This window comes from Giraffa tippelskirchi, chromosome X (genome assembly GCF_054371585.1).
Source record: "Giraffa tippelskirchi isolate mGirTip1 chromosome X, T2T-mGirTip1v1.2.pri, whole genome shotgun sequence".
Taxonomy (NCBI): Eukaryota; Metazoa; Chordata; class Mammalia; order Artiodactyla; family Giraffidae; genus Giraffa; species Giraffa tippelskirchi.
The window spans coordinates 2,403,778-2,621,322 of NC_137289.1; the positions used below are offsets into that span (position 1 = coordinate 2,403,778).

General features: G+C 51.5%; 11 protein-coding genes and 16 long non-coding RNA genes across 45 annotated transcripts; all 27 read right to left on the reverse strand.

The window, feature by feature from the left end:
* Positions 1 to 6,197: 6,197 nt before the first annotated feature.
* On the reverse strand, positions 6,198 to 7,466 carry LOC145536560 (uncharacterized). Its single transcript, XR_014075893.1, has 3 exons — positions 7,177 to 7,466; positions 6,719 to 6,847; positions 6,198 to 6,535 (listed from the first exon to the last, which is right to left on the reverse strand). It is a non-coding gene; the product is annotated as an uncharacterized LOC145536560 (long non-coding RNA).
* Positions 7,467 to 11,839: 4,373 nt separating this feature from the next.
* Positions 11,840 to 15,280, reverse strand: LOC145536561 (uncharacterized). The gene is made up of 2 exons (XR_014075895.1): positions 15,082 to 15,280; positions 11,840 to 14,836 (listed from the first exon to the last, which is right to left on the reverse strand). It is a non-coding gene; the product is annotated as an uncharacterized LOC145536561 (long non-coding RNA).
* Positions 15,281 to 20,777: 5,497 nt separating this feature from the next.
* Positions 20,778 to 22,576, reverse strand: LOC145536562 (uncharacterized). 2 transcript variants are annotated; one of them, XR_014075896.1, is made up of 3 exons: positions 22,412 to 22,482; positions 21,512 to 21,603; positions 20,778 to 21,309 (listed from the first exon to the last, which is right to left on the reverse strand). XR_014075896.1 is itself a non-coding variant. In XM_081566063.1 (3 exons), the coding sequence occupies exons 1-3, from the start codon at positions 22,302 to 22,304 to the stop codon at positions 21,171 to 21,173; spliced, it is 606 nt and encodes a 201-aa protein (XP_081422189.1). In that variant the 5' UTR covers positions 22,305 to 22,576; the 3' UTR covers positions 20,778 to 21,170. The 2 variants fall into 2 exon arrangements, 1 of the variants encoding a protein (XP_081422189.1); XM_081566063.1 differs by having other exon boundaries at positions 21,512 to 21,637; positions 21,964 to 22,576.
* Positions 22,577 to 30,877: 8,301 nt separating this feature from the next.
* On the reverse strand, positions 30,878 to 32,146 carry LOC145536563 (uncharacterized). 2 transcript variants are annotated; one of them, XR_014075898.1, is made up of 3 exons: positions 31,857 to 32,146; positions 31,420 to 31,527; positions 30,878 to 31,215 (listed from the first exon to the last, which is right to left on the reverse strand). It is a non-coding gene; the product is annotated as an uncharacterized LOC145536563 (long non-coding RNA). The 2 variants fall into 2 exon arrangements; XR_014075897.1 differs by having other exon boundaries at positions 31,399 to 31,527.
* Positions 32,147 to 45,462: 13,316 nt separating this feature from the next.
* LOC145536564 (uncharacterized) lies at positions 45,463 to 47,234 on the reverse strand. The gene is made up of 3 exons (XM_081566064.1): positions 46,641 to 47,234; positions 46,189 to 46,314; positions 45,463 to 45,986 (listed from the first exon to the last, which is right to left on the reverse strand). Exons 1-3 carry the CDS (start codon positions 46,979 to 46,981, stop codon positions 45,848 to 45,850), a joined length of 606 nt encoding a protein of 201 aa, XP_081422190.1. The 5' UTR covers positions 46,982 to 47,234; the 3' UTR covers positions 45,463 to 45,847.
* Positions 47,235 to 55,555: 8,321 nt separating this feature from the next.
* Positions 55,556 to 56,824, reverse strand: LOC145535850 (uncharacterized). 2 transcript variants are annotated; one of them, XR_014075515.1, is made up of 3 exons: positions 56,535 to 56,824; positions 56,098 to 56,205; positions 55,556 to 55,893 (listed from the first exon to the last, which is right to left on the reverse strand). It is a non-coding gene; the product is annotated as an uncharacterized LOC145535850 (long non-coding RNA). The 2 variants fall into 2 exon arrangements; XR_014075514.1 differs by having other exon boundaries at positions 56,077 to 56,205.
* Positions 56,825 to 70,129: 13,305 nt separating this feature from the next.
* LOC145536566 (uncharacterized) lies at positions 70,130 to 71,835 on the reverse strand. Its single transcript, XR_014075899.1, has 3 exons — positions 71,755 to 71,835; positions 70,855 to 70,946; positions 70,130 to 70,652 (listed from the first exon to the last, which is right to left on the reverse strand). It is a non-coding gene; the product is annotated as an uncharacterized LOC145536566 (long non-coding RNA).
* A 2,390-nt stretch (positions 71,836 to 74,225) lies between these two features.
* LOC145536567 (uncharacterized) lies at positions 74,226 to 76,395 on the reverse strand. The gene is made up of 3 exons (XR_014075900.1): positions 75,196 to 76,395; positions 74,737 to 74,865; positions 74,226 to 74,557 (listed from the first exon to the last, which is right to left on the reverse strand). It is a non-coding gene; the product is annotated as an uncharacterized LOC145536567 (long non-coding RNA).
* Positions 76,396 to 83,589: 7,194 nt separating this feature from the next.
* Positions 83,590 to 85,296, reverse strand: LOC145536568 (uncharacterized). 2 transcript variants are annotated; one of them, XM_081566066.1, is made up of 3 exons: positions 84,768 to 85,296; positions 84,316 to 84,407; positions 83,590 to 84,113 (listed from the first exon to the last, which is right to left on the reverse strand). In XM_081566066.1, exons 1-2 carry the CDS (start codon positions 85,063 to 85,065, stop codon positions 84,334 to 84,336), a joined length of 372 nt encoding a protein of 123 aa, XP_081422192.1. In that variant the 5' UTR covers positions 85,066 to 85,296; the 3' UTR covers positions 83,590 to 84,113; positions 84,316 to 84,333. The 2 variants fall into 2 exon arrangements, with proteins under 2 accessions (XP_081422192.1, XP_081422191.1); XM_081566065.1 differs by having other exon boundaries at positions 84,316 to 84,441.
* A 2,380-nt stretch (positions 85,297 to 87,676) lies between these two features.
* Positions 87,677 to 88,949, reverse strand: LOC145536569 (uncharacterized). Its single transcript, XR_014075901.1, has 3 exons — positions 88,657 to 88,949; positions 88,198 to 88,326; positions 87,677 to 88,018 (listed from the first exon to the last, which is right to left on the reverse strand). It is a non-coding gene; the product is annotated as an uncharacterized LOC145536569 (long non-coding RNA).
* An 8,101-nt stretch (positions 88,950 to 97,050) lies between these two features.
* Positions 97,051 to 98,757, reverse strand: LOC145536570 (uncharacterized). Of its 2 annotated transcripts, none has more exons than XM_081566069.1 (3): positions 98,229 to 98,757; positions 97,777 to 97,868; positions 97,051 to 97,574 (listed from the first exon to the last, which is right to left on the reverse strand). In XM_081566069.1, exons 1-2 carry the CDS (start codon positions 98,524 to 98,526, stop codon positions 97,795 to 97,797), a joined length of 372 nt encoding a protein of 123 aa, XP_081422195.1. In that variant the 5' UTR covers positions 98,527 to 98,757; the 3' UTR covers positions 97,051 to 97,574; positions 97,777 to 97,794. The 2 variants fall into 2 exon arrangements, with proteins under 2 accessions (XP_081422195.1, XP_081422194.1); XM_081566068.1 differs by having other exon boundaries at positions 97,777 to 97,902.
* A 2,380-nt stretch (positions 98,758 to 101,137) lies between these two features.
* Positions 101,138 to 102,410, reverse strand: LOC145536571 (uncharacterized). The gene is made up of 3 exons (XR_014075902.1): positions 102,118 to 102,410; positions 101,659 to 101,787; positions 101,138 to 101,479 (listed from the first exon to the last, which is right to left on the reverse strand). It is a non-coding gene; the product is annotated as an uncharacterized LOC145536571 (long non-coding RNA).
* An 8,101-nt stretch (positions 102,411 to 110,511) lies between these two features.
* LOC145536572 (uncharacterized) lies at positions 110,512 to 112,218 on the reverse strand. 2 transcript variants are annotated; one of them, XM_081566071.1, is made up of 3 exons: positions 111,690 to 112,218; positions 111,238 to 111,329; positions 110,512 to 111,035 (listed from the first exon to the last, which is right to left on the reverse strand). In XM_081566071.1, exons 1-2 carry the CDS (start codon positions 111,985 to 111,987, stop codon positions 111,256 to 111,258), a joined length of 372 nt encoding a protein of 123 aa, XP_081422197.1. In that variant the 5' UTR covers positions 111,988 to 112,218; the 3' UTR covers positions 110,512 to 111,035; positions 111,238 to 111,255. The 2 variants fall into 2 exon arrangements, with proteins under 2 accessions (XP_081422197.1, XP_081422196.1); XM_081566070.1 differs by having other exon boundaries at positions 111,238 to 111,363.
* Positions 112,219 to 114,598: 2,380 nt separating this feature from the next.
* Positions 114,599 to 118,474, reverse strand: LOC145536573 (uncharacterized). Its single transcript, XR_014075903.1, has 5 exons — positions 118,222 to 118,474; positions 117,766 to 117,942; positions 115,579 to 117,438; positions 115,120 to 115,248; positions 114,599 to 114,940 (listed from the first exon to the last, which is right to left on the reverse strand). It is a non-coding gene; the product is annotated as an uncharacterized LOC145536573 (long non-coding RNA).
* A 5,501-nt stretch (positions 118,475 to 123,975) lies between these two features.
* On the reverse strand, positions 123,976 to 125,672 carry LOC145536574 (uncharacterized). 2 transcript variants are annotated; one of them, XM_081566072.1, is made up of 3 exons: positions 125,154 to 125,672; positions 124,702 to 124,827; positions 123,976 to 124,463 (listed from the first exon to the last, which is right to left on the reverse strand). In XM_081566072.1, the coding sequence occupies exons 1-3, from the start codon at positions 125,492 to 125,494 to the stop codon at positions 124,361 to 124,363; spliced, it is 570 nt and encodes a 189-aa protein (XP_081422198.1). In that variant the 5' UTR covers positions 125,495 to 125,672; the 3' UTR covers positions 123,976 to 124,360. The 2 variants fall into 2 exon arrangements, with proteins under 2 accessions (XP_081422198.1, XP_081422199.1); XM_081566073.1 differs by having other exon boundaries at positions 123,976 to 124,499.
* A 2,390-nt stretch (positions 125,673 to 128,062) lies between these two features.
* Positions 128,063 to 131,891, reverse strand: LOC145536576 (uncharacterized). Its single transcript, XR_014075905.1, has 4 exons — positions 131,230 to 131,891; positions 129,043 to 130,902; positions 128,584 to 128,712; positions 128,063 to 128,404 (listed from the first exon to the last, which is right to left on the reverse strand). It is a non-coding gene; the product is annotated as an uncharacterized LOC145536576 (long non-coding RNA).
* Positions 131,892 to 137,437: 5,546 nt separating this feature from the next.
* On the reverse strand, positions 137,438 to 139,144 carry LOC145536577 (uncharacterized). Of its 2 annotated transcripts, none has more exons than XM_081566076.1 (3): positions 138,616 to 139,144; positions 138,164 to 138,255; positions 137,438 to 137,961 (listed from the first exon to the last, which is right to left on the reverse strand). In XM_081566076.1, the coding sequence occupies exons 1-2, from the start codon at positions 138,911 to 138,913 to the stop codon at positions 138,182 to 138,184; spliced, it is 372 nt and encodes a 123-aa protein (XP_081422202.1). In that variant the 5' UTR covers positions 138,914 to 139,144; the 3' UTR covers positions 137,438 to 137,961; positions 138,164 to 138,181. The 2 variants fall into 2 exon arrangements, with proteins under 2 accessions (XP_081422202.1, XP_081422201.1); XM_081566075.1 differs by having other exon boundaries at positions 138,164 to 138,289.
* A 2,379-nt stretch (positions 139,145 to 141,523) lies between these two features.
* Positions 141,524 to 145,399, reverse strand: LOC145536578 (uncharacterized). Its single transcript, XR_014075906.1, has 5 exons — positions 145,147 to 145,399; positions 144,691 to 144,867; positions 142,504 to 144,363; positions 142,045 to 142,173; positions 141,524 to 141,865 (listed from the first exon to the last, which is right to left on the reverse strand). It is a non-coding gene; the product is annotated as an uncharacterized LOC145536578 (long non-coding RNA).
* A 5,501-nt stretch (positions 145,400 to 150,900) lies between these two features.
* LOC145536579 (uncharacterized) lies at positions 150,901 to 152,597 on the reverse strand. 2 transcript variants are annotated; one of them, XM_081566077.1, is made up of 3 exons: positions 152,079 to 152,597; positions 151,627 to 151,752; positions 150,901 to 151,388 (listed from the first exon to the last, which is right to left on the reverse strand). In XM_081566077.1, exons 1-3 carry the CDS (start codon positions 152,417 to 152,419, stop codon positions 151,286 to 151,288), a joined length of 570 nt encoding a protein of 189 aa, XP_081422203.1. In that variant the 5' UTR covers positions 152,420 to 152,597; the 3' UTR covers positions 150,901 to 151,285. The 2 variants fall into 2 exon arrangements, with proteins under 2 accessions (XP_081422203.1, XP_081422204.1); XM_081566078.1 differs by having other exon boundaries at positions 150,901 to 151,424.
* Positions 152,598 to 154,987: 2,390 nt separating this feature from the next.
* On the reverse strand, positions 154,988 to 158,854 carry LOC145536580 (uncharacterized). The gene is made up of 5 exons (XR_014075907.1): positions 158,612 to 158,854; positions 158,156 to 158,332; positions 155,968 to 157,828; positions 155,509 to 155,637; positions 154,988 to 155,329 (listed from the first exon to the last, which is right to left on the reverse strand). It is a non-coding gene; the product is annotated as an uncharacterized LOC145536580 (long non-coding RNA).
* A 5,509-nt stretch (positions 158,855 to 164,363) lies between these two features.
* Positions 164,364 to 166,070, reverse strand: LOC145536581 (uncharacterized). Of its 2 annotated transcripts, none has more exons than XM_081566081.1 (3): positions 165,542 to 166,070; positions 165,090 to 165,181; positions 164,364 to 164,887 (listed from the first exon to the last, which is right to left on the reverse strand). In XM_081566081.1, the coding sequence occupies exons 1-2, from the start codon at positions 165,837 to 165,839 to the stop codon at positions 165,108 to 165,110; spliced, it is 372 nt and encodes a 123-aa protein (XP_081422207.1). In that variant the 5' UTR covers positions 165,840 to 166,070; the 3' UTR covers positions 164,364 to 164,887; positions 165,090 to 165,107. The 2 variants fall into 2 exon arrangements, with proteins under 2 accessions (XP_081422207.1, XP_081422205.1); XM_081566079.1 differs by having other exon boundaries at positions 165,090 to 165,215.
* A 2,378-nt stretch (positions 166,071 to 168,448) lies between these two features.
* Positions 168,449 to 172,324, reverse strand: LOC145536582 (uncharacterized). Its single transcript, XR_014075908.1, has 5 exons — positions 172,072 to 172,324; positions 171,616 to 171,792; positions 169,429 to 171,288; positions 168,970 to 169,098; positions 168,449 to 168,790 (listed from the first exon to the last, which is right to left on the reverse strand). It is a non-coding gene; the product is annotated as an uncharacterized LOC145536582 (long non-coding RNA).
* Positions 172,325 to 177,824: 5,500 nt separating this feature from the next.
* On the reverse strand, positions 177,825 to 193,041 carry LOC145536583 (uncharacterized). Of its 8 annotated transcripts, none has more exons than XR_014075909.1 (3): positions 179,452 to 179,532; positions 178,552 to 178,643; positions 177,825 to 178,349 (listed from the first exon to the last, which is right to left on the reverse strand). XR_014075909.1 is itself a non-coding variant. In XM_081566086.1 (3 exons), the coding sequence occupies exons 1-3, from the start codon at positions 192,759 to 192,761 to the stop codon at positions 178,342 to 178,344; spliced, it is 432 nt and encodes a 143-aa protein (XP_081422212.1). In that variant the 5' UTR covers positions 192,762 to 192,995; the 3' UTR covers positions 177,825 to 178,341. The 8 variants fall into 8 exon arrangements, 6 of the variants coding, with proteins under 6 accessions (XP_081422212.1, XP_081422210.1, XP_081422211.1 ...); XM_081566086.1 differs by lacking the exon at positions 179,452 to 179,532 and adding an exon at positions 192,464 to 192,995 and having other exon boundaries at positions 178,552 to 178,677; XM_081566084.1 differs by having other exon boundaries at positions 177,825 to 178,313; positions 178,552 to 178,677; positions 179,004 to 179,532.
* Positions 181,911 to 185,786, reverse strand: LOC145536584 (uncharacterized). The gene is made up of 5 exons (XR_014075911.1): positions 185,534 to 185,786; positions 185,078 to 185,254; positions 182,891 to 184,750; positions 182,432 to 182,560; positions 181,911 to 182,252 (listed from the first exon to the last, which is right to left on the reverse strand). It is a non-coding gene; the product is annotated as an uncharacterized LOC145536584 (long non-coding RNA).
* A 2,331-nt stretch (positions 193,042 to 195,372) lies between the features above and the next one.
* On the reverse strand, positions 195,373 to 196,645 carry LOC145536585 (uncharacterized). The gene is made up of 3 exons (XR_014075912.1): positions 196,353 to 196,645; positions 195,894 to 196,022; positions 195,373 to 195,714 (listed from the first exon to the last, which is right to left on the reverse strand). It is a non-coding gene; the product is annotated as an uncharacterized LOC145536585 (long non-coding RNA).
* Positions 196,646 to 204,740: 8,095 nt separating this feature from the next.
* On the reverse strand, positions 204,741 to 206,572 carry LOC145536586 (uncharacterized). 2 transcript variants are annotated; one of them, XM_081566090.1, is made up of 3 exons: positions 205,919 to 206,572; positions 205,467 to 205,592; positions 204,741 to 205,264 (listed from the first exon to the last, which is right to left on the reverse strand). In XM_081566090.1, exons 1-3 carry the CDS (start codon positions 206,214 to 206,216, stop codon positions 205,257 to 205,259), a joined length of 432 nt encoding a protein of 143 aa, XP_081422216.1. In that variant the 5' UTR covers positions 206,217 to 206,572; the 3' UTR covers positions 204,741 to 205,256. The 2 variants fall into 2 exon arrangements, with proteins under 2 accessions (XP_081422216.1, XP_081422215.1); XM_081566089.1 differs by having other exon boundaries at positions 204,741 to 205,228; positions 205,919 to 206,481.
* Positions 206,573 to 208,838: 2,266 nt separating this feature from the next.
* Positions 208,839 to 211,336, reverse strand: LOC145536587 (uncharacterized). The gene is made up of 3 exons (XR_014075913.1): positions 209,819 to 211,336; positions 209,360 to 209,488; positions 208,839 to 209,180 (listed from the first exon to the last, which is right to left on the reverse strand). It is a non-coding gene; the product is annotated as an uncharacterized LOC145536587 (long non-coding RNA).
* Positions 211,337 to 217,545: the final 6,209 nt, after the last annotated feature.

Here is a 217,545-nt window from a genome sequence, read left to right on the forward strand (position 1 = left end):
CAACATGAGAGACACAACAGACACAGGTTCGATGCCTGGGTGAGGGAGAGTCCCTGGAGAAGGAAATGGGAAACCACTCCAGTATTCTTGCCTGGAAAATTCCGTGGAGAGAAGAGCCTTGTGGGCTACAGTCCATGGGTCGCAAAGAGTCAGACACGATTCTCCCCCCCACACACATACACATGTAATTTTAATCCAGGAGAAAGCAGAGGTTAGAGAAGTGGTTACAGTTCAGGATGGAGCAAGATAAAACATGAGGAGGACTTCCCTGGGGGTTCAGTGGATGGGGATCCACCTGCCAATGCAAGGAACACTGCTTCAATGCCCGGTCCTGGAAGATCCAACATGCCACAGAGCAACTGAGTCTGTGCTCTAGAGCCCATGTTCTGCAATAAGAAAAGTGACGGCGACGAGAAGCCTGTGCTCAGCAACTAGAGTGTAGACACCACTCGCCACAACTAGAGAAAGCCCGTGTTCATCAATGAAGACAAGCACCGGCAAAAGTATACGAATAAAGTCAACATGATGAGAGCACAGCCCCCACTCCCTACAACTGGAGAAAGCCTGTTTGCAGCAAGGAAGGCCCAGCATAGGCAAAAATAAATAAATAAAATCAACAGGAGGAGAGGGGAGCAGGCCAGCTTCTCCAAGTAAAGGGCAGTGCGGTGCTGGACTAGGGATCCTGTATGAAAGCCAAGTGGGAAGTAAAGCATTGCAGTTACTTACAGATGACTAAATGAGCTCTCTGTCCAAGCTCCCTGTGGGTGCTAAAAAGGGGGAGCCCTGAGCAGACGTTGTTATAGTTTTAGTTGTAGGTTTAGCAGATATTAATAGGTTTTCACCATCATCCCTGGAGAAAAACTGTGTCAGGCCAGTTTGCATGAAAGTAAACCGGATTCTCATGGATATGTAGAGAGTAGGTGTGGACACTCTGGTCAGACATGTGGGAGGAAAGCCCAAAGATCGTACAGAGCAAGGGTCTAGCGTGTTGACTTCTGTCATCCATACACAAGTGGAAATTCATGAATTAAGCAGACCCACCTGAGGGTCTGCCATTAGAGCAGAAGGACAGTCGGTGGGACATCTAGGTGGCTCTGACTCCCGCCTCCACAGGCGACACCAAGAGGACACCCTCATACACCCCCACTGAGGGGACTGGTCACAGTTTCCCAGGAGCAGAAATGCTGGAGTTCAGGGACGTGCAGGCTTCACTGGATTCAGTCATGCCAGACTGCTCCCTGCTATGGCTGCCCCCATCTCCACTCCTACCGTATCCTGCGACCTTTGGGGGTTTCCTCCGCTGTAACTAGCCTATTTGTATCCTTTCCCCATTTCCACAAATCGGAATTGCAGTTATCTTCTTGATTATCAGCAGAATATTTAAAATATCGGTGTATTCTTGATATTAATCTGTTATGGGCTTAAAACAATATTTAGGAAGTAGTTCCCCATTCCTGGCTCAGAAGACTATTTTATTACATTTTCTACAGTAGCTTTATTTATTCGGTAACTCAAGGAACATTTTTTGCGGGACACTGTTCCAGGCCTCCATGGAGGTTCCAGTCTAGCCGGGACAGACTGTCAAGAAATGAAATAAAAACTACACTAGGTAGCCTTTGGGAATGTGGTGAGATCTCTGGCTGGAGTGGTTTTCCATTTTCAACCGGGCGGTCAGGGTCGGCTTTGTTGTGAAGCAGAGACGGAGTGAAGACTTGAGAGAGGTTTGGGAGCGTGGGGAGACCTGTGTGGCTGGAGCAGAGTGGGCGAAGAGGAGAGCAGCAGGACAGGGGGCCGAGAGCTGACGGGGACTGGATGTGGAGGCCTCAGGGCACATGCTGAGGGCTTGTGCTCCGAGTGAAGTGGGAGGAGGTGGAGGGTGGCTGTGGGTTGGATTGCGTCCCCCGGAAAAAGATGTTGAAGTCCCAACCCCTGGAGCCTGTGGATGTGACAAAATCATGCCATTTTGAAAAATTCACTGTTTTTACTATTTCATTTCTGGGATTATTAAAGGTGATAAAGAAGAATCATGACCTAAGTGTCCTCTTATTTGTTTTAAGTAATGACCTCTGATAAAATCTCGGAACACGTTTTGAAGGCTGAGTGAGGAAAAGAGACTTCCCTGCTGTTTTCAAGTACAACGGGCCTAACCTGACTCACAAGGAATGCCCCACATCCATGTTACTTCGCTGCAAGCCGTTCAGCAGGTGGCCGTAACAAGCACTGCTTCTGGTCAGCCGAACCACGTCTTTTTTCTGGGTCAGAAACTAGCCTCAGTAGTTGACAGTAAAATCAACGGCCCTGCCAGATACCACAGATAAGGTGACCTTCAGTACTGACATGAAAAGGCAGCAGCACCCAGCCTGCCTCCCACAGCAGGGGCCTCTTGTGCCCTCACCTCTCTTCTCCCCACGGCTGATGCTCCCAGCTGCCCTGGGTGCCGGGTCAGCAGCGTCTCTAGGCCATGATGGAAGGCAGAGACAACCGGAGTAGCTGGGGCTCGGGTTTGGGGGAACCAGGCCAAAGACACAGATCCTACAGCCAAGGGGAATCCTGGTGCTGAGACAAAGGAGGAGAAGCCACGAGAACTTCCTCACCATGGTCAAGGACCAGGCCGATTACCACGAACGGTTTTTCCTGACACTCCAGACCAAGTCCCCGATCCAAAGAAGGGTATGTTGGCCCACAAGGCTAACCTGAGAAGCAAGGGCCAGGAAACCTAACCTGAGCCCCAGGCCCTTTGAGCTCCGGCTCCTTTACTCCACCAGGCACCTCCCCAAGTTTCCCGCTTTCTACCTTATTTTCTTTGATCTTAAATTGCATTTATTATAATTTCTTTATTTTAACTGTGCCGTTTCTTTTTATAAATTTAGTTTTTATTTTCTGAGACAGAGTGCACACGGGCACCACACTGACGGCAGATGGGGCCCTGGAGAGCCTAAGGGACAGGGTGGCCTTTCCAATCAAGGCTGCTGGTTACTGGAACTCCACGAGGCTGATCGTGAACCTGACCCCACTCTGGCACCACACACGGACATCGCTTCCTGGGAGACCTCCATGGGGAAGGCAGGGCAATCCATGGGATGTGTCCCTTCTGTCTGATCAAAGCCGTTTGGCTTCTGTCCAACACTGTGTTCTCATGGTCTTTGTGTCATGGTCAAAACCTCTTATTTGAATGAGTTTTAGCCTCTGTTTACTTTTATGCAAAAGAACACAACCTAATTGTTTTATATCTGTCTCGAAATTTTAAATATTTCCATTTCTTTGGTCTTCAATAGGCCTTTTAATTCATTTTCATACTCTATGGTGATAGAAGTCAGAATAGTGATTATCTCTATTGGGAAGAAGCAGGAAGTAAAACAAATTTGTAAATTATACTGTATTATAGAGGGGGATGAGTGGTGTGGGAAAGAACAGCATGAAGAGGATTGACTGCCCACCAGGCTGTGGGGAGGGTGGCCACAGGAGGAAGTTGGGTGAGAATAGGAGACTTGGGTAGACTTGGAGATGATGGAGGTGGCCAGGAGATATATTTGAGAGCATAGTCAAGGCAGGGAGAACAGACTATGGAAAAGCACTAATTCCATAATGCTGTTCTATTTATCTGTGTCTCTTTTGATGTCTCACATACAGGGTTATGTCAGTGTACGGCAAAACAAATACAATATTGTAAAGTTAAAAAATAGATAAATAAACTAATTTAAAATTAAAAAAAAGAAACACTCACAAATATGCCAAGAGCCGTGTATTAAGATGTTTCCTGTGCTATTCCTTGCAATAGTGAAAAAAGGAGACATAATTTATAGCGAAATGGTATATATATTAAAAAAAAAGCACTAATTCCTCAGAAAACCTGGAATGTTGAGGGTGCAGCCAAGAGGCCAGTGTGGTCAGCATGGAGTGAGCAAGAGTGAGCACAGCAGAGGAGGTGCAGAGGCAATGGGGGTTCGCAGATGAGAATGTGGGGCCTTTCTGGGCATGATAAGGACGTCTGGCTTATATTCCGAGTAAGAGTAAAGCCAGTGAAGGGAACTGAACCGGGGAGACATATCTGGCTTACATTTTGAAAGGAAGGATCACTGTAACCACTAGAGCTGCTGGGTGCTGGTGGGTGAGATACTCCATCACCATCACTCCCAGGACCATGGCCACCATCCCCGGCAGCAGCAGCTGCCTCCCTCCACCACACGGGGGCAGAGCTCTCCGGGTTCTGTCACAGCAGACTCTGTTCACGCATATAGAGGAACAGGACTGGATCCGCCCTGCCACTGGCTTCAAAGATCCCCTTAAAACAGGCCAAAATATATGAAGCTCAGGCTGTGAAAAACCTGGGCATCAGGCCAAGGAGGATCAGCAGTGATCTCTGTGAGGTGAGACATGGAAGAGACGAGCTGTGCAGCTGCCCCAGCTTGCTGTCTACACAGACTGCCCGGGCCATTTCCAGCCGGCCTCTTGGGTGTCGTGGGGGGATTGCAGAGCTGAGGCTATTGGAGCTGGCAGGCGGCAGACCAGACAGGAGAGGGCGGCAGAGGGAGGAGAGAACCCTGCACGTGGGCAGAGAGTCTGCTGGAGCCATAGCAGAAACTCTTCATTCAGGTGACATCATATAGAGTACTCAGAGGGATCTTGTCTCAGACTCCCACTGATCAATCCACAAGGCAAGACACAACAGGATCAAAGTGTTTCTAAGTAAGTAAACATTACACTTTGAAAAGTTGTGGAATATACCTAGGGAAAAATATACCTAGCACCCAAGGAAAAGAGTATGCCAAGAATGAGAAATATCCAAACCATTATGAGGAGAGAAATCAATTGATAAAAGGCATCTCGATTGGAAAGGAAAAATTAAAACTATCTGCAGACATGATGGTCTATGCAGAAAATCAAATGGAATCCACAAAATAGTGACAAGAACTAATCAGTGAATTTAGCAAGTTTGCAGAATAAAAGATGTATTAGGAGACTGCTAACTCCCCATGCCCAATCACTCAACTAACTGTCCCAGCACTTTTCTTCACTGACTTAAGTACAGTCAGCCACAAAATTCTTATTTTAGTGTGCCTAGGTGTTTTCTCTCTTTATGCAAACTAAGTTTTGTGGGTTTTTTTGTTTTATTTTTAGTAGGAAACCAAGCCAATTGTGACAAGGATGTTGGGAAAAAAAGAAATCTGGTAGCAGGTATATTTTCTGAATAGAAATTGTGATCAAGAATCTTTTTTTTTTTATTTAAAGAGAGTCTGTTTCTCTCTGTCTTTTGTTCTGTTTTGCTGCATCTCGTGGCTTGTGGGATCTTAGTTCCCTGCCATGCCTCCTGGAGTGGAAGCCTGGAGTCCTGACCACTGGACCGCCAGGGAATTCCCTATGATCAAGAGTCTTAAAAAAGAAATAAACATTTAAGTCAATATTTCTAACTGCTAGACTATATTAATACTTTAAGGAAAGAACCATTAATGAAAAGAATTATATACATGAATTCCACTGAATCATTAACCACAGTAATGAAAAAATTGTAAACGTAAATGTTCAATAATTACATTATTATTGCTGTTTTTATGTTTATTTAAAGACCCAATTTTAATTTTTTCGCCATGCCACATGGCATGTGGGATCTTAGTTCCACTACCAGGAATTAAACCTACAGCCCTTGCACTGGAAGTGCAAAGTCTTAACCACTGGACTGCTTTTGGAAGTCCCCAACAATTAATTATGATGCGTCTTACATCGATTCAATAACACATTTTTGAAGATCTTTTAGAAAGTGGAAAAGCTAGTACATTAAATGAAAAAAATTCAGGAAAATCTTTAATGCTAAACTTGATAGACGATAAGAAGGGACGACAGAGGATCAAATGGTTGGATGGCATCACCAACTCAATGGACATGAGTTTGAGCAGGCTCAGGGAGGTCGTGATAGACAGGGAGGCCTAGTGTGCTGCAGTCCATTGGGTTCCAAAGAGTCGGACATGACTGAGTGACTGAACTGAACGTTACATGCTGTTATAAATTTACTGTGCAAGTACAACTAGAAAATATTCTTAATGTTGACAGTATTTAATGCTGAACATAGGGCTCGATTTTTATTTTCCGAAATTGTTTTCAATGACCCCTACTGGAATATCTGAATTTCAGAACATTCCCTCTAACATGAGAATAAAGATAAAGTTTTTTCAAATCCAGAAGCACATTAGCTAAAAAGAAACTGAGGCACAAAAAGTGACTTAGTTTTATTTTCTGCTGTAATAAACACTGAAGTATCCCACTCCTCAAGCAGCACAGAATCAAAACAAGTGAACCAAGAGAGACCAAAGACCAGGACAGGCAAAAACTTAGACTCAAATAACAGAGTGGCGATTACTCTTAGTTTGAATTCCCTATGCCTTGCCGGGTAGGGGACACAAGGTTGGGCCTCAGCCCCTTTCCTCAGCCTAGGAAAGGTGGGATCCCAAGGCTCCGAATGTTCTGAATCACCAGGGAAAGCTCATGGAGGAACGAGTTGATGGCAATTTGGATGGAAGCAAGGTCTTCAGCAATCCATCTACTAAAAGCAGGGGAAAAGGAAAATCAGCTTTAAGGGGAGTTCACTCCTGTAGGTCCAGGGTACCAACCCCCCTCTTTACACCAAGCCCCTCAGTTTTTCTCCATCATAACACTCTTAAGAGGGAGCTCAGACCACAGCAACCGCTGCTTCCCCACCCCCAAGGGAAACTCTTCTAGAACTGACACAATCAGGTCACTGCCATACACTGCAAAGTCCTTCCGAATGATTCCTTGGAGGCGTTGGGCATCTGGGACCATACCCCTGAGAGACAAGGATGCTTCCAGCGGTGATTCAAAAGGCACTCTGAGTGTGCTGGGAGAGACACAGTTAAGGCACCATCCATTACTGAATTTTCTGCTATCTCGGGCTTCCTCGCACCTCAGAGGCCTGTTTTTACCCCAGGATGCCCATCCTCCGGACCACAACCTGAGACCACCCTGAGCTGCCTCCCTAACCCTTCTGTCCATCTTCCCCACCCTCCAGGCTCCTCAGGCCTTGACAACCTCCTTTCCTGCCAGGCTGCCCAGTCCTGCTGCCCCGGATCGCCCCCGTACTCCCTTCTATCCCTTCCTCAGGCTGCCGGCATGTTTCCCTCCACCACACCACTGACCCCGCCCAGAAAGGCTCCCTGAAAAGGATACAGCACCACCTCTCTATGTGTAGGCCTTATAGCCACGGGTGCTACATCTCCACCAGGTCCTGGGGCGCGTGGTGCCCATTCACCCCCGGGATGAGCTCTAGCAGCTTCTATCATCACTCTTCTCCTGCCAGGCCCACTCCGGAATTCTGAGGCTCGGTGACCATCCTCACCGTCAGCGCTGCCTGAACTTCTGTGGAAAGGACGCGTTCTGGAGCTGTGCTGGTCATCTCGGCCCTCTATACCCCTGGCGCCAAAACCTGAGGTTCGCATGGCTGCCGCACGTCTCCCTCTGACGTCAACACGAAGGGCGGAAAGACTGAGCCCCTCAGGAAGTCCCTCCTCTTCTGCGCAAGGACGCCAAAATTGCCTCTGCGCAGACAGGCCTCAGGGCGCTCCTCGCATCGGATTGGTTACTGCCTGGCCTGCCCGGCCACCCATGGGCCGCTATGGAGACCCCGTGGGGCTGGAAGGATTCGGCTACTTCACAAAGCCGCACTCCTTTCAGGTGCCCCCGATGAGCCTGTGCACACGGGCCCCTCGAGTGCTGGCCCAGACCATGTGGAATGGACCCCGCCAAGTGTCCGCAGATACGCTGCTAAGCTGCTAAGTCGCTTCAGTCGTGTCCGACTCTGTGCGACCCCACAGACGGCAGCCCACCAGGCTCCCCCGTCCCTGGGATTCTCCAGGCAAGAACACTGGAGTGGGTTGCCATTTCCTTCTCCAATGCATGAAAGGGAAAAGTGAAAGTGAAGTCGCTCAGTCCTGTCCGACCCTTAGCGAACCCATGGACTGCAGCCTACCAGGCTCCTCTGTCCATAGGATTTTCCAGGCAAGAGTACTGGAGTGGGTTGCCATTTCCTTCTCCGCACAGATAGGCTACCAAGATACAAATAACAGCTTTCCGTCTCAAGGCCTAAAGCTAGTTCCACAATGCAACTTTGATTTCTCCAACGTATGCCGCAGAAGGGTCTTCCTAGACTAAGGTGGGAGTCGAGGGCAAGGGGCCAAGCCACACGACTCACCAGCGTCCCCTCTCTGCCCACTCCACATCTATACCTGTGCTCTTTGACCATAGTGATGGCGAGCACTTTCTATGGTCCATTTGCTGGTTCAACTGCTTTCCATGTGTTCATCCATCATGTCAGTTTTCAGACAGTCTAGCCATGTCGGTATCCTGTCTCCCATGAGGCAGGTCTCCTCCAAACAAATCACACACACCCACTCATTCACCAACACCAGCGGCTCAAAGTCTTGTGCATTTTGGTTTCTGCATTTCTCAAAACTATGATGACCGCAGTGCTCCATAAGGCACTGGACTTAAGCTGGGTCTGAATGGTGAGATCTGCAAAGGATAATGATAATGACAATGATGAATAATGTGTGTGACACAGACAGTGACAGAACTATGAAGGGAAGAGAGTGTATGATAGAATGAGTTTCACAGAGAGTTTACCACTGTGACAGGTGAATGCTTTTGAGTGAGTGTGACAGGGCGAATGTGTGATTGGGACAGGAATTTAAAAGGACAGCGTGTGATGGGAAGAGACTTGGATGAAGAAACAATGGCAGAGGGAGTGTGTGGCAGAGTGTCGGTGATACATTCTAAGAGACAGAAGGTGTGAGAGAGAATATGTGTGATGGAAAAAGCATTATAGAGTGACGCAGGATTTTATAGAAAGAGTGCATGTGACAGATAACCCGACTCAGTATGAGAAAGTAAACGTGAGAGACTGTGTGAAAGAAAATGAGTCTGTCACACATATCAGAGTGTGACAGGGAACGAACCTGACAGTGGGAGGCAGCAGCCTGGGCAAGTGGGTCAGTCCTCAGAGCCCATATTTTCCCCAGGGCAGCCATGCACAGGTCTCCATCTCGAGGAAGTCAGCAAATTTGACTTTTCTCTGCTGCCCGAGAAGCACTGCTGTTAAAAAAGCTAGTGGACATGATGAAATTCCAGCAGAACTTTGCAAATCCCTAAAGGAGGATGCCATCAAGGATTTGCATTCATTATGTCAGCAAATCTGGAAGACCACAGGACTGGAAAAGGTCAGTCCTCATCCCAATTGCAAAGAAGGGTAGTACCAAAGAATGTGCTAACCATCAGACAATTGCACTCATCTCCTATGCTAGTAAGGTCATGCTTAAAATCTTGCATGCTAGGCTTCAGCATTGTGCAAACCAAGAACTTCCAGATGTCCAAGCTGGGTTTAGAAAAGGAAGAGGAACTAGACCTCAAATTGCCAACCAACATTCACTGTGTTTTATAGAAATCAAGAGAGTTTCAGAAAATCATTTCACACTGTTTCTTCGACTAGGCTAAAGCCTTTGACTGTGTGGATCATGACAAACTGTGGAAAGCTCTTAGAGAGATGGGAATAGCAGACCATCCTACCTATCTCCTGAGAATCCTGTGTGTGGGTCAAAAAGAGAACCCTGTATGGAAAAACTGATTGGTCAAGATCAAGAAAGGAGTATGACAGGGCTGTCTCCTGTCACCCTATTTGTTTAATCTATATGCTGAGCACATCATGAGAAATGCCAGGCTGAATGAGTTACAAGCCAGGATCAAGATAGGTGGCTCACCATAACTAGAATAACCTGACGTGTGCAGCAGCAAAGACCCAGCCTAGCCAAAATTACGTAAACAAGCAAACAAATGAATCTTTTAAAAAAGAACCTGCCTCACAATGCAGGGGACATCGCTTCAATCTCTGGTCAGGGAACTAAGATCCTATATGCAGTGGAGCAACTACTGAGCCTGGGCATCGTGACTGGAGTGTCGGTGCACTGCAACAAAAGAGCCTGCGTGACACAATGAAGTTTCCACATTCCCCAAATGGAGCAAAAGAAAGAAAGAAAGGATTTGTTTAAGAAATCAGCTCATCAATTTCTGCAAAAATCTTTGCTGGCATTTTGAAGGACTCTATCGAGGAGTTTGGGTGAAATTGATCCTTGAACAGTATCAATTCTTCTCATCAGACATGATTGAAGAACATGCATGTGATACATCTCTGCATTTTTAGGACTTCTTCAATTTCTCCCATGGTGGTGTGTGATAAATTTTCTTAAATGTTCCCTAATGTTTCATAAAGGGCAAGGAGCCCTGTGTGTCTGGATCTAACTAGGCAAAGGTGAAGGAAAGTTGCATGGCTCAAGGTAGCCTGGAGTTAAAACTCCCCTCCAGGTCCTCCTCACCATTCTAGGCAAAACAAAGAACTCTCTCACTCGAAGAAAAAATAGACATTAGGTTGATTACGCCCAGCTCCAAGGTGGCCCAGCCTCTGGCCGATCTCCAGAACTCCTTGCCCCAGCCATTTAAGAGATAACTACTCCCAGCAAGCTTGGAGAAGAACAGGCCCCCTTAAGACAGTAGCTTTCTACATACATGCCTATATATACTTACTCTTTTCTTCGATAAGTGCAGCAGCTCGCTAATCTCACTGCTGCCCCTTCTCACCTCATTGAAGGTGATCTGTTCCTGTAGAGTGCCAGTCTCATTCTTTTTCTGAACCTCGCCTACTCGAACTCCGTACCTTACAAAAGGGGTACTGGAAAGGGAAGTTACGAAGCCAGAGAAGGTGCAGGCTGGACCATGTAGGACTTTTCAGGCCACTGGAAGGCTGAGGCTTCAACTCTGACTGAGAGGGAGCCCGTTGGAGGGTTTGGAACTGAGTAATTACAGGACCTGACAGGTTTTAAAGCAACCCAGCAGCTTCAGCAGTCCATGTATGGGGTCAAAGCAGCTGAATGACTCCCAAGTTTGCTGGCTGAGGAAGGGAGAATCAGACGAGAGTCCCATCCCCCGGGTGGACTGACTTCACCGTTCTGGGCCAGTTTGGGGAGCACTGTCTAGAAAGGGCTGTCCACAGTGCCCCTTCTCCAGCTTTTGCCCTTTCCTCCAGCTGCCCGTTGTAAACACTCCCCTCCCTCTTTGGCGATTTGCCCACAAAAACTCTGATTGGTCTCCTTTTCTACCATATGGCTTGGCAGTTTCTTACCTAAGAGCCAATCCCTTAGCAAGAAAATTAAGTAATAAAACTGTGGTACCTCAATTCAATAATAGTGAAGACTTTGCTATTGCAAGTGAAGAAAGGAACAAATCAATACAAAATAACCGCCTTGGTTTAAGCCAAAGGGAGAACTTCTGGGTCTGTGTAACTACAAGGTACAGAGGTAGTTTCTGTCTTCAGGCAAGGCTGGATCCAGCATTTGGTTCCCTGAGATCTGCCTTCTCGCTCCAGCTCCCCCTCTGTCCCTTGCCAGCCTGCCTCCCCTACAGCTCCCAAAGTGTCACTGGTTGGATGATATCACCACGGCCGGAGGAAAGCAGTGCTCTGATTGGCCAGGTTGAGCCACATGCCCACTCCTGGAATCGGAGGTGAAGTCAACTCTATCATAATCGTAATGGGTGAGAGAAAAGGAAAGGGGCGATTTCCCAGGGCGACAGGAGGATACCAGAACCAAGAGAAGGAAATGGACACCAGGTGACAAAACTCATAGACGTCCTCGATGCTGGTATAGCCTTTTCCTCAAATTCAAAGTCAATTTCTATTTTTTTTTTTTTTAAAGCAAGCTAGGAAAGATTCTTCATTAATGTGAGCATCGGCCCTGCTACTGACCGTCCCATTAGCTTCCGTCCCCTGACGCTGGGGGTCCACATCCACTTCATGGGGGTGTCCTCTTCCCAACGCTCCCTCACAGACCTTTGCTGAATTAAAATTTCTAAGTAAGTGCTTTTTTCCAATGGGGAAATGGAACAGACCTTTATGTTCCAAAGCAACATCATTTCAAAAGTCATGATTCTTTATGAAGACAGTTAAACAACGTGGGAAATCTAAATACTGAAATGATTTTCCCTAGTGTCCAGTGATAACACTGACAGTTGAGGGGGTGGCGCTTATTCTGCGTGGTTATACTCGGCACTGCCCTGCATGTTCATAGGGTCAGAAAGTCCTGAAAGACAGGGATATGCCAGACCCAGAATTCTGCAATTTGCTTTGATCTCTTTCCATATTAGTTCCCAGCTATCTGGTTTGCTCTCTGATTGCCATATGTTATTCTAGCAGGATGGAATTACCATGATTTACTCAATGTTTCCCCCTGGATTTACATTCTACTAGTTTTTCACAATGAGAAACAATGCAGTAATTAATACTGTGGCCAATTCTGCCTTGCTCACATATACAAGAATTCTTCTATGATAGATTCCCAAAACTGGGTCAAAGGATATGAACATCTTAAAATGTATTAAAAAGTGCCAATCAAATGTCCAGATATTCATGTTAATGTATGGCAAAACCAATACAATATTGTAAAGTAAAAAAAAAAAAAAAGAAAGAAATTTTACTATCACTCTGATACTGTATAGGACTCCTTGTTTTGGCTTTCTGGTGGTCCAGTGGTTAAGAATCTGCCTGCACATGGGTTCGATCCCTGGGCCAGGAAGATCCCACATGGCCGGTGCACCTAAGCCCGTGTGCCACATCTACTGAGCTCACTCCAATCTAGAGTCTATGCTCCTCGACAAGCGAAGCCTCTGCAATGAGAAGCCTGAGCACAGCAATTTGAGGGTAGCCCCCGCTGGCTGCAAGCACAGACAACCTGCACACAGTTAACAAGAGGTGGCACAGGCAAAAATAAACAAATAAAGTTCATGAATAAAATTTTTAAAAAGAGTCCTTGTTTCCAGCTATAGCCTTCTCGGACACTGACGATTTCAGTTAATTAAATTCATCCTACGCTAAGATCTGCTCTGGTCCTACAGAGCCAATCTTAAAAAGTAAGACCCAAAAGGATCAAACTGTGTCCAAGCATCTTAACAAGATTTCAGAATAAAGCTCAAGAATAAGGTTAGGAATAGAAAAAAGTCAAGCATGCAAGGGACATTTGATAATGCTTGGCATCCAATCTAAAATTACCAGGAGGCAAAGAAGCAGGAAACTCCAATCCATTGTAGCAGAAATCAGTGTGTTGTTGTTCAGCCGCTCAGTTGAGTCTAATTTTTTGCGACCCCACGGACTGCTTCTCGCTAGGCTTCCCTGTCTTTCACCATCTCCCAGAACTTGCTCAAACTCATGTCCGTGGAGTCGTGATGCCATGCAACCACCTCGTCTTCTGTCATTCCCTTCTCCCCCTGCCTTCAATCTCTCCCAGCATCAGGGTTTTTGGCAATGAGTCGGCTCTTCGCATCAGGTGGCCAAAGTGTTGGAGATTTCATTTTAACAGAAATCAGTTAAAACGCATCAATGGGAAAGGAAAGAGATAAATGTGTATTTATTTACAGACAAAATGATGGTCTATTTAGGAAGGTCAATGGGATCTACAAAAGAGCTATTACAATTAATTAGTGAGTTTAGCGTGGTTTCAGGATACAAGGATACTCTTGAGAATGCCTTGGACTGCAAGATCAAACCAGTCAAACCTAAAGGAAATCAGTCCTGAATTTTCATTGGAAGGACTGATGCTGAAGCTGAAGCTCCAGCACTTTGGCGAGCAGATGCGAAAAGCTGACTCACTGGAAGAGACCCTGATGTTGGGAGAGACTGAAGGCCAAAGGAGAATGGGAGGAGAGAGGAATACATGGTTTGACAGCATTACCCCCTCAATGGACATGAACTTGAGCAAACTCCAGGAGACAGTGGGGACACAGAGCCTGGTTTGCTACAGTCCATGCGGTTGCAAAGAGTTGGACACTAGTTAGAGACTGAACAACAACAACAATGTTCTGGTATTATATCTTAATATATAAATGTTAACTATAAAACTGAGAAAATATTCCAAAATCAATACCGAATGGCAGTACACAACTTTCTTATTCTTCCACTTCTTACATCGTCTTCTCTTATGTTGTACTCCTTGAATATCTGGATGTCAGAACCTCCCCTTCAACCGGAGGATGATCCCAGTATTAGGAAGTGAACAAGCTAAAATTAACGTCAGACACAGCACAGTGTCTGACGTTTATTTTAGCATGATGCTTTTGAACTGTGGTGTTGCAGAAGACTCTTGAGAGTCCCTTGGACTGCAGGAAGATCCAACCAGTCCATGCTAAAGCGGATCGGTCCTGGGTGTGCATTGGAAGGACTGATGTTGAAGCTGAAACTCCAATACTTTGGCCACCTCATGCGAAGAGTTGACTCATTGGAAAAGACTCTAATGCTGAGAAGGATTGGGGGCAGGAGGAGAAGGGGACGACAGAGGATGAGATGGTTGGATGGCATCACCGACTCGGTGGACATGGGTTTGGGTAAACTCCCGGAGTTGGTGATGGACAGGGAGGCCTGGCGTGCTGCGATTCGTGGGGTTGCAAAGAGTCGGACACGACTGAGTGACTGAACTGAACTGAACTGAACAGCACAGTAGCTCAGTTTTACTTTCTGCAGTTAACAATCACCAAACAAACAATGTGGACCCTGAGCCCCCAGAGAGCACCACAGGCACAAGATGAAGCCCCATCAAACTACTGCAGAAAGCAATGCCCTTGGGAAGGACACTTGAGGCTAGGGCACATAGGCTAGGTTTAAGGCCCTCTTCTGTGCTGAGACTGAGCAAAAAGAGAGGGGGGCACAATGTTCTGCAAGGTCCACATCAGCAGGGAAAGCTGCTCCAGACAGAAGTCGAAGGCCAACTGGAGCAGGTCATGGTTTTCAGCAGTCGATCGGCTAAAAGGGAGGGAAAATGAAATTCAAGTTCCCGCCGAGAAGGAGGAGAGGAGCATGTCCTCCCTCTGTCCCCGCACACCGACAGAGCCCAGAGCACCACACTTCTCCTCTAGGCTTAACCCTCCATTATGGCTCCTCCTGGGCCGAGACTGGCCACCACCCACCACCCCTCCACCACCCCGGGCCCCTTTAGAACTGACAGAACCAACATGCGCCCATTAACGTAGAGCGCCCTCCGAACCAACCATCGTAATTGAGTACGTCGAGTCAGGAGGTGGCGGGCGTTGTCCACCTGTGCGTGCGATGAGAAAGGCACGCAGACCCATACCCACGAGGTCTGGGCTCTCTTAAGTCAGCCCTGCCTCAGGCCTGGAAACCTGGTAAACGGCTGAGCCAGGAAGCCGCTGGGTAGCACTCCACCCTTTATTGTGTCGGCAGCTCCTCAGTGCGCATGCTCAAACAGACCCCACCCCACTCCTCAGGGCACGTGCCTGTTTCCCGTCCAAGCCTGCAAACCCCAGTGAGTCCTGGTCCCTGTGCACCTCCAAGACTGCAGTGCTACCAACCTGGCCACGCTCACAGGTGACCATCCTGCTGAGCGCAGGTCCTTGTTATTGACTTCCGGAAGGGAGTCGGGCACCCCTGGGTCAGGGCCGGTCTATCCCTCTGGTGTCCCACACGTAGGTCACGTCAGTGCAAATGTATCTGTGTGCGTGAGTGCGTGGGCAGGTGCATGCCCATGGGCGTGTGCATGGGTGTGTTTCTGAGAGAGAGCACGTGCACAGGTTCACACGCATAGGCGTGTGCGTGTGTCTGTTTTTGCAGGTGTCTGCACGTGGGCATGTATGTGGGCAGGAGAGCATGTGGTCAGGTGCATGCACGCGGGCGTGTGAGTGTGCATGTGTGTGTGAAAGAGCACGGGTCAGATTAATGCACATGGGTGTCTCCGTGTGTGTGTGCTTGCACAGGTGCCTTCACATGGGAGTGGGGCGACCCGGCTCTGGAGTCCTGAGACTAGGGGTGTAGAGGGGGCTGTGCCTGCCCGCCTGGGGAGGGAAGCGGGGACTTCTGTGGGACTCACTGGGGACGGCGTGGGGCTGGGCCGCCTGGGGGTCCGGGCACACAGACTGCAGGGACTCCAGGCTGGGGACTTACACCTGGCATCCCAGAAGCACCGGTGGTACTGGCTGGATTAAAGGGCTGCAGGAAGGGCAGTGTTCCCCAAGACACCCCCAGTCTCTTGGCCCTCTGCTGACACAACTCTCATGGGCTTTCCCTCCCCAGGAACCAAGTCTTGGGGCTCGAGGTGCCAGGGGCCCTCAACCGGGAGGTGACCCTGTGTCTGCTGACCTTCTGGGCGCTGGTCTACTTCTGTGTCTGGGAGGGGGTATAGTCAACAAGCAAGGTACAGCCGGGGGTGATGGCAGGGCTGGGGCAGCACTGCCTGGGCGTGGGGTGCATATGCCAGGGAACCGCTGGTGCCACAGGAGGTGACTGGATCCGGGCCACTGCCCGAGGAGGAGGCAGATACTTCAATCCGGGCCCCTTGATCTCCACCCCCTGGCCGGATAGGCCTCTGGGCAGCCCGCCAAATCCCAGGCCAGCAGCCTTCCCCCACCCCCAGTGGAAGGATTCGATTTTCCTGCATTATCATGTTAGCTGTAGGAGTTTTGTAGATGACCTTGATCGGATTAAGAAAGTCTGTTTGTAGTCCTAGTTTTCCGACAGTTTTTATCATAGCGGTGGTTGAACGCTGTCAAATGCTTTTTCGGCATCTTGAGAAATGATCGTATGGCTTTTCTCCTGTTTTGTACTTAATATGATGGATAACACTGGTTGATGGGTTTTTTAATGCATAACCAATCTTTCATTCTTGGGATAGATCTCGTTTGGTCATAAGGCTGTATATGTCGCCGGATTAAATTTGATAACATTTCATATTTTGTGCTTAGCTTAATGAAGGATATTAGCCTGCGGTTCTCTTTTCTTGCAATATCATCATATGGCTTTGGTGTTCTGTTAAGACTGGCCTCGGAAAATGATTTGAGAAGTGTTTCCCCTCCTCTGCTTTCTGAAAGAATTTGTATAGGATTGGTGATATTTCTCCTTTAAATATTTCATAGCGTTCCCTAGTTAAGTCACGTGGGCCTGGAGTTTTCTGTTCCGTATCTTTGATCGATTTAGGGATATTTAGGTTTCCCACTTCCTTCTTGAGTTAGTTTTGGGAATTTGTGTCATTCAAGGAATTTGTTATTTTCATCTACATTGGCAAACGTATTCGCAGACATTGTTCCTAATGTGCTGTGGTTGCTTGCACAATCCTGTCCGTCGCTGCGCGACCCCGTGGACCGTGGCCTGCCGGGTTCCTCTGTCCACAGGTATTGTCCAGGCCAGAATACTGGAGGGGGGTTCCCATGCCCTCCTTCAGGGGATCTCTCCAACCCAGGGATCGAACCCCGGTCTCCTGCATTGCAGGCGGATTCTTGACCTTCTGAGCCACTAGGGAAGCCCAAGAATACTGGAGTGGCTAGCCTATCCCTTCTCCAGGGGATCTTCCCAACCCAGGAGTGTAACTGGGGTCTCCTGCATTGCCAGTGGATTCTTTGCCAGCTGAGCTACCAGGGAAGCCCTTAAACCACCTGGTCTGTGGTATTTTATTATTATTCTGTTATGCCATGCTACGCGGACAAATGGGCTTCCAAGGTGGCTCAGTGGTAAAATAATCTGCCTGCCAAGCAGTAGATGTGAGTTCAGTCCTTGGTTCGGGAAGATCCCCTGAAGAAGGAAATGGCAACCCACTCCATTATGCTTGCCTGGAAAACCCCACGGACACAGACAGAGGAGCCTGGTGGGCTACAGTTCATTGGGTTGCAAAAGAGTTGGGCACAGTTTAGCGACTAAACAACAAGCTGACAAATTCAGGGTAGGCAGGACAAAAGTGGACACTTTCATACCCAACTGGTTCGAGTCAAATCGATGCAACCGTTTTGGAGGGCATGGGGATATGTATAAAACATATTTGGGAATATGTGTAAAACATTTCAAAAAGAGATTACTTTTTCACCCAACAACCTTCCGTTTTAGCTCAGAATTATTGTACATAGTGAGCTGGTGGTAGTGGTCTGGTCACTCAGTCATGTCCGACTCTTGCAACTCCACAGACCGTAGCCCAGCAGGCTCCTCTGCCCATGGGATTTCTCAGGCAAGAATACTGGCGTGGTTTGCCATTTCCTTGTCCACATAATATGTTACACAAAAGCAAATGTACCAGGATGTCCATTTCAGCATTGTTTGTAATACTGAAAAACTGCAAACAGCCTAAAGGCCTAGTTACAAGAGACTGGTGAAAATAACTATGGACTACACATTCTGAGGGATATTAGACAGCTCTTACAAGTACTGCGGATGGCACAGGCTTTGCTGTATCCACCATATGGCCCACTTCTGGGTCAATTCTGGGTGCCCTGTCTGGAAAGGGATGGTCCTTCTCCTTATGCCCTTCCACCAGCTGCCCCTTGCAGTGTCCCTCTCCTCCTTTGACTTGTCTCTTTTTCAACCATGATATGAGTTGATGAGCAAGCAGCTAATCGCTTAACAAGAAAAGAGGCCTGTTTCTACCTTGAAGTAATAAATAAGGGCCAAGTCTTCAGACCGCATTAGTTACGTAAGAAAGAAAAGTATGATCCTTCAATTCACGAAGGGTCCAGCCTTGCTATTGCAAGTGAAAAATGAGTGGAACGAAAACGACCAAAATTGCCACTTTAGTTTTTAAGCCAAAGGGAGAGCTTCTGGGTCTGGGTAACTACCAGATACAGAGGTAGTTTCTGTCTTCAGGCATGGCTGGGCCCAGCATTTTGTCCCGGAGATTTGCCTTCTTGCTCCAACTTCCCCTCTGTCCTTTGCCAGCCTGCCTCCCCTAGAGAATCAAAGTGTCACTGGTTGGATGATATCACCACAGCAGGAGGAATGTGGTCCTCCAATGGCCAGGCCTGAGCCACATGCCCACCCGTGGAATCAAATGTGAAGTCAGCTCTATCACAGTCACAATGGCCTAGAGAAAAGGAAAGGGGCAGTTTTCCAGAGTGACAGCGTACCGGTGCCAAGAGAAGGAAAAGGGACACTGAATTACAAAACCCATCCATGTCCTCGACAGCGGTATAGACTTTGCATCAAATTCATAATCAATTTCCAGTGTTTAAAGGAACGAGACTGGGAACGAATATTTCTTAATCTAACAGTGTGTCCACGCTCAGTCACTCAGTCGTGTCCGACTCTTTGCGACCCCATGGACTGTAGCCCAGCAGGCTCCTCTGTCCATGGGATTTTCCAGGCACGAAGACTGGAGTGGGTTGCCGTTTTCTTCTCCAATTTTATACAGCTCTTAAATATACAATAATATACAATTATAACATACAATATTATACAGCTCTTAAAAAGTACTGCGGATGGCACAGGCTTTGCTGTATCCACCATATGGCCCACTTCTGGGTCAATTCTGGGTGCCCTGTCTGGAAAGGGATGGTCCTTCTCCTTGTAATATAAAGTGCCAATCAACTGTCCAGGTGGATTTTACTACCACTTAAGGGTTCTTGTTTGGCTTCCCAGGTGGTCCAGTGGTCAAGATTCTGCCTGCCAATCCAGGGCACATGAGTTCAGTCCCTGGGCCAGGAATAGCCCACATGCCTGGGGCAGCTAAGCTCGTGTGCCGCAACAACTGAGCGCACCACTGTCTAAAGTCTGTGCTCCTCGACAAGGGAAACCTCTGCAATGAGAAGCCTGAGCACAGCAGTTAGAGAGTAGCCTCTGCTGGCTGCAAGTACAGAAAACCTACACACAGTTAACAAGACGCAGCACAGCCAAAAAAAAAAAGAAAAAAAAATTCATAAATAAAATTTTTAAAAAGAGTCCCTGTTTCCAGCTATAGCCTTCTCGGCCATTGAAGATTTCAGTTAATTAAGTTCCTCCTACACCGAGATCTGCTCTGGTCCTACAGAGTCAATCTTAATAAGTAAGATCCAAAAAGGATCAAACTGTTTCCAAGCAACTTAACAGGATTCCAGAATACAGCTCAAGAAAAGTTTAGGCATAGAAAAATATTAAGCATGCAAGGGAAATTTGATACTGCTTGGCATCCAATCTAAAATTACCAGGAGGCAAAGAAGCAGGAAAATCAAATCCGTTATAACAGAGATCAGCGTGGTGGTGTTCAGTTGCTCAGTCGTGTCTATTTTCAACTCCATGAACTGCGGCAGGCCAGGCTTCCCTGTCCTTCACCATCTCCCAGAACTTGCTCAAACTCACGTCTGGTGTCGTGATGCCATCCAACCATCTCATCTTCTGTCATTCCCTTCTCCTCCTGCCTTCAATATTTCCCAGCATCAGAGTCTTTGCCAGTGAGTTGGATCTTCATATCAGGTGGCCAAAGTGATGAGAGATCTCATTTTAACAGAAATCAGTTAAAATCCATTAATTGGAAAGGAAGAAATAAATGTGCATGTATGTGCCTACAAAACGCTTGTCTAAGAGGGAGTTCCATGGGATCTACAAAAGAGCTATTACAAGTAATCCGTGACTTTAGCAAGGTTTCACGATACAAGGTTACTCTTGAGAGTGCCTTGAACTGCAAGGAGATCAAACTAATCAATCCTAAAGGAAATCAGTCCTGAATATTCATTGGAAGGACGGGTGCTGAAGCCGGAGTGACAACACTTCGGTCAGCAGAAGCCAAAAGCTGACTCACTGGAAAAGACTGTGATGCTGGGAAAGATTTAAGGCAAAAAGAGAAGGGGAGCACAGAAGGTGAGATGGTTAGATAGCACCACCGACTCAAAGGACATGAATTTGAGCCAATTCCAGGAGACAGCGGGGACACAGAGCCTGGTGTGCTACAGTCCATGGGATCGCAAAGACTCACCTGGACACAAAAGACTCAACAACAACAACAACAACAACATTCTGGTGTTTTATATATAAATGCAACTGTAAAACTGACAAAATATTCCAAAATCAATACCGAATGGCAGTACACAACTTTCTTATTCTCCCACTTCTTACATTGTCTTCTATTATGTTGTACTCCTTGAATACCTGGATCTCAGAACCTCTCCTCCAACTAAAAGACAAATGCAGTATTAGGAAGCGAACCCTCTAAAAATAAAGTCAGAGGCAGCACAGTAGCTCAGTTTTACTTTCTGCAGTTAACAATCACCAAACAAACGATGTGGACCCTGAGCCCCCAAGCAGCAGCACAGGCACAAGATGAAGCCCCATCAAAGTAATTCAGAAAGCAATGCCCTGGGGAAGGACACTTGAGGCTAGGGCACATAGGCTAGGTTTAAGCCCCTCTTCTCTGCTGAGGCTTAGCAGGAGGACGGGGCACAAAGCGCTGCAAGGACTGCATCACCATGGAAAGCTGCCCCACACAGAAGTCGATGGACCTGCGGAGCAGGCCAGGGTCTTCAGCAGTCAATCGGCTAAAAGGGAGGGAAAATGAAATTCAAGCTCCTGCCAAGGAGGAGGAAGAGAAGGATGTCCTCCCTCTGTCCCCGCACACCGACAGAGCCCGGAGCACCACACTTCTCCTCTAGGCTTAACCCTCCATTATGGCTCCTCCTGGGCCGAGACTGGCCACCGTCCTCCACTCCCTCCCCAGCCCCGGCCCCCTTTAGAACTTACAGAACCAACATGCAGCCGTTAACATCGAGCTCCCTCCGAATCGGCCCCGGCAGTTGAGTACGTGGAGTCAGGAGGTGGCGGGCGATGTCCGCCTGTGCGTGCGATGCGAAAAGCACATTGAGGCTGCTGGTGGAGATATGGTTAAGGCACCATCCACATGACTCACGTGGCTTGCACGTCAGGCTCCCTGCTCGTGGAGACTCGCCTTCTCCCACAAGGCCGCCGCCAGATACCCTGGCTATCACTGCCCGACCCTCTGGATCCCTTCAGGTTTCTTTCCGTCACCACCATCCCCTGGCAGCCAGACCACCCCTGACCCATACCCTCCAGCCCCGCAGAGTACCCTCCTCCCACGCTTTAGGCCCCACCACCTGCAACCCCCCAAACTACCCCTAGCGCACACCCCGACCCCTGCGGCCGCCCAGCCCACCGGGGCTCCCAGCATAGGATACCACTGGAGGGCTCGGTTAATCGGAACTCTGGCTCCGGGTGCAGCGTCTCCACCCGGCCCTGGCGCCTGCGGTGCCCCCGGGATCTGTGGCATGGCACCGGCTGCACCACCCGACTCTCCTGCAGCGCTGGGGCCTCTGGGATTAGCCTGGTCACCAGAGCCGCCAGGGACTCCTCGACTGACGGCGTCACCAGGGACAGCTGGGTCGCCAGGGCAATCGTGGCCACCAGCACCACCCTGCACGCCTTGGCCACCACCTGCCGTGCCCGCTGCAGAGGCCACGGCGACTGCGTCTTCATCGGCTGCCCTTGTGGCTCCTCCACCGTGTGCCTCGGACTCCATCTTGAACCCTCTCCCCCACCTCCGCGGCGGGAAAGACTGAACAGTCCCTACAAATACCAGTCCCGGAGTGAGACCTGCAACTCAGCAGAGCGCCCGCGCAAACCCACCCTGGTCCTGCCTCACGATTGGTTCCCACCGACAACGGGTGCCCTGCTGAAGCTTCGCGCATTCACGCACCACGTAGCCCCAACGCGCATGCGCAGAGCCATACCCACGAGGTCTGGGCTCTCTTAAGTCAGCCCTGCCTTCGGCCGGGAAACCTGGTAAACGGTTCAGCCGTGAGGCCTCTAGGCGGCGCTCCACCCTTCGGTGTGGGGGCAGCGCCTCAGTGCACGATGCTCAAACAGACGCTGCCGCCCTCCTCAAGGCGCGTGACTGTTTTCTGGCCCAAGCCCGCAAACTGCGCGCGAGCGCCGGTCCCTGTGCATCTCCCAAGTCTTCGCTGTTGCCGGCCTGGCCACGTTCACAGGTGACCATCCTGCTGAGCGCAGGTCCTTGTTATTGACTTCCGGAAGGGAGTCGGGCACCCCTGGGTCAGGGCCGGTCTATCCCTCTGGTGTCCCACACGTAGGTCACGTCAGTGCAAATGTATCTGTGTGCATGAGTGCATGGGCAGGTGCATGCCCATGGGCGTGTGCATGGGTGTGTTTCTGAGAGAGAGCACGTGCACAGGTTCACACGCATAGGCGTGTGCGTGTGTCTGTTTTTGCAGGTGTCTGCACGTGGGCATGTATGTGGGCAGGAGAGCATGTGGTCAGGTGCATGCACATGGGCATCTGATGTGCATGTCTGTGTATGTGTGCCCAAGAGAGAGAGAGAGCGCTTGTGCTCAGGTGCTAGCCCATGTGTGTGTATGTGTATGTGAAAGAGTGCGTGTGCAGGGGTGCATGCACATAGGCGTGTGCATGTGTGTTTGTGGAGGTGCTTGCAAATTGGCGTTCGCAAATGCGTGTGTGTGAGAGAGCATGTGGTCAGGTGTATGCACATGGGCATGTGTGTGTGTGTGAAAGAGAGCACGGGTCAGAGGCATGCACATTGGCATCTGTGTGTGCTTGTGTTCATGTGCAGGTGCCTTTGTGTGGCAGTGCATGGGACCCAATCCTGGAGTCCTGAGACTAGGAATGCAGAGCGGGCTGTGCCTGCCCGCCTGGGGACAGAAGTGGGGACTGCTGTTGAATTCACTGGGGATGGCATGGGGCAGGGCCACCTAGGCTCCAGGCATACAGACTGCAGGGACTCCAGGCTGGGAACTTAGACTCCCCCAGAAGCACCAGTTGGACCAGCTGCACTCAAGGGCTGCCAGAAGGGCAAAGCCCCCCAGGACACCCCCAGTCTCTTGGCCTCTGCTGGCACAAAAGTCATGGGCTTTCCCTCTACAGGAACAAAGTCTTGCGGCTCTCTGGAGGGCTGGAGGTGCCAGGGGCCCTCAACTGGGAGGTGACCCTGTGTCTGCTGGCCTGCTGGGTGCTGGTCTACTTCTGGTCTGGAAATGGGTCAAATCAACCCACACAGTACAGCCAGGGTTGATGATGGGGCTGGGGCACTACTGCCTGGGAAGTGGAACCGCTGGTGCCACGGGAGGTGACTGGATCAGGGCCACTGCCCGAGGAGGGGGCAGATACTTCGATCAGGCCCCGTGATCCCCACCCCCTGGCTGGATAGGCCTCTCCGAGGCCCTCCAAATCCAAGGCCAGGAGCCTTCCCCCACCCCCAGTGGAGGGATTATATTTTCCTCCATTATCATGTTAGCTGTGGGAGTTTTGTAGTTTACCTTGATCAGAATAAGAAAGTCTGTTTGTAGTCCTAGTTTTCTGACAGTTTTTATCATAGTGGTTGTTGAATATTGTCAAATGCTTTCATGGCATCTATTGAACTGATCATGTGGTTTTTCTCCTGTGTTTTCTTAATATGATGAACAACACTGGTTGATGATTTTTTAATGCGTAACCAATCTTTCATTCGTGGGGTAGGTCTCATTTGGTCATAATGCTTTATATATTGCTGGATTAAATTTGCTAACATTTCATTTTTTGTGCTTAACTTAATGAAGAATATTGGTCTATGGTTTTCTTTTCTTGCAATGTCTTCACCTGGGTTTGGTATTTTGTAAGGCTGGCCTCATAAAATGATTTGAGAAGTGTTTCCCGTCCTCTACTTTCTGAAAGAATTTGTATGGGATTGGTGATATTTCTCCTTTAAGTATTTCATAGCATTCACTAGTTAAGTCACATGGGCCTGGAGTTTTCTGTTCTGTATCTTTGATAGATTTGGGGAATTTAGGGTTTTCACTTTCTTCTTGAGTTAGTTTTGGGAATTTGTGTCATTCTAGGAATCTCTTAATTTCATCTAAATTGGCACATTAAAGACTCTGCCTGCCAACATGAGAGACACAACAGACACAGGTTCGATGCCTGGGTGAGGGAGAGTCCCTGGAGAAGGAAATGGGAAACCACTCCAGTATTCTTGCCTGGAAAATTCCGTGGAGAGAAGAGCCTTGTGGGCTACAGTCCATGGGTCGCAAAGAGTCAGACACGATTCTCCCCCCCACACACATACACATGTAATTTTAATCCAGGAGAAAGCAGAGGTTAGAGAAGTGGTTACAGTTCAGGATGGAGCAAGATAAAACATGAGGAGGACTTCCCTGGGGGTTCAGTGGATGGGGATCCACCTGCCAATGCAAGGAACACTGCTTCAATGCCCGGTCCTGGAAGATCCAACATGCCACAGAGCAACTGAGTCTGTGCTCTAGAGCCCATGTTCTGCAATAAGAAAAGTGACGGCGACGAGAAGCCTGTGCTCAGCAACTAGAGTGTAGACACCGCTCGCCACAACTAGAGAAAGCCCGTGTTCATCAATGAAGACAAGCACCGGCAAAAGTATACGAATAAAGTCAACATGATGAGAGCACAGCCCCCACTCCCTACAACTGGAGAAAGCCTGTTTGCAGCAAGGAAGGCCCAGCATAGGCAAAAATAAATAAATAAAATCAACAGGAGGAGAGGGGAGCAGGCCAGCTTCTCCAAGTAAAGGGCAGTGCGGTGCTGGACTAGGGATCCTGTATGAAAGCCAAGTGGGAAGTAAAGCATTGCAGTTACTTACAGATGACTAAATGAGCTCTCTGTCCAAGCTCCCTGTGGGTGCTAAAAAGGGGGAGCCCTGAGCAGACGTTGTTATAGTTTTAGTTGTAGGTTTAGCAGATATTAATAGGTTTTCACCATCATCCCTGGAGAAAAACTGTGTCAGGCCAGTTTGCATGAAAGTAAACCGGATTCTCATGGATATGTAGAGAGTAGGTGTGGACACTCTGGTCAGACATGTGGGAGGAAAGCCCAAAGATCGTACAGAGCAAGGGTCTAGCGTGTTGACTTCTGTCATCCATACACAAGTGGAAATTCATGAATTAAGCAGACCCACCTGAGGGTCTGCCATTAGAGCAGAAGGACAGTCGGTGGGACATCTAGGTGGCTCTGACTCCCGCCTCCACAGGCGACACCAAGAGGACACCCTCATACACCCCCACTGAGGGGACTGGTCACAGTTTCCCAGGAGCAGAAATGCTGGAGTTCAGGGACGTGCAGGCTTCACTGGATTCAGTCATGCCAGACTGCTCCCTGCTATGGCTGCCCCCATCTCCACTCCTACCGTATCCTGCGACCTTTGGGGGTTTCCTCCGCTGTAACTAGCCTATTTGTATCCTTTCCCCATTTCCACAAATCGGAATTGCAGTTATCTTCTTGATTATCAGCAGAATATTTAAAATATCGGTGTATTCTTGATATTAATCTGTTATGGGCTTAAAACAATATTTAGGAAGTAGTTCCCCATTCCTGGCTCAGAAGACTATTTTATTACATTTTCTACAGTAGCTTTATTTATTCGGTAACTCAAGGAACATTTTTTGCGGGACACTGTTCCAGGCCTCCATGGAGGTTCCAGTCTAGCCGGGACAGACTGTCAAGAAATGAAATAAAAACTACACTAGGTAGCCTTTGGGAATGTGGTGAGATCTCTGGCTGGAGTGGTTTTCCATTTTCAACCGGGCGGTCAGGGTCGGCTTTGTTGTGAAGCAGAGACGGAGTGAAGACTTGAGAGAGGTTTGGGAGCGTGGGGAGACCTGTGTGGCTGGAGCAGAGTGGGCGAAGAGGAGAGCAGCAGGACAGGGGGCCGAGAGCTGACGGGGACTGGATGTGGAGGCCTCAGGGCACATGCTGAGGGCTTGTGCTCCGAGTGAAGTGGGAGGAGGTGGAGGGTGGCTGTGGGTTGGATTGCGTCCCCCGGAAAAAGATGTTGAAGTCCCAACCCCTGGAGCCTGTGGATGTGACAAAATCATGCCATTTTGAAAAATTCACTGTTTTTACTATTTCATTTCTGGGATTATTAAAGGTGATAAAGAAGAATCATGACCTAAGTGTCCTCTTATTTGTTTTAAGTAATGACCTCTGATAAAATCTCGGAACACGTTTTGAAGGCTGAGTGAGGAAAAGAGACTTCCCTGCTGTTTTCAAGTACAACGGGCCTAACCTGACTCACAAGGAATGCCCCACATCCATGTTACTTCGCTGCAAGCCGCTCAGCAGGTGGCCGTAACAAGCACTGCTTCTGGTCAGCCGAACCACGTCTTTTTTCTGGGTCAGAAACTAGCCTCAGTAGTTGACAGTAAAATCAACGGCCCTGCCAGATACCACAGATAAGGTGACCTTCAGTACTGACATGAAAAGGCAGCAGCACCCAGCCTGCCTCCCACAGCAGGGGCCTCTTGTGCCCTCACCTCTCTTCTCCCCACGGCTGATGCTCCCAGCTGCCCTGGGTGCCGGGTCAGCAGCGTCTCTAGGCCATGATGGAAGGCAGAGACAACCGGAGTAGCTGGGGCTCGGGTTTGGGGGAACCAGGCCAAAGACACAGATCCTACAGCCAAGGGGAATCCTGGTGCTGAGACAAAGGAGGAGAAGCCACGAGAACTTCCTCACCATGGTCAAGGACCAGGCCGATTACCACGAACGGTTTTTCCTGACACTCCAGACCAAGTCCCCGATCCAAAGAAGGGTATGTTGGCCCACAAGGCTAACCTGAGAAGCAAGGGCCAGGAAACCTAACCTGAGCCCCAGGCCCTTTGAGCTCCGGCTCCTTTACTCCACCAGGCACCTCCCCAAGTTTCCCGCTTTCTACCTTATTTTCTTTGATCTTAAATTGCATTTATTATAATTTCTTTATTTTAACTGTGCCGTTTCTTTTTATAAATTTAGTTTTTATTTTCTGAGACAGAGTGCACACGGGCACCACACTGACGGCAGATGGGGCCCTGGAGAGCCTAAGGGACAGGGTGGCCTTTCCAATCAAGGCTGCTGGTTACTGGAACTCCACGAGGCTGATCGTGAACCTGACCCCACTCTGGCACCACACACGGACATCGCTTCCTGGGAGACCTCCATGGGGAAGGCAGGGCAATCCATGGGATGTGTCCCTTCTGTCTGATCAAAGCCGTTTGGCTTCTGTCCAACACTGTGTTCTCATGGTCTTTGTGTCATGGTCAAAACCTCTTATTTGAATGAGTTTTAGCCTCTGTTTACTTTTATGCAAAAGAACACAACCTAATTGTTTTATATCTGTCTCGAAATTTTAAATATTTCCATTTCTTTGGTCTTCAATAGGCCTTTTAATTCATTTTCATACTCTATGGTGATAGAAGTCAGAATAGTGATTATCTCTATTGGGAAGAAGCAGGAAGTAAAACAAATTTGTAAATTATACTGTATTATAGAGGGGGATGAGTGGTGTGGGAAAGAACAGCATGAAGAGGATTGACTGCCCACCAGGCTGTGGGGAGGGTGGCCACAGGAGGAAGTTGGGTGAGAATAGGAGACTTGGGTAGACTTGGAGATGATGGAGGTGGCCAGGAGATATATTTGAGAGCATAGTCAAGGCAGGGAGAACAGACTATGGAAAAGCACTAATTCCATAATGCTGTTCTATTTATCTGTGTCTCTTTTGATGTCTCACATACAGGGTTATGTCAGTGTACGGCAAAACAAATACAATATTGTAAAGTTAAAAAATAGATAAATAAACTAATTTAAAATTAAAAAAAAGAAACACTCACAAATATGCCAAGAGCCGTGTATTAAGATGTTTCCTGTGCTATTCCTTGCAATAGTGAAAAAAGGAGACATAATTTATAGCGAAATGGTATATATATTAAAAAAAAAGCACTAATTCCTCAGAAAACCTGGAATGTTGAGGGTGCAGCCAAGAGGCCAGTGTGGTCAGCATGGAGTGAGCAAGAGTGAGCACAGCAGAGGAGGTGCAGAGGCAATGGGGGTTCGCAGATGAGAATGTGGGGCCTTTCTGGGCATGATAAGGACGTCTGGCTTATATTCCGAGTAAGAGTAAAGCCAGTGAAGGGAACTGAACCGGGGAGACATATCTGGCTTACATTTTGAAAGGAAGGATCACTGTAACCACTAGAGCTGCTGGGTGCTGGTGGGTGAGATACTCCATCACCATCACTCCCAGGACCATGGCCACCATCCCCGGCAGCAGCAGCTGCCTCCCTCCACCACACGGGGGCAGAGCTCTCCGGGTTCTGTCACAGCAGACTCTGTTCACGCATATAGAGGAACAGGACTGGATCCGCCCTGCCACTGGCTTCAAAGATCCCCTTAAAACAGGCCAAAATATATGAAGCTCAGGCTGTGAAAAACCTGGGCATCAGGCCAAGGAGGATCAGCAGTGATCTCTGTGAGGTGAGACATGGAAGAGACGAGCTGTGCAGCTGCCCCAGCTTGCTGTCTACACAGACTGCCCGGGCCATTTCCAGCCGGCCTCTTGGGTGTCGTGGGGGGATTGCAGAGCTGAGGCTATTGGAGCTGGCAGGCGGCAGACCAGACAGGAGAGGGCGGCAGAGGGAGGAGAGAACCCTGCACGTGGGCAGAGAGTCTGCTGGAGCCATAGCAGAAACTCTTCATTCAGGTGACATCATATAGAGTACTCAGAGGGATCTTGTCTCAGACTCCCACTGATCAATCCACAAGGCAAGACACAACAGGATCAAAGTGTTTCTAAGTAAGTAAACATTACACTTTGAAAAGTTGTGGAATATACCTAGGGAAAAATATACCTAGCACCCAAGGAAAAGAGTATGCCAAGAATGAGAAATATCCAAACCATTATGAGGAGAGAAATCAATTGATAAAAGGCATCTCGATTGGAAAGGAAAAATTAAAACTATCTGCAGACATGATGGTCTATGCAGAAAATCAAATGGAATCCACAAAATAGTGACAAGAACTAATCAGTGAATTTAGCAAGTTTGCAGAATAAAAGATGTATTAGGAGACTGCTAACTCCCCATGCCCAATCACTCAACTAACTGTCCCAGCACTTTTCTTCACTGACTTAAGTACAGTCAGCCACAAAATTCTTATTTTAGTGTGCCTAGGTGTTTTCTCTCTTTATGCAAACTAAGTTTTGTGGGTTTTTTTGTTTTATTTTTAGTAGGAAACCAAGCCAATTGTGACAAGGATGTTGGGAAAAAAAGAAATCTGGTAGCAGGTATATTTTCTGAATAGAAATTGTGATCAAGAATCTTTTTTTTTTTATTTAAAGAGAGTCTGTTTCTCTCTGTCTTTTGTTCTGTTTTGCTGCATCTCGTGGCTTGTGGGATCTTAGTTCCCTGCCATGCCTCCTGGAGTGGAAGCCTGGAGTCCTGACCACTGGACCGCCAGGGAATTCCCTATGATCAAGAGTCTTAAAAAAGAAATAAACATTTAAGTCAATATTTCTAACTGCTAGACTATATTAATACTTTAAGGAAAGAACCATTAATGAAAAGAATTATATACATGAATTCCACTGAATCATTAACCACAGTAATGAAAAAATTGTAAACGTAAATGTTCAATAATTACATTATTATTGCTGTTTTTATGTTTATTTAAAGACCCAATTTTAATTTTTTCGCCATGCCACATGGCATGTGGGATCTTAGTTCCACTACCAGGAATTAAACCTACAGCCCTTGCACTGGAAGTGCAAAGTCTTAACCACTGGACTGCTTTTGGAAGTCCCCAACAATTAATTATGATGCGTCTTACATCGATTCAATAACACATTTTTGAAGATCTTTTAGAAAGTGGAAAAGCTAGTACATTAAATGAAAAAAATTCAGGAAAATCTTTAATGCTAAACTTGATAGACGATAAGAAGGGACGACAGAGGATCAAATGGTTGGATGGCATCACCAACTCAATGGACATGAGTTTGAGCAGGCTCAGGGAGGTCGTGATAGACAGGGAGGCCTAGTGTGCTGCAGTCCATTGGGTTCCAAAGAGTCGGACATGACTGAGTGACTGAACTGAACGTTACATGCTGTTATAAATTTACTGTGCAAGTACAACTAGAAAATATTCTTAATGTTGACAGTATTTAATGCTGAACATAGGCCTCGATTTTTATTTTCCGAAATTGTTTTCAATGACCCCTACTGGAATATCTGAATTTCAGAACATTCCCTCTAACATGAGAATAAAGATAAAGTTTTTTCAAATCCAGAAGCACATTAGCTAAAAAGAAACTGAGGCACAAAAAGTGACTTAGTTTTATTTTCTGCTGTAATAAACACTGAAGTATCCCACTCCTCAAGCAGCACAGAATCAAAACAAGTGAACCAAGAGAGACCAAAGACCAGGACAGGCAAAAACTTAGACTCAAATAACAGAGTGGCGATTACTCTTAGTTTGAATTCCCTATGCCTTGCCGGGTAGGGGACACAAGGTTGGGCCTCAGCCCCTTTCCTCAGCCTAGGAAAGGTGGGATCCCAAGGCTCCGAATGTTCTGAATCACCAGGGAAAGCTCATGGAGGAACGAGTTGATGGCAATTTGGATGGAAGCAAGGTCTTCAGCAATCCATCTACTAAAAGCAGGGGAAAAGGAAAATCAGCTTTAAGGGGAGTTCACTCCTGTAGGTCCAGGGTACCAACCCCCCTCTTTACACCAAGCCCCTCAGTTTTTCTCCATCATAACACTCTTAAGAGGGAGCTCAGACCACAGCAACCGCTGCTTCCCCACCCCCAAGGGAAACTCTTCTAGAACTGACACAATCAGGTCACTGCCATACACTGCAAAGTCCTTCCGAATGATTCCTTGGAGGCGTTGGGCATCTGGGACCATACCCCTGAGAGACAAGGATGCTTCCAGCGGTGATTCAAAAGGCACTCTGAGTGTGCTGGGAGAGACACAGTTAAGGCACCATCCATTACTGAATTTTCTGCTATCTCGGGCTTCCTCGCACCTCAGAGGCCTGTTTTTACCCCAGGATGCCCATCCTCCGGACCACAACCTGAGACCACCCTGAGCTGCCTCCCTAACCCTTCTGTCCATCTTCCCCACCCTCCAGGCTCCTCAGGCCTTGACAACCTCCTTTCCTGCCAGGCTGCCCAGTCCTGCTGCCCCGGATCGCCCCCGTACTCCCTTCTATCCCTTCCTCAGGCTGCCGGCATGTTTCCCTCCACCACACCACTGACCCCGCCCAGAAAGGCTCCCTGAAAAGGATACAGCACCACCTCTCTATGTGTAGGCCTTATAGCCACGGGTGCTACATCTCCACCAGGTCCTGGGGCGCGTGGTGCCCATTCACCCCCGGGATGAGCTCTAGCAGCTTCTATCATCACTCTTCTCCTGCCAGGCCCACTCCGGAATTCTGAGGCTCGGTGACCATCCTCACCGTCAGCGCTGCCTGAACTTCTGTGGAAAGGACGCGTTCTGGAGCTGTGCTGGTCATCTCGGCCCTCTATACCCCTGGCGCCAAAACCTGAGGTTCGCATGGCTGCCGCACGTCTCCCTCTGACGTCAACACGAAGGGCGGAAAGACTGAGCCCCTCAGGAAGTCCCTCCTCTTCTGCGCAAGGACGCCAAAATTGCCTCTGCGCAGACAGGCCTCAGGGCGCTCCTCGCATCGGATTGGTTACTGCCTGGCCTGCCCGGCCACCCATGGGCCGCTATGGAGACCCCGTGGGGCTGGAAGGATTCGGCTACTTCACAAAGCCGCACTCCTTTCAGGTGCCCCCGATGAGCCTGTGCACACGGGCCCCTCGAGTGCTGGCCCAGACCATGTGGAATGGACCCCGCCAAGTGTCCGCAGATACGCTGCTAAGCTGCTAAGTCGCTTCAGTCGTGTCCGACTCTGTGCGACCCCACAGACGGCAGCCCACCAGGCTCCCCCGTCCCTGGGATTCTCCAGGCAAGAACACTGGAGTGGGTTGCCATTTCCTTCTCCAATGCATGAAAGGGAAAAGTGAAAGTGAAGTCGCTCAGTCCTGTCCGACCCTTAGCGAACCCATGGACTGCAGCCTACCAGGCTCCTCTGTCCATAGGATTTTCCAGGCAAGAGTACTGGAGTGGGTTGCCATTTCCTTCTCCGCACAGATAGGCTACCAAGATACAAATAACAGCTTTCCGTCTCAAGGCCTAAAGCTAGTTCCACAATGCAACTTTGATTTCTCCAACGTATGCCGCAGAAGGGTCTTCCTAGACTAAGGTGGGAGTCGAGGGCAAGGGGCCAAGCCACACGACTCACCAGCGTCCCCTCTCTGCCCACTCCACATCTATACCTGTGCTCTTTGACCATAGTGATGGCGAGCACTTTCTATGGTCCATTTGCTGGTTCAACTGCTTTCCATGTGTTCATCCATCATGTCAGTTTTCAGACAGTCTAGCCATGTCGGTATCCTGTCTCCCATGAGGCAGGTCTCCTCCAAACAAATCACACACACCCACTCATTCACCAACACCAGCGGCTCAAAGTCTTGTGCATTTTGGTTTCTGCATTTCTCAAAACTATGATGACCGCAGTGCTCCATAAGGCACTGGACTTAAGCTGGGTCTGAATGGTGAGATCTGCAAAGGATAATGATAATGACAATGATGAATAATGTGTGTGACACAGACAGTGACAGAACTATGAAGGGAAGAGAGTGTATGATAGAATGAGTTTCACAGAGAGTTTACCACTGTGACAGGTGAATGCTTTTGAGTGAGTGTGACAGGGCGAATGTGTGATTGGGACAGGAATTTAAAAGGACAGCGTGTGATGGGAAGAGACTTGGATGAAGAAACAATGGCAGAGGGAGTGTGTGGCAGAGTGTCGGTGATACATTCTAAGAGACAGAAGGTGTGAGAGAGAATATGTGTGATGGAAAAAGCATTATAGAGTGACGCAGGATTTTATAGAAAGAGTGCATGTGACAGATAACCCGACTCAGTATGAGAAAGTAAACGTGAGAGACTGTGTGAAAGAAAATGAGTCTGTCACACATATCAGAGTGTGACAGGGAACGAACCTGACAGTGGGAGGCAGCAGCCTGGGCAAGTGGGTCAGTCCTCAGAGCCCATATTTTCCCCAGGGCAGCCATGCACAGGTCTCCATCTCGAGGAAGTCAGCAAATTTGACTTTTCTCTGCTGCCCGAGAAGCACTGCTGTTAAAAAAGCTAGTGGACATGATGAAATTCCAGCAGAACTTTGCAAATCCCTAAAGGAGGATGCCATCAAGGATTTGCATTCATTATGTCAGCAAATCTGGAAGACCACAGGACTGGAAAAGGTCAGTCCTCATCCCAATTGCAAAGAAGGGTAGTACCAAAGAATGTGCTAACCATCAGACAATTGCACTCATCTCCTATGCTAGTAAGGTCATGCTTAAAATCTTGCATGCTAGGCTTCAGCATTGTGCAAACCAAGAACTTCCAGATGTCCAAGCTGGGTTTAGAAAAGGAAGAGGAACTAGACCTCAAATTGCCAACCAACATTCACTGTGTTTTATAGAAATCAAGAGAGTTTCAGAAAATCATTTCACACTGTTTCTTCGACTAGGCTAAAGCCTTTGACTGTGTGGATCATGACAAACTGTGGAAAGCTCTTAGAGAGATGGGAATAGCAGACCATCCTACCTATCTCCTGAGAATCCTGTGTGTGGGTCAAAAAGAGAACCCTGTATGGAAAAACTGATTGGTCAAGATCAAGAAAGGAGTATGACAGGGCTGTCTCCTGTCACCCTATTTGTTTAATCTATATGCTGAGCACATCATGAGAAATGCCAGGCTGAATGAGTTACAAGCCAGGATCAAGATAGGTGGCTCACCATAACTAGAATAACCTGACGTGTGCAGCAGCAAAGACCCAGCCTAGCCAAAATTACGTAAACAAGCAAACAAATGAATCTTTTAAAAAAGAACCTGCCTCACAATGCAGGGGACATCGCTTCAATCTCTGGTCAGGGAACTAAGATCCTATATGCAGTGGAGCAACTACTGAGCCTGGGCATCGTGACTGGAGTGTCGGTGCACTGCAACAAAAGAGCCTGCGTGACACAATGAAGTTTCCACATTCCCCAAATGGAGCAAAAGAAAGAAAGAAAGGATTTGTTTAAGAAATCAGCTCATCAATTTCTGCAAAAATCTTTGCTGGCATTTTGAAGGACTCTATCGAGGAGTTTGGGTGAAATTGATCCTTGAACAGTATCAATTCTTCTCATCAGACATGATTGAAGAACATGCATGTGATACATCTCTGCATTTTTAGGACTTCTTCAATTTCTCCCATGGTGGTGTGTGATAAATTTTCTTAAATGTTCCCTAATGTTTCATAAAGGGCAAGGAGCCCTGTGTGTCTGGATCTAACTAGGCAAAGGTGAAGGAAAGTTGCATGGCTCAAGGTAGCCTGGAGTTAAAACTCCCCTCCAGGTCCTCCTCACCATTCTAGGCAAAACAAAGAACTCTCTCACTCGAAGAAAAAATAGACATTAGGTTGATTACGCCCAGCTCCAAGGTGGCCCAGCCTCTGGCCGATCTCCAGAACTCCTTGCCCCAGCCATTTAAGAGATAACTACTCCCAGCAAGCTTGGAGAAGAACAGGCCCCCTTAAGACAGTAGCTTTCTACATACATGCCTATATATACTTACTCTTTTCTTCGATAAGTGCAGCAGCTCGCTAATCTCACTGCTGCCCCTTCTCACCTCATTGAAGGTGATCTGTTCCTGTAGAGTGCCAGTCTCATTCTTTTTCTGAACCTCGCCTACTCGAACTCCGTACCTTACAAAAGGGGTACTGGAAAGGGAAGTTACGAAGCCAGAGAAGATGCAGGCTGGACCATGTAGGACTTTTCAGGCCACTGGAAGGCTGAGGCTTCAACTCTGACTGAGAGGGAGCCCGTTGGAGGGTTTGGAACTGAGTAATTACAGGACCTGACAGGTTTTAAAGCAACCCAGCAGCTTCAGCAGTCCATGTATGGGGTCAAAGCAGCTGAATGACTCCCAAGTTTGCTGGCTGAGGAAGGGAGAATCAGACGAGAGTCCCATCCCCCGGGTGGACTGACTTCACCGTTCTGGGCCAGTTTGGGGAGCACTGTCTAGAAAGGGCTGTCCACAGTGCCCCTTCTCCAGCTTTTGCCCTTTCCTCCAGCTGCCCGTTGTAAACACTCCCCTCCCTCTTTGGCGATTTGCCCACAAAAACTCTGATTGGTCTCCTTTTCTACCATATGGCTTGGCAGTTTCTTACCTAAGAGCCAATCCCTTAGCAAGAAAATTAAGTAATAAAACTGTGGTACCTCAATTCAATAATAGTGAAGACTTTGCTATTGCAAGTGAAGAAAGGAACAAATCAATACAAAATAACCGCCTTGGTTTAAGCCAAAGGGAGAACTTCTGGGTCTGTGTAACTACAAGGTACAGAGGTAGTTTCTGTCTTCAGGCAAGGCTGGATCCAGCATTTGGTTCCCTGAGATCTGCCTTCTCGCTCCAGCTCCCCCTCTGTCCCTTGCCAGCCTGCCTCCCCTACAGCTCCCAAAGTGTCACTGGTTGGATGATATCACCACGGCCGGAGGAAAGCAGTGCTCTGATTGGCCAGGTTGAGCCACATGCCCACTCCTGGAATCGGAGGTGAAGTCAACTCTATCATAATCGTAATGGGTGAGAGAAAAGGAAAGGGGCGATTTCCCAGGGCGACAGGAGGATACCAGAACCAAGAGAAGGAAATGGACACCAGGTGACAAAACTCATAGACGTCCTCGATGCTGGTATAGCCTTTTCCTCAAATTCAAAGTCAATTTCTATTTTTTTTTTTTTTAAAGCAAGCTAGGAAAGATTCTTCATTAATGTGAGCATCGGCCCTGCTACTGACCGTCCCATTAGCTCCCGTCCCCTGACGCTGGGGGTCCACATCCACTTCATGGGGGTGTCCTCTTCCCAACGCTCCCTCACAGACCTTTGCTGAATTAAAATTTCTAAGTAAGTGCTTTTTTCCAATGGGGAAATGGAACAGACCTTTATGTTCCAAAGCAACATCATTTCAAAAGTCATGATTCTTTATGAAGACAGTTAAACAACGTGGGAAATCTAAATACTGAAATGATTTTCCCTAGTGTCCAGTGATAACACTGACAGTTGAGGGGGTGGCGCTTATTCTGCGTGGTTATACTCGGCACTGCCCTGCATGTTCATAGGGTCAGAAAGTCCTGAAAGACAGGGATATGCCAGACCCAGAATTCTGCAATTTGCTTTGATCTCTTTCCATATTAGTTCCCAGCTATCTGGTTTGCTCTCTGATTGCCATATGTTATTCTAGCAGGATGGAATTACCATGATTTACTCAATGTTTCCCCCTGGATTTACATTCTACTAGTTTTTCACAATGAGAAACAATGCAGTAATTAATACTGTGGCCAATTCTGCCTTGCTCACATATACAAGAATTCTTCTATGATAGATTCCCAAAACTGGGTCAAAGGATATGAACATCTTAAAATGTATTAAAAAGTGCCAATCAAATGTCCAGATATTCATGTTAATGTATGGCAAAACCAATACAATATTGTAAAGTAAAAAAAAAAAAAAAGAAAGAAATTTTACTATCACTCTGATACTGTATAGGACTCCTTGTTTTGGCTTTCTGGTGGTCCAGTGGTTAAGAATCTGCCTGCACATGGGTTCGATCCCTGGGCCAGGAAGATCCCACATGGCCGGTGCACCTAAGCCCGTGTGCCACATCTACTGAGCTCACTCCAATCTAGAGTCTATGCTCCTCGACAAGCGAAGCCTCTGCAATGAGAAGCCTGAGCACAGCAATTTGAGGGTAGCCCCCGCTGGCTGCAAGCACAGACAACCTGCACACAGTTAACAAGAGGTGGCACAGGCAAAAATAAACAAATAAAGTTCATGAATAAAATTTTTAAAAAGAGTCCTTGTTTCCAGCTATAGCCTTCTCGGACACTGACGATTTCAGTTAATTAAATTCATCCTACGCTAAGATCTGCTCTGGTCCTACAGAGCCAATCTTAAAAAGTAAGACCCAAAAGGATCAAACTGTGTCCAAGCATCTTAACAAGATTTCAGAATAAAGCTCAAGAATAAGGTTAGGAATAGAAAAAAGTCAAGCATGCAAGGGACATTTGATAATGCTTGGCATCCAATCTAAAATTACCAGGAGGCAAAGAAGCAGGAAACTCCAATCCATTGTAGCAGAAATCAGTGTGTTGTTGTTCAGCCGCTCAGTTGAGTCTAATTTTTTGCGACCCCACGGACTGCTTCTCGCTAGGCTTCCCTGTCTTTCACCATCTCCCAGAACTTGCTCAAACTCATGTCCGTGGAGTCGTGATGCCATGCAACCACCTCGTCTTCTGTCATTCCCTTCTCCCCCTGCCTTCAATCTCTCCCAGCATCAGGGTTTTTGGCAATGAGTCGGCTCTTCGCATCAGGTGGCCAAAGTGTTGGAGATTTCATTTTAACAGAAATCAGTTAAAACGCATCAATGGGAAAGGAAAGAGATAAATGTGTATTTATTTACAGACAAAATGATGGTCTATTTAGGAAGGTCAATGGGATCTACAAAAGAGCTATTACAATTAATTAGTGAGTTTAGCGTGGTTTCAGGATACAAGGATACTCTTGAGAATGCCTTGGACTGCAAGATCAAACCAGTCAAACCTAAAGGAAATCAGTCCTGAATTTTCATTGGAAGGACTGATGCTGAAGCTGAAGCTCCAGCACTTTGGCGAGCAGATGCGAAAAGCTGACTCACTGGAAGAGACCCTGATGTTGGGAGAGACTGAAGGCCAAAGGAGAATGGGAGGAGAGAGGAATACATGGTTTGACAGCATTACCCCCTCAATGGACATGAACTTGAGCAAACTCCAGGAGACAGTGGGGACACAGAGCCTGGTTTGCTACAGTCCATGCGGTTGCAAAGAGTTGGACACTAGTTAGAGACTGAACAACAACAACAATGTTCTGGTATTATATCTTAATATATAAATGTTAACTATAAAACTGAGAAAATATTCCAAAATCAATACCGAATGGCAGTACACAACTTTCTTATTCTTCCACTTCTTACATCGTCTTCTCTTATGTTGTACTCCTTGAATATCTGGATGTCAGAACCTCCCCTTCAACCGGAGGATGATCCCAGTATTAGGAAGTGAACAAGCTAAAATTAACGTCAGACACAGCACAGTGTCTGACGTTTATTTTAGCATGATGCTTTTGAACTGTGGTGTTGCAGAAGACTCTTGAGAGTCCCTTGGACTGCAGGAAGATCCAACCAGTCCATGCTAAAGCGGATCGGTCCTGGGTGTGCATTGGAAGGACTGATGTTGAAGCTGAAACTCCAATACTTTGGCCACCTCATGCGAAGAGTTGACTCATTGGAAAAGACTCTAATGCTGAGAAGGATTGGGGGCAGGAGGAGAAGGGGACGACAGAGGATGAGATGGTTGGATGGCATCACCAACTCGGTGGACATGGGTTTGGGTAAACTCCCGGAGTTGGTGATGGACAGGGAGGCCTGGCGTGCTGCGATTCGTGGGGTTGCAAAGAGTCGGACACGACTGAGTGACTGAACTGAACTGAACTGAACAGCACAGTAGCTCAGTTTTACTTTCTGCAGTTAACAATCACCAAACAAACAATGTGGACCCTGAGCCCCCAGAGAGCATCACAGGCACAAGATGAAGCCCCATCAAACTACTGCAGAAAGCAATGCCCTTGGGAAGGACACTTGAGGCTAGGGCACATAGGCTAGGTTTAAGGCCCTCTTCTGTGCTGAGACTGAGCAAAAAGAGAGGGGGGCACAATGTTCTGCAAGGTCCACATCAGCAGGGAAAGCTGCTCCAGACAGAAGTCGAAGGCCAACTGGAGCAGGTCATGGTTTTCAGCAGTTGATCGGCTAAAAGGGAGGGAAAATGAAATTCAAGTTCCCGCCGAGAAGGAGGAGAGGAGCATGTCCTCCCTCTGTCCCCGCACACCGACAGAGCCCAGAGCACCACACTTCTCCTCTAGGCTTAACCCTCCATTATGGCTCCTCCTGGGCCGAGACTGGCCACCACCCACCACCCCTCCACCACCCCGGGCCCCTTTAGAACTGACAGAACCAACATGCGCCCATTAACGTAGAGCGCCCTCCGAACCAACCATCGTAATTGAGTACGTCGAGTCAGGAGGTGGCGGGCGTTGTCCACCTGTGCGTGCGATGAGAAAGGCACGCAGACCCATACCCACGAGGTCTGGGCTCTCTTAAGTCAGCCCTGCCTCAGGCCTGGAAACCTGGTAAACGGCTGAGCCAGGAAGCCGCTGGGTAGCACTCCACCCTTTATTGTGTCGGCAGCTCCTCAGTGCGCATGCTCAAACAGACCCCACCCCACTCCTCAGGGCACGTGCCTGTTTCCCGTCCAAGCCTGCAAACCCCAGTGAGTCCTGGTCCCTGTGCACCTCCAAGACTGCAGTGCTACCAACCTGGCCACGCTCACAGGTGACCATCCTGCTGAGCGCAGGTCCTTGTTATTGACTTCCGGAAGGGAGTCGGGCACCCCTGGGTCAGGGCCGGTCTATCCCTCTGGTGTCCCACACGTAGGTCACGTCAGTGCAAATGTATCTGTGTGCGTGAGTGCGTGGGCAGGTGCATGCCCATGGGCGTGTGCATGGGTGTGTTTCTGAGAGAGAGCACGTGCACAGGTTCACACGCATAGGCGTGTGCGTGTGTCTGTTTTTGCAGGTGTCTGCACGTGGGCATGTATGTGGGCAGGAGAGCATGTGGTCAGGTGCATGCACGCGGGCGTGTGAGTGTGCATGTGTGTGTGAAAGAGCACGGGTCAGATTAATGCACATGGGTGTCTCCGTGTGTGTGTGCTTGCACAGGTGCCTTCACATGGGAGTGGGGCGACCCGGCTCTGGAGTCCTGAGACTAGGGGTGTAGAGGGGGCTGTGCCTGCCCGCCTGGGGAGGGAAGCGGGGACTTCTGTGGGACTCACTGGGGACGGCGTGGGGCTGGGCCGCCTGGGGGTCCGGGCACACAGACTGCAGGGACTCCAGGCTGGGGACTTACACCTGGCATCCCAGAAGCACCGGTGGTACTGGCTGGATTAAAGGGCTGCAGGAAGGGCAGTGTTCCCCAAGACACCCCCAGTCTCTTGGCCCTCTGCTGACACAACTCTCATGGGCTTTCCCTCCCCAGGAACCAAGTCTTGGGGCTCGAGGTGCCAGGGGCCCTCAACCGGGAGGTGACCCTGTGTCTGCTGACCTTCTGGGCGCTGGTCTACTTCTGTGTCTGGGAGGGGGTATAGTCAACAAGCAAGGTACAGCCGGGGGTGATGGCAGGGCTGGGGCAGCACTGCCTGGGCGTGGGGTGCATATGCCAGGGAACCGCTGGTGCCACAGGAGGTGACTGGATCCGGGCCACTGCCCGAGGAGGAGGCAGATACTTCAATCCGGGCCCCTTGATCTCCACCCCCTGGCCGGATAGGCCTCTGGGCAGCCCGCCAAATCCCAGGCCAGCAGCCTTCCCCCACCCCCAGTGGAAGGATTCGATTTTCCTGCATTATCATGTTAGCTGTAGGAGTTTTGTAGATGACCTTGATCGGATTAAGAAAGTCTGTTTGTAGTCCTAGTTTTCCGACAGTTTTTATCATAGCGGTGGTTGAATGCTGTCAAATGCTTTTTCGGCATCTTGAGAAATGATCGTATGGCTTTTCTCCTGTTTTGTACTTAATATGATGGATAACACTGGTTGATGGGTTTTTTAATGCATAACCAATCTTTCATTCTTGGGATAGATCTCGTTTGGTCATAAGGCTGTATATGTTGCCGGATTAAATTTGATAACATTTCATATTTTGTGCTTAACTTAATGAAGGATATTAGCCTGCGGTTCTCTTTTCTTGCAATATCATCATATGGCTTTGGTGTTCTGTTAAGACTGGCCTCGGAAAATGATTTGAGAAGTGTTTCCCCTCCTCTGCTTTCTGAAAGAATTTGTATAGGATTGGTGATATTTCTCCTTTAAATATTTCATAGCGTTCCCTAGTTAAGTCACGTGGGCCTGGAGTTTTCTGTTCCGTATCTTTGATCGATTTAGGGATATTTAGGTTTCCCACTTCCTTCTTGAGTTAGTTTTGGGAATTTGTGTCATTCAAGGAATTTGTTATTTTCATCTACATTGGCAAACGTATTCGCAGACATTGTTCCTAATGTGCTGTGGTTGCTTGCACAATCCTGTCCGTCGCTGCGCGACCCCGTGGACCGTGGCCTGCCGGGTTCCTCTGTCCACAGGTATTGTCCAGGCCAGAATACTGGAGGGGGGTTCCCATGCCCTCCTTCAGGGGATCTCTCCAACCCAGGGATCGAACCCAGGTCTCCTGCATTGCAGGCGGATTCTTGACCTTCTGAGCCACTAGGGAAGCCCAAGAATACTGGAGTGGCTAGCCTATCCCTTCTCCAGGGGATCTTCCCAACCCAGGAGTGTAACTGGGGTCTCCTGCATTGCCAGTGGATTCTTTGCCAGCTGAGCTACCAGGGAAGCCCTTAAACCACCTGGTCTGTGGTATTTTATTATTATTCTGTTATGCCATGCTACGCGGACAAATGGGCTTCCAAGGTGGCTCAGTGGTAAAATAATCTGCCTGCCAAGCAGTAGATGTGAGTTCAGTCCTTGGTTCGGGAAGATCCCCTGAAGAAGGAAATGGCAACCCACTCCAGTATGCTTGCCTGGAAAACCCCACGGACACAGACAGAGGAGCCTGGTGGGCTACAGTTCATTGGGTTGCAAAAGAGTTGGGCACAGTTTAGCGACTAAACAACAAGCTGACAAATTCAGGGTAGGCAGGACAAAAGTGGACACTTTCATACCCAACTGGTTCGAGTCAAATCGATGCAACCGTTTTGGAGGGCATGGGGATATGTATAAAACATATTTGGGAATATGTGTAAAACATTTCAAAAAGAGATTACTTTTTCACCCAACAACCTTCCGTTTTAGCTCAGAATTATTGTACATAGTGAGCTGGTGGTAGTGGTCTGGTCACTCAGTCATGTCCGACTCTTGCAACTCCACAGACCGTAGCCCAGCAGGCTCCTCTGCCCATGGGATTTCTCAGGCAAGAATACTGGCGTGGTTTGCCATTTCCTTGTCCACATAATATGTTACACAAAAGCAAATGTACCAGGATGTCCATTTCAGCATTGTTTGTAATACTGAAAAACTGCAAACAGCCTAAAGGCCTAGTTACAAGAGACTGGTGAAAATAACTATGGACTACACATTCTGAGGGATATTAGACAGCTCTTACAAGTACTGCGGATGGCACAGGCTTTGCTGTATCCACCATATGGCCCACTTCTGGGTCAATTCTGGGTGCCCTGTCTGGAAAGGGATGGTCCTTCTCCTTATGCCCTTCCACCAGCTGCCCCTTGCAGTGTCCCTCTCCTCCTTTGACTTGTCTCTTTTTCAACCATGATATGAGTTGATGAGCAAGCAGCTAATCGCTTAACAAGAAAAGAGGCCTGTTTCTACCTTGAAGTAATAAATAAGGGCCAAGTCTTCAGACCGCATTAGTTACGTAAGAAAGAAAAGTATGATCCTTCAATTCACGAAGGGTCCAGCCTTGCTATTGCAAGTGAAAAATGAGTGGAACGAAAACGACCAAAATTGCCACTTTAGTTTTTAAGCCAAAGGGAGAGCTTCTGGGTCTGGGTAACTACCAGATACAGAGGTAGTTTCTGTCTTCAGGCATGGCTGGGCCCAGCATTTTGTCCCGGAGATTTGCCTTCTTGCTCCAACTCCCCCTCTGTCCTTTGCCAGCCTGCCTCCCCTAGAGAATCAAAGTGTCACTGGTTGGATGATATCACCACAGCAGGAGGAATGTGGTCCTCCAATGGCCAGGCCTGAGCCACATGCCCACCCGTGGAATCAAATGTGAAGTCAGCTCTATCACAGTCACAATGGCCTAGAGAAAAGGAAAGGGGCAGTTTTCCAGAGTGACAGCGTACCGGTGCCAAGAGAAGGAAAAGGGACACTGAATTACAAAACCCATCCATGTCCTCGACAGCGGTATAGACTTTGCATCAAATTCATAATCAATTTCCAGTGTTTAAAGGAACGAGACTGGGAACGAATATTTCTTAATCTAACAGTGTGTCCACGCTCAGTCACTCAGTCGTGTCCGACTCTTTGCGACCCCATGGACTGTAGCCCAGCAGGCTCCTCTGTCCATGGGATTTTCCAGGCACGAAGACTGGAGTGGGTTGCCGTTTTCTTCTCCAATTTTATACAGCTCTTAAATATACAATAATATACAATTATAACATACAATATTATACAGCTCTTAAAAAGTACTGCGGATGGCACAGGCTTTGCTGTATCCACCATATGGCCCACTTCTGGGTCAATTCTGGGTGCCCTGTCTGGAAAGGGATGGTCCTTCTCCTTGTAATATAAAGTGCCAATCAACTGTCCAGGTGGATTTTACTACCACTTAAGGGTTCTTGTTTGGCTTCCCAGGTGGTCCAGTGGTCAAGATTCTGCCTGCCAATCCAGGGCACATGGGTTCAGTCCCTGGGCCAGGAATAGCCCACATGCCTGGGGCAGCTAAGCTCGTGTGCCGCAACAACTGAGCGCACCACTGTCTAAAGTCTGTGCTCCTCGACAAGGGAAACCTCTGCAATGAGAAGCCTGAGCACAGCAGTTAGAGAGTAGCCTCTGCTGGCTGCAAGTACAGAAAACCTACACACAGTTAACAAGACGCAGCACAGCCAAAAAAAAAAAGAAAAAAAAATTCATAAATAAAATTTTTAAAAAGAGTCCCTGTTTCCAGCTATAGCCTTCTCGGCCATTGAAGATTTCAGTTAATTAAGTTCCTCCTACACCGAGATCCGCTCTGGTCCTACAGAGTCAATCTTAATAAGTAAGATCCAAAAAGGATCAAACTGTTTCCAAGCAACTTAACAGGATTCCAGAATACAGCTCAAGAAAAGTTTAGGCATAGAAAAATATTAAGCATGCAAGGGAAATTTGATACTGCTTGGCATCCAATCTAAAATTACCAGGAGGCAAAGAAGCAGGAAAATCAAATCCGTTATAACAGAGATCAGCGTGGTGGTGTTCAGTTGCTCAGTCGTGTCTATTTTCAACTCCATGAACTGCGGCAGGCCAGGCTTCCCTGTCCTTCACCATCTCCCAGAACTTGCTCAAACTCACGTCTGGTGTCGTGATGCCATCCAACCATCTCATCTTCTGTCATTCCCTTCTCCTCCTGCCTTCAATATTTCCCAGCATCAGAGTCTTTGCCAGTGAGTTGGCTCTTCATATCAGGTGGCCAAAGTGATGGGAGATCTCATTTTAACAGAAATCAGTTAAAATCCATTAATTGGAAAGGAAGAAATAAATGTGCATGTATGTGCCTACAAAACGCTTGTCTAAGAGGGAGTTCCATGGGATCTACAAAAGAGCTATTACAAGTAATCCGTGACTTTAGCAAGGTTTCACGATACAAGGTTACTCTTGAGAGTGCCTTGAACTGCAAGGAGATCAAACTAATCAATCCTAAAGGAAATCAGTCCCGAATATTCATTGGAAGGACGGGTGCTGAAGCCGGAGCGACAACACTTCGGTCAGCAGAAGCCAAAAGCTGACTCACTGGAAAAGACTGTGATGCTGGGAAAGATTTAAGGCAAAAAGAGAAGGGGAGCACAGAAGGTGAGATGGTTAGATAGCACCACCGACTCAAAGGACATGAATTTGAGCCAATTCCAGGAGACAGCGGGGACACAGAGCCTGGTGTGCTACAGTCCATGGGATCGCAAAGACTCACCTGGACACAAAAGACTCAACAACAACAACAACAACATTCTGGTGTTTTATATATAAATGTAACTGTAAAACTGACAAAATATTCCAAAATCAATACCGAATGGCAGTACACAACTTTCTTATTCTCCCACTTCTTACATTGGCTTCCATTATGTTGTACTCCTTGAATACCTGGATCTCAGAACCTCTCCTCCAACTAAAAGACAAATGCAGTATTAGGAAGCGAACCCTCTAAAAATAAAGTCAGAGGCAGCACAGTAGCTCAGTTTTACTTTCTGCAGTTAACAATCACCAAACAAACGATGTGGACCCTGAGCCCCCAAGCAGCAGCACAGGCACAAGATGAAGCCCCATCAAAGTAATTCAGAAAGCAATGCCCTGGGGAAGGACACTTGAGGCTAGGGCACATAGGCTAGGTTTAAGCCCCTCTTCTCTGCTGAGGCTTAGCAGGAGGACGGGGCACAAAGCGCTGCAAGGACTGCATCACCATGGAAAGCTGCCCCACACAGAAGTCGATGGACCTGCGGAGCAGGCCAGGGTCTTCAGCAGTCAATCGGCTAAAAGGGAGGGAAAATGAAATTCAAGCTCCTGCCAAGGAGGAGGAAGAGAAGGATGTCCTCCCTCTGTCCCCGCACACCGACAGAGCCCGGAGCACCACACTTCTCCTCTAGGCTTAACCCTCCATTATGGCTCCTCCTGGGCCGAGACTGGCCACCGTCCTCCACTCCCTCCCCAGCCCCGGCCCCCTTTAGAACTTACAGAACCAACATGCAGCCGTTAACATTGAGCTCCCTCCGAATCGGCCCCGGCAGTTGAGTACGTGGAGTCAGGAGGTGGCGGGCGATGTCCGCCTGTGCGTGCGATGCGAAAAGCACATTGAGGCTGCTGGTGGAGATATGGTTAAGGCACCATCCACATGACTCACGTGGCTTGCACGTCAGGCTCCCTGCTCGTGGAGACTCGCCTTCTCCCACAAGGCCGCCGCCAGATACCCTGGCTATCACTGCCCGACCCTCTGGATCCCTTCAGGTTTCTTTCCGTCACCACCATCCCCTGGCAGCCAGACCACCCCTGACCCATACCCTCCAGCCCCGCAGAGTACCCTCCTCCCACGCTTTAGGCCCCACCACCTGCAACCCCCCAAACTACCCCTAGCGCACACCCCGACCCCTGCGGCCGCCCAGCCCACCGGGGCTCCCAGCATAGGATACCACTGGAGGGCTCGGTTAATCGGAACTCTGGCTCCGGGTGCAGCGTCTCCACCCGGCCCTGGCGCCTGCGGTGCCCCCGGGATCTGTGGCATGGCACCGGCTGCACCACCCGACTCTCCTGCAGCGCTGGGGCCTCTGGGATTAGCCTGGTCACCAGAGCCGCCAGGGACTCCTCGACTGACGGCGTCACCAGGGACAGCTGGGTCGCCAGGGCAATCGTGGCCACCAGCACCACCCTGCACGCCTTGGCCACCACCTGCCGTGCCCGCTGCAGAGGCCACGGCGACTGCGTCTTCATCGGCTGCCCTTGTGGCTCCTCCACCGTGTGCCTCGGACTCCATCTTGAACCCTCTCCCCCACCTCCGCGGCGGGAAAGACTGAACAGTCCCTACAAATACCAGTCCCGGAGTGAGACCTGCAACTCAGCAGAGCGCCCGCGCAAACCCACCCTGGTCCTGCCTCACGATTGGTTCCCACCGACAACGGGTGCCCTGCTGAAGCTTCGCGCATTCACGCACCACGTAGCCCCAACGCGCATGCGCAGAGCCATACCCACGAGGTCTGGGCTCTCTTAAGTCAGCCCTGCCTTCGGCCGGGAAACCTGGTAAACGGTTCAGCCGTGAGGCCTCTAGGCGGCGCTCCACCCTTCGGTGTGGGGGCAGCGCCTCAGTGCACGATGCTCAAACAGACGCTGCCGCCCTCCTCAAGGCGCGTGACTGTTTTCTGGCCCAAGCCCGCAAACTGCGCGCGAGCGCCGGTCCCTGTGCATCTCCCAAGTCTTCGCTGTTGCCGGCCTGGCCACGTTCACAGGTGACCATCCTGCTGAGCGCAGGTCCTTGTTATTGACTTCCGGAAGGGAGTCGGGCACCCCTGGGTCAGGGCCGGTCTATCCCTCTGGTGTCCCACACGTAGGTCACGTCAGTGCAAATGTATCTGTGTGCATGAGTGCATGGGCAGGTGCATGCCCATGGGCGTGTGCATGGGTGTGTTTCTGAGAGAGAGCACGTGCACAGGTTCACACGCATAGGCGTGTGCGTGTGTCTGTTTTTGCAGGTGTCTGCACGTGGGCATGTATGTGGGCAGGAGAGCATGTGGTCAGGTGCATGCACATGGGCATCTGATGTGCATGTCTGTGTATGTGTGCCCAAGAGAGAGAGAGAGCGCTTGTGCTCAGGTGCTAGCCCATGTGTGTGTATGTGTATGTGAAAGAGTGCGTGTGCAGGGGTGCATGCACATAGGCGTGTGCATGTGTGTTTGTGGAGGTGCTTGCAAATTGGCGTTCGCAAATGCGTGTGTGTGAGAGAGCATGTGGTCAGGTGTATGCACATGGGCATGTGTGTGTGTGTGAAAGAGAGCACGGGTCAGAGGCATGCACATTGGCATCTGTGTGTGCTTGTGTTCATGTGCAGGTGCCTTTGTGTGGCAGTGCATGGGACCCAATCCTGGAGTCCTGAGACTAGGAATGCAGAGCGGGCTGTGCCTGCCCGCCTGGGGACAGAAGTGGGGACTGCTGTTGAATTCACTGGGGATGGCATGGGGCAGGGCCACCTAGGCTCCAGGCATACAGACTGCAGGGACTCCAGGCTGGGAACTTAGACTCCCCCAGAAGCACCAGTTGGACCAGCTGCACTCAAGGGCTGCCAGAAGGGCAAAGCCCCCCAGGACACCCCCAGTCTCTTGGCCTCTGCTGGCACAAAAGTCATGGGCTTTCCCTCTACAGGAACAAAGTCTTGCGGCTCTCTGGAGGGCTGGAGGTGCCAGGGGCCCTCAACTGGGAGGTGACCCTGTGTCTGCTGGCCTGCTGGGTGCTGGTCTACTTCTGGTCTGGAAATGGGTCAAATCAACCCACACAGTACAGCCAGGGTTGATGATGGGGCTGGGGCACTACTGCCTGGGAAGTGGAACCGCTGGTGCCACGGGAGGTGACTGGATCAGGGCCACTGCCCGAGGAGGGGGCAGATACTTCGATCAGGCCCCGTGATCCCCACCCCCTGGCTGGATAGGCCTCTCCGAGGCCCTCCAAATCCAAGGCCAGGAGCCTTCCCCCACCCCCAGTGGAGGGATTATATTTTCCTCCATTATCATGTTAGCTGTGGGAGTTTTGTAGTTTACCTTGATCAGAATAAGAAAGTCTGTTTGTAGTCCTAGTTTTCTGACAGTTTTTATCATAGTGGTTGTTGAATATTGTCAAATGCTTTCATGGCATCTATTGAACTGATCATGTGGTTTTTCTCCTGTGTTTTCTTAATATGATGAACAACACTGGTTGATGATTTTTTAATGCGTAACCAATCTTTCATTCGTGGGGTAGGTCTCATTTGGTCATAATGCTTTATATATTGCTGGATTAAATTTGCTAACATTTCATTTTTTGTGCTTAACTTAATGAAGAATATTGGTCTATGGTTTTCTTTTCTTGCAATGTCTTCACCTGGGTTTGGTATTTTGTAAGGCTGGCCTCATAAAATGATTTGAGAAGTGTTTCCCGTCCTCTACTTTCTGAAAGAATTTGTATGGGATTGGTGATATTTCTCCTTTAAGTATTTCATAGCATTCACTAGTTAAGTCACATGGGCCTGGAGTTTTCTGTTCTGTATCTTTGATAGATTTGGGGAATTTAGGGTTTTCACTTTCTTCTTGAGTTAGTTTTGGGAATTTGTGTCATTCTAGGAATCTCTTAATTTCATCTAAATTGGCACATTAAAGACTCTGCCTGCCAACATGAGAGACACAACAGACACAGGTTCGATGCCTGGGTGAGGGAGAGTCCCTGGAGAAGGAAATGGGAAACCACTCCAGTATTCTTGCCTGGAAAATTCCGTGGAGAGAAGAGCCTTGTGGGCTACAGTCCATGGGTCGCAAAGAGTCAGACACGATTCTCCCCCCCACACACATACACATGTAATTTTAATCCAGGAGAAAGCAGAGGTTAGAGAAGTGGTTACAGTTCAGGATGGAGCAAGATAAAACATGAGGAGGACTTCCCTGGGGGTTCAGTGGATGGGGATCCACCTGCCAATGCAAGGAACACTGCTTCAATGCCCGGTCCTGGAAGATCCAACATGCCACAGAGCAACTGAGTCTGTGCTCTAGAGCCCATGTTCTGCAATAAGAAAAGTGACGGCGACGAGAAGCCTGTGCTCAGCAACTAGAGTGTAGACACCACTCGCCACAACTAGAGAAAGCCCGTGTTCATCAATGAAGACAAGCACCGGCAAAAGTATACGAATAAAGTCAACATGATGAGAGCACAGCCCCCACTCCCTACAACTGGAGAAAGCCTGTTTGCAGCAAGGAAGGCCCAGCATAGGCAAAAATAAATAAATAAAATCAACAGGAGGAGAGGGGAGCAGGCCAGCTTCTCCAAGTAAAGGGCAGTGCGGTGCTGGACTAGGGATCCTGTATGAAAGCCAAGTGGGAAGTAAAGCATTGCAGTTACTTACAGATGACTAAATGAGCTCTCTGTCCAAGCTCCCTGTGGGTGCTAAAAAGGGGGAGCCCTGAGCAGACGTTGTTATAGTTTTAGTTGTAGGTTTAGCAGATATTAATAGGTTTTCACCATCATCCCTGGAGAAAAACTGTGTCAGGCCAGTTTGCATGAAAGTAAACCGGATTCTCATGGATATGTAGAGAGTAGGTGTGGACACTCTGGTCAGACATGTGGGAGGAAAGCCCAAAGATCGTACAGAGCAAGGGTCTAGCGTGTTGACTTCTGTCATCCATACACAAGTGGAAATTCATGAATTAAGCAGACCCACCTGAGGGTCTGCCATTAGAGCAGAAGGACAGTCGGTGGGACATCTAGGTGGCTCTGACTCCCGCCTCCACAGGCGACACCAAGAGGACACCCTCATACACCCCCACTGAGGGGACTGGTCACAGTTTCCCAGGAGCAGAAATGCTGGAGTTCAGGGACGTGCAGGCTTCACTGGATTCAGTCATGCCAGACTGCTCCCTGCTATGGCTGCCCCCATCTCCACTCCTACCGTATCCTGCGACCTTTGGGGGTTTCCTCCGCTGTAACTAGCCTATTTGTATCCTTTCCCCATTTCCACAAATCGGAATTGCAGTTATCTTCTTGATTATCAGCAGAATATTTAAAATATCGGTGTATTCTTGATATTAATCTGTTATGGGCTTAAAACAATATTTAGGAAGTAGTTCCCCATTCCTGGCTCAGAAGACTATTTTATTACATTTTCTACAGTAGCTTTATTTATTCGGTAACTCAAGGAACATTTTTTGCGGGACACTGTTCCAGGCCTCCATGGAGGTTCCAGTCTAGCCGGGACAGACTGTCAAGAAATGAAATAAAAACTACACTAGGTAGCCTTTGGGAATGTGGTGAGATCTCTGGCTGGAGTGGTTTTCCATTTTCAACCGGGCGGTCAGGGTCGGCTTTGTTGTGAAGCAGAGACGGAGTGAAGACTTGAGAGAGGTTTGGGAGCGTGGGGAGACCTGTGTGGCTGGAGCAGAGTGGGCGAAGAGGAGAGCAGCAGGACAGGGGGCCGAGAGCTGACGGGGACTGGATGTGGAGGCCTCAGGGCACATGCTGAGGGCTTGTGCTCCGAGTGAAGTGGGAGGAGGTGGAGGGTGGCTGTGGGTTGGATTGCGTCCCCCGGAAAAAGATGTTGAAGTCCCAACCCCTGGAGCCTGTGGATGTGACAAAATCATGCCATTTTGAAAAATTCACTGTTTTTACTATTTCATTTCTGGGATTATTAAAGGTGATAAAGAAGAATCATGACCTAAGTGTCCTCTTATTTGTTTTAAGTAATGACCTCTGATAAAATCTCGGAACACGTTTTGAAGGCTGAGTGAGGAAAAGAGACTTCCCTGCTGTTTTCAAGTACAACGGGCCTAACCTGACTCACAAGGAATGCCCCACATCCATGTTACTTCGCTGCAAGCCGCTCAGCAGGTGGCCGTAACAAGCACTGCTTCTGGTCAGCCGAACCACGTCTTTTTTCTGGGTCAGAAACTAGCCTCAGTAGTTGACAGTAAAATCAACGGCCCTGCCAGATACCACAGATAAGGTGACCTTCAGTACTGACATGAAAAGGCAGCAGCACCCAGCCTGCCTCCCACAGCAGGGGCCTCTTGTGCCCTCACCTCTCTTCTCCCCACGGCTGATGCTCCCAGCTGCCCTGGGTGCCGGGTCAGCAGCGTCTCTAGGCCATGATGGAAGGCAGAGACAACCGGAGTAGCTGGGGCTCGGGTTTGGGGGAACCAGGCCAAAGACACAGATCCTACAGCCAAGGGGAATCCTGGTGCTGAGACAAAGGAGGAGAAGCCACGAGAACTTCCTCACCATGGTCAAGGACCAGGCCGATTACCACGAACGGTTTTTCCTGACACTCCAGACCAAGTCCCCGATCCAAAGAAGGGTATGTTGGCCCACAAGGCTAACCTGAGAAGCAAGGGCCAGGAAACCTAACCTGAGCCCCAGGCCCTTTGAGCTCCGGCTCCTTTACTCCACCAGGCACCTCCCCAAGTTTCCCGCTTTCTACCTTATTTTCTTTGATCTTAAATTGCATTTATTATAATTTCTTTATTTTAACTGTGCCGTTTCTTTTTATAAATTTAGTTTTTATTTTCTGAGACAGAGTGCACACGGGCACCACACTGACGGCAGATGGGGCCCTGGAGAGCCTAAGGGACAGGGTGGCCTTTCCAATCAAGGCTGCTGGTTACTGGAACTCCACGAGGCTGATCGTGAACCTGACCCCACTCTGGCACCACACACGGACATCGCTTCCTGGGAGACCTCCATGGGGAAGGCAGGGCAATCCATGGGATGTGTCCCTTCTGTCTGATCAAAGCCGTTTGGCTTCTGTCCAACACTGTGTTCTCATGGTCTTTGTGTCATGGTCAAAACCTCTTATTTGAATGAGTTTTAGCCTCTGTTTACTTTTATGCAAAAGAACACAACCTAATTGTTTTATATCTGTCTCGAAATTTTAAATATTTCCATTTCTTTGGTCTTCAATAGGCCTTTTAATTCATTTTCATACTCTATGGTGATAGAAGTCAGAATAGTGATTATCTCTATTGGGAAGAAGCAGGAAGTAAAACAAATTTGTAAATTATACTGTATTATAGAGGGGGATGAGTGGTGTGGGAAAGAACAGCATGAAGAGGATTGACTGCCCACCAGGCTGTGGGGAGGGTGGCCACAGGAGGAAGTTGGGTGAGAATAGGAGACTTGGGTAGACTTGGAGATGATGGAGGTGGCCAGGAGATATATTTGAGAGCATAGTCAAGGCAGGGAGAACAGACTATGGAAAAGCACTAATTCCATAATGCTGTTCTATTTATCTGTGTCTCTTTTGATGTCTCACATACAGGGTTATGTCAGTGTACGGCAAAACAAATACAATATTGTAAAGTTAAAAAATAGATAAATAAACTAATTTAAAATTAAAAAAAAGAAACACTCACAAATATGCCAAGAGCCGTGTATTAAGATGTTTCCTGTGCTATTCCTTGCAATAGTGAAAAAAGGAGACATAATTTATAGCGAAATGGTATATATATTAAAAAAAAAGCACTAATTCCTCAGAAAACCTGGAATGTTGAGGGTGCAGCCAAGAGGCCAGTGTGGTCAGCATGGAGTGAGCAAGAGTGAGCACAGCAGAGGAGGTGCAGAGGCAATGGGGGTTCGCAGATGAGAATGTGGGGCCTTTCTGGGCATGATAAGGACGTCTGGCTTATATTCCGAGTAAGAGTAAAGCCAGTGAAGGGAACTGAACCGGGGAGACATATCTGGCTTACATTTTGAAAGGAAGGATCACTGTAACCACTAGAGCTGCTGGGTGCTGGTGGGTGAGATACTCCATCACCATCACTCCCAGGACCATGGCCACCATCCCCGGCAGCAGCAGCTGCCTCCCTCCACCACACGGGGGCAGAGCTCTCCGGGTTCTGTCACAGCAGACTCTGTTCACGCATATAGAGGAACAGGACTGGATCCGCCCTGCCACTGGCTTCAAAGATCCCCTTAAAACAGGCCAAAATATATGAAGCTCAGGCTGTGAAAAACCTGGGCATCAGGCCAAGGAGGATCAGCAGTGATCTCTGTGAGGTGAGACATGGAAGAGACGAGCTGTGCAGCTGCCCCAGCTTGCTGTCTACACAGACTGCCCGGGCCATTTCCAGCCGGCCTCTTGGGTGTCGTGGGGGGATTGCAGAGCTGAGGCTATTGGAGCTGGCAGGCGGCAGACCAGACAGGAGAGGGCGGCAGAGGGAGGAGAGAACCCTGCACGTGGGCAGAGAGTCTGCTGGAGCCATAGCAGAAACTCTTCATTCAGGTGACATCATATAGAGTACTCAGAGGGATCTTGTCTCAGACTCCCACTGATCAATCCACAAGGCAAGACACAACAGGATCAAAGTGTTTCTAAGTAAGTAAACATTACACTTTGAAAAGTTGTGGAATATACCTAGGGAAAAATATACCTAGCACCCAAGGAAAAGAGTATGCCAAGAATGAGAAATATCCAAACCATTATGAGGAGAGAAATCAATTGATAAAAGGCATCTCGATTGGAAAGGAAAAATTAAAACTATCTGCAGACATGATGGTCTATGCAGAAAATCAAATGGAATCCACAAAATAGTGACAAGAACTAATCAGTGAATTTAGCAAGTTTGCAGAATAAAAGATGTATTAGGAGACTGCTAACTCCCCATGCCCAATCACTCAACTAACTGTCCCAGCACTTTTCTTCACTGACTTAAGTACAGTCAGCCACAAAATTCTTATTTTAGTGTGCCTAGGTGTTTTCTCTCTTTATGCAAACTAAGTTTTGTGGGTTTTTTTGTTTTATTTTTAGTAGGAAACCAAGCCAATTGTGACAAGGATGTTGGGAAAAAAAGAAATCTGGTAGCAGGTATATTTTCTGAATAGAAATTGTGATCAAGAATCTTTTTTTTTTTTATTTAAAGAGAGTCTGTTTCTCTCTGTCTTTTGTTCTGTTTTGCTGCATCTCGTGGCTTGTGGGATCTTAGTTCCCTGCCATGCCTCCTGGAGTGGAAGCCTGGAGTCCTGACCACTGGACCGCCAGGGAATTCCCTATGATCAAGAGTCTTAAAAAAGAAATAAACATTTAAGTCAATATTTCTAACTGCTAGACTATATTAATACTTTAAGGAAAGAACCATTAATGAAAAGAATTATATACATGAATTCCACTGAATCATTAACCACAGTAATGAAAAAATTGTAAACGTAAATGTTCAATAATTACATTATTATTGCTGTTTTTATGTTTATTTAAAGACCCAATTTTAATTTTTTCGCCATGCCACATGGCATGTGGGATCTTAGTTCCACTACCAGGAATTAAACCTACAGCCCTTGCACTGGAAGTGCAAAGTCTTAACCACTGGACTGCTTTTGGAAGTCCCCAACAATTAATTATGATGCGTCTTACATCGATTCAATAACACATTTTTGAAGATCTTTTAGAAAGTGGAAAAGCTAGTACATTAAATGAAAAAAATTCAGGAAAATCTTTAATGCTAAACTTGATAGACGATAAGAAGGGACGACAGAGGATCAAATGGTTGGATGGCATCACCAACTCAATGGACATGAGTTTGAGCAGGCTCAGGGAGGTCGTGATAGACAGGGAGGCCTAGTGTGCTGCAGTCCATTGGGTTCCAAAGAGTCGGACATGACTGAGTGACTGAACTGAACGTTACATGCTGTTATAAATTTACTGTGCAAGTACAACTAGAAAATATTCTTAATGTTGACAGTATTTAATGCTGAACATAGGCCTCGATTTTTATTTTCCGAAATTGTTTTCAATGACCCCTACTGGAATATCTGAATTTCAGAACATTCCCTCTAACATGAGAATAAAGATAAAGTTTTTTCAAATCCAGAAGCACATTAGCTAAAAAGAAACTGAGGCACAAAAAGTGACTTAGTTTTATTTTCTGCTGTAATAAACACTGAAGTATCCCACTCCTCAAGCAGCACAGAATCAAAACAAGTGAACCAAGAGAGACCAAAGACCAGGACAGGCAAAAACTTAGACTCAAATAACAGAGTGGCGATTACTCTTAGTTTGAATTCCCTATGCCTTGCCGGGTAGGGGACACAAGGTTGGGCCTCAGCCCCTTTCCTCAGCCTAGGAAAGGTGGGATCCCAAGGCTCCGAATGTTCTGAATCACCAGGGAAAGCTCATGGAGGAACGAGTTGATGGCAATTTGGATGGAAGCAAGGTCTTCAGCAATCCATCTACTAAAAGCAGGGGAAAAGGAAAATCAGCTTTAAGGGGAGTTCACTCCTGTAGGTCCAGGGTACCAACCCCCCTCTTTACACCAAGCCCCTCAGTTTTTCTCCATCATAACACTCTTAAGAGGGAGCTCAGACCACAGCAACCGCTGCTTCCCCACCCCCAAGGGAAACTCTTCTAGAACTGACACAATCAGGTCACTGCCATACACTGCAAAGTCCTTCCGAATGATTCCTTGGAGGCGTTGGGCATCTGGGACCATACCCCTGAGAGACAAGGATGCTTCCAGCGGTGATTCAAAAGGCACTCTGAGTGTGCTGGGAGAGACACAGTTAAGGCACCATCCATTACTGAATTTTCTGCTATCTCGGGCTTCCTCGCACCTCAGAGGCCTGTTTTTACCCCAGGATGCCCATCCTCCGGACCACAACCTGAGACCACCCTGAGCTGCCTCCCTAACCCTTCTGTCCATCTTCCCCACCCTCCAGGCTCCTCAGGCCTTGACAACCTCCTTTCCTGCCAGGCTGCCCAGTCCTGCTGCCCCGGATCGCCCCCGTACTCCCTTCTATCCCTTCCTCAGGCTGCCGGCATGTTTCCCTCCACCACACCACTGACCCCGCCCAGAAAGGCTCCCTGAAAAGGATACAGCACCACCTCTCTATGTGTAGGCCTTATAGCCACGGGTGCTACATCTCCACCAGGTCCTGGGGCGCGTGGTGCCCATTCACCCCCGGGATGAGCTCTAGCAGCTTCTATCATCACTCTTCTCCTGCCAGGCCCACTCCGGAATTCTGAGGCTCGGTGACCATCCTCACCGTCAGCGCTGCCTGAACTTCTGTGGAAAGGACGCGTTCTGGAGCTGTGCTGGTCATCTCGGCCCTCTATACCCCTGGCGCCAAAACCTGAGGTTCGCATGGCTGCCGCACGTCTCCCTCTGACGTCAACACGAAGGGCGGAAAGACTGAGCCCCTCAGGAAGTCCCTCCTCTTCTGCGCAAGGACGCCAAAATTGCCTCTGCGCAGACAGGCCTCAGGGCGCTCCTCGCATCGGATTGGTTACTGCCTGGCCTGCCCGGCCACCCATGGGCCGCTATGGAGACCCCGTGGGGCTGGAAGGATTCGGCTACTTCACAAAGCCGCACTCCTTTCAGGTGCCCCCGATGAGCCTGTGCACACGGGCCCCTCGAGTGCTGGCCCAGACCATGTGGAATGGACCCCGCCAAGTGTCCGCAGATACGCTGCTAAGCTGCTAAGTCGCTTCAGTCGTGTCCGACTCTGTGCGACCCCACAGACGGCAGCCCACCAGGCTCCCCCGTCCCTGGGATTCTCCAGGCAAGAACACTGGAGTGGGTTGCCATTTCCTTCTCCAATGCATGAAAGGGAAAAGTGAAAGTGAAGTCGCTCAGTCCTGTCCGACCCTTAGCGAACCCATGGACTGCAGCCTACCAGGCTCCTCTGTCCATAGGATTTTCCAGGCAAGAGTACTGGAGTGGGTTGCCATTTCCTTCTCCGCACAGATAGGCTACCAAGATACAAATAACAGCTTTCCGTCTCAAGGCCTAAAGCTAGTTCCACAATGCAACTTTGATTTCTCCAACGTATGCCGCAGAAGGGTCTTCCTAGACTAAGGTGGGAGTCGAGGGCAAGGGGCCAAGCCACACGACTCACCAGCGTCCCCTCTCTGCCCACTCCACATCTATACCTGTGCTCTTTGACCATAGTGATGGCGAGCACTTTCTATGGTCCATTTGCTGGTTCAACTGCTTTCCATGTGTTCATCCATCATGTCAGTTTTCAGACAGTCTAGCCATGTCGGTATCCTGTCTCCCATGAGGCAGGTCTCCTCCAAACAAATCACACACACCCACTCATTCACCAACACCAGCGGCTCAAAGTCTTGTGCATTTTGGTTTCTGCATTTCTCAAAACTATGATGACCGCAGTGCTCCATAAGGCACTGGACTTAAGCTGGGTCTGAATGGTGAGATCTGCAAAGGATAATGATAATGACAATGATGAATAATGTGTGTGACACAGACAGTGACAGAACTATGAAGGGAAGAGAGTGTATGATAGAATGAGTTTCACAGAGAGTTTACCACTGTGACAGGTGAATGCTTTTGAGTGAGTGTGACAGGGCGAATGTGTGATTGGGACAGGAATTTAAAAGGACAGCGTGTGATGGGAAGAGACTTGGATGAAGAAACAATGGCAGAGGGAGTGTGTGGCAGAGTGTCGGTGATACATTCTAAGAGACAGAAGGTGTGAGAGAGAATATGTGTGATGGAAAAAGCATTATAGAGTGACGCAGGATTTTATAGAAAGAGTGCATGTGACAGATAACCCGACTCAGTATGAGAAAGTAAACGTGAGAGACTGTGTGAAAGAAAATGAGTCTGTCACACATATCAGAGTGTGACAGGGAACGAACCTGACAGTGGGAGGCAGCAGCCTGGGCAAGTGGGTCAGTCCTCAGAGCCCATATTTTCCCCAGGGCAGCCATGCACAGGTCTCCATCTCGAGGAAGTCAGCAAATTTGACTTTTCTCTGCTGCCCGAGAAGCACTGCTGTTAAAAAAGCTAGTGGACATGATGAAATTCCAGCAGAACTTTGCAAATCCCTAAAGGAGGATGCCATCAAGGATTTGCATTCATTATGTCAGCAAATCTGGAAGACCACAGGACTGGAAAAGGTCAGTCCTCATCCCAATTGCAAAGAAGGGTAGTACCAAAGAATGTGCTAACCATCAGACAATTGCACTCATCTCCTATGCTAGTAAGGTCATGCTTAAAATCTTGCATGCTAGGCTTCAGCATTGTGCAAACCAAGAACTTCCAGATGTCCAAGCTGGGTTTAGAAAAGGAAGAGGAACTAGACCTCAAATTGCCAACCAACATTCACTGTGTTTTATAGAAATCAAGGGAGTTTCAGAAAATCATTTCACACTGTTTCTTCGACTAGGCTAAAGCCTTTGACTGTGTGGATCATGACAAACTGTGGAAAGCTCTTAGAGAGATGGGAATAGCAGACCATCCTACCTATCTCCTGAGAATCCTGTGTGTGGGTCAAAAAGAGAACCCTGTATGGAAAAACTGATTGGTCAAGATCAAGAAAGGAGTATGACAGGGCTGTCTCCTGTCACCCTATTTGTTTAATCTATATGCTGAGCACATCATGAGAAATGCCAGGCTGAATGAGTTACAAGCCAGGATCAAGATAGGTGGCTCACCATAACTAGAATAACCTGACGTGTGCAGCAGCAAAGACCCAGCCTAGCCAAAATTACGTAAACAAGCAAACAAATGAATCTTTTAAAAAAGAACCTGCCTCACAATGCAGGGGACATCGCTTCAATCTCTGGTCAGGGAACTAAGATCCTATATGCAGTGGAGCAACTACTGAGCCTGGGCATCGTGACTGGAGTGTCGGTGCACTGCAACAAAAGAGCCTGCGTGACACAATGAAGTTTCCACATTCCCCAAATGGAGCAAAAGAAAGAAAGAAAGGATTTGTTTAAGAAATCAGCTCATCAATTTCTGCAAAAATCTTTGCTGGCATTTTGAAGGACTCTATCGAGGAGTTTGGGTGAAATTGATCCTTGAACAGTATCAATTCTTCTCATCAGACATGATTGAAGAACATGCATGTGATACATCTCTGCATTTTTAGGACTTCTTCAATTTCTCCCATGGTGGTGTGTGATAAATTTTCTTAAATGTTCCCTAATGTTTCATAAAGGGCAAGGAGCCCTGTGTGTCTGGATCTAACTAGGCAAAGGTGAAGGAAAGTTGCATGGCTCAAGGTAGCCTGGAGTTAAAACTCCCCTCCAGGTCCTCCTCACCATTCTAGGCAAAACAAAGAACTCTCTCACTCGAAGAAAAAATAGACATTAGGTTGATTACGCCCAGCTCCAAGGTGGCCCAGCCTCTGGCCGATCTCCAGAACTCCTTGCCCCAGCCATTTAAGAGATAACTACTCCCAGCAAGCTTGGAGAAGAACAGGCCCCCTTAAGACAGTAGCTTTCTACATACATGCCTATATATACTTACTCTTTTCTTCGATAAGTGCAGCAGCTCGCTAATCTCACTGCTGCCCCTTCTCACCTCATTGAAGGTGATCTGTTCCTGTAGAGTGCCAGTCTCATTCTTTTTCTGAACCTCGCCTACTCGAACTCCGTACCTTACAAAAGGGGTACTGGAAAGGGAAGTTACGAAGCCAGAGAAGGTGCAGGCTGGACCATGTAGGACTTTTCAGGCCACTGGAAGGCTGAGGCTTCAACTCTGACTGAGAGGGAGCCCGTTGGAGGGTTTGGAACTGAGTAATTACAGGACCTGACAGGTTTTAAAGCAACCCAGCAGCTTCAGCAGTCCATGTATGGGGTCAAAGCAGCTGAATGACTCCCAAGTTTGCTGGCTGAGGAAGGGAGAATCAGACGAGAGTCCCATCCCCCGGGTGGACTGACTTCACCGTTCTGGGCCAGTTTGGGGAGCACTGTCTAGAAAGGGCTGTCCACAGTGCCCCTTCTCCAGCTTTTGCCCTTTCCTCCAGCTGCCCGTTGTAAACACTCCCCTCCCTCTTTGGCGATTTGCCCACAAAAACTCTGATTGGTCTCCTTTTCTACCATATGGCTTGGCAGTTTCTTACCTAAGAGCCAATCCCTTAGCAAGAAAATTAAGTAATAAAACTGTGGTACCTCAATTCAATAATAGTGAAGACTTTGCTATTGCAAGTGAAGAAAGGAACAAATCAATACAAAATAACCGCCTTGGTTTAAGCCAAAGGGAGAACTTCTGGGTCTGTGTAACTACAAGGTACAGAGGTAGTTTCTGTCTTCAGGCAAGGCTGGATCCAGCATTTGGTTCCCTGAGATCTGCCTTCTCGCTCCAGCTCCCCCTCTGTCCCTTGCCAGCCTGCCTCCCCTACAGCTCCCAAAGTGTCACTGGTTGGATGATATCACCACGGCCGGAGGAAAGCAGTGCTCTGATTGGCCAGGTTGAGCCACATGCCCACTCCTGGAATCGGAGGTGAAGTCAACTCTATCATAATCGTAATGGGTGAGAGAAAAGGAAAGGGGCGATTTCCCAGGGCGACAGGAGGATACCAGAACCAAGAGAAGGAAATGGACACCAGGTGACAAAACTCATAGACGTCCTCGATGCTGGTATAGCCTTTTCCTCAAATTCAAAGTCAATTTCTATTTTTTTTTTTTTTAAAGCAAGCTAGGAAAGATTCTTCATTAATGTGAGCATCGGCCCTGCTACTGACCGTCCCATTAGCTCCCGTCCCCTGACGCTGGGGGTCCACATCCACTTCATGGGGGTGTCCTCTTCCCAACGCTCCCTCACAGACCTTTGCTGAATTAAAATTTCTAAGTAAGTGCTTTTTTCCAATGGGGAAATGGAACAGACCTTTATGTTCCAAAGCAACATCATTTCAAAAGTCATGATTCTTTATGAAGACAGTTAAACAACGTGGGAAATCTAAATACTGAAATGATTTTCCCTAGTGTCCAGTGATAACACTGACAGTTGAGGGGGTGGCGCTTATTCTGCGTGGTTATACTCGGCACTGCCCTGCATGTTCATAGGGTCAGAAAGTCCTGAAAGACAGGGATATGCCAGACCCAGAATTCTGCAATTTGCTTTGATCTCTTTCCATATTAGTTCCCAGCTATCTGGTTTGCTCTCTGATTGCCATATGTTATTCTAGCAGGATGGAATTACCATGATTTACTCAATGTTTCCCCCTGGATTTACATTCTACTAGTTTTTCACAATGAGAAACAATGCAGTAATTAATACTGTGGCCAATTCTGCCTTGCTCACATATACAAGAATTCTTCTATGATAGATTCCCAAAACTGGGTCAAAGGATATGAACATCTTAAAATGTATTAAAAAGTGCCAATCAAATGTCCAGATATTCATGTTAATGTATGGCAAAACCAATACAATATTGTAAAGTAAAAAAAAAAAAAAAGAAAGAAATTTTACTATCACTCTGATACTGTATAGGACTCCTTGTTTTGGCTTTCTGGTGGTCCAGTGGTTAAGAATCTGCCTGCACATGGGTTCGATCCCTGGGCCAGGAAGATCCCACATGGCCGGTGCACCTAAGCCCGTGTGCCACATCTACTGAGCTCACTCCAATCTAGAGTCTATGCTCCTCGACAAGCGAAGCCTCTGCAATGAGAAGCCTGAGCACAGCAATTTGAGGGTAGCCCCCGCTGGCTGCAAGCACAGACAACCTGCACACAGTTAACAAGAGGTGGCACAGGCAAAAATAAACAAATAAAGTTCATGAATAAAATTTTTAAAAAGAGTCCTTGTTTCCAGCTATAGCCTTCTCGGACACTGACGATTTCAGTTAATTAAATTCATCCTACGCTAAGATCTGCTCTGGTCCTACAGAGCCAATCTTAAAAAGTAAGACCCAAAAGGATCAAACTGTGTCCAAGCATCTTAACAAGATTTCAGAATAAAGCTCAAGAATAAGGTTAGGAATAGAAAAAAGTCAAGCATGCAAGGGACATTTGATAATGCTTGGCATCCAATCTAAAATTACCAGGAGGCAAAGAAGCAGGAAACTCCAATCCATTGTAGCAGAAATCAGTGTGTTGTTGTTCAGCCGCTCAGTTGAGTCTAATTTTTTGCGACCCCACGGACTGCTTCTCGCTAGGCTTCCCTGTCTTTCACCATCTCCCAGAACTTGCTCAAACTCATGTCCGTGGAGTCGTGATGCCATGCAACCACCTCGTCTTCTGTCATTCCCTTCTCCCCCTGCCTTCAATCTCTCCCAGCATCAGGGTTTTTGGCAATGAGTCGGCTCTTCGCATCAGGTGGCCAAAGTGTTGGAGATTTCATTTTAACAGAAATCAGTTAAAACGCATCAATGGGAAAGGAAAGAGATAAATGTGTATTTATTTACAGACAAAATGATGGTCTATTTAGGAAGGTCAATGGGATCTACAAAAGAGCTATTACAATTAATTAGTGAGTTTAGCGTGGTTTCAGGATACAAGGATACTCTTGAGAATGCCTTGGACTGCAAGATCAAACCAGTCAAACCTAAAGGAAATCAGTCCTGAATTTTCATTGGAAGGACTGATGCTGAAGCTGAAGCTCCAGCACTTTGGCCAGCAGATGCGAAAAGCTGACTCACTGGAAGAGACCCTGATGTTGGGAGAGACTGAAGGCCAAAGGAGAATGGGAGGAGAGAGGAATACATGGTTTGACAGCATTACCCCCTCAATGGACATGAACTTGAGCAAACTCCAGGAGACAGTGGGGACACAGAGCCTGGTTTGCTACAGTCCATGCGGTTGCAAAGAGTTGGACACTAGTTAGAGACTGAACAACAACAACAATGTTCTGGTATTATATCTTAATATATAAATGTTAACTATAAAACTGAGAAAATATTCCAAAATCAATACCGAATGGCAGTACACAACTTTCTTATTCTTCCACTTCTTACATCGTCTTCTCTTATGTTGTACTCCTTGAATATCTGGATGTCAGAACCTCCCCTTCAACCGGAGGATGATCCCAGTATTAGGAAGTGAACAAGCTAAAATTAACGTCAGACACAGCACAGTGTCTGACGTTTATTTTAGCATGATGCTTTTGAACTGTGGTGTTGCAGAAGACTCTTGAGAGTCCCTTGGACTGCAGGAAGATCCAACCAGTCCATGCTAAAGCGGATCGGTCCTGGGTGTGCATTGGAAGGACTGATGTTGAAGCTGAAACTCCAATACTTTGGCCACCTCATGCGAAGAGTTGACTCATTGGAAAAGACTCTAATGCTGAGAAGGATTGGGGGCAGGAGGAGAAGGGGACGACAGAGGATGAGATGGTTGGATGGCATCACCGACTCGGTGGACATGGGTTTGGGTAAACTCCCGGAGTTGGTGATGGACAGGGAGGCCTGGCGTGCTGCGATTCGTGGGGTTGCAAAGAGTCGGACACGACTGAGTGACTGAACTGAACTGAACTGAACAGCACAGTAGCTCAGTTTTACTTTCTGCAGTTAACAATCACCAAACAAACAATGTGGACCCTGAGCCCCCAGAGAGCATCACAGGCACAAGATGAAGCCCCATCAAACTACTGCAGAAAGCAATGCCCTTGGGAAGGACACTTGAGGCTAGGGCACATAGGCTAGGTTTAAGGCCCTCTTCTGTGCTGAGACTGAGCAAAAAGAGAGGGGGGCACAATGTTCTGCAAGGTCCACATCAGCAGGGAAAGCTGCTCCAGACAGAAGTCGAAGGCCAACTGGAGCAGGTCATGGTTTTCAGCAGTTGATCGGCTAAAAGGGAGGGAAAATGAAATTCAAGTTCCCGCCGAGAAGGAGGAGAGGAGCATGTCCTCCCTCTGTCCCCGCACACCGACAGAGCCCAGAGCACCACACTTCTCCTCTAGGCTTAACCCTCCATTATGGCTCCTCCTGGGCCGAGACTGGCCACCACCCACCACCCCTCCACCACCCCGGGCCCCTTTAGAACTGACAGAACCAACATGCGCCCATTAACGTAGAGCGCCCTCCGAACCAACCATCGTAATTGAGTACGTCGAGTCAGGAGGTGGCGGGCGTTGTCCACCTGTGCGTGCGATGAGAAAGGCACGCAGACCCATACCCACGAGGTCTGGGCTCTCTTAAGTCAGCCCTGCCTCAGGCCTGGAAACCTGGTAAACGGCTGAGCCAGGAAGCCGCTGGGTAGCACTCCACCCTTTATTGTGTCGGCAGCTCCTCAGTGCGCATGCTCAAACAGACCCCACCCCACTCCTCAGGGCACGTGCCTGTTTCCCGTCCAAGCCTGCAAACCCCAGTGAGTCCTGGTCCCTGTGCACCTCCAAGACTGCAGTGCTACCAACCTGGCCACGCTCACAGGTGACCATCCTGCTGAGCGCAGGTCCTTGTTATTGACTTCCGGAAGGGAGTCGGGCACCCCTGGGTCAGGGCCGGTCTATCCCTCTGGTGTCCCACACGTAGGTCACGTCAGTGCAAATGTATCTGTGTGCGTGAGTGCGTGGGCAGGTGCATGCCCATGGGCGTGTGCATGGGTGTGTTTCTGAGAGAGAGCACGTGCACAGGTTCACACGCATAGGCGTGTGCGTGTGTCTGTTTTTGCAGGTGTCTGCACGTGGGCATGTATGTGGGCAGGAGAGCATGTGGTCAGGTGCATGCACGCGGGCGTGTGAGTGTGCATGTGTGTGTGAAAGAGCACGGGTCAGATTAATGCACATGGGTGTCTCCGTGTGTGTGTGCTTGCACAGGTGCCTTCACATGGGAGTGGGGCGACCCGGCTCTGGAGTCCTGAGACTAGGGGTGTAGAGGGGGCTGTGCCTGCCCGCCTGGGGAGGGAAGCGGGGACTTCTGTGGGACTCACTGGGGACGGCGTGGGGCTGGGCCGCCTGGGGGTCCGGGCACACAGACTGCAGGGACTCCAGGCTGGGGACTTACACCTGGCATCCCAGAAGCACCGGTGGTACTGGCTGGATTAAAGGGCTGCAGGAAGGGCAGTGTTCCCCAAGACACCCCCAGTCTCTTGGCCCTCTGCTGACACAACTCTCATGGGCTTTCCCTCCCCAGGAACCAAGTCTTGGGGCTCGAGGTGCCAGGGGCCCTCAACCGGGAGGTGACCCTGTGTCTGCTGACCTTCTGGGCGCTGGTCTACTTCTGTGTCTGGGAGGGGGTATAGTCAACAAGCAAGGTACAGCCGGGGGTGATGGCAGGGCTGGGGCAGCACTGCCTGGGCGTGGGGTGCATATGCCAGGGAACCGCTGGTGCCACAGGAGGTGACTGGATCCGGGCCACTGCCCGAGGAGGAGGCAGATACTTCAATCCGGGCCCCTTGATCTCCACCCCCTGGCCGGATAGGCCTCTGGGCAGCCCGCCAAATCCCAGGCCAGCAGCCTTCCCCCACCCCCAGTGGAAGGATTCGATTTTCCTGCATTATCATGTTAGCTGTAGGAGTTTTGTAGATGACCTTGATCGGATTAAGAAAGTCTGTTTGTAGTCCTAGTTTTCCGACAGTTTTTATCATAGCGGTGGTTGAATGCTGTCAAATGCTTTTTCGGCATCTTGAGAAATGATCGTATGGCTTTTCTCCTGTTTTGTACTTAATATGATGGATAACACTGGTTGATGGGTTTTTTAATGCATAACCAATCTTTCATTCTTGGGATAGATCTCGTTTGGTCATAAGGCTGTATATGTTGCCGGATTAAATTTGATAACATTTCATATTTTGTGCTTAACTTAATGAAGGATATTAGCCTGCGGTTCTCTTTTCTTGCAATATCATCATATGGCTTTGGTGTTCTGTTAAGACTGGCCTCGGAAAATGATTTGAGAAGTGTTTCCCCTCCTCTGCTTTCTGAAAGAATTTGTATAGGATTGGTGATATTTCTCCTTTAAATATTTCATAGCGTTCCCTAGTTAAGTCACGTGGGCCTGGAGTTTTCTGTTCCGTATCTTTGATCGATTTAGGGATATTTAGGTTTCCCACTTCCTTCTTGAGTTAGTTTTGGGAATTTGTGTCATTCAAGGAATTTGTTATTTTCATCTACATTGGCAAACGTATTCGCAGACATTGTTCCTAATGTGCTGTGGTTGCTTGCACAATCCTGTCCGTCGCTGCGCGACCCCGTGGACCGTGGCCTGCCGGGTTCCTCTGTCCACAGGTATTGTCCAGGCCAGAATACTGGAGGGGGGTTCCCATGCCCTCCTTCAGGGGATCTCTCCAACCCAGGGATCGAACCCAGGTCTCCTGCATTGCAGGCGGATTCTTGACCTTCTGAGCCACTAGGGAAGCCCAAGAATACTGGAGTGGCTAGCCTATCCCTTCTCCAGGGGATCTTCCCAACCCAGGAGTGTAACTGGGGTCTCCTGCATTGCCAGTGGATTCTTTGCCAGCTGAGCTACCAGGGAAGCCCTTAAACCACCTGGTCTGTGGTATTTTATTATTATTCTGTTATGCCATGCTACGCGGACAAATGGGCTTCCAAGGTGGCTCAGTGGTAAAATAATCTGCCTGCCAAGCAGTAGATGTGAGTTCAGTCCTTGGTTCGGGAAGATCCCCTGAAGAAGGAAATGGCAACCCACTCCATTATGCTTGCCTGGAAAACCCCACGGACACAGACAGAGGAGCCTGGTGGGCTACAGTTCATTGGGTTGCAAAAGAGTTGGGCACAGTTTAGCGACTAAACAACAAGCTGACAAATTCAGGGTAGGCAGGACAAAAGTGGACACTTTCATACCCACCTGGTTCGAGTCAAATCGATGCAACCGTTTTGGAGGGCATGGGGATATGTATAAAACATATTTGGGAATATGTGTAAAACATTTCAAAAAGAGATTACTTTTTCACCCAACAACCTTCCGTTTTAGCTCAGAATTATTGTACATAGTGTGCTGGTGGTAGTGGTCTGGTCACTCAGTCATGTCCGACTCTTGCAACTCCACAGACCGTAGCCCAGCAGGCTCCTCTGCCCATGGGATTTCTCAGGCAAGAATACTGGCGTGGTTTGCCATTTCCTTGTCCACATAATATGTTACACAAAAGCAAATGTACCAGGATGTCCTTTTCAGCATTGTTTGTAATACTGAAAAACTGCAAACAGCCTAAAGGCCTAGTTACAAGAGACTGGTGAAAATAACTATGGATTACACATTCTGAGGGATATTAGACAGCTCTTACAAGTACTGCGGATGGCACAGGCTTTGCTGTATCCACCATATGGCCCACTTCTGGGTCAATTCTGGGTGCCCTGTCTGGAAAGGGATGGTCCTTCTCCTTATGCCCTTCCACCAGCTGCCCCTTGCAGTGTCCCTCTCCTCCTTTGACTTGTCTCTTTTTCAACCATGATATGAGTTGATGAGCAAGCAGCTAATCGCTTAACAAGAAAAGAGGCCTGTTTCTACCTTGAAGTAATAAATAAGGGCCAAGTCTTCAGACCGCATTAGTTACGTAAGAAAGAAAAGTATGATCCTTCAATTCACGAAGGGTCCAGCCTTGCTATTGCAAGTGAAAAATGAGTGGAACGAAAACGACCAAAATTGCCACTTTAGTTTTTAAGCCAAAGGGAGAGCTTCTGGGTCTGGGTAACTACCAGATACAGAGGTAGTTTCTGTCTTCAGGCATGGCTGGGCCCAGCATTTTGTCCCGGAGATTTGCCTTCTTGCTCCAACTCCCCCTCTGTCCTTTGCCAGCCTGCCTCCCCTAGAGAATCAAAGTGTCACTGGTTGGATGATATCACCACAGCAGGAGGAATGTGGTCCTCCAATGGCCAGGCCTGAGCCACATGCCCACCCGTGGAATCAAATGTGAAGTCAGCTCTATCACAGTCACAATGGCCTAGAGAAAAGGAAAGGGGCAGTTTTCCAGAGTGACAGCGTACCGGTGCCAAGAGAAGGAAAAGGGACACTGAATTACAAAACCCATCCATGTCCTCGACAGCGGTATAGACTTTGCATCAAATTCATAATCAATTTCCAGTGTTTAAAGGAACGAGACTGGGAACGAATATTTCTTAATCTAACAGTGTGTCCACGCTCAGTCACTCAGTCGTGTCCGACTCTTTGCGACCCCATGGACTGTAGCCCAGCAGGCTCCTCTGTCCATGGGATTTTCCAGGCACGAAGACTGGAGTGGGTTGCCGTTTTCTTCTCCAATTTTATACAGCTCTTAAATATACAATAATATACAATTATAACATACAATATTATACAGCTCTTAAAAAGTACTGCGGATGGCACAGGCTTTGCTGTATCCACCATATGGGCCACTTCTGGGTCAATTCTGGGTGCCCTGTCTGGAAAGGGATGGTCCTTCTCCTTGTAATATAAAGTGCCAATCAACTGTCCAGGTGGATTTTACTACCACTTAAGGGTTCTTGTTTGGCTTCCCAGGTGGTCCAGTGGTCAAGATTCTGCCTGCCAATCCAGGGCACATGAGTTCAGTCCCTGGGCCAGGAATAGCCCACATGCCTGGGGCAGCTAAGCTCGTGTGCCGCAACAACTGAGCGCACCACTGTCTAAAGTCTGTGCTCCTCGACAAGGGAAACCTCTGCAATGAGAAGCCTGAGCACAGCAGTTAGAGAGTAGCCTCTGCTGGCTGCAAGTACAGAAAACCTACACACAGTTAACAAGACGCAGCACAGCCAAAAAAAAAAAACTCATAAATAAAATTTTTCAAAAGAGTCCCTGTTTCCAGCTATAGCCTTCTCGGCCATTGAAGATTTCAGTTAATTAAGTTCCTCCTACACCGAGATCTGCTCTGGTCCTACAGAGTCAATCTTAATAAGTAAGATCCAAAAAGGATCAAACTGTTTCCAAGCAACTTAACAGGATTCCAGAATACAGCTCAAGAAAAGTTTAGGCATAGAAAAATATTAAGCATGCAAGGGAAATTTGATATTGCTTGGCATCCAATCTAAAATTACCAGGAGGCAAAGAAGCAGGAAAATCAAATCCATTATAACAGAGATCAGCGTGGTGGTGTTCAGTTGCTCAGTCGTGTCTATTTTCAACTCCATGAACTGCGGCAGGCCAGGCTTCCCTGTCCTTCACCATCTCCCAGAACTTGCTCAAACTCACGTCTGGTGTCGTGATGCCATCCAACCATCTCATCTTCTGTCATTCCCTTCTCCTCCTGCCTTCAATATTTCCCAGCATCAGAGTCTTTGCCAGTGAGTTGGCTCTTCATATCAGGTGGCCAAAGTGATGGGAGATCTCATTTTAACAGAAATCAGTTAAAATCCATTAATTGGAAAGGAAGAAATAAATGTGCATGTATGTGCCTACAAAACGCTTGTCTAAGAGGGAGTTCCATGGGATCTACAAAAGAGCTATTACAAGTAATCCGTGACTTTAGCAAGGTTTCACGATACAAGGTTACTCTTGAGAGTGCCTTGAACTGCAAGGAGATCAAACTAATCAATCCTAAAGGAAATCAGTCCCGAATATTCATTGGAAGGACGGGTGCTGAAGCCGGAGCGACAACACTTCGGTCAGCAGAAGCCAAAAGCTGACTCACTGGAAAAGACTGTGATGCTGGGAAAGATTTAAGGCAAAAAGAGAAGGGGAGCACAGAAGGTGAGATGGTTAGATAGCACCACCGACTCAAAGGACATGAATTTGAGCCAATTCCAGGAGACAGCGGGGACACAGAGCCTGGTGTGCTACAGTCCATGGGATCGCAAAGACTCACCTGGACACAAAAGACTCAACAACAACAACAACATTCTGGTGTTTTATATATAAATGTAACTGTAAAACTGACAAAATATTCCAAAATCAATACCGAATGGCAGTACACAACTTTCTTATTCTCCCACTTCTTACATTGTCTTCCATTATGTTGTACTCCTTGAATACCTGGATCTCAGAACCTCTCCTCCAACTAAAAGACAAATGCAGTATTAGGAAGCGAACCCTCTAAAAATAAAGTCAGAGGCAGCACAGTAGCTCAGTTTTACTTTCTGCAGTTAACAATCACCAAACAAACGATGTGGACCCTGAGCCCCCAAGCAGCAGCACAGGCACAAGATGAAGCCCCATCAAAGTAATTCAGAAAGCAATGCCCTGGGGAAGGACACTTGAGGCTAGGGCACATAGGCTAGGTTTAAGCCCCTCTTCTCTGCTGAGGCTTAGCAGGAGGAGGGGGCACAAAGTGCTGCAAGGACTGCATCACCACGGAAAGCTGCCCCACACAGAAGTCGATGGACCTGCGGAGCAGGCCAGGGTCTTCAGCAGTCAATCGGCTAAAAGGGAGGGAAAATGAAATTCAAGCTCCTGCCAAGGAGGAGGAAGAGAAGCATGTCCTCCCTCTGTCCCCGCACACCGACAGAGCCCGGAGCACCACACTTCTCCTCTAGGCTTAACCCTCCATTATGGCTCCTCCTGGGCCGAGACTGGCCACCGTCCTCCACTCCCTCCCCAGCCCCGGCCCCCTTTAGAACTTACAGAACCAACATGCAGCCGTTAACATTGAGCTCCCTCCGAATCGGCCCTGGCAGTTGAGTACGTGGAGTCAGGAGGTGGCGGGCGATGTCCGCCTGTGCGTGCGATGCGAAAAGCACATTGAGGCTGCTGGTGGAGATATGGTTAAGGCACCATCCACATGACTCACGTGGCTTGCACGTCAGGCTCCCTGCTCGTGGAGACTCGCCTTCTCCCACAAGGCCGCCGCCAGATACCCTGGCTATCACTGCCCGACCCTCTGGATCCCTTCAGGTTTCTTTCCGTCACCACCATCCCCTGGCAGCCAGACCACCCCTGACCCATACCCTCCAGCCCCGCAGAGTACCCTCCTCCCACGCTTTAGGCCCCGCCACCTGCAACCCCCCAAACTACCCCTAGCGCACACCCCGACCCCTGCGGCCGCCCAGCCCACCGGGGCTCCCAGCATAGGATACCACTGGAGGGCTCAGTTAATCGGAACTCTGGCTCCGGGTGCAGCGTCTCCACCCGGCCCTGGCGCCTGCGGTGCCCCCGCGATCTGTGGCATGGCACCGGCTGCACCACCCGACTCTCCTGCAGCGCTGGGGCCTCTGGGATTAGCCTGGTCACCAGAGCCGCCAGGGACTCCTCGACTGACGGCGTCACCAGGGACAGCTGGGTCGCCAGGGCAATCGTGGCCACCAGCACCACCCTGCACGCCTTGGCCACCACCTGCCGTGCCCGCTGCAGAGGCCACGGCGACTGCGTCTTCATCGGCTGCCCTTGTGGCTCCTCCACCGTGTGCCTCGGACTCCATCTTGAACCCTCTCCCCCACCTCCGCGGCGGGAAAGACTGAACAGTCCCTACAAATACCAGTCCCGGAGTGAGACCTGCAACTCAGCAGAGCGCCCGCGCAAACCCACCCTGGTCCTGCCTCACGATTGGTTCCCACCGACAACGGGTGCCCTGCTGAAGCTTCGCGCATTCACGCACCACGTAGCCCCAACGCGCATGCGCAGACCCATACCCACGAGGTCTGGGCTCTCTTAAGTCAGCCCTGCCTCCGGCCGGGAAACCTGGTAAACGGTTCAGCCGTGAGGCCTCTAGGCGGCGCTCCACCCTTCGGTGTGGGGGCAGCGCCTCAGTGCGCGATGCTCAAACAGACGCTGCCGCCCTCCTCAAGGCGCGTGACTGTTTCCACGCCAAGCCTGCAAACCCCAAGTGAGCCCTGGTCCCTGTGCACCTTCAAGTCTGTGCTGCTGACAGCTTGGCGTCGCTCACAGGTGACCATCCTGCTGAGCGCAGGTCCTTTTCCTTGACTCCCAGAAGGGAGTTGGGCACCCCTGGGTCAGCGCTCGTCTGTCTCTCTGGTGTCTCGCACATAGCTCACATGTCTGTATGTGTGTCTGTGTGCATGATCGCATGAGCGGGTGCATGCCCATGGGCGTGTGTATGGGTGTGCTTGTAAGAGAGAGCGTGTGCACAGATTTATGCACATAGGCATGTGAATGTGCTTATCTGTGTGTGTGCCCGAGAGAGTGCCCTTACACAGGTGCGTGCCCATCAGGTGTGTGCGTGGGTGTGTTTCAGAGAGAGAGCATATGCACAGATTCATGACATAAGCATGTGAGTGTGTCTGTGTGTGGAGGTGCTTGTGCGTGGGCATGTATGTGTGGTCACGAGAGAGCGTGTGGTCAGGGGCGTGCACATGGGTGTGTGTGTGTGTGTGTGTGTGCTTCAAAGAGGCCACGGTTGGGATGCATTCACGTGGGCATATGTCTCTGTGTGCATGCTTTCAAGGTGCCTTCACATGGGAGTGGGGTGACCCGGCCCTGGAGGCATGATACGAGGGATGCGGAGCATACTGTGCCCGCCCACCTGGGGAGGGAAGCGGGGTGGGGGGGGGACTGCTGTCAGACTCACTGGGGATGGCGTGGGGCTGGGCCGCCTGGGGCTCCAGGCACACAGACTGCAGGGACTCCAGGCTGGGGACTTACATCAGGACCCCCAGAAGCACCGGTGGGACCGGCTGGACTCAAGGGCCGAGGGAAGGGCAATACCCCCTAGGACACCCCCAGTCTCTTGCCCTCTCCTGCTGGCACAACTCTCATGGCTTTCCCTTCCCCAAGAACAATGTCTTGAGGCTATCCAGAGGGCCGGAGGTACCGGGGGACCTCAACTGGAATGTGACCCTGTGTCTACTGGCCTGCTGGTCCACTTCTGTGTCTAGAAGGGGGTCAAGTCAACAGGCAAGGTACAGCCGGGGGAGACCACGGGGCTGGGGCAGCACTGCCTGGGCGTGGGGTTCATCTGCCAGGGACCACTGGTGCCACGGGAGGTGACTGCATCAGGGGTTGTACTTCAATCCGGTCCCTGAGCCCCACCCCCTGGCCGGAGAGTCCTCGGCCCCCCCAGCAGACTTCCCTCACCCCCACTGGAAGGGAAGAGCCACCAGCAGTGGCTGACCCTTTCCTGTGTGGGGGGCATCCCTGTCCCACCTTTCCACCCTCCCAGTTTCTGTTGATTCTGGCTCCCAGTCAGTTTTAGGGTGTGCAAAGACCTGGTCTACTGCCTATGTCTGTCCCCTGCTCTGTGGCCAAGAGGACACCAGCGGGGAGCCTGGACATGTCAATGTATGGCAGTAACCGCTGTAATATTGTAAAGTAATTAGCCTCCAATTAAAAAGATAAATTAATTTTTTAAAAAAGCAAGAGAGAAGTAAACAGTTAGGTCAGCATTTCTAATTGTTGGAATATAGTAATACTTTAAGGAAATAACCGTTAATGGAAAGATTTATAAATTCCACTAATTCATTAACCATAGTAATGAAAAACGTGGAAACAACTTACATGTTCCATAATGAGATTATTATTGTTGCTGTTGTTTTTATTTAAAGACCCAATTTTACTTTTTTGGCCACGCCACACGACATGTGGGATCGTAGTTCTGCTGCCAGGGACTGAACCTGCAGCCCTTACACTGGAAGTGCATAGTCTTATCCACCGGACTGCCTGGGAAGTCCCAATAATTACATTATCATGCATCTTATATCTATTCAATAACACATTTCTGAAGAGATTTTAGAAAGTGGAAAAGCTAGTATACTAAATGAAAAAAAATTCAGGAAAAAAATTAAAGCTAAACTTGATAACTTCTACATCACATGCTGTTATGTATTTAATGTGCAAGTACACCTAGAAAATATTCTTAAACGTTGACAGTATTTAGTGCTGAACATAGGGCTCGATTTTCATTTTCTGAAATTGTTTTCAATTCCCTTGTAATTGGAATTCAAACATCTGAATTTCAGTACCTTCCCTCTAACACGAGAACAAAGATAAAAAATGTTTTTAAAATCCAGAAGCGCATTAGCTGAAAAGAAACTGGGGCACAAAAAGTGACTCAGCTTTATTTTCTGCTGTAACAAACACTGAAGCACCCCACTCCTCAAGCAGCAGGGCAACAAAGCAAGTGAACCAACAGAGACCAAAGGCCAGTAAAGGCAAAAACTTAGACTCAAATAACAAAGTGGCGATGCCTCTTAGTTTGAATTCCCTATGCCCCGCCGAGCAGGGGACACAAGGTTAGGCCTCAGCCCCTTTCCTCAGCGAGGTGGGAGCCCAAGGCTCCGAATGTTCCGAATCACCAGGGAAAGCTGATCGAGGAATGGGTTCATGGAAAGTCGGATGAAAGCCAGGTCATCACAGGTCTTCAGCAGTCCATGTACTAAAAGCAGGGAAAAGAAAATCAGGTTAAAGGGAAGATTGCTCCTGTAGGTCCAGGGTACCAACCCCCCTGCTTATACCAAGCCCCTCAGTGTCTCCATCATAGCACGCTTAAGAGGGAGCTCAGACCACAGCACCTGCCACCCCCCACTTCCCAAGGCAAACTCGTCTGGAACTGACACAAGCAGGTCACTGCCATTCACTGCAAATTCCCTCAGAACCAATCCTTGGTGGCGCTGGGCATCTGGGAGCAGAGATCTGCGAGCCATGTCTGCCTCCAGGGGTGACTGGAAAGGCACTCTGAGTGTGCTGGGAGAGACACGGTTAAGGCACCACCCATTACAGAATTTGCTGATTATCTCGGGCTTCCTCGCACCTCAGAGGCCTGCTTTTACCCCAGGATGCCCATCCTCCTGACCACAACCTGAGACCACCCTGAGCTGCCTCCCTAACCCTTCTGTCCATCTTCCCCACCCTCCAGGCTCCTCAGGCCTTGACAACCTCCTTTGCTGCCAGGCTGCCCAGTCCTGCTGCCCCAGATCGCCCCCGTACTCCCTTCTATCCCTTCCTCAGGCTGCCGGCATGTTTCCCTCCACCACACCACTGACCCCGCCCAGAAAGGCTCCCTGAAAAGGATACAGCACCGCCTCTCCACGTCTAGGCCTTACAGCCAAGGGTGCTACATCTCCAGCGGGTCCTAGGCCACCTGGTGCCCGCTCACCCCGGGGACGAGCTCCAGCGTCTTCCATCACCGCTCTTCCTCTGCCAGGCCCACCCCCGCCTTCTGGGGCCCGGGGACGATCCTCACCTTCAGCGCTGCCTGAACCACTCTGGCAAGGAGGTGCTCTGGAGCTATGCTGGTCATCTCGGCCCTCTGCGCCACCGGCACCACCACCCGACGCCTGCATGGCTGCTGTGCGTCTCCCTCAGACGCCAAATAAGGGGCGGAGAGACTGGGCCGCTCACGAAGTCCCTCCCCTTCTGCGCAAGGACGCCAAAAGTGCGCCTGCGCACACAGCCCAGCCACCCACGGGCTGCTATGGAGACCCTGTGAGGCTGGAGGGACTCGGCTCTGTCACAACGCCACGCTCCTTTCAGGTGCCCCCGATGCGCCTGCGCACACGGGCCCCTCCAGTGCCGGCTCAGATGGCGTGGAATGGAGCCCGCCAAGTGTCCACAGAGACGCCACTGAGACACAAATGCCGACTTTCCCGTCTCATGGCCTAAAGCTAGTTCCACAATGCGACTTTCGTTTCTCCAACGTATGCCACAGAAGGGTCTCACTGGACTAAGGTGGGAGTCGAGGGCAAGGGGCCAAGCCACACCACCCACCCTGGTCCCCTTTTTGCCCAGTCCACATCATAGCTGTGTTCTTTGACCGTAGTGATAGCTAGCACTTCCTATGGTCCAAGCGTTTTTTCAAGTGCTTTCATGTGTTCGTCCATCACGTCCGTTTTCAGACAGTATTGCCATGGCACAGGCCTCCCTTGTGGTTCAGCTGCTAAAGAATCTGCCTGCAGTGTGGGAGACCTGGGTTTGATCTCTGGGTTGGGAAGATCCCCTGGAGAAGGGAAAGGCTACCCACTCCAGTATTCAGGCCTGGAAAATTCCGTGGACTGTATAGTCCATGGGGTCGCAAAGAGTCAGACATGACTGAGCGACTTTCACTTCACTTCACTTCATAAAATGAGAAAATACTCCAAAATTAATACTGAATGGCAGTAAACTACTGTCTTATTCTCCGGCTTCTTACATTGTCTTCACTTATGTTGTACTCCTTGAATATCTGCATCTCAGAACTTCCCCTCCAACCAGAAGACAAATAGAGTATTAAGAAGTGCAGAAGCTAAAACTAGTCAGAGAGGGCACAGTAGCTCAGTTTCATTTTCTGCAGTTAACAATCACCAAACAAAGTATGGTGGACCCCGAACCCCCCAGCAGCAGCACAGGCACAAGATGAAGCAGAAATCAATGCCCTCGGGAAGGACACTTGAGGCTAGGGCACATGCGCTAGATTTAACCCTGACTTTCGTGCAGAGGCTTAGTAGAAAGGGCGGGGGGGGGCGCATAGTGCCGCATGGTCCGCATCACCAGGGAAATCTGCAGACAGAGGGTGATGGACGTCTGGAGCAGGGCATGGTCTTCAGCACTCAATTGGCTAAAATAAGGAGGGAAGATGAAATTCAAGCTCCCGACAAGAAGGAGGAAGTGGAGCATGTCCTTCCTCTGTCCCCGCACACTGACAAGCCCAGAGCACCACATTTCTCCTTTAGGCTTAACCCTCCATTATGGCTCCTCCCGGGCCAAGACGGGCCCTGGCCACTGCCCACCACCCCCTCCCCAGCCTGGGCCCCTGCCCCCTTTAGAACTGACAGAACCAACAAGCAGCCATTAACATTGAGCTCCTTCTGAACTGGCGCTCACAGCGGAGTACTTTGAGACAGGAAGTTGCGGGCGATTTTTGCCTGAGCGAGCGATGCAAAAGGTACGGTGAGAATGCTGGTGGAGATGTGGTTAAGGCACCATCCACATTTCTCATTTTGCCTGTACGTCAAGCTCCCTGCTCACGGAGACCCGCCTTCTCCCACAAGGTCGCCGCTGGACACTTTGGATATCACTGCCCCGACCCTCTGGATCCCTTCAGGTTGCTTTTCCTCACCACCGTGCCCTGGCAGCCAGACCACCCCTGACCCATACCCTTCAGCCCCCCAGAGTATCCTCCTCCTACACTTTAGGCCCCGCCGCCTGCAACCACCCAAACCACCCCTAGCCCACACCCGGAACCCCATGGCCGCCCGGCCCACTGGGGCTCCTGGAATAGGATACAACTGAACTGGTCAGTTACTCAGAACTCTGGCTCTGGGTGCAGTGTCTCTTCCCAACTGTGGTGTCTGAGGTAACCCCAGGATCTGCAGAATGTCACCAACTGCACCACCTGACTCTCCTGCAGCGCTGGGGCCTCTGGGATCACTCAGGTCGCCGGGGTCGCCAGGGACTGTAGGACTGACAGCGTCACCAGGGCCAGCTGGGTCACCAGGGCCATCGCGGCCACCAGCATCACCCAGCACACCTCGGCTGACACGTGCCGTGCCCGCTACAAAGGCCATGGCACCTGCATCTTCATCGGCTGCCCTCGTGGCTCCTCCACCATGTGCCTCGGACTCCATCTTGAACCCCTCTCCCCCTCACTCCGCGTTGGGAAAGACTGAACCCTCCCTATAGAACTGATCCCCGTAGTGCGACATGCAACTCAGCATCGGCAGAGCGCCTGCACAAACACACCCTGGTCCTGCCTCCCGATAGGTTCCCACCAACAGTTGGCTCCCACAGTGGCTGCAGGCTCTCCGGCAATAGGCGCTCCCTGCAGAAGCTTCAAGCGTTCACCCGATGTGTCACCCCAATGAGCCTGCACAGACACACCCACGTGGTCTGGGCCGTCTAAGTCAGCCCTGCCTCAGGCCTGGAAACCTGGTAAACGGCTTAGCCAGGAAGCCGCTGGGTAGCACTCCACCCTTTATTGTGTCCGCAGCTCCTCAGTGCGCATGCTCAAACAGACCCCACCCCACTCCTCAGGGCACGTGCCTGTTTCCCGTCCAAGCCTGCAAACCCCAGTGAGTCCTGGTCCCTGTGCACCTCCAAGACTGCAGTGCTACCAACCTGGCCACGCTCACAGGTGACCATCCTGCTGAGCGCAGGTCCTTGTTATTGACTTCCGGAAGGGAGTCGGGCACCCCTGGGTCAGGGCCGGTCTATCCCTCTGGTGTCCCACACGTAGGTCACGTCAGTGCAAATGTATCTGTGTGCGTGAGTGCGTGGGCAGGTGCATGCCCATGGGCGTGTGCATGGGTGTGTTTCTGAGAGAGAGCACGTGCACAGGTTCACACGCATAGGCGTGTGCGTGTGTCTGTTTTTGCAGGTGTCTGCACGTGGGCATGTATGTGGGCAGGAGAGCATGTGGTCAGGTGCATGCACGCGGGCGTGTGAGTGTGCATGTGTGTGTGAAAGAGCACGGGTCAGATTAATGCACATGGGTGTCTCCGTGTGTGTGTGCTTGCACAGGTGCCTTCACATGGGAGTGGGGCGACCCGGCTCTGGAGTCCTGAGACTAGGGGTGTAGAGGGGGCTGTGCCTGCCCGCCTGGGGAGGGAAGCGGGGACTTCTGTGGGACTCACTGGGGACGGCGTGGGGCTGGGCCGCCTGGGGGTCCGGGCACACAGACTGCAGGGACTCCAGGCTGGGGACTTACACCTGGCATCCCAGAAGCACCGGTGGTACTGGCTGGATTAAAGGGCTGCAGGAAGGGCAGTGTTCCCCAAGACACCCCCAGTCTCTTGGCCCTCTGCTGACACAACTCTCATGGGCTTTCCCTCCCCAGGAACCAAGTCTTGGGGCTCGAGGTGCCAGGGGCCCTCAACCGGGAGGTGACCCTGTGTCTGCTGACCTTCTGGGCGCTGGTCTACTTCTGTGTCTGGGAGGGGGTATAGTCAACAAGCAAGGTACAGCCGGGGGTGATGGCGGGGCTGGGGCAGCACTGCCTGGGCGTGGGGTGCATATGCCAGGGAACCGCTGGTGCCACAGGAGGTGACTGGATCCGGGCCACTGCCCGAGGAGGAGGCAGATACTTCAATCCGGGCCCCTTGATCTCCACCCCCTGGCCGGATAGGCCTCTGGGCAGCCCGCCAAATCCCAGGCCAGCAGCCTTCCCCCACCCCCAGTGGAAGGATTCGATTTTCCTGCATTATCATGTTAGCTGTAGGAGTTTTGTAGATGACCTTGATCGGATTAAGAAAGTCTGTTTGTAGTCCTAGTTTTCCGACAGTTTTTATCATAGCGGTGGTTGAACGCTGTCAAATGCTTTTTCGGCATCTTGAGAAATGATCGTATGGCTTTTCTCCTGTTTTGTACTTAATATGATGGATAACACTGGTTGATGGGTTTTTTAATGCATAACCAATCTTTCATTCTTGGGATAGATCTCGTTTGGTCATAAGGCTGTATATGTCGCCGGATTAAATTTGATAACATTTCATATTTTGTGCTTAGCTTAATGAAGGATATTAGCCTGCGGTTCTCTTTTCTTGCAATATCATCATATGGCTTTGGTGTTTTGTAAGACTGGCCTCGGAAAATGATTTGAGAAGTGTTTCCCCTCCTCTGCTTTCTGAAAGAATTTGTATAGGATTGGTGATATTTCTCCTTTAAATATTTCATAGCGTTCCCTAGTTAAGTCACGTGGGCCTGGAGTTTTCTGTTCCGTATCTTTGATCGATTTAGGGATATTTAGGTTTCCCACTTCCTTCTTGAGTTAGTTTTGGGAATTTGTGTCATTCAAGGAATTTGTTATTTTCATCTACATTGGCAAACGTATTCGCAGACATTGTTCCTAATGTGCTGTGGTTGCTTGCACAATCCTGTCCGTCGCTGCGCGACCCCGTGGACCGTGGCCTGCCGGGTTCCTCTGTCCACAGGTATTGTCCAGGCCAGAATACTGGAGGGGGGTTCCCATGCCCTCCTTCAGGGGATCTCTCCAACCCAGGGATGGAACCCCGGTCTCCTGCATTGCAGGCGGATTCTTGACCTTCTGAGCCACTAGGGAAGCCCAAGAATACTGGAGTGGCTAGCCTATCCCTTCTCCAGGGGATCTTCCCAACCCAGGAGTGTAACTGGGGTCTCCTGCATTGCCAGTGGATTCTTTGCCAGCTGAGCTACCAGGGAAGCCCTTAAACCACCTGGTCTGTGGTATTTTATTATTATTCTGTTATGCCATGCTACGCGGACAAATGGGCTTCCAAGGTGGCTCGGTGGTAAAATAATCTGCCTGCCAAGCAGTAGATGTGAGTTCAGTCCTTGGTTCGGGAAGATCCCCTGAAGAAGGAAATGGCAACCCACTCCAGTATGCTTGCCTGGAAAACCCCACGGACACAGACAGAGGAGCCTGGTGGGCTACAGTTCATTGGGTTGCAAAAGAGTTGGGCACAGTTTAGCGACTAAACAACAAGCTGACAAATTCAGGGTAGGCAGGACAAAAGTGGACACTTTCATACCCAACTGGTTCGAGTCAAATCGATGCAACCGTTTTGGAGGGCATGGGGATATGTATAAAACATATTTGGGAATATGTGTAAAACATTTCAAAAAGAGATTACTTTTTCACCCAACAACCCTCCGTTTTAGCTCAGAATTATTGTACATAGTGTGCTGGTGGTAGTGGTCTGGTCACTCAGTCATGTCCGACTCTTGCAACTCCACAGACCGTAGCCCAGCAGGCTCCTCTGCCCATGGGATTTCTCAGGCAAGAATACTGGCGTGGTTTGCCATTTCCTTGTCCACATAATATGTTACACAAAAGCAAATGTACCAGGATGTCCATTTCAGCATTGTTTGTAATACTGAAAAACTGCAAACAGCCTAAAGGCCTAGTTACAAGAGACTGGTGAAAATAACTATGGATTACACATTCTGAGGGATATTAGACAGCTCTTGCAAGTACTGCGGATGGCCCAGGCTTTGCTGTATCCACCATATGGCCCACTTCTGGGTCAATTCTGGGTGCCCTGTCTGGAAAGGGATGGTCCTTCTCCTTATGCCCTTCCACCAGCTGCCCCTTGCAGTGTCCCTCTCCTCCTTTGACTTGTCTCTTTTTCAACCATGATATGAGTTGATGAGCAAGCAGCTAATCGCTTAACAAGAAAAGAGGCCTGTTTCTACCTTGAAGTAATAAATAAGGGCCAAGTCTTCAGACCGCATTAGTTACGTAAGAAAGAAAAGTATGATCCTTCAATTCACGAAGGGTCCAGCCTTGCTATTGCAAGTGAAAAATGAGTGGAACGAAAACGACCAAAATTGCCACTTTAGTTTTTAAGCCAAAGGGAGAGCTTCTGGGTCTGGGTAACTACCAGATACAGAGGTAGTTTCTGTCTTCAGGCATGGCTGGGCCCAGCATTTTGTCCCGGAGATTTGCCTTCTTGCTCCAACTCCCCCTCTGTCCTTTGCCAGCCTGCCTCCCCTAGAGAATCAAAGTGTCACTGGTTGGATGATATCACCACAGCAGGAGGAATGTGGTCCTCCAATGGCCAGGCCTGAGCCACATGCCCACCCGTGGAATCAAATGTGAAGTCAGCTCTATCACAGTCACAATGGCCTAGAGAAAAGGAAAGGGGCAGTTTTCCAGAGTGACAGCGTACCGGTGCCAAGAGAAGGAAAAGGGACACTGAATTACAAAACCCATCCATGTCCTCGACAGCGGTATAGACTTTGCATCAAATTCATAATCAATTTCCAGTGTTTAAAGGAACGAGACTGGGAACGAATATTTCTTAATCTAACAGTGTGTCCACGCTCAGTCACTCAGTCGTGTCCGACTCTTTGCGACCCCATGGACTGTAGCCCAGCAGGCTCCTCTGTCCATGGGATTTTCCAGGCACGAAGACTGGAGTGGGTTGCCGTTTTCTTCTCCAATTTTATACAGCTCTTAAATATACAATAATATACAATTATAACATACAATATTATACAGCTCTTAAAAAGTACTGCGGATGGCACAGGCTTTGCTGTATCCACCATATGGGCCACTTCTGGGTCAATTCTGGGTGCCCTGTCTGGAAAGGGATGGTCCTTCTCCTTGTAATATAAAGTGCCAATCAACTGTCCAGGTGGATTTTACTACCACTTAAGGGTTCTTGTTTGGCTTCCCAGGTGGTCCAGTGGTCAAGATTCTGCCTGCCAATCCAGGGCACATGGGTTCAGTCCCTGGGCCAGGAATAGCCCACATGCCTGGGGCAGCTAAGCTCGTGTGCCGCAACAACTGAGCGCACCACTGTCTAAAGTCTGTGCTCCTCGACAAGGGAAACCTCTGCAATGAGAAGCCTGAGCACAGCAGTTAGAGAGTAGCCTCTGCTGGCTGCAAGTACAGAAAACCTACACACAGTTAACAAGACGCAGCACAGCCAAAAAAAAAAAGAAAAAAAAATTCATAAATAAAATTTTTAAAAAGAGTCCCTGTTTCCAGCTATAGCCTTCTCGGCCATTGAAGATTTCAGTTAATTAAGTTCCTCCTACACCGAGATCCGCTCTGGTCCTACAGAGTCAATCTTAATAAGTAAGATCCAAAAAGGATCAAACTGTTTCCAAGCAACTTAACAGGATTCCAGAATACAGCTCAAGAAAAGTTTAGGCATAGAAAAATATTAAGCATGCAAGGGAAATTTGATACTGCTTGGCATCCAATCTAAAATTACCAGGAGGCAAAGAAGCAGGAAAATCAAATCCGTTATAACAGAGATCAGCGTGGTGGTGTTCAGTTGCTCAGTCGTGTCTATTTTCAACTCCATGAACTGCGGCAGGCCAGGCTTCCCTGTCCTTCACCATCTCCCAGAACTTGCTCAAACTCACGTCTGGTGTCGTGATGCCATCCAACCATCTCATCTTCTGTCATTCCCTTCTCCTCCTGCCTTCAATATTTCCCAGCATCAGAGTCTTTGCCAGTGAGTTGGATCTTCATATCAGGTGGCCAAAGTGATGGCAGATCTCATTTTAACAGAAATCAGTTAAAATCCATTAATTGGAAAGGAAGAAATAAATGTGCATGTATGTGCCTACAAAACGCTTGTCTAAGAGGGAGTTCCATGGGATCTACAAAAGAGCTATTACAAGTAATCCGTGACTTTAGCAAGGTTTCACGATACAAGGTTACTCTTGAGAGTGCCTTGAACTGCAAGGAGATCAAACTAATCAATCCTAAAGGAAATCAGTCCCGAATATTCATTGGAAGGACGGGTGCTGAAGCCGGAGCGACAACACTTCGGTCAGCAGAAGCCAAAAGCTGACTCACTGGAAAAGACTGTGATGCTGGGAAAGATTTAAGGCAAAAAGAGAAGGGGAGCACAGAAGGTGAGATGGTTAGATAGCACCACCGACTCAAAGGACATGAATTTGAGCCAATTCCAGGAGACAGCGGGGACACAGAGCCTGGTGTGCTACAGTCCATGGGATCGCAAAGACTCACCTGGACACAAAAGACTCAACAACAACAACAACATTCTGGTGTTTTATATATAAATGTAACTGTAAAACTGACAAAATATTCCAAAATCAATACCGAATGGCAGTACACAACTTTCTTATTCTCCCACTTCTTACATTGTCTTCCATTATGTTGTACTCCTTGAATACCTGGATCTCAGAACCTCTCCTCCAACTAAAAGACAAATGCAGTATTAGGAAGCGAACCCTCTAAAAATAAAGTCAGAGGCAGCACAGTAGCTCAGTTTTACTTTCTGCAGTTAACAATCACCAAACAAACGATGTGGACCCTGAGCCCCCAAGCAGCAGCACAGGCACAAGATGAAGCCCCATCAAAGTAATTCAGAAAGCAATGCCCTGGGGAAGGACACTTGAGGCTAGGGCACATAGGCTAGGTTTAAGCCCCTCTTCTCTGCTGAGGCTTAGCAGGAGGAGGGGGCACAAAGTGCTGCAAGGACTGCATCACCACGGAAAGCTGCCCCACACAGAAGTCGATGGACCTGCGGAGCAGGCCAGGGTCTTCAGCAGTCAATCGGCTAAAAGGGAGGGAAAATGAAATTCAAGCTCCTGCCAAGGAGGAGGAAGAGAAGCATGTCCTCCCTCTGTCCCCGCACACCGACAGAGCCCGGAGCACCACACTTCTCCTCTAGGCTTAACCCTCCATTATGGCTCCTCCTGGGCCGAGACTGGCCACCGTCCTCCACTCCCTCCCCAGCCCCGGCCCCCTTTAGAACTTACAGAACCAACATGCAGCCGTTAACATTGAGCTCCCTCCGAATCGGCCCTGGCAGTTGAGTACGTGGAGTCAGGAGGTGGCGGGCGATGTCCGCCTGTGCGTGCGATGCGAAAAGCACATTGAGGCTGCTGGTGGAGATATGGTTAAGGCACCATCCACATGACTCACGTGGCTTGCACGTCAGGCTCCCTGCTCGTGGAGACTCGCCTTCTCCCACAAGGCCGCCGCCAGATACCCTGGCTATCACTGCCCGACCCTCTGGATCCCTTCAGGTTTCTTTCCGTCACCACCATCCCCTGGCAGCCAGACCACCCCTGACCCATACCCTCCAGCCCCGCAGAGTACCCTCCTCCCACGCTTTAGGCCCCGCCACCTGCAACCCCCCAAACTACCCCTAGCGCACACCCCGACCCCTGCGGCCGCCCAGCCCACCGGGGCTCCCAGCATAGGATACCACTGGAGGGCTCGGTTAATCGGAACTCTGGCTCCGGGTGCAGCGTCTCCACCCGGCCCTGGCGCCTGCGGTGCCCCCGCGATCTGTGGCATGGCACCGGCTGCACCACCCGACTCTCCTGCAGCGCTGGGGCCTCTGGGATTAGCCTGGTCACCAGAGCCGCCAGGGACTCCTCGACTGACGGCGTCACCAGGGACAGCTGGGTCGCCAGGGCAATCGTGGCCACCAGCACCACCCTGCACGCCTTGGCCACCACCTGCCGTGCCCGCTGCAGAGGCCACGGCGACTGCGTCTTCATCGGCTGCCCTTGTGGCTCCTCCACCGTGTGCCTCGGACTCCATCTTGAACCCTCTCCCCCACCTCCGCGGCGGGAAAGACTGAACAGTCCCTACAAATACCAGTCCCGGAGTGAGACCTGCAACTCAGCAGAGCGCCCGCGCAAACCCACCCTGGTCCTGCCTCACGATTGGTTCCCACCGACAACGGGTGCCCTGCTGAAGCTTCGCGCATTCACGCACCACGTAGCCCCAACGCGCATGCGCAGACCCATACCCACGAGGTCTGGGCTCTCTTAAGTCAGCCCTGCCTCCGGCCGGGAAACCTGGTAAACGGTTCAGCCGTGAGGCCTCTAGGCGGCGCTCCACCCTTCGGTGTGGGGGCAGCGCCTCAGTGCGCGATGCTCAAACAGACGCTGCCGCCCTCCTCAAGGCGCGTGACTGTTTCCACGCCAAGCCTGCAAACCCCAAGTGAGCCCTGGTCCCTGTGCACCTTCAAGTCTGTGCTGCTGACAGCTTGGCGTCGCTCACAGGTGACCATCCTGCTGAGCGCAGGTCCTTTTCCTTGACTCCCAGAAGGGAGTTGGGCACCCCTGGGTCAGCGCTCGTCTGTCTCTCTGGTGTCTCGCACATAGCTCACATGTCTGTATGTGTGTCTGTGTGCATGATCGCATGAGCGGGTGCATGCCCATGGGCGTGTGTATGGGTGTGCTTGTAAGAGAGAGCGTGTGCACAGATTTATGCACATAGGCGTGTGAATGTGCTTATCTGTGTGTGTGCCCGAGAGAGTGCCCTTACACAGGTGCGTGCCCATCAGGTGTGTGCGTGGGTGTGTTTCAGAGAGAGAGCATATGCACAGATTCATGACATAAGCATGTGAGTGTGTCTGTGTGTGGAGGTGCTTGTGCGTGGGCATGTATGTGTGGTCACGAGAGAGCGTGTGGTCAGGGGCGTGCACATGGGTGTGTGTGTGTGTGTGTGTGTGCTTCAAAGAGGCCACGGTTGGGATGCATTCACGTGGGCATATGTCTCTGTGTGCGTGCTTTCAAGGTGCCTTCACATGGGAGTGGGGTGACCCGGCCCTGGAGGCATGATACGAGGGATGCGGAGCATACTGTGCCCGCCCACCTGGGGAGGGAAGCGGGGTGGGGGGGGGACTGCTGTCAGACTCACTGGGGATGGCGTGGGGCTGGGCCGCCTGGGGCTCCAGGCACACAGACTGCAGGGACTCCAGGCTGGGGACTTACATCAGGACCCCCAGAAGCACCGGTGGGACCGGCTGGACTCAAGGGCCGAGGGAAGGGCAATACCCCCTAGGACACCCCCAGTCTCTTGCCCTCTCCTGCTGGCACAACTCTCATGGCTTTCCCTTCCCCAAGAACAATGTCTTGAGGCTATCCAGAGGGCCGGAGGTACCGGGGGACCTCAACTGGAATGTGACCCTGTGTCTACTGGCCTGCTGGTCCACTTCTGTGTCTAGAAGGGGGTCAAGTCAACAGGCAAGGTACAGCCGGGGGAGACCACGGGGCTGGGGCAGCACTGCCTGGGCGTGGGGTTCATCTGCCAGGGACCACTGGTGCCACGGGAGGTGACTGCATCAGGGGTTGTACTTCAATCCGGTCCCTGAGCCCCACCCCCTGGCCGGAGAGTCCTCGGCCCCCCCAGCAGACTTCCCTCACCCCCACTGGAAGGGAAGAGCCACCAGCAGTGGCTGACCCTTTCCTGTGTGGGGGGCATCCCTGTCCCACCTTTCCACCCTCCCAGTTTCTGTTGATTCTGGCTCCCAGTCAGTTTTAGGGTGTGCAAAGACCTGGTCTACTGCCTATGTCTGTCCCCTGCTCTGTGGCCAAGAGGACACCAGCGGGGAGCCTGGACATGTCAATGTATGGCAGTAACCGCTGTAATATTGTAAAGTAATTAGCCTCCAATTAAAAAGATAAATTAATTTTTTAAAAAAGCAAGAGAGAAGTAAACAGTTAGGTCAGCATTTCTAATTGTTGGAATATAGTAATACTTTAAGGAAATAACCGTTAATGGAAAGATTTATAAATTCCACTAATTCATTAACCATAGTAATGAAAAACGTGGAAACAACTTACATGTTCCATAATGAGATTATTATTGTTGCTGTTGTTTTTATTTAAAGACCCAATTTTACTTTTTTGGCCACGCCACACGACATGTGGGATCGTAGTTCTGCTGCCAGGGACTGAACCTGCAGCCCTTACACTGGAAGTGCATAGTCTTATCCACCGGACTGCCTGGGAAGTCCCAATAATTACATTATCATGCATCTTATATCTATTCAATAACACATTTCTGAAGAGATTTTAGAAAGTGGAAAAGCTAGTATACTAAATGAAAAAAAATTCAGGAAAAAAATTAAAGCTAAACTTGATAACTTCTACATCACATGCTGTTATGTATTTAATGTGCAAGTACACCTAGAAAATATTCTTAAACGTTGACAGTATTTAGTGCTGAACATAGGGCTCGATTTTCATTTTCTGAAATTGTTTTCAATTCCCTTGTAATTGGAATTCAAACATCTGAATTTCAGTACCTTCCCTCTAACACGAGAACAAAGATAAAAAATGTTTTTAAAATCCAGAAGCGCATTAGCTGAAAAGAAACTGGGGCACAAAAAGTGACTCAGCTTTATTTTCTGCTGTAACAAACACTGAAGCACCCCACTCCTCAAGCAGCAGGGCAACAAAGCAAGTGAACCAACAGAGACCAAAGGCCAGTAAAGGCAAAAACTTAGACTCAAATAACAAAGTGGCGATGCCTCTTAGTTTGAATTCCCTATGCCCCGCCGAGCAGGGGACACAAGGTTAGGCCTCAGCCCCTTTCCTCAGCGAGGTGGGAGCCCAAGGCTCCGAATGTTCCGAATCACCAGGGAAAGCTGATCGAGGAATGGGTTCATGGAAAGTCGGATGAAAGCCAGGTCTTCACAGGTCTTCAGCAGTCCATGTACTAAAAGCAGGGAAAAGAAAATCAGGTTAAAGGGAAGATTGCTCCTGTAGGTCCAGGGTACCAACCCCCCTGCTTATACCAAGCCCCTCAGTGTCTCCATCATAGCACGCTTAAGAGGGAGCTCAGACCACAGCACCTGCCACCCCCCACTTCCCAAGGCAAACTCGTCTGGAACTGACACAAGCAGGTCACTGCCATTCACTGCAAATTCCCTCAGAACCAATCCTTGGTGGCGCTGGGCATCTGGGAGCAGAGATCTGCGAGCCATGTCTGCCTCCAGGGGTGACTGGAAAGGCACTCTGAGTGTGCTGGGAGAGACACGGTTAAGGCACCACCCATTACAGAATTTGCTGATTATCTCGGGCTTCCTCGCACCTCAGAGGCCTGCTTTTACCCCAGGATGCCCATCCTCCTGACCACAACCTGAGACCACCCTGAGCTGCCTCCCTAACCCTTCTGTCCATCTTCCCCACCCTCCAGGCTCCTCAGGCCTTGACAACCTCCTTTGCTGCCAGGCTGCCCAGTCCTGCTGCCCCGGATCGCCCCCGTACTCCCTTCTATCCCTTCCTCAGGCTGCCGGCATGTTTCCCTCCACCACACCACTGACCCCGCCCAGAAAGGCTCCCTGAAAAGGATACAGCACCGCCTCTCCACGTCTAGGCCTTACAGCCAAGGGTGCTACATCTCCAGCGGGTCCTAGGCCACCTGGTGCCCGCTCACCCCGGGGACGAGCTCCAGCGTCTTCCATCACCGCTCTTCCTCTGCCAGGCCCACCCCCGCCTTCTGGGGCCCGGGGACGATCCTCACCTTCAGCGCTGCCTGAACCACTCTGGCAAGGAGGTGCTCTGGAGCTATGCTGGTCATCTCGGCCCTCTGCGCCACCGGCACCACCACCCGACGCCTGCATGGCTGCTGTGCGTCTCCCTCAGACGCCAAATAAGGGGCGGAGAGACTGGGCCGCTCACGAAGTCCCTCCCCTTCTGCGCAAGGACGCCAAAAGTGCGCCTGCGCACACAGCCCAGCCACCCACGGGCTGCTATGGAGACCCTGTGAGGCTGGAGGGACTCGGCTCTGTCACAACGCCACGCTCCTTTCAGGTGCCCCCGATGCGCCTGCGCACACGGGCCCCTCCAGTGCCGGCTCAGATGGCGTGGAATGGAGCCCGCCAAGTGTCCACAGAGACGCCACTGAGACACAAATGCCGACTTTCCCGTCTCATGGCCTAAAGCTAGTTCCACAATGCGACTTTCGTTTCTCCAACGTATGCCACAGAAGGGTCTCACTGGACTAAGGTGGGAGTCGAGGGCAAGGGGCCAAGCCACACCACCCACCCTGGTCCCCTTTTTGCCCAGTCCACATCATAGCTGTGTTCTTTGACCGTAGTGATAGCTAGCACTTCCTATGGTCCAAGCGTTTTTTCAAGTGCTTTCATGTGTTCGTCCATCACGTCCGTTTTCAGACAGTATTGCCATGGCACAGGCCTCCCTTGTGGTTCAGCTGCTAAAGAATCTGCCTGCAGTGTGGGAGACCTGGGTTTGATCTCTGGGTTGGGAAGATCCCCTGGAGAAGGGAAAGGCTACCCACTCCAGTATTCAGGCCTGGAAAATTCCGTGGACTGTATAGTCCATGGGGTCGCAAAGAGTCAGACATGACTGAGCGACTTTCACTTCACTTCACTTCATAAAATGAGAAAATACTCCAAAATTAATACTGAATGGCAGTAAACTACTGTCTTATTCTCCGGCTTCTTACATTGTCTTCACTTATGTTGTACTCCTTGAATATCTGCATCTCAGAACTTCCCCTCCAACCAGAAGACAAATAGAGTATTAAGAAGTGCAGAAGCTAAAACTAGTCAGAGAGGGCACAGTAGCTCAGTTTCATTTTCTGCAGTTAACAATCACCAAACAAAGTATGGTGGACCCCGAACCCCCCAGCAGCAGCACAGGCACAAGATGAAGCAGAAATCAATGCCCTCGGGAAGGACACTTGAGGCTAGGGCACATGCGCTAGATTTAACCCTGACTTTCGTGCAGAGGCTTAGTAGAAAGGGCGGGGGGGGGCGCATAGTGCCGCATGGTCCGCATCACCAGGGAAATCTGCAGACAGAGGGTGATGGACGTCTGGAGCAGGGCATGGTCTTCAGCACTCAATTGGCTAAAATAAGGAGGGAAGATGAAATTCAAGCTCCCGACAAGAAGGAGGAAGTGGAGCATGTCCTTCCTCTGTCCCCGCACACTGACAAGCCCAGAGCACCACATTTCTCCTTTAGGCTTAACCCTCCATTATGGCTCCTCCCGGGCCAAGACGGGCCCTGGCCACTGCCCACCACCCCCTCCCCAGCCTGGGCCCCTGCCCCCTTTAGAACTGACAGAACCAACAAGCAGCCATTAACATTGAGCTCCTTCTGAACTGGCGCTCACAGCGGAGTACTTTGAGACAGGAAGTTGCGGGCGATTTTTGCCTGAGCGAGCGATGCAAAAGGTACGGTGAGAATGCTGGTGGAGATGTGGTTAAGGCACCATCCACATTTCTCATTTTGCCTGTACGTCAAGCTCCCTGCTCACGGAGACCCGCCTTCTCCCACAAGGTCGCCGCTGGACACTTTGGATATCACTGCCCCGACCCTCTGGATCCCTTCAGGTTGCTTTTCCTCACCACCGTGCCCTGGCAGCCAGACCACCCCTGACCCATACCCTTCAGCCCCCCAGAGTATCCTCCTCCTACACTTTAGGCCCCGCCGCCTGCAACCACCCAAACCACCCCTAGCCCACACCCGGAACCCCATGGCCGCCCGGCCCACTGGGGCTCCTGGAATAGGATACAACTGAACTGGTCAGTTACTCAGAACTCTGGCTCTGGGTGCAGTGTCTCTTCCCAACTGTGGTGTCTGAGGTAACCCCAGGATCTGCAGAATGTCACCAACTGCACCACCTGACTCTCCTGCAGCGCTGGGGCCTCTGGGATCACTCAGGTCGCCGGGGTCGCCAGGGACTGTAGGACTGACAGCGTCACCAGGGCCAGCTGGGTCACCAGGGCCATCGCGGCCACCAGCATCACCCAGCACACCTCGGCTGACACGTGCCGTGCCCGCTACAAAGGCCATGGCACCTGCATCTTCATCGGCTGCCCTCGTGGCTCCTCCACCATGTGCCTCGGACTCCATCTTGAACCCCTCTCCCCCTCACTCCGCGTTGGGAAAGACTGAACCCTCCCTATAGAACTGATCCCCGTAGTGCGACATGCAACTCAGCATCGGCAGAGCGCCTGCACAAACACACCCTGGTCCTGCCTCCCGATAGGTTCCCACCAACAGTTGGCTCCCACAGTGGCTGCAGGCTCTCCGGCAATAGGCGCTCCCTGCAGAAGCTTCAAGCGTTCACCCGATGTGTCACCCCAATGAGCCTGCACAGACACACCCACGTGGTCTGGGCCGTCTAAGTCAGCCCTGCCTCAGGCCTGGAAACCTGGTAAACGGCTTAGCCAGGAAGCCGCTGGGTAGCACTCCACCCTTTATTGTGTCCGCAGCTCCTCAGTGCGCATGCTCAAACAGACCCCACCCCACTCCTCAGGGCACGTGCCTGTTTCCCGTCCAAGCCTGCAAACCCCAGTGAGTCCTGGTCCCTGTGCACCTCCAAGACTGCAGTGCTACCAACCTGGCCACGCTCACAGGTGACCATCCTGCTGAGCGCAGGTCCTTGTTATTGACTTCCGGAAGGGAGTCGGGCACCCCTGGGTCAGGGCCGGTCTATCCCTCTGGTGTCCCACACGTAGGTCACGTCAGTGCAAATGTATCTGTGTGCGTGAGTGCATGGGCAGGTGCATGCCCATGGGCGTGTGCATGGGTGTGTTTCTGAGAGAGAGCACGTGCACAGGTTCACACGCATAGGCGTGTGCGTGTGTCTGTTTTTGCAGGTGTCTGCACGTGGGCATGTATGTGGGCAGGAGAGCATGTGGTCAGGTGCATGCACGCGGGCGTGTGAGTGTGCATGTGTGTGTGAAAGAGCACGGGTCAGATTAATGCACATGGGTGTCTCCGTGTGTGTGTGCTTGCACAGGTGCCTTCACATGGGAGTGGGGCGACCCGGCTCTGGAGTCCTGAGACTAGGGGTGTAGAGGGGGCTGTGCCTGCCCGCCTGGGGAGGGAAGCGGGGACTTCTGTGGGACTCACTGGGGACGGCGTGGGGCTGGGCCGCCTGGGGGTCCGGGCACACAGACTGCAGGGACTCCAGGCTGGGGACTTACACCTGGCATCCCAGAAGCACCGGTGGTACTGGCTGGATTAAAGGGCTGCAGGAAGGGCAGTGTTCCCCAAGACACCCCCAGTCTCTTGGCCCTCTGCTGACACAACTCTCATGGGCTTTCCCTCCCCAGGAACCAAGTCTTGGGGCTCGAGGTGCCAGGGGCCCTCAACCGGGAGGTGACCCTGTGTCTGCTGACCTTCTGGGCGCTGGTCTACTTCTGTGTCTGGGAGGGGGTATAGTCAACAAGCAAGGTACAGCCGGGGGTGATGGCGGGGCTGGGGCAGCACTGCCTGGGCGTGGGGTGCATATGCCAGGGAACCGCTGGTGCCACAGGAGGTGACTGGATCCGGGCCACTGCCCGAGGAGGAGGCAGATACTTCAATCCGGGCCCCTTGATCTCCACCCCCTGGCCGGATAGGCCTCTGGGCAGCCCGCCAAATCCCAGGCCAGCAGCCTTCCCCCACCCCCAGTGGAAGGATTCGATTTTCCTGCATTATCATGTTAGCTGTAGGAGTTTTGTAGATGACCTTGATCGGATTAAGAAAGTCTGTTTGTAGTCCTAGTTTTCCGACAGTTTTTATCATAGCGGTGGTTGAACGCTGTCAAATGCTTTTTCGGCATCTTGAGAAATGATCGTATGGCTTTTCTCCTGTTTTGTACTTAATATGATGGATAACACTGGTTGATGGGTTTTTTAATGCATAACCAATCTTTCATTCTTGGGATAGATCTCGTTTGGTCATAAGGCTGTATATGTCGCCGGATTAAATTTGATAACATTTCATATTTTGTGCTTAGCTTAATGAAGGATATTAGCCTGCGGTTCTCTTTTCTTGCAATATCATCATATGGCTTTGGTGTTTTGTAAGACTGGCCTCGGAAAATGATTTGAGAAGTGTTTCCCCTCCTCTGCTTTCTGAAAGAATTTGTATAGGATTGGTGATATTTCTCCTTTAAATATTTCATAGCGTTCCCTAGTTAAGTCACGTGGGCCTGGAGTTTTCTGTTCCGTATCTTTGATCGATTTAGGGATATTTAGGTTTCCCACTTCCTTCTTGAGTTAGTTTTGGGAATTTGTGTCATTCAAGGAATTTGTTATTTTCATCTACATTGGCAAACGTATTCGCAGACATTGTTCCTAATGTGCTGTGGTTGCTTGCACAATCCTGTCCGTCGCTGCGCGACCCCGTGGACCGTGGCCTGCCGGGTTCCTCTGTCCACAGGTATTGTCCAGGCCAGAATACTGGAGGGGGGTTCCCATGCCCTCCTTCAGGGGATCTCTCCAACCCAGGGATGGAACCCCGGTCTCCTGCATTGCAGGCGGATTCTTGACCTTCTGAGCCACTAGGGAAGCCCAAGAATACTGGAGTGGCTAGCCTATCCCTTCTCCAGGGGATCTTCCCAACCCAGGAGTGTAACTGGGGTCTCCTGCATTGCCAGTGGATTCTTTGCCAGCTGAGCTACCAGGGAAGCCCTTAAACCACCTGGTCTGTGGTATTTTATTATTATTCTGTTATGCCATGCTACGCGGACAAATGGGCTTCCAAGGTGGCTCGGTGGTAAAATAATCTGCCTGCCAAGCAGTAGATGTGAGTTCAGTCCTTGGTTCGGGAAGATCCCCTGAAGAAGGAAATGGCAACCCACTCCAGTATGCTTGCCTGGAAAACCCCACGGACACAGACAGAGGAGCCTGGTGGGCTACAGTTCATTGGGTTGCAAAAGAGTTGGGCACAGTTTAGCGACTAAACAACAAGCTGACAAATTCAGGGTAGGCAGGACAAAAGTGGACACTTTCATACCCAACTGGTTCGAGTCAAATCGATGCAACCGTTTTGGAGGGCATGGGGATATGTATAAAACATATTTGGGAATATGTGTAAAACATTTCAAAAAGAGATTACTTTTTCACCCAACAACCCTCCGTTTTAGCTCAGAATTATTGTACATAGTGTGCTGGTGGTAGTGGTCTGGTCACTCAGTCATGTCCGACTCTTGCAACTCCACAGACCGTAGCCCAGCAGGCTCCTCTGCCCATGGGATTTCTCAGGCAAGAATACTGGCGTGGTTTGCCATTTCCTTGTCCACATAATATGTTACACAAAAGCAAATGTACCAGGATGTCCATTTCAGCATTGTTTGTAATACTGAAAAACTGCAAACAGCCTAAAGGCCTAGTTACAAGAGACTGGTGAAAATAACTATGGATTACACATTCTGAGGGATATTAGACAGCTCTTGCAAGTACTGCGGATGGCCCAGGCTTTGCTGTATCCACCATATGGCCCACTTCTGGGTCAATTCTGGGTGCCCTGTCTGGAAAGGGATGGTCCTTCTCCTTATGCCCTTCCACCAGCTGCCCCTTGCAGTGTCCCTCTCCTCCTTTGACTTGTCTCTTTTTCAACCATGATATGAGTTGATGAGCAAGCAGCTAATCGCTTAACAAGAAAAGAGGCCTGTTTCTACCTTGAAGTAATAAATAAGGGCCAAGTCTTCAGACCGCATTAGTTACGTAAGAAAGAAAAGTATGATCCTTCAATTCACGAAGGGTCCAGCCTTGCTATTGCAAGTGAAAAATGAGTGGAACGAAAACGACCAAAATTGCCACTTTAGTTTTTAAGCCAAAGGGAGAGCTTCTGGGTCTGGGTAACTACCAGATACAGAGGTAGTTTCTGTCTTCAGGCATGGCTGGGCCCAGCATTTTGTCCCGGAGATTTGCCTTCTTGCTCCAACTCCCCCTCTGTCCTTTGCCAGCCTGCCTCCCCTAGAGAATCAAAGTGTCACTGGTTGGATGATATCACCACAGCAGGAGGAATGTGGTCCTCCAATGGCCAGGCCTGAGCCACATGCCCACCCGTGGAATCAAATGTGAAGTCAGCTCTATCACAGTCACAATGGCCTAGAGAAAAGGAAAGGGGCAGTTTTCCAGAGTGACAGCGTACCGGTGCCAAGAGAAGGAAAAGGGACACTGAATTACAAAACCCATCCATGTCCTCGACAGCGGTATAGACTTTGCATCAAATTCATAATCAATTTCCAGTGTTTAAAGGAACGAGACTGGGAACGAATATTTCTTAATCTAACAGTGTGTCCACGCTCAGTCACTCAGTCGTGTCCGACTCTTTGCGACCCCATGGACTGTAGCCCAGCAGGCTCCTCTGTCCATGGGATTTTCCAGGCACGAAGACTGGAGTGGGTTGCCGTTTTCTTCTCCAATTTTATACAGCTCTTAAATATACAATAATATACAATTATAACATACAATATTATACAGCTCTTAAAAAGTACTGCGGATGGCACAGGCTTTGCTGTATCCACCATATGGGCCACTTCTGGGTCAATTCTGGGTGCCCTGTCTGGAAAGGGATGGTCCTTCTCCTTGTAATATAAAGTGCCAATCAACTGTCCAGGTGGATTTTACTACCACTTAAGGGTTCTTGTTTGGCTTCCCAGGTGGTCCAGTGGTCAAGATTCTGCCTGCCAATCCAGGGCACATGGGTTCAGTCCCTGGGCCAGGAATAGCCCACATGCCTGGGGCAGCTAAGCTCGTGTGCCGCAACAACTGAGCGCACCACTGTCTAAAGTCTGTGCTCCTCGACAAGGGAAACCTCTGCAATGAGAAGCCTGAGCACAGCAGTTAGAGAGTAGCCTCTGCTGGCTGCAAGTACAGAAAACCTACACACAGTTAACAAGACGCAGCACAGCCAAAAAAAAAAAGAAAAAAAAATTCATAAATAAAATTTTTAAAAAGAGTCCCTGTTTCCAGCTATAGCCTTCTCGGCCATTGAAGATTTCAGTTAATTAAGTTCCTCCTACACCGAGATCCGCTCTGGTCCTACAGAGTCAATCTTAATAAGTAAGATCCAAAAAGGATCAAACTGTTTCCAAGCAACTTAACAGGATTCCAGAATACAGCTCAAGAAAAGTTTAGGCATAGAAAAATATTAAGCATGCAAGGGAAATTTGATACTGCTTGGCATCCAATCTAAAATTACCAGGAGGCAAAGAAGCAGGAAAATCAAATCCGTTATAACAGAGATCAGCGTGGTGGTGTTCAGTTGCTCAGTCGTGTCTATTTTCAACTCCATGAACTGCGGCAGGCCAGGCTTCCCTGTCCTTCACCATCTCCCAGAACTTGCTCAAACTCACGTCTGGTGTCGTGATGCCATCCAACCATCTCATCTTCTGTCATTCCCTTCTCCTCCTGCCTTCAATATTTCCCAGCATCAGAGTCTTTGCCAGTGAGTTGGATCTTCATATCAGGTGGCCAAAGTGATGGCAGATCTCATTTTAACAGAAATCAGTTAAAATCCATTAATTGGAAAGGAAGAAATAAATGTGCATGTATGTGCCTACAAAACGCTTGTCTAAGAGGGAGTTCCATGGGATCTACAAAAGAGCTATTACAAGTAATCCGTGACTTTAGCAAGGTTTCACGATACAAGGTTACTCTTGAGAGTGCCTTGAACTGCAAGGAGATCAAACTAATCAATCCTAAAGGAAATCAGTCCCGAATATTCATTGGAAGGACGGGTGCTGAAGCCGGAGCGACAACACTTCGGTCAGCAGAAGCCAAAAGCTGACTCACTGGAAAAGACTGTGATGCTGGGAAAGATTTAAGGCAAAAAGAGAAGGGGAGCACAGAAGGTGAGATGGTTAGATAGCACCACCGACTCAAAGGACATGAATTTGAGCCAATTCCAGGAGACAGCGGGGACACAGAGCCTGGTGTGCTACAGTCCATGGGATCGCAAAGACTCACCTGGACACAAAAGACTCAACAACAACAACAACATTCTGGTGTTTTATATATAAATGTAACTGTAAAACTGACAAAATATTCCAAAATCAATACCGAATGGCAGTACACAACTTTCTTATTCTCCCACTTCTTACATTGTCTTCCATTATGTTGTACTCCTTGAATACCTGGATCTCAGAACCTCTCCTCCAACTAAAAGACAAATGCAGTATTAGGAAGCGAACCCTCTAAAAATAAAGTCAGAGGCAGCACAGTAGCTCAGTTTTACTTTCTGCAGTTAACAATCACCAAACAAACGATGTGGACCCTGAGCCCCCAAGCAGCAGCACAGGCACAAGATGAAGCCCCATCAAAGTAATTCAGAAAGCAATGCCCTGGGGAAGGACACTTGAGGCTAGGGCACATAGGCTAGGTTTAAGCCCCTCTTCTCTGCTGAGGCTTAGCAGGAGGAGGGGGCACAAAGTGCTGCAAGGACTGCATCACCACGGAAAGCTGCCCCACACAGAAGTCGATGGACCTGCGGAGCAGGCCAGGGTCTTCAGCAGTCAATCGGCTAAAAGGGAGGGAAAATGAAATTCAAGCTCCTGCCAAGGAGGAGGAAGAGAAGCATGTCCTCCCTCTGTCCCCGCACACCGACAGAGCCCGGAGCACCACACTTCTCCTCTAGGCTTAACCCTCCATTATGGCTCCTCCTGGGCCGAGACTGGCCACCGTCCTCCACTCCCTCCCCAGCCCCGGCCCCCTTTAGAACTTACAGAACCAACATGCAGCCGTTAACATTGAGCTCCCTCCGAATCGGCCCTGGCAGTTGAGTACGTGGAGTCAGGAGGTGGCGGGCGATGTCCGCCTGTGCGTGCGATGCGAAAAGCACATTGAGGCTGCTGGTGGAGATATGGTTAAGGCACCATCCACATGACTCACGTGGCTTGCACGTCAGGCTCCCTGCTCGTGGAGACTCGCCTTCTCCCACAAGGCCGCCGCCAGATACCCTGGCTATCACTGCCCGACCCTCTGGATCCCTTCAGGTTTCTTTCCGTCACCACCATCCCCTGGCAGCCAGACCACCCCTGACCCATACCCTCCAGCCCCGCAGAGTACCCTCCTCCCACGCTTTAGGCCCCGCCACCTGCAACCCCCCAAACTACCCCTAGCGCACACCCCGACCCCTGCGGCCGCCCAGCCCACCGGGGCTCCCAGCATAGGATACCACTGGAGGGCTCGGTTAATCGGAACTCTGGCTCCGGGTGCAGCGTCTCCACCCGGCCCTGGCGCCTGCGGTGCCCCCGCGATCTGTGGCATGGCACCGGCTGCACCACCCGACTCTCCTGCAGCGCTGGGGCCTCTGGGATTAGCCTGGTCACCAGAGCCGCCAGGGACTCCTCGACTGACGGCGTCACCAGGGACAGCTGGGTCGCCAGGGCAATCGTGGCCACCAGCACCACCCTGCACGCCTTGGCCACCACCTGCCGTGCCCGCTGCAGAGGCCACGGCGACTGCGTCTTCATCGGCTGCCCTTGTGGCTCCTCCACCGTGTGCCTCGGACTCCATCTTGAACCCTCTCCCCCACCTCCGCGGCGGGAAAGACTGAACAGTCCCTACAAATACCAGTCCCGGAGTGAGACCTGCAACTCAGCAGAGCGCCCGCGCAAACCCACCCTGGTCCTGCCTCACGATTGGTTCCCACCGACAACGGGTGCCCTGCTGAAGCTTCGCGCATTCACGCACCACGTAGCCCCAACGCGCATGCGCAGACCCATACCCACGAGGTCTGGGCTCTCTTAAGTCAGCCCTGCCTCCGGCCGGGAAACCTGGTAAACGGTTCAGCCGTGAGGCCTCTAGGCGGCGCTCCACCCTTCGGTGTGGGGGCAGCGCCTCAGTGCGCGATGCTCAAACAGACGCTGCCGCCCTCCTCAAGGCGCGTGACTGTTTCCACGCCAAGCCTGCAAACCCCAAGTGAGCCCTGGTCCCTGTGCACCTTCAAGTCTGTGCTGCTGACAGCTTGGCGTCGCTCACAGGTGACCATCCTGCTGAGCGCAGGTCCTTTTCCTTGACTCCCAGAAGGGAGTTGGGCACCCCTGGGTCAGCGCTCGTCTGTCTCTCTGGTGTCTCGCACATAGCTCACATGTCTGTATGTGTGTCTGTGTGCATGATCGCATGAGCGGGTGCATGCCCATGGGCGTGTGTATGGGTGTGCTTGTAAGAGAGAGCGTGTGCACAGATTTATGCACATAGGCGTGTGAATGTGCTTATCTGTGTGTGTGCCCGAGAGAGTGCCCTTACACAGGTGCGTGCCCATCAGGTGTGTGCGTGGGTGTGTTTCAGAGAGAGAGCATATGCACAGATTCATGACATAAGCATGTGAGTGTGTCTGTGTGTGGAGGTGCTTGTGCGTGGGCATGTATGTGTGGTCACGAGAGAGCGTGTGGTCAGGGGCGTGCACATGGGTGTGTGTGTGTGTGTGTGTGTGCTTCAAAGAGGCCACGGTTGGGATGCATTCACGTGGGCATATGTCTCTGTGTGCGTGCTTTCAAGGTGCCTTCACATGGGAGTGGGGTGACCCGGCCCTGGAGGCATGATACGAGGGATGCGGAGCATACTGTGCCCGCCCACCTGGGGAGGGAAGCGGGGTGGGGGGGGGACTGCTGTCAGACTCACTGGGGATGGCGTGGGGCTGGGCCGCCTGGGGCTCCAGGCACACAGACTGCAGGGACTCCAGGCTGGGGACTTACATCAGGACCCCCAGAAGCACCGGTGGGACCGGCTGGACTCAAGGGCCGAGGGAAGGGCAATACCCCCTAGGACACCCCCAGTCTCTTGCCCTCTCCTGCTGGCACAACTCTCATGGCTTTCCCTTCCCCAAGAACAATGTCTTGAGGCTATCCAGAGGGCCGGAGGTACCGGGGGACCTCAACTGGAATGTGACCCTGTGTCTACTGGCCTGCTGGTCCACTTCTGTGTCTAGAAGGGGGTCAAGTCAACAGGCAAGGTACAGCCGGGGGAGACCACGGGGCTGGGGCAGCACTGCCTGGGCGTGGGGTTCATCTGCCAGGGACCACTGGTGCCACGGGAGGTGACTGCATCAGGGGTTGTACTTCAATCCGGTCCCTGAGCCCCACCCCCTGGCCGGAGAGTCCTCGGCCCCCCCAGCAGACTTCCCTCACCCCCACTGGAAGGGAAGAGCCACCAGCAGTGGCTGACCCTTTCCTGTGTGGGGGGCATCCCTGTCCCACCTTTCCACCCTCCCAGTTTCTGTTGATTCTGGCTCCCAGTCAGTTTTAGGGTGTGCAAAGACCTGGTCTACTGCCTATGTCTGTCCCCTGCTCTGTGGCCAAGAGGACACCAGCGGGGAGCCTGGACATGTCAATGTATGGCAGTAACCGCTGTAATATTGTAAAGTAATTAGCCTCCAATTAAAAAGATAAATTAATTTTTTAAAAAAGCAAGAGAGAAGTAAACAGTTAGGTCAGCATTTCTAATTGTTGGAATATAGTAATACTTTAAGGAAATAACCGTTAATGGAAAGATTTATAAATTCCACTAATTCATTAACCATAGTAATGAAAAACGTGGAAACAACTTACATGTTCCATAATGAGATTATTATTGTTGCTGTTGTTTTTATTTAAAGACCCAATTTTACTTTTTTGGCCACGCCACACGACATGTGGGATCGTAGTTCTGCTGCCAGGGACTGAACCTGCAGCCCTTACACTGGAAGTGCATAGTCTTATCCACCGGACTGCCTGGGAAGTCCCAATAATTACATTATCATGCATCTTATATCTATTCAATAACACATTTCTGAAGAGATTTTAGAAAGTGGAAAAGCTAGTATACTAAATGAAAAAAAATTCAGGAAAAAAATTAAAGCTAAACTTGATAACTTCTACATCACATGCTGTTATGTATTTAATGTGCAAGTACACCTAGAAAATATTCTTAAACGTTGACAGTATTTAGTGCTGAACATAGGGCTCGATTTTCATTTTCTGAAATTGTTTTCAATTCCCTTGTAATTGGAATTCAAACATCTGAATTTCAGTACCTTCCCTCTAACACGAGAACAAAGATAAAAAATGTTTTTAAAATCCAGAAGCGCATTAGCTGAAAAGAAACTGGGGCACAAAAAGTGACTCAGCTTTATTTTCTGCTGTAACAAACACTGAAGCACCCCACTCCTCAAGCAGCAGGGCAACAAAGCAAGTGAACCAACAGAGACCAAAGGCCAGTAAAGGCAAAAACTTAGACTCAAATAACAAAGTGGCGATGCCTCTTAGTTTGAATTCCCTATGCCCCGCCGAGCAGGGGACACAAGGTTAGGCCTCAGCCCCTTTCCTCAGCGAGGTGGGAGCCCAAGGCTCCGAATGTTCCGAATCACCAGGGAAAGCTGATCGAGGAATGGGTTCATGGAAAGTCGGATGAAAGCCAGGTCTTCACAGGTCTTCAGCAGTCCATGTACTAAAAGCAGGGAAAAGAAAATCAGGTTAAAGGGAAGATTGCTCCTGTAGGTCCAGGGTACCAACCCCCCTGCTTATACCAAGCCCCTCAGTGTCTCCATCATAGCACGCTTAAGAGGGAGCTCAGACCACAGCACCTGCCACCCCCCACTTCCCAAGGCAAACTCGTCTGGAACTGACACAAGCAGGTCACTGCCATTCACTGCAAATTCCCTCAGAACCAATCCTTGGTGGCGCTGGGCATCTGGGAGCAGAGATCTGCGAGCCATGTCTGCCTCCAGGGGTGACTGGAAAGGCACTCTGAGTGTGCTGGGAGAGACACGGTTAAGGCACCACCCATTACAGAATTTGCTGATTATCTCGGGCTTCCTCGCACCTCAGAGGCCTGCTTTTACCCCAGGATGCCCATCCTCCTGACCACAACCTGAGACCACCCTGAGCTGCCTCCCTAACCCTTCTGTCCATCTTCCCCACCCTCCAGGCTCCTCAGGCCTTGACAACCTCCTTTGCTGCCAGGCTGCCCAGTCCTGCTGCCCCGGATCGCCCCCGTACTCCCTTCTATCCCTTCCTCAGGCTGCCGGCATGTTTCCCTCCACCACACCACTGACCCCGCCCAGAAAGGCTCCCTGAAAAGGATACAGCACCGCCTCTCCACGTCTAGGCCTTACAGCCAAGGGTGCTACATCTCCAGCGGGTCCTAGGCCACCTGGTGCCCGCTCACCCCGGGGACGAGCTCCAGCGTCTTCCATCACCGCTCTTCCTCTGCCAGGCCCACCCCCGCCTTCTGGGGCCCGGGGACGATCCTCACCTTCAGCGCTGCCTGAACCACTCTGGCAAGGAGGTGCTCTGGAGCTATGCTGGTCATCTCGGCCCTCTGCGCCACCGGCACCACCACCCGACGCCTGCATGGCTGCTGTGCGTCTCCCTCAGACGCCAAATAAGGGGCGGAGAGACTGGGCCGCTCACGAAGTCCCTCCCCTTCTGCGCAAGGACGCCAAAAGTGCGCCTGCGCACACAGCCCAGCCACCCACGGGCTGCTATGGAGACCCTGTGAGGCTGGAGGGACTCGGCTCTGTCACAACGCCACGCTCCTTTCAGGTGCCCCCGATGCGCCTGCGCACACGGGCCCCTCCAGTGCCGGCTCAGATGGCGTGGAATGGAGCCCGCCAAGTGTCCACAGAGACGCCACTGAGACACAAATGCCGACTTTCCCGTCTCATGGCCTAAAGCTAGTTCCACAATGCGACTTTCGTTTCTCCAACGTATGCCACAGAAGGGTCTCACTGGACTAAGGTGGGAGTCGAGGGCAAGGGGCCAAGCCACACCACCCACCCTGGTCCCCTTTTTGCCCAGTCCACATCATAGCTGTGTTCTTTGACCGTAGTGATAGCTAGCACTTCCTATGGTCCAAGCGTTTTTTCAAGTGCTTTCATGTGTTCGTCCATCACGTCCGTTTTCAGACAGTATTGCCATGGCACAGGCCTCCCTTGTGGTTCAGCTGCTAAAGAATCTGCCTGCAGTGTGGGAGACCTGGGTTTGATCTCTGGGTTGGGAAGATCCCCTGGAGAAGGGAAAGGCTACCCACTCCAGTATTCAGGCCTGGAAAATTCCGTGGACTGTATAGTCCATGGGGTCGCAAAGAGTCAGACATGACTGAGCGACTTTCACTTCACTTCACTTCATAAAATGAGAAAATACTCCAAAATTAATACTGAATGGCAGTAAACTACTGTCTTATTCTCCGGCTTCTTACATTGTCTTCACTTATGTTGTACTCCTTGAATATCTGCATCTCAGAACTTCCCCTCCAACCAGAAGACAAATAGAGTATTAAGAAGTGCAGAAGCTAAAACTAGTCAGAGAGGGCACAGTAGCTCAGTTTCATTTTCTGCAGTTAACAATCACCAAACAAAGTATGGTGGACCCCGAACCCCCCAGCAGCAGCACAGGCACAAGATGAAGCAGAAATCAATGCCCTCGGGAAGGACACTTGAGGCTAGGGCACATGCGCTAGATTTAACCCTGACTTTCGTGCAGAGGCTTAGTAGAAAGGGCGGGGGGGGGCGCATAGTGCCGCATGGTCCGCATCACCAGGGAAATCTGCAGACAGAGGGTGATGGACGTCTGGAGCAGGGCATGGTCTTCAGCACTCAATTGGCTAAAATAAGGAGGGAAGATGAAATTCAAGCTCCCGACAAGAAGGAGGAAGTGGAGCATGTCCTTCCTCTGTCCCCGCACACTGACAAGCCCAGAGCACCACATTTCTCCTTTAGGCTTAACCCTCCATTATGGCTCCTCCCGGGCCAAGACGGGCCCTGGCCACTGCCCACCACCCCCTCCCCAGCCTGGGCCCCTGCCCCCTTTAGAACTGACAGAACCAACAAGCAGCCATTAACATTGAGCTCCTTCTGAACTGGCGCTCACAGCGGAGTACTTTGAGACAGGAAGTTGCGGGCGATTTTTGCCTGAGCGAGCGATGCAAAAGGTACGGTGAGAATGCTGGTGGAGATGTGGTTAAGGCACCATCCACATTTCTCATTTTGCCTGTACGTCAAGCTCCCTGCTCACGGAGACCCGCCTTCTCCCACAAGGTCGCCGCTGGACACTTTGGATATCACTGCCCCGACCCTCTGGATCCCTTCAGGTTGCTTTTCCTCACCACCGTGCCCTGGCAGCCAGACCACCCCTGACCCATACCCTTCAGCCCCCCAGAGTATCCTCCTCCTACACTTTAGGCCCCGCCGCCTGCAACCACCCAAACCACCCCTAGCCCACACCCGGAACCCCATGGCCGCCCGGCCCACTGGGGCTCCTGGAATAGGATACAACTGAACTGGTCAGTTACTCAGAACTCTGGCTCTGGGTGCAGTGTCTCTTCCCAACTGTGGTGTCTGAGGTAACCCCAGGATCTGCAGAATGTCACCAACTGCACCACCTGACTCTCCTGCAGCGCTGGGGCCTCTGGGATCACTCAGGTCGCCGGGGTCGCCAGGGACTGTAGGACTGACAGCGTCACCAGGGCCAGCTGGGTCACCAGGGCCATCGCGGCCACCAGCATCACCCAGCACACCTCGGCTGACACGTGCCGTGCCCGCTACAAAGGCCATGGCACCTGCATCTTCATCGGCTGCCCTCGTGGCTCCTCCACCATGTGCCTCGGACTCCATCTTGAACCCCTCTCCCCCTCACTCCGCGTTGGGAAAGACTGAACCCTCCCTATAGAACTGATCCCCGTAGTGCGACATGCAACTCAGCATCGGCAGAGCGCCTGCACAAACACACCCTGGTCCTGCCTCCCGATAGGTTCCCACCAACAGTTGGCTCCCACAGTGGCTGCAGGCTCTCCGGCAATAGGCGCTCCCTGCAGAAGCTTCAAGCGTTCACCCGATGTGTCACCCCAATGAGCCTGCACAGACACACCCACGTGGTCTGGGCCGTCTAAGTCAGCCCTGCCTCAGGCCTGGAAACCTGGTAAACGGCTTAGCCAGGAAGCCGCTGGGTAGCACTCCACCCTTTATTGTGTCCGCAGCTCCTCAGTGCGCATGCTCAAACAGACCCCACCCCACTCCTCAGGGCACGTGCCTGTTTCCCGTCCAAGCCTGCAAACCCCAGTGAGTCCTGGTCCCTGTGCACCTCCAAGACTGCAGTGCTACCAACCTGGCCACGCTCACAGGTGACCATCCTGCTGAGCGCAGGTCCTTGTTATTGACTTCCGGAAGGGAGTCGGGCACCCCTGGGTCAGGGCCGGTCTATCCCTCTGGTGTCCCACACGTAGGTCACGTCAGTGCAAATGTATCTGTGTGCGTGAGTGCATGGGCAGGTGCATGCCCATGGGCGTGTGCATGGGTGTGTTTCTGAGAGAGAGCACGTGCACAGGTTCACACGCATAGGCGTGTGCGTGTGTCTGTTTTTGCAGGTGTCTGCACGTGGGCATGTATGTGGGCAGGAGAGCATGTGGTCAGGTGCATGCACGCGGGCGTGTGAGTGTGCATGTGTGTGTGAAAGAGCACGGGTCAGATTAATGCACATGGGTGTCTCCGTGTGTGTGTGCTTGCACAGGTGCCTTCACATGGGAGTGGGGCGACCCGGCTCTGGAGTCCTGAGACTAGGGGTGTAGAGGGGGCTGTGCCTGCCCGCCTGGGGAGGGAAGCGGGGACTTCTGTGGGACTCACTGGGGACGGCGTGGGGCTGGGCCGCCTGGGGGTCCGGGCACACAGACTGCAGGGACTCCAGGCTGGGGACTTACACCTGGCATCCCAGAAGCACCGGTGGTACTGGCTGGATTAAAGGGCTGCAGGAAGGGCAGTGTTCCCCAAGACACCCCCAGTCTCTTGGCCCTCTGCTGACACAACTCTCATGGGCTTTCCCTCCCCAGGAACCAAGTCTTGGGGCTCGAGGTGCCAGGGGCCCTCAACCGGGAGGTGACCCTGTGTCTGCTGACCTTCTGGGCGCTGGTCTACTTCTGTGTCTGGGAGGGGGTATAGTCAACAAGCAAGGTACAGCCGGGGGTGATGGCGGGGCTGGGGCAGCACTGCCTGGGCGTGGGGTGCATATGCCAGGGAACCGCTGGTGCCACAGGAGGTGACTGGATCCGGGCCACTGCCCGAGGAGGAGGCAGATACTTCAATCCGGGCCCCTTGATCTCCACCCCCTGGCCGGATAGGCCTCTGGGCAGCCCGCCAAATCCCAGGCCAGCAGCCTTCCCCCACCCCCAGTGGAAGGATTCGATTTTCCTGCATTATCATGTTAGCTGTAGGAGTTTTGTAGATGACCTTGATCGGATTAAGAAAGTCTGTTTGTAGTCCTAGTTTTCCGACAGTTTTTATCATAGCGGTGGTTGAACGCTGTCAAATGCTTTTTCGGCATCTTGAGAAATGATCGTATGGCTTTTCTCCTGTTTTGTACTTAATATGATGGATAACACTGGTTGATGGGTTTTTTAATGCATAACCAATCTTTCATTCTTGGGATAGATCTCGTTTGGTCATAAGGCTGTATATGTCGCCGGATTAAATTTGATAACATTTCATATTTTGTGCTTAGCTTAATGAAGGATATTAGCCTGCGGTTCTCTTTTCTTGCAATATCATCATATGGCTTTGGTGTTTTGTAAGACTGGCCTCGGAAAATGATTTGAGAAGTGTTTCCCCTCCTCTGCTTTCTGAAAGAATTTGTATAGGATTGGTGATATTTCTCCTTTAAATATTTCATAGCGTTCCCTAGTTAAGTCACGTGGGCCTGGAGTTTTCTGTTCCGTATCTTTGATCGATTTAGGGATATTTAGGTTTCCCACTTCCTTCTTGAGTTAGTTTTGGGAATTTGTGTCATTCAAGGAATTTGTTATTTTCATCTACATTGGCAAACGTATTCGCAGACATTGTTCCTAATGTGCTGTGGTTGCTTGCACAATCCTGTCCGTCGCTGCGCGACCCCGTGGACCGTGGCCTGCCGGGTTCCTCTGTCCACAGGTATTGTCCAGGCCAGAATACTGGAGGGGGGTTCCCATGCCCTCCTTCAGGGGATCTCTCCAACCCAGGGATGGAACCCCGGTCTCCTGCATTGCAGGCGGATTCTTGACCTTCTGAGCCACTAGGGAAGCCCAAGAATACTGGAGTGGCTAGCCTATCCCTTCTCCAGGGGATCTTCCCAACCCAGGAGTGTAACTGGGGTCTCCTGCATTGCCAGTGGATTCTTTGCCAGCTGAGCTACCAGGGAAGCCCTTAAACCACCTGGTCTGTGGTATTTTATTATTATTCTGTTATGCCATGCTACGCGGACAAATGGGCTTCCAAGGTGGCTCGGTGGTAAAATAATCTGCCTGCCAAGCAGTAGATGTGAGTTCAGTCCTTGGTTCGGGAAGATCCCCTGAAGAAGGAAATGGCAACCCACTCCAGTATGCTTGCCTGGAAAACCCCACGGACACAGACAGAGGAGCCTGGTGGGCTACAGTTCATTGGGTTGCAGAAGAGTTGGGCACAGTTTAGCGACTAAACAACAAGCTGACAAATTCAGGGTAGGCAGGACAAAAGTGGACACTTTCATACCCAACTGGTTCGAGTCAAATCGATGCAACCGTTTTGGAGGGCATGGGGATATGTATAAAACATATTTGGGAATATGTGTAAAACATTTCAAAAAGAGATTACTTTTTCACCCAACAACCCTCCGTTTTAGCTCAGAATTATTGTACATAGTGTGCTGGTGGTAGTGGTCTGGTCACTCAGTCATGTCCGACTCTTGCAACTCCACAGACCGTAGCCCAGCAGGCTCCTCTGCCCATGGGATTTCTCAGGCAAGAATACTGGCGTGGTTTGCCATTTCCTTGTCCACATAATATGTTACACAAAAGCAAATGTACCAGGATGTCCATTTCAGCATTGTTTGTAATACTGAAAAACTGCAAACAGCCTAAAGGCCTAGTTACAAGAGACTGGTGAAAATAACTATGGATTACACATTCTGAGGGATATTAGACAGCTCTTGCAAGTACTGCGGATGGCCCAGGCTTTGCTGTATCCACCATATGGCCCACTTCTGGGTCAATTCTGGGTGCCCTGTCTGGAAAGGGATGGTCCTTCTCCTTATGCCCTTCCACCAGCTGCCCCTTGCAGTGTCCCTCTCCTCCTTTGACTTGTCTCTTTTTCAACCATGATATGAGTTGATGAGCAAGCAGCTAATCGCTTAACAAGAAAAGAGGCCTGTTTCTACCTTGAAGTAATAAATAAGGGCCAAGTCTTCAGACCGCATTAGTTACGTAAGAAAGAAAAGTATGATCCTTCAATTCACGAAGGGTCCAGCCTTGCTATTGCAAGTGAAAAATGAGTGGAACGAAAACGACCAAAATTGCCACTTTAGTTTTTAAGCCAAAGGGAGAGCTTCTGGGTCTGGGTAACTACCAGATACAGAGGTAGTTTCTGTCTTCAGGCATGGCTGGGCCCAGCATTTTGTCCCGGAGATTTGCCTTCTTGCTCCAACTCCCCCTCTGTCCTTTGCCAGCCTGCCTCCCCTAGAGAATCAAAGTGTCACTGGTTGGATGATATCACCACAGCAGGAGGAATGTGGTCCTCCAATGGCCAGGCCTGAGCCACATGCCCACCCGTGGAATCAAATGTGAAGTCAGCTCTATCACAGTCACAATGGCCTAGAGAAAAGGAAAGGGGCAGTTTTCCAGAGTGACAGCGTACCGGTGCCAAGAGAAGGAAAAGGGACACTGAATTACAAAACCCATCCATGTCCTCGACAGCGGTATAGACTTTGCATCAAATTCATAATCAATTTCCAGTGTTTAAAGGAACGAGACTGGGAACGAATATTTCTTAATCTAACAGTGTGTCCACGCTCAGTCACTCAGTCGTGTCCGACTCTTTGCGACCCCATGGACTGTAGCCCAGCAGGCTCCTCTGTCCATGGGATTTTCCAGGCACGAAGACTGGAGTGGGTTGCCGTTTTCTTCTCCAATTTTATACAGCTCTTAAATATACAATAATATACAATTATAACATACAATATTATACAGCTCTTAAAAAGTACTGCGGATGGCACAGGCTTTGCTGTATCCACCATATGGGCCACTTCTGGGTCAATTCTGGGTGCCCTGTCTGGAAAGGGATGGTCCTTCTCCTTGTAATATAAAGTGCCAATCAACTGTCCAGGTGGATTTTACTACCACTTAAGGGTTCTTGTTTGGCTTCCCAGGTGGTCCAGTGGTCAAGATTCTGCCTGCCAATCCAGGGCACATGGGTTCAGTCCCTGGGCCAGGAATAGCCCACATGCCTGGGGCAGCTAAGCTCGTGTGCCGCAACAACTGAGCGCACCACTGTCTAAAGTCTGTGCTCCTCGACAAGGGAAACCTCTGCAATGAGAAGCCTGAGCACAGCAGTTAGAGAGTAGCCTCTGCTGGCTGCAAGTACAGAAAACCTACACACAGTTAACAAGACGCAGCACAGCCAAAAAAAAAAAGAAAAAAAAATTCATAAATAAAATTTTTAAAAAGAGTCCCTGTTTCCAGCTATAGCCTTCTCGGCCATTGAAGATTTCAGTTAATTAAGTTCCTCCTACACCGAGATCCGCTCTGGTCCTACAGAGTCAATCTTAATAAGTAAGATCCAAAAAGGATCAAACTGTTTCCAAGCAACTTAACAGGATTCCAGAATACAGCTCAAGAAAAGTTTAGGCATAGAAAAATATTAAGCATGCAAGGGAAATTTGATACTGCTTGGCATCCAATCTAAAATTACCAGGAGGCAAAGAAGCAGGAAAATCAAATCCGTTATAACAGAGATCAGCGTGGTGGTGTTCAGTTGCTCAGTCGTGTCTATTTTCAACTCCATGAACTGCGGCAGGCCAGGCTTCCCTGTCCTTCACCATCTCCCAGAACTTGCTCAAACTCACGTCTGGTGTCGTGATGCCATCCAACCATCTCATCTTCTGTCATTCCCTTCTCCTCCTGCCTTCAATATTTCCCAGCATCAGAGTCTTTGCCAGTGAGTTGGATCTTCATATCAGGTGGCCAAAGTGATGGCAGATCTCATTTTAACAGAAATCAGTTAAAATCCATTAATTGGAAAGGAAGAAATAAATGTGCATGTATGTGCCTACAAAACGCTTGTCTAAGAGGGAGTTCCATGGGATCTACAAAAGAGCTATTACAAGTAATCCGTGACTTTAGCAAGGTTTCACGATACAAGGTTACTCTTGAGAGTGCCTTGAACTGCAAGGAGATCAAACTAATCAATCCTAAAGGAAATCAGTCCTGAATATTCATTGGAAGGACGGGTGCTGAAGCCGGAGCGACAACACTTCGGTCAGCAGAAGCCAAAAGCTGACTCACTGGAAAAGACTGTGATGCTGGGAAAGATTTAAGGCAAAAAGAGAAGGGGAGCACAGAAGGTGAGATGGTTAGATAGCACCACCGACTCAAAGGACATGAATTTGAGCCAATTCCAGGAGACAGCGGGGACACAGAGCCTGGTGTGCTACAGTCCATGGGATCGCAAAGACTCACCTGGACACAAAAGACTCAACAACAACAACAACATTCTGGTGTTTTATATATAAATGTAACTGTAAAACTGACAAAATATTCCAAAATCAATACCGAATGGCAGTACACAACTTTCTTATTCTCCCACTTCTTACATTGTCTTCCATTATGTTGTACTCCTTGAATACCTGGATCTCAGAACCTCTCCTCCAACTAAAAGACAAATGCAGTATTAGGAAGCGAACCCTCTAAAAATAAAGTCAGAGGCAGCACAGTAGCTCAGTTTTACTTTCTGCAGTTAACAATCACCAAACAAACGATGTGGACCCTGAGCCCCCAAGCAGCAGCACAGGCACAAGATGAAGCCCCATCAAAGTAATTCAGAAAGCAATGCCCTGGGGAAGGACACTTGAGGCTAGGGCACATAGGCTAGGTTTAAGCCCCTCTTCTCTGCTGAGGCTTAGCAGGAGGAGGGGGCACAAAGTGCTGCAAGGACTGCATCACCACGGAAAGCTGCCCCACACAGAAGTCGATGGACCTGCGGAGCAGGCCAGGGTCTTCAGCAGTCAATCGGCTAAAAGGGAGGGAAAATGAAATTCAAGCTCCTGCCAAGGAGGAGGAAGAGAAGCATGTCCTCCCTCTGTCCCCGCACACCGACAGAGCCCGGAGCACCACACTTCTCCTCTAGGCTTAACCCTCCATTATGGCTCCTCCTGGGCCGAGACTGGCCACCGTCCTCCACTCCCTCCCCAGCCCCGGCCCCCTTTAGAACTTACAGAACCAACATGCAGCCGTTAACATTGAGCTCCCTCCGAATCGGCCCTGGCAGTTGAGTACGTGGAGTCAGGAGGTGGCGGGCGATGTCCGCCTGTGCGTGCGATGCGAAAAGCACATTGAGGCTGCTGGTGGAGATATGGTTAAGGCACCATCCACATGACTCACGTGGCTTGCACGTCAGGCTCCCTGCTCGTGGAGACTCGCCTTCTCCCACAAGGCCGCCGCCAGATACCCTGGCTATCACTGCCCGACCCTCTGGATCCCTTCAGGTTTCTTTCCGTCACCACCATCCCCTGGCAGCCAGACCACCCCTGACCCATACCCTCCAGCCCCGCAGAGTACCCTCCTCCCACGCTTTAGGCCCCGCCACCTGCAACCCCCCAAACTACCCCTAGCGCACACCCCGACCCCTGCGGCCGCCCAGCCCACCGGGGCTCCCAGCATAGGATACCACTGGAGGGCTCGGTTAATCGGAACTCTGGCTCCGGGTGCAGCGTCTCCACCCGGCCCTGGCGCCTGCGGTGCCCCCGCGATCTGTGGCATGGCACCGGCTGCACCACCCGACTCTCCTGCAGCGCTGGGGCCTCTGGGATTAGCCTGGTCACCAGAGCCGCCAGGGACTCCTCGACTGACGGCGTCACCAGGGACAGCTGGGTCGCCAGGGCAATCGTGGCCACCAGCACCACCCTGCACGCCTTGGCCACCACCTGCCGTGCCCGCTGCAGAGGCCACGGCGACTGCGTCTTCATCGGCTGCCCTTGTGGCTCCTCCACCGTGTGCCTCGGACTCCATCTTGAACCCTCTCCCCCACCTCCGCGGCGGGAAAGACTGAACAGTCCCTACAAATACCAGTCCCGGAGTGAGACCTGCAACTCAGCAGAGCGCCCGCGCAAACCCACCCTGGTCCTGCCTCACGATTGGTTCCCACCGACAACGGGTGCCCTGCTGAAGCTTCGCGCATTCACGCACCACGTAGCCCCAACGCGCATGCGCAGACCCATACCCACGAGGTCTGGGCTCTCTTAAGTCAGCCCTGCCTCCGGCCGGGAAACCTGGTAAACGGTTCAGCCGTGAGGCCTCTAGGCGGCGCTCCACCCTTCGGTGTGGGGGCAGCGCCTCAGTGCGCGATGCTCAAACAGACGCTGCCGCCCTCCTCAAGGCGCGTGACTGTTTCCACGCCAAGCCTGCAAACCCCAAGTGAGCCCTGGTCCCTGTGCACCTTCAAGTCTGTGCTGCTGACAGCTTGGCGTCGCTCACAGGTGACCATCCTGCTGAGCGCAGGTCCTTTTCCTTGACTCCCAGAAGGGAGTTGGGCACCCCTGGGTCAGCGCTCGTCTGTCTCTCTGGTGTCTCGCACATAGCTCACATGTCTGTATGTGTGTCTGTGTGCATGATCGCATGAGCGGGTGCATGCCCATGGGCGTGTGTATGGGTGTGCTTGTAAGAGAGAGCGTGTGCACAGATTTATGCACATAGGCGTGTGAATGTGCTTATCTGTGTGTGTGCCCGAGAGAGTGCCCTTACACAGGTGCGTGCCCATCAGGTGTGTGCGTGGGTGTGTTTCAGAGAGAGAGCATATGCACAGATTCATGACATAAGCATGTGAGTGTGTCTGTGTGTGGAGGTGCTTGTGCGTGGGCATGTATGTGTGGTCACGAGAGAGCGTGTGGTCAGGGGCGTGCACATGGGTGTGTGTGTGTGTGTGTGTGTGCTTCAAAGAGGCCACGGTTGGGATGCATTCACGTGGGCATATGTCTCTGTGTGCGTGCTTTCAAGGTGCCTTCACATGGGAGTGGGGTGACCCGGCCCTGGAGGCATGATACGAGGGATGCGGAGCATACTGTGCCCGCCCACCTGGGGAGGGAAGCGGGGTGGGGGGGGGACTGCTGTCAGACTCACTGGGGATGGCGTGGGGCTGGGCCGCCTGGGGCTCCAGGCACACAGACTGCAGGGACTCCAGGCTGGGGACTTACATCAGGACCCCCAGAAGCACCGGTGGGACCGGCTGGACTCAAGGGCCGAGGGAAGGGCAATACCCCCTAGGACACCCCCAGTCTCTTGCCCTCTCCTGCTGGCACAACTCTCATGGCTTTCCCTTCCCCAAGAACAATGTCTTGAGGCTATCCAGAGGGCCGGAGGTACCGGGGGACCTCAACTGGAATGTGACCCTGTGTCTACTGGCCTGCTGGTCCACTTCTGTGTCTAGAAGGGGGTCAAGTCAACAGGCAAGGTACAGCCGGGGGAGACCACGGGGCTGGGGCAGCACTGCCTGGGCGTGGGGTTCATCTGCCAGGGACCACTGGTGCCACGGGAGGTGACTGCATCAGGGGTTGTACTTCAATCCGGTCCCTGAGCCCCACCCCCTGGCCGGAGAGTCCTCGGCCCCCCCAGCAGACTTCCCTCACCCCCACTGGAAGGGAAGAGCCACCAGCAGTGGCTGACCCTTTCCTGTGTGGGGGGCATCCCTGTCCCACCTTTCCACCCTCCCAGTTTCTGTTGATTCTGGCTCCCAGTCAGTTTTAGGGTGTGCAAAGACCTGGTCTACTGCCTATGTGTGTCCCCTGCTCTGTGGCCAAGAGGACACCAGCGGGGAGCCTGGACATGTCAATGTATGGCAGTAACCGCTGTAATATTGTAAAGTAATTAGCCTCCAATTAAAAAGATAAATTAATTTTTTAAAAAAGCAAGAGAGAAGTAAACAGTTAGGTCAGCATTTCTAATTGTTGGAATATAGTAATACTTTAAGGAAATAACCGTTAATGGAAAGATTTATAAATTCCACTAATTCATTAACCATAGTAATGAAAAACGTGGAAACAACTTACATGTTCCATAATGAGATTATTATTGTTGCTGTTGTTTTTATTTAAAGACCCAATTTTACTTTTTTGGCCACGCCACACGACATGTGGGATCGTAGTTCTGCTGCCAGGGACTGAACCTGCAGCCCTTACACTGGAAGTGCATAGTCTTATCCACCGGACTGCCTGGGAAGTCCCAATAATTACATTATCATGCATCTTATATCTATTCAATAACACATTTCTGAAGAGATTTTAGAAAGTGGAAAAGCTAGTATACTAAATGAAAAAAAATTCAGGAAAAAAATTAAAGCTAAACTTGATAACTTCTACATCACATGCTGTTATGTATTTAATGTGCAAGTACACCTAGAAAATATTCTTAAACGTTGACAGTATTTAGTGCTGAACATAGGGCTCGATTTTCATTTTCTGAAATTGTTTTCAATTCCCTTGTAATTGGAATTCAAACATCTGAATTTCAGTACCTTCCCTCTAACACGAGAACAAAGATAAAAAATGTTTTTAAAATCCAGAAGCGCATTAGCTGAAAAGAAACTGGGGCACAAAAAGTGACTCAGCTTTATTTTCTGCTGTAACAAACACTGAAGCACCCCACTCCTCAAGCAGCAGGGCAACAAAGCAAGTGAACCAACAGAGACCAAAGGCCAGTAAAGGCAAAAACTTAGACTCAAATAACAAAGTGGCGATGCCTCTTAGTTTGAATTCCCTATGCCCCGCCGAGCAGGGGACACAAGGTTAGGCCTCAGCCCCTTTCCTCAGCGAGGTGGGAGCCCAAGGCTCCGAATGTTCCGAATCACCAGGGAAAGCTGATCGAGGAATGGGTTCATGGAAAGTCGGATGAAAGCCAGGTCTTCACAGGTCTTCAGCAGTCCATGTACTAAAAGCAGGGAAAAGAAAATCAGGTTAAAGGGAAGATTGCTCCTGTAGGTCCAGGGTACCAACCCCCCTGCTTATACCAAGCCCCTCAGTGTCTCCATCATAGCACGCTTAAGAGGGAGCTCAGACCACAGCACCTGCCACCCCCCACTTCCCAAGGCAAACTCGTCTGGAACTGACACAAGCAGGTCACTGCCATTCACTGCAAATTCCCTCAGAACCAATCCTTGGTGGCGCTGGGCATCTGGGAGCAGAGATCTGCGAGCCATGTCTGCCTCCAGGGGTGACTGGAAAGGCACTCTGAGTGTGCTGGGAGAGACACGGTTAAGGCACCACCCATTACAGAATTTGCTGATTATCTCGGGCTTCCTCGCACCTCAGAGGCCTGCTTTTACCCCAGGATGCCCATCCTCCTGACCACAACCTGAGACCACCCTGAGCTGCCTCCCTAACCCTTCTGTCCATCTTCCCCACCCTCCAGGCTCCTCAGGCCTTGACAACCTCCTTTGCTGCCAGGCTGCCCAGTCCTGCTGCCCCGGATCGCCCCCGTACTCCCTTCTATCCCTTCCTCAGGCTGCCGGCATGTTTCCCTCCACCACACCACTGACCCCGCCCAGAAAGGCTCCCTGAAAAGGATACAGCACCGCCTCTCCACGTCTAGGCCTTACAGCCAAGGGTGCTACATCTCCAGCGGGTCCTAGGCCACCTGGTGCCCGCTCACCCCGGGGACGAGCTCCAGCGTCTTCCATCACCGCTCTTCCTCTGCCAGGCCCACCCCCGCCTTCTGGGGCCCGGGGACGATCCTCACCTTCAGCGCTGCCTGAACCACTCTGGCAAGGAGGTGCTCTGGAGCTATGCTGGTCATCTCGGCCCTCTGCGCCACCGGCACCACCACCCGACGCCTGCATGGCTGCTGTGCGTCTCCCTCAGACGCCAAATAAGGGGCGGAGAGACTGGGCCGCTCACGAAGTCCCTCCCCTTCTGCGCAAGGACGCCAAAAGTGCGCCTGCGCACACAGCCCAGCCACCCACGGGCTGCTATGGAGACCGTGTGAGGCTGGAGGGACTCGGCTCTGTCACAACGCCACGCTCCTTTCAGGTGCCCCCGATGCGCCTGCGCACACGGGCCCCTCCAGTGCCGGCTCAGATGGCGTGGAATGGAGCCCGCCAAGTGTGCACAGAGATGCCACTGAGACACAAATGCCGACTTTCCCGTCTCATGGCCTAAAGCTAGTTCCACAATGCGACTTTCGTTTCTCCAACGTATGCCACAGAAGGGTCTCACTGGACTAAGGTGGGAGTCGAGGGCAAGGGGCCAAGCCACACCACCCACCCTGGTCCCCTTTTTGCCCAGTCCACATCATAGCTGTGTTCTTTGACCGTAGTGATAGCTAGCACTTCCTATGGTCCAAGCGTTTTTTCAAGTGCTTTCATGTGTTCGTCCATCACGTCCGTTTTCAGACAGTATTGCCATGGCACAGGCCTCCCTTGTGGTTCAGCTGCTAAAGAATCTGCCTGCAGTGTGGGAGACCTGGGTTTGATCTCTGGGTTGGGAAGATCCCCTGGAGAAGGGAAAGGCTACCCACTCCAGTATTCAGGCCTGGAAAATTCCGTGGACTGTATAGTCCATGGGGTCGCAAAGAGTCAGACATGACTGAGCGACTTTCACTTCACTTCACTTCATAAAATGAGAAAATACTCCAAAATTAATACTGAATGGCAGTAAACTACTGTCTTATTCTCCGGCTTCTTACATTGTCTTCACTTATGTTGTACTCCTTGAATATCTGCATCTCAGAACTTCCCCTCCAACCAGAAGACAAATAGAGTATTAAGAAGTGCAGAAGCTAAAACTAGTCAGAGAGGGCACAGTAGCTCAGTTTCATTTTCTGCAGTTAACAATCACCAAACAAAGTATGGTGGACCCCGAACCCCCCAGCAGCAGCACAGGCACAAGATGAAGCAGAAATCAATGCCCTCGGGAAGGACACTTGAGGCTAGGGCACATGCGCTAGATTTAACCCTGACTTTCGTGCAGAGGCTTAGTAGAAAGGGCGGGGGGGGGCGCATAGTGCCGCATGGTCCGCATCACCAGGGAAATCTGCAGACAGAGGGTGATGGACGTCTGGAGCAGGGCATGGTCTTCAGCACTCAATTGGCTAAAATAAGGAGGGAAGATGAAATTCAAGCTCCCGACAAGAAGGAGGAAGTGGAGCATGTCCTTCCTCTGTCCCCGCACACTGACAAGCCCAGAGCACCACATTTCTCCTTTAGGCTTAACCCTCCATTATGGCTCCTCCCGGGCCAAGACGGGCCCTGGCCACTGCCCACCACCCCCTCCCCAGCCTGGGCCCCTGCCCCCTTTAGAACTGACAGAACCAACAAGCAGCCATTAACATTGAGCTCCTTCTGAACTGGCGCTCACAGCGGAGTACTTTGAGACAGGAAGTTGCGGGCGATTTTTGCCTGAGCGAGCGATGCAAAAGGTACGGTGAGAATGCTGGTGGAGATGTGGTTAAGGCACCATCCACATTTCTCATTTTGCCTGTACGTCAAGCTCCCTGCTCACGGAGACCCGCCTTCTCCCACAAGGTCGCCGCTGGACACTTTGGATATCACTGCCCCGACCCTCTGGATCCCTTCAGGTTGCTTTTCCTCACCACCGTGCCCTGGCAGCCAGACCACCCCTGACCCATACCCTTCAGCCCCCCAGAGTATCCTCCTCCTACACTTTAGGCCCCGCCGCCTGCAACCACCCAAACCACCCCTAGCCCACACCCGGAACCCCATGGCCGCCCGGCCCACTGGGGCTCCTGGAATAGGATACAACTGAACTGGTCAGTTACTCAGAACTCTGGCTCTGGGTGCAGTGTCTCTTCCCAACTGTGGTGTCTGAGGTAACCCCAGGATCTGCAGAATGTCACCAACTGCACCACCTGACTCTCCTGCAGCGCTGGGGCCTCTGGGATCACTCAGGTCGCCGGGGTCGCCAGGGACTGTAGGACTGACAGTGTCACCAGGGCCAGCTGGGTCACCAGGGCCATCGCGGCCACCAGCATCACCCAGCACACCTCGGCTGACACGTGCCGTGCCCGCTACAAAGGCCATGGCACCTGCATCTTCATCGGCTGCCCTCGTGGCTCCTCCACCATGTGCCTCGGACTCCATCTTGAACCCCTCTCCCCCTCACTCCGCGTTGGGAAAGACTGAACCCTCCCTATAGAACTGATCCCCGTAGTGCGACATGCAACTCAGCATCGGCAGAGCGCCTGCACAAACACACCCTGGTCCTGCCTCCCGATAGGTTCCCACCAACAGTTGGCTCCCACAGTGGCTGCAGGCTCTCCGGCAATAGGCGCTCCCTGCAGAAGCTTCAAGCGTTCACCCGATGTGTCACCCCAATGAGCCTGCACAGACACACCCACGTGGTCTGGGCCGTCTAAGTCAGCCCTGCCTCAGGCCTGGAAACCTGGTAAACGGCTTAGCCAGGAAGCCGCTGGGTAGCACTCCACCCTTTATTGTGTCCGCAGCTCCTCAGTGCGCATGCTCAAACAGACCCCACCCCACTCCTCAGGGCACGTGCCTGTTTCCCGTCCAAGCCTGCAAACCCCAGTGAGTCCTGGTCCCTGTGCACCTCCAAGACTGCAGTGCTACCAACCTGGCCACGCTCACAGGTGACCATCCTGCTGAGCGCAGGTCCTTGTTATTGACTTCCGGAAGGGAGTCGGGCACCCCTGGGTCAGGGCCGGTCTATCCCTCTGGTGTCCCACACGTAGGTCACGTCAGTGCAAATGTATCTGTGTGCGTGAGTGCATGGGCAGGTGCATGCCCATGGGCGTGTGCATGGGTGTGTTTCTGAGAGAGAGCACGTGCACAGGTTCACACGCATAGGCGTGTGCGTGTGTCTGTTTTTGCAGGTGTCTGCACGTGGGCATGTATGTGGGCAGGAGAGCATGTGGTCAGGTGCATGCACGCGGGCGTGTGAGTGTGCATGTGTGTGTGAAAGAGCACGGGTCAGATTAATGCACATGGGTGTCTCCGTGTGTGTGTGCTTGCACAGGTGCCTTCACATGGGAGTGGGGCGACCCGGCTCTGGAGTCCTGAGACTAGGGGTGTAGAGGGGGCTGTGCCTGCCCGCCTGGGGAGGGAAGCGGGGACTTCTGTGGGACTCACTGGGGACGGCGTGGGGCTGGGCCGCCTGGGGGTCCGGGCACACAGACTGCAGGGACTCCAGGCTGGGGACTTACACCTGGCATCCCAGAAGCACCGGTGGTACTGGCTGGATTAAAGGGCTGCAGGAAGGGCAGTGTTCCCCAAGACACCCCCAGTCTCTTGGCCCTCTGCTGACACAACTCTCATGGGCTTTCCCTCCCCAGGAACCAAGTCTTGGGGCTCGAGGTGCCAGGGGCCCTCAACCGGGAGGTGACCCTGTGTCTGCTGACCTTCTGGGCGCTGGTCTACTTCTGTGTCTGGGAGGGGGTATAGTCAACAAGCAAGGTACAGCCGGGGGTGATGGCGGGGCTGGGGCAGCACTGCCTGGGCGTGGGGTGCATATGCCAGGGAACCGCTGGTGCCACAGGAGGTGACTGGATCCGGGCCACTGCCCGAGGAGGAGGCAGATACTTCAATCCGGGCCCCTTGATCTCCACCCCCTGGCCGGATAGGCCTCTGGGCAGCCCGCCAAATCCCAGGCCAGCAGCCTTCCCCCACCCCCAGTGGAAGGATTCGATTTTCCTGCATTATCATGTTAGCTGTAGGAGTTTTGTAGATGACCTTGATCGGATTAAGAAAGTCTGTTTGTAGTCCTAGTTTTCCGACAGTTTTTATCATAGCGGTGGTTGAACGCTGTCAAATGCTTTTTCGGCATCTTGAGAAATGATCGTATGGCTTTTCTCCTGTTTTGTACTTAATATGATGGATAACACTGGTTGATGGGTTTTTTAATGCATAACCAATCTTTCATTCTTGGGATAGATCTCGTTTGGTCATAAGGCTGTATATGTCGCCGGATTAAATTTGATAACATTTCATATTTTGTGCTTAGCTTAATGAAGGATATTAGCCTGCGGTTCTCTTTTCTTGCAATATCATCATATGGCTTTGGTGTTTTGTAAGACTGGCCTCGGAAAATGATTTGAGAAGTGTTTCCCCTCCTCTGCTTTCTGAAAGAATTTGTATAGGATTGGTGATATTTCTCCTTTAAATATTTCATAGCGTTCCCTAGTTAAGTCACGTGGGCCTGGAGTTTTCTGTTCCGTATCTTTGATCGATTTAGGGATATTTAGGTTTCCCACTTCCTTCTTGAGTTAGTTTTGGGAATTTGTGTCATTCAAGGAATTTGTTATTTTCATCTACATTGGCAAACGTATTCGCAGACATTGTTCCTAATGTGCTGTGGTTGCTTGCACAATCCTGTCCGTCGCTGCGCGACCCCGTGGACCGTGGCCTGCCGGGTTCCTCTGTCCACAGGTATTGTCCAGGCCAGAATACTGGAGGGGGGTTCCCATGCCCTCCTTCAGGGGATCTCTCCAACCCAGGGATCGAACCCCGGTCTCCTGCATTGCAGGCGGATTCTTGACCTTCTGAGCCACTAGGGAAGCCCAAGAATACTGGAGTGGCTAGCCTATCCCTTCTCCAGGGGATCTTCCCAACCCAGGAGTGTAACTGGGGTCTCCTGCATTGCCAGTGGATTCTTTGCCAGCTGAGCTACCAGGGAAGCCCTTAAACCACCTGGTCTGTGGTATTTTATTATTATTCTGTTATGCCATGCTACGCGGACAAATGGGCTTCCAAGGTGGCTCAGTGGTAAAATAATCTGCCTGCCAAGCAGTAGATGTGAGTTCAGTCCTTGGTTCGGGAAGATCCCCTGAAGAAGGAAATGGCAACCCACTCCAGTATGCTTGCCTGGAAAACCCCACGGACACAGACAGAGGAGCCTGGTGGGCTACAGTTCATTGGGTTGCAAAAGAGTTGGGCACAGTTTAGCGACTAAACAACAAGCTGACAAATTCAGGGTAGGCAGGACAAAAGTGGACACTTTCATACCCAACTGGTTCGAGTCAAATCGATGCAACCGTTTTGGAGGGCATGGGGATATGTATAAAACATATTTGGGAATATGTGTAAAACATTTCAAAAAGAGATTACTTTTTCACCCAACAACCCTCCGTTTTAGCTCAGAATTATTGTACATAGTGAGCTGGTGGTAGTGGTCTGGTCACTCAGTCATGTCCGACTCTTGCAACTCCACAGACCGTAGCCCAGCAGGCTCCTCTGCCCATGGGATTTCTCAGGCAAGAATACTGGCGTGGTTTGCCATTTCCTTGTCCACATAATATGTTACACAAAAGCAAATGTACCAGGATGTCCATTTCAGCATTGTTTGTAATACTGAAAAACTGCAAACAGCCTAAAGGCCTAGTTACAAGAGACTGGTGAAAATAACTATGGATTACACATTCTGAGGGATATTAGACAGCTCTTACAAGTACTGCGGATGGCACAGGCTTTGCTGTATCCACCATATGGCCCACTTCTGGGTCAATTCTGGGTGCCCTGTCTGGAAAGGGATGGTCCTTCTCCTTATGCCCTTCCACCAGCTGCCCCTTGCAGTGTCCCTCTCCTCCTTTGACTTGTCTCTTTTTCAACCATGATATGAGTTGATGAGCAAGCAGCTAATCGCTTAACAAGAAAAGAGGCCTGTTTCTACCTTGAAGTAATAAATAAGGGCCAAGTCTTCAGACCGCATTAGTTACGTAAGAAAGAAAAGTATGATCCTTCAATTCACGAAGGGTCCAGCCTTGCTATTGCAAGTGAAAAATGAGTGGAACGAAAACGACCAAAATTGCCACTTTAGTTTTTAAGCCAAAGGGAGAGCTTCTGGGTCTGGGTAACTACCAGATACAGAGGTAGTTTCTGTCTTCAGGCATGGCTGGGCCCAGCATTTTGTCCCGGAGATTTGCCTTCTTGCTCCAACTCCCCCTCTGTCCTTTGCCAGCCTGCCTCCCCTAGAGAATCAAAGTGTCACTGGTTGGATGATATCACCACAGCAGGAGGAATGTGGTCCTCCAATGGCCAGGCCTGAGCCACATGCCCACCCGTGGAATCAAATGTGAAGTCAGCTCTATCACAGTCACAATGGCCTAGAGAAAAGGAAAGGGGCAGTTTTCCAGAGTGACAGCGTACCGGTGCCAAGAGAAGGAAAAGGGACACTGAATTACAAAACCCATCCATGTCCTCGACAGCGGTATAGACTTTGCATCAAATTCATAATCAATTTCCAGTGTTTAAAGGAACGAGACTGGGAACGAATATTTCTTAATCTAACAGTGTGTCCACGCTCAGTCACTCAGTCGTGTCCGACTCTTTGCGACCCCATGGACTGTAGCCCAGCAGGCTCCTCTGTCCATGGGATTTTCCAGGCACGAAGACTGGAGTGGGTTGCCGTTTTCTTCTCCAATTTTATACAGCTCTTAAATATACAATAATATACAATTATAACATACAATATTATACAGCTCTTAAAAAGTACTGCGGATGGCACAGGCTTTGCTGTATCCACCATATGGCCCACTTCTGGGTCAATTCTGGGTGCCCTGTCTGGAAAGGGATGGTCCTTCTCCTTGTAATATAAAGTGCCAATCAACTGTCCAGGTGGATTTTACTACCACTTAAGGGTTCTTGTTTGGCTTCCCAGGTGGTCCAGTGGTCAAGATTCTGCCTGCCAATCCAGGGCACATGGGTTCAGTCCCTGGGCCAGGAATAGCCCACATGCCTGGGGCAGCTAAGCTCGTGTGCCGCAACAACTGAGCGCACCACTGTCTAAAGTCTGTGCTCCTCGACAAGGGAAACCTCTGCAATGAGAAGCCTGAGCACAGCAGTTAGAGAGTAGCCTCTGCTGGCTGCAAGTACAGAAAACCTACACACAGTTAACAAGACGCAGCACAGCCAAAAAAAAAAAGAAAAAAAAATTCATAAATAAAATTTTTAAAAAGAGTCCCTGTTTCCAGCTATAGCCTTCTCGGCCATTGAAGATTTCAGTTAATTAAGTTCCTCCTACACCGAGATCCGCTCTGGTCCTACAGAGTCAATCTTAATAAGTAAGATCCAAAAAGGATCAAACTGTTTCCAAGCAACTTAACAGGATTCCAGAATACAGCTCAAGAAAAGTTTAGGCATAGAAAAATATTAAGCATGCAAGGGAAATTTGATACTGCTTGGCATCCAATCTAAAATTACCAGGAGGCAAAGAAGCAGGAAAATCAAATCCGTTATAACAGAGATCAGCGTGGTGGTGTTCAGTTGCTCAGTCGTGTCTATTTTCAACTCCATGAACTGCGGCAGGCCAGGCTTCCCTGTCCTTCACCATCTCCCAGAACTTGCTCAAACTCACGTCTGGTGTCGTGATGCCATCCAACCATCTCATCTTCTGTCATTCCCTTCTCCTCCTGCCTTCAATATTTCCCAGCATCAGAGTCTTTGCCAGTGAGTTGGATCTTCATATCAGGTGGCCAAAGTGATGGCAGATCTCATTTTAACAGAAATCAGTTAAAATCCATTAATTGGAAAGGAAGAAATAAATGTGCATGTATGTGCCTACAAAACGCTTGTCTAAGAGGGAGTTCCATGGGATCTACAAAAGAGCTATTACAAGTAATCCGTGACTTTAGCAAGGTTTCACGATACAAGGTTACTCTTGAGAGTGCCTTGAACTGCAAGGAGATCAAACTAATCAATCCTAAAGGAAATCAGTCCCGAATATTCATTGGAAGGACGGGTGCTGAAGCCGGAGCGACAACACTTCGGTCAGCAGAAGCCAAAAGCTGACTCACTGGAAAAGACTGTGATGCTGGGAAAGATTTAAGGCAAAAAGAGAAGGGGAGCACAGAAGGTGAGATGGTTAGATAGCACCACCGACTCAAAGGACATGAATTTGAGCCAATTCCAGGAGACAGCGGGGACACAGAGCCTGGTGTGCTACAGTCCATGGGATCGCAAAGACTCACCTGGACACAAAAGACTCAACAACAACAACAACAACATTCTGGTGTTTTATATATAAATGTAACTGTAAAACTGACAAAATATTCCAAAATCAATACCGAATGGCAGTACACAACTTTCTTATTCTCCCACTTCTTACATTGGCTTCCATTATGTTGTACTCCTTGAATACCTGGATCTCAGAACCTCTCCTCCAACTAAAAGACAAATGCAGTATTAGGAAGCGAACCCTCTAAAAATAAAGTCAGAGGCAGCACAGTAGCTCAGTTTTACTTTCTGCAGTTAACAATCACCAAACAAACGATGTGGACCCTGAGCCCCCAAGCAGCAGCACAGGCACAAGATGAAGCCCCATCAAAGTAATTCAGAAAGCAATGCCCTGGGGAAGGACACTTGAGGCTAGGGCACATAGGCTAGGTTTAAGCCCGTCTTCTCTGCTGAGGCTTAGCACGAGGACGGGGCACAAAGCGCTGCAAGGACTGCATCACCATGGAAAGCTGCCCCGCACAGAAGTCGATGGACCTGTGGAGCAGGACAGGGTCTTCAGCAGTCAATCGGCTAAAAGGGAGGGAAAATGAAATTCAAGCTCCTGCCAAGGAGGAGGAAGAGAAGCATGTCCTCCCTCTGTCCCCGCACACCGACAGAGCCCAGAGCACCACACTTCTCCTCTAGGCTTAACCCTCCATTATGGCTCCTCCTGGGCCGAGACTGGCCACCGTCCTCCACTCCCTCCCCAGCCCCGGCCCCCTTTAGAACTTACAGAACCAACATGCAGCCGTTAACATCGAGCTCCCTCCGAAGCGGCCCTGGCAGTTGAGTACGTGGAGTGAGGAAGTGGCGGGCGATGTCCGCCTGTGCGTGCGATGCGAAAAGCACACTGAGGCTGCTGGTGGAGATATGGTTAAGGCACCATCCACATGACTCACGTGGCTTGCACGTCAGGCTCCCTGCTCGTGGAGACTCGCCTTCTCCCACAAGGCCGCCGCCAGATACCCTGGCTATCACTGCCCGACCCTCTGGATCCCTTCAGGTTTCTTTCCGTCACCACCATCCCCTGGCAGCCAGACCACCCCTGACCCATACCCTCCAGCCCCGCAGAGTACCCTCCTCCCACGCTTTAGGCCCCACCACCTGCAACCCCCCAAACTACCCCTAGCGCACACCCCGACCCCTGCGGCCGCCCAGCCCACCGGGGCTCCCAGCATAGGATACCACTGGAGGGCTCGGTTAATCGGAACTCTGGCTCCGGGTGCAGCGTCTCCACCCGGCCCTGGCGCCTGCGGTGCCCCCGCGATCTGTGGCATGGCACCGGCTGCACCACCCGACTCTCCTGCAGCGCTGGGGCCTCTGGGATTAGCCTGGTCACCAGAGCCGCCAGGGACTCCTCGACTGACGGCGTCACCAGGGACAGCTGGGTCGCCAGGGCAATCGTGGCCACCAGCACCACCCTGCACGCCTTGGCCACCACCTGCCGTGCCCGCTGCAGAGGCCACGGCGACTGCGTCTTCATCGGCTGCCCTTGTGGCTCCTCCACCGTGTGCCTCGGACTCCATCTTGAACCCTCTCCCCCACCTCCGCGGCGGGAAAGACTGAACAGTCCCTACAAATACCAGTCCCGGAGTGAGACCTGCAACTCAGCAGAGCGCCCGCGCAAACCCACCCTGGTCCTGCCTCACGATTGGTTCCCACCGACAACGGGTGCCCTGCTGAAGCTTCGCGCATTCACGCACCACGTAGCCCCAACGCGCATGCGCAGACCCATACCCACGAGGTCTGGGCTCTCTTAAGTCAGCCCTGCCTCCGGCCGGGAAACCTGGTAAACGGTTCAGCCGTGAGGCCTCTAGGCGGCGCTCCACCCTTCGGTGTGGGGGCAGCGCCTCAGTGCGCGATGCTCAAACAGACGCTGCCGCCCTCCTCAAGGCGCGTGACTGTTTCCACGCCAAGCCTGCAAACCCCAAGTGAGCCCTGGTCCCTGTGCACCTTCAAGTCTGTGCTGCTGACAGCTTGGCGTCGCTCACAGGTGACCATCCTGCTGAGCGCAGGTCCTTTTCCTTGACTCCCAGAAGGGAGTTGGGCACCCCTGGGTCAGCGCTCGTCTGTCTCTCTGGTGTCTCGCACATAGCTCACATGTCTGTATGTGTGTCTGTGTGCATGATCGCATGAGCGGGTGCATGCCCATGGGCGTGTGTATGGGTGTGCTTGTAAGAGAGAGCGTGTGCACAGATTTATGCACATAGGCGTGTGAATGTGCTTATCTGTGTGTGTGCCCGAGAGAGTGCCCTTACACAGGTGCGTGCCCATCAGGTGTGTGCGTGGGTGTGTTTCAGAGAGAGAGCATATGCACAGATTCATGACATAAGCATGTGAGTGTGTCTGTGTGTGGAGGTGCTTGTGCGTGGGCATGTATGTGTGGTCACGAGAGAGCGTGTGGTCAGGGGCGTGCACATGGGTGTGTGTGTGTGTGTGTGTGTGTGCTTCAAAGAGGCCACGGTTGGGATGCATTCACGTGGGCATATGTCTCTGTGTGCGTGCTTTCAAGGTGCCTTCACATGGGAGTGGGGTGACCCGGCCCTGGAGGCATGATACGAGGGATGCGGAGCATACTGTGCCCGCCCACCTGGGGAGGGAAGCGGGGGGGGGGGGACTGCTGTCAGACTCACTGGGGATGGCGTGGGGCTGGGCCGCCTGGGGCTCCAGGCACACAGACTGCAGGGACTCCAGGCTGGGGACTTACATCAGGACCCCCAGAAGCACCGGTGGGACCGGCTGGACTCAAGGGCCGAGGGAAGGGCAATACCCCCTAGGACACCCCCAGTCTCTTGCCCTCTCCTGCTGGCACAACTCTCATGGCTTTCCCTTCCCCAAGAACAATGTCTTGAGGCTATCCAGAGGGCCGGAGGTACCGGGGGACCTCAACTGGAATGTGACCCTGTGTCTACTGGCCTGCTGGTCCACTTCTGTGTCTAGAAGGGGGTCAAGTCAACAGGCAAGGTACAGCCGGGGGAGACCACGGGGCTGGGGCAGCACTGCCTGGGCGTGGGGTTCATCTGCCAGGGACCACTGGTGCCACGGGAGGTGACTGCATCAGGGGTTGTACTTCAATCCGGTCCCTGAGCCCCACCCCCTGGCCGGAGAGTCCTCGGCCCCCCCAGCAGACTTCCCTCACCCCCACTGGAAGGGAAGAGCCACCAGCAGTGGCTGACCCTTTCCTGTGTGGGGGGCATCCCTGTCCCACCTTTCCACCCTCCCAGTTTCTGTTGATTCTGGCTCCCAGTCAGTTTTAGGGTGTGCAAAGACCTGGTCTACTGCCTATGTGTGTCCCCTGCTCTGTGGCCAAGAGGACACCAGCGGGGAGCCTGGACATGTCAATGTATGGCAGTAACCGCTGTAATATTGTAAAGTAATTAGCCTCCAATTAAAAAGATAAATTAATTTTTTAAAAAAGCAAGAGAGAAGTAAACAGTTAGGTCAGCATTTCTAATTGTTGGAATATAGTAATACTTTAAGGAAATAACCGTTAATGGAAAGATTTATAAATTCCACTAATTCATTAACCATAGTAATGAAAAACGTGGAAACAACTTACATGTTCCATAATGAGATTATTATTGTTGCTGTTGTTTTTATTTAAAGACCCAATTTTACTTTTTTGGCCACGCCACACGACATGTGGGATCGTAGTTCTGCTGCCAGGGACTGAACCTGCAGCCCTTACACTGGAAGTGCATAGTCTTATCCACCGGACTGCCTGGGAAGTCCCAATAATTACATTATCATGCATCTTATATCTATTCAATAACACATTTCTGAAGAGATTTTAGAAAGTGGAAAAGCTAGTATACTAAATGAAAAAAAATTCAGGAAAAAAATTAAAGCTAAACTTGATAACTTCTACATCACATGCTGTTATGTATTTAATGTGCAAGTACACCTAGAAAATATTCTTAAACGTTGACAGTATTTAGTGCTGAACATAGGGCTCGATTTTCATTTTCTGAAATTGTTTTCAATTCCCTTGTAATTGGAATTCAAACATCTGAATTTCAGTACCTTCCCTCTAACACGAGAACAAAGATAAAAAATGTTTTTAAAATCCAGAAGCGCATTAGCTGAAAAGAAACTGGGGCACAAAAAGTGACTCAGCTTTATTTTCTGCTGTAACAAACACTGAAGCACCCCACTCCTCAAGCAGCAGGGCAACAAAGCAAGTGAACCAACAGAGACCAAAGGCCAGTAAAGGCAAAAACTTAGACTCAAATAACAAAGTGGCGATGCCTCTTAGTTTGAATTCCCTATGCCCCGCCGAGCAGGGGACACAAGGTTAGGCCTCAGCCCCTTTCCTCAGCGAGGTGGGAGCCCAAGGCTCCGAATGTTCCGAATCACCAGGGAAAGCTGATCGAGGAATGGGTTCATGGAAAGTCGGATGAAAGCCAGGTCTTCACAGGTCTTCAGCAGTCCATGTACTAAAAGCAGGGAAAAGAAAATCAGGTTAAAGGGAAGATTGCTCCTGTAGGTCCAGGGTACCAACCCCCCTGCTTATACCAAGCCCCTCAGTGTCTCCATCATAGCACGCTTAAGAGGGAGCTCAGACCACAGCACCTGCCACCCCCCACTTCCCAAGGCAAACTCGTCTGGAACTGACACAAGCAGGTCACTGCCATTCACTGCAAATTCCCTCAGAACCAATCCTTGGTGGCGCTGGGCATCTGGGAGCAGAGATCTGCGAGCCATGTCTGCCTCCAGGGGTGACTGGAAAGGCACTCTGAGTGTGCTGGGAGAGACACGGTTAAGGCACCACCCATTACAGAATTTGCTGATTATCTCGGGCTTCCTCGCACCTCAGAGGCCTGCTTTTACCCCAGGATGCCCATCCTCCTGACCACAACCTGAGACCACCCTGAGCTGCCTCCCTAACCCTTCTGTCCATCTTCCCCACCCTCCAGGCTCCTCAGGCCTTGACAACCTCCTTTGCTGCCAGGCTGCCCAGTCCTGCTGCCCCGGATCGCCCCCGTACTCCCTTCTATCCCTTCCTCAGGCTGCCGGCATGTTTCCCTCCACCACACCACTGACCCCGCCCAGAAAGGCTCCCTGAAAGGGATACAGCACCGCCTCTCCACGTCTAGGCCTTACAGCCAAGGGTGCTACATCTCCAGCGGGTCCTAGGCCACCTGGTGCCCGCTCACCCCGGGGACGAGCTCCAGCGTCTTCCATCACCGCTCTTCCTCTGCCAGGCCCACCCCCGCCTTCTGGGGCCCGGGGACGATCCTCACCTTCAGCGCTGCCTGAACCACTCTGGCAAGGAGGTGCTCTGGAGCTATGCTGGTCATCTCGGCCCTCTGCGCCACCGGCACCACCACCCGACGCCTGCATGGCTGCTGTGCGTCTCCCTCAGACGCCAAATAAGGGGCGGAGAGACTGGGCCGCTCACGAAGTCCCTCCCCTTCTGCGCAAGGACGCCAAAAGTGCGCCTGCGCACACAGCCCAGCCACCCACGGGCTGCTATGGAGACCGTGTGAGGCTGGAGGGACTCGGCTCTGTCACAACGCCACGCTCCTTTCAGGTGCCCCCGATGCGCCTGCGCACACGGGCCCCTCCAGTGCCGGCTCAGATGGCGTGGAATGGAGCCCGCCAAGTGTCCACAGAGACGCCACTGAGACACAAATGCCGACTTTCCCGTCTCATGGCCTAAAGCTAGTTCCACAATGCGACTTTCGTTTCTCCAACGTATGCCACAGAAGGGTCTCACTGGACTAAGGTGGGAGTCGAGGGCAAGGGGCCAAGCCACACCACCCACCCTGGTCCCCTTTTTGCCCAGTCCACATCATAGCTGTGTTCTTTGACCGTAGTGATAGCTAGCACTTCCTATGGTCCAAGCGTTTTTTCAAGTGCTTTCATGTGTTCGTCCATCACGTCCGTTTTCAGACAGTATTGCCATGGCACAGGCCTCCCTTGTGGTTCAGCTGCTAAAGAATCTGCCTGCAGTGTGGGAGACCTGGGTTTGATCTCTGGGTTGGGAAGATCCCCTGGAGAAGGGAAAGGCTACCCACTCCAGTATTCAGGCCTGGAAAATTCCGTGGACTGTATAGTCCATGGGGTCGCAAAGAGTCAGACATGACTGAGCGACTTTCACTTCACTTCACTTCATAAAATGAGAAAATACTCCAAAATTAATACTGAATGGCAGTAAACTACTGTCTTATTCTCCGGCTTCTTACATTGTCTTCACTTATGTTGTACTCCTTGAATATCTGCATCTCAGAACTTCCCCTCCAACCAGAAGACAAATAGAGTATTAAGAAGTGCAGAAGCTAAAACTAGTCAGAGAGGGCACAGTAGCTCAGTTTCATTTTCTGCAGTTAACAATCACCAAACAAAGTATGGTGGACCCCGAACCCCCCAGCAGCAGCACAGGCACAAGATGAAGCAGAAATCAATGCCCTCGGGAAGGACACTTGAGGCTAGGGCACATGCGCTAGATTTAACCCTGACTTTCGTGCAGAGGCTTAGTAGAAAGGGCGGGGGGGGGCGCATAGTGCCGCATGGTCCGCATCACCAGGGAAATCTGCAGACAGAGGGTGATGGACGTCTGGAGCAGGGCATGGTCTTCAGCACTCAATTGGCTAAAATAAGGAGGGAAGATGAAATTCAAGCTCCCGACAAGAAGGAGGAAGTGGAGCATGTCCTTCCTCTGTCCCCGCACACTGACAAGCCCAGAGCACCACATTTCTCCTTTAGGCTTAACCCTCCATTATGGCTCCTCCCGGGCCAAGACGGGCCCTGGCCACTGCCCACCACCCCCTCCCCAGCCTGGGCCCCTGCCCCCTTTAGAACTGACAGAACCAACAAGCAGCCATTAACATTGAGCTCCTTCTGAACTGGCGCTCACAGCGGAGTACTTTGAGACAGGAAGTTGCGGGCGATTTTTGCCTGAGCGAGCGATGCAAAAGGTACGGTGAGAATGCTGGTGGAGATGTGGTTAAGGCACCATCCACATTTCTCATTTTGCCTGTACGTCAAGCTCCCTGCTCACGGAGACCCGCCTTCTCCCACAAGGTCGCCGCTGGACACTTTGGATATCACTGCCCCGACCCTCTGGATCCCTTCAGGTTGCTTTTCCTCACCACCGTGCCCTGGCAGCCAGACCACCCCTGACCCATACCCTTCAGCCCCCCAGAGTATCCTCCTCCTACACTTTAGGCCCCGCCGCCTGCAACCACCCAAACCACCCCTAGCCCACACCCGGAACCCCATGGCCGCCCGGCCCACTGGGGCTCCTGGAATAGGATACAACTGAACTGGTCAGTTACTCAGAACTCTGGCTCTGGGTGCAGTGTCTCTTCCCAACTGTGGTGTCTGAGGTAACCCCAGGATCTGCAGAATGTCACCAACTGCACCACCTGACTCTCCTGCAGCGCTGGGGCCTCTGGGATCACTCAGGTCGCCGGGGTCGCCAGGGACTGTAGGACTGACAGCGTCACCAGGGCCAGCTGGGTCACCAGGGCCATCGCGGCCACCAGCATCACCCAGCACACCTCGGCTGACACGTGCCGTGCCCGCTACAAAGGCCATGGCACCTGCATCTTCATCGGCTGCCCTCGTGGCTCCTCCACCATGTGCCTCGGACTCCATCTTGAACCCCTCTCCCCCTCACTCCGCGTTGGGAAAGACTGAACCCTCCCTATAGAACTGATCCCCGTAGTGCGACATGCAACTCAGCATCGGCAGAGCGCCTGCACAAACACACCCTGGTCCTGCCTCCCGATAGGTTCCCACCAACAGTTGGCTCCCACAGTGGCTGCAGGCTCTCCGGCAATAGGCGCTCCCTGCAGAAGCTTCAAGCGTTCACCCGATGTGTCACCCCAATGAGCCTGCAGAGACACACCCACGTGGTCTGGGCCGTCTAAGTCAGCCCTGCCTCAGGCCTGGAAACCTGGTAAACGGCTTAGCCAGGAAGCCGCTGGGTAGCACTCCACCCTTTATTGTGTCCGCAGCTCCTCAGTGCGCATGCTCAAACAGACCCCACCCCACTCCTCAGGGCACGTGCCTGTTTCCCGTCCAAGCCTGCAAACCCCAGTGAGTCCTGGTCCCTGTGCACCTCCAAGACTGCAGTGCTACCAACCTGGCCACGCTCACAGGTGACCATCCTGCTGAGCGCAGGTCCTTGTTATTGACTTCCGGAAGGGAGTCGGGCACCCCTGGGTCAGGGCCGGTCTATCCCTCTGGTGTCCCACACGTAGGTCACGTCAGTGCAAATGTATCTGTGTGCGTGAGTGCATGGGCAGGTGCATGCCCATGGGCGTGTGCATGGGTGTGTTTCTGAGAGAGAGCACGTGCACAGGTTCACACGCATAGGCGTGTGCGTGTGTCTGTTTTTGCAGGTGTCTGCACGTGGGCATGTATGTGGGCAGGAGAGCATGTGGTCAGGTGCATGCACGCGGGCGTGTGAGTGTGCATGTGTGTGTGAAAGAGCACGGGTCAGATTAATGCACATGGGTGTCTCCGTGTGTGTGTGCTTGCACAGGTGCCTTCACATGGGAGTGGGGCGACCCGGCTCTGGAGTCCTGAGACTAGGGGTGTAGAGGGGGCTGTGCCTGCCCGCCTGGGGAGGGAAGCGGGGACTTCTGTGGGACTCACTGGGGACGGCGTGGGGCTGGGCCGCCTGGGGGTCCGGGCACACAGACTGCAGGGACTCCAGGCTGGGGACTTACACCTGGCATCCCAGAAGCACCGGTGGTACTGGCTGGATTAAAGGGCTGCAGGAAGGGCAGTGTTCCCCAAGACACCCCCAGTCTCTTGGCCCTCTGCTGACACAACTCTCATGGGCTTTCCCTCCCCAGGAACCAAGTCTTGGGGCTCGAGGTGCCAGGGGCCCTCAACCGGGAGGTGACCCTGTGTCTGCTGACCTTCTGGGCGCTGGTCTACTTCTGTGTCTGGGAGGGGGTATAGTCAACAAGCAAGGTACAGCCGGGGGTGATGGCGGGGCTGGGGCAGCACTGCCTGGGCGTGGGGTGCATATGCCAGGGAACCGCTGGTGCCACAGGAGGTGACTGGATCCGGGCCACTGCCCGAGGAGGAGGCAGATACTTCAATCCGGGCCCCTTGATCTCCACCCCCTGGCCGGATAGGCCTCTGGGCAGCCCGCCAAATCCCAGGCCAGCAGCCTTCCCCCACCCCCAGTGGAAGGATTCGATTTTCCTGCATTATCATGTTAGCTGTAGGAGTTTTGTAGATGACCTTGATCGGATTAAGAAAGTCTGTTTGTAGTCCTAGTTTTCCGACAGTTTTTATCATAGCGGTGGTTGAACGCTGTCAAATGCTTTTTCGGCATCTTGAGAAATGATCGTATGGCTTTTCTCCTGTTTTGTACTTAATATGATGGATAACACTGGTTGATGGGTTTTTTAATGCATAACCAATCTTTCATTCTTGGGATAGATCTCGTTTGGTCATAAGGCTGTATATGTCGCCGGATTAAATTTGATAACATTTCATATTTTGTGCTTAGCTTAATGAAGGATATTAGCCTGCGGTTCTCTTTTCTTGCAATATCATCATATGGCTTTGGTGTTTTGTAAGACTGGCCTCGGAAAATGATTTGAGAAGTGTTTCCCCTCCTCTGCTTTCTGAAAGAATTTGTATAGGATTGGTGATATTTCTCCTTTAAATATTTCATAGCGTTCCCTAGTTAAGTCACGTGGGCCTGGAGTTTTCTGTTCCGTATCTTTGATCGATTTAGGGATATTTAGGTTTCCCACTTCCTTCTTGAGTTAGTTTTGGGAATTTGTGTCATTCAAGGAATTTGTTATTTTCATCTACATTGGCAAACGTATTCGCAGACATTGTTCCTAATGTGCTGTGGTTGCTTGCACAATCCTGTCCGTCGCTGCGCGACCCCGTGGACCGTGGCCTGCCGGGTTCCTCTGTCCACAGGTATTGTCCAGGCCAGAATACTGGAGGGGGGTTCCCATGCCCTCCTTCAGGGGATCTCTCCAACCCAGGGATCGAACCCCGGTCTCCTGCATTGCAGGCGGATTCTTGACCTTCTGAGCCACTAGGGAAGCCCAAGAATACTGGAGTGGCTAGCCTATCCCTTCTCCAGGGGATCTTCCCAACCCAGGAGTGTAACTGGGGTCTCCTGCATTGCCAGTGGATTCTTTGCCAGCTGAGCTACCAGGGAAGCCCTTAAACCACCTGGTCTGTGGTATTTTATTATTATTCTGTTATGCCATGCTACGCGGACAAATGGGCTTCCAAGGTGGCTCAGTGGTAAAATAATCTGCCTGCCAAGCAGTAGATGTGAGTTCAGTCCTTGGTTCGGGAAGATCCCCTGAAGAAGGAAATGGCAACCCACTCCAGTATGCTTGCCTGGAAAACCCCACGGACACAGACAGAGGAGCCTGGTGGGCTACAGTTCATTGGGTTGCAAAAGAGTTGGGCACAGTTTAGCGACTAAACAACAAGCTGACAAATTCAGGGTAGGCAGGACAAAAGTGGACACTTTCATACCCAACTGGTTCGAGTCAAATCGATGCAACCGTTTTGGAGGGCATGGGGATATGTATAAAACATATTTGGGAATATGTGTAAAACATTTCAAAAAGAGATTACTTTTTCACCCAACAACCCTCCGTTTTAGCTCAGAATTATTGTACATAGTGTGCTGGTGGTAGTGGTCTGGTCACTCAGTCATGTCCGACTCTTGCAACTCCACAGACCGTAGCCCAGCAGGCTCCTCTGCCCATGGGATTTCTCAGGCAAGAATACTGGCGTGGTTTGCCATTTCCTTGTCCACATAATATGTTACACAAAAGCAAATGTACCAGGATGTCCATTTCAGCATTGTTTGTAATACTGAAAAACTGCAAACAGCCTAAAGGCCTAGTTACAAGAGACTGGTGAAAATAACTATGGATTACACATTCTGAGGGATATTAGACAGCTCTTACAAGTACTGCGGATGGCACAGGCTTTGCTGTATCCACCATATGGCCCACTTCTGGGTCAATTCTGGGTGCCCTGTCTGGAAAGGGATGGTCCTTCTCCTTATGCCCTTCCACCAGCTGCCCCTTGCAGTGTCCCTCTCCTCCTTTGACTTGTCTCTTTTTCAACCATGATATGAGTTGATGAGCAAGCAGCTAATCGCTTAACAAGAAAAGAGGCCTGTTTCTACCTTGAAGTAATAAATAAGGGCCAAGTCTTCAGACCGCATTAGTTACGTAAGAAAGAAAAGTATGATCCTTCAATTCACGAAGGGTCCAGCCTTGCTATTGCAAGTGAAAAATGAGTGGAACGAAAACGACCAAAATTGCCACTTTAGTTTTTAAGCCAAAGGGAGAGCTTCTGGGTCTGGGTAACTACCAGATACAGAGGTAGTTTCTGTCTTCAGGCATGGCTGGGCCCAGCATTTTGTCCCGGAGATTTGCCTTCTTGCTCCAACTCCCCCTCTGTCCTTTGCCAGCCTGCCTCCCCTAGAGAATCAAAGTGTCACTGGTTGGATGATATCACCACAGCAGGAGGAATGTGGTCCTCCAATGGCCAGGCCTGAGCCACATGCCCACCCGTGGAATCAAATGTGAAGTCAGCTCTATCACAGTCACAATGGCCTAGAGAAAAGGAAAGGGGCAGTTTTCCAGAGTGACAGCGTACCGGTGCCAAGAGAAGGAAAAGGGACACTGAATTACAAAACCCATCCATGTCCTCGACAGCGGTATAGACTTTGCATCAAATTCATAATCAATTTCCAGTGTTTAAAGGAACGAGACTGGGAACGAATATTTCTTAATCTAACAGTGTGTCCACGCTCAGTCACTCAGTCGTGTCCGACTCTTTGCGACCCCATGGACTGTAGCCCAGCAGGCTCCTCTGTCCATGGGATTTTCCAGGCACGAAGACTGGAGTGGGTTGCCGTTTTCTTCTCCAATTTTATACAGCTCTTAAATATACAATAATATACAATTATAACATACAATATTATACAGCTCTTAAAAAGTACTGCGGATGGCACAGGCTTTGCTGTATCCACCATATGGGCCACTTCTGGGTCAATTCTGGGTGCCCTGTCTGGAAAGGGATGGTCCTTCTCCTTGTAATATAAAGTGCCAATCAACTGTCCAGGTGGATTTTACTACCACTTAAGGGTTCTTGTTTGGCTTCCCAGGTGGTCCAGTGGTCAAGATTCTGCCTGCCAATCCAGGGCACATGGGTTCAGTCCCTGGGCCAGGAATAGCCCACATGCCTGGGGCAGCTAAGCTCGTGTGCCGCAACAACTGAGCGCACCACTGTCTAAAGTCTGTGCTCCTCGACAAGGGAAACCTCTGCAATGAGAAGCCTGAGCACAGCAGTTAGAGAGTAGCCTCTGCTGGCTGCAAGTACAGAAAACCTACACACAGTTAACAAGACGCAGCACAGCCAAAAAAAAAAAAGAAAAAAAAATTCATAAATAAAATTTTTAAAAAGAGTCCCTGTTTCCAGCTATAGCCTTCTCGGCCATTGAAGATTTCAGTTAATTAAGTTCCTCCTACACCGAGATCCGCTCTGGTCCTACAGAGTCAATCTTAATAAGTAAGATCCAAAAAGGATCAAACTGTTTCCAAGCAACTTAACAGGATTCCAGAATACAGCTCAAGAAAAGTTTAGGCATAGAAAAATATTAAGCATGCAAGGGAAATTTGATACTGCTTGGCATCCAATCTAAAATTACCAGGAGGCAAAGAAGCAGGAAAATCAAATCCGTTATAACAGAGATCAGCGTGGTGGTGTTCAGTTGCTCAGTCGTGTCTATTTTCAACTCCATGAACTGCGGCAGGCCAGGCTTCCCTGTCCTTCACCATCTCCCAGAACTTGCTCAAACTCACGTCTGGTGTCGTGATGCCATCCAACCATCTCATCTTCTGTCATTCCCTTCTCCTCCTGCCTTCAATATTTCCCAGCATCAGAGTCTTTGCCAGTGAGTTGGATCTTCATATCAGGTGGCCAAAGTGATGGCAGATCTCATTTTAACAGAAATCAGTTAAAATCCATTAATTGGAAAGGAAGAAATAAATGTGCATGCATGTGCCTACAAAACGCTTGTCTAAGAGGGAGTTCCATGGGATCTACAAAAGAGCTATTACAAGTAATCCGTGACTTTAGCAAGGTTTCACGATACAAGGTTACTCTTGAGAGTGCCTTGAACTGCAAGGAGATCAAACTAATCAATCCTAAAGGAAATCAGTCCTGAATATTCATTGGAAGGACGGGTGCTGAAGCCGGAGCGACAACACTTCGGTCAGCAGAAGCCAAAAGCTGACTCACTGGAAAAGACTGTGATGCTGGGAAAGATTTAAGGCAAAAAGAGAAGGGGAGCACAGAAGGTGAGATGGTTAGATAGCACCACCGACTCAAAGGACATGAATTTGAGCCAATTCCAGGAGACAGCGGGGACACAGAGCCTGGTGTGCTACAGTCCATGGGATCGCAAAGACTCACCTGGACACAAAAGACTCAACAACAACAACAACATTCTGGTGTTTTATATATAAATGTAACTGTAAAACTGACAAAATATTCCAAAATCAATACCGAATGGCAGTACACAACTTTCTTATTCTCCCACTTCTTACATTGTCTTCCATTATGTTGTACTCCTTGAATACCTGGATCTCAGAACCTCTCCTCCAACTAAAAGACAAATGCAGTATTAGGAAGCGAACCCTCTAAAAATAAAGTCAGAGGCAGCACAGTAGCTCAGTTTTACTTTCTGCAGTTAACAATCACCAAACAAACGATGTGGACCCTGAGCCCCCAAGCAGCAGCACAGGCACAAGATGAAGCCCCATCAAAGTAATTCAGAAAGCAATGCCCTGGGGAAGGACACTTGAGGCTAGGGCACATAGGCTAGGTTTAAGCCCCTCTTCTCTGCTGAGGCTTAGCAGGAGGAGGGGGCACAAAGTGCTGCAAGGACTGCATCACCACGGAAAGCTGCCCCACACAGAAGTCGATGGACCTGCGGAGCAGGCCAGGGTCTTCAGCAGTCAATCGGCTAAAAGGGAGGGAAAATGAAATTCAAGCTCCTGCCAAGGAGGAGGAAGAGAAGCATGTCCTCCCTCTGTCCCCGCACACCGACAGAGCCCGGAGCACCACACTTCTCCTCTAGGCTTAACCCTCCATTATGGCTCCTCCTGGGCCGAGACTGGCCACCGTCCTCCACTCCCTCCCCAGCCCCGGCCCCCTTTAGAACTTACAGAACCAACATGCAGCCGTTAACATTGAGCTCCCTCCGAATCGGCCCTGGCAGTTGAGTACGTGGAGTCAGGAGGTGGCGGGCGATGTCCGCCTGTGCGTGCGATGCGAAAAGCACATTGAGGCTGCTGGTGGAGATATGGTTAAGGCACCATCCACATGACTCACGTGGCTTGCACGTCAGGCTCCCTGCTCGTGGAGACTCGCCTTCTCCCACAAGGCCGCCGCCAGATACCCTGGCTATCACTGCCCGACCCTCTGGATCCCTTCAGGTTTCTTTCCGTCACCACCATCCCCTGGCAGCCAGACCACCCCTGACCCATACCCTCCAGCCCCGCAGAGTACCCTCCTCCCACGCTTTAGGCCCCGCCACCTGCAACCCCCCAAACTACCCCTAGCGCACACCCCGACCCCTGCGGCCGCCCAGCCCACCGGGGCTCCCAGCATAGGATACCACTGGAGGGCTCGGTTAATCGGAACTCTGGCTCCGGGTGCAGCGTCTCCACCCGGCCCTGGCGCCTGCGGTGCCCCCGCGATCTGTGGCATGGCACCGGCTGCACCACCCGACTCTCCTGCAGCGCTGGGGCCTCTGGGATTAGCCTGGTCACCAGAGCCGCCAGGGACTCCTCGACTGACGGCGTCACCAGGGACAGCTGGGTCGCCAGGGCAATCGTGGCCACCAGCACCACCCTGCACGCCTTGGCCACCACCTGCCGTGCCCGCTGCAGAGGCCACGGCGACTGCGTCTTCATCGGCTGCCCTTGTGGCTCCTCCACCGTGTGCCTCGGACTCCATCTTGAACCCTCTCCCCCACCTCCGCGGCGGGAAAGACTGAACAGTCCCTACAAATACCAGTCCCGGAGTGAGACCTGCAACTCAGCAGAGCGCCCGCGCAAACCCACCCTGGTCCTGCCTCACGATTGGTTCCCACCGACAACGGGTGCCCTGCTGAAGCTTCGCGCATTCACGCACCACGTAGCCCCAACGCGCATGCGCAGACCCATACCCACGAGGTCTGGGCTCTCTTAAGTCAGCCCTGCCTCCGGCCGGGAAACCTGGTAAACGGTTCAGCCGTGAGGCCTCTAGGCGGCGCTCCACCCTTCGGTGTGAGGGCAGCGCCTCAGTGCGCGATGCTCAAACAGACGCTGCCGCCCTCCTCAAGGCGCGTGACTGTTTCCACGCCAAGCCTGCAAACCCCAAGTGAGCCCTGGTCCCTGTGCACCTTCAAGTCTGTGCTGCTGACAGCTTGGCGTCGCTCACAGGTGACCATCCTGCTGAGCGCAGGTCCTTTTCCTTGACTCCCAGAAGGGAGTTGGGCACCCCTGGGTCAGCGCTCGTCTGTCTCTCTGGTGTCTCGCACATAGCTCACATGTCTGTATGTGTGTCTGTGTGCATGATCGCATGAGCGGGTGCATGCCCATGGGCGTGTGTATGGGTGTGCTTGTAAGAGAGAGCGTGTGCACAGATTTATGCACATAGGCGTGTGAATGTGCTTATCTGTGTGTGTGCCCGAGAGAGTGCCCTTACACAGGTGCGTGCCCATCAGGTGTGTGCGTGGGTGTGTTTCAGAGAGAGAGCATATGCACAGATTCATGACATAAGCATGTGAGTGTGTCTGTGTGTGGAGGTGCTTGTGCGTGGGCATGTATGTGTGGTCACGAGAGAGCGTGTGGTCAGGGGCGTGCACATGGGTGTGTGTGTGTGTGTGTGTGTGCTTCAAAGAGGCCACGGTTGGGATGCACTCACGTGGGCATATGTCTCTGTGTGCGTGCTTTCAAGGTGCCTTCACATGGGAGTGGGGTGACCCGGCCCTGGAGGCATGATACGAGGGATGCGGAGCATACTGTGCCCGCCCACCTGGGGAGGGAAGCGGGGGGGGGGGGGACTGCTGTCAGACTCACTGGGGATGGCGTGGGGCTGGGCCGCCTGGGGCTCCAGGCACACAGACTGCAGGGACTCCAGGCTGGGGACTTACATCAGGCCCCCCAGAAGCACCGGTGGGACCGGCTGGACTCAAGGGCCGAGGGAAGGGCAATACCCCCTAGGACACCCCCAGTCTCTTGCCCTCTCCTGCTGGCACAACTCTCATGGCTTTCCCTTCCCCAAGAACAATGTCTTGAGGCTATCCAGAGGGCCGGAGGTACCGGGGGACCTCAACTGGAATGTGACCCTGTGTCTACTGGCCTGCTGGTCCACTTCTGTGTCTAGAAGGGGGTCAAGTCAACAGGCAAGGTACAGCCGGGGGAGACCACGGGGCTGGGGCAGCACTGCCTGGGCGTGGGGTTCATCTGCCAGGGACCACTGGTGCCACGGGAGGTGACTGCATCAGGGGTTGTACTTCAATCCGGTCCCTGAGCCCCACCCCCTGGCCGGAGAGTCCTCGGCCCCCCCAGCAGACTTCCCTCACCCCCACTGGAAGGGAAGAGCCACCAGCAGTGGCTGACCCTTTCCTGTGTGGGGGGCATCCCTGTCCCACCTTTCCACCCTCCCAGTTTCTGTTGATTCTGGCTCCCAGTCAGTTTTAGGGTGTGCAAAGACCTGGTCTACTGCCTATGTGTGTCCCCTGCTCTGTGGCCAAGAGGACACCAGCGGGGAGCCTGGACATGTCAATGTATGGCAGTAACCGCTGTAATATTGTAAAGTAATTAGCCTCCAATTAAAAAGATAAATTAATTTTTTAAAAAAGCAAGAGAGAAGTAAACAGTTAGGTCAGCATTTCTAATTGTTGGAATATAGTAATACTTTAAGGAAATAACCGTTAATGGAAAGATTTATAAATTCCACTAATTCATTAACCATAGTAATGAAAAACGTGGAAACAACTTACATGTTCCATAATGAGATTATTATTGTTGCTGTTGTTTTTATTTAAAGACCCAATTTTACTTTTTTGGCCACGCCACACGACATGTGGGATCGTAGTTCTGCTGCCAGGGACTGAACCTGCAGCCCTTACACTGGAAGTGCATAGTCTTATCCACCGGACTGCCTGGGAAGTCCCAATAATTACATTATCATGCATCTTATATCTATTCAATAACACATTTCTGAAGAGATTTTAGAAAGTGGAAAAGCTAGTATACTAAATGAAAAAAAATTCAGGAAAAAAATTAAAGCTAAACTTGATAACTTCTACATCACATGCTGTTATGTATTTAATGTGCAAGTACACCTAGAAAATATTCTTAAACGTTGACAGTATTTAGTGCTGAACATAGGGCTCGATTTTCATTTTCTGAAATTGTTTTCAATTCCCTTGTAATTGGAATTCAAACATCTGAATTTCAGTACCTTCCCTCTAACACGAGAACAAAGATAAAAAATGTTTTTAAAATCCAGAAGCGCATTAGCTGAAAAGAAACTGGGGCACAAAAAGTGACTCAGCTTTATTTTCTGCTGTAACAAACACTGAAGCACCCCACTCCTCAAGCAGCAGGGCAACAAAGCAAGTGAACCAACAGAGACCAAAGGCCAGTAAAGGCAAAAACTTAGACTCAAATAACAAAGTGGCGATGCCTCTTAGTTTGAATTCCCTATGCCCCGCCGAGCAGGGGACACAAGGTTAGGCCTCAGCCCCTTTCCTCAGCGAGGTGGGAGCCCAAGGCTCCGAATGTTCCGAATCACCAGGGAAAGCTGATCGAGGAATGGGTTCATGGAAAGTCGGATGAAAGCCAGGTCTTCACAGGTCTTCAGCAGTCCATGTACTAAAAGCAGGGAAAAGAAAATCAGGTTAAAGGGAAGATTGCTCCTGTAGGTCCAGGGTACCAACCCCCCTGCTTATACCAAGCCCCTCAGTGTCTCCATCATAGCACGCTTAAGAGGGAGCTCAGACCACAGCACCTGCCACCCCCCACTTCCCAAGGCAAACTCGTCTGGAACTGACACAAGCAGGTCACTGCCATTCACTGCAAATTCCCTCAGAACCAATCCTTGGTGGCGCTGGGCATCTGGGAGCAGAGATCTGCGAGCCATGTCTGCCTCCAGGGGTGACTGGAAAGGCACTCTGAGTGTGCTGGGAGAGACACGGTTAAGGCACCACCCATTACAGAATTTGCTGATTATCTCGGGCTTCCTCGCACCTCAGAGGCCTGCTTTTACCCCAGGATGCCCATCCTCCTGACCACAACCTGAGACCACCCTGAGCTGCCTCCCTAACCCTTCTGTCCATCTTCCCCACCCTCCAGGCTCCTCAGGCCTTGACAACCTCCTTTGCTGCCAGGCTGCCCAGTCCTGCTGCCCCGGATCGCCCCCGTACTCCCTTCTATCCCTTCCTCAGGCTGCCGGCATGTTTCCCTCCACCACACCACTGACCCCGCCCAGAAAGGCTCCCTGAAAAGGATACAGCACCGCCTCTCCACGTCTAGGCCTTACAGCCAAGGGTGCTACATCTCCAGCGGGTCCTAGGCCACCTGGTGCCCGCTCACCCCGGGGACGAGCTCCAGCGTCTTCCATCACCGCTCTTCCTCTGCCAGGCCCACCCCCGCCTTCTGGGGCCCGGGGACGATCCTCACCTTCAGCGCTGCCTGAACCACTCTGGCAAGGAGGTGCTCTGGAGCTATGCTGGTCATCTCGGCCCTCTGCGCCACCGGCACCACCACCCGACGCCTGCATGGCTGCTGTGCGTCTCCCTCAGACGCCAAATAAGGGGCGGAGAGACTGGGCCGCTCACGAAGTCCCTCCCCTTCTGCGCAAGGACGCCAAAAGTGCGCCTGCGCACACAGCCCAGCCACCCACGGGCTGCTATGGAGACCGTGTGAGGCTGGAGGGACTCGGCTCTGTCACAACGCCACGCTCCTTTCAGGTGCCCCCGATGCGCCTGCGCACACGGGCCCCTCCAGTGCCGGCTCAGATGGCGTGGAATGGAGCCCGCCAAGTGTGCACAGAGATGCCACTGAGACACAAATGCCGACTTTCCCGTCTCATGGCCTAAAGCTAGTTCCACAATGCGACTTTCGTTTCTCCAACGTATGCCACAGAAGGGTCTCACTGGACTAAGGTGGGAGTCGAGGGCAAGGGGCCAAGCCACACCACCCACCCTGGTCCCCTTTTTGCCCAGTCCACATCATAGCTGTGTTCTTTGACCGTAGTGATAGCTAGCACTTCCTATGGTCCAAGCGTTTTTTCAAGTGCTTTCATGTGTTCGTCCATCACGTCCGTTTTCAGACAGTATTGCCATGGCACAGGCCTCCCTTGTGGTTCAGCTGCTAAAGAATCTGCCTGCAGTGTGGGAGACCTGGGTTTGATCTCTGGGTTGGGAAGATCCCCTGGAGAAGGGAAAGGCTACCCACTCCAGTATTCAGGCCTGGAAAATTCCGTGGACTGTATAGTCCATGGGGTCGCAAAGAGTCAGACATGACTGAGCGACTTTCACTTCACTTCACTTCATAAAATGAGAAAATACTCCAAAATTAATACTGAATGGCAGTAAACTACTGTCTTATTCTCCGGCTTCTTACATTGTCTTCACTTATGTTGTACTCCTTGAATATCTGCATCTCAGAACTTCCCCTCCAACCAGAAGACAAATAGAGTATTAAGAAGTGCAGAAGCTAAAACTAGTCAGAGAGGGCACAGTAGCTCAGTTTCATTTTCTGCAGTTAACAATCACCAAACAAAGTATGGTGGACCCCGAACCCCCCAGCAGCAGCACAGGCACAAGATGAAGCAGAAATCAATGCCCTCGGGAAGGACACTTGAGGCTAGGGCACATGCGCTAGATTTAACCCTGACTTTCGTGCAGAGGCTTAGTAGAAAGGGCGGGGGGGGGCGCATAGTGCCGCATGGTCCGCATCACCAGGGAAATCTGCAGACAGAGGGTGATGGACGTCTGGAGCAGGGCATGGTCTTCAGCACTCAATTGGCTAAAATAAGGAGGGAAGATGAAATTCAAGCTCCCGACAAGAAGGAGGAAGTGGAGCATGTCCTTCCTCTGTCCCCGCACACTGACAAGCCCAGAGCACCACATTTCTCCTTTAGGCTTAACCCTCCATTATGGCTCCTCCCGGGCCAAGACGGGCCCTGGCCACTGCCCACCACCCCCTCCCCAGCCTGGGCCCCTGCCCCCTTTAGAACTGACAGAACCAACAAGCAGCCATTAACATTGAGCTCCTTCTGAACTGGCGCTCACAGCGGAGTACTTTGAGACAGGAAGTTGCGGGCGATTTTTGCCTGAGCGAGCGATGCAAAAGGTACGGTGAGAATGCTGGTGGAGATGTGGTTAAGGCACCATCCACATTTCTCATTTTGCCTGTACGTCAAGCTCCCTGCTCACGGAGACCCGCCTTCTCCCACAAGGTCGCCGCTGGACACTTTGGATATCACTGCCCCGACCCTCTGGATCCCTTCAGGTTGCTTTTCCTCACCACCGTGCCCTGGCAGCCAGACCACCCCTGACCCATACCCTTCAGCCCCCCAGAGTATCCTCCTCCTACACTTTAGGCCCCGCCGCCTGCAACCACCCAAACCACCCCTAGCCCACACCCGGAACCCCATGGCCGCCCGGCCCACTGGGGCTCCTGGAATAGGATACAACTGAACTGGTCAGTTACTCAGAACTCTGGCTCTGGGTGCAGTGTCTCTTCCCAACTGTGGTGTCTGAGGTAACCCCAGGATCTGCAGAATGTCACCAACTGCACCACCTGACTCTCCTGCAGCGCTGGGGCCTCTGGGATCACTCAGGTCGCCGGGGTCGCCAGGGACTGTAGGACTGACAGCGTCACCAGGGCCAGCTGGGTCACCAGGGCCATCGCGGCCACCAGCATCACCCAGCACACCTCGGCTGACACGTGCCGTGCCCGCTACAAAGGCCATGGCACCTGCATCTTCATCGGCTGCCCTCGTGGCTCCTCCACCATGTGCCTCGGACTCCATCTTGAACCCCTCTCCCCCTCACTCCGCGTTGGGAAAGACTGAACCCTCCCTATAGAACTGATCCCCGTAGTGCGACATGCAACTCAGCATCGGCAGAGCGCCTGCACAAACACACCCTGGTCCTGCCTCCCGATAGGTTCCCACCAACAGTTGGCTCCCACAGTGGCTGCAGGCTCTCCGGCAATAGGCGCTCCCTGCAGAAGCTTCAAGCGTTCACCCGATGTGTCACCCCAATGAGCCTGCACAGACACACCCACGTGGTCTGGGCCGTCTAAGTCAGCCCTGCCTCAGGCCTGGAAACCTGGTAAACGGCTTAGCCAGGAAGCCGCTGGGTAGCACTCCACCCTTTATTGTGTCCGCAGCTCCTCAGTGCGCATGCTCAAACAGACCCCACCCCACTCCTCAGGGCACGTGCCTGTTTCCCGTCCAAGCCTGCAAACCCCAGTGAGTCCTGGTCCCTGTGCACCTCCAAGACTGCAGTGCTACCAACCTGGCCACGCTCACAGGTGACCATCCTGCTGAGCGCAGGTCCTTGTTATTGACTTCCGGAAGGGAGTCGGGCACCCCTGGGTCAGGGCCGGTCTATCCCTCTGGTGTCCCACACGTAGGTCACGTCAGTGCAAATGTATCTGTGTGCGTGAGTGCATGGGCAGGTGCATGCCCATGGGCGTGTGCATGGGTGTGTTTCTGAGAGAGAGCACGTGCACAGGTTCACACGCATAGGCGTGTGCGTGTGTCTGTTTTTGCAGGTGTCTGCACGTGGGCATGTATGTGGGCAGGAGAGCATGTGGTCAGGTGCATGCACGCGGGCGTGTGAGTGTGCATGTGTGTGTGAAAGAGCACGGGTCAGATTAATGCACATGGGTGTCTCCGTGTGTGTGTGCTTGCACAGGTGCCTTCACATGGGAGTGGGGCGACCCGGCTCTGGAGTCCTGAGACTAGGGGTGTAGAGGGGGCTGTGCCTGCCCGCCTGGGGAGGGAAGCGGGGACTTCTGTGGGACTCACTGGGGACGGCGTGGGGCTGGGCCGCCTGGGGGTCCGGGCACACAGACTGCAGGGACTCCAGGCTGGGGACTTACACCTGGCATCCCAGAAGCACCGGTGGTACTGGCTGGATTAAAGGGCTGCAGGAAGGGCAGTGTTCCCCAAGACACCCCCAGTCTCTTGGCCCTCTGCTGACACAACTCTCATGGGCTTTCCCTCCCCAGGAACCAAGTCTTGGGGCTCGAGGTGCCAGGGGCCCTCAACCGGGAGGTGACCCTGTGTCTGCTGACCTTCTGGGCGCTGGTCTACTTCTGTGTCTGGGAGGGGGTATAGTCAACAAGCAAGGTACAGCCGGGGGTGATGGCGGGGCTGGGGCAGCACTGCCTGGGCGTGGGGTGCATATGCCAGGGAACCGCTGGTGCCACAGGAGGTGACTGGATCCGGGCCACTGCCCGAGGAGGAGGCAGATACTTCAATCCGGGCCCCTTGATCTCCACCCCCTGGCCGGATAGGCCTCTGGGCAGCCCGCCAAATCCCAGGCCAGCAGCCTTCCCCCACCCCCAGTGGAAGGATTCGATTTTCCTGCATTATCATGTTAGCTGTAGGAGTTTTGTAGATGACCTTGATCGGATTAAGAAAGTCTGTTTGTAGTCCTAGTTTTCCGACAGTTTTTATCATAGCGGTGGTTGAACGCTGTCAAATGCTTTTTCGGCATCTTGAGAAATGATCGTATGGCTTTTCTCCTGTTTTGTACTTAATATGATGGATAACACTGGTTGATGGGTTTTTTAATGCATAACCAATCTTTCATTCTTGGGATAGATCTCGTTTGGTCATAAGGCTGTATATGTCGCCGGATTAAATTTGATAACATTTCATATTTTGTGCTTAGCTTAATGAAGGATATTAGCCTGCGGTTCTCTTTTCTTGCAATATCATCATATGGCTTTGGTGTTTTGTAAGACTGGCCTCGGAAAATGATTTGAGAAGTGTTTCCCCTCCTCTGCTTTCTGAAAGAATTTGTATAGGATTGGTGATATTTCTCCTTTAAATATTTCATAGCGTTCCCTAGTTAAGTCACGTGGGCCTGGAGTTTTCTGTTCCGTATCTTTGATCGATTTAGGGATATTTAGGTTTCCCACTTCCTTCTTGAGTTAGTTTTGGGAATTTGTGTCATTCAAGGAATTTGTTATTTTCATCTACATTGGCAAACGTATTCGCAGACATTGTTCCTAATGTGCTGTGGTTGCTTGCACAATCCTGTCCGTCGCTGCGCGACCCCGTGGACCGTGGCCTGCCGGGTTCCTCTGTCCACAGGTATTGTCCAGGCCAGAATACTGGAGGGGGGTTCCCATGCCCTCCTTCAGGGGATCTCTCCAACCCAGGGATCGAACCCCGGTCTCCTGCATTGCAGGCGGATTCTTGACCTTCTGAGCCACTAGGGAAGCCCAAGAATACTGGAGTGGCTAGCCTATCCCTTCTCCAGGGGATCTTCCCAACCCAGGAGTGTAACTGGGGTCTCCTGCATTGCCAGTGGATTCTTTGCCAGCTGAGCTACCAGGGAAGCCCTTAAACCACCTGGTCTGTGGTATTTTATTATTATTCTGTTATGCCATGCTACGCGGACAAATGGGCTTCCAAGGTGGCTCAGTGGTAAAATAATCTGCCTGCCAAGCAGTAGATGTGAGTTCAGTCCTTGGTTCGGGAAGATCCCCTGAAGAAGGAAATGGCAACCCACTCCAGTATGCTTGCCTGGAAAACCCCACGGACACAGACAGAGGAGCCTGGTGGGCTACAGTTCATTGGGTTGCAAAAGAGTTGGGCACAGTTTAGCGACTAAACAACAAGCTGACAAATTCAGGGTAGGCAGGACAAAAGTGGACACTTTCATACCCAACTGGTTCGAGTCAAATCGATGCAACCGTTTTGGAGGGCATGGGGATATGTATAAAACATATTTGGGAATATGTGTAAAACATTTCAAAAAGAGATTACTTTTTCACCCAACAACCCTCCGTTTTAGCTCAGAATTATTGTACATAGTGAGCTGGTGGTAGTGGTCTGGTCACTCAGTCATGTCCGACTCTTGCAACTCCACAGACCGTAGCCCAGCAGGCTCCTCTGCCCATGGGATTTCTCAGGCAAGAATACTGGCGTGGTTTGCCATTTCCTTGTCCACATAATATGTTACACAAAAGCAAATGTACCAGGATGTCCATTTCAGCATTGTTTGTAATACTGAAAAACTGCAAACAGCCTAAAGGCCTAGTTACAAGAGACTGGTGAAAATAACTATGGATTACACATTCTGAGGGATATTAGACAGCTCTTACAAGTACTGCGGATGGCACAGGCTTTGCTGTATCCACCATATGGCCCACTTCTGGGTCAATTCTGGGTGCCCTGTCTGGAAAGGGATGGTCCTTCTCCTTATGCCCTTCCACCAGCTGCCCCTTGCAGTGTCCCTCTCCTCCTTTGACTTGTCTCTTTTTCAACCATGATATGAGTTGATGAGCAAGCAGCTAATCGCTTAACAAGAAAAGAGGCCTGTTTCTACCTTGAAGTAATAAATAAGGGCCAAGTCTTCAGACCGCATTAGTTACGTAAGAAAGAAAAGTATGATCCTTCAATTCACGAAGGGTCCAGCCTTGCTATTGCAAGTGAAAAATGAGTGGAACGAAAACGACCAAAATTGCCACTTTAGTTTTTAAGCCAAAGGGAGAGCTTCTGGGTCTGGGTAACTACCAGATACAGAGGTAGTTTCTGTCTTCAGGCATGGCTGGGCCCAGCATTTTGTCCCGGAGATTTGCCTTCTTGCTCCAACTCCCCCTCTGTCCTTTGCCAGCCTGCCTCCCCTAGAGAATCAAAGTGTCACTGGTTGGATGATATCACCACAGCAGGAGGAATGTGGTCCTCCAATGGCCAGGCCTGAGCCACATGCCCACCCGTGGAATCAAATGTGAAGTCAGCTCTATCACAGTCACAATGGCCTAGAGAAAAGGAAAGGGGCAGTTTTCCAGAGTGACAGCGTACCGGTGCCAAGAGAAGGAAAAGGGACACTGAATTACAAAACCCATCCATGTCCTCGACAGCGGTATAGACTTTGCATCAAATTCATAATCAATTTCCAGTGTTTAAAGGAACGAGACTGGGAACGAATATTTCTTAATCTAACAGTGTGTCCACGCTCAGTCACTCAGTCGTGTCCGACTCTTTGCGACCCCATGGACTGTAGCCCAGCAGGCTCCTCTGTCCATGGGATTTTCCAGGCACGAAGACTGGAGTGGGTTGCCGTTTTCTTCTCCAATTTTATACAGCTCTTAAATATACAATAATATACAATTATAACATACAATATTATACAGCTCTTAAAAAGTACTGCGGATGGCACAGGCTTTGCTGTATCCACCATATGGCCCACTTCTGGGTCAATTCTGGGTGCCCTGTCTGGAAAGGGATGGTCCTTCTCCTTGTAATATAAAGTGCCAATCAACTGTCCAGGTGGATTTTACTACCACTTAAGGGTTCTTGTTTGGCTTCCCAGGTGGTCCAGTGGTCAAGATTCTGCCTGCCAATCCAGGGCACATGGGTTCAGTCCCTGGGCCAGGAATAGCCCACATGCCTGGGGCAGCTAAGCTCGTGTGCCGCAACAACTGAGCGCACCACTGTCTAAAGTCTGTGCTCCTCGACAAGGGAAACCTCTGCAATGAGAAGCCTGAGCACAGCAGTTAGAGAGTAGCCTCTGCTGGCTGCAAGTACAGAAAACCTACACACAGTTAACAAGACGCAGCACAGCCAAAAAAAAAAAGAAAAAAAAATTCATAAATAAAATTTTTAAAAAGAGTCCCTGTTTCCAGCTATAGCCTTCTCGGCCATTGAAGATTTCAGTTAATTAAGTTCCTCCTACACCGAGATCCGCTCTGGTCCTACAGAGTCAATCTTAATAAGTAAGATCCAAAAAGGATCAAACTGTTTCCAAGCAACTTAACAGGATTCCAGAATACAGCTCAAGAAAAGTTTAGGCATAGAAAAATATTAAGCATGCAAGGGAAATTTGATACTGCTTGGCATCCAATCTAAAATTACCAGGAGGCAAAGAAGCAGGAAAATCAAATCCGTTATAACAGAGATCAGCGTGGTGGTGTTCAGTTGCTCAGTCGTGTCTATTTTCAACTCCATGAACTGCGGCAGGCCAGGCTTCCCTGTCCTTCACCATCTCCCAGAACTTGCTCAAACTCACGTCTGGTGTCGTGATGCCATCCAACCATCTCATCTTCTGTCATTCCCTTCTCCTCCTGCCTTCAATATTTCCCAGCATCAGAGTCTTTGCCAGTGAGTTGGATCTTCATATCAGGTGGCCAAAGTGATGGCAGATCTCATTTTAACAGAAATCAGTTAAAATCCATTAATTGGAAAGGAAGAAATAAATGTGCATGTATGTGCCTACAAAACGCTTGTCTAAGAGGGAGTTCCATGGGATCTACAAAAGAGCTATTACAAGTAATCCGTGACTTTAGCAAGGTTTCACGATACAAGGTTACTCTTGAGAGTGCCTTGAACTGCAAGGAGATCAAACTAATCAATCCTAAAGGAAATCAGTCCCGAATATTCATTGGAAGGACGGGTGCTGAAGCCGGAGCGACAACACTTCGGTCAGCAGAAGCCAAAAGCTGACTCACTGGAAAAGACTGTGATGCTGGGAAAGATTTAAGGCAAAAAGAGAAGGGGAGCACAGAAGGTGAGATGGTTAGATAGCACCACCGACTCAAAGGACATGAATTTGAGCCAATTCCAGGAGACAGCGGGGACACAGAGCCTGGTGTGCTACAGTCCATGGGATCGCAAAGACTCACCTGGACACAAAAGACTCAACAACAACAACAACAACATTCTGGTGTTTTATATATAAATGTAACTGTAAAACTGACAAAATATTCCAAAATCAATACCGAATGGCAGTACACAACTTTCTTATTCTCCCACTTCTTACATTGGCTTCCATTATGTTGTACTCCTTGAATACCTGGATCTCAGAACCTCTCCTCCAACTAAAAGACAAATGCAGTATTAGGAAGCGAACCCTCTAAAAATAAAGTCAGAGGCAGCACAGTAGCTCAGTTTTACTTTCTGCAGTTAACAATCACCAAACAAACGATGTGGACCCTGAGCCCCCAAGCAGCAGCACAGGCACAAGATGAAGCCCCATCAAAGTAATTCAGAAAGCAATGCCCTGGGGAAGGACACTTGAGGCTAGGGCACATAGGCTAGGTTTAAGCCCGTCTTCTCTGCTGAGGCTTAGCACGAGGACGGGGCACAAAGCGCTGCAAGGACTGCATCACCATGGAAAGCTGCCCCGCACAGAAGTCGATGGACCTGTGGAGCAGGACAGGGTCTTCAGCAGTCAATCGGCTAAAAGGGAGGGAAAATGAAATTCAAGCTCCTGCCAAGGAGGAGGAAGAGAAGCATGTCCTCCCTCTGTCCCCGCACACCGACAGAGCCCAGAGCACCACACTTCTCCTCTAGGCTTAACCCTCCATTATGGCTCCTCCTGGGCCGAGACTGGCCACCGTCCTCCACTCCCTCCCCAGCCCCGGCCCCCTTTAGAACTTACAGAACCAACATGCAGCCGTTAACATCGAGCTCCCTCCGAAGCGGCCCTGGCAGTTGAGTACGTGGAGTGAGGAAGTGGCGGGCGATGTCCGCCTGTGCGTGCGATGCGAAAAGCACACTGAGGCTGCTGGTGGAGATATGGTTAAGGCACCATCCACATGACTCACGTGGCTTGCACGTCAGGCTCCCTGCTCGTGGAGACTCGCCTTCTCCCACAAGGCCGCCGCCAGATACCCTGGCTATCACTGCCCGACCCTCTGGATCCCTTCAGGTTTCTTTCCGTCACCACCATCCCCTGGCAGCCAGACCACCCCTGACCCATACCCTCCAGCCCCGCAGAGTACCCTCCTCCCACGCTTTAGGCTCCACCACCTGCAACCCCCCAAACTACCCCTAGCGCACACCCCGACCCCTGCGGCCGCCCAGCCCACCGGGGCTCCCAGCATAGGATACCACTGGAGGGCTCGGTTAATCGGAACTCTGGCTCCGGGTGCAGCGTCTCCACCCGGCCCTGGCGCCTGCGGTGCCCCCGCGATCTGTGGCATGGCACCGGCTGCACCACCCGACTCTCCTGCAGCGCTGGGGCCTCTGGGATTAGCCTGGTCACCAGAGCCGCCAGGGACTCCTCGACTGACGGCGTCACCAGGGACAGCTGGGTCGCCAGGGCAATCGTGGCCACCAGCACCACCCTGCACGCCTTGGCCACCACCTGCCGTGCCCGCTGCAGAGGCCACGGCGACTGCGTCTTCATCGGCTGCCCTTGTGGCTCCTCCACCGTGTGCCTCGGACTCCATCTTGAACCCTCTCCCCCACCTCCGCGGCGGGAAAGACTGAACAGTCCCTACAAATACCAGTCCCGGAGTGAGACCTGCAACTCAGCAGAGCGCCCGCGCAAACCCACCCTGGTCCTGCCTCACGATTGGTTCCCACCGACAACGGGTGCCCTGCTGAAGCTTCGCGCATTCACGCACCACGTAGCCCCAACGCGCATGCGCAGACCCATACCCACGAGGTCTGGGCTCTCTTAAGTCAGCCCTGCCTCCGGCCGGGAAACCTGGTAAACGGTTCAGCCGTGAGGCCTCTAGGCGGCGCTCCACCCTTCGGTGTGGGGGCAGCGCCTCAGTGCGCGATGCTCAAACAGACGCTGCCGCCCTCCTCAAGGCGCGTGACTGTTTCCACGCCAAGCCTGCAAACCCCAAGTGAGCCCTGGTCCCTGTGCACCTTCAAGTCTGTGCTGCTGACAGCTTGGCGTCGCTCACAGGTGACCATCCTGCTGAGCGCAGGTCCTTTTCCTTGACTCCCAGAAGGGAGTTGGGCACCCCTGGGTCAGCGCTCGTCTGTCTCTCTGGTGTCTCGCACATAGCTCACATGTCTGTATGTGTGTCTGTGTGCATGATCGCATGAGCGGGTGCATGCCCATGGGCGTGTGTATGGGTGTGCTTGTAAGAGAGAGCGTGTGCACAGATTTATGCACATAGGCGTGTGAATGTGCTTATCTGTGTGTGTGCCCGAGAGAGTGCCCTTACACAGGTGCGTGCCCATCAGGTGTGTGCGTGGGTGTGTTTCAGAGAGAGAGCATATGCACAGATTCATGACATAAGCATGTGAGTGTGTCTGTGTGTGGAGGTGCTTGTGCGTGGGCATGTATGTGTGGTCACGAGAGAGCGTGTGGTCAGGGGCGTGCACATGGGTGTGTGTGTGTGTGTGTGTGTGTGCTTCAAAGAGGCCACGGTTGGGATGCATTCACGTGGGCATATGTCTCTGTGTGCGTGCTTTCAAGGTGCCTTCACATGGGAGTGGGGTGACCCGGCCCTGGAGGCATGATACGAGGGATGCGGAGCATACTGTGCCCGCCCACCTGGGGAGGGAAGCGGGGGGGGGGGGACTGCTGTCAGACTCACTGGGGATGGCGTGGGGCTGGGCCGCCTGGGGCTCCAGGCACACAGACTGCAGGGACTCCAGGCTGGGGACTTACATCAGGACCCCCAGAAGCACCGGTGGGACCGGCTGGACTCAAGGGCCGAGGGAAGGGCAATACCCCCTAGGACACCCCCAGTCTCTTGCCCTCTCCTGCTGGCACAACTCTCATGGCTTTCCCTTCCCCAAGAACAATGTCTTGAGGCTATCCAGAGGGCCGGAGGTACCGGGGGACCTCAACTGGAATGTGACCCTGTGTCTACTGGCCTGCTGGTCCACTTCTGTGTCTAGAAGGGGGTCAAGTCAACAGGCAAGGTACAGCCGGGGGAGACCACGGGGCTGGGGCAGCACTGCCTGGGCGTGGGGTTCATCTGCCAGGGACCACTGGTGCCACGGGAGGTGACTGCATCAGGGGTTGTACTTCAATCCGGTCCCTGAGCCCCACCCCCTGGCCGGAGAGTCCTCGGCCCCCCCAGCAGACTTCCCTCACCCCCACTGGAAGGGAAGAGCCACCAGCAGTGGCTGACCCTTTCCTGTGTGGGGGGCATCCCTGTCCCACCTTTCCACCCTCCCAGTTTCTGTTGATTCTGGCTCCCAGTCAGTTTTAGGGTGTGCAAAGACCTGGTCTACTGCCTATGTGTGTCCCCTGCTCTGTGGCCAAGAGGACACCAGCGGGGAGCCTGGACATGTCAATGTATGGCAGTAACCGCTGTAATATTGTAAAGTAATTAGCCTCCAATTAAAAAGATAAATTAATTTTTTAAAAAAGCAAGAGAGAAGTAAACAGTTAGGTCAGCATTTCTAATTGTTGGAATATAGTAATACTTTAAGGAAATAACCGTTAATGGAAAGATTTATAAATTCCACTAATTCATTAACCATAGTAATGAAAAACGTGGAAACAACTTACATGTTCCATAATGAGATTATTATTGTTGCTGTTGTTTTTATTTAAAGACCCAATTTTACTTTTTTGGCCACGCCACACGACATGTGGGATCGTAGTTCTGCTGCCAGGGACTGAACCTGCAGCCCTTACACTGGAAGTGCATAGTCTTATCCACCGGACTGCCTGGGAAGTCCCAATAATTACATTATCATGCATCTTATATCTATTCAATAACACATTTCTGAAGAGATTTTAGAAAGTGGAAAAGCTAGTATACTAAATGAAAAAAAATTCAGGAAAAAAATTAAAGCTAAACTTGATAACTTCTACATCACATGCTGTTATGTATTTAATGTGCAAGTACACCTAGAAAATATTCTTAAACGTTGACAGTATTTAGTGCTGAACATAGGGCTCGATTTTCATTTTCTGAAATTGTTTTCAATTCCCTTGTAATTGGAATTCAAACATCTGAATTTCAGTACCTTCCCTCTAACACGAGAACAAAGATAAAAAATGTTTTTAAAATCCAGAAGCGCATTAGCTGAAAAGAAACTGGGGCACAAAAAGTGACTCAGCTTTATTTTCTGCTGTAACAAACACTGAAGCACCCCACTCCTCAAGCAGCAGGGCAACAAAGCAAGTGAACCAACAGAGACCAAAGGCCAGTAAAGGCAAAAACTTAGACTCAAATAACAAAGTGGCGATGCCTCTTAGTTTGAATTCCCTATGCCCCGCCGAGCAGGGGACACAAGGTTAGGCCTCAGCCCCTTTCCTCAGCGAGGTGGGAGCCCAAGGCTCCGAATGTTCCGAATCACCAGGGAAAGCTGATCGAGGAATGGGTTCATGGAAAGTCGGATGAAAGCCAGGTCTTCACAGGTCTTCAGCAGTCCATGTACTAAAAGCAGGGAAAAGAAAATCAGGTTAAAGGGAAGATTGCTCCTGTAGGTCCAGGGTACCAACCCCCCTGCTTATACCAAGCCCCTCAGTGTCTCCATCATAGCACGCTTAAGAGGGAGCTCAGACCACAGCACCTGCCACCCCCCACTTCCCAAGGCAAACTCGTCTGGAACTGACACAAGCAGGTCACTGCCATTCACTGCAAATTCCCTCAGAACCAATCCTTGGTGGCGCTGGGCATCTGGGAGCAGAGATCTGCGAGCCATGTCTGCCTCCAGGGGTGACTGGAAAGGCACTCTGAGTGTGCTGGGAGAGACACGGTTAAGGCACCACCCATTACAGAATTTGCTGATTATCTCGGGCTTCCTCGCACCTCAGAGGCCTGCTTTTACCCCAGGATGCCCATCCTCCTGACCACAACCTGAGACCACCCTGAGCTGCCTCCCTAACCCTTCTGTCCATCTTCCCCACCCTCCAGGCTCCTCAGGCCTTGACAACCTCCTTTGCTGCCAGGCTGCCCAGTCCTGCTGCCCCGGATCGCCCCCGTACTCCCTTCTATCCCTTCCTCAGGCTGCCGGCATGTTTCCCTCCACCACACCACTGACCCCGCCCAGAAAGGCTCCCTGAAAGGGATACAGCACCGCCTCTCCACGTCTAGGCCTTACAGCCAAGGGTGCTACATCTCCAGCGGGTCCTAGGCCACCTGGTGCCCGCTCACCCCGGGGACGAGCTCCAGCGTCTTCCATCACCGCTCTTCCTCTGCCAGGCCCACCCCCGCCTTCTGGGGCCCGGGGACGATCCTCACCTTCAGCGCTGCCTGAACCACTCTGGCAAGGAGGTGCTCTGGAGCTATGCTGGTCATCTCGGCCCTCTGCGCCACCGGCACCACCACCCGACGCCTGCATGGCTGCTGTGCGTCTCCCTCAGACGCCAAATAAGGGGCGGAGAGACTGGGCCGCTCACGAAGTCCCTCCCCTTCTGCGCAAGGACGCCAAAAGTGCGCCTGCGCACACAGCCCAGCCACCCACGGGCTGCTATGGAGACCGTGTGAGGCTGGAGGGACTCGGCTCTGTCACAACGCCACGCTCCTTTCAGGTGCCCCCGATGCGCCTGCGCACACGGGCCCCTCCAGTGCCGGCTCAGATGGCGTGGAATGGAGCCCGCCAAGTGTCCACAGAGACGCCACTGAGACACAAATGCCGACTTTCCCGTCTCATGGCCTAAAGCTAGTTCCACAATGCGACTTTCGTTTCTCCAACGTATGCCACAGAAGGGTCTCACTGGACTAAGGTGGGAGTCGAGGGCAAGGGGCCAAGCCACACCACCCACCCTGGTCCCCTTTTTGCCCAGTCCACATCATAGCTGTGTTCTTTGACCGTAGTGATAGCTAGCACTTCCTATGGTCCAAGCGTTTTTTCAAGTGCTTTCATGTGTTCGTCCATCACGTCCGTTTTCAGACAGTATTGCCATGGCACAGGCCTCCCTTGTGGTTCAGCTGCTAAAGAATCTGCCTGCAGTGTGGGAGACCTGGGTTTGATCTCTGGGTTGGGAAGATCCCCTGGAGAAGGGAAAGGCTACCCACTCCAGTATTCAGGCCTGGAAAATTCCGTGGACTGTATAGTCCATGGGGTCGCAAAGAGTCAGACATGACTGAGCGACTTTCACTTCACTTCACTTCATAAAATGAGAAAATACTCCAAAATTAATACTGAATGGCAGTAAACTACTGTCTTATTCTCCGGCTTCTTACATTGTCTTCACTTATGTTGTACTCCTTGAATATCTGCATCTCAGAACTTCCCCTCCAACCAGAAGACAAATAGAGTATTAAGAAGTGCAGAAGCTAAAACTAGTCAGAGAGGGCACAGTAGCTCAGTTTCATTTTCTGCAGTTAACAATCACCAAACAAAGTATGGTGGACCCCGAACCCCCCAGCAGCAGCACAGGCACAAGATGAAGCAGAAATCAATGCCCTCGGGAAGGACACTTGAGGCTAGGGCACATGCGCTAGATTTAACCCTGACTTTCGTGCAGAGGCTTAGTAGAAAGGGCGGGGGGGGGGCGCATAGTGCCGCATGGTCCGCATCACCAGGGAAATCTGCAGACAGAGGGTGATGGACGTCTGGAGCAGGGCATGGTCTTCAGCACTCAATTGGCTAAAATAAGGAGGGAAGATGAAATTCAAGCTCCCGACAAGAAGGAGGAAGTGGAGCATGTCCTTCCTCTGTCCCCGCACACTGACAAGCCCAGAGCACCACATTTCTCCTTTAGGCTTAACCCTCCATTATGGCTCCTCCCGGGCCAAGACGGGCCCTGGCCACTGCCCACCACCCCCTCCCCAGCCTGGGCCCCTGCCCCCTTTAGAACTGACAGAACCAACAAGCAGCCATTAACATTGAGCTCCTTCTGAACTGGCGCTCACAGCGGAGTACTTTGAGACAGGAAGTTGCGGGCGATTTTTGCCTGAGCGAGCGATGCAAAAGGTACGGTGAGAATGCTGGTGGAGATGTGGTTAAGGCACCATCCACATTTCTCATTTTGCCTGTACGTCAAGCTCCCTGCTCACGGAGACCCGCCTTCTCCCACAAGGTCGCCGCTGGACACTTTGGATATCACTGCCCCGACCCTCTGGATCCCTTCAGGTTGCTTTTCCTCACCACCGTGCCCTGGCAGCCAGACCACCCCTGACCCATACCCTTCAGCCCCCCAGAGTATCCTCCTCCTACACTTTAGGCCCCGCCGCCTGCAACCACCCAAACCACCCCTAGCCCACACCCGGAACCCCATGGCCGCCCGGCCCACTGGGGCTCCTGGAATAGGATACAACTGAACTGGTCAGTTACTCAGAACTCTGGCTCTGGGTGCAGTGTCTCTTCCCAACTGTGGTGTCTGAGGTAACCCCAGGATCTGCAGAATGTCACCAACTGCACCACCTGACTCTCCTGCAGCGCTGGGGCCTCTGGGATCACTCAGGTCGCCGGGGTCGCCAGGGACTGTAGGACTGACAGCGTCACCAGGGCCAGCTGGGTCACCAGGGCCATCGCGGCCACCAGCATCACCCAGCACACCTCGGCTGACACGTGCCGTGCCCGCTACAAAGGCCATGGCACCTGCATCTTCATCGGCTGCCCTCGTGGCTCCTCCACCATGTGCCTCGGACTCCATCTTGAACCCCTCTCCCCCTCACTCCGCGTTGGGAAAGACTGAACCCTCCCTATAGAACTGATCCCCGTAGTGCGACATGCAACTCAGCATCGGCAGAGCGCCTGCACAAACACACCCTGGTCCTGCCTCCCGATAGGTTCCCACCAACAGTTGGCTCCCACAGTGGCTGCAGGCTCTCCGGCAATAGGCGCTCCCTGCAGAAGCTTCAAGCGTTCACCCGATGTGTCACCCCAATGAGCCTGCACAGACACACCCACGTGGTCTGGGCCGTCTAAGTCAGCCCTGCCTCAGGCCTGGAAACCTGGTAAACGGCTTAGCCAGGAAGCCGCTGGGTAGCACTCCACCCTTTATTGTGTCCGCAGCTCCTCAGTGCGCATGCTCAAACAGACCCCACCCCACTCCTCAGGGCACGTGCCTGTTTCCCGTCCAAGCCTGCAAACCCCAGTGAGTCCTGGTCCCTGTGCACCTCCAAGACTGCAGTGCTACCAACCTGGCCACGCTCACAGGTGACCATCCTGCTGAGCGCAGGTCCTTGTTATTGACTTCCGGAAGGGAGTCGGGCACCCCTGGGTCAGGGCCGGTCTATCCCTCTGGTGTCCCACACGTAGGTCACGTCAGTGCAAATGTATCTGTGTGCGTGAGTGCATGGGCAGGTGCATGCCCATGGGCGTGTGCATGGGTGTGTTTCTGAGAGAGAGCACGTGCACAGGTTCACACGCATAGGCGTGTGCGTGTGTCTGTTTTTGCAGGTGTCTGCACGTGGGCATGTATGTGGGCAGGAGAGCATGTGGTCAGGTGCATGCACGCGGGCGTGTGAGTGTGCATGTGTGTGTGAAAGAGCACGGGTCAGATTAATGCACATGGGTGTCTCCGTGTGTGTGTGCTTGCACAGGTGCCTTCACATGGGAGTGGGGCGACCCGGCTCTGGAGTCCTGAGACTAGGGGTGTAGAGGGGGCTGTGCCTGCCCGCCTGGGGAGGGAAGCGGGGACTTCTGTGGGACTCACTGGGGACGGCGTGGGGCTGGGCCGCCTGGGGGTCCGGGCACACAGACTGCAGGGACTCCAGGCTGGGGACTTACACCTGGCATCCCAGAAGCACCGGTGGTACTGGCTGGATTAAAGGGCTGCAGGAAGGGCAGTGTTCCCCAAGACACCCCCAGTCTCTTGGCCCTCTGCTGACACAACTCTCATGGGCTTTCCCTCCCCAGGAACCAAGTCTTGGGGCTCGAGGTGCCAGGGGCCCTCAACCGGGAGGTGACCCTGTGTCTGCTGACCTTCTGGGCGCTGGTCTACTTCTGTGTCTGGGAGGGGGTATAGTCAACAAGCAAGGTACAGCCGGGGGTGATGGCGGGGCTGGGGCAGCACTGCCTGGGCGTGGGGTGCATATGCCAGGGAACCGCTGGTGCCACAGGAGGTGACTGGATCCGGGCCACTGCCCGAGGAGGAGGCAGATACTTCAATCCGGGCCCCTTGATCTCCACCCCCTGGCCGGATAGGCCTCTGGGCAGCCCGCCAAATCCCAGGCCAGCAGCCTTCCCCCACCCCCAGTGGAAGGATTCGATTTTCCTGCATTATCATGTTAGCTGTAGGAGTTTTGTAGATGACCTTGATCGGATTAAGAAAGTCTGTTTGTAGTCCTAGTTTTCCGACAGTTTTTATCATAGCGGTGGTTGAACGCTGTCAAATGCTTTTTCGGCATCTTGAGAAATGATCGTATGGCTTTTCTCCTGTTTTGTACTTAATATGATGGATAACACTGGTTGATGGGTTTTTTAATGCATAACCAATCTTTCATTCTTGGGATAGATCTCGTTTGGTCATAAGGCTGTATATGTCGCCGGATTAAATTTGATAACATTTCATATTTTGTGCTTAGCTTAATGAAGGATATTAGCCTGCGGTTCTCTTTTCTTGCAATATCATCATATGGCTTTGGTGTTTTGTAAGACTGGCCTCGGAAAATGATTTGAGAAGTGTTTCCCCTCCTCTGCTTTCTGAAAGAATTTGTATAGGATTGGTGATATTTCTCCTTTAAATATTTCATAGCGTTCCCTAGTTAAGTCACGTGGGCCTGGAGTTTTCTGTTCCGTATCTTTGATCGATTTAGGGATATTTAGGTTTCCCACTTCCTTCTTGAGTTAGTTTTGGGAATTTGTGTCATTCAAGGAATTTGTTATTTTCATCTACATTGGCAAACGTATTCGCAGACATTGTTCCTAATGTGCTGTGGTTGCTTGCACAATCCTGTCCGTCGCTGCGCGACCCCGTGGACCGTGGCCTGCCGGGTTCCTCTGTCCACAGGTATTGTCCAGGCCAGAATACTGGAGGGGGGTTCCCATGCCCTCCTTCAGGGGATCTCTCCAACCCAGGGATCGAACCCCGGTCTCCTGCATTGCAGGCGGATTCTTGACCTTCTGAGCCACTAGGGAAGCCCAAGAATACTGGAGTGGCTAGCCTATCCCTTCTCCAGGGGATCTTCCCAACCCAGGAGTGTAACTGGGGTCTCCTGCATTGCCAGTGGATTCTTTGCCAGCTGAGCTACCAGGGAAGCCCTTAAACCACCTGGTCTGTGGTATTTTATTATTATTCTGTTATGCCATGCTACGCGGACAAATGGGCTTCCAAGGTGGCTCAGTGGTAAAATAATCTGCCTGCCAAGCAGTAGATGTGAGTTCAGTCCTTGGTTCGGGAAGATCCCCTGAAGAAGGAAATGGCAACCCACTCCAGTATGCTTGCCTGGAAAACCCCACGGACACAGACAGAGGAGCCTGGTGGGCTACAGTTCATTGGGTTGCAAAAGAGTTGGGCACAGTTTAGCGACTAAACAACAAGCTGACAAATTCAGGGTAGGCAGGACAAAAGTGGACACTTTCATACCCAACTGGTTCGAGTCAAATCGATGCAACCGTTTTGGAGGGCATGGGGATATGTATAAAACATATTTGGGAATATGTGTAAAACATTTCAAAAAGAGATTACTTTTTCACCCAACAACCCTCCGTTTTAGCTCAGAATTATTGTACATAGTGTGCTGGTGGTAGTGGTCTGGTCACTCAGTCATGTCCGACTCTTGCAACTCCACAGACCGTAGCCCAGCAGGCTCCTCTGCCCATGGGATTTCTCAGGCAAGAATACTGGCGTGGTTTGCCATTTCCTTGTCCACATAATATGTTACACAAAAGCAAATGTACCAGGATGTCCATTTCAGCATTGTTTGTAATACTGAAAAACTGCAAACAGCCTAAAGGCCTAGTTACAAGAGACTGGTGAAAATAACTATGGATTACACATTCTGAGGGATATTAGACAGCTCTTACAAGTACTGCGGATGGCACAGGCTTTGCTGTATCCACCATATGGCCCACTTCTGGGTCAATTCTGGGTGCCCTGTCTGGAAAGGGATGGTCCTTCTCCTTATGCCCTTCCACCAGCTGCCCCTTGCAGTGTCCCTCTCCTCCTTTGACTTGTCTCTTTTTCAACCATGATATGAGTTGATGAGCAAGCAGCTAATCGCTTAACAAGAAAAGAGGCCTGTTTCTACCTTGAAGTAATAAATAAGGGCCAAGTCTTCAGACCGCATTAGTTACGTAAGAAAGAAAAGTATGATCCTTCAATTCACGAAGGGTCCAGCCTTGCTATTGCAAGTGAAAAATGAGTGGAACGAAAACGACCAAAATTGCCACTTTAGTTTTTAAGCCAAAGGGAGAGCTTCTGGGTCTGGGTAACTACCAGATACAGAGGTAGTTTCTGTCTTCAGGCATGGCTGGGCCCAGCATTTTGTCCCGGAGATTTGCCTTCTTGCTCCAACTCCCCCTCTGTCCTTTGCCAGCCTGCCTCCCCTAGAGAATCAAAGTGTCACTGGTTGGATGATATCACCACAGCAGGAGGAATGTGGTCCTCCAATGGCCAGGCCTGAGCCACATGCCCACCCGTGGAATCAAATGTGAAGTCAGCTCTATCACAGTCACAATGGCCTAGAGAAAAGGAAAGGGGCAGTTTTCCAGAGTGACAGCGTACCGGTGCCAAGAGAAGGAAAAGGGACACTGAATTACAAAACCCATCCATGTCCTCGACAGCGGTATAGACTTTGCATCAAATTCATAATCAATTTCCAGTGTTTAAAGGAACGAGACTGGGAACGAATATTTCTTAATCTAACAGTGTGTCCACGCTCAGTCACTCAGTCGTGTCCGACTCTTTGCGACCCCATGGACTGTAGCCCAGCAGGCTCCTCTGTCCATGGGATTTTCCAGGCACGAAGACTGGAGTGGGTTGCCGTTTTCTTCTCCAATTTTATACAGCTCTTAAATATACAATAATATACAATTATAACATACAATATTATACAGCTCTTAAAAAGTACTGCGGATGGCACAGGCTTTGCTGTATCCACCATATGGGCCACTTCTGGGTCAATTCTGGGTGCCCTGTCTGGAAAGGGATGGTCCTTCTCCTTGTAATATAAAGTGCCAATCAACTGTCCAGGTGGATTTTACTACCACTTAAGGGTTCTTGTTTGGCTTCCCAGGTGGTCCAGTGGTCAAGATTCTGCCTGCCAATCCAGGGCACATGGGTTCAGTCCCTGGGCCAGGAATAGCCCACATGCCTGGGGCAGCTAAGCTCGTGTGCCGCAACAACTGAGCGCACCACTGTCTAAAGTCTGTGCTCCTCGACAAGGGAAACCTCTGCAATGAGAAGCCTGAGCACAGCAGTTAGAGAGTAGCCTCTGCTGGCTGCAAGTACAGAAAACCTACACACAGTTAACAAGACGCAGCACAGCCAAAAAAAAAAAAGAAAAAAAAATTCATAAATAAAATTTTTAAAAAGAGTCCCTGTTTCCAGCTATAGCCTTCTCGGCCATTGAAGATTTCAGTTAATTAAGTTCCTCCTACACCGAGATCCGCTCTGGTCCTACAGAGTCAATCTTAATAAGTAAGATCCAAAAAGGATCAAACTGTTTCCAAGCAACTTAACAGGATTCCAGAATACAGCTCAAGAAAAGTTTAGGCATAGAAAAATATTAAGCATGCAAGGGAAATTTGATACTGCTTGGCATCCAATCTAAAATTACCAGGAGGCAAAGAAGCAGGAAAATCAAATCCGTTATAACAGAGATCAGCGTGGTGGTGTTCAGTTGCTCAGTCGTGTCTATTTTCAACTCCATGAACTGCGGCAGGCCAGGCTTCCCTGTCCTTCACCATCTCCCAGAACTTGCTCAAACTCACGTCTGGTGTCGTGATGCCATCCAACCATCTCATCTTCTGTCATTCCCTTCTCCTCCTGCCTTCAATATTTCCCAGCATCAGAGTCTTTGCCAGTGAGTTGGATCTTCATATCAGGTGGCCAAAGTGATGGCAGATCTCATTTTAACAGAAATCAGTTAAAATCCATTAATTGGAAAGGAAGAAATAAATGTGCATGCATGTGCCTACAAAACGCTTGTCTAAGAGGGAGTTCCATGGGATCTACAAAAGAGCTATTACAAGTAATCCGTGACTTTAGCAAGGTTTCACGATACAAGGTTACTCTTGAGAGTGCCTTGAACTGCAAGGAGATCAAACTAATCAATCCTAAAGGAAATCAGTCCTGAATATTCATTGGAAGGACGGGTGCTGAAGCCGGAGCGACAACACTTCGGTCAGCAGAAGCCAAAAGCTGACTCACTGGAAAAGACTGTGATGCTGGGAAAGATTTAAGGCAAAAAGAGAAGGGGAGCACAGAAGGTGAGATGGTTAGATAGCACCACCGACTCAAAGGACATGAATTTGAGCCAATTCCAGGAGACAGCGGGGACACAGAGCCTGGTGTGCTACAGTCCATGGGATCGCAAAGACTCACCTGGACACAAAAGACTCAACAACAACAACAACATTCTGGTGTTTTATATATAAATGTAACTGTAAAACTGACAAAATATTCCAAAATCAATACCGAATGGCAGTACACAACTTTCTTATTCTCCCACTTCTTACATTGTCTTCCATTATGTTGTACTCCTTGAATACCTGGATCTCAGAACCTCTCCTCCAACTAAAAGACAAATGCAGTATTAGGAAGCGAACCCTCTAAAAATAAAGTCAGAGGCAGCACAGTAGCTCAGTTTTACTTTCTGCAGTTAACAATCACCAAACAAACGATGTGGACCCTGAGCCCCCAAGCAGCAGCACAGGCACAAGATGAAGCCCCATCAAAGTAATTCAGAAAGCAATGCCCTGGGGAAGGACACTTGAGGCTAGGGCACATAGGCTAGGTTTAAGCCCCTCTTCTCTGCTGAGGCTTAGCAGGAGGAGGGGGCACAAAGTGCTGCAAGGACTGCATCACCACGGAAAGCTGCCCCACACAGAAGTCGATGGACCTGCGGAGCAGGCCAGGGTCTTCAGCAGTCAATCGGCTAAAAGGGAGGGAAAATGAAATTCAAGCTCCTGCCAAGGAGGAGGAAGAGAAGCATGTCCTCCCTCTGTCCCCGCACACCGACAGAGCCCGGAGCACCACACTTCTCCTCTAGGCTTAACCCTCCATTATGGCTCCTCCTGGGCCGAGACTGGCCACCGTCCTCCACTCCCTCCCCAGCCCCGGCCCCCTTTAGAACTTACAGAACCAACATGCAGCCGTTAACATTGAGCTCCCTCCGAATCGGCCCTGGCAGTTGAGTACGTGGAGTCAGGAGGTGGCGGGCGATGTCCGCCTGTGCGTGCGATGCGAAAAGCACATTGAGGCTGCTGGTGGAGATATGGTTAAGGCACCATCCACATGACTCACGTGGCTTGCACGTCAGGCTCCCTGCTCGTGGAGACTCGCCTTCTCCCACAAGGCCGCCGCCAGATACCCTGGCTATCACTGCCCGACCCTCTGGATCCCTTCAGGTTTCTTTCCGTCACCACCATCCCCTGGCAGCCAGACCACCCCTGACCCATACCCTCCAGCCCCGCAGAGTACCCTCCTCCCACGCTTTAGGCCCCGCCACCTGCAACCCCCCAAACTACCCCTAGCGCACACCCCGACCCCTGCGGCCGCCCAGCCCACCGGGGCTCCCAGCATAGGATACCACTGGAGGGCTCGGTTAATCGGAACTCTGGCTCCGGGTGCAGCGTCTCCACCCGGCCCTGGCGCCTGCGGTGCCCCCGCGATCTGTGGCATGGCACCGGCTGCACCACCCGACTCTCCTGCAGCGCTGGGGCCTCTGGGATTAGCCTGGTCACCAGAGCCGCCAGGGACTCCTCGACTGACGGCGTCACCAGGGACAGCTGGGTCGCCAGGGCAATCGTGGCCACCAGCACCACCCTGCACGCCTTGGCCACCACCTGCCGTGCCCGCTGCAGAGGCCACGGCGACTGCGTCTTCATCGGCTGCCCTTGTGGCTCCTCCACCGTGTGCCTCGGACTCCATCTTGAACCCTCTCCCCCACCTCCGCGGCGGGAAAGACTGAACAGTCCCTACAAATACCAGTCCCGGAGTGAGACCTGCAACTCAGCAGAGCGCCCGCGCAAACCCACCCTGGTCCTGCCTCACGATTGGTTCCCACCGACAACGGGTGCCCTGCTGAAGCTTCGCGCATTCACGCACCACGTAGCCCCAACGCGCATGCGCAGACCCATACCCACGAGGTCTGGGCTCTCTTAAGTCAGCCCTGCCTCCGGCCGGGAAACCTGGTAAACGGTTCAGCCGTGAGGCCTCTAGGCGGCGCTCCACCCTTCGGTGTGAGGGCAGCGCCTCAGTGCGCGATGCTCAAACAGACGCTGCCGCCCTCCTCAAGGCGCGTGACTGTTTCCACGCCAAGCCTGCAAACCCCAAGTGAGCCCTGGTCCCTGTGCACCTTCAAGTCTGTGCTGCTGACAGCTTGGCGTCGCTCACAGGTGACCATCCTGCTGAGCGCAGGTCCTTTTCCTTGACTCCCAGAAGGGAGTTGGGCACCCCTGGGTCAGCGCTCGTCTGTCTCTCTGGTGTCTCGCACATAGCTCACATGTCTGTATGTGTGTCTGTGTGCATGATCGCATGAGCGGGTGCATGCCCATGGGCGTGTGTATGGGTGTGCTTGTAAGAGAGAGCGTGTGCACAGATTTATGCACATAGGCGTGTGAATGTGCTTATCTGTGTGTGTGCCCGAGAGAGTGCCCTTACACAGGTGCGTGCCCATCAGGTGTGTGCGTGGGTGTGTTTCAGAGAGAGAGCATATGCACAGATTCATGACATAAGCATGTGAGTGTGTCTGTGTGTGGAGGTGCTTGTGCGTGGGCATGTATGTGTGGTCACGAGAGAGCGTGTGGTCAGGGGCGTGCACATGGGTGTGTGTGTGTGTGTGTGTGTGCTTCAAAGAGGCCACGGTTGGGATGCATTCACGTGGGCATATGTCTCTGTGTGCATGCTTTCAAGGTGCCTTCACATGGGAGTGGGGTGACCCGGCCCTGGAGGCATGATACGAGGGATGCGGAGCATACTGTGCCCGCCCACCTGGGGAGGGAAGCGGGGGGGGGGGGACTGCTGTCAGACTCACTGGGGATGGCGTGGGGCTGGGCCGCCTGGGGCTCCAGGCACACAGACTGCAGGGACTCCAGGCTGGGGACTTACATCAGGACCCCCAGAAGCACCGGTGGGACCGGCTGGACTCAAGGGCCGAGGGAAGGGCAATACCCCCTAGGACACCCCCAGTCTCTTGCCCTCTCCTGCTGGCACAACTCTCATGGCTTTCCCTTCCCCAAGAACAATGTCTTGAGGCTATCCAGAGGGCCGGAGGTACCGGGGGACCTCAACTGGAATGTGACCCTGTGTCTACTGGCCTGCTGGTCCACTTCTGTGTCTAGAAGGGGGTCAAGTCAACAGGCAAGGTACAGCCGGGGGAGACCACGGGGCTGGGGCAGCACTGCCTGGGCGTGGGGTTCATCTGCCAGGGACCACTGGTGCCACGGGAGGTGACTGCATCAGGGGTTGTACTTCAATCCGGTCCCTGAGCCCCACCCCCTGGCCGGAGAGTCCTCGGCCCCCCCAGCAGACTTCCCTCACCCCCACTGGAAGGGAAGAGCCACCAGCAGTGGCTGACCCTTTCCTGTGTGGGGGGCATCCCTGTCCCACCTTTCCACCCTCCCAGTTTCTGTTGATTCTGGCTCCCAGTCAGTTTTAGGGTGTGCAAAGACCTGGTCTACTGCCTATGTGTGTCCCCTGCTCTGTGGCCAAGAGGACACCAGCGGGGAGCCTGGACATGTCAATGTATGGCAGTAACCGCTGTAATATTGTAAAGTAATTAGCCTCCAATTAAAAAGATAAATTAATTTTTTAAAAAAGCAAGAGAGAAGTAAACAGTTAGGTCAGCATTTCTAATTGTTGGAATATAGTAATACTTTAAGGAAATAACCGTTAATGGAAAGATTTATAAATTCCACTAATTCATTAACCATAGTAATGAAAAACGTGGAAACAACTTACATGTTCCATAATGAGATTATTATTGTTGCTGTTGTTTTTATTTAAAGACCCAATTTTACTTTTTTGGCCACGCCACACGACATGTGGGATCGTAGTTCTGCTGCCAGGGACTGAACCTGCAGCCCTTACACTGGAAGTGCATAGTCTTATCCACCGGACTGCCTGGGAAGTCCCAATAATTACATTATCATGCATCTTATATCTATTCAATAACACATTTCTGAAGAGATTTTAGAAAGTGGAAAAGCTAGTATACTAAATGAAAAAAAATTCAGGAAAAAAATTAAAGCTAAACTTGATAACTTCTACATCACATGCTGTTATGTATTTAATGTGCAAGTACACCTAGAAAATATTCTTAAACGTTGACAGTATTTAGTGCTGAACATAGGGCTCGATTTTCATTTTCTGAAATTGTTTTCAATTCCCTTGTAATTGGAATTCAAACATCTGAATTTCAGTACCTTCCCTCTAACACGAGAACAAAGATAAAAAATGTTTTTAAAATCCAGAAGCGCATTAGCTGAAAAGAAACTGGGGCACAAAAAGTGACTCAGCTTTATTTTCTGCTGTAACAAACACTGAAGCACCCCACTCCTCAAGCAGCAGGGCAACAAAGCAAGTGAACCAACAGAGACCAAAGGCCAGTAAAGGCAAAAACTTAGACTCAAATAACAAAGTGGCGATGCCTCTTAGTTTGAATTCCCTATGCCCCGCCGAGCAGGGGACACAAGGTTAGGCCTCAGCCCCTTTCCTCAGCGAGGTGGGAGCCCAAGGCTCCGAATGTTCCGAATCACCAGGGAAAGCTGATCGAGGAATGGGTTCATGGAAAGTCGGATGAAAGCCAGGTCTTCACAGGTCTTCAGCAGTCCATGTACTAAAAGCAGGGAAAAGAAAATCAGGTTAAAGGGAAGATTGCTCCTGTAGGTCCAGGGTACCAACCCCCCTGCTTATACCAAGCCCCTCAGTGTCTCCATCATAGCACGCTTAAGAGGGAGCTCAGACCACAGCACCTGCCACCCCCCACTTCCCAAGGCAAACTCGTCTGGAACTGACACAAGCAGGTCACTGCCATTCACTGCAAATTCCCTCAGAACCAATCCTTGGTGGCGCTGGGCATCTGGGAGCAGAGATCTGCGAGCCATGTCTGCCTCCAGGGGTGACTGGAAAGGCACTCTGAGTGTGCTGGGAGAGACACGGTTAAGGCACCACCCATTACAGAATTTGCTGATTATCTCGGGCTTCCTCGCACCTCAGAGGCCTGCTTTTACCCCAGGATGCCCATCCTCCTGACCACAACCTGAGACCACCCTGAGCTGCCTCCCTAACCCTTCTGTCCATCTTCCCCACCCTCCAGGCTCCTCAGGCCTTGACAACCTCCTTTGCTGCCAGGCTGCCCAGTCCTGCTGCCCCGGATCGCCCCCGTACTCCCTTCTATCCCTTCCTCAGGCTGCCGGCATGTTTCCCTCCACCACACCACTGACCCCGCCCAGAAAGGCTCCCTGAAAAGGATACAGCACCGCCTCTCCACGTCTAGGCCTTACAGCCAAGGGTGCTACATCTCCAGCGGGTCCTAGGCCACCTGGTGCCCGCTCACCCCGGGGACGAGCTCCAGCGTCTTCCATCACCGCTCTTCCTCTGCCAGGCCCACCCCCGCCTTCTGGGGCCCGGGGACGATCCTCACCTTCAGCGCTGCCTGAACCACTCTGGCAAGGAGGTGCTCTGGAGCTATGCTGGTCATCTCGGCCCTCTGCGCCACCGGCACCACCACCCGACGCCTGCATGGCTGCTGTGCGTCTCCCTCAGACGCCAAATAAGGGGCGGAGAGACTGGGCCGCTCACGAAGTCCCTCCCCTTCTGCGCAAGGACGCCAAAAGTGCGCCTGCGCACACAGCCCAGCCACCCACGGGCTGCTATGGAGACCGTGTGAGGCTGGAGGGACTCGGCTCTGTCACAACGCCACGCTCCTTTCAGGTGCCCCCGATGCGCCTGCGCACACGGGCCCCTCCAGTGCCGGCTCAGATGGCGTGGAATGGAGCCCGCCAAGTGTGCACAGAGATGCCACTGAGACACAAATGCCGACTTTCCCGTCTCATGGCCTAAAGCTAGTTCCACAATGCGACTTTCGTTTCTCCAACGTATGCCACAGAAGGGTCTCACTGGACTAAGGTGGGAGTCGAGGGCAAGGGGCCAAGCCACACCACCCACCCTGGTCCCCTTTTTGCCCAGTCCACATCATAGCTGTGTTCTTTGACCGTAGTGATAGCTAGCACTTCCTATGGTCCAAGCGTTTTTTCAAGTGCTTTCATGTGTTCGTCCATCACGTCCGTTTTCAGACAGTATTGCCATGGCACAGGCCTCCCTTGTGGTTCAGCTGCTAAAGAATCTGCCTGCAGTGTGGGAGACCTGGGTTTGATCTCTGGGTTGGGAAGATCCCCTGGAGAAGGGAAAGGCTACCCACTCCAGTATTCAGGCCTGGAAAATTCCGTGGACTGTATAGTCCATGGGGTCGCAAAGAGTCAGACATGACTGAGCGACTTTCACTTCACTTCACTTCATAAAATGAGAAAATACTCCAAAATTAATACTGAATGGCAGTAAACTACTGTCTTATTCTCCGGCTTCTTACATTGTCTTCACTTATGTTGTACTCCTTGAATATCTGCATCTCAGAACTTCCCCTCCAACCAGAAGACAAATAGAGTATTAAGAAGTGCAGAAGCTAAAACTAGTCAGAGAGGGCACAGTAGCTCAGTTTCATTTTCTGCAGTTAACAATCACCAAACAAAGTATGGTGGACCCCGAACCCCCCAGCAGCAGCACAGGCACAAGATGAAGCAGAAATCAATGCCCTCGGGAAGGACACTTGAGGCTAGGGCACATGCGCTAGATTTAACCCTGACTTTCGTGCAGAGGCTTAGTAGAAAGGGCGGGGGGGGGCGCATAGTGCCGCATGGTCCGCATCACCAGGGAAATCTGCAGACAGAGGGTGATGGACGTCTGGAGCAGGGCATGGTCTTCAGCACTCAATTGGCTAAAATAAGGAGGGAAGATGAAATTCAAGCTCCCGACAAGAAGGAGGAAGTGGAGCATGTCCTTCCTCTGTCCCCGCACACTGACAAGCCCAGAGCACCACATTTCTCCTTTAGGCTTAACCCTCCATTATGGCTCCTCCCGGGCCAAGACGGGCCCTGGCCACTGCCCACCACCCCCTCCCCAGCCTGGGCCCCTGCCCCCTTTAGAACTGACAGAACCAACAAGCAGCCATTAACATTGAGCTCCTTCTGAACTGGCGCTCACAGCGGAGTACTTTGAGACAGGAAGTTGCGGGCGATTTTTGCCTGAGCGAGCGATGCAAAAGGTACGGTGAGAATGCTGGTGGAGATGTGGTTAAGGCACCATCCACATTTCTCATTTTGCCTGTACGTCAAGCTCCCTGCTCACGGAGACCCGCCTTCTCCCACAAGGTCGCCGCTGGACACTTTGGATATCACTGCCCCGACCCTCTGGATCCCTTCAGGTTGCTTTTCCTCACCACCGTGCCCTGGCAGCCAGACCACCCCTGACCCATACCCTTCAGCCCCCCAGAGTATCCTCCTCCTACACTTTAGGCCCCGCCGCCTGCAACCACCCAAACCACCCCTAGCCCACACCCGGAACCCCATGGCCGCCCGGCCCACTGGGGCTCCTGGAATAGGATACAACTGAACTGGTCAGTTACTCAGAACTCTGGCTCTGGGTGCAGTGTCTCTTCCCAACTGTGGTGTCTGAGGTAACCCCAGGATCTGCAGAATGTCACCAACTGCACCACCTGACTCTCCTGCAGCGCTGGGGCCTCTGGGATCACTCAGGTCGCCGGGGTCGCCAGGGACTGTAGGACTGACAGCGTCACCAGGGCCAGCTGGGTCACCAGGGCCATCGCGGCCACCAGCATCACCCAGCACACCTCGGCTGACACGTGCCGTGCCCGCTACAAAGGCCATGGCACCTGCATCTTCATCGGCTGCCCTCGTGGCTCCTCCACCATGTGCCTCGGACTCCATCTTGAACCCCTCTCCCCCTCACTCCGCGTTGGGAAAGACTGAACCCTCCCTATAGAACTGATCCCCGTAGTGCGACATGCAACTCAGCATCGGCAGAGCGCCTGCACAAACACACCCTGGTCCTGCCTCCCGATAGGTTCCCACCAACAGTTGGCTCCCACAGTGGCTGCAGGCTCTCCGGCAATAGGCGCTCCCTGCAGAAGCTTCAAGCGTTCACCCGATGTGTCACCCCAATGAGCCTGCACAGACACACCCACGTGGTCTGGGCCGTCTAAGTCAGCCCTGCCTCAGGCCTGGAAACCTGGTAAACGGCTTAGCCAGGAAGCCGCTGGGTAGCACTCCACCCTTTATTGTGTCCGCAGCTCCTCAGTGCGCATGCTCAAACAGACCCCACCCCACTCCTCAGGGCACGTGCCTGTTTCCCGTCCAAGCCTGCAAACCCCAGTGAGTCCTGGTCCCTGTGCACCTCCAAGACTGCAGTGCTACCAACCTGGCCACGCTCACAGGTGACCATCCTGCTGAGCGCAGGTCCTTGTTATTGACTTCCGGAAGGGAGTCGGGCACCCCTGGGTCAGGGCCGGTCTATCCCTCTGGTGTCCCACACGTAGGTCACGTCAGTGCAAATGTATCTGTGTGCGTGAGTGCATGGGCAGGTGCATGCCCATGGGCGTGTGCATGGGTGTGTTTCTGAGAGAGAGCACGTGCACAGGTTCACACGCATAGGCGTGTGCGTGTGTCTGTTTTTGCAGGTGTCTGCACGTGGGCATGTATGTGGGCAGGAGAGCATGTGGTCAGGTGCATGCACGCGGGCGTGTGAGTGTGCATGTGTGTGTGAAAGAGCACGGGTCAGATTAATGCACATGGGTGTCTCCGTGTGTGTGTGCTTGCACAGGTGCCTTCACATGGGAGTGGGGCGACCCGGCTCTGGAGTCCTGAGACTAGGGGTGTAGAGGGGGCTGTGCCTGCCCGCCTGGGGAGGGAAGCGGGGACTTCTGTGGGACTCACTGGGGACGGCGTGGGGCTGGGCCGCCTGGGGGTCCGGGCACACAGACTGCAGGGACTCCAGGCTGGGGACTTACACCTGGCATCCCAGAAGCACCGGTGGTACTGGCTGGATTAAAGGGCTGCAGGAAGGGCAGTGTTCCCCAAGACACCCCCAGTCTCTTGGCCCTCTGCTGACACAACTCTCATGGGCTTTCCCTCCCCAGGAACCAAGTCTTGGGGCTCGAGGTGCCAGGGGCCCTCAACCGGGAGGTGACCCTGTGTCTGCTGACCTTCTGGGCGCTGGTCTACTTCTGTGTCTGGGAGGGGGTATAGTCAACAAGCAAGGTACAGCCGGGGGTGATGGCGGGGCTGGGGCAGCACTGCCTGGGCGTGGGGTGCATATGCCAGGGAACCGCTGGTGCCACAGGAGGTGACTGGATCCGGGCCACTGCCCGAGGAGGAGGCAGATACTTCAATCCGGGCCCCTTGATCTCCACCCCCTGGCCGGATAGGCCTCTGGGCAGCCCGCCAAATCCCAGGCCAGCAGCCTTCCCCCACCCCCAGTGGAAGGATTCGATTTTCCTGCATTATCATGTTAGCTGTAGGAGTTTTGTAGATGACCTTGATCGGATTAAGAAAGTCTGTTTGTAGTCCTAGTTTTCCGACAGTTTTTATCATAGCGGTGGTTGAACGCTGTCAAATGCTTTTTCGGCATCTTGAGAAATGATCGTATGGCTTTTCTCCTGTTTTGTACTTAATATGATGGATAACACTGGTTGATGGGTTTTTTAATGCATAACCAATCTTTCATTCTTGGGATAGATCTCGTTTGGTCATAAGGCTGTATATGTCGCCGGATTAAATTTGATAACATTTCATATTTTGTGCTTAGCTTAATGAAGGATATTAGCCTGCGGTTCTCTTTTCTTGCAATATCATCATATGGCTTTGGTGTTTTGTAAGACTGGCCTCGGAAAATGATTTGAGAAGTGTTTCCCCTCCTCTGCTTTCTGAAAGAATTTGTATAGGATTGGTGATATTTCTCCTTTAAATATTTCATAGCGTTCCCTAGTTAAGTCACGTGGGCCTGGAGTTTTCTGTTCCGTATCTTTGATCGATTTAGGGATATTTAGGTTTCCCACTTCCTTCTTGAGTTAGTTTTGGGAATTTGTGTCATTCAAGGAATTTGTTATTTTCATCTACATTGGCAAACGTATTCGCAGACATTGTTCCTAATGTGCTGTGGTTGCTTGCACAATCCTGTCCGTCGCTGCGCGACCCCGTGGACCGTGGCCTGCCGGGTTCCTCTGTCCACAGGTATTGTCCAGGCCAGAATACTGGAGGGGGGTTCCCATGCCCTCCTTCAGGGGATCTCTCCAACCCAGGGATCGAACCCCGGTCTCCTGCATTGCAGGCGGATTCTTGACCTTCTGAGCCACTAGGGAAGCCCAAGAATACTGGAGTGGCTAGCCTATCCCTTCTCCAGGGGATCTTCCCAACCCAGGAGTGTAACTGGGGTCTCCTGCATTGCCAGTGGATTCTTTGCCAGCTGAGCTACCAGGGAAGCCCTTAAACCACCTGGTCTGTGGTATTTTATTATTATTCTGTTATGCCATGCTACGCGGACAAATGGGCTTCCAAGGTGGCTCAGTGGTAAAATAATCTGCCTGCCAAGCAGTAGATGTGAGTTCAGTCCTTGGTTCGGGAAGATCCCCTGAAGAAGGAAATGGCAACCCACTCCAGTATGCTTGCCTGGAAAACCCCACGGACACAGACAGAGGAGCCTGGTGGGCTACAGTTCATTGGGTTGCAAAAGAGTTGGGCACAGTTTAGCGACTAAACAACAAGCTGACAAATTCAGGGTAGGCAGGACAAAAGTGGACACTTTCATACCCAACTGGTTCGAGTCAAATCGATGCAACCGTTTTGGAGGGCATGGGGATATGTATAAAACATATTTGGGAATATGTGTAAAACATTTCAAAAAGAGATTACTTTTTCACCCAACAACCCTCCGTTTTAGCTCAGAATTATTGTACATAGTGTGCTGGTGGTAGTGGTCTGGTCACTCAGTCATGTCCGACTCTTGCAACTCCACAGACCGTAGCCCAGCAGGCTCCTCTGCCCATGGGATTTCTCAGGCAAGAATACTGGCGTGGTTTGCCATTTCCTTGTCCACATAATATGTTACACAAAAGCAAATGTACCAGGATGTCCATTTCAGCATTGTTTGTAATACTGAAAAACTGCAAACAGCCTAAAGGCCTAGTTACAAGAGACTGGTGAAAATAACTATGGATTACACATTCTGAGGGATATTAGACAGCTCTTACAAGTACTGCGGATGGCACAGGCTTTGCTGTATCCACCATATGGCCCACTTCTGGGTCAATTCTGGGTGCCCTGTCTGGAAAGGGATGGTCCTTCTCCTTATGCCCTTCCACCAGCTGCCCCTTGCAGTGTCCCTCTCCTCCTTTGACTTGTCTCTTTTTCAACCATGATATGAGTTGATGAGCAAGCAGCTAATCGCTTAACAAGAAAAGAGGCCTGTTTCTACCTTGAAGTAATAAATAAGGGCCAAGTCTTCAGACCGCATTAGTTACGTAAGAAAGAAAAGTATGATCCTTCAATTCACGAAGGGTCCAGCCTTGCTATTGCAAGTGAAAAATGAGTGGAACGAAAACGACCAAAATTGCCACTTTAGTTTTTAAGCCAAAGGGAGAGCTTCTGGGTCTGGGTAACTACCAGATACAGAGGTAGTTTCTGTCTTCAGGCATGGCTGGGCCCAGCATTTTGTCCCGGAGATTTGCCTTCTTGCTCCAACTCCCCCTCTGTCCTTTGCCAGCCTGCCTCCCCTAGAGAATCAAAGTGTCACTGGTTGGATGATATCACCACAGCAGGAGGAATGTGGTCCTCCAATGGCCAGGCCTGAGCCACATGCCCACCCGTGGAATCAAATGTGAAGTCAGCTCTATCACAGTCACAATGGCCTAGAGAAAAGGAAAGGGGCAGTTTTCCAGAGTGACAGCGTACCGGTGCCAAGAGAAGGAAAAGGGACACTGAATTACAAAACCCATCCATGTCCTCGACAGCGGTATAGACTTTGCATCAAATTCATAATCAATTTCCAGTGTTTAAAGGAACGAGACTGGGAACGAATATTTCTTAATCTAACAGTGTGTCCACGCTCAGTCACTCAGTCGTGTCCGACTCTTTGCGACCCCATGGACTGTAGCCCAGCAGGCTCCTCTGTCCATGGGATTTTCCAGGCACGAAGACTGGAGTGGGTTGCCGTTTTCTTCTCCAATTTTATACAGCTCTTAAATATACAATAATATACAATTATAACATACAATATTATACAGCTCTTAAAAAGTACTGCGGATGGCACAGGCTTTGCTGTATCCACCATATGGCCCACTTCTGGGTCAATTCTGGGTGCCCTGTCTGGAAAGGGATGGTCCTTCTCCTTGTAATATAAAGTGCCAATCAACTGTCCAGGTGGATTTTACTACCACTTAAGGGTTCTTGTTTGGCTTCCCAGGTGGTCCAGTGGTCAAGATTCTGCCTGCCAATCCAGGGCACATGGGTTCAGTCCCTGGGCCAGGAATAGCCCACATGCCTGGGGCAGCTAAGCTCGTGTGCCGCAACAACTGAGCGCACCACTGTCTAAAGTCTGTGCTCCTCGACAAGGGAAACCTCTGCAATGAGAAGCCTGAGCACAGCAGTTAGAGAGTAGCCTCTGCTGGCTGCAAGTACAGAAAACCTACACACAGTTAACAAGACGCAGCACAGCCAAAAAAAAAAAGAAAAAAAAATTCATAAATAAAATTTTTAAAAAGAGTCCCTGTTTCCAGCTATAGCCTTCTCGGCCATTGAAGATTTCAGTTAATTAAGTTCCTCCTACACCGAGATCCGCTCTGGTCCTACAGAGTCAATCTTAATAAGTAAGATCCAAAAAGGATCAAACTGTTTCCAAGCAACTTAACAGGATTCCAGAATACAGCTCAAGAAAAGTTTAGGCATAGAAAAATATTAAGCATGCAAGGGAAATTTGATACTGCTTGGCATCCAATCTAAAATTACCAGGAGGCAAAGAAGCAGGAAAATCAAATCCGTTATAACAGAGATCAGCGTGGTGGTGTTCAGTTGCTCAGTCGTGTCTATTTTCAACTCCATGAACTGCGGCAGGCCAGGCTTCCCTGTCCTTCACCATCTCCCAGAACTTGCTCAAACTCACGTCTGGTGTCGTGATGCCATCCAACCATCTCATCTTCTGTCATTCCCTTCTCCTCCTGCCTTCAATATTTCCCAGCATCAGAGTCTTTGCCAGTGAGTTGGATCTTCATATCAGGTGGCCAAAGTGATGGCAGATCTCATTTTAACAGAAATCAGTTAAAATCCATTAATTGGAAAGGAAGAAATAAATGTGCATGTATGTGCCTACAAAACGCTTGTCTAAGAGGGAGTTCCATGGGATCTACAAAAGAGCTATTACAAGTAATCCGTGACTTTAGCAAGGTTTCACGATACAAGGTTACTCTTGAGAGTGCCTTGAACTGCAAGGAGATCAAACTAATCAATCCTAAAGGAAATCAGTCCCGAATATTCATTGGAAGGACGGGTGCTGAAGCCGGAGCGACAACACTTCGGTCAGCAGAAGCCAAAAGCTGACTCACTGGAAAAGACTGTGATGCTGGGAAAGATTTAAGGCAAAAAGAGAAGGGGAGCACAGAAGGTGAGATGGTTAGATAGCACCACCGACTCAAAGGACATGAATTTGAGCCAATTCCAGGAGACAGCGGGGACACAGAGCCTGGTGTGCTACAGTCCATGGGATCGCAAAGACTCACCTGGACACAAAAGACTCAACAACAACAACAACAACATTCTGGTGTTTTATATATAAATGTAACTGTAAAACTGACAAAATATTCCAAAATCAATACCGAATGGCAGTACACAACTTTCTTATTCTCCCACTTCTTACATTGGCTTCCATTATGTTGTACTCCTTGAATACCTGGATCTCAGAACCTCTCCTCCAACTAAAAGACAAATGCAGTATTAGGAAGCGAACCCTCTAAAAATAAAGTCAGAGGCAGCACAGTAGCTCAGTTTTACTTTCTGCAGTTAACAATCACCAAACAAACGATGTGGACCCTGAGCCCCCAAGCAGCAGCACAGGCACAAGATGAAGCCCCATCAAAGTAATTCAGAAAGCAATGCCCTGGGGAAGGACACTTGAGGCTAGGGCACATAGGCTAGGTTTAAGCCCGTCTTCTCTGCTGAGGCTTAGCACGAGGACGGGGCACAAAGCGCTGCAAGGACTGCATCACCATGGAAAGCTGCCCCGCACAGAAGTCGATGGACCTGTGGAGCAGGACAGGGTCTTCAGCAGTCAATCGGCTAAAAGGGAGGGAAAATGAAATTCAAGCTCCTGCCAAGGAGGAGGAAGAGAAGCATGTCCTCCCTCTGTCCCCGCACACCGACAGAGCCCAGAGCACCACACTTCTCCTCTAGGCTTAACCCTCCATTATGGCTCCTCCTGGGCCGAGACTGGCCACCGTCCTCCACTCCCTCCCCAGCCCCGGCCCCCTTTAGAACTTACAGAACCAACATGCAGCCGTTAACATCGAGCTCCCTCCGAAGCGGCCCTGGCAGTTGAGTACGTGGAGTGAGGAAGTGGCGGGCGATGTCCGCCTGTGCGTGCGATGCGAAAAGCACACTGAGGCTGCTGGTGGAGATATGGTTAAGGCACCATCCACATGACTCACGTGGCTTGCACGTCAGGCTCCCTGCTCGTGGAGACTCGCCTTCTCCCACAAGGCCGCCGCCAGATACCCTGGCTATCACTGCCCGACCCTCTGGATCCCTTCAGGTTTCTTTCCGTCACCACCATCCCCTGGCAGCCAGACCACCCCTGACCCATACCCTCCAGCCCCGCAGAGTACCCTCCTCCCACACTTTAGGCCCCGCCACCTGCAACCCCCCAAACTACCCCTAGCGCACACCCCGACCCCTGCGGCCGCCCAGCCCACCGGGGCTCCCAGCATAGGATACCACTGGAGGGCTCGGTTAATCGGAACTCTGGCTCCGGGTGCAGCGTCTCCACCCGGCCCTGGCGCCTGCGGTGCCCCCGGGATCTGTGGCATGGCACCGGCTGCACCACCCGACTCTCCTGCAGCGCTGGGGCCTCTGGGATTAGCCTGGTCACCAGAGCCGCCAGGGACTCCTCGACTGACGGCGTCACCAGGGACAGCTGGGTCGCCAGGGCAATCGTGGCCACCAGCACCACCCTGCACGCCTTGGCCACCACCTGCCGTGCCCGCTGCAGAGGCCACGGCGACTGCGTCTTCATCGGCTGCCCTTGTGGCTCCTCCACCGTGTGCCTCGGACTCCATCTTGAACCCTCTCCCCCACCTCCGCGGCGGGAAAGACTGAACAGTCCCTACAAATACCAGTCCCGGAGTGAGACCTGCAACTCAGCAGAGCGCCCGCGCAAACCCACCCTGGTCCTGCCTCACGATTGGTTCCCACCGACAACGGGTGCCCTGCTGAAGCTTCGCGCATTCACGCACCACGTAGCCCCAACGCGCATGCGCAGACCCATACCCACGAGGTCTGGGCTCTCTTAAGTCAGCCCTGCCTCCGGCCGGGAAACCTGGTAAACGGTTCAGCCGTGAGGCCTCTAGGCGGCGCTCCACCCTTCGGTGTGGGGGCAGCGCCTCAGTGCGCGATGCTCAAACAGACGCTGCCGCCCTCCTCAAGGCGCGTGACTGTTTCCACGCCAAGCCTGCAAACCCCAAGTGAGCCCTGGTCCCTGTGCACCTTCAAGTCTGTGCTGCTGACAGCTTGGCGTCGCTCACAGGTGACCATCCTGCTGAGCGCAGGTCCTTTTCCTTGACTCCCAGAAGGGAGTTGGGCACCCCTGGGTCAGCGCTCGTCTGTCTCTCTGGTGTCTCGCACATAGCTCACATGTCTGTATGTGTGTCTGTGTGCATGATCGCATGAGCGGGTGCATGCCCATGGGCGTGTGTATGGGTGTGCTTGTAAGAGAGAGCGTGTGCACAGATTTATGCACATAGGCGTGTGAATGTGCTTATCTGTGTGTGTGCCCGAGAGAGTGCCCTTACACAGGTGCGTGCCCATCAGGTGTGTGCGTGGGTGTGTTTCAGAGAGAGAGCATATGCACAGATTCATGACATAAGCATGTGAGTGTGTCTGTGTGTGGAGGTGCTTGTGCGTGGGCATGTATGTGTGGTCACGAGAGAGCGTGTGGTCAGGGGCGTGCACATGGGTGTGTGTGTGTGTGTGTGTGTGCTTCAAAGAGGCCACGGTTGGGATGCATTCACGTGGGCATATGTCTCTGTGTGCATGCTTTCAAGGTGCCTTCACATGGGAGTGGGGTGACCCGGCCCTGGAGGCATGATACGAGGGATGCGGAGCATACTGTGCTCGCCCACCTGGGGAGGGAAGCGGGGGGGGGGGGACTGCTGTCAGACTCACTGGGGATGGCGTGGGGCTGGGCCGCCTGGGGCTCCAGGCACACAGACTGCAGGGACTCCAGGCTGGGGACTTACATCAGGACCCCCAGAAGCACCGGTGGGACCGGCTGGACTCAAGGGCCGAGGGAAGGGCAATACCCCCTAGGACACCCCCAGTCTCTTGCCCTCTCCTGCTGGCACAACTCTCATGGCTTTCCCTTCCCCAAGAACAATGTCTTGAGGCTATCCAGAGGGCCGGAGGTACCGGGGGACCTCAACTGGAATGTGACCCTGTGTCTACTGGCCTGCTGGTCCACTTCTGTGTCTAGAAGGGGGTCAAGTCAACAGGCAAGGTACAGCCGGGGGAGACCACGGGGCTGGGGCAGCACTGCCTGGGCGTGGGGTTCATCTGCCAGGGACCACTGGTGCCACGGGAGGTGACTGCATCAGGGGTTGTACTTCAATCCGGTCCCTGAGCCCCACCCCCTGGCCGGAGAGTCCTCGGCCCCCCCAGCAGACTTCCCTCACCCCCACTGGAAGGGAAGAGCCACCAGCAGTGGCTGACCCTTTCCTGTGTGGGGGGCATCCCTGTCCCACCTTTCCACCCTCCCAGTTTCTGTTGATTCTGGCTCCCAGTCAGTTTTAGGGTGTGCAAAGACCTGGTCTACTGCCTATGTGTGTCCCCTGCTCTGTGGCCAAGAGGACACCAGCGGGGAGCCTGGACATGTCAATGTATGGCAGTAACCACTGTAATATTGTAAAGTAATTAGCCTCCAATTAAAAAGATAAATTAATTTTTTAAAAAAGCAAGAGAGAAGTAAACAGTTAGGTCAGCATTTCTAATTGTTGGAATATAGTAATACTTTAAGGAAATAACCGTTAATGGAAAGATTTATAAATTCCACTAATTCATTAACCATAGTAATGAAAAACGTGGAAACAACTTACATGTTCCATAATGAGATTATTATTGTTGCTGTTGTTTTTATTTAAAGACCCAATTTTACTTTTTTGGCCACGCCACACGACATGTGGGATCGTAGTTCTGCTGCCAGGGACTGAACCTGCAGCCCTTACACTGGAAGTGCATAGTCTTATCCACCGGACTGCCTGGGAAGTCCCAATAATTACATTATCATGCATCTTATATCTATTCAATAACACATTTCTGAAGAGATTTTAGAAAGTGGAAAAGCTAGTATACTAAATGAAAAAAAATTCAGGAAAAAAATTAAAGCTAAACTTGATAACTTCTACATCACATGCTGTTATGTATTTAATGTGCAAGTACACCTAGAAAATATTCTTAAACGTTGACAGTATTTAGTGCTGAACATAGGGCTCGATTTTCATTTTCTGAAATTGTTTTCAATTCCCTTGTAATTGGAATTCAAACATCTGAATTTCAGTACCTTCCCTCTAACACGAGAACAAAGATAAAAAATGTTTTTAAAATCCAGAAGCGCATTAGCTGAAAAGAAACTGGGGCACAAAAAGTGACTCAGCTTTATTTTCTGCTGTAACAAACACTGAAGCACCCCACTCCTCAAGCAGCAGGGCAACAAAGCAAGTGAACCAACAGAGACCAAAGGCCAGTAAAGGCAAAAACTTAGACTCAAATAACAAAGTGGCGATGCCTCTTAGTTTGAATTCCCTATGCCCCGCCGAGCAGGGGACACAAGGTTAGGCCTCAGCCCCTTTCCTCAGCGAGGTGGGAGCCCAAGGCTCCGAATGTTCCGAATCACCAGGGAAAGCTGATCGAGGAATGGGTTCATGGAAAGTCGGATGAAAGCCAGGTCTTCACAGGTCTTCAGCAGTCCATGTACTAAAAGCAGGGAAAAGAAAATCAGGTTAAAGGGAAGATTGCTCCTGTAGGTCCAGGGTACCAACCCCCCTGCTTATACCAAGCCCCTCAGTGTCTCCATCATAGCACGCTTAAGAGGGAGCTCAGACCACAGCACCTGCCACCCCCCACTTCCCAAGGCAAACTCGTCTGGAACTGACACAAGCAGGTCACTGCCATTCACTGCAAATTCCCTCAGAACCAATCCTTGGTGGCGCTGGGCATCTGGGAGCAGAGATCTGCGAGCCATGTCTGCCTCCAGGGGTGACTGGAAAGGCACTCTGAGTGTGCTGGGAGAGACACGGTTAAGGCACCACCCATTACAGAATTTGCTGATTATCTCGGGCTTCCTCGCACCTCAGAGGCCTGCTTTTACCCCAGGATGCCCATCCTCCTGACCACAACCTGAGACCACCCTGAGCTGCCTCCCTAACCCTTCTGTCCATCTTCCCCACCCTCCAGGCTCCTCAGGCCTTGACAACCTCCTTTGCTGCCAGGCTGCCCAGTCCTGCTGCCCCGGATCGCCCCCGTACTCCCTTCTATCCCTTCCTCAGGCTGCCGGCATGTTTCCCTCCACCACACCACTGACCCCGCCCAGAAAGGCTCCCTGAAAAGGATACAGCACCGCCTCTCCACGTCTAGGCCTTACAGCCAAGGGTGCTACATCTCCAGCGGGTCCTAGGCCACCTGGTGCCCGCTCACCCCGGGGACGAGCTCCAGCGTCTTCCATCACCGCTCTTCCTCTGCCAGGCCCACCCCCGCCTTCTGGGGCCCGGGGACGATCCTCACCTTCAGCGCTGCCTGAACCACTCTGGCAAGGAGGTGCTCTGGAGCTATGCTGGTCATCTCGGCCCTCTGCGCCACCGGCACCACCACCCGACGCCTGCATGGCTGCTGTGCGTCTCCCTCAGACGCCAAATAAGGGGCGGAGAGACTGGGCCGCTCACGAAGTCCCTCCCCTTCTGCGCAAGGACGCCAAAAGTGCGCCTGCGCACACAGCCCAGCCACCCACGGGCTGCTATGGAGACCGTGTGAGGCTGGAGGGACTCGGCTCTGTCACAACGCCACGCTCCTTTCAGGTGCCCCCGATGCGCCTGCGCACACGGGCCCCTCCAGTGCCGGCTCAGATGGCGTGGAATGGAGCCCGCCAAGTGTGCACAGAGATGCCACTGAGACACAAATGCCGACTTTCCCGTCTCATGGCCTAAAGCTAGTTCCACAATGCGACTTTCGTTTCTCCAACGTATGCCACAGAAGGGTCTCACTGGACTAAGGTGGGAGTCGAGGGCAAGGGGCCAAGCCACACCACCCACCCTGGTCCCCTTTTTGCCCAGTCCACATCATAGCTGTGTTCTTTGACCGTAGTGATAGCTAGCACTTCCTATGGTCCAAGCGTTTTTTCAAGTGCTTTCATGTGTTCGTCCATCACGTCCGTTTTCAGACAGTATTGCCATGGCACAGGCCTCCCTTGTGGTTCAGCTGCTAAAGAATCTGCCTGCAGTGTGGGAGACCTGGGTTTGATCTCTGGGTTGGGAAGATCCCCTGGAGAAGGGAAAGGCTACCCACTCCAGTATTCAGGCCTGGAAAATTCCGTGGACTGTATAGTCCATGGGGTCGCAAAGAGTCAGACATGACTGAGCGACTTTCACTTCACTTCACTTCATAAAATGAGAAAATACTCCAAAATTAATACTGAATGGCAGTAAACTACTGTCTTATTCTCCGGCTTCTTACATTGTCTTCACTTATGTTGTACTCCTTGAATATCTGCATCTCAGAACTTCCCCTCCAACCAGAAGACAAATAGAGTATTAAGAAGTGCAGAAGCTAAAACTAGTCAGAGAGGGCACAGTAGCTCAGTTTCATTTTCTGCAGTTAACAATCACCAAACAAAGTATGGTGGACCCCGAACCCCCCAGCAGCAGCACAGGCACAAGATGAAGCAGAAATCAATGCCCTCGGGAAGGACACTTGAGGCTAGGGCACATGCGCTAGATTTAACCCTGACTTTCGTGCAGAGGCTTAGTAGAAAGGGCGGGGGGGGGCGCATAGTGCCGCATGGTCCGCATCACCAGGGAAATCTGCAGACAGAGGGTGATGGACGTCTGGAGCAGGGCATGGTCTTCAGCACTCAATTGGCTAAAATAAGGAGGGAAGATGAAATTCAAGCTCCCGACAAGAAGGAGGAAGTGGAGCATGTCCTTCCTCTGTCCCCGCACACTGACAAGCCCAGAGCACCACATTTCTCCTTTAGGCTTAACCCTCCATTATGGCTCCTCCCGGGCCAAGACGGGCCCTGGCCACTGCCCACCACCCCCTCCCCAGCCTGGGCCCCTGCCCCCTTTAGAACTGACAGAACCAACAAGCAGCCATTAACATTGAGCTCCTTCTGAACTGGCGCTCACAGCGGAGTACTTTGAGACAGGAAGTTGCGGGCGATTTTTGCCTGAGCGAGCGATGCAAAAGGTACGGTGAGAATGCTGGTGGAGATGTGGTTAAGGCACCATCCACATTTCTCATTTTGCCTGTACGTCAAGCTCCCTGCTCACGGAGACCCGCCTTCTCCCACAAGGTCGCCGCTGGACACTTTGGATATCACTGCCCCGACCCTCTGGATCCCTTCAGGTTGCTTTTCCTCACCACCGTGCCCTGGCAGCCAGACCACCCCTGACCCATACCCTTCAGCCCCCCAGAGTATCCTCCTCCTACACTTTAGGCCCCGCCGCCTGCAACCACCCAAACCACCCCTAGCCCACACCCGGAACCCCATGGCCGCCCGGCCCACTGGGGCTCCTGGAATAGGATACAACTGAACTGGTCAGTTACTCAGAACTCTGGCTCTGGGTGCAGTGTCTCTTCCCAACTGTGGTGTCTGAGGTAACCCCAGGATCTGCAGAATGTCACCAACTGCACCACCTGACTCTCCTGCAGCGCTGGGGCCTCTGGGATCACTCAGGTCGCCGGGGTCGCCAGGGACTGTAGGACTGACAGCGTCACCAGGGCCAGCTGGGTCACCAGGGCCATCGCGGCCACCAGCATCACCCAGCACACCTCGGCTGACACGTGCCGTGCCCGCTACAAAGGCCATGGCACCTGCATCTTCATCGGCTGCCCTCGTGGCTCCTCCACCATGTGCCTCGGACTCCATCTTGAACCCCTCTCCCCCTCACTCCGCGTTGGGAAAGACTGAACCCTCCCTATAGAACTGATCCCCGTAGTGCGACATGCAACTCAGCATCGGCAGAGCGCCTGCACAAACACACCCTGGTCCTGCCTCCCGATAGGTTCCCACCAACAGTTGGCTCCCACAGTGGCTGCAGGCTCTCCGGCAATAGGCGCTCCCTGCAGAAGCTTCAAGCGTTCACCCGATGTGTCACCCCAATGAGCCTGCACAGACACACCCACGTGGTCTGGGCCGTCTAAGTCAGCCCTGCCTCAGGCCTGGAAACCTGGTAAACGGCTTAGCCAGGAAGCCGCTGGGTAGCACTCCACCCTTTATTGTGTCCGCAGCTCCTCAGTGCGCATGCTCAAACAGACCCCACCCCACTCCTCAGGGCACGTGCCTGTTTCCCGTCCAAGCCTGCAAACCCCAGTGAGTCCTGGTCCCTGTGCACCTCCGAGACTGCAGTGCTACCAACCTGGCCACGCTCACAGGTGACCATCCTGCTGAGCGCAGGTCCTTGTTATTGACTTCCGGAAGGGAGTCGGGCACCCCTGGGTCAGGGCCGGTCTATCCCTCTGGTGTCCCACACGTAGGTCACGTCAGTGCAAATGTATCTGTGTGCGTGAGTGCATGGGCAGGTGCATGCCCATGGGCGTGTGCATGGGTGTGTTTCTGAGAGAGAGCACGTGCACAGGTTCACACGCATAGGCGTGTGCGTGTGTCTGTTTTTGCAGGTGTCTGCACGTGGGCATGTATGTGGGCAGGAGAGCATGTGGTCAGGTGCATGCACGCGGGCGTGTGAGTGTGCATGTGTGTGTGAAAGAGCACGGGTCAGATTAATGCACATGGGTGTCTCCGTGTGTGTGTGCTTGCACAGGTGCCTTCACATGGGAGTGGGGCGACCCGGCTCTGGAGTCCTGAGACTAGGGGTGTAGAGGGGGCTGTGCCTGCCCGCCTGGGGAGGGAAGCGGGGACTTCTGTGGGACTCACTGGGGACGGCGTGGGGCTGGGCCGCCTGGGGGTCCGGGCACACAGACTGCAGGGACTCCAGGCTGGGGACTTACACCTGGCATCCCAGAAGCACCGGTGGTACTGGCTGGATTAAAGGGCTGCAGGAAGGGCAGTGTTCCCCAAGACACCCCCAGTCTCTTGGCCCTCTGCTGACACAACTCTCATGGGCTTTCCCTCCCCAGGAACCAAGTCTTGGGGCTCGAGGTGCCAGGGGCCCTCAACCGGGAGGTGACCCTGTGTCTGCTGACCTTCTGGGCGCTGGTCTACTTCTGTGTCTGGGAGGGGGTATAGTCAACAAGCAAGGTACAGCCGGGGGTGATGGCGGGGCTGGGGCAGCACTGCCTGGGCGTGGGGTGCATATGCCAGGGAACCGCTGGTGCCACAGGAGGTGACTGGATCCGGGCCACTGCCCGAGGAGGAGGCAGATACTTCAATCCGGGCCCCTTGATCTCCACCCCCTGGCCGGATAGGCCTCTGGGCAGCCCGCCAAATCCCAGGCCAGCAGCCTTCCCCCACCCCCAGTGGAAGGATTCGATTTTCCTGCATTATCATGTTAGCTGTAGGAGTTTTGTAGATGACCTTGATCGGATTAAGAAAGTCTGTTTGTAGTCCTAGTTTTCCGACAGTTTTTATCATAGCGGTGGTTGAACGCTGTCAAATGCTTTTTCGGCATCTTGAGAAATGATCGTATGGCTTTTCTCCTGTTTTGTACTTAATATGATGGATAACACTGGTTGATGGGTTTTTTAATGCATAACCAATCTTTCATTCTTGGGATAGATCTCGTTTGGTCATAAGGCTGTATATGTCGCCGGATTAAATTTGATAACATTTCATATTTTGTGCTTAGCTTAATGAAGGATATTAGCCTGCGGTTCTCTTTTCTTGCAATATCATCATATGGCTTTGGTGTTTTGTAAGACTGGCCTCGGAAAATGATTTGAGAAGTGTTTCCCCTCCTCTGCTTTCTGAAAGAATTTGTATAGGATTGGTGATATTTCTCCTTTAAATATTTCATAGCGTTCCCTAGTTAAGTCACGTGGGCCTGGAGTTTTCTGTTCCGTATCTTTGATCGATTTAGGGATATTTAGGTTTCCCACTTCCTTCTTGAGTTAGTTTTGGGAATTTGTGTCATTCAAGGAATTTGTTATTTTCATCTACATTGGCAAACGTATTCGCAGACATTGTTCCTAATGTGCTGTGGTTGCTTGCACAATCCTGTCCGTCGCTGCGCGACCCCGTGGACCGTGGCCTGCCGGGTTCCTCTGTCCACAGGTATTGTCCAGGCCAGAATACTGGAGGGGGGTTCCCATGCCCTCCTTCAGGGGATCTCTCCAACCCAGGGATCGAACCCCGGTCTCCTGCATTGCAGGCGGATTCTTGACCTTCTGAGCCACTAGGGAAGCCCAAGAATACTGGAGTGGCTAGCCTATCCCTTCTCCAGGGGATCTTCCCAACCCAGGAGTGTAACTGGGGTCTCCTGCATTGCCAGTGGATTCTTTGCCAGCTGAGCTACCAGGGAAGCCCTTAAACCACCTGGTCTGTGGTATTTTATTATTATTCTGTTATGCCATGCTACGCGGACAAATGGGCTTCCAAGGTGGCTCAGTGGTAAAATAATCTGCCTGCCAAGCAGTAGATGTGAGTTCAGTCCTTGGTTCGGGAAGATCCCCTGAAGAAGGAAATGGCAACCCACTCCAGTATGCTTGCCTGGAAAACCCCACGGACACAGACAGAGGAGCCTGGTGGGCTACAGTTCATTGGGTTGCAAAAGAGTTGGGCACAGTTTAGCGACTAAACAACAAGCTGACAAATTCAGGGTAGGCAGGACAAAAGTGGACACTTTCATACCCAACTGGTTCGAGTCAAATCGATGCAACCGTTTTGGAGGGCATGGGGATATGTATAAAACATATTTGGGAATATGTGTAAAACATTTCAAAAAGAGATTACTTTTTCACCCAACAACCCTCCGTTTTAGCTCAGAATTATTGTACATAGTGTGCTGGTGGTAGTGGTCTGGTCACTCAGTCATGTCCGACTCTTGCAACTCCACAGACCGTAGCCCAGCAGGCTCCTCTGCCCATGGGATTTCTCAGGCAAGAATACTGGCGTGGTTTGCCATTTCCTTGTCCACATAATATGTTACACAAAAGCAAATGTACCAGGATGTCCATTTCAGCATTGTTTGTAATACTGAAAAACTGCAAACAGCCTAAAGGCCTAGTTACAAGAGACTGGTGAAAATAACTATGGATTACACATTCTGAGGGATATTAGACAGCTCTTACAAGTACTGCGGATGGCACAGGCTTTGCTGTATCCACCATATGGCCCACTTCTGGGTCAATTCTGGGTGCCCTGTCTGGAAAGGGATGGTCCTTCTCCTTATGCCCTTCCACCAGCTGCCCCTTGCAGTGTCCCTCTCCTCCTTTGACTTGTCTCTTTTTCAACCATGATATGAGTTGATGAGCAAGCAGCTAATCGCTTAACAAGAAAAGAGGCCTGTTTCTACCTTGAAGTAATAAATAAGGGCCAAGTCTTCAGACCGCATTAGTTACGTAAGAAAGAAAAGTATGATCCTTCAATTCACGAAGGGTCCAGCCTTGCTATTGCAAGTGAAAAATGAGTGGAACGAAAACGACCAAAATTGCCACTTTAGTTTTTAAGCCAAAGGGAGAGCTTCTGGGTCTGGGTAACTACCAGATACAGAGGTAGTTTCTGTCTTCAGGCATGGCTGGGCCCAGCATTTTGTCCCGGAGATTTGCCTTCTTGCTCCAACTCCCCCTCTGTCCTTTGCCAGCCTGCCTCCCCTAGAGAATCAAAGTGTCACTGGTTGGATGATATCACCACAGCAGGAGGAATGTGGTCCTCCAATGGCCAGGCCTGAGCCACATGCCCACCCGTGGAATCAAATGTGAAGTCAGCTCTATCACAGTCACAATGGCCTAGAGAAAAGGAAAGGGGCAGTTTTCCAGAGTGACAGCGTACCGGTGCCAAGAGAAGGAAAAGGGACACTGAATTACAAAACCCATCCATGTCCTCGACAGCGGTATAGACTTTGCATCAAATTCATAATCAATTTCCAGTGTTTAAAGGAACGAGACTGGGAACGAATATTTCTTAATCTAACAGTGTGTCCACGCTCAGTCACTCAGTCGTGTCCGACTCTTTGCGACCCCATGGACTGTAGCCCAGCAGGCTCCTCTGTCCATGGGATTTTCCAGGCACGAAGACTGGAGTGGGTTGCCGTTTTCTTCTCCAATTTTATACAGCTCTTAAATATACAATAATATACAATTATAACATACAATATTATACAGCTCTTAAAAAGTACTGCGGATGGCACAGGCTTTGCTGTATCCACCATATGGGCCACTTCTGGGTCAATTCTGGGTGCCCTGTCTGGAAAGGGATGGTCCTTCTCCTTGTAATATAAAGTGCCAATCAACTGTCCAGGTGGATTTTACTACCACTTAAGGGTTCTTGTTTGGCTTCCCAGGTGGTCCAGTGGTCAAGATTCTGCCTGCCAATCCAGGGCACATGGGTTCAGTCCCTGGGCCAGGAATAGCCCACATGCCTGGGGCAGCTAAGCTCGTGTGCCGCAACAACTGAGCGCACCACTGTCTAAAGTCTGTGCTCCTCGACAAGGGAAACCTCTGCAATGAGAAGCCTGAGCACAGCAGTTAGAGAGTAGCCTCTGCTGGCTGCAAGTACAGAAAACCTACACACAGTTAACAAGACGCAGCACAGCCAAAAAAAAAAAAGAAAAAAAAATTCATAAATAAAATTTTTAAAAAGAGTCCCTGTTTCCAGCTATAGCCTTCTCGGCCATTGAAGATTTCAGTTAATTAAGTTCCTCCTACACCGAGATCCGCTCTGGTCCTACAGAGTCAATCTTAATAAGTAAGATCCAAAAAGGATCAAACTGTTTCCAAGCAACTTAACAGGATTCCAGAATACAGCTCAAGAAAAGTTTAGGCATAGAAAAATATTAAGCATGCAAGGGAAATTTGATACTGCTTGGCATCCAATCTAAAATTACCAGGAGGCAAAGAAGCAGGAAAATCAAATCCGTTATAACAGAGATCAGCGTGGTGGTGTTCAGTTGCTCAGTCGTGTCTATTTTCAACTCCATGAACTGCGGCAGGCCAGGCTTCCCTGTCCTTCACCATCTCCCAGAACTTGCTCAAACTCACGTCTGGTGTCGTGATGCCATCCAACCATCTCATCTTCTGTCATTCCCTTCTCCTCCTGCCTTCAATATTTCCCAGCATCAGAGTCTTTGCCAGTGAGTTGGATCTTCATATCAGGTGGCCAAAGTGATGGCAGATCTCATTTTAACAGAAATCAGTTAAAATCCATTAATTGGAAAGGAAGAAATAAATGTGCATGCATGTGCCTACAAAACGCTTGTCTAAGAGGGAGTTCCATGGGATCTACAAAAGAGCTATTACAAGTAATCCGTGACTTTAGCAAGGTTTCACGATACAAGGTTACTCTTGAGAGTGCCTTGAACTGCAAGGAGATCAAACTAATCAATCCTAAAGGAAATCAGTCCTGAATATTCATTGGAAGGACGGGTGCTGAAGCCGGAGCGACAACACTTCGGTCAGCAGAAGCCAAAAGCTGACTCACTGGAAAAGACTGTGATGCTGGGAAAGATTTAAGGCAAAAAGAGAAGGGGAGCACAGAAGGTGAGATGGTTAGATAGCACCACCGACTCAAAGGACATGAATTTGAGCCAATTCCAGGAGACAGCGGGGACACAGAGCCTGGTGTGCTACAGTCCATGGGATCGCAAAGACTCACCTGGACACAAAAGACTCAACAACAACAACAACATTCTGGTGTTTTATATATAAATGTAACTGTAAAACTGACAAAATATTCCAAAATCAATACCGAATGGCAGTACACAACTTTCTTATTCTCCCACTTCTTACATTGTCTTCCATTATGTTGTACTCCTTGAATACCTGGATCTCAGAACCTCTCCTCCAACTAAAAGACAAATGCAGTATTAGGAAGCGAACCCTCTAAAAATAAAGTCAGAGGCAGCACAGTAGCTCAGTTTTACTTTCTGCAGTTAACAATCACCAAACAAACGATGTGGACCCTGAGCCCCCAAGCAGCAGCACAGGCACAAGATGAAGCCCCATCAAAGTAATTCAGAAAGCAATGCCCTGGGGAAGGACACTTGAGGCTAGGGCACATAGGCTAGGTTTAAGCCCCTCTTCTCTGCTGAGGCTTAGCAGGAGGAGGGGGCACAAAGTGCTGCAAGGACTGCATCACCACGGAAAGCTGCCCCACACAGAAGTCGATGGACCTGCGGAGCAGGCCAGGGTCTTCAGCAGTCAATCGGCTAAAAGGGAGGGAAAATGAAATTCAAGCTCCTGCCAAGGAGGAGGAAGAGATGCATGTCCTCCCTCTGTCCCCGCACACCGACAGAGCCCGGAGCACCACACTTCTCCTCTAGGCTTAACCCTCCATTATGGCTCCTCCTGGGCCGAGACTGGCCACCGTCCTCCACTCCCTCCCCAGCCCCGGCCCCCTTTAGAACTTACAGAACCAACATGCAGCCGTTAACATCGAGCTCCCTCCGAATCGGCCCTGGCAGTTGAGTACGTGGAGTCAGGAGGTGGCGGGCGATGTCCGCCTGTGCGTGCGATGCGAAAAGCACATTGAGGCTGCTGGTGGAGATATGGTTAAGGCACCATCCACATGACTCACGTGGCTTGCACGTCAGGCTCCCTGCTCGTGGAGACTCGCCTTCTCCCACAAGGCCGCCGCCAGATACCCTGGCTATCACTGCCCGACCCTCTGGATCCCTTCAGGTTTCTTTCCGTCACCACCATCCCCTGGCAGCCAGACCACCCCTGACCCATACCCTCCAGCCCCGCAGAGTACCCTCCTCCCACGCTTTAGGCCCCGCCACCTGCAACCCCCCAAACTACCCCTAGCGCACACCCCGACCCCTGCGGCCGCCCAGCCCACCGGGGCTCCCAGCATAGGATACCACTGGAGGGCTCGGTTAATCGGAACTCTGGCTCCGGGTGCAGCGTCTCCACCCGGCCCTGGCGCCTGCGGTGCCCCCGCGATCTGTGGCATGGCACCGGCTGCACCACCCGACTCTCCTGCAGCGCTGGGGCCTCTGGGATTAGCCTGGTCACCAGAGCCGCCAGGGACTCCTCGACTGACGGCGTCACCAGGGACAGCTGGGTCGCCAGGGCAATCGTGGCCACCAGCACCACCCTGCACGCCTTGGCCACCACCTGCCGTGCCCGCTGCAGAGGCCACGGCGACTGCGTCTTCATCGGCTGCCCTTGTGGCTCCTCCACCGTGTGCCTCGGACTCCATCTTGAACCCTCTCCCCCACCTCCGCGGCGGGAAAGACTGAACAGTCCCTACAAATACCAGTCCCGGAGTGAGACCTGCAACTCAGCAGAGCGCCCGCGCAAACCCACCCTGGTCCTGCCTCACGATTGGTTCCCACCGACAACGGGTGCCCTGCTGAAGCTTCGCGCATTCACGCACCACGTAGCCCCAACGCGCATGCGCAGACCCATACCCACGAGGTCTGGGCTCTCTTAAGTCAGCCCTGCCTCCGGCCGGGAAACCTGGTAAACGGTTCAGCCGTGAGGCCTCTAGGCGGCGCTCCACCCTTCGGTGTGAGGGCAGCGCCTCAGTGCGCGATGCTCAAACAGACGCTGCCGCCCTCCTCAAGGCGCGTGACTGTTTCCACGCCAAGCCTGCAAACCCCAAGTGAGCCCTGGTCCCTGTGCACCTTCAAGTCTGTGCTGCTGACAGCTTGGCGTCGCTCACAGGTGACCATCCTGCTGAGCGCAGGTCCTTTTCCTTGACTCCCAGAAGGGAGTTGGGCACCCCTGGGTCAGCGCTCGTCTGTCTCTCTGGTGTCTCGCACATAGCTCACATGTCTGTATGTGTGTCTGTGTGCATGATCGCATGAGCGGGTGCATGCCCATGGGCGTGTGTATGGGTGTGCTTGTAAGAGAGAGCGTGTGCACAGATTTATGCACATAGGCGTGTGAATGTGCTTATCTGTGTGTGTGCCCGAGAGAGTGCCCTTACACAGGTGCGTGCCCATCAGGTGTGTGCGTGGGTGTGTTTCAGAGAGAGAGCATATGCACAGATTCATGACATAAGCATGTGAGTGTGTCTGTGTGTGGAGGTGCTTGTGCGTGGGCATGTATGTGTGGTCACGAGAGAGCGTGTGGTCAGGGGCGTGCACATGGGTGTGTGTGTGTGTGTGTGTGTGTGCTTCAAAGAGGCCACGGTTGGGATGCATTCACGTGGGCATATGTCTCTGTGTGCGTGCTTTCAAGGTGCCTTCACATGGGAGTGGGGTGACCCGGCCCTGGAGGCATGATACGAGGGATGCGGAGCATACTGTGCCCGCCCACCTGGGGAGGGAAGCGGGGGGGGGGGGACTGCTGTCAGACTCACTGGGGATGGCGTGGGGCTGGGCCGCCTGGGGCTCCAGGCACACAGACTGCAGGGACTCCAGGCTGGGGACTTACATCAGGACCCCCAGAAGCACCGGTGGGACCGGCTGGACTCAAGGGCCGAGGGAAGGGCAATACCCCCTAGGACACCCCCAGTCTCTTGCCCTCTCCTGCTGGCACAACTCTCATGGCTTTCCCTTCCCCAAGAACAATGTCTTGAGGCTATCCAGAGGGCCGGAGGTACCGGGGGACCTCAACTGGAATGTGACCCTGTGTCTACTGGCCTGCTGGTCCACTTCTGTGTCTAGAAGGGGGTCAAGTCAACAGGCAAGGTACAGCCGGGGGAGACCACGGGGCTGGGGCAGCACTGCCTGGGCGTGGGGTTCATCTGCCAGGGACCACTGGTGCCACGGGAGGTGACTGCATCAGGGGTTGTACTTCAATCCGGTCCCTGAGCCCCACCCCCTGGCCGGAGAGTCCTCGGCCCCCCCAGCAGACTTCCCTCACCCCCACTGGAAGGGAAGAGCCACCAGCAGTGGCTGACCCTTTCCTGTGTGGGGGGCATCCCTGTCCCACCTTTCCACCCTCCCAGTTTCTGTTGATTCTGGCTCCCAGTCAGTTTTAGGGTGTGCAAAGACCTGGTCTACTGCCTATGTCTGTCCCCTGCTCTGTGGCCAAGAGGACACCAGCGGGGAGCCTGGACATGTCAATGTATGGCAGTAACCGCTGTAATATTGTAAAGTAATTAGCCTCCAATTAAAAAGATAAATTAATTTTTAAAAAAAGCAAGAGAGAAGTAAACAGTTAGGTCAGCATTTCTAATTGTTGGAATATAGTAATACTTTAAGGAAATAACCGTTAATGGAAAGATTTATAAATTCCACTAATTCATTAACCATAGTAATGAAAAACGTGGAAACAACTTACATGTTCCATAATGAGATTATTATTGTTGCTGTTGTTTTTATTTAAAGACCCAATTTTACTTTTTTGGCCACGCCACACGACATGTGGGATCGTAGTTCTGCTGCCAGGGACTGAACCTGCAGCCCTTACACTGGAAGTGCATAGTCTTATCCACCGGACTGCCTGGGAAGTCCCAATAATTACATTATCATGCATCTTATATCTATTCAATAACACATTTCTGAAGAGATTTTAGAAAGTGGAAAAGCTAGTATACTAAATGAAAAAAAATTCAGGAAAAAAATTAAAGCTAAACTTGATAACTTCTACATCACATGCTGTTATGTATTTAATGTGCAAGTACACCTAGAAAATATTCTTAAACGTTGACAGTATTTAGTGCTGAACATAGGGCTCGATTTTCATTTTCTGAAATTGTTTTCAATTCCCTTGTAATTGGAATTCAAACATCTGAATTTCAGTACCTTCCCTCTAACACGAGAACAAAGATAAAAAATGTTTTTAAAATCCAGAAGCGCATTAGCTGAAAAGAAACTGGGGCACAAAAAGTGACTCAGCTTTATTTTCTGCTGTAACAAACACTGAAGCACCCCACTCCTCAAGCAGCAGGGCAACAAAGCAAGTGAACCAACAGAGACCAAAGGCCAGTAAAGGCAAAAACTTAGACTCAAATAACAAAGTGGCGATGCCTCTTAGTTTGAATTCCCTATGCCCCGCCGAGCAGGGGACACAAGGTTAGGCCTCAGCCCCTTTCCTCAGCGAGGTGGGAGCCCAAGGCTCCGAATGTTCCGAATCACCAGGGAAAGCTGATCGAGGAATGGGTTCATGGAAAGTCGGATGAAAGCCAGGTCTTCACAGGTCTTCAGCAGTCCATGTACTAAAAGCAGGGAAAAGAAAATCAGGTTAAAGGGAAGATTGCTCCTGTAGGTCCAGGGTACCAACCCCCCTGCTTATACCAAGCCCCTCAGTGTCTCCATCATAGCACGCTTAAGAGGGAGCTCAGACCACAGCACCTGCCACCCCCCACTTCCCAAGGCAAACTCGTCTGGAACTGACACAAGCAGGTCACTGCCATTCACTGCAAATTCCCTCAGAACCAATCCTTGGTGGCGCTGGGCATCTGGGAGCAGAGATCTGCGAGCCATGTCTGCCTCCAGGGGTGACTGGAAAGGCACTCTGAGTGTGCTGGGAGAGACACGGTTAAGGCACCACCCATTACAGAATTTGCTGATTATCTCGGGCTTCCTCGCACCTCAGAGGCCTGCTTTTACCCCAGGATGCCCATCCTCCTGACCACAACCTGAGACCACCCTGAGCTGCCTCCCTAACCCTTCTGTCCATCTTCCCCACCCTCCAGGCTCCTCAGGCCTTGACAACCTCCTTTGCTGCCAGGCTGCCCAGTCCTGCTGCCCCGGATCGCCCCCGTACTCCCTTCTATCCCTTCCTCAGGCTGCCGGCATGTTTCCCTCCACCACACCACTGACCCCGCCCAGAAAGGCTCCCTGAAAGGGATACAGCACCGCCTCTCCACGTCTAGGCCTTACAGCCAAGGGTGCTACATCTCCAGCGGGTCCTAGGCCACCTGGTGCCCGCTCACCCCGGGGACGAGCTCCAGCGTCTTCCATCACCGCTCTTCCTCTGCCAGGCCCACCCCCGCCTTCTGGGGCCCGGGGACGATCCTCACCTTCAGCGCTGCCTGAACCACTCTGGCAAGGAGGTGCTCTGGAGCTATGCTGGTCATCTCGGCCCTCTGCGCCACCGGCACCACCACCCGACGCCTGCATGGCTGCTGTGCGTCTCCCTCAGACGCCAAATAAGGGGCGGAGAGACTGGGCCGCTCACGAAGTCCCTCCCCTTCTGCGCAAGGACGCCAAAAGTGCGCCTGCGCACACAGCCCAGCCACCCACGGGCTGCTATGGAGACCCTGTGAGGCTGGAGGGACTCGGCTCTGTCACAACGCCACGCTCCTTTCAGGTGCCCCCGATGCGCCTGCGCACACGGGCCCCTCCAGTGCCGGCTCAGATGGCGTGGAATGGAGCCCGCCAAGTGTGCACAGAGATGCCACTGAGACACAAATGCCGACTTTCCCGTCTCATGGCCTAAAGCTAGTTCCACAATGCGACTTTCGTTTCTCCAACGTATGCCACAGAAGGGTCTCACTGGACTAAGGTGGGAGTCGAGGGCAAGGGGCCAAGCCACACCACCCACCCTGGTCCCCTTTTTGCCCAGTCCACATCATAGCTGTGTTCTTTGACCGTAGTGATAGCTAGCACTTCCTATGGTCCAAGCGTTTTTTCAAGTGCTTTCATGTGTTCGTCCATCACGTCCGTTTTCAGACAGTATTGCCATGGCACAGGCCTCCCTTGTGGTTCAGCTGCTAAAGAATCTGCCTGCAGTGTGGGAGACCTGGGTTTGATCTCTGGGTTGGGAAGATCCCCTGGAGAAGGGAAAGGCTACCCACTCCAGTATTCAGGCCTGGAAAATTCCGTGGACTGTATAGTCCATGGGGTCGCAAAGAGTCAGACATGACTGAGCGACTTTCACTTCACTTCACTTCATAAAATGAGAAAATACTCCAAAATTAATACTGAATGGCAGTAAACTACTGTCTTATTCTCCGGCTTCTTACATTGTCTTCACTTATGTTGTACTCCTTGAATATCTGCATCTCAGAACTTCCCCTCCAACCAGAAGACAAATAGAGTATTAAGAAGTGCAGAAGCTAAAACTAGTCAGAGAGGGCACAGTAGCTCAGTTTCATTTTCTGCAGTTAACAATCACCAAACAAAGTATGGTGGACCCCGAACCCCCCAGCAGCAGCACAGGCACAAGATGAAGCAGAAATCAATGCCCTCGGGAAGGACACTTGAGGCTAGGGCACATGCGCTAGATTTAACCCTGACTTTCGTGCAGAGGCTTAGTAGAAAGGGCGGGGGGGGGCGCATAGTGCCGCATGGTCCGCATCACCAGGGAAATCTGCAGACAGAGGGTGATGGACGTCTGGAGCAGGGCATGGTCTTCAGCACTCAATTGGCTAAAATAAGGAGGGAAGATGAAATTCAAGCTCCCGACAAGAAGGAGGAAGTGGAGCATGTCCTTCCTCTGTCCCCGCACACTGACAAGCCCAGAGCACCACATTTCTCCTTTAGGCTTAACCCTCCATTATGGCTCCTCCCGGGCCAAGACGGGCCCTGGCCACTGCCCACCACCCCCTCCCCAGCCTGGGCCCCTGCCCCCTTTAGAACTGACAGAACCAACAAGCAGCCATTAACATTGAGCTCCTTCTGAACTGGCGCTCACAGCGGAGTACTTTGAGACAGGAAGTTGCGGGCGATTTTTGCCTGAGCGAGCGATGCAAAAGGTACGGTGAGAATGCTGGTGGAGATGTGGTTAAGGCACCATCCACATTTCTCATTTTGCCTGTACGTCAAGCTCCCTGCTCACGGAGACCCGCCTTCTCCCACAAGGTCGCCGCTGGACACTTTGGATATCACTGCCCCGACCCTCTGGATCCCTTCAGGTTGCTTTTCCTCACCACCGTGCCCTGGCAGCCAGACCACCCCTGACCCATACCCTTCAGCCCCCCAGAGTATCCTCCTCCTACACTTTAGGCCCCGCCGCCTGCAACCACCCAAACCACCCCTAGCCCACACCCGGAACCCCATGGCCGCCCGGCCCACTGGGGCTCCTGGAATAGGATACAACTGAACTGGTCAGTTACTCAGAACTCTGGCTCTGGGTGCAGTGTCTCTTCCCAACTGTGGTGTCTGAGGTAACCCCAGGATCTGCAGAATGTCACCAACTGCACCACCTGACTCTCCTGCAGCGCTGAGGCCTCTGGGATCACTCAGGTCGCCGGGGTCGCCAGGGACTGTAGGACTGACAGTGTCACCAGGGCCAGCTGGGTCACCAGGGCCATCGCGGCCACCAGCATCACCCAGCACACCTCGGCTGACACGTGCCGTGCCCGCTACAAAGGCCATGGCACCTGCATCTTCATCGGCTGCCCTCGTGGCTCCTCCACCATGTGCCTCGGACTCCATCTTGAACCCCTCTCCCCCTCACTCCGCGTTGGGAAAGACTGAACCCTCCCTATAGAACTGATCCCCGTAGTGCGACATGCAACTCAGCATCGGCAGAGCGCCTGCACAAACACACCCTGGTCCTGCCTCCCGATAGGTTCCCACCAACAGTTGGCTCCCACAGTGGCTGCAGGCTCTCCGGCAATAGGCGCTCCCTGCAGAAGCTTCAAGCGTTCACCCGATGTGTCACCCCAATGAGCCTGCACAGACACACCCACGTGGTCTGGGCCGTCTAAGTCAGCCCTGCCTCAGGCCTGGAAACCTGGTAAACGGCTTAGCCAGGAAGCCGCTGGGTAGCACTCCACCCTTTATTGTGTCCGCAGCTCCTCAGTGCGCATGCTCAAACAGACCCCACCCCACTCCTCAGGGCACGTGCCTGTTTCCCGTCCAAGCCTGCAAACCCCAGTGAGTCCTGGTCCCTGTGCACCTCCAAGACTGCAGTGCTACCAACCTGGCCACGCTCACAGGTGACCATCCTGCTGAGCGCAGGTCCTTGTTATTGACTTCCGGAAGGGAGTCGGGCACCCCTGGGTCAGGGCCGGTCTATCCCTCTGGTGTCCCACACGTAGGTCACGTCAGTGCAAATGTATCTGTGTGCGTGAGTGCATGGGCAGGTGCATGCCCATGGGCGTGTGCATGGGTGTGTTTCTGAGAGAGAGCACGTGCACAGGTTCACACGCATAGGCGTGTGCGTGTGTCTGTTTTTGCAGGTGTCTGCACGTGGGCATGTATGTGGGCAGGAGAGCATGTGGTCAGGTGCATGCACGCGGGCGTGTGAGTGTGCATGTGTGTGTGAAAGAGCACGGGTCAGATTAATGCACATGGGTGTCTCCGTGTGTGTGTGCTTGCACAGGTGCCTTCACATGGGAGTGGGGCGACCCGGCTCTGGAGTCCTGAGACTAGGGGTGTAGAGGGGGCTGTGCCTGCCCGCCTGGGGAGGGAAGCGGGGACTTCTGTGGGACTCACTGGGGACGGCGTGGGGCTGGGCCGCCTGGGGGTCCGGGCACACAGACTGCAGGGACTCCAGGCTGGGGACTTACACCTGGCATCCCAGAAGCACCGGTGGTACTGGCTGGATTAAAGGGCTGCAGGAAGGGCAGTGTTCCCCAAGACACCCCCAGTCTCTTGGCCCTCTGCTGACACAACTCTCATGGGCTTTCCCTCCCCAGGAACCAAGTCTTGGGGCTCGAGGTGCCAGGGGCCCTCAACCGGGAGGTGACCCTGTGTCTGCTGACCTTCTGGGCGCTGGTCTACTTCTGTGTCTGGGAGGGGGTATAGTCAACAAGCAAGGTACAGCCCCGGGTGATGGCAGGGCTGGGGCAGCACTGCCTGGGCGTGGGGTGCATATGCCAGGGAACCGCTGGTGCCACAGGAGGTGACTGGATCCGGGCCACTGCCCGAGGAGGAGGCAGATACTTCAATCCGGGCCCCTTGATCTCCACCCCCTGGCCGGATAGGCCTCTGGGCAGCCCGCCAAATCCCAGGCCAGCAGCCTTCCCCCACCCCCAGTGGAAGGATTCGATTTTCCTGCATTATCATGTTAGCTGTAGGAGTTTTGTAGATGACCTTGATCGGATTAAGAAAGTCTGTTTGTAGTCCTAGTTTTCCGACAGTTTTTATCATAGCGGTGGTTGAACGCTGTCAAATGCTTTTTCGGCATCTTGAGAAATGATCGTATGGCTTTTCTCCTGTTTTGTACTTAATATGATGGATAACACTGGTTGATGGGTTTTTTAATGCATAACCAATCTTTCATTCTTGGGATAGATCTCGTTTGGTCATAAGGCTGTATATGTCGCCGGATTAAATTTGATAACATTTCATATTTTGTGCTTAGCTTAATGAAGGATATTAGCCTGCGGTTCTCTTTTCTTGCAATATCATCATATGGCTTTGGTGTTTTGTAAGACTGGCCTCGGAAAATGATTTGAGAAGTGTTTCCCCTCCTCTGCTTTCTGAAAGAATTTGTATAGGATTGGTGATATTTCTCCTTTAAATATTTCATAGCGTTCCCTAGTTAAGTCACGTGGGCCTGGAGTTTTCTGTTCCGTATCTTTGATCGATTTAGGGATATTTAGGTTTCCCACTTCCTTCTTGAGTTAGTTTTGGGAATTTGTGTCATTCAAGGAATTTGTTATTTTCATCTACATTGGCAAACGTATTCGCAGACATTGTTCCTAATGTGCTGTGGTTGCTTGCACAATCCTGTCCGTCGCTGCGCGACCCCGTGGACCGTGGCCTGCCGGGTTCCTCTGTCCACAGGTATTGTCCAGGCCAGAATACTGGAGGGGGGTTCCCATGCCCTCCTTCAGGGGATCTCTCCAACCCAGGGATCGAACCCCGGTCTCCTGCATTGCAGGCGGATTCTTGACCTTCTGAGCCACTAGGGAAGCCCAAGAATACTGGAGTGGCTAGCCTATCCCTTCTCCAGGGGATCTTCCCAACCCAGGAGTGTAACTGGGGTCTCCTGCATTGCCAGTGGATTCTTTGCCAGCTGAGCTACCAGGGAAGCCCTTAAACCACCTGGTCTGTGGTATTTTATTATTATTCTGTTATGCCATGCTACGCGGACAAATGGGCTTCCAAGGTGGCTCAGTGGTAAAATAATCTGCCTGCCAAGCAGTAGATGTGAGTTCAGTCCTTGGTTCGGGAAGATCCCCTGAAGAAGGAAATGGCAACCCACTCCAGTATGCTTGCCTGGAAAACCCCACGGACACAGACAGAGGAGCCTGGTGGGCTACAGTTCATTGGGTTGCAAAAGAGTTGGGCACAGTTTAGCGACTAAACAACAAGCTGACAAATTCAGGGTAGGCAGGACAAAAGTGGACACTTTCATACCCAACTGGTTCGAGTCAAATCGATGCAACCGTTTTGGAGGGCATGGGGATATGTATAAAACATATTTGGGAATATGTGTAAAACATTTCAAAAAGAGATTACTTTTTCACCCAACAACCCTCCGTTTTAGCTCAGAATTATTGTACATAGTGTGCTGGTGGTAGTGGTCTGGTCACTCAGTCATGTCCGACTCTTGCAACTCCACAGACCGTAGCCCAGCAGGCTCCTCTGCCCATGGGATTTCTCAGGCAAGAATACTGGCGTGGTTTGCCATTTCCTTGTCCACATAATATGTTACACAAAAGCAAATGTACCAGGATGTCCATTTCAGCATTGTTTGTAATACTGAAAAACTGCAAACAGCCTAAAGGCCTAGTTACAAGAGACTGGTGAAAATAACTATGGATTACACATTCTGAGGGATATTAGACAGCTCTTACAAGTACTGCGGATGGCACAGGCTTTGCTGTATCCACCATATGGCCCACTTCTGGGTCAATTCTGGGTGCCCTGTCTGGAAAGGGATGGTCCTTCTCCTTATGCCCTTCCACCAGCTGCCCCTTGCAGTGTCCCTCTCCTCCTTTGACTTGTCTCTTTTTCAACCATGATATGAGTTGATGAGCAAGCAGCTAATCGCTTAACAAGAAAAGAGGCCTGTTTCTACCTTGAAGTAATAAATAAGGGCCAAGTCTTCAGACCGCATTAGTTACGTAAGAAAGAAAAGTATGATCCTTCAATTCACGAAGGGTCCAGCCTTGCTATTGCAAGTGAAAAATGAGTGGAACGAAAACGACCAAAATTGCCACTTTAGTTTTTAAGCCAAAGGGAGAGCTTCTGGGTCTGGGTAACTACCAGATACAGAGGTAGTTTCTGTCTTCAGGCATGGCTGGGCCCAGCATTTTGTCCCGGAGATTTGCCTTCTTGCTCCAACTCCCCCTCTGTCCTTTGCCAGCCTGCCTCCCCTAGAGAATCAAAGTGTCACTGGTTGGATGATATCACCACAGCAGGAGGAATGTGGTCCTCCAATGGCCAGGCCTGAGCCACATGCCCACCCGTGGAATCAAATGTGAAGTCAGCTCTATCACAGTCACAATGGCCTAGAGAAAAGGAAAGGGGCAGTTTTCCAGAGTGACAGCGTACCGGTGCCAAGAGAAGGAAAAGGGACACTGAATTACAAAACCCATCCATGTCCTCGACAGCGGTATAGACTTTGCATCAAATTCATAATCAATTTCCAGTGTTTAAAGGAACGAGACTGGGAACGAATATTTCTTAATCTAACAGTGTGTCCACGCTCAGTCACTCAGTCGTGTCCGACTCTTTGCGACCCCATGGACTGTAGCCCAGCAGGCTCCTCTGTCCATGGGATTTTCCAGGCACGAAGACTGGAGTGGGTTGCCGTTTTCTTCTCCAATTTTATACAGCTCTTAAATATACAATAATATACAATTATAACATACAATATTATACAGCTCTTAAAAAGTACTGCGGATGGCACAGGCTTTGCTGTATCCACCATATGGGCCACTTCTGGGTCAATTCTGGGTGCCCTGTCTGGAAAGGGATGGTCCTTCTCCTTGTAATATAAAGTGCCAATCAACTGTCCAGGTGGATTTTACTACCACTTAAGGGTTCTTGTTTGGCTTCCCAGGTGGTCCAGTGGTCAAGATTCTGCCTGCCAATCCAGGGCACATGGGTTCAGTCCCTGGGCCAGGAATAGCCCACATGCCTGGGGCAGCTAAGCTCGTGTGCCGCAACAACTGAGCGCACCACTGTCTAAAGTCTGTGCTCCTCGACAAGGGAAACCTCTGCAATGAGAAGCCTGAGCACAGCAGTTAGAGAGTAGCCTCTGCTGGCTGCAAGTACAGAAAACCTACACACAGTTAACAAGACGCAGCACAGCCAAAAAAAAAAAATTCATAAATAAAATTTTTCAAAGGAGTCCCTGTTTCCAGCTATAGCCTTCTCGGCCATTGAAGATTTCAGTTAATTAAGTTCCTCCTACACCGAGATCTGCTCTGGTCCTACAGAGTCAATCTTAATAAGTAAGATCCAAAAAGGATCAAACTGTTTCCAAGCAACTTAACAGGATTCCAGAATACAGCTCAAGAAAAGTTTAGGCATAGAAAAATATTAAGCATGCAAGGGAAATTTGATATTGCTTGGCATCCAATCTAAAATTACCAGGAGGCAAAGAAGCAGGAAAATCAAATCCATTATAACAGAGATCAGCGTGGTGGTGTTCAGTTGCTCAGTCGTGTCTATTTTCAACTCCATGAACTGCGGCAGGCCAGGCTTCCCTGTCCTTCACCATCTCCCAGAACTTGCTCAAACTCACGTCTGGTGTCGTGATGCCATCCAACCATCTCATCTTCTGTCATTCCCTTCTCCTCCTGCCTTCAATATTTCCCAGCATCAGAGTCTTTGCCAGTGAGCTGGCTCTTCATATCAGGTGGCCAAAGTGATGGGAGATCACATTTTAACAGAAATCAGTTAAAATCCATTAATTGGAAAGGAAGAAATAAATGTGCATGTATGTGCCTACAAAACGCTTGTCTAAGAGGGAGTTCCATGGGATCTACAAAAGAGCTATTACAAGTAATCCGTGACTTTAGCAAGGTTTCACGATACAAGGTTACTCTTGAGAGTGCCTTGAACTGCAAGGAGATCAAACTAATCAATCCTAAAGGAAATCAGTCCCGAATATTCATTGGAAGGACGGGTGCTGAAGCCGGAGCGACAACACTTCGGTCAGCAGAAGCCAAAAGCTGACTCACTGGAAAAGACTGTGATGCTGGGAAAGATTTAAGGCAAAAAGAGAAGGGGAGCACAGAAGGTGAGATGGTTAGATAGCACCACCGACTCAAAGGACATGAATTTGAGCCAATTCCAGGAGACAGCGGGGACACAGAGCCTGGTGTGCTACAGTCCATGGGATCGCAAAGACTCACCTGGACACAAAAGACTCAACAACAACAACAACAACATTCTGGTGTTTTATATATAAATGTAACTGTAAAACTGACAAAATATTCCAAAATCAATACCGAATGGCAGTACACAACTTTCTTATTCTCCCACTTCTTACATTGGCTTCCATTATGTTGTACTCCTTGAATACCTGGATCTCAGAACCTCTCCTCCAACTAAAAGACAAATGCAGTATTAGGAAGCGAACCCTCTAAAAATAAAGTCAGAGGCAGCACAGTAGCTCAGTTTTACTTTCTGCAGTTAACAATCACCAAACAAACGATGTGGACCCTGAGCCCCCAAGCAGCAGCACAGGCACAAGATGAAGCCCCATCAAAGTAATTCAGAAAGCAATGCCCTGGGGAAGGACACTTGAGGCTAGGGCACATAGGCTAGGTTTAAGCCCGTCTTCTCTGCTGAGGCTTAGCACGAGGACGGGGCACAAAGCGCTGCAAGGACTGCATCACCATGGAAAGCTGCCCCGCACAGAAGTCGATGGACCTGTGGAGCAGGACAGGGTCTTCAGCAGTCAATCGGCTAAAAGGGAGGGAAAATGAAATTCAAGCTCCTGCCAAGGAGGAGGAAGAGAAGCATGTCCTCCCTCTGTCCCCGCACACCGACAGAGCCCAGAGCACCACACTTCTCCTCTAGGCTTAACCCTCCATTATGGCTCCTCCTGGGCCGAGACTGGCCACCGTCCTCCACTCCCTCCCCAGCCCCGGCCCCCTTTAGAACTTACAGAACCAACATGCAGCCGTTAACATCGAGCTCCCTCCGAAGCGGCCCTGGCAGTTGAGTACGTGGAGTGAGGAAGTGGCGGGCGATGTCCGCCTGTGCGTGCGATGCGAAAAGCACATTGAGGCTGCTGGTGGAGATATGGTTAAGGCACCATCCACATGACTCACGTGGCTTGCACGTCAGGCTCCCTGCTCGTGGAGACTCGCCTTCTCCCACAAGGCCGCCGCCAGATACCCTGGCTATCACTGCCCGACCCTCTGGATCCCTTCAGGTTTCTTTCCGTCACCACCATCCCCTGGCAGCCAGACCACCCCTGACCCATACCCTCCAGCCCCGCAGAGTACCCTCCTCCCACGCTTTAGGCCCCGCCACCTGCAACCCCCCAAACTACCCCTAGCGCACACCCCGACCCCTGCGGCCGCCCAGCCCACCGGGGCACCCAGCATAGGATACCACTGGAGGGCTCGGTTAATCGGAACTCTGGCTCCGGGTGCAGCGTCTCCACCCGGCCCTGGCGCCTGCGGTGCCCCCGGGATCTGTGGCATGGCACCGGCTGCACCACCCGACTCTCCTGCAGCGCTGGGGCCTCTGGGATTAGCCTGGTCACCAGAGCCGCCAGGGACTCCTCGACTGACGGCGTCACCAGGGACAGCTGGGTCGCCAGGGCAATCGTGGCCACCAGCACCACCCTGCACGCCTTGGCCACCACCTGCCGTGCCCGCTGCAGAGGCCACGGCGACTGCGTCTTCATCGGCTGCCCTTGTGGCTCCTCCACCGTGTGCCTCGGACTCCATCTTGAACCCTCTCCCCCACCTCCGCGGCGGGAAAGACTGAACAGTCCCTACAAATACCAGTCCCGGAGTGAGACCTGCAACTCAGCAGAGCGCCCGCGCAAACCCACCCTGGTCCTGCCTCACGATTGGTTCCCACCGACAACGGGTGCCCTGCTGAAGCTTCGCGCATTCACGCACCCCGTAGCCCCAACGCGCATGCGCAGAGCCATACCCACGAGGTCTGGGCTCTCTTAAGTCAGCCCTGCCTTCGGCCGGGAAACCTGGTAAACGGTTCAGCCGTGAGGCCTCTAGGCGGCGCTCCACCCTTCGGTGTGGGGGCAGCGCCTCAGTACGCGATGCTCAAACAGACGCTGCCGCCCTCCTCAAGGCGCGTGACTGTTTCCACGCCAAGCCTGCAAACCCCAAGTGAGCCCTGGTCCCTGTGCACCTTCAAGTCTGTGCTGCTGACAGCTTGGCGTCGCTCACAGGTGACCATCCTGCTGAGCGCAGGTCCTTTTCCTTGACTCCCAGAAGGGAGTTGGGCACCCCTGGGTCAGCGCTCGTCTGTCTCTCTGGTGTCTCGCACATAGCTCACATGTGTGTATGTGTGTCTGTGTGCATGATCGCATGAGCGGGTGCATGCCCATGGGCGTGTGTATGGGTGTGCTTGTAAGAGAGAGCATGTGCACAGATTTGTGCACATAGGCGTGTGAATGGGCTTATCTGTGTGTGTGCCCGAGAGAGTGCCCTTACACAGGTGCGTGCCCATCAAGTGTGTGCGTGGGTGTGTTTCAGAGAGAGAGCATATGCACAGATTCATGACATAAGCATGTGCGTGTGTCTGTGTGTGGAGGTGCTTGTGCGTGGGCATGTATGTGTGGTCACGAGAGAGCGTGTGGTCAGGGGCGTGCACATGGGTGTCTGTGTGTGTGTCTGTGTGTGTTTGTGTGTGCTTCAAAGAGGCCACGGTTGGGATGCATTCACGTGGGCATATGTCTCTGTGTGCGTGCTTTCAAGGTGCCTTCACATGGGAGTGGGGTGACCCGGCCCTGGAGGCATGATACGAGGGATGCGGAGCATACTGTGCCCGCCCACCTGGGGAGGGAAGCGGGGGGGGGTGGGACTGCTGTTAGACTCACTGGGGATTGCGTGGGGCTGGGCCGCCTGGGGCTCCAGGCACACAGACTGCAGGGTCTCCAGGCTGGGGACTTACATCATGCCCCCAAGAAGCACCGGTGGGACCGCCTGGACTCAAGGGCTGAGGGAAGGGCAATACCCCCTAGGACACCCCCAGTCTCTTGCCCTCTCCTGCTGGCACAACTCTCATGGCTTTCCCTTCCCCAAGAACAATGTCTTGAGGCTATCCAGAGGGCCGGAGGTACCGGGGGACCTCAACTGGAATGTGACCCTGTGTCTACTGGCCTGCTGGTCCACTTCTGTGTCTAGAAGGGGGTCAAGTCAACAGGCAAGGTACAGCCGGGGGAGACCACGGGGCTGGGGCAGCACTGCCTGGGCGTGGGGTTCATCTGCCAGGGACCACTGGTGCCACGGGAGGTGACTGCATCAGGGGTTGTACTTCAATCCGGTCCCTGAGCCCCACCCCCTGGCCGGAGAGTCCTCGGCCCCCCCAGCAGACTTCCCTCACCCCCACTGGAAGGGAAGAGCCACCAGCAGTGGCTGACCCTTTCCTGTGTGGGGGGCATCCCTGTCCCACCTTTCCACCCTCCCAGTTTCTGTTGATTCTGGCTCCCAGTCAGTTTTAGGGCGTGCAAAGACCTGGTCTACTGCCTATGTCTGTCCCCTGCTCTGTGGCCAAGAGGACACGAGCGGGGAGCCTGGACATGTCAATGTATGGCAGTAACCACTGTAATATTGTAAAGTAATTAGCCTCCAATTAAAAAGATAAATTAAGTTTTAAAAAAAGCAAGAGAGAAGTAAACAGTTAGGTCAGCATTTCTAATTGTTGGAATATAGTAATACTTTAAGGAAATAACCGTTAAAGGAAAGATTTATAAATTCCACTAATTCATTAACCATCGTAATGAAAAACGTGGAAACAACTTACATGTTCCATAATGAGATTATTATTGTTGTTGTTGTTTTTATTTAAAGACCCAATTTTACTTTTTTGGCCACGCCACACGACATGTGGGATCGTAGTTCTGCTGCCAGGGACTGAACCTGCAGCCCTTACACTGGAAGTGCATAGTCTTATCCACCGGACTGCCTGGGAAGTCCCAATAATTACATTATCATGCATCTTATATCTATTCAATAACACATTTCTGAAGAGATTTTAGAAAGTGGAAAAGCTTGTATACTAAATGAAAAAAAATTCAGGAAAAAAATTAAAGCTAAACTTGATAACTTCTACATCACATGCTGTTATGTATTTAATGTGCAAGTACACCTAGAAAATATTCTTAAATGTTGACAGTATTTAGTGCTGAACATAGGGCTCGATTTTCATTTTCTGAAATTGTTTTCAATTCCCTTGTAATTGGAATTCAAACATCTGAATTTCAGTACCTTCCCTCTAACACGAGAACAAAGATAAAAAATGTTTTTAAAATCCAGAAGCGCATTAGCTGAAAAGAAACTGGGGCACAAAAAGTGACTCAGCTTTATTTTCTGCTGTAACAAACACTGAAGCACCCCACTCCTCAAGCAGCAGGGCAACAAAGCAAGTGAACCAACAGAGACCAAAGGCCAGTAAAGGCAAAAACTTAGACTCAAATAACAAAGTGGCGATGCCTCTTAGTTTGAATTCCCTATGCCCCGCCGAGCAGGGGACACAAGGTTAGGCCTCAGCCCCTTTCCTCAGCGAGGTGGGAGCCCAAGGCTCCGAATGTTCCGAATCACCAGGGAAAGCTGATCGAGGAATGGGTTCATGGAAAGTCGGATGAAAGCCAGGTCTTCACAGGTCTTCAGCAGTGCATGTACTAAAAGCAGGGAAAAGAAAATCAGGTTAAAGGGAAGATTGCTCCTGTAGGTCCAGGGTACCAACCCCCCTCCTTATACCAAGCCCCTCAGTGTCTCCATCATAGCACGCTTAAGAGGGAGCTCAGACCACAGCACCTGCCACCCCCCACTTCCCAAGGCAAACTCGTCTGGAACTGACACAAGCAGGTCACTGCCATTCACTGCGAATTCCTTCCGAACCAATCCTTGGTGGCGTTGGGCATCTTGGAGCAGATTTCTGCGAGCCATGTCTGCCTCCAGGGGTGACTGGAAAGGCACTCTGAGTGTGCTGGGAGAGACACGGTTAAGGCACCACCCATTACAGAATTTGCTGATTATCTCGGGCTTCCTCGCACCTCAGAGGCCTGCTTTTACCCCAGGATGCCCATCCTCCTGACCACAACCTGAGACCACCCTGAGCTGCCTCCCTAACCCTTCTGTCCATCTTCCCCACCCTCCAGGCTCCTCAGGCCTTGACAACCTCCTTTCCTGCCAGGCTGCCCAGTCCTGCTGCCCCGGATCGCCCCCGTACTCCCTTCTATCCCTTCCTCAGGCTGCCGGCATGTTTCCCTCCACCACACCACTGACCCCGCCCAGAAAGGCTCCCTGAAAAGGATACAGCACCACCTCTCCACGTCTAGGCCTTACAGCCAAGGGTGCTACATCTCCAGCGGGTCCTAGGCCACCTGGTGCCCGCTCACCCCGGGGACGAGCTCCAGCGTCTTCCATCACCGCTCTTCCTCTGCCAGGCCCACCCCCGCCTTCTGGGGCCCGGGGACGATCCTCACCTTCAGCGCTGCCTGAACCACTCTGGCAAGGAGGTGCTCTGGAGCTATGCTGGTCATCTCGGCCCTCTGCGCCACCGGCACCACCACCCGACGCCTGCATGGCTGCTGTGCGTCTCCCTCAGACGCCAAATAAGGGGCGGAGAGACTGGGCCGCTCACGAAGTCCCTCCCCTTCTGCGCAAGGACGCCAAAAGTGCGCCTGCGCACACAGCCCAGCCACCCACGGGCTGCTATGGAGACCGTGTGAGGCTGGAGGGACTCGGCTCTGTCACAACGCCACGCTCCTTTCAGGTGCCCCCGATGCGCCTGCGCACACGGGCCCCTCCAGTGCCGGCTCAGATGGCGTGGAATGGAGCCCGCCAAGTGTCCACAGAGACGCCACTGAGACACAAATGCCGACTTTCCCGTCTCATGGCCTAAAGCTAGTTCCACAATGCGACTTTCGTTTCTCCAACGTATGCCACAGAAGGGTCTCACTGGACTAAGGTGGGAGTCGAGGGCAAGGGGCCAAGCCACACCACCCACCCTGGTCCCCTTTTTGCCCAGTCCACATCATAGCTGTGTTCTTTGACCGTAGTGATAGCTAGCACTTCCTATGGTCCAAGCGTTATTTCAAGTGCTTTCATGTGTTCGTCCATCACGTCCGTTTTCAGACAGTATTGCCATGGCACAGGCCTCCCTTGTGGTTCAGCTGCTAAAGAATCTGCCTGCAGTGTGGGAGACCTGGGTTTGATCTCTGGGTTGGCAAGATCCCCTGGAGAAGGGAAAGGCTACCCACTCCAGTATTCAGGCCTGGAAAATTCCGTGGACTGTATAGTCCATGGGGTCGCAAAGAGTCAGACATGACTGAGCGACTTTCACTTCACTTCACTTCATAAAATGAGAAAATACTCCAAAATTAATACTGAATGGCAGTAAACTACTGTCTTATTCTCCGGCTTCTTACATTGTCTTCACTTATGTTGTACTCCTTGAATATCTGCATCTCAGAACTTCCCCTCCAACCAGAAGACAAATAGAGTATTAAGAAGTGCAGAAGCTAAAACTAGTCAGAGAGGGCACAGTAGCTCAGTTTCATTTTCTGCAGTCAACAATCACCAAACAAAGTATGTGGACCCCGAACCCCCCAGCAGCAGCACAGGCACAAGATGAAGCAGAAATCAATGCCCTCGGGAAGGACACTTGAGGCTAGGGCACATGCGCTAGATTTAACCCTGACTTTCGTGCAGAGGCTTAGTAGAAAGGGCGGGGGGGGGCGCATAGTGCCGCATGGTCCGCATCACCAGGGAAATCTGCAGACAGAGGGTGATGGACGTCTGGAGCAGGGCATGGTCTTCAGCACTCAATTGGCTAAAATAAGGAGGGAAGATGAAATTCAAGCTCCCGACAAGAAGGAGGAAGTGGAGCATGTCCTTCCTCTGTCCCCGCACACTGACAAGCCCAGAGCACCACATTTCTCCTTTAGGCTTAACCCTCCATTATGGCTCCTCCCGGGCCAAGACGGGCCCTGGCCACTGCCCACCACCCCCTCCCCAGCCTGGGCCCCTGCCCCCTTTAGAACTGACAGAACCAACAAGCAGCCATTAACATTGAGCTCCTTCTGAACTGGCGCTCACAGCGGAGTACTTTGAGACAGGAAGTTGCGGGCGATTTTTGCCTGAGCGAGCGATGCAAAAGGTACGGTGAGAATGCTGGTGGAGATATGGTTAAGGCACCATCCACATTTCTCATTTTGCCTGTATGTCAAGCTCCCTGCTCACGGAGACCCGCCTTCTCCCACAAGGTCGCCGCTGGACACTTTGGATATCACTGCCCCGACCCTCTGGATCCCTTCAGGTTGCTTTTCCTCACCACCGTGCCCTGGCAGCCAGACCACCCCTGACCCATACCCTTCAGCCCCCCAGAGTATCCTCCTCCTACACTTTAGGCCCCGCTGCCTGCAACCACCCAAACCACCCCTAGCCCACACCCGGAACCCCATGGCCGCTCGGCCCACTGGGGCTCCTGGAATAGGATACAACTGAACTGGTCAGTTACTCAGAACTCTGGCTCTGGGTGCAGTGTCTCTTCCCAACTGTGGTGTCTGAGGTAACCCCAGGATCTGCAGAATGTCACCAACTGCACCACCTGACTCTCCTGCAGCGCTAGGGCCTCTGGGATCACTCAGGTCGCCGGGGTCGCCAGGGACTGTAGGACTGACAGCGTCACCAGGGCCAGCTGGGTCACCGGGCCATCGCGGCCACCAGCATCACCCAGCACACCTCGGCTGACACGTGCCGTGCCCGCTACAAAGGCCATGGCACCTGCATCTTCATCGGCTGTCCTCGTGGCTCCTCCACCATGTGCCTCGGACTCCATCTTGAACCCCTCTCCCCCTCACTCCGCGTTGGGAAAGACTGAACCCTCCCTATAGAACTGATCCCCGTAGTGCGACATGCAACTCAGCATCGGCAGAGCGCCTGCACAAACACACCCTGGTCCTGCCTCCCGATAGGTTCCCACCAACAGTTGGCTCCCACAGTGGCTGCAGGCTCTCCGGCAATAGGCGCTCCCTGCAGAAGCTTCAAGCGATCACCCGATGTGTCACCCCAATGAGCCTGCACAGACACACCCACGTGGTCTGGGCCGTCTAAGTCAGCCCTGCCTCAGGCCTGGAAACCTGGTAAACGGCTTAGCCAGGAAGCCGCTGGGTAGCACTCCACCCTTTATTGTGTCGGCAGCTCCTCAGTGCGCATGCTCAAACAGACCCCACCCCACTCCTCAGGGCACGTGCCTGTTTCCCGTCCAAGCCTGCAAACCCCAGTGAGTCCTGGTCCCTGTGCACCTCCGAGACTGCAGTGCTACCAACCTGGCCACGCTCACAGGTGACCATCCTGCTGAGCGCAGGTCCTTGTTATTGACTTCCGGAAGGGAGTCGGGCACCCCTGGGTCAGGGCCGGTCTATCCCTCTGGTGTCCCACACGTAGGTCACGTCAGTGCAAATGTATCTGTGTGCGTGAGTGCATGGGCAGGTGCATGCCCATGGGCGTGTGCATGGGTGTGTTTCTGAGAGAGAGCACGTGCACAGGTTCACACGCATAGGCGTGTGCGTGTGTCTGTTTTTGCAGGTGTCTGCACGTGGGCATGTATGTGGGCAGGAGAGCATGTGGTCAGGTGCATGCACGCGGGCGTGTGAGTGTGCATGTGTGTGTGAAAGAGCACGGGTCAGATTAATGCACATGGGTGTCTCCGTGTGTGTGTGCTTGCACAGGTGCCTTCACATGGGAGTGGGGCGACCCGGCTCTGGAGTCCTGAGACTAGGGGTGTAGAGGGGGCTGTGCCTGCCCGCCTGGGGAGGGAAGCGGGGACTTCTGTGGGACTCACTGGGGACGGCGTGGGGCTGGGCCGCCTGGGGGTCCGGGCACACAGACTGCAGGGACTCCAGGCTGGGGACTTACACCTGGCATCCCAGAAGCACCGGTGGTACTGGCTGGATTAAAGGGCTGCAGGAAGGGCAGTGTTCCCCAAGACACCCCCAGTCTCTTGGCCCTCTGCTGACACAACTCTCATGGGCTTTCCCTCCCCAGGAACCAAGTCTTGGGGCTCGAGGTGCCAGGGGCCCTCAACCGGGAGGTGACCCTGTGTCTGCTGACCTTCTGGGCGCTGGTCTACTTCTGTGTCTGGGAGGGGGTATAGTCAACAAGCAAGGTACAGCCGGGGGTGATGGCGGGGCTGGGGCAGCACTGCCTGGGCGTGGGGTGCATATGCCAGGGAACCGCTGGTGCCACAGGAGGTGACTGGATCCGGGCCACTGCCCGAGGAGGAGGCAGATACTTCAATCCGGGCCCCTTGATCTCCACCCCCTGGCCGGATAGGCCTCTGGGCAGCCCGCCAAATCCCAGGCCAGCAGCCTTCCCCCACCCCCAGTGGAAGGATTCGATTTTCCTGCATTATCATGTTAGCTGTAGGAGTTTTGTAGATGACCTTGATCGGATTAAGAAAGTCTGTTTGTAGTCCTAGTTTTCCGACAGTTTTTATCATAGCGGTGGTTGAACGCTGTCAAATGCTTTTTCGGCATCTTGAGAAATGATCGTATGGCTTTTCTCCTGTTTTGTACTTAATATGATGGATAACACTGGTTGATGGGTTTTTTAATGCATAACCAATCTTTCATTCTTGGGATAGATCTCGTTTGGTCATAAGGCTGTATATGTCGCCGGATTAAATTTGATAACATTTCATATTTTGTGCTTAGCTTAATGAAGGATATTAGCCTGCGGTTCTCTTTTCTTGCAATATCATCATATGGCTTTGGTGTTTTGTAAGACTGGCCTCGGAAAATGATTTGAGAAGTGTTTCCCCTCCTCTGCTTTCTGAAAGAATTTGTATAGGATTGGTGATATTTCTCCTTTAAATATTTCATAGCGTTCCCTAGTTAAGTCACGTGGGCCTGGAGTTTTCTGTTCCGTATCTTTGATCGATTTAGGGATATTTAGGTTTCCCACTTCCTTCTTGAGTTAGTTTTGGGAATTTGTGTCATTCAAGGAATTTGTTATTTTCATCTACATTGGCAAACGTATTCGCAGACATTGTTCCTAATGTGCTGTGGTTGCTTGCACAATCCTGTCCGTCGCTGCGCGACCCCGTGGACCGTGGCCTGCCGGGTTCCTCTGTCCACAGGTATTGTCCAGGCCAGAATACTGGAGGGGGGTTCCCATGCCCTCCTTCAGGGGATCTCTCCAACCCAGGGATCGAACCCCGGTCTCCTGCATTGCAGGCGGATTCTTGACCTTCTGAGCCACTAGGGAAGCCCAAGAATACTGGAGTGGCTAGCCTATCCCTTCTCCAGGGGATCTTCCCAACCCAGGAGTGTAACTGGGGTCTCCTGCATTGCCAGTGGATTCTTTGCCAGCTGAGCTACCAGGGAAGCCCTTAAACCACCTGGTCTGTGGTATTTTATTATTATTCTGTTATGCCATGCTACGCGGACAAATGGGCTTCCAAGGTGGCTCAGTGGTAAAATAATCTGCCTGCCAAGCAGTAGATGTGAGTTCAGTCCTTGGTTCGGGAAGATCCCCTGAAGAAGGAAATGGCAACCCACTCCAGTATGCTTGCCTGGAAAACCCCACGGACACAGACAGAGGAGCCTGGTGGGCTACAGTTCATTGGGTTGCAAAAGAGTTGGGCACAGTTTAGCGACTAAACAACAAGCTGACAAATTCAGGGTAGGCAGGACAAAAGTGGACACTTTCATACCCAACTGGTTCGAGTCAAATCGATGCAACCGTTTTGGAGGGCATGGGGATATGTATAAAACATATTTGGGAATATGTGTAAAACATTTCAAAAAGAGATTACTTTTTCACCCAACAACCCTCCGTTTTAGCTCAGAATTATTGTACATAGTGTGCTGGTGGTAGTGGTCTGGTCACTCAGTCATGTCCGACTCTTGCAACTCCACAGACCGTAGCCCAGCAGGCTCCTCTGCCCATGGGATTTCTCAGGCAAGAATACTGGCGTGGTTTGCCATTTCCTTGTCCACATAATATGTTACACAAAAGCAAATGTACCAGGATGTCCATTTCAGCATTGTTTGTAATACTGAAAAACTGCAAACAGCCTAAAGGCCTAGTTACAAGAGACTGGTGAAAATAACTATGGATTACACATTCTGAGGGATATTAGACAGCTCTTACAAGTACTGCGGATGGCACAGGCTTTGCTGTATCCACCATATGGCCCACTTCTGGGTCAATTCTGGGTGCCCTGTCTGGAAAGGGATGGTCCTTCTCCTTATGCCCTTCCACCAGCTGCCCCTTGCAGTGTCCCTCTCCTCCTTTGACTTGTCTCTTTTTCAACCATGATATGAGTTGATGAGCAAGCAGCTAATCGCTTAACAAGAAAAGAGGCCTGTTTCTACCTTGAAGTAATAAATAAGGGCCAAGTCTTCAGACCGCATTAGTTACGTAAGAAAGAAAAGTATGATCCTTCAATTCACGAAGGGTCCAGCCTTGCTATTGCAAGTGAAAAATGAGTGGAACGAAAACGACCAAAATTGCCACTTTAGTTTTTAAGCCAAAGGGAGAGCTTCTGGGTCTGGGTAACTACCAGATACAGAGGTAGTTTCTGTCTTCAGGCATGGCTGGGCCCAGCATTTTGTCCCGGAGATTTGCCTTCTTGCTCCAACTCCCCCTCTGTCCTTTGCCAGCCTGCCTCCCCTAGAGAATCAAAGTGTCACTGGTTGGATGATATCACCACAGCAGGAGGAATGTGGTCCTCCAATGGCCAGGCCTGAGCCACATGCCCACCCGTGGAATCAAATGTGAAGTCAGCTCTATCACAGTCACAATGGCCTAGAGAAAAGGAAAGGGGCAGTTTTCCAGAGTGACAGCGTACCGGTGCCAAGAGAAGGAAAAGGGACACTGAATTACAAAACCCATCCATGTCCTCGACAGCGGTATAGACTTTGCATCAAATTCATAATCAATTTCCAGTGTTTAAAGGAACGAGACTGGGAACGAATATTTCTTAATCTAACAGTGTGTCCACGCTCAGTCACTCAGTCGTGTCCGACTCTTTGCGACCCCATGGACTGTAGCCCAGCAGGCTCCTCTGTCCATGGGATTTTCCAGGCACGAAGACTGGAGTGGGTTGCCGTTTTCTTCTCCAATTTTATACAGCTCTTAAATATACAATAATATACAATTATAACATACAATATTATACAGCTCTTAAAAAGTACTGCGGATGGCACAGGCTTTGCTGTATCCACCATATGGGCCACTTCTGGGTCAATTCTGGGTGCCCTGTCTGGAAAGGGATGGTCCTTCTCCTTGTAATATAAAGTGCCAATCAACTGTCCAGGTGGATTTTACTACCACTTAAGGGTTCTTGTTTGGCTTCCCAGGTGGTCCAGTGGTCAAGATTCTGCCTGCCAATCCAGGGCACATGGGTTCAGTCCCTGGGCCAGGAATAGCCCACATGCCTGGGGCAGCTAAGCTCGTGTGCCGCAACAACTGAGCGCACCACTGTCTAAAGTCTGTGCTCCTCGACAAGGGAAACCTCTGCAATGAGAAGCCTGAGCACAGCAGTTAGAGAGTAGCCTCTGCTGGCTGCAAGTACAGAAAACCTACACACAGTTAACAAGACGCAGCACAGCCAAAAAAAAAAAGAAAAAAAAATTCATAAATAAAATTTTTAAAAAGAGTCCCTGTTTCCAGCTATAGCCTTCTCGGCCATTGAAGATTTCAGTTAATTAAGTTCCTCCTACACCGAGATCCGCTCTGGTCCTACAGAGTCAATCTTAATAAGTAAGATCCAAAAAGGATCAAACTGTTTCCAAGCAACTTAACAGGATTCCAGAATACAGCTCAAGAAAAGTTTAGGCATAGAAAAATATTAAGCATGCAAGGGAAATTTGATACTGCTTGGCATCCAATCTAAAATTACCAGGAGGCAAAGAAGCAGGAAAATCAAATCCGTTATAACAGAGATCAGCGTGGTGGTGTTCAGTTGCTCAGTCGTGTCTATTTTCAACTCCATGAACTGCGGCAGGCCAGGCTTCCCTGTCCTTCACCATC

Excerpts from the sequence above, each read along its gene's own strand:
- LOC145536562 (XM_081566063.1), bottom strand. The coding sequence starts at position 22,304 with ATGGAGTCCGAGGCACACGGTGGAGGAGCCACAAGGGCAGCCGATGAA. Across the intron at positions 21,638-21,963 it reads ATTAACCGAGCCCTCCAGTG|CAGCCTCAATGTGCTTTTCG; the intron begins GTATCCTATGCT and ends TATCTCCACCAG. Across the intron at positions 21,310-21,511 it reads AACGGCTGCATGTTGGTTCT|CCGATTGACTGCTGAAGACC; the intron begins GTAAGTTCTAAA and ends CCTCCCTTTTAG.
- LOC145536564 (XM_081566064.1), bottom strand. The coding sequence starts at position 46,981 with ATGGAGTCCGAGGCACACGGTGGAGGAGCCACAAGGGCAGCCGATGAA. Across the intron at positions 46,315-46,640 it reads ATTAACCGAGCCCTCCAGTG|CAGCCTCAATGTGCTTTTCG; the intron begins GTATCCTATGCT and ends TATCTCCACCAG. Across the intron at positions 45,987-46,188 it reads AACGGCTGCATGTTGGTTCT|CCGATTGACTGCTGAAGACC; the intron begins GTAAGTTCTAAA and ends CCTCCCTTTTAG.
- LOC145536568 (XM_081566065.1), bottom strand. The coding sequence starts at position 85,108 with ATGGAGTCCGAGGCACACGGTGGAGGAGCCACAAGGGCAGCCGATGAA. Across the intron at positions 84,442-84,767 it reads ATTAACCGAGCCCTCCAGTG|CAGCCTCAATGTGCTTTTCG; the intron begins GTATCCTATGCT and ends TATCTCCACCAG. Across the intron at positions 84,114-84,315 it reads AACGGCTGCATGTTGGTTCT|CCGATTGACTGCTGAAGACC; the intron begins GTAAGTTCTAAA and ends CCTCCCTTTTAG.
- LOC145536570 (XM_081566068.1), bottom strand. The coding sequence starts at position 98,569 with ATGGAGTCCGAGGCACACGGTGGAGGAGCCACAAGGGCAGCCGATGAA. Across the intron at positions 97,903-98,228 it reads ATTAACCGAGCCCTCCAGTG|CAGCCTCAATGTGCTTTTCG; the intron begins GTATCCTATGCT and ends TATCTCCACCAG. Across the intron at positions 97,575-97,776 it reads AACGGCTGCATGTTGGTTCT|CCGATTGACTGCTGAAGACC; the intron begins GTAAGTTCTAAA and ends CCTCCCTTTTAG.
- LOC145536572 (XM_081566070.1), bottom strand. The coding sequence starts at position 112,030 with ATGGAGTCCGAGGCACACGGTGGAGGAGCCACAAGGGCAGCCGATGAA. Across the intron at positions 111,364-111,689 it reads ATTAACCGAGCCCTCCAGTG|CAGCCTCAATGTGCTTTTCG; the intron begins GTATCCTATGCT and ends TATCTCCACCAG. Across the intron at positions 111,036-111,237 it reads AACGGCTGCATGTTGGTTCT|CCGATTGACTGCTGAAGACC; the intron begins GTAAGTTCTAAA and ends CCTCCCTTTTAG.
- LOC145536574 (XM_081566072.1), bottom strand. The coding sequence starts at position 125,494 with ATGGAGTCCGAGGCACACGGTGGAGGAGCCACAAGGGCAGCCGATGAA. Across the intron at positions 124,828-125,153 it reads ATTAACCGAGCCCTCCAGTG|CAGCCTCAGTGTGCTTTTCG; the intron begins GTATCCTATGCT and ends TATCTCCACCAG. Across the intron at positions 124,464-124,701 it reads AACGGCTGCATGTTGGTTCT|GTCCATCGACTTCTGTGCGG; the intron begins GTAAGTTCTAAA and ends CCTGCTCCACAG.
- LOC145536577 (XM_081566075.1), bottom strand. The coding sequence starts at position 138,956 with ATGGAGTCCGAGGCACACGGTGGAGGAGCCACAAGGGCAGCCGATGAA. Across the intron at positions 138,290-138,615 it reads ATTAACCGAGCCCTCCAGTG|CAGCCTCAATGTGCTTTTCG; the intron begins GTATCCTATGCT and ends TATCTCCACCAG. Across the intron at positions 137,962-138,163 it reads AACGGCTGCATGTTGGTTCT|CCGATTGACTGCTGAAGACC; the intron begins GTAAGTTCTAAA and ends CCTCCCTTTTAG.
- LOC145536579 (XM_081566077.1), bottom strand. The coding sequence starts at position 152,419 with ATGGAGTCCGAGGCACACGGTGGAGGAGCCACAAGGGCAGCCGATGAA. Across the intron at positions 151,753-152,078 it reads ATTAACCGAGCCCTCCAGTG|CAGCCTCAGTGTGCTTTTCG; the intron begins GTATCCTATGCT and ends TATCTCCACCAG. Across the intron at positions 151,389-151,626 it reads AACGGCTGCATGTTGGTTCT|GTCCATCGACTTCTGTGCGG; the intron begins GTAAGTTCTAAA and ends CCTGCTCCACAG.
- LOC145536581 (XM_081566079.1), bottom strand. The coding sequence starts at position 165,882 with ATGGAGTCCGAGGCACACGGTGGAGGAGCCACAAGGGCAGCCGATGAA. Across the intron at positions 165,216-165,541 it reads ATTAACCGAGCCCTCCAGTG|CAGCCTCAATGTGCTTTTCG; the intron begins GTATCCTATGCT and ends TATCTCCACCAG. Across the intron at positions 164,888-165,089 it reads AACGGCTGCATGTTGGTTCT|CCGATTGACTGCTGAAGACC; the intron begins GTAAGTTCTAAA and ends CCTCCCTTTTAG.
- LOC145536583 (XM_081566082.1), bottom strand. The coding sequence starts at position 192,804 with ATGGAGTCCGAGGCACACGGTGGAGGAGCCACAAGGGCAGCCGATGAA. Across the intron at positions 192,138-192,463 it reads ATTAACCGAGCCCTCCAGTG|CAGCCTCAATGTGCTTTTCG; the intron begins GTATCCTATGCT and ends TATCTCCACCAG. Across the intron at positions 191,810-192,011 it reads AACGGCTGCATGTTGGTTCT|CCGATTGACTGCTGAAGACC; the intron begins GTAAGTTCTAAA and ends CCTCCCTTTTAG.
- LOC145536586 (XM_081566089.1), bottom strand. The coding sequence starts at position 206,216 with ATGAAGACGCAGTCGCCGTGGCCTCTGCAGCGGGCACGGCAGGTGGTG. Across the intron at positions 205,593-205,918 it reads ATTAACCGAGCCCTCCAGTG|CAGCCTCAATGTGCTTTTCG; the intron begins GTATCCTATGCT and ends TATCTCCACCAG. Across the intron at positions 205,229-205,466 it reads AACGGCTGCATGTTGGTTCT|GTCCATCGACTTCTGTGCGG; the intron begins GTAAGTTCTAAA and ends CCTGCTCCACAG.